Source organism: Diabrotica virgifera, chromosome 2 (assembly GCF_917563875.1).
Source record: "Diabrotica virgifera virgifera chromosome 2, PGI_DIABVI_V3a".
In the NCBI taxonomy this organism is placed as follows: domain Eukaryota; kingdom Metazoa; phylum Arthropoda; class Insecta; order Coleoptera; family Chrysomelidae; genus Diabrotica; species Diabrotica virgifera.
In genome coordinates, this window is record NC_065444.1 from 200,188,153 (window position 1) to 200,445,462 (window position 257,310).

A 257,310-nucleotide genomic window follows, 5' to 3' on the forward strand; every position below is an offset into this window, starting at 1 on the left:
AGGGGTAACAATAGGCGGTTGAAGCGTAGCACTGGCCCTGTTACCTTTCTTGTATACCGTAGGCCCTAGATATAGCAGACTACCCTGCTATACTCCCAAAGCCACGTGAGCGGTATAAAACTATTATTATTATTATGTTTACTTTTAATTAATATTAATAACTAACGATTAAATTATACTAGGTAAATATACCTTGTATATTTATCTATTAACGATATTATTTTAAAGTGCGCATGCGATTTGCTGACAATTTGTCGCCGACAGGCACCCGCGAACGCACTTAGTAAGTACCCTAGGCAATATTGCTCCACCAGGTCTACGCCGTACAGTGGCCTTAGTGGGAGGGTACCATAAAATTGTAGCCAATGTACAATTACCAACCATGAAGATACATCGCAAAAGAGCATTAGCGACAGATCGAGGAATCCTCCAATCGGAACTGCCCGAAAAATTGGTGAAACTTAGGATATACATTGGCAATAGTCAACAAGATGGATAGCAACAATAGAACCGGCACTATGGTAGGGGAGCCTAAGCGGGGATTTTTGCAGTTACTCGAGCGCCTCAGATTATTACATGGGGAGAAACCTTGTACCCTGAAAATGTACCTCTACCATATATTGGATCTCAATACAGGGGGGTTCGTTAAGGGGGAACCGAAAAAAATCTATCCTTAGAAATCGTCAGATTAAGATAAGGTAAGTTAACAATCGTTTTTTTTTAGATTATAGCGCCATCTATCCATAATTCTAAAAAATGTCTCGAATAAAAGTTACTTATTTTTACGTAAGGAATCCAAATCTGCAATAAAAAATGGAGACGAATCGGAACTGCCCGAAAAATTGGTAAAACTTGGGATATACATTGGCAATAGTCAACAAGATGGATAGCAACAATAGAACCGGCACTATGGTAGGGGAGCCTAAGCGGGGATTTTTGCAGTTACTCGAGCGCGTCAGATTATTACATGGGGTGAAACCTTGTACCCTGAAAATGTACCTGTACCATATATTGGATCTCAATACAGTTGGGGGGGGGGGGGGGGGAACCGAAAAAAAATCTATCCTCAAAATCGTCAGATTAAGATAAGGTAAGTTAACAATCGTTTTTTTTTTTAGATTATATCGCCATCTATCCATAATTCTAAAAAATGTCGCGAATAAAAGTTACTTATTTTTACGTAAGGAATCCAAATCTGCAATAAAAAATGGGGGCTCCCATTTAAGATTTTAAAGTAACCCCCCACCTCCGTGGGGGGCCGTGTTTGGTGCCATTCCATAGATTTTTCAAAAATATTGAATAAGTGTATTTTTCAGTTTTTTGATCTGATGTTCAAAACGGTGTATATTTCAAAAATCTGACGATTTGAGCGGGCGTAAGGAAATGGGCGAGTCCCAAAGTTTCACAAGAAAAAAGCGAATATTTCGCGAAATCAATGACAGATCGAAAAACTAAAAAATATGTGCTCAATATTTTTCAAAAATCTATCGAATGATACCAAACACGACTTCCCACGGAGAGGGGTGGGGGGTAAATGAACATCAGATCTAAAAACTGTTCAATCCATTGTTGAACTGTTCGAAAAGCCATTCGATAAAATCTATCGAATGACACCAAACACGGCCCCCACGGAGGTGGAGTGGAGGTTACTTTAAAATCTTAAATGGGAGCCCCCATTTTCTATTGCAGATTTGGATTCCTTACGTAAAAATGAGCAACTTTTATTCGAGACATTTTTTAGAATTATGGATAGATGGCGCTATAATCTAAAAACGATTGTTGGAAATGGAAAATTTAATTAAAAATGGAAAACTGTACTTAACTTTGTTTTTTCTTAGGACCAACTCTTCACAACCCAATAGGTCCCCATAACGCTCGAGTGCCTGCACATTTAGCATACTTTGCTCCTCTACCACTATGTTCACTCCCCAACTTCATCAGATCAAATCTGCCCCTGTCCACCTGAACGAGGCTTAATCGTATACCTACGGGAGATGGTAAATGTGCTGATTCGCTGTTAAAATGGGGCCATGCGGAAGGTCCTAGACATACCATAAACTATTGTGTTTCAGACTACCCAAATCGTGCCTACTGTGAAAACATCCAGAACTTTGGAATATTCTCCCGAAGCAATTGAATGGCGCTGTTTAGACATTAATATTTAGTTTCATTTTATTTTTGTATCAATCATTTTATTATTTAGATCACTCTTTTGTCTCTTTATCTATTTTATTCCAACGAGGTGGTACAAAATGCTAGCAGGCAAGTCAGTGCGCCCCAAACGACAGTAGTCGCAGGACCAATCTGACCTAATGGGAGTCAGTCGTGGTGTGGCTGTCTAGTGATTAGTCGATTGAACATGGTAGTAGAAGCTGTAGAGCTTTTTTGGCTTTTTAAATGTAACAGAAAACTACCTCTACTATTTCTTGAAAAATGTGGTTCATAAAACATAAAAAAACCAAAATGAGTACACACATTAGCTTTTCTCCGAACTCTACATATGAGGGGTGTAAAATCAAAGGTCTCCAATTTCAATAATTTTGGGAAACCGCAAAAAACTAGCAACTAACAAAAATTAAAACAATAAATTCCCAATAAATAAACAAAATTTCCCACTGATCGTCTTCCTATTGAGGAACCGTCTCCAGCTGTCCTTATTACTCTATTTGTTGTCATTCGGCTTAGGGAGCGTTCAAGTATTACGTAACGCAGGTTGGGGGGGGGGTCAAAAATTGCGTTACGCGATAGTTAAACGCCCATTACAGTGCGTTACGTAGGGGGGAGGGGGGGGTCAAAAATCGCGTTACGTAATACTTGAATGCTCCCTATGTTGTCATTCGATTCTACTCTTGTGTCTCTTACCTAGTTATTAATGTTGTCCACCTTTGCATCTCCTTCGTATATTTGTACTTCTAGCTCCGCCCCATAAAGTCTTACCATCGATTTTTCGAAGGGTTTTCATCTCAGCTGTTACGAGCAATCTTTTTAAATGCATTCATTTTTTCAAATCCTGAGAAAACTAGTTATTTTTGAAAAATTTAAACGCAGAATGAAAGATTACATTATTACCGATGGCCGAAAGTAACTAAAAAACTTCTGTTTATTTTAATAAGTTACAGGGATGAAAAAGAAGAGAAAATTGAGTGTCATTTTTAATTTTAAATATCTCTTTAAAAAAAAAACTTTTTTGTTTATTCTAAGGGACTTTCGTCCCTCTGTAATAAGTAACCTTTCATTCTACGTTTAAATGTTTCAAAAATATTTATTAGTTTTTTCAGGATTCGAACAAAATGCATGAATTTAAAAAGCATTGGCCCGAAAATTTTGCGCCTACACTCTTAAGATTTTTCATCCTAAACGAAAAAATCACGATTTTTTTTTTAGATTATTCCGTATAGAAAATTTTCGGGGAACATTTGTGTACTCTTATTTGGGTTTTTTATGTTTTATGGACATTTTTTAAAATATAGTGGTGGGTTGTTGTTAAATTTTTTGTCTATATAGAACATGAACAGGGGCGGTTTCTCCATTGGTTCATTTGTGCAGTGAACACCCAATCATATTTCATTAAAATACATATTTTTAAAAATCTCATAAATATCATTAAAATATTTTTTCTTAAATATAGTATCATTAAAATATAACTGTATTTATTAATCACATAATTTGTTTGCACAACACCGCTACGCTAGAACGTGGTAAGTGCAGAATTCAAATTGAACCCAGCCACTATACAGTAACCCTATAGAAGAACGAGAGCTCTTAAATCCGTGAACCAGGGATTCTCCTATCTTAAAACATTGACCATTTGTACACTGCACACAGAGACCGGGTCGAAGCGTTTCGATTCACAGTTTGGCATTTTCTGTTGTGGGATTTTATTAAAAAAAAAAAAAAAAAAAAAAAAAAAAAAAAAAAAAAATTAAATACAATATTGGTAGGTAGTTTTTTTAGGATGGTGGAGCCTTATTCAGTAAAGTTTATAAAAGAAAATGCAAATAGTTTTGAAAATCGACTTCTTATAAAAAGAATGGACTAACTTGGCCGGAGATAAACTTGGCACAAGAATGTGCAATAAGAAACAAAAAGTTTAAACATTGTTTTAAAGTTGAACAATATAGAAAAACTTAGTGATTATGTGGGTGTGATAAACTACATTCTTTATTTTGTTTTCCATGTTTAGTATTTTCAAAGAATAAAACTATAATTTCAATCTCGGTCTTTGGATGCCGTTAAAATAAACGGATTTTTAAACAGTTTTGACAAAGCCATTTCATTATTCGTAACTTCTGCCTCCACCTTCACCACCGAAGAAGCGCCATCATTCGCAGTAGGTATCATATTCTGCACAAAACAAAAAAAGTGTGTGACATCCTGACTAATCGGGTCAAAGATAGGTTTCATTTTACAGAACATCTTTTGCATGGCGAGGCCCCAAAAGTTTTTCGCCTGCGGCGCGTATTCACCGTTCGTATAATTACATTCTTTAATTGAACACCCTCCTTAAATTACCACGAGCCGCCACTGAACATGAATGAAATCAGGGCTACCGAATGAATAATGACTTTTGAACATTTGGTACCCAGCTACAGGTGGCAGGGTTTATGTCTGGTAGGAATACATACATTTCTAAAACTGCAGAACGTTCGGGTGCAGGAATATTCAATAGTGGCGGAAACTTAATCATTTCTATTCCATTAAAAGAATATACATATACCACCTCTGTTTTCCATGAGATTTTTGCACTGTGCAAAAGAAATTAACATACAGTTTAGTCCAGGGTTTTTGTCCGTGCTTCATTAATATCTGGTGAGATAAAACACATACTTTTTATCTAGCATCATTGTCTTCCACGCATGAAACTAACGACAAACCAGATACCGCCTGTTGTTCAGTAAAGTACTGTAGCGGAAGAGAAATCTTGGCTGATCCCCGTATAACAGTAAACACCTCGAGAATGACGTAATCGGATGTGCTAGGCCTCGCCGGAGAATTCTGGAAGGTACGTCACGTAGGCGGAACAAGCCGATAGCTCGAGATGGGAGTCGATTGTTCCAGAATAACAACTGGGTATAAATACGGGCATATTTTGTGAATAAGTTTAGTGTATAAGATAAATTCGTCTGTAACTTATATAAATAAAGTCGTATATAAATTACGAACCGCTAGTTTTATTGTAATTAGAAGTAATTACACTAATCACGCTACAGTTGGTGTCGGTGTTCGGTTAACTTAGTGCGATATAAATAAGTGAATTACAGAGAGACTTTAAAAGACTTTTGAACTTTATTCGTCGGGAACAACCGGAGTGCGTTAATTGTTCGGTATTCGGAAAGACTTTAAAATACTTTTGGACTTTATTCGTCGGGAATAGTTAAAGTGCGTTGATTGTTCGGTATTCGGAAAGACTGTTAAAAGACATTTTGGAAAGTACGTGTGTGCCGACCAAAGATGTTGCTACAAGAACTTACAGTAAAACAGCTCCGTGAACAGCTCGAGGAACGGGATCTGGACAGCAGTGGGCTCAAGATAGTCCTACAAGCACGACTCGAGGATGTCCTCACGAAGAACGGAGAAGACCCAAAGACGTTCCACTTCCAGTCAGCAGAACAAGTAATCTTATCGAAATTAAAAACTGTTTCTGAAACGATCGATGAAACTTCTAGAAGAAGCGACGAGAAACTTGAAGAAGTTAGTAGACAGAACAACGAGAAATTTGAAAGTGTTTCTCAAAAGATCGATGAAACTTCTAGAAGAAGCGACGAGAAACTTGAAGAAGTTAGTAGAAGAAGCGACGAGAAACTTGAAGAAGTTAGTAGAAAAAGCGACGAGAAATTCGAAAATGTTGCTAAAAGATTCGATGAGACTTCTCAAATAATTAAAGAGGTCTGTAGGCAAAACAACGAAAAACTAGAAGAAGTTTGTAAACAGAACAATGAGAAATTTGAAGAAGTTTCTAGAACATTCGATAAGATGCAGAAAAGTGTAGAGACCGTAGAAGAAAAGATCAAACAGCTAGAGAGCAGGATAACCGATACAAAAGTACAACCATCAGTTAATGCAGCAACGTTAGATCCTTTAGTGAAAGATGAACTACCGAGAGACGAAACGTCGCATAATATGAGATTCAAATTACCACCATTTGATGGAAAGTCCTCTTGGTCCATATATCTTAGACAGTTTGAAGCTATTGCGACCGCCAATCATTGGACCGAACAAGAAAAGGCTGTTTCCTTGACTGCTGCTTTACGAGGTGATGCTGCAGATATATTAAGGTCAATTCCCAAGGGTCAAGAAAATTGTTACCAGACCTTGTTCACTCGTCTAGAAAAACGCTATGGAGATGCCCATCTACAACAAGTATACAAAGCACAACTGCGAAGTAGAAGTCAACGAGCAAGTGAGAATCTGCAAGAATTTGAAGCAGATGTGGCTCGTGTGGTGCGGTTGGCTTATCCAGAGGTGCCAGACAGCGTTTTAGAAGAAATTGCAGTAGATACCTTCGTCAATGGGCTGAAAGATAATGAACTACAGAAAGCTTTACGACTAGCAAGACCGAAAGTTTTAGATGAAGCACTTGCTATTGCATTGGAACACGAAACGGCTAGTCAAACTTCACGAGGCCATAGAGTAAGAACCATTGAAGAAAGTGACGAACACAACGATGAACGTCTGGAGGAAATGATACGGAGAGTATTAAGTAATCAGATGCCAAAGAGACGCGAGCCTAGATGTTGGAATTGTGGAGACGTAGGCCACATTCGTCGTAATTGTAAGAAGATCGTACAGCCGTCGGAAAACTAGAGCGGGTCGACACCAAGGGGCAACTGCCGACCTCGAGAACTAGAGCCCCCATAGTAACTGTCAACCTTACGTCCTCCGGTGGAATCCACAACTTATACATCGAAGGTCGTATCAGTAATAGATGTAGATCATTTTTGGTGGATACAGGTGCAACGAGAACTATCGCACGTCCAGATGTAGTACGAGACCATAATAAATTATCACCTGCAACAGTAAAGCTTAGAACAGCGACTGGTGAGCTAATTAATACATATGGCGAGGCTAATATGTCAGTATCCATTGGCCAGACCACAGTTGAACATCAAGTATTAATTGCCGAGATCTCCGACGAATTCATATTGGGGATGGACGTACTAAGGAAAGTGGGGGCAATATTGGATGTTCAAAATGGAGTTCTCAGGATCAACGGTGAAGAGTTGCCCTTTCACGACGACAAAGAAGATGTCATCCGCTTACTAACTACATGCGACGTAACCATACCCGGTAATAGTGAGAAAATTCTGATGACCATGCTTGATGGACACTGCCGAGAGGGAAGTTTAAGGATGGTCGAAGATGTAGAAAATGTCGAGTTCCTAACGGCGAAAACTTTGGTAAAAGTTCGAGATGTCATCCCTGTAAGAGTTATGAATTTAAGGGAAACTGCTATTAAGTTAAGTAGAGGAGCTTTGATCGGACAGTGTGTTCCCGTGGCTTCAATTTGCTCTATGAATACCAATGAGAAATCATCAAAGTCAAAGTATCCAAAAGACCTTGTCGAGATGATCATTGAAAGATGCCAAGACCTTGACTATGAACGAACGGAAAAAGTAAGGTCTATGCTGATAGAGTATCAAGATGTTTTTGCTATTGATAAGAAGGATAAGGGCAAAACAAGCATAGTAACGCATAAAATAAATACCGGAGACGCTCAGCCAATCAGACAACGGCCTAGACGACTTCCATTTGCGAAAAGAGATGAAGCCGAAGAGATTATCAAGGATATGGACAAACAAGGGGTAATTGAACCATCGAACAGTCCATGGACATCACCAGTAGTTCTGGTAAAGAAGAAAGATGGTTCAACGCGTTTTTGTATCGACTACCGCCAGCTCAATGCGGTAACAAAAAAAGATAGTTATCCTTTGCCCAGAATAGACGATACATTGGATACTCTCTCCGGTTCTCGTTGGTTTTCCACACTCGATTTAAAAAGTGGATATTGGCAAGTAGACATGGAGCCAGCCGATCGGGAGAAAACCGCATTTTCGATAGGATCAGGGCTTTGGCAGTTTACGGCTATGCCGTTTGGTTTATGTAATGCCCCTGCCACATTTGAAAGATTAATGGAGGCAGTTTTAAGAGGTCTAACATGGAAAACATGCCTGGTTTACTTGGATGATGTAATTGTGGTTGGAAGGTCCTTTGATGAACATGCCAAGAATCTAATAGACGTCTTTCAACGATTGAGGGCAGCGAACTTGAAGTTAAGTCCGAAGAAATGTCACATGTTTCGACGAGAAGTTAAGTACTTAGGACATATTGTATCGAGTAATGGTGTAACAGCTGATCCTGAAAAGATTGATGCAATTAAAGATTGGCCAGTACCAAAAGATAAACATGAAATTAGAAGTTTCCTTGGCCTATGTACATATTACCGACGATTTGTCAAAGGATTTGCCAATATCTCCAAGCCCCTAACAAAGTTGACGGAGGAGGGCAAAGAATATACATGGAGTGAGGAGTGTCAAAAAGCTTTCGAACAACTACAAAGGGCTCTGATCAGTGCACCGATATTAAGCTACCCGGGACAGGCAGGAAAATTTGTTTTGGATACCGATGCTAGCAACAGTGCCATAGGAGCTGTTCTCTCACAAATCCAGGATGGACAGGAAAAAGTCATCGCTTATTTCAGCAAAGTCCTGTCGAAACCAGAAAGAAACTATTGCGTTACCAGAAGAGAACTGCTGGGTGTAGTGAAGGCTTGCGAACATTTCCATAAATACTTGTACGGCAGAAAGTTCCTTCTTCGAACAGATCACGCTGCTCTAAAATGGCTCATACAATTCCGTAATCCAGAGGGCCAGATGGCGAGATGGTTAGAACGATTACAAGAATATGATTACGAGATAGAACACAGGGCCGGAAGAGTTCACTCAAATGCTGATGCCCTTTCGAGACGACCATGCAGTGCGAATTGTAATCATTGTGCCAAATTAGAGGAACGATTTTGCCCCGTGAGACGAACCACCGTAATTAATGAGCAATGGCAGCCCCAACAGTTACAAGACGCCCAAGAAGATGATCCATGTATAAAAAGAGTATTGGATTGGATGCGGCAAGGTGAGATACCTAGTTGGCAGAACATTAGTGCATGTAGTCCAGAAGTCAAGGCCTACTGGAGCCAATGGAATTGCCTGGTACTAAAAGATGATCTTCTGTACAGAACCTTTGAGAACGATGATGGTACAGAATCTAAGCTTCAGTTAATTGTACCTAAAAGTAAAGTGTCAGAAGTATTGCGTCAGTTGCATGACGGTACATCAGGTGGACATTTGGTATTACGAAGACTCTGCAAAAGGTTCGAGAACGGTTCTATTGGGTGAACTGTAAAGATGATGTAAGAAGATGGTGCCGAAAATGTGAACCGTGTGCATCCGGTAATGGTCCGGTTGGTAAAAAGAGAGCACCCATGAGACAGTACAATGTTGGAAGTCCTATGGAAAGAGTAGCTATCGACATTGCAGGTCCATTTCCAGAAACCGATGCTGGAAATAAATACATCCTGGTAGCCATGGATTATTTTACAAAATGGACTGAGGCCTATGCATTACCAAATCAAGAAGCTGCTACCGTTGCAGAGGTACTTGTTAAAGAATTCTTTAGCCGATTTGGTGTTCCCTTGGAGATCCACTCCGACCAAGGGCGAAACTTTGAGTCAGCTCTTTTCCAAAACGTTTGTAAATTGATTGGTGCCAATAAGACCAGAACAACACCCCTGCATCCTCAATCAGATGGGATGGTCGAGAGGATGAACCGAACGATGGGTAAACACTTGTCCAAAGTTGTATCTGAACATCAGCGAGATTGGGACCAACACATTCATTTATTCCTGATGGCCTACCGCTCGGCCGTAAATGAAACTACAGGTCAAACACCAACCTGCCTGATGTTGGGTCGTGAAGTTCGGTTGCCCTGCGACCTAGAGTTTGGCTGCGGACCTTCCGAGGAACATGTTGCAGGCGAAGACTACGTTGACCGCCTGAAATTACGAATGAACAACATTCATGAACTTGCCCGACAACACATCCAGATAGCCAGTGACAGAATGAAAGATCAATATGATTCTCGATGCAAGAATGAAAGCTTCGAAGTAGGTGATCTTGTCTGGCTTTATAATCCGCAACGTCGTCGAGGCTTATGTCCTAAACTGCAAAGACAATGGGAAGGTCCATATGAAGTTAAGAAGAAAATAAATGACGTAATATATAGAATTAAGAAGTTGCCAAACGGTAAACCAAAAGTTATTCACATAAATCGTCTTGCACCATATGCTGGCTCAAATGAAACAGAAGAAGCACGAGTCCTCCAACAGGAGATGAAAGATGTCGCACAGCCAAGTTTTAATCAATTTATGTCAAATCACGCAGCGAGAAAGAGTGCTAGATTCGGCGTGACCACAGAAGTTCAGCAAGATCTGTTTGGTGTTCCAGAAAACGTCTCTCTGGCCCACTGTGTTGCCCAAGACCTCGAGATGACTAAAGGAATATCGTCCGTATTCAATAGAAAGTTCGGCCGCCTGGACGAGTTAAGAAATCAGCAGCCTAAAATTGGAAGAGTACTGCGATTGGAAGATGGTCCTCGATCTTTGCTGTATATGGTGACCAGAAAGTCTTATACGGACACGCCAAGCTACGAGAACATATGGCGTGTTCTAACTAATTTGAAGAAAATCGTGTGTAATTATGACATCAAAAATTTGGCTTTACCAAAAATAGGCCATGCAGTAGAAAATCTGGATTGGAAGATTGTGAGAAGCATGCTTGAAGTGGTCTTCAGAGGAACTGGTGTACAAATCACTGTGTGTTGCATGAACCCGAAGATGTCGTACCCTTCAAAGACAGTAGACTGTTATTTCTTCTTGAGGGGTGTATGCAGAGCTGGAGAGTCGTGTAGATTTCGCCATCCTGGGCCTTCATTTAGAGTTGCTGATCGAGACGCTCAGATCTTAAGAGGGGAGCAGTGTAGCGGAAGAGAAATCTTGGCCGATCCCCGTATAACAGTAAACACCTCAAGAATGACGTAATCGGATGTGCTAGGCCTCGCCGGAGAATTCTGGAAGGTACGTCACGTAGGCGGAACAAGCCGATAGCTCGAGATGGGAGTCGATTGTTCCAGAATAACAACTGGGTATAAATACGGGCATATTTTGTGAATAAGTTTAGTGTATAAGATAAATTCGTCTGTAACTTATATAAATAAAGTCGTATATAAATTACGAACCGCTAGTTTTATTGTAATTAGAAGTAATTACACTAATCACGCTACAGTACATTGAAAAGAGATAGGTACAAAAAAGACACGTTTTCAGATTTTAAGTACAATTTGTGACGTTTCTGGTTTGTTTACTTGTCACTGTCAGTTTGTTGGATTTTTTGCTGTTTTTTATCCTGTTTTTGCATTTAGAAGTTATTTATATTAAACCAACAGTTGTTTTGACAACTAATTTTATACTGGAGTTTGAAATTTTATGGTAAGTATATTTAATTTTACCATTAATTTACATACAAAGTTCTCAGTAACCTCATTCACATTTGTTAAAGAATGGTTTTGTTTAAATTTCCGTAAAAGTGAAATAAATAACAAAAAGAAAATATTTTATTTTCAAATATTTATATTATAACAAATATTTAATATCATTAACGATATTAAAAGAATTTATTAAGCTACTTCAAATGTAGCTGTAATTCTGCACCAAAATTTTCAATTCTATTTATTTTATAACGTCAAATTTTATAATATAAAATATAATCCGTAATCGCAACATTAGCCACTTTCTGTTGCATGGAATAGATTTCCGACTTATATTTCGTATGCTTTAAATGATGACGCACAGGTAAAGAATCATGGATTCAAGTGTAAGGGTTTTCACTGAAGCGGATCTATATATTCACAGAGTTAAGCGGTCATGGGGGGCTCTGTGAAGTCCTAAAGTAGACTCTAGAAAAGTGTGTTAAGTGCAGAGATGAACCCGACAGACTGACGGAACATAACACTGTCACACTGGTATGTATTCTACACCAGGGAATATATGTCATTGAAAGAGCTATTGAACTTGTCAGAAGAGTATTAGCTACAAAATAATTTGATTCAGAGCCGACGGTACGAGTGTAAAAAAGCGCCGCAACCGGAAAAAGCCTAGATCATAATCGTGGCCACAGCTGGTGCAGTGGAACAACTCTTATCTTTCGGGAGGCGCAAAAATTGGGATCGTCCACTTATATATAGAATCAACTAATCTGTGAACATTCTGAGTAATATTAAATAAACGAGATATTGAACTGAGTATTGAATATATCTATAACTTACCTACGAGAGATCCATTATAAAAAAAATGCAAAAAATTAAAATAATTAATAAAATTCAATCAATTAATATTAGTATAAACAAACGCAACTCATTTCAAAAATTTACTGTTAACAGATAAATTTTAAATTTAAAAAAATAATTTTTAGTGCTTCGCTTTCTGTAATGCTAGGCGAATTAGAACAACTGTTGAGTCGGCTGAATCAGCCGTAACTAGCATTACACTCTTTATCTTTATGCATTATTTTAAACCAGGAGGAGTAAACTAAAAAGACAGATTCACACATAAAGTCACTAGAAAAATCAACAAATACATCATTTTTTGGTTTATCATGTCAGCATTCGACTGTAATCTATAAATATTATATTATACTAATACGTCGCGTCGCTAAAGAGTTCTGAAAACAACTGTTTTTTTATATAAAAGCCTAGAAGTCTAAAAATTAAAGGAATAACGCAGAAAACAAAATATCGCTGAATTAACATAATTAACCTATGAAATGCCAATATTGTCAAAATTTCATAACAGTGGAGTAAACTTGCCTGCAGTTGGACCAATTACAAACAAGCATTACGGCGCGGGAAATTTGAATTACTCGTGGTTTAAAAACAGAGTATAGTAATCTTTCAGCATCCCCTATCAATCTCCCAAAAATCATCTTGGCTTGAGAGCACATCGTGTTCTGATCAACACTTTGACAATTTTTCCCATTTATCTGATTATCACATCATAATTTCGACACTTTCCATCTTGGCGATAATAGACTGGCGTTTCAGAACGATGGTTGAATTTGATTCTTTTCATAGCTTCGAGAATTTTTTCTTTGCCCTTTCACAGGTTTTCGACCATGCTCTCCTAACCCGTTGTCCTAGGTGAACGACAAACGCGACGACACGACGCGACGCGAAAATATCAAGTAATGGTTGTATTTGTGTATGGCCTACGTTTTCGGGTTAATCAGTCTACGACAAGACTAGGTTTGGATCCCGCGTATGAAAAAAAAGGTGATTAATAGCAAGCTGAAAATTTGTTAATAGCTTAAGGGTGTCTAGTCAGATAAACTTTGATATATGGGAATGCTGGAACAGGGGCAGTTTTAATTGTGGAACAGGTTAAAAATTTGGAACGGTTACACCACGAAAACGGCACATTTATTTTGTCCGACAGAACAGACTTCAACTCTCCGAACAGAGATTAAACTCTCATGCAAAAATCAGAATGCTATTTATCACCTGTCATAATTCCTGTCATTTGACATATTCTACATGTTCCACTCATTAAAACGCCCATTTGGTGATAAATAGCAGTCTGATTTTTGCATGAGAGTTTAATATCTGCTTGAAGAGTTTAAGTCTGTTCTGTCGGACAAAATAAATGTGCCGTTTTCGTGGTGTGACCGTTCCAAATTTTTAACCTGTTCCACAATTAAAACTGCCCCTGTTCCAGTGTTCCCATATATTAAAGTTTATTCGACTAGACACCCTTAAGCTATTAACAAATTTTCAGCTTGCTATTAATCAACTTTTTTTTTATACGCGGGATCCAGACCTAGACGCGACGAAGTGCGAACTTGATTTGTTCGCGACGAGACACGACACAGTGTGACGTGACGCCCCATTGCTTTTTTCAATTCAAATTATGCTACGCAATAGTTTATTAAATAAATAGAAACTAATAATAACTATATAGTACCAGTGTTTTTTCATTAACATACCTTAAAGTCAGTAACAGCCTCTCGTCAATAGAATTTGGTTTTTGAAAATTACTTATTGATAGTTATTGATAGCTCAGTTATTAATACTGAGTAACAGCTGCAATGATATAATCGAAAGTGAATAAGCCACAATACTCTTTAAACCAACATGGATTATTTTATTAATTTCGGATAAAAATGATTAAACTCTCCAAATTAACTCGTTCTAAATATATAATATTTGTTGTCTTTCTTTTCGTTTATCGAATTTTTTAGCTAAGTATTTAAAATATAAATTTTCTAGTAACACTGCCGTATACTTCCCCACACTTATGAATAGGAATGAATAATCGACATCGTCACGTTTGTCCTGGTTTTAGTGGTGGAAAGCGACGCTACATAAGCCACACGTCGCGTGAATTACTTGTCACATCGCAACGCATCGCGTCGCGTCATTTTCCGTCGCTCACCTAGGACAACGGGTTAGACTCGATGCACACTTGCGTCTTTTCAAGTCGCGTGCACTCAATGAGCAAGCTGCGGGCGCTTGGCTTCGTTGTTTCCCGTCAATAAACATTCGAGCGGTTTCTCGGCGTCGATACACGCCAGAAATAAACAGCTCTGTCATCATCATCAACAAAAACCAGTACTCGTCCACTGCTGGACATAGGTCTCCCTCAGATCTTTCCGTTTTGTGCGGCTTGCATCCAGTTGCTGACAATACGCTTCAGATCGTCAGCCCATCTGGTTGGTGGTCGTCCTCTGCTCCGTAGTGCTTCTTCTCGTGGTCGCCACTCGACAATACGTTTTGTCCATCGGTTGTCTGACAATCTGGCGACGTGTCCTGCCCAATTCCACTTGAGCGACGCGATTCTTTCGACGGCGTCCGTTGTTTTTGTTCTACGACGTATTTCTTCGTTTGGGATTCGGTCCCTCAGGGAGACACCCAACATCTGGCGCTCCATAGCTCTCTGAGTTATACGAATCTTGTTCACTACCTTTTTTGTGAGTGTTAATGTTTCCGCTCCATAAGTGAGTACAGGCAATACACACTGGTCAAAGATTTTCCTTTTCAGGCATATGGGGAAGTCCGATTTAAATAGCTCAGTTTACCAAACGCTGCCCAGGCTAATCCTATGCGACGTGGGAGCTCGCACGTCTGGTTATCTCTTCCCAACCGAATTTCATGTCCCAAGTACTTATAAGATACAGTCTGCTCAATATCCATTCCATCAACAACAATATTACGATTTAGCACCAGATTAGTCATTATTTGCGTCTTGTTGATATTAATCTTTAGTCCGACCTCTAAGGAAGCCTGATATAACTTGTTCAACATTATTATTGCATCATCCATACGATCGGCTATAAGGACGATGTCATCTGCGAATCTCAAATGACTGAGCTTCTCTCCATTTATATTGATACCATATTCGTTCAGATCTGCCTTCTTAAAAGTGTGTTCTAAAAGGGCTGTGAACAGCTTTGGTGAGATGGTGTCTCCTTGCCGTACTCCTCGCTGCATACAGAATTTATTAGTTTGTTGATCAGAGAGTCTTACGCTAGCCATTGCCATTGTTTATCATGTTAGTATAGCGATGGTCTATTCGGCATTCTGTCAATGCTTTTAACATTTTCTGCTGGATTATGGTATCGAACGCTTTCTCGTAGTCCACGAATATCAGTGCCAATGGTTTGTTGTATTCCGCCGACTTCTCTATCAAGTTTTTTATTACCAGTAAGTGGTCGTTAGTGCTATATCCGGATCTAAACCCAGCTTGTTCTCTAGGCTGATAGAAATCTAACTTCTTTCAGCTAGTCTAGTCTCCAGTCTTTTTTTGATAATTTTTGTGAAAAGTTTATATATGTGTGATAGCAGACTGATAGGACGGTAGTTTTTTAGATCTGTTATGTCACCTTTCTTGTGCAATAAAACAATGACTGCATTCTTCCATTGGGAAGGGTTTTTCCTTGGTAAATGCATTCAGTGAAAAGTTTGGCCAAAACCTGGATAATTTTATTGAAGTTATACTTCTTTAGGCGCGATTGAGAGTAAAATTTCATAATACTGCGCGCATGCGCACACAGACAGTATGGCGTTTAGTTGCTGAATCTTTCAAGTTATGTATAAATATTAAAATATATTAGTGCAAGAAAAGGTGTGAAAAGAATATATTAGTGTTTTTAGTAAATATATTTATTATAATGTTTGTGTCTTTGGATTTTTCTTCCTCAGGAGTAAGATAAGTATTATTAAAACATTTTATTGTATATTTATTATACTTGTCTGTTTGTTACCGTGAATTGTCATTAGGTACGTCCCAACCGATACAGACACAGTCCTCGTATTTGGTATAGCATTCGGCCAGAGATCGAGAGGTCTTGAGTTCGAGTCCGGAGCAATCCTATACTTTTTTTATTTTTTTGAAAGCGGTAAGCACAAAATTAGTTTGGTGTTTAAAAAAATGAAAACAAACTGTTTAAAGTATATTTATTTTTAAGAAATCATATAATAGAAGTATAACTTCTTACGTGCGTACAAAGTACACACACATTTGATTGCCTCCATCACTACTCCGTCATCGCCAGGGGATTTATTATTTTTCATTTCTGAAAGTGTCTTTTTAACTTCGTATGGTGTGTTACTTCTGGCATTAATTCTGATCCCTGGTTTGTGATTTTGGGCAGGGGCTGATCTTGCCTTGCGTTGGTGCTCTCATACATTTCGCGATAAAACGATGCGACAACCTTAGGATTTCGGCTCTATCCGTAGCAATGTTGTTGTCTTTGTTTCTTATTCTGTACATACTTTTGTTGCCAATGGTATTCGTATTTCGCCGCAAAACTTTTAAACGTTTGTTTTCTTGAATTATTTGAGTTATTTCTCTTGTATTGTTTTCTCTTATATCTTTTCGGATTGATCGGTGGATATCTTTATTTATTATAATAGCTTCAGAACAACATTATTTAGTTGGAGTCGTATTTTTCCGCCAGTTGTCTTCTTTTACTTAGTAACTCTTTGGTATTTTGGCTTAATTTTTCTTTATGGGTCACGACCGTCGGGCAGCACTTCCTTTCGGTTTCTTTTAGTGCCTTCGTTATGAGATTATTTGCTAGTTCGGTGTCTTCTATTTCGTTTTCAAGTCTTGTATACGTCTGGTTAGTCTATCTTTATAGAGGTCGTTGTTTTCTGGGGGAATCCATTTCTTCTTTCGTGTTTTGAAGATCATCTTTGTTCTTTCCAAGTTGACATTTAATTGTATCCTTGCTCGGATTAATCTGTGGTCGCTTCCTATCGAAAATTTGTTAACTACTTCAACATCTTTAATAGGGAACTTGCATAAATTTTTAAATTCGAAAAAAATGTTATAAATCACAACACAACATAATTTAAAACATGTATCAAAGATAAAAAAGTTTTGTTTGTCTTTCGTTTGGCCCCTAAAGACGATTAAAAATTCAAATTAAAACAGGTGGTCCAAAACGCTTCGTGACGTCACTTGGTTTTACATTTACATTTTTCCAATAAAGTAAACAGAATTTTAAATTAGACGTTATAAACGTCAGTAGAAAATACATTTATGTGACGTTACAAGTGTTTTTGATCGTTTGAACTATTCATAGAAAAATTCGTACTTTTACAAAATGGTTTTATTTTCAATAGTAAACCTTCGTTCCTTTCCTTCAAAAACAGTATAAAACTACAATTTTAACAAACTGGTATATATTATTACAATGGCATACGATAAATGTCATTAGAATATAAATATTTTTGACTTATTCCACGACGATGAGCTTGCCAAATACCCAAGTAGGTGGAGGCCAATAAACTAAAGAAGGAGAAGAAGAATATACCTAAATATAAGGTTGTGTCTAGGTATACGTTACCGTGTACGCAAATAAAAAAGTTAGGAGTGTCAGTGATTTCTTATTTTTTATTTGTTTAGTGTTTGTTTTTAAATTACCTACGGAGTGTGGACAATTATTTAGTTCTTTTAATGAGTTTAAGAACATTTTAAAACAGTACGAAAAAGATAAGAGACTATAAATTAATATATATTTTTTTTAGTTATAAATGAATAATTACCGTAAAAGATTAAAATAAAAAGAAGACCTAAAGCTTTCACAATAATAATTAACTTGTTCTGAAGCTATTATCCTTGTGGCATTTTTGTAATCAACTATTCTAAATGGGAACTAAGCCACAATTTAACCAAAAAATGATTTTATTAACGTTTCGACGTCTAAATCGGATGTCGTTGTCAAAATACAAAATATTATTAAATTAAACAAAAATGGTGTTGCTTAGTAAAAAATTTTTCTAATAATTTATTTAATCTGACTAATATTTGTATTTTGACAATGACATCCGATTTGGACGTCGAAACGTTAATAAAATCATTTCTTTAGTTAAATTGTGGCTTATTTCCCATTTAGAATAGTTGATTATAATAATTAACTTACGTATAAAAATTATTTTAGCAATATTTTGTACGTATTATAACGTGACTATTGTAATTACTTATAATTACAATAAAACTAGCGGTTCGTATTTATATACGACTTTATTATTTATTTATACAAGTTTACTTTACAAACTTTAGCTTAAGACTAAACTCTATTCACAAAAATTATGCCTTATATATCCTAGTCGTTATTCTCGATCATTCCGGGCTAAGCCAGCTCTCCGACTATCGTGTGACCTTCCAACAACCGCGCATCGGTTCCACGTATAGCGTGCTTCGATCTAGACTTTTCTCGGCTTACGCCTTGCGGCTGGTGACTCATTGTTTTGCTACATTGCTCCCCTCTTAAGCGTCCCGATCAGCAACTCTAGATGAAGGCCCAGGATGGCGGAATCTACACGACTCTCCAGCTTTGCATACACCCTTCAAGAAGAAATAACAGTCTACTGTCTTTGAAGGACCCGACATCTTCGGGTTCATGCAACACACAGTAATTCGTACGCCAGTTTCTCTGAAGACCACTTCAAGCATGCTTCTCACAATCTTCCAATCCAGATTTTCTACTGCATGGCCTATTTTTGGTAAAGCCAAATCTTTGATGTCATAATTACACACGATTTTCTTCAAATTACATAGAGCACGCCATATGTTCTCATAGCTTGGCGTGTCCGTATAAGACTTCCTGGTCACCATATACAGCAAAGATCGAGGACCATCTTCCAATCGCAGTACTCTTCCAATTTTAGGCTGCTGATTTCTTAACTCGTCCAGGCGGCCGAACTTTCTATTGAATACGGACGAGATTCCTTTAGTCATCTCGAGGTCTTGGGCAACACAGTGGGCTAGAGAGACGTTTTCTGGAACACCAAACAGATCTTGCTGAACTTCTGTGGTCACGCCGAATCTAGCACTCTTTCTTTCTGCGTAATTTGACATAAATTCCTTAAAACTTGGCTGTGCGGCATCTTTCATTTCCTGTTGGAGGACTCGGGCTTCTTCTGTTTCATTTGAGCCAGCATATGGTGCAAGACGATTTATGTGAATAACTTTTGGTTTACCGTTTGGTAACTTCTTAATTCTGTATATTACGTCATTTATTTTCTTCTTAACTTCATACGGACCTTCCCATTGTCTTTGCAGTTTAGGACACAGGCCTCGACGACGTTGTGGATTATAAAGCCAGACAAGATCACCTACTTCGAAGCTTTCATTCTTGCAGCGAGAATCATATTGATCTTTCATTCTGTCACTGGCTATCTGGATGTGTTGTCGGGCAAGTTCATGAATGTTGTTCATTCGTAACTTCAGGCGGTCTACGTATTCTTCGCCTGCAACATATTCCTCGGAAGGTCTGCAGCCAAACTCTAGGTCGCAGGGCAAACGAACTTCACGACCCAACATCAGACAGGTTGGTGTTTGACCTGTAGTTTCATTCACGGCCGAGCGGTAGGCCATCAGGAATAAATGAATGTGTTGGTCCCAATCTCGCTGATGTTCAGATACAACTTTGGACAAGTGTTTACCCATCGTTCGGTTCATCCTCTCGACCATTCCATCTGATTGAGGATGCAGGGGTGTTGTTCTGGTCTTATTGGCACCAATCAATTTACAAACGTTTTGGAAAAGAGCTGACTCAAAGTTTCGCCCTTAGTCGGAGTGGATCTCCAAGGGAACACCAAATCGGCTGAAGAATTCTTTAACAAGTAACTCTGCAACGGTAGCAGCTTCTTGATTCGGTAATGCATAGGCCTCGGTCCATTTCGTAAAATAGTCCATGGCTACCAGAATGTATTTATTTCCAGCATCGGTTTCTGGAAATGGACCTGCAATGTCGATTGCTACTCTTTCCATAGGACTTCCAACATTGTACTGTCTCATGGGTGCTCTCTTTTTACCAACTGGACCATTACCGGATGCACACAGTTCACATTTCCGGCACCATCTTCTTACATCATCTTTACAGTTCACCCAATAGAACCGTTCTCGAACCTTTTGCAGAGTCTTCGTAACACCAAAGTGTCCACCTGATGTACCGTCATGCAACTGACGCAATACTTCTGACACTTTACTTTTAGGTACAATCAACTGAAGCTTTGATTCTGTACCATCATCGTTCTCAAAGGTTCTGTACAGAAGATTATCTTTTAGTACCAGGCAATTCCATTGGCTCCAGTAGGCCTTGACTTCTGGACTACATGCACTAATGTTCTGCCAACTAGGTCTCTCACCTTGCCGCATCCAATCCAATACCCTTTTTATACATGGATCGTCTTCTTGGGCTTCTTGTAACTGTTGTGGCTGCCATTGCTCATTAACGACGGTAGTTCGTCTCACAGGGCAAAGCTGTTCATCTACTTTAAGCCGGTGATTACAACTTTCACTGCATGGCCGTATCGAGGAAGCATCTGTATTTGAACCAACTCTTCCAGCCCTCTTCATGCGTCTCTTCGGCATCGTGTCACGAATCACCCTCCGTACCATTTCCACCAAACGTTCATCTTTTCTCTTATCGCCTTTTTCCACGGTTATTACTCGATTGTTTCGTGAAGCTTGGCTAGCTGCTTCGTGTTCCAAGGCAATAGCAAGTGCTTCATCTAAAACTTTCGGTCTTGCTAGTCGTAAAGCTTTCTGTAGTTCATTATCTTTCAGCCCATTGACGAAGGTATCTACTGCAATTTCTTCTAAAACGCTGTCTGGCACCTCTGGATAAGCCAACCGCACCACACGAGCCACATCTGCTTCAAATTCTTGCAGATTCTCACTTGCTCGTTGACTTCTACTTCGCAGTTGTGCTTTGTATACTTGTTGTAGATGGGCATCTCCATAGCGTTTTTCTAGACGAGTGAACAAGGTCTGGTAACAATTTTCTTGACCCTTAGGAATTGATCTTAATATATCTGCAGCATCACCTCGCAAAGCAGCAGTCAAGGAAACAGCCTTTTCCTGTTCGGTCCAATGATTGGCGGTCGCAATAGCTTCAAATTGTCTAAGATATATGGACCAAGAGGACTTTCCATCGAATGGTGGTAATTTGAATCTCATATTATGCGACGTTTCGTCTCTCGGTAGTTCATCTTTCACTACAGGATCTAACGCTGCTGCATTAACTGATGGTTGTACTTTTGTATCGGTTATCATGCTCTCTAGTTGTTTGATCTTTTCTTCTACGGTCTCTACACTTTTCTGCATCTTATCGAATGTTCTAGAAACTTCTTCAAATTTCTCGTCATTCTGTCTACAAACGTCTTTAATTACTTGAGAAACACTTTCAAATTTTTTAGCAACGTTCTCGAATTTCTCGTCGCTTTTTCTAGAAGTTTCGTCGATCTTTTGAGAAACACTTTCAAATTTCTCGTCGCTTTTTCTAGAAGTTTCATCGATCGTTTCAGAAACAGTTTTTAATTTCGATAAGATTACTTGTTCTGCTGACTGGAAGTGGAACGTCTCTGGGTCATCTCCGTTCTTCGTGAGGACATCCTTGAATCGTGCTTGTAGGACTATCTTGAGCCCACTGCTGTCCAGATCCCGTTCCTCTAGCTGTTCACGGAGCTGTTTTACTGTAAGTTCTTGTAGCAACATCTTTGGTCGGCACACACGTACTTTCCAAAATGTCTTTTAACAGTCTTTCCGAATACCGAACAATCAACGCACTTTAACTATTCCCGACGAATAAAGTCCAAAAGTCTTTTAAAGTCTTTCCGAATACCGAACAATTAACGCACTCCGGTTATTCCCGACGAATAAAGTTCAAAAGTCTTTTAAAGTCTCTCTGTAATTCACTTATTTATATCGCACTAAGTTAACCCCACACCTGACACCAACTGTAACGTGACTATTGTAATTACTTATAATTACAATAAAACTAGCGGTTCGTATTTATATACGACTTTATTATTTATTTATACAAGTTTACTTTACAAACTTTAGCTTAAGACTAAACTCTATTCACAAAAATTATGCCTTATATATCCTAGTCGTTATTCTCGATCATTCCGGGCTAAGCCAGCTCTCCGACTATCGTGTGACCTTCCAACAACCGCGCATCGGTTCCACGTATAGCGTGCTTCGATCTAGACTTTTCTCGGCTTACGCCTTGCGGCTGGTGACTCATTGTTTTGCTACAGTATCATATCAACTAAATACATATATTTATTTTGCTAACCTAAATATATACTTTTATATATACATTGATTTATTACAATTAAGTTTGAAACATCTAAATAGTTCTGCTTCCCTTCTCTTAACAAGTATTTTTCTATCAAACAAACACTAAACATATCAAAATATCATGTACCAAAATATACAGTCACTGCGCACGTTAAATAATGAAGTCACTGGCTTGATCAAGTTTCATTCGCGTGTACCTAACTTTTTTATTTGCGTACACGTTAGAGTGTACCTAGACACAGCGAAATATAACCATAATAATAACTAATGTAAAACTATGTGACGTCACGGGTCGTATGAACTATTTTATACCGCAGAAGACTTTAAATATGTATTTCTAAGTTATTACGAGTTTTTGAAGCGTGAAATTTTGGAAATCTCATTTTTAAACAAAACTGAACATTATTATGTAACAAAAAAAAGTGCAAGTTCCCTATTATTTCTTTTCTGTTCGTTATGATAAAATTTATCTCATTTTTGACACTGCCATCTGGGCTTATCCATGTCCATATACGCCGAGGCTTTTTATCGAAAAAAGAATTCATCATGGATAAATTTTCCTGGTGTAAGAAGTTGAGCAGTCTTTGCCCTCGTTCATTTCTTTCGCCGTACCCATACTTGCCCATTGCTACTTCAGCGTGTAACAGCTCTGTATCTACGTTAAAATCCATCGCGCGCTCAACGTGTACTCACTCCTAACTGATTGCCTAACACAGACTGCTAGTGCCAACCCCCCCGACTTGTTATGCAAGCCGCGTGCACGTGACGGTGTGCCAGAAATTGGCGTCCTCTCGACTCACGCAGTTTGCACGACGCGGCTCAGCTCGAGTGTGCAGTGCCCAATTACAACTAATGTACTTCTGAATCGCCAGCGGTCGCACGCGACTTGAAAAGACGCAACTGTGCATCGAGCCTTAATGGAGGGAGGTACAAGCGGGTAGAAATCCCACGACGTATTTTACAAGACTTTCCTTGATAATATACTACTTTAAAAAAACATCCTTTATACTATAGTAATATTTATTGTTCGTATAACATCAATATACAATATTTATTCACATTATATAGCCCAAAACATGGCAGAAATGCGTTTTTTGTTCTACATATATCTGTACACAACCACAATAGATAGAGAAATTTTCAAAAAATATTATACATTTACAGCGCTAACACCAAGTCTCACAGTTTAAGTACATTCGTACAAATATGAACAAAACCTACTGTTTTTTGAATTACCGCAAAATTTATTAGAACAGATTTTTTGAGAGAGAAGTATTTCAACATGTGTAATACTATTCAAGAATTAATAATGAATAGTACTTGAAGAGGAGAATTATTCTTCAAAGATTTATCATTACATGTTTCAATTGATTTCGACAACCTTACCCCAACACATCTGAAAGGTACAAATAAGGAGTTTTGAGAAAGAAAAATAATTCTGTGACTCAAAACAATATTTCAATTTCCGATCTAAAAACTTACATGTCAAAAAATTCAGGATTTATTTTATAATTTATTTCCTATGTGCCAATTAATTTTATCAAGCGAATATCGCATCAATATCGAATGCTCTATCCAGAATTTAAAATATTGAATCAGTCATTTTTGTTTAGTTGATCTTTCGTGCCTTGCTTTTTTTAAAGGATCTCATTACTTGTCGATGTAAATTTAAACAATATCATGAGCTAACTTACAGTGGTGTTAAAAAGTCCTGCATCACCTAAGCGCCTTATAGTTTTTGAGGTTTAACACAAGTTTTTTGTATATTTTCGCTAATTCATTTTAAGTTTGTGTTTGTAATTAGCATTATCGGTATACTTACTAATGTTTCTTTAATTACTAGCTCAAAATTCTACAGAAAAGATTAAAATAATCTAATTGAAGGGATTTTCCATAATCCGAGAAAATTATGAGGTGATTATTAAGTCGTTAAAGTACTATTAAATTGAATCTTAATGACAAATTTGCCACATATTTTGACTATATAAACACTTAGTTACCCTAACACATTTATTCGCTCTTTGATTTTTGATAAAAAGGTCAAAATGTCATCCCAGACCAAACAAACTAAATTATCGAACGAAAAGCGTTTTGAAATTATTTTTCACCATAAAAACGACAAATCTAGTCGCGAAATAGCATCCGCAGTAAACTGTAATCAATCTACAGTAATTAGAGTCATTAAGAAGTATGCTGAACAAAGAAAAATCGACGGCAGACCGCGTATTTGGTAAGGTGATGCAGGACTTTTTAACACCACTGTAAAAGCTTTAAAAAACATAAAAATTTAAATTAAGACAAAAATTCATCTCAAAAACTCATACCCATATCTAAAACGACATTGACCGTTTCAAATTCTCTGCTACAGCGACTGCAGCTTCAGTCTCCAGGAAACACTCATTGTAGGCAGGTGTCTCTTGACTGGCGCATGTCCAGTAAGGAAACCTGTACTTGAACTGTGGATTCCTATTCAAAAATGTCCCCTTTAAACAAATCTGAAGGGTGCCGGGCGGAATTTTTGGGCAGAAATTGTTTAAACAATTTTTTTAAACAAATACAAAAGATCACGTTTTTTTCCTCTAGAACATATTATCTTTTTAGATTTTTTCGAGTTATAGGCGATTTAAAATCTGAAAAATGCGAAAATACGCATTTTCGAGGCTTAAAAACTCATATTTAAATTAGTATTTTTGAGGTTGCCAGATACTTAAATTCAAGATTAAACATTCAGCTTCAAGATTCTGAAGAGTAATCGCGTCTAACCTTAATTTTTGCCGGTGCGGCGCGCTCTATTTCAAAAATATCCTATTTTCCTCAGAAAAATATTTTTTCTAGATTCTTTGGGATATTCTAATGAAAAGTTTCTTGACTTACTCAAAGGTTAATAGTTTTAAAGTTATAAGCGATTTAAAATCCGAAAAATGCCAAAAAACGTATTTTTGAATTTTAAATCGTTGATAACTTTAAAACTGTTAACTTTTGAGAAAAATGTCAAGAAACTTATTTTATTTAGACTGTCCTAAAGAATCTAGAAAACCTATTTTTCGGAGGAAAATTGGAGATTTTTGAAATAGCAAACCTAACCGCACCGGCAAAAAAATCGGAGACATGCATATTTAACAATTAAAAAACAACGGTTTAAATTAAGGCTAGACGCATTTAAATATGAGTTTTTAGGCCTCGGAAATGCGTATTTTCGCATTTTTCAGATTTTAAATCGCCTATAACTCGAAAACTATCAATTTTTGAGAAAATTTACAAGACACTTTTCTTGTTTAGAATGATCCACAAAAATTAAAAATATATGTTCCGGAGCAAAAAAAGGTGATCTTTTGTATTTGTTTAAACAATTTCTGCCCAAAAATTCCGCCCGGCACCCTTCGGATTTGTTTAAACGGAACATTTTTGAATAGGAATCCACAAAGAAACCGAATCGGAAACTTTTCCAACGGGAGCGGTCTCACCACATGGACTAGTAGCAAAATTGAATATACATACCAACAAGACCCCCTAGTTCTAGTTAAATTGGGAGGTAGTTTCAAAATTACGTAGGTCATCTTAATTACATAATTTCTTCTTTAATATTAGCGCACGCATCAAAATCAATATCTGTAGATTATCAGGAGTTAATAAAAAAAATCAAATAACATCTTTTCGAGATATTGTACGTCAGTTGGATGTGATAGCAAAAACAAAGTTTGAAAGACTTATAATTATTTGTTTGTTCACATTCGAACGAATATTCTTGGTACAGTATGTATGCAACACTGTTAAGAGACTTAATTATTTAATACAATATATAAAAATTACAATGTTATTCAGAAGACAGTATAAGTGAATATAAATAAATATTGTAATCAATTTACAATATTTTAGATTAAAAATTTTCAAAACATTTACTTACGATCATTGCTTTCGTGAATTATATTTTCTTCTTTTTTACCCGTTCTTTACCTTTTCGATATAGGCATCTCTCATTGCTCTAGTTATCTCTATTCTGGGCTAGCCGGCACCAATTTAGCTATTCTTTTTAAGTCGTAGTACCTTCTTTGTTGCGATCTTCATACGCTTCTTCTTTCTCCCCATGGTCTCCATTTAATTCCATTTAAACTACAACTTTCTCGCTTCTATTTCAGTGTTGCTATTCTCAGTGTTGAAATGGAACTGGTCAGGTCACGTGGCTCGAATGACAGATAACAGATGGACAAAGCGGATACTGGAATGGAGACACAAAATATGATGCCTACCGAAGTAGAGGTCGTCCACCAACACGTTGGACTGATGATCTAAAACGTTGTCATATGAATTAAATGCACGAGGCACAAGATCGAAACATACGGAAAATTATGAGAGAGATCTATGTCTAGAAATTCAATCGAATATTCAATGTTGATTTCTCTTCTCGCTTATAGTTACTTGTCCGGCCTAGTTCCATTGTGAGGAATATGCTCTTTCTATTACCTATGTCTTCGACTTTTGTCCGTTGTCTAATCCAATTGTTGGTTTTTATATCTCGTAAGTTTATCCTAAAAGTTGTCTTCCTATAATTGAAGACCTTGGGACCAGTAGGGGATATGCCACAAAATATTATATTGGAGAAAACACCATTTTAAACTTATTTTCAGATCCTGAAATCCAATTTTTACATTTTTCTCGGAAGTAAGGTCCACATCGTTTGGAAATATGTTATTAAATACACAATTAAAGTAACACACATGTTTATTTAACGGTTTTTGAACATTTTTTGAAAAAATATGAGGCTTCCCTTTTGTACAAAAAAAATATATTTTAAAAAATGAACTGTGTAGTCTGTCATCTTCGCTTTTATTTAAAAATGGATTTTGGTCACTTTGTTTCAGAATTAAACTCATCAAAGTCTATTTTCCGTTTACATGCACCGGAACGTTCCGCCGCCATGTCGATTACTACTGTGGCTTGTCTCCTTCTGTTGCAATATAAAGTAATGGTGACACAACGGCGTGACTTACTACAGCGGCGCCATCTATGAGAAAAAAGCTGAAATTTTCTATTTGGGACATTAATATGGGCTTAGAGTGTGCGATTTCTACTTTAACTCATTTTTGACGAAATTGTGGCTTGTCCCCTTCTGGTCCCAAGGTCAATTCTTTGGTGTACTTGCTAATTTAGTTAGTCTTCTTGTCCAAAACCCATATTTCAGAGCAATATGTGATGACTGGTAGGATACATGAGTCCACTTCTTGATCATTTACTTTTATTGTTAGGTGTTCATTTTTTGGTTGGTCGTATACTGGGCCTTTGCGGTATTCATTTCTAACAGAATAGAATAACATCATCAGCGAACCTCAGGTTGTTCGTCTTTCTCCTGCTGTTTATTCCTAGATTGTCTTTAAGTATGAAAGTAAAGAGTTCGAGGATATTATTAGGATTTAGAGGATATTATTATCTCCTTGTCCTACTTCTCTTTATAACGTTGCAACTTCTGTTAGTTAATGTAGCTGTATTCTTAATACAATACTATAGATGAATGAAGTAAAAAACAGACGTACTCTCAATCATTTATTGTAACTTCCGACGACCGGTTTCGCTCTCTATAATATGCATAGCATCTTCAGGTCAACGGTTACAAGTCACTAAATGCTACAAATAAAAACCAGAGTTAGAACAATGTCTGGTTGTAAAAGATGCTAAAGATCCATAAGATCAAGCCAATATTGAACAACATACATAAAAGTAGTTAAGACAGCAGTCAAAAACATGTACATGTACAATCGGGGGCGGCAACAAACGTCCCCCAAGTATAACATGCACATGCACATGTATGCCGTCTGTAATCATGCAATGATAACGTGTCGTACTTACATTCGGCTACAAGGAGCTACTTCATGAGTATTCATTTAAATGATATATTAGCATAACTTGAGCAAGATATCATGTTAATGAATACTCATGAAGTAGCTCTTTGTAGCTGAATGTAAGCACGACACGTTATCATTGCATGATTACAGACGGCATACATGTGCATGTTATGCTTGGGGGACGTTTGTTGCCGCCCCCGATTGTACACGCATATGTATTTGTCTGCTGTTTTAACTACTTTTATGTATGTTGTTCAATATTGGCTTGATCTTATGGATCTTTAGCATCTTTTACAACCAGACATTGTTCTAACTCTAGTTTTTATTTGTAGCATTTTGTGACTTGTAACCGTTGACCTGAAGATGATCTGCATATTATAGAGAGCGAAACCGGTCGTCAGAAGTTACAATAAATGATTGAGAGTACGTCTGCTTTTTACTTCATTCAAAATGAACTCTCACATGCAACCCATTCAACATTTCAACAATACTATAGATATAGATCGTTACTTTTGATTACTAGTTGCTTTAATTTATTCTGGCTTTCGCTTGGCAGAAATTATTGGATTTGTTTCAGTAGTATTCAACGCCTTTTTAAGATCTACAAAGGCGAATTATAAAGACAAATATCGTACTCATTTGCTTTTCTATTATTTGTTTTGACTATGTGTAGTGTTCTGTTTTACTATATTGCTTCCTGAATCCTGCCTTCTCCTTTAGTTGGTATAGCTCAAAAATTGCTATGTTAGTATGTTTGAGGCTGGAGTTTATGACACTCAGCTTCATTATTGGACAAGATTAAACATTTTCAAATCCATGATAAAATGTGTTCTATAGAAGAGGTTTTATGGATACAAAATTTTTAATGTTTGTTATTACTCGTAATACGTTTATTTTAATAAGAACAACGTTTTATCTTTCTTGCATTTAATACTTACCTTTATTTAATAATTTTGACGGTCTTCATACAAACTAGTTATTATAAAAATAATTAATTCTACATGAATTATAAAACTACGTTCTGAGTTACCAAAATATTTTTATCGATTCAATACAAAATAAAAATTTGACTGTTCTGAATAACACTGAACATAATATTAATATGTTTCCTACCAATACATTAGGATTAATAATCGATTTTTCAAAAAGTTACTGAATAAATCTTAGCTAATTAGCTATGTTTTATGTTATATCGAGTAAAAATCTTGGGTAAACAATTTTAAAAAATAATTATTTCCTCATGTATAAAAATTTATTGACTCCCTTATGTCAAACGTTAATATAGTTTTGGCGCTTGAAATACAATAATAAATAGAGTGTGTTCAAAATAAACCGAATATTACTTACGAATGAAGTGTCATAATAAAAAAACATAATAAAAAAAACTATTTTCAATAAATAGGTTCTTCCAATTAAAATTTTTTAATTAACAGTTATTTGTTATTCATGGTCATTCATCAACCTGCTTTTTTTAGGGTAGGATATAGGCATTTCTAGATTTCTTCGCATATTTCTATATTGAGCAATCGCTATCCAATTTTTAGGGTATAATATGTCATACACCATCCTACGAAATTTATTAATATATAATAAATATACATATGATGAATACAGTTTCTGTTTTTTTTTATGAGAAACTATAAATGTATACAAAATATACATCATTACTATCATTTTGAACGAAGTCTTATTCTTGTATATTTTGAACACCCCGTATACTGACCCTGAAGAAGTCAGGTATTTTAGAAACTTAAAAAACTTACCAGCTAGTTATATTCGTGATATTAACAAATAAATAAAAAATATCATTTACAAAACAACAGTGATAATCTAACAAATCAGTCTGTGAACAACACGAAAATTAGTGACGAACGAACAATGTTATATAGTGTGTCCCAAAAATTACAAAGCTCATTATAATACTAAATTATTTTCAGTGAAGTATTTAAAATAATTATTTTTAATAATATATAAAATAATACCGGGTGGGCCAAAGAAAACAGTCCACTTTCGATATTTGGCAGTAGTTATTAGATTTTAAGGAAATGACGAAGCAGGCCGATTTTTGTTTTAAGGGGACACATTTTTACGATACATATATCTGTCATTTGTCAACCCTACCCTACCACTTCCCTAACCCCTTATTTTTAAATAGGGAATATACCATGTGCGGCACATCATTATAATGGCATTGTGTTTAATCTCAAACATTCAATTTTCATATTCGATATTAAACAATCTTTTTATCACCCCGTATATCACACTAACGCAATTATCACACTATTGCAAACATGTGCGGGCTATTTAATTAGTTTAATTATTGCAAATCATAAACAATATTTTTGGCTAGGGCACACTAAATGTACTGACTAAATAAAATCCTTTGTTAACCCAGGCAACCAAGTGACGTCATATAACGTCGAGGAAACGTCAGTTTTGAAACGTGTTTGAAAATTCCGTCATATAGACGTCTTTTGTAGGTGACGTTAAAATACGTTTAAAAAACGTTTTCATTTCAGACAGTTTAAGTCTGACGTTACAAAATTGGGAAGAGATTGGGTACTAAAAACAATTTTGTTAAATAATGTTCGTAACAAATTTCTCATTTATTGTTTACGTGTTTTGTGTCTTGTGTGATAAAATAAGACTTTGCATTTAGATATTTAGTTGACGAAACGTGTTAATTTAAGAGATTTGTATTCGTTTTTGCTCAGTGAGTTAGTTGTTAGTTTAATGTAGTATTCTTCTTGACGACTGTTTGAGGTTATGTTTATTTTCTGTTAATGAACTAATTATGTGTTATCGAGTTTTAAATTAATGTTTAGCCTTCTAAGATTGCTTCAGCAGTCTACAAGATTTAGCTATGAGATGGCAAAGAAAAATGACGCTCATGTAGATACTACTGTATACAGGTATTCCAAAATGAGTTGTTCATGATTCTTTTTGATTTAATGGACAGCGTTAAATGAAGACATTAAGTATGCTGGATAATTTGTTAATAAATTATTTATTAGTTTATATGTTGTTTCAGTTTTGACACAGTAAGTAGGTATACTTATATAAATAGTGAAAATTCTATAATGCGAGGGCTGGTACAATTATGCAAAATCAATGTTAGAATGCTTCTAATGCACAAGCGATCTTAAACAAATGGTAATATACCTTCGACACATGGGACGTAGACCTATAGGTTTCATGTTACCTATTTTTTATACTACCTAGTTTGAAACATCTGAAAGGTCACGTTTTGAAAGTATTAAAGACGTGATTTTACCGACGTATAAAAGTCGTCACCTTTTTGACGTTTTAAAATCGTCACAATTATGACGTCAAATCGATGACACAAATACACGTGATTTTCAACGTCGGTACTACGTCATAGAAACACGTCAATTGATCATTTTTATGACGTGTTATCTACGTTATAAAAACGTCGTTTGGTTGCCTGCTAAGAAAGAGCATACATTAAATACATTTCTTCGAGTAACTTCAACGAGTCAAGATGTGCTTTTAAACACATTCCTTCGAATCACTTTGAAGAGACATCATGTAGTCTCATATGATTCTCAGTTCAACCATCATACGAAGCGGTCAGTAAAGTAGCGTCATTAGGTCTCCCGGGAAGTTAGTGTCATTTACAGAAATAAATTATTATCTTGAATTTGGTGTTTCACTAAAGGAGATAGATCCTGCAGCTGAGCTCGAAGATTATTCACATTGAGATGGAGTATTCAGACATAAAGATCGTTCACGATTTTTTTTTCGATATTTTATTTACACCGTCTTTGCAAAAAAAACTGTCAATTCATTTGAAGTACATTACAAAAATAACGTAACGTCTATGGTTTGCTAACATGTAATTTTTCCTGCAACGTCATATTTACTTTTGATGTGACAGAAAAAATGAAATATTAGCAAATCATAGGAGTTACGTTTCATTTTTAAGAGGTTTTGTACTTCAAATGAATTAACAGTTTTTTGCAAAGACGGTGCAAATATCGAAAAAAAAATCTTGGACGGTCGTTATTTCTGAATACTCCATGTGAATGCCTTTCTAATGTTGTGCCGTACATGGTATTTTCCCTATTTAAAAATTAGGGTTTGGGTTAGTGGAAGGGCGGGGGTTGACGAATGATAGATGCATGTATCGTAAAAATGTGTCCCCCTTAGAACAAAAATCGACCTGTTTCGTCATTTCCTTGAAATCTGATAACTACTGCCAAATATCGAGGTGGGCTGTTTTCTTTGGCCCACGCTGTATGTTCAACTTGTGTAGTAACAATGAAAGGGGGAAAATTGATTTCAACCCTTTAAAAGGTAAAACCTTAATAAAATTTTGATGTTTCATAGTATGCAGTAAATATTATTTCTATAAAAAATGTATTGCTGGTGCACATAACAGGCAGTAGGATTGATCGTAAGTACTACAAGTTTCTTAGGAATAAAGTTTTTGTAAAATTCCAATTAGTATTCAGTTTTAACTTTATAGTAATTTGAAACCGCATTAAATATATTTATTGAGATACATACGATCAGGAATAAGCAGTCATATTTTTGTGTGTCGAGTAAAATGAAAAATAATATCTACAGCACATAAAAAATTGAAGTGATATTTATTTATTTAAGTGCCTTTTCGATAGCGTTAACTTCAAGAAAATCAAATTTTAATGGGAAGGAATGAATATCAAATGAAACTGTAAAACTTATTATGTAATAATACTGAGTGCGTTTTTATAGTTCACTTCTAGAAGAAAAAATACAAAAGTTTTCCAAATACATAGTGCTATTATCTATAATCGCTTTACTTATCTTATAAATCATCTTTACATTTCATATAATAATTATTGTTATGCGAGGCCTGTCTTTTATTTTTGCATATTGGAACGTATAGAAAAGTATTTGTAAGAAGAATCGTATGTAAAAAAATCAATTGGTGTCAAAAAATCATACACCACTTAAATACTAGAAACTCAAAAAAATACCAACTCAGAAAAACGTCACAAAGTAAACTTCAGTCATGTGTTTGCGTGTTTCAAGGAAAAAAAGTACATTATGTATCTCCAAAAAGACAGTCGCGATATTTGTCTCGAGAGCAGCTCATGTAACATGTAAATTCTCCTACAAGATCAAATATCTATAATTGCTCATTGTATATAACCATTTTTATGTCACAAGCCATAGCTGAGTTTCGAAAAACCAGTCAAAACAATGAATCACCCTTAATTTTATGTCAATGCAAGTCAATATACAGTTGGTAGGACAGTCGAAGTTCTGATACATCAAAAGGTCGAATTGATAGACCATCTTTCCACAGTCCCATCCTAATACCCAACTACTTTATTAGTTTGCCGAAAATTAAGGCCGGACTACTGATTCCATTTGTCAAAAAGTGCAGTTGATGCCTTCAAAAACGTAATTATTTGAGAATACTTCGAAATACGAAGTCTCAGACACTCTTTATTGTTTTATTTTAGTTCTATATGCAAAATTAAAAGACATTAATATATCATTAAAAAAAATTACATCATATTTTTTTGGGACACGCATTTTCTACTAAAAATTGTACTATATTCAAGTTAAAATCAGACTTGTGAGATTTTCTTGTGAGTTAATTTGTTCAGACACACTTTGGCTTTAATTGTAAAATGCAAAACATTCTTAGCCCCTAGAAATTGGCAAATAATACAGAAATAATTTTAGCCTTCGATATTAGTGAACACCATAAATTATGACAGCTATTATTATCAACTAATATCAAAGACCTTATGACAAATAACATGGACATCGAAAAAATACAATACAATTATTAGTATAAACTAGAAAAAAATAATAAAAAACAGTGGACAGAATACTATATAGATTGGGTAAAATGCTATGTTATAATGGTGTACATTAATTTTTATATTTACACAGTTTCATATTCTTTGCGTATGGAACGAGCTAAGCAGCAAGCAAATATTACTCCAATCAGCTGAAACATACAAACAATGTATAAATATTTGTTTAGTTAAGTCATTAAAGAAAAAAGGAAAGAGGTTAAAAAAAGCAGGAAAGTAAAGGTCATGGAAGAGGTTTGGACTAAAAGTGACAAACAATTAAAGGGAAAAGTAAAAACTCTTCTATGGCGCATTAAAACAATTCAAACAAAAGAAAAGACCACACGGTGCCGAATATAAAAGACAAGAATGGAAATGTACTAAAAGAAGAAAAACAAATAATAGACAGATGGAGAGAACATTGCAAAGAGCTATGACATGCAGACACGGACAACATAGTGGAGATACAAGAAATAAAACAAGAGAGGAATTAGAGGAAGCAATAGAAAGAGTAAGGCAAAACACCAGGCAAGGATCATATCACCCCGGAAATGATAAAATTCATGGGAATAGAGGGAATGGACAGCATAAAAGAACTAATTAATGATATTATAAATAGAGCAGAAATGCCAAATGACTGGAAGAAAGACATTACCAATACACAAAAAGGGAGACAAGAGAAACTGTAATAATTACCGAGGTATCACCACATCAAGTATCCCTGAGAAGGTATTAGCAAGAATACTAGAAACAAGAGTAAAAACCCGAATAGAAACTATGCAAGATGCACAGTGTGGATTCAGGAAGGATAGAAGTACGCAAGACCTAATATTCACAATAAGACAAGTAAGTGAGAAGGTAATCAATAAGAATAGAGAGAGAGATACATATGCTTCATTGACCTGGAAAATACGTTTGACAGAATCCGAAGAAAGCACGTATGGAAGACACTAAAAGAAAGGGGAGTTGACAGGAACATAATAGAAGTAATAAAGGATATATACAAAAATAATACAAATACAGTAAAAACCAATAACGAGGAAGTTTATTGAAGATTATGCAAACAACATTTAAAGAGGTTGGCGCTTTTCAGAGGATGATAGAAGTGACTCTGACGAAATACAGAACCCTGATTACCTATTACTGATTTGATTATTGATTACCTATCAGAAGGAAACCAAGAAAACCATTGGTTTAGAAAAAATAGAAAAAGGAAGAACCCTAAAACTGGCCACATGGAACGTGAAGAGTTTGTATCAACCAGGTAAGCTCGATAACCTATCAGCTGAAATGGATCGCCTTAAGATAAATATATTCGGTATCAGCGACGTTCAATGGCCCGATTCAGGAAAACTAACCACAAACAACGGCATAATGTATTATGTTGGTAACAATGATCCAAGACATCGATATGGACTTGCCATACTTGTAGACAAAGAGACAAATAAATCTGTCGTTGGTTTTACCCCCTACTCAGAAAGATTGATGATGATTCAGTTACAAACATTCTCTAAAAAGATAAACGTTGTCCAAATATATGCACCTACTGCCGACAAAGATGAGGCCGAGATAGAAAGGTTCTACATGCAATTGAACGAAATCATAAGATCCACAAAAAAAGATGACATATTGTTGGTGATGGGAGATTTCAACGCCAAGATTGGAAAAGGAAAAGTGGATGGAGATGTGGGAGAATTTGGCTTGGGAGAAAGAAATGAAAGGGGGGACAGACTTGTCGAATTCTGCCAAAGCGAGGAGCTGGTAGTAATGAATACCTTATTTAAATTACCTAAAAGAAGACTTTATACCTGGATATCACCGGCGGATTCGGAAGATCACATTGTAAGAAACCAGATAGATTTCATTTTAATCAAATCCAGATATAAAAACACTATAAAGTCTGTGAGAACATACCCCGGAGCTGACATAAATTCCGATCATAATCCATTAGTAGGCGTAATGAAGATAAAACTGAAAAAGATCCAAAAACAAACAAATATACCACGATTTGATATCTCAAATATAAAAGAAGAACCTGTACGTCCGAGGCTAAAAGCAGAAATAAATGATAACTTAAAGAAAATCAAACAAGACGTGATAAAAACAATAAATGTAAATGACAAATGGAACGTGATACAAGAAACGTTAGTAGAGGCAGGAAAGAAGATATTACCCACAAAAATAATAAAAAACAGAGATGGATGACTTCAGAAATCCTAGAGCTAATGGAGGAAAGAAGGAAACATAAAGGCAGGAGTAAGGCAAAATACAAGGAAATCCAGAGATTAATAGGAAAGAAAATAAAAGAGGCCAAATCCACCTGGCTGGCAAATCAATGTAGTGAAATAGAAGAATATTCTAAAAAGAATGATAGCTTTAAAATGCACAAGAAAATAAAGGAAATCACAAATACACAGCGAAAAAAAAAAGATGGCCTTCTTAAAGACATAAATGGAAAAATTATTTATAGTCAAAGAAATTATTATATAATAAGTCAAAGAGAAATTAAAAAAGTGGAAGACATACATAACAGATCTGTTTGAGGATAATAGACAAGAACCGGAAGAAATCGACAGCGAAACGGGACCAGAGATCACAATGGAGGAAATCGAACAAGCAATACGAAACCCAAAAAACGGAAAAACTGTAGATCCAGACGAAATACATGCGGAATTACTGAAATGTCTAGACGATGAAACTCTACCGGTACTACTGGATCTGTTTAATGAAATATATAAAACCGGAAAAATCCCTCAGAAATGGTTGGTGTCCACCTTTGTAACAATATCAAAAACAATATACGCCAAAGATTGTTCGGACTATAGGACAATATCACTAATAAGCCATACCCTCAAAATATTTCTAAAGGTGATTCATGGAAGATTATACAGAAAGCTAGAATATGATATGGATGATACCCAATTTGGGTTCCGCAAAGGACTTAGAACAAGAGAGGCATTGTTTGCGTTTAATGTCCTCTCTCAAAGATGTTTAGATATGAACCTGGATATTTATTCCTGTTTCATCGACTTCGAAAAAGCGTTCGATAGGGTCCGACATGAAAAACTAATAAAATTATTAAAAAACAGAGATATAGACAGACGAGATTTACGAATTATCATCAATCTGTATTGGAATCAAAAGGCCAATATAAAGATAGAAGAACAAGAATCCGAGAATACTGATATAAAGAGAGGAGTAAGACAAAGATGTGTTCTGTCGCCGCTACTGTTTAACCTGTACAGTGAAGCCATATTTCAGGAAGCGATAGCGGAGCTAAGTGATGGAATCTCTATAAACGGAAGAATAGTAAATAACATAAGATTCGCTGATGACACCGTTATAATGGCAGACACCCTGGAATCGCTACAAGAATTGCTAAATAGAATTAACGATTACTGCATTCGATACGGACTAAAAATAAACAAGAAAAAAACTAAATTTATGATTGTCTCAAAAACAGAACATGGAAATGAAAGGTTAATGATAGAGCAAACCCAAATAGAAAAAGTTAAGACATACAAATATCTGGGAACCTGGGTTGATGACAAAAATGACCAAAGCAAAGAAATTAAAGTCCGAATTGAAACTGCAATGAAAGCATTTATAAAAATGAAGACACTGCTTACAAACAAAGACCTTCAGTTGCCTCTCAGATTGAGGGCTCTAAGATGCTACATATTTTCTATATTGCTATACGGAATGGAAGCTTGGACATTGAAGAGACAACACATAAGAAGACTAGAAGCCTTCGAAATGTGGTGTTACAGAAGAATATTGAAAATTCAGTGGGTTCGAAGGGTTACCAATGTTGAAGTGCTACGACGTTTAAATAAGGAGTTAGAAATTATGAAAAGTGTAAAAACTAGAAAACTGGAATATTTGGGTCACATTACCAGAGGAGAAAAATATGAGTTGCTGAGAATTATTATGCAAGGAAGGATCCAAGGAAGAAGAAGCATAGGAAGAAGACGCATCTCCTGGCTGAGGAACCTTAGAGAATGGTTTAACTGTAGTTCATTACAACTATTCAGAGCAGCAGCCAACAAAGTGACCATAGCCATTATGATATCCAACCTCCGATAGGAGAGGGAACTTTAAGAAGAAGAAGATTACCTATTAGTTTGTACGTACTTGAGACAAGAATGTTCTCTACTTGACTTGAAAGCAACCAATGAAAAGGCCACCCAAATTGCGGAGTATTGTCAGTATACAATTTAAAGAAGTGGCAAAGTACGAGGATCATTCGTAAAAAAGGTTCCCTATGCCGCTGAGAAAGAGTGCGACGTGCTGGAAGAAATCTGACAACACTGCCTTACACGTTAACTCTCCCTCTCTCTTACCCCACCATTGCTGTGTCGGCCTAGCAGCCTTCGAAGATAGAGGTGCCGGTTGCTGTTACTGCCAATGTGAAATTTATGCTGTGATACGTTTTTTAAATGAAAAATGGATTTCACCTATTGACATTCATTGTCAGTTAATTAAAGTTCATGGGTAAAAGTGCATATCTGTTAAACGTGTTCGTAAATAGTGCAGGGAATTCAGTAAAGATCGGAGCGGAAGGCCTTAGATTCATCGTGAATTTCTGTTCGGCCTTCACAGAATTCTATACACCAGTTGCGAACATGTTGAACACACTGCACTTTTACCCACAAACTTCTATTAACTGACGATGGATGTCAATAGATGAAATCCATTTTGCATTTAAAAAACGTACCATAGCATGAATTCCACATTGGCCGTAACACCGACCGGGACCTCCATCTTCAAAGGCTGCCAGACCGATACTGAGCAATGCAGCGAGGCGAAACTGGTGGGGAAAGAGAAAGAGAGAGTTGATGGGATAGGCAGTGTTGCCATATTTCTCCCAGTACGTAGCACTATTTCTCAGCGGCATAAGAAACCTTTTTTACGAATTACTCACAATTATCTCAGATAAACGACTTACCTGCAACGCAGATATTCCCAGTCCAACTCCTCCAATAATAATGCCGTATTTGACGAAAATCTCTTTCAAATTTGTTAAACAAGAGGCTTTGTAGACATTTTCAGAATTGATTGTGCATGAGTTGTCATTATCTTGAATGTTAGGACAACAAGTATGTGGCAGTACATCACTTTTTGTTATAGATTTCCAGTCACCGGGGCCTCTAATACCGCAACATTCAGCCTAAAACAAAGAAATTATATCAATAAAAAGAAATTGTACATAGTCATTTTAAATTTTAAAATAATAGGCCTCTAAACTAGAAGTCGAACAATTAGGAATGCACATCATAGATTTAATGACATCATAACCCACCGGTACAAACTTAACGGCAAACAAATTCAACAAATTTTTCCTCATATATTAGTTTTTTCGTTGCCGTCAAGTTTGGCAGTAAAGCGCTGTTGCCAAATACAAACATAAATATATTTACCACAGCAACTACCAGCTACACTGTTCCTCTTTTTCTTGAAGAGTTTGAAACAAAGATAAAACTGTCTGTAATGTAAGATTTTTGTTTGTTTATTTTTTTCTTTTATGGTCTTTGGGAGCTGTGCCCATTTAGCCTCCAACATTTCTTAAAATTAACGCCTAACTAAACCTACCATACAACAAAACTATTACGAATCGACCAATCAAGGATAGGGAAGGAAAAATGAAGTTGGTTAAAAAATAAACTGTCGTTAAAATATAAACTAAATAAATAAAATATAATTTGAAAACAATAATTTGACATTATTAACCTCCAATATTATGACATACGTCAGTTACAGTGGATCCCAAACCATTTTTTCAGTGCGTCATTAATTTTAAGGTCATATAGGATTTTAAGAATGCCGCAAATCATTACATGACATTTTAGTTAAATCTGACAGTTTTCAGAATATTATATATAAACGTCAATATTTATACAAATATTGGCCAGAATATTATTATTTAAAATATTTTAATGTAGAAATAAATAAATATAAAATAAAAATGTATACCATTTTTATTCAGTTGCAATGCGAATGCAAAACAATCTTATTTTTCACTTAGAACACGGAGCGCAGTCCAGCACTCTGAATCGACGATTTTCGACTCTTATTGGAGTCATCATCGGGGAGGCGTAGGCCTGCTGCTCTCTGCTCGAAGTGACCAAACCATGAAAGTTTATCCCCACATTGCAACTGACGTGTATGGATTAGGTCACTAGCGTCATCTGGCAATTGAAAGGTAAAGTTTTCAATCCTAATAGCAAATTAAATATAAAATCAAATTTCACTATACAATGTCCGAATATACCAATGAAATAAAATACTTATATGTAGTAATGAAACACAGACTTACTCACAATCATTTAATTATACTTTGACGACCGGTTTCGATCTCTACATTATTCAGATCATCTTCAGGTCGGCGTTACAAGTAGTTAAATGCTACAATTAAAGAAAACCAGAGTTAGAACATTGTCTGGTTGCACAGATGCTAATAGAAAGCCAAATGTGAAATTTTTGAAATAAAGGTTTGCAACTGTTGACATTTCAGAAATTCGATACATACAAATACACACCTATGAGAAACAGATACTCATAAGCATGTATAAGCACATGGATGCATGCAGTTTATGACTATTTGTTGAGAAAAGGGGTAAAACTTTAAAATATTAAAAAACTAATATAATATTAATCAAAATTACATATGCTACCAAATTCAAAAAATAATAATAATAAATAGTAATATTGCTTTGATCCACTTACATGCCGATACAAGGGATGCGTTGCCAGTTCGTTGATAACATGTTTATACGTCCAACTTATGCTAATTGGTTAGCTGGGAGAGGTACAGGGCAAACGGACATGTTACGTAGGTCAAAACATAGTAAATTTTTTGAAATTTGAATGGATCCTGAAGGAAGATGTGTGCTGAGAAACAGAGGATGTTGTGTTAGAAAGGAGAAAGACAACGTTCGAGTAGGAGTGTGTTATATGTAGCCAAGTTTGAAATCACTTTATTGTAGACACTTATACTAATGTGATGGTCTTTACTCGTTGATGTTTTACGATGTGGGCAGAGGTCAAAGCATGGGAAATGACAAATAGGAAACATTTTTTAATTAAATTAAATTAAAATGTCTTGTTCCCGGTCAAAGGACTACGGGATGTCATATATTTAATAAAATTGTAGGTGCCTAACACTTTGAAATCTATGAAATGTATAGAAATTATAAGAAAAGTAATTAGATGAAAAAGATAGTTAAAAAAACTGTCAAAAAAGAATTGGTTAAGAAACTGTAAATTGATCTGAAAAGGCAAGGGTTATTTTATTTGAGCTATTGTATGATGGAATATGTTCAGAAAGAAAGTTAATGGTAAGGTGTAGGCACTTACTTGAGAATAGTTTTAGTTTTAAAATAAATAAATAAATTAACACATAACACATAGGATTTTAAAAATACACAGACATAACAATAATTGGTAAATTTTTTTTTTTTGATGGGAGGTAGTATGTTTACACACTCCTACTCGAACGGTGTCTTTCTCCTTTCTAACACAACATCCTCTGTTTCTCAGCACACATCTTCCTTCAGGATCCATTCAAATTTCAAAAAATTTACTATGTTTTGACCTACGTAACATGTCCGTTTGCCCTGTACCTCTCCCAGCTAATCAATTAGCATAAGTTGGACGTATAAACATGTTATCAACGAACTGGCAACGCATCCCTTGTATCGGCATGTAAGTGGATCAAAGCAATATTACTATTTATTATTATTATTTTTTGAATTTGGTAGCATATGTAATTTTGATTAATATTTTATTAGTTTTTTAATATTTTAAAGTTTTACCCCTTTTCTCAACAAATAGTCATAATCTGCATGCATCCATGTGCTTATACATGCTTATGAGTATCTGTTTCTCATAGGTGTGTATTTGTATGTATCGAATTTCTGAAATGTCAACAGTTGCAAACCTTTATTCCAAAAATTTCACATTTGGCTTTCTATTAGCATCTGTGCAACCAGACAATGTTCTAACTCTGGTTTTCTTTAATTGTAGCATTTAACTACTTGTAACGCCGACCTGAAGATGATCTGAATAATGTAGAGATCGAAACCGGTCGTCAAAGTATAATTAAATGATTGTGAGTAAGTCTGTGTTTCATTACTACATTTAATATGGACTCACATATGCAACCCATTCAATATTTAAAATACTTATATTTACGTCGCTGAAAAATACTAAGCTAGAAATTACAATTGTCATTTTACCATATGATATTGTGAAAATATTGTCACAATAGATTACTGTTGTGTCAAATTATCTTTATTGGCATCATGGATGGGTTATCTATTTGAAGTATGTATTGTAATTGCCAACCAATTATTATAATGGACATCTAAATCTCGTTAGTTTTTCATCAGAGAAGCATATACAGTGATGAGCACGCGTATAACCGGCAAAATATCGCAAAAGATGGAAAACATAATACATTATGAAGTAAAAAGAGATGAAATTAGTAGAGGTGGAAATTATCGATATAAACGTATAAATCAACATTATATTACACAGTTTCCCACCTTCACTTCAGACGTATCGGAGGAGTATGACAACTGTCACTGTGACAGGAGAATTTTATAGAATACTCCTGTCACAAAAGTCTAAAGCTGAGAAAATATGTAATGTAATGTTAATTTATACGTTTATATAGTATTTTTACTACAAAAGCAAGATACGTAGGTCAAAATTTCTGACGTAAGAGCACTGCCAAATCATTAGAATGTGACTTTTCATCATGGCCACGTTTATTTCATTACTTGTCAGATATTTTCTTTGTTTTTGTTTACTGTACAAATAATATATCTCTAATTCTTTATTATAATTAATGATGTCAATCATTTCTCATTTCTTGCCGAAATATATTAATAATTCGCCGAAATATTTGTAATGTTAATTAAAGTAAATAAACATTAACTTGAAAATTGAACTTTCTCTAGCATTTCTTACAAGTGTCAAAATGGTAATATAATAAGAAAAACGTAATCGCGATTATATTGAGAATTTTAGAATTTAATTAAATAACCAAAAACATTTTTTATTATTAATAATATAAATGTTATGAAACAATCCTTAAATACTCCAGAAAATAATAATTTTATTTAAATGTATTAGACAAGCGTACGCTACTGATCTGACAGTTCTGTGGTACTACATTTTTACTTCGTTTCGTACACAATTTGATTCAAAATATAGCTTTAAAACACTACTGTTTTTATAAATACCTACATATTAATATAGCTTGATTTAAAAACTATTGCAATTATTGTTGTGTACCTATTATCCTATTAATTGTGTTTGTTTTTGTATTGAGAAACATAGGCCAAATCAAAATCCTTATTTAATAGATTATTTTGAACAAGAACGAAATACTGGGATTCCCTTTTACCATTAACCGCAGAGAAGTAAGTTAAAGAATTTAGATTTCTTAGATTACGTTTATTATAAATAAGATCATTATTAGATTTACAGATCAGAAAGTTTTCTTATGAATTTTAGCGCTTGCAGTAGTTAGTTTTAAAAATATTAAATAATCTGTTTTAATGAGTATACCTGCACTATGATAATATTGTTGTTAATATATTTCGGCAAGTAATGAGAACCAATTGACATTATTAATTAGAATAAATAATTATAGATATTATTTATTAAAGTAAACAAAAAAAAAATATCTCTGACAAGTGTTGACATAAACGTGGCCATGATGAAAAGTCACATTCTAATATTTTGACAGTGCTCTTACGTCAGAAATTTTGACCTACGTAATCTTGTTTTTGTAGTAAAAATACTATAACGATTATTTCATTCATAGGAGATTCTGACCAATAGAAAGCTACAGAAATCTAAATTAAACTGATAACTTTTTTGATAATTGCCCGTCAACAAGCATATTACGTCAGATGCCCTTCGTTGCTACGAAAAAATACATTCAGTGGCATTAAAGACAAATGTTTTAAAAATTATAAAAGTGATGACTTTCAACCGTCAAATACATATTTAGGTATAACAACTGTGTGTTTAATTGTACTAATTTGTACTTACATAAATAAATTACAATAAAATTTTGGTTTTGAACGGTTTTTCTAGGTTATTAGCAGGTATTGAACGAAAACAATTTAATAAAATCAACACAAGCAATAAACAATACAAATTACCTGCCAATTACTATGTATGTCTCTTCGAATAGCTACTATTGGTAGAGATTAAATGGAAATTCTCATAGGCGCATATAAACTTAATACGCACATTTAAATCAATTGTTGGTTAAATAGCTCAAACGATAACAAAGGAACAATGGATATATGGTAAAAATACTAGGTTACTTACAATTGTTAATCAGGACGCGTCAACGAAGTCACTATTTTTTGCGTGTTTTCTCGTGGGCCGTCTAAATGCTTCTCATCGGTGTGGAAGGGAGAACGGGAGAACAGAATTCCTGGTTTTCACGTGATCAGGTCCTTTTGCCCGCGGCCCAGATGGGCATTCGAAAATATGCAAGCGAGGAACCACGGGCGTCGACAAGGGTAAAAAAAGGGACATGATTTCGAACTATTCACACAACAAATCAATTTATCGGAATTTCCAACAGTTTTATTCATGAAATAATCGCAACAAATTGCACTCAATCTCTAAAATTAATATAGAATTTTAGAGCTCTTGTGCAATTACTACTGATAATTTCCGCCTTTACTAGTTTTATCTCTTTTTATTTCACAATGTCTTATGTTTTCCATCTTTTGCGTTATTTGGCCGGTTACTAACGCGCTCATCACTGTATCTCTAAAACAAACTGAAATAATTCAGATGACTAGCCTCGAATTGCAACTAACGAAATGGCCTGGGTGTTATAGCGACATCTGCTAGATACAATATAATTAGATAAATAGATAATATTAATTAAAAACCTTATTGGGACCATTTTTCTGGTTACACCTCCATGTATACCAACTAAAAAAGTATTTTATCGAAAAAAATATTGTTAGGAAAAATTTAGCTTAAAAAAACGAAAAAAAATTGGTGTAGATATGTATGAAGTCTGTAGACCCAGTAGAAATACGTGGGTGGCCCGATAAATACTTAGCCTCTTAGCCCGATGGCGCCACAGTCTCAAGAGGAATCTGCCATCGTGTAATACATTCTTGTAGACGGTCTATGTCAAAATATCAGCCAAATTGGACTGTAGTTTTGTTTTGGAGATTTAAGAAAAATGAAAAAAGAGCAATATCAGTCGGTGATTCGACTTTTGTTTTTAGTAGGGAAATCGAAATCAAAAAGCGCTTGAATTCTGTGAACGCTGACTCTTAGCCTTCGATGAAAACTATAAAAAATTGGTTTAACAAGTTTCAACGTCGGTTTTTGATAAGTCACTTCCAGGTGCCCCGAAAACGGCTACCAGTGAAGATTAACGTGAAAGAAATTCACGATCTCGTATTGGTAGACCGCCCACTGAAGGTGCGTGAGAGAGCTGAGATAGTAGACATCTCAAAAGATCTCGTTGGTCATACCCTGTATGAAATTTTGGGCATAAAAAAGCTGTCGGCGTGATGGCTGCCGCATTTTCTAGCTCCGAACAATAAACGCAACCATGAGAGCACTTCAGAACTGTGCCTGATGCTGTTTAAGCGTAATCCAAATGAGTTTATACGTTGTTTCATAACCGTCGGTGAAACTTACTTCCACTGGTATACACCAGAGACGAAGGAATAGTCGATACAGTGGACGACGCCCCTCGAACGTGCTCCGAGGAGTGCGAAGACTGTCCAATTGGCCGGAAAGGTGATGGCCACCATTTTCTGAGATTCACAAGGTGTGATCTACATTCACTTCATGGAGAAGGGTAAAACAATCACAGGGCTTTACGATACCGCAGTATTAGTCCGATTCTACGCCGAATTTCAGAAAAAACAGCCGCAATTGGGGAAGAAAAAATACTCTTCCACCATGACAACCGTCGTGTTCACATCTCCGTCATCGCAATGGCCAAATTGGTCGAATTAGACTACAAACTGCTATTTCGTCTAACGCATTCTCCGGATTTGGGCCTGAACGACTTCTTTTTGTTTCCAAACTTGACAAAGTTTATCGCCCGGCAGAAATTTAAGTCCAATAGAGTTCATCAACGCCATGGAAGCCTACTTTGGAGACTTCGAGAAAAGGCACGTTTTAGACGGTTTGAAGAAGGTGGAGAATCGTTGGGTCAAGTGTATCGAGCTAAAAGGAGACTATGTTCAAAAATAAAACGTCACTTTTCCTAAATTTTCGGTTTTCTTTTGAAGGCTAAGTACTTATCGGCCCGCCCTAATAGAGTTGTAGTTTATGAAAAGTAGGTTCTTATTCGTCAAATTACAAATCGAATATTTCAATGTGAAATAACCAAAAAATTAAGCACTTTTCGGGGAAAACTCATCGAAACTTTTTTAAATTGTTTAAAAAGATTTATTTTTGTTTTTTTTTATATACAGTGTGTCTGCGTAACTTGGAACCATATGGGAAACTTTTTTATTATCAATTTTACGAAAAAAAGTTATTCTTCATAAAGTGCTCTGCATAGTCCAAAACCTAAGATGCAATCATCAGATATCAAATTTTATCAATAATATACGAGGTATGTCCAAAAATATGAATTTGGCTTAAGAGTAAAGTGCCTTTATATTTCACAATATCGAAAATTGTCATTAAGAAAAGTTGTTTGCAATTAAAAATTATGTTATAATCTGGATCTACACTCTTATAAATGAAAAAAAAAATGAAAATTTTCTTCAAAAAGGATACCCAACATCATTGTTATTTAAGATAACTCCTTTATTATTAATTTTACGAAAAAAAGTTATTCTTTATAAAAATGTCTAAATAGTCAAAAAACTAAGATGCAATCAAAAGATATCAATTTTTTTCAATTTTATACGAGGTGTGTCAAAAAATATGAATTTCGCTCAAGAGTAAACTACCTTTATAGTTCACAATATTTTAACTAGAAGGATGCAATTGCATATTGAAACATAGATTTTAATTCTGAACATATACTTTACTCTTCAGCGAAATTCATATTTTTTGACATACCTCGTACAAAATTGACAAAATTTAATATCTTATAATTTTATCCTAGTTGTTAGACTATGCAGAACGTTTTATAAAGAATAACTTTTTTGAAGTTATACTTCTTTACCGGCGATAGAGGGTGATTTTTTTATATGTTAAAACCTATCAGCCCGGCGCATGCGCATTATAACTTTGTTCTGATTGGATGTTCAAATGACATGTCAAAAATTATCCGATATGGCAGCTGTGGTTTGGAGGTAAAGGTAAAGGTAAACAAATGTATAATATATTAGTTTTATGGTTGTGAGGACAGAAACAAAAAAGTTTATAATATTGTAGTGACTTTTCCTATAGTTATACTTCTTTACCGGCGATAGAGGGTGATTTTTTTATATGTTAAAACCTATCAGCCCGGCGCATGCGCATTATAACTTTGTTCTGAGTGGATGTTCAAATGACATGTCAAAAATTATCCGATATGGCAGCTGTGGTTTGGAGGTAAAGGTAAAGGTAAACAAATGTATAATATATTAGTTTTATTGTTGTGAGAACAGAAACAAAAAAGTTTATAATATTGTAGTGACTTTTAAATAGTTTTTAAAAGCAACAGGTACGTAATAATTGTTAATGTATCATGAGTATAAACCTACCTATTTGATCTGCCAAAATACATAGTATGTAGTACTTTTATTTATATAATTTGATTACCATAAAATTTCTATCAATATTCACCTAATATATTGTTTTTTTACTCTATGTTTTGTTGTATTTTTTCAATTCTAAATCATTTTAATTCAAAATTAAAATAATTTGATCAATTTTCAAAATATCAAAATATCACAAGTTTAATCCGTTTAGTTAGTCGATCTTCGTAAATAATAACACATAGTGTCCTTGGCTAAGCGAAGAAGGCGAATGAATTCCAATACCAACCGCTCTTATCAGCGCTGGTTCGAGTCCTAATAGAAACTTTCTTTTTTGTTTTTTTTTAATACATTTTATGATTGTAAGTATATTTATTATATAATTGTATTTTCAGAAAATACGTATTTAGTTAAAAAAAATTTCGACAATTAATGTTCAGATATCATTTGTGGCTTGTTTAATGTGTTTGTGTGTGTTTTATTCTTTTATTATTTTAATTTTTGGCACTGTTCTAATAAAAATGTTTGAGAAGTAGTAAGTATAAATTAGTTTAATATTTAAACAAACTATAAATAAAAAGTATATTAATTTCGTTTAAATCATATAATAGAAGTATAACTTCTTACGTGCGTACAAAGTACACACACATTCTTTTTTTCGTTAAATTAATAATAACGGAGCTATAATAAATAAAAATGATGTTGGGCGTCCGTGATTTGAGGAAAATTTTCAAAAAAAAATTTTTTAATTAGAAGAGTGTAAATGCAGATTATAACATAATTTTGAATTACAAACAACTTTTTTCAATGACAATTTTCGATATTGTGAAATATAAAGGCACTTTAACTCTTGAGCGAAATTCACATTTTTTTACATACCTCGTATACTGTTGATAAAATTTGATATCTGATGATTGCCTCTTAGGTTTAGACTATGCAGAGCACTTTATAAAGAATAACTTTTTTTCGTAAAATTGATATTAAAAAAGTTTCCCATAAGGTTCCAAGTTACGCAGACACACTGTATATAAAAGTTTCTGGCTTCAAAACTAAACAAGTTACGCTCAAAATAAAGTTGGTCGTTAAATTAAGTCGTTAATTGTATTGTTTTGTTTGAAAATATGATCTGTAAGTTATAAAACTTAGTTTTATATTAATTTTTTTCATTTTGAAAAAAATACCTTTCTTCAACATACCTTAAAAAGTATTAGTGACTCGAACTAGAGTCAGATTTGTAGGTTTTGCTTTTTTGGCTATTAAACACTATTAAATATAAAGTTGGTCCTTTTTTTTGGTAAAAAAAAATCGTAAAAATCACCTCCTAATTAGCATACCAAATGAAATTAATCGTTACCGTTTTACAATTTACTAATTTACGTTACTAGTATCTAATTTATTCTTTTATTGGAGAATTAAAATAGAAAATTCCATGTAAATATCCAACAAATCTTGTAAAGAATGTGTCTTAAGTGAAAAAACAAGAGATTACAAATCGATTACGAAAAATGATACCTACCGCAATCAAAACAAAACGCTATTATTAGGTTCTTTTCATTTTATTTTTAGAAAAGTTTCCGACCTGTTCCCCTATTCTGAACTGAACTAGAGAAGGAAGCTACACTTATTTTTCTTTTTTAATTTTGTTTTAAAAATGCAAACTCCGCAGGTGGTATAGATTGTTTACGCAATATAATATGTAAGAATAAAAAATCAGATAAAATATAATATAAATAAATACATACATTTTTGATAAGTAGAAAAATATTTTTAGTAGTTTTTGATATATTATGTACTCCAATCGTCAAAGACGAAAATGCCATTGAATCTCTAAAAATTATACGAACAAACTGAATTTTTCTGAGAATGTAAATGTTGGAACTCCAAAAAAGTTTGATGCTCCTACCCCCTGGGTTCCCCCAAAAACTGAAAATATCGATTTACCAAGAATCTGTACGCTGCTCAATCCGATGTTATTTTTAAATTACAATAAAGAGCAATAAAGTATCTGTTTGGCCTCAGAAGAACAACACATGACAGAAGCTACTTCAAAGATCGCGGGATTTTAACACTTCTTTACATATTTTAGAAACTGTTTGCTTAAAGGATTCTACATATTATCATGCATTCATCGTTTCCAGCGCGTAGCGTTTAGTTACCGAAAAATATTGATTTTAATGGTTTTAAATATGAACAATTCATACTGTCCGGAACGTATGGTATCAGACACTTCTTTGTAAAATCAGGTTTTTCAGAGACTACGCTACGTGCCGGAAACGATGAGTGCATGATAATATGTAGAACCCTTAATTCGTAAACACCTACATGTCGTTCCAGCAAGATCTAATCATGACTACTCCACCAGAAATTCTACCTGTGATGTCTATTTACCGATCCCGTCCACTGAGTTAGAAAATAAATCTATATTATATTCTACAAAAAACTATACTATACAATCATCTCCCTTTACAATCTGAATCTGCAACATCTCTCCCCAAGTTCCGTAAAATTACAAAAGCCTATCTATCTGAAACACCATATCAGTTAGTAGAAATTTGGGTGTCATATGCAGCAGCTTAAACTTATTAAAATTATTAGTTCCTAAGGTTGATCATGCAATTTGCAATTATTTATTTAAATTTTGCAATATATTGTTTTTGTTATATTTCATTACATATTTATTATTTTTATTGACGATTTATGTAATTTTGGATAAATTGTATTTATTGATTTTTTTCTTACTCTTTGTAAGCTTTGTCTATAAGATTGTATGACAATGACAATAAAGCATTTATTTACTTATATTCTATTCTAAAAAATGTTTCAAACAAGATATATAGCTGAGATAATTTTAAGCAAAAAATGTTTATTTGTTTATTAGCACTTTTTGTGTAGAATGAACCGTTCTCTCAAAAACAACGATTGAAACGACCGGCAATTTTGAATGTCAGTTATGCGCAAAAATTCGATATATTTTGATCAGAGTGTCTTATCGACAAAAATTAAAATGCGTTTTAAAGGTGAAGAGTGCAGCTTTTGTAAGCACTTTTTGTATTTTCGCGCAAATAAAGTCAGTTTCTATAAAGCTGTTAAATAAATAATCGTTGCGCGATTTTTGCCATTTTTTATGATTCTCATGAGATCAATAAAATCTCTCACTTCTATTGACTGGTCACTATAGAATTTCCATTGTTAAAGCCTAATCTTTAAAACATATAACATGAAATTTCGATTTTTATGTTTTGGTAACAAATAATATAAGGCATTTGAAATATTCCTAAAAACGCTGAATTTTAAACATTACAAACGATCTAAAACGGTTAAAACTGTTTTTTCTTAATTGCGCAAGTACGATTTTCGAATCTACACAATTTCAGCAACAAATTCCACTCAACGTCGTGTTCGTTGAAGTATTCCCCGTGACTTGAGATCATTTGTAATGTGAAAGTTGAAATTCAGAGCTTTTAGGCATATTTCAAATGCCTCATATTTCTTACCAAAACTCAAAAATCAAAACTTCATGTTATTGATTTTAAAGATTAGGTTTAAACAATGGAAATTCCACAGCGGCAAAATTTTGTTTTTGTCGATACGGGATACTTTCATAAAAAAATATCAAATTTTACTGTTGAGTTGATACAAATTTTATTTAAAAAATTGATATGCGTTTGTAACTGGCATTCAAAATCGCCAGTCGCTTCAAGAGTTATTTCTGAGAAAACGGTACATTATACACAAAAAGTGGTAATATATATTTTTGTTTAGAATTATCTCAGCTACACTTCTTGTTTGAAAAATTTTTTTCTACGGAGTACAGATTCTTGGTAAATCGATATTTTGCGCCACCTTCCCCCTTCGAAGGGTGAATGTAGGGGGAATCCCGAGGATATTAGTGTTTTTGTGGGGTCCCATAATTGACATTCTCGTTTCATCTTGCTCTTATGATTTTTAGAGATCAAATCGCTGACGACTGGACTAACAGGATATTCAAGAAGTAACTTTTTCATTATAATATGAAAAATTGACAACAGATGTCTTGATTTTTGTCAACAGAAAGAATTTTCAAATTAATACAAACTCAAGAAACATTTTTTTTTCTATTTAAGTGATTTCCTACACCTATTTATAAAAACTATGATCTGAAACAGCCTGGGTAGAATGTTGAGATGATAATCAGTTGTAAAACCACAATGTCCTGCGTATGGTATGATGACATATTTAATGATATGTTATCTTATAATATATCATTAATAAAACAAGAATTTAAAAGTTAGAATATAAGATAAAAGATAAACTATAATAATTAGATTATTTTTATTACTTAATTGCCTACTTAAATTTCTATATCGATAATCATACATGTAGTCCATTCTTTCACGGTTTTTGCTCTAAATTTTAAAGAACCGCTTGGATTGACATGAAATTTGGCATACGTATAGCTTACATGTCAAAGAAAAAAAAGTGATATTGTGCCGATGTGTGCTTTTGCCCCGGGGGTGACTTTCACCCCCTCTTGGGGGTGAAAAGATATATGTCCAAAATAAGTCCGGAAATGGGTAAACTGACCAATTTTAAGTAACTTTTGTTCTATAGAGCTTTTTCGACAAATCAACACTTTTCGAGTTATTTGCGAGTGAATATGTTCATTTTTCAACAAAATAACCACATTTTTAGACGGTTTTTCGCAAATAACTCAAAAAGTAAGTATTTTGTCGAAAAAAACGTTCTTAGCAAAAATATAGCTTTTAAAAAAGTAAAAAAAATGGTGTACGCGTTAGGCCTCTGGATCTCGTAGAACCAGAGTTACAGCCAATGAAAAATAGATTCATGTTCACCAAATTTCAAATAGAATATTTCGACGTGAAATATCCAAAAAATTAAGCACTTTTTGGGGAAAACCCATTATAACTTTTTAAAGTGTTTAAAAAAGCTTTATTTCTGTTTTTACAAAAAGTTTTTAGCATTAAATTTAAGCAAGTTACGCTCAAAATAAAGTTGGTCCTTTTGTTTTTGCAAAAAAAAAATCGGAAAGACCACCCCCTAATTAGCAACTTAAATGAAATTAATCGTTACCGCTCCACAAATTATTTTACTTATGTTGTGTTTATATGATCTGTAAGTTTCATCGATTCAAAGTGCTTATTTTTGAAAAAATTTGGTTTCAAAGTAAAATTTTTAAAAATTTAAATTTTGAAAAATATGCTTTTTTTCAAAATAACTTAAAAATTGTTAGATATACCAAAAATCTCAAAAAACAAAAAAAAGTCAGATTTGCTTTTATGAATATCATGTATTTTTTTGTTTTTCTGTTAGACAAAAATTGATTAAGATTTGGTGTTTCTAAATTTGCATACACTCGTGATCAGTGACTAGTTCAACCCCTTTTAACTACAGCCCTTTCAATAATAAGGACTTTGAACCGATGAAACTTACAGATCATATAAACAATATATACACGAGTCAAGAAACTTGTGAAGTCGTAACGATTAAGTTCATTTAAGATACGAATTAGGGGGTGATTTTCTCGATTTTTTTACCAAAACCAAAAGGGACTAACTTTATTTTGAGCGTAACTTGTTTACTTTTGATGCTAGAAATTTTTTTTATAAAACAAAAATGAAGCTTTTTTTAAACACTTTAAATAAGTTTTAATGAGTTTTCCCCGAAATGTGCTTCATTTTTGGTTATTTCACGTTATAGTATTCCATTTGGAATTTGACGAATATGAACCTATTTTTCATTAGCTACAACTCTGCTTCTACTAGGTGTAGAGACGTGATATATACACCATTTTTTTTAAATTTTTACAGGCTATATTTTTGCTAAGAATATTTTTTCGACAAAATACTTACTATTTGAGTTATTTTCGAAAAACCTCCTAAAAGCATGGTTGTTTTGTTGAAAAAATGAACATATTCACTGCCAAATAACTCGAAAAGTATTGACAGTGAAAAAACTCTACAGAACAAAAGTTACTTAAAATTAGCCAGATTATACATTTCCTGACTTTCTTTGGACGAATATTTTTTGGTGAAAACCACCCCCAGGGCAAAAGCACATATCGGCACAATATCACTTTTTTTCTTTGACTTGTTAGCTATGTGTATGCCAAATTTCATGTCAATCCAAGCGGTTCTTTAAAATCTAGAGATTTTGCAATATTTTACCGTTAAAGAACGGACTAATGTTTAGAATTATTTTGTCCTAAAAGAGTAAATAGGTATTTTTCTATTCTCATACTATAACATATCAATTATGATTTCACTACTTGTATCATAATGAACTTCATTATGATACAGATTTTTAACCAATAGAATCGCGATATGGCATTCGCGATGAAGGTGGCTCACGCGCAGTGACCAATGGCGAGTCAAATACATACATTACATTACGCTTTGACAGTTCTCAACATGTAAACAAACTGACAAACTACTTAATTTGTCTGCGTTACAAAGTTAATATTCTTATATATATTTTTTGCTGTGAATGATCATAGAAAAAATCGTGTATACAATTTGCATTTAATTATCATTATGAAGCTCGTACTCTATACGAAACGAGCCGCTAGGCGGCTCGTTTCGTATCCCTCATACTCGCTTCATAATGACTATCTTTAAATGCTCGTTGCATAATATACTATTTTATGGTTATGATTTTGCGTCGATATAATAAAAATTCAATTTTAAATGAGAATTATTGAAAATTAAATGCATTATTTTTATTCGCAGTTTATTATAAAGGTTCATTTATCTAATATCTTCCGAGGAAAACACCATAAAAATTAGTTAAATTCTAGTCCCTATTTTTAATAATTTTACTTTAAAATTACTTTAAGTTTATTTGACGTTTCGATTTTCTCTTCGGAAATCGTTTTCAAAATACAAAACATTAATAAATTAAACAAATTTTGTTTTTGTTGCTTGGTAAAAAATTTTTTTCTATTAATTTTATCTAATTCATTCATAGATATTGAACATTCAGACATATGTATAGGGTTGAGAAAAAGTCTGGCAACACGGTAATTTCTTGGAAACCGCTAGAACGATTTTTATAGATTTTGGTGGGTTAGGCCGATGCCACATTATGCGTTTTGACCGGATGCGTTTCCGACGCATCCGGTGAAAACGCATAGTGTGACAGGTCGGTCCGGTTGCGTTAGAAGCGGATGCGTTTTGAGTCATCGGTACGCGCTTACTACCTGCACCAGACTAAACGCATAGTGTGACAGGTCGGTCCGGTTGCGTTGGAAACGGGTGCGTTTTCACCGCATCCGTTCAAAACGCATAATGTGGCATCGGCCTAAGGGTCTTCTAATGCGGCCGATATTATAGTGGTAATTACATTGTTGTCAAGTCTTCCGTTTTTCTGGAAATCTAATGAACTTTCTTATTTCAAATGGAATGGTATATTTTTTATGTTTTGAAGTACTTGAGAAATACTGATTATTTTTCATGTTATATTCCCTATACCTAAATGCCATAATTTCGGAGTTATTGCTACATTTATTAATAGCCCAATAAATGACCGTTTTGGAGTGTAATTTCCAGGGACAACTCAAAATTGCATGAAAATTTGGATTTACGTTCTACTTACCCTCCACTTCAAAGTTGAATTTGTGCCGTTGGTTGCTTTTACTTGGGGGGTGACATTTACCCATTTTCGGGGGGTGAAAAACGCGTGTTTAAAATGAGGCCGGAAATGGATAAATTGACTTGTTTTAAGAACCTTTTGTTCTATAAAGTTTTTTACATAAGTCAATATTTTTCGAGTTATTCGCGATTTAAAACGTTGATTTTTCGACAAAAAAAAATACGTTTTCAGACCGTTTTTCCCAAATAACTGAAAAAGTAAATATTTTATCGAAAAAAATATTTTTAGCAAAAGTGTAGCCTATAAAAAAAACGAAAAAAATGATGTACCAGTAAAGTCTACAAATTGAGTAGAAGCAAAGTTGTAGCTCATGAAAAATACGTTCTTATTCGTCTAATTCCAAATCGAATAATTCAACGCGAAATCACCGAAGAAAGAAGCGTTTTTCGGGAAAACCTTATTAACATTTTTAAAGTATCGAAAAAAACGTTATTATTTGTTTTTTTACAAAAGTTTACAGCATCAAAAATAAACGAGTTACACTGAAAAAAAGTTGGCCCCTTTTTTTTTGGTAAAAAAAATCGTGAAAACCTCCCTATATTTAGCACCCTAAATGAAATTAATCGTTTGGCTTTACCATCCATTTTAACTGTATGTGTATTGTTTATATGATCTGTAAGTTTGATTGGTTTGAAGTGCTTATTTTTAAAAAATTTCATTTTTTCAAAATAACTTATATTAGTTCAAGTATTAGTGATAAGAAAAATCTTAAAGAGTAAAAAAATGTAGGTTTTGCTATTATAAATATGCTAGTTTATTTTGTTTCTCCGTAAGACAAAAATTGGTTAATATATTTAAATTTGGTTAATTAAATTTGCATACACTCATGATTAGTGACCCATTCAAGCTTTCTCAATTATAACCCTTTCAAAAATAAACACTTTAAACCGGTGAGACTGACAGATCACATAAAAAATAGAGAGGTAAGTAAACTGTTTGTAAAGCGGTAGCGATTAATTTCATTTGGGGAGCTAAACACGGCGAGATTTTCATGATTTTTTACAAAAAAAAAGAGGGCCAACTTTATTTTGAGCGTAACTCGCTTATTTTTAATGCTAAAACTTTTGTTAACAATTAAAACAAAGCTTTTTTTTAACAAACACTTCAAAAAAGTTTAAATGGGTTTTTCCCGAAAAGTGCTTAATTTTTCGGTGATTTCACCTTGAAATATTCGATTTGGAATTAGACGAATAATAACGTATTTTTCATGAGCTACAACTTTGTTTTTATTTGATTGATAGACTTTACTGATACACCATTTTTTTGGGTTTTTTATAAGCTACACTTTTGATAAGGATATTTTTTTCGATAAAATATTAACTTTTTGAGTTATTTGCGAAAAACCGTCTGAAAACGTAGTTTTTTTTTGTCGAAAAATCAACATTTTCAATGGCAAATAACTCGAAAAGTACTGACTTACGTAAAAAACTCTATAGAACAAAAGTTGCTTAAAATCAGTTAATTTATGCATTTCCGGTCTTATCTTGAACGTGTTTTTTCACCCCGAGAAGGGGTGACTGTCACCCCCCAAGTAAAAGCAACCAACGGCACGATTTCAACTTTGAAGTGGAGGGTAAGTAGAACCTAAATCCAAATTTTCATGCAATTCGGAGTTGCCCCTGAAAATTACACGGTATCGCCGAATTTCCCGTTCATTTACTGGACTATAAAAAAAAATTAAACAAATTATAAAAATCAATTTTTTTCGGCTCGGGTAGATATTATTTTAGGTTCTTTGGATCATTGGGAACAAAAACGTATTTTGTAATTTTCCTCTAAAGTTAATCGTTTCCGAGTTATAAACAATTTAAAACTGAAAAAAAATCGAAAAATGACGATTTTCTAGGTTCAAAAACACAAGTAAAAAATATTATTTTTGGAATTACGAAGAACCTAAATTCAAGCTCAACCCTTCTTCTATCAGCTCCCTGTAAGAATTTTTGGCACGTTTTATTCTAAAAAATTGTTTTTTTAATTATTAACCGCTTAAGGTGATACAGTAGCGATCAACAGGTAGCCAAAACGCGTTCCAAGATTGCGGCTATAATTTTGAATGTTTTTTCGAGATATTTGGCACACGTATTCATAATATAATAAAGAATGTCGGTACACATCCCAATTTGAAAAATATATTAATATGTGGAAATTACTCTGTAATTAAATACAACATTAAAAAAACGAGCCTGTACCGCCATTAAGAAGAACAAAAAAATAGACTTTCTTCAAATAAACTTTTTTATCCGATGCCTAGATTTTGTGTCATTTTGGAACTACTAACGAAATAAAAAATTTTAGTAGTTCCAAAATGACACAAAATCTAGGCATCGGATAAAAAAGTTTATTTGAAGAAAGTGCTCGTTTTTTTTAATATTGTATTTAATTATAGAGTAATTTCCACATATTAATATATTTTTCAAATTGGGCTCTGTACCGCCATTCTTTATTATATTACGAATACGTGTGCCAAATACCTCGAAAAATATTCAAAATTACAGCCGCAATCTTGGAACGCATTTTGGCTACCTGTTGATCGCTACTGTTTTCTCTTAACGCACACATTTATTTGCAAAAATACGTCAAAAAATTACCTATTTATTATATTACAGTAAAATAAACTACGAACAAGACTATTGTCACTAGATATAATCTAAAGTAAAAAAACGCATATTTTCTTAGAAAAATATAAAATAACAAATACCCTCATGCGCTCACCCGAGTTAACTCGGTCGTAACTTTTTACATACAAAATACTACAAGTAAGAGAAGAAAATCGCAATTATTCCAGTATAATAATGTCAAATATTGCTAACAGTGTGATACACTCTAAAACAAGGGGTTACACACAAAGGTGCGTCACGGTCAGGGCAGAACGTGACGTCAGCAAAATAGAATTCTACTCATCGTGATCCCACCCCAGTCGGCAGTCGATCGAAGAAAGTTTAAAATTAGAAACGAGAAAACAAGTGGGCACGGGTGCCCATATAAAAATTTTTAGGGGGGGCAGACGTGAAGATGTTGCAGATTACATTTCGTATACTTTGGATAACCATATATAGTTTAAAGCACCCGAAAAGCTAGGGAGGAGGGCCACGGCCCCCCCCTGTCCATAGGTATGAGCGCCCATGCAAGTGGGGATACCGTTATTTAGCGCTAAGAGTTAAAACGCGTAGGCGCCTTATATATCGTACAAATATTTTAAACACGAGCTAACTCGGTTAAGCGAAAATAGAAACGTAGTTTAAAACCGAGTTAACTCGGGTAAGCACGTTAAGCGGTTAAAGAAGCGCATATGAGAGAACGGGCGATCGGGCTCAACTCTGCATTAACAACTAAAAAACAATATTTTAAAATGAAATAAGACCAACAATTTCTTATCGGTAACTGATAAAATAAGGTTTGAAATTGAATTTAAGCACTTCGAGTTCCAAAAATAATATTTTTTACTTGTGTTTTTGAACCTAAAAAATCGTCATTGTTCGATTTTTTTTTAGTTTTAAATTGTTTATAACTCTGAAACGATTAACTTGTGAGGAAAATTACAAAAGACCTTTTTTGTTCCCAATGATCCAAAGAACCTAAAATAATTTCTACCGAGCCGTAAAAAATTGATTTTTATGATTTGTTTAAATTTTTTTTTTTAAATGTATTAATAACTTCGAAATTATAGCATTTAGTTAGGTATAGGGAATACATGAAAAATAATCAGTACTTCTTAAGGACTTCAAAACGCAAAAAATATAGGTACAGGGTGTTCCATTTGAAATAAGAAAGTTCATTAGATTTCCAGAAAAACGGAAGACTTGACAACAATGTAATTACCACTATAATATCGGCCGCATTAGAAGACCCTTACCCACCAAAATCTATAAAAATCGTTCTAGCGGTTTCCGAGAAATTACTGTGTTGCCAGACTTTTTCGCAACCCTGTATAATATACATTTTAAAGTAGATGAATTTAAAAAATAATATGTATTGTCAGTATTTTTGAGTTGCATTCCTAGGACAACTTTCTTGGAAGATAGTTCATTAGATTGCATGAAATCAACATTAACTGAAGAATACTCATCAAAAAATTCATCGCATGTGATTTGTCTTTAAAACTACACGCAATAATGACAGTAAAAATTCTCCTGTTAGTGATTTCATAGTGAATCATGGGGAAAAAAGGAAAAATCAGTAAAAAACCTCATGATACCTACTATCCCGACACGGTAAACCCATCTGGATTCGTGGTAGAACTAAAGTAAAAGACGTTTCAACATACATAAGTAGCAAAACTTAAATACAAATTTGCTGGACATGGACATACCCGACAGAAGGATGCCTGATGAAAAAAAAATAATTATATGTTAGAACGTTGGACTCATAAATAGGGATGGCAAAAACAAATTATACATCGATATATCCTATTATATGATACATCGAATGAAGATATCGATATACGATATATATGGGAAAAAATATATCGATATGCAATATATTGATATATTCTTGTGTAATTAACTAACATAAAAATAATTGCTGTGAAGCTATTTTCTTGTGGCATCTTATGCAACTTACCATTTTTGTTTTGAATAAGCCACAATTTAAGTTTGAAACTAAATTTATTTGACGTTTCGATTTCCACTTCTGAAATCGTTATCAAAATACAGAACATTAATAAATTAAACAAATTTTGTTTTTGTTGCTTAATAAAATAAATCTCCAATAATATAATTTTATCTGACTCATTCATATTGACAATTCAGACATATTATATCTACATTTTAAAGTAAATTTATTTATTAGATCTACTTTAAAATGTATAGATAATAATATGAATTGCTTTTGAGTGGAGCCATTATTAGTTCACGTTTTGTTAACTACAACACAATATTCACACTGTTCCCAAATACCTAATGAAGATAGAAAATTAAACCCTATACTCTAATTAGCAATTAGCAATTAGCTAATTAGCAAAATATAAGGAAAAGTTATTTACCAGCAATTTTATTGCTGGAATCGAATCTTATGATTGTATATATTAATAATATAGGTATGCAAAGTCCGCAGATAGTGTGCTACTTTTTTTATAAACAAAATGGGGCTCGAAAATCGTGTTTTTTTTCAATTTTTGCTCTATAACTCCAAAGACTTTAACTTTACACCAAAAACACCCAAATAAAAATTCACCGTAATTAAATTCTGCATAGAGACGTGTTTTTCCCGATTTACTTCGACGAAAATTTTCCCCGGAAAATGTCGAGTTTTCCAACAAAATCTTTAATTTTCAACTAAGATTTTAGATAAGTAATTGTTTATCAATAATTAAATAACTTGGTAGTATAAAAGCTCTTTTTGTATAGATTATAATTCCAGAAGCCAATGGAAATTGAATGAACAGTTTAGCAACAATTGAATTGTTAATTAAAAATTTATGGTCGCTATAATATCTACAATAATTAAAATACATAAGAATAACTATTAGGTCTGGATCCCGCGTATGAAAAAAAAGTTTATTAATAGCAAGCTGAAAATTTGTTAATAGCTTAAGGGTGTCTAGTCGGATAAACTGATGTATGGGAACACTGGAATAGGGGCAGTTGTAACAGTGGCGTAACAAACTCCGTCGGGGCCCCCCGCAGAATTTGAAATGGGGCCCCTTTTAATCCGGGAGCAGTCGCGCCGTTAGAAAAAATCCAACTTTTTATCATTTTCCGTGATAAATTAATGAACAATTGTGCAACATAACTTTCCACTTGTAAGTGCCTCGAAGAAGATTGTAGTAATGCTTAGGATTTTTTTTTAATTTTTTTAATTTCATTTTTATTTTTTTTTTGGTGGAATTTATGGCTTTGGTGGGAACCAATTAGTTTTAAAATTGTTAGAAATAGATATTTTTAACATAACAAGCAAACAAAAATATTATAAAATTGAAATTTGTTTTAAATTCGTATTGTTAGATTTTGTTCTACGCGCGACTGCTTACGTGACAGAAGTGAGCGCGACTGCTCCCGCGTTAAACAATTACTAAATACGACTTATTTAACAAAAACTTTTTTGTGTTAGCGTTATCATTCACTGTTCATAACAACTTACATTTCTCATCTTTATCGGTATACAGACCCATTCCAAAAAAGTGTGTTTGCGTAGCTTGGAACCCATGGGAAACTTTTTTATTACATATCTATATTACGAAAAAAAGTTATTCTTCATAAAATGCTCTGCATGGTATAAAACCTAAGTTGCAATAATCAGATATTAAATTTTATTGATTTTATACGAGGTATATCAAAAAATATTAATTTCGCTCATTAGTAACTATACCACATTTATATTTTACAATATTGAAAAATTTTATTATAAAAAGTTGTTCGCAAAAACTATGTTTAAATATGCAATTATATCATTCCAGTTGAAATATTGTGAACTATAAAGGTACTTAATTCTTAGAGAGAAGTTTGAATTCGACGATTTGACGATTGAATCTTCGTTTTGAGATAATGCAGAGCTTTTTATAAAGAATCTAATAAGAATTTTATAAAGAATTTTTTCGTAAAATTAAAAAATTAATAATAAAATAGTTATTATAATTATTGTAATAAAATGATGTTGGTTATTGGTAATTTGAGAAATATTTGGAAAAATTAATTTTTTATTTACAAGGATGTAATTACATATTAAAATTAAAATCGTATTTGTTAAATATAAAAGTACTTTATCTTTGAGTTAAATTCCTATTTTTTGACTTACCTCGTATAAAATTGATAAGCTTTGATATCTGATGGTTTATCTGGCTTATTTTGTATCTCAGGTATAAGACCATTCAGAGCATTTCATGAAGAATAACTTTTTTCGTAAAATTGATAATAAAAATGTTTTCCATATTATGGTTCGAAGCCAAGCAGACATACTGTATAAGTGCTCAAAAAAATTTATTTTGAATTTTCAAATTGTAATGTTTGACAGGACCGTAACTACCATTGGGGCAATCGGGGCAGTGCCTCGGGGCCCCGGCGAAGGGGGCCCGCGATTGTAATCGCGGTATACTGCCGCCTATAGGCAATATAACGCGATTAAAAACCTACATTATAGCCGAAGAATGTAAGTAACATTATATGCAGTATATTTTTTATAAACAGAAAAGATGTTATATTGATGGTAAATATTTAGCTTAAAATAATGTGATTTCAAATTTTTTTTTGTGTTGGTCAACTAAAATAGCAATATGTAGGTAGGTACAGGAAACTTCAGTCATGGAGTACATTAAAATGCGTTTTCAAGTGGTTAAATATAAATTTTTCCGGACTCCTGCTCGGTGATTAACCCCAGACCTCCCGGTAGGGGGCCTCCAGATCACGTTTGCCCCGGGGCCCCCAACATCGTACTTATGACCCTGATTTAATGACATGTTCGAATTCAGCATAATCAAAAAGCAAACAGAAACATTTTTGAACAAAGTAAAATGATGAATTCGCCGATATCTTTTAAAATTATTTAATATAAAACAGTTTTATTGTTTAAAGAATTAATAAACAATTAGAGGCATCTGTGAGTATAACTTTTCATTTTAAGATAAGATAATAAACTAACAAAAAATGTTTTAGAAAAATATAAGCTTGTTTGATTTTTTTCGAAACCTAAACAATGCAAGCTTTTCTACATTGACTCCCCTAAAGCGTAAGTGTTATAATTTCCTTATCTTACCATTTATCTGTTAAGAGATTGTCCAGTGATTACCTACACAAGAAAAGTCGTCAATAATTGTTAAATAAATGCGTACCAAACTGATGCAACTATAACCGTAAAACAACACAAACATAAATAACATTCAATGCAAACACCCATATGAAATTACTGGCGATAATATTGTATCGAAATACTAAAAGTAGGTTAAGAACAGAGAGAAAGAAAACCCATTTTTAGATTTAAAAATATTGTTCTTAAATTCGTCAAATTGCAATTCTAATATCTTTCAATAGTCACGTACAAAGCATTATACAGAGAGAGTCTGTAATTTGGAATAAATTCAATATCTCAAACACTAATTGTTTTTTTGAAAATTGCTCAGATCCGTCGATTAGTATTTCAAATTGTCCTTTTTGACATACAATAATAATGTATACAGGGTGTCCCAATTTAGAGATATGACGTAATCGTTGATTTTCTTAAATGGCAATACTGTCATTTTGATAGTTATTTTGATAGGGTGTGTAAAGTTATACATAACTACACAATATCAAATTTTTATTCTCTACCATTTACAATTTACAAGATAATAAAAAATAACAAAGTTATGTCTGTAATTTGGAATAAATTCAATAATTCAAATATTAATTGTTTTTTTGAAAAGTGCTCAGACCCGTCGATTAGTATTTCAAATTGTCATCTTTAACATATAATAATAATGTACATAGGGTGTTCCAATTTAGAGATTTAACGTCATTGTTGATTTTCTTAAATGGCAACACTGTCATTTTGATAGCTATTTTGATAGGGTGTGTAAAGTTATACATAAATGCAAATTTTCAAATTGTTATTCCCTACCATATACAAGATAATAAAAAATAACAAAGTAATAAAAAACAAGTAATCAAATAAAAATTGAATTTAATTATTTCAATTAAGCAAATGTTCATAATGTTGCCCTCAATTATTGTCAAATGGTCAATGGGCAATATTATGAGCATTTGCTTAATTGAAATAATTAAATTTCATTATTATTTGATTACTTATTTTTCATAACTGTTATTTTTTATTATCTTATAAATGGCAGGGAATAAAAATTTGAAATTTTGCAGTTATGTATAACTTTACACACCCTGTCAAAATAGCTATGAAAATGATAGTATTGCTATTTAAAAAAAAAATCAACGATGCCGTCATATCTCTAAATTGGGATACATTATAATTTTATATCAAAAATGACAATTTGAAATACTAATCGACGAGTCTGAGCATTTTTCAAAAAAACAATTAGTATTTGAATTATTTAATTTATTCCAAATTACAGACATAACTTTGTTATTTTTTATTATCTTGTAAATGGTAGAGAATAAAAATTTGATATTTTGCAGTGATGTATGGCCAGGGTAATAAGACAAAAATATACCCTGTTCGTGACACTCGAGCAGCCAGGGTACTGACGCGTTTCTTCGACAAGTAATACCTATAGGAACAAATTGTAACTATTTCCTGTGTAGGATCTGGCGGCCATTTTTATTTATAAACAATTAACTGTCAAAAAATGGCATTTTTCACTTTTTTTCAAATCAATGGAAAACAGTGAAACTTATGATTTTTTTAGTACAAGTATTTTTGAGATTATGGAAAAAGCTTTAAAATGACATATTACAAAGTTTGATATACTCATTTATTGTTAATATAATTGCGAAAAAAGGTCGGAATTGCAAAAAAAATTATTTTCGCAATAACTTCTGTAAAAATTAGTGTACAGGTTTGAAATTTTTGTCAAATGAGGGTTCTTTGGTGCTTAATATATGATAAAAATTTCAAAGCGATTCATTCAATTGTTCAAATTTTATTCGAATTGTTTATCTCAGTGAGCATTTTTTTTGCACTAACATAAGTCAGAAAAAAATGACGTTAGAACCATTCCACAGGTGTCAAATGGAAGAGCATGAACTATATTTTCAACTTGGTTTAAAAAAAGCGAATAAAAAATGCATTTATTAGTAATAAATAATTGTGCAAAAGTATCGTAAATCTTTCCTTATAAATTTTTGAATAACTTTTTCCAAAAAAATTAACTTTTTTACCCTGTTTTAAGTGCACAACTACCAAGTAATGTTATTTATATCATAATTGACAAAAAATTTTAATAAATATACATAATTTCTTATATAACAAAATAAAAAGTTTATAAGGAGAGATTTACGATACTTTTGCATAATTATTTATTACTAATAAATGCATTTTTTTATTCGCTTTTTTTAAACAAAGTTGAAAACATAGCTCATGCTCTTTCATTTGACACATGTGGAATGGTTCTAACGTCATTTTTTCTGACTTATGTTATTGTAAAAAAAAATGATCTCTGGGAAAAACAATTTGAATAAAATTTAAACAATTGAATGAATCGCTTTGAAATTTCTATCACATATTAAGCACCAAAGAACCCTTATATGACCAAAATTTCAAATCTGTACACTAATGTTTACAATAGATATTGCGAAATCATTTTTTTTTGCAATTCCGACCTTTTTTCACAATTATATTAACAATAAATGAATATATCAAACTTTGTAATACGTCATTTTAAAGCTTTTTCCATAATCTCAAAGATATTTGTACTAAAAAACCATAAGTTTCACTGTTTTCCATTGATTTGAAAAAAAAGGGAAAAATGCCATTTTTTGACACTTAATTGTTTATAAATAAAAATGGCCGCCATATCCTACGCAGGAAATAGTTACAATTTGCTCTTAGAGGTATTACCTGTCGAAAAAACGCTTCAGTACCCTGGCTGCTCGAGTGTCATGGAAAAAACCTTATAACCCTGGACTAAACTTTACACACCCTATCAAGATATCTATCAAAATGACAGTGTTGCCATTTAAGAAAATCAACGATGACGTCATATCTCTAAATTGGGACACCCTGTATACATTATTATTATATGTCAAAAAGGACAATTTCAAATACTAATCGACGGGTCTGAGCAATTTCCAAAAAAACAATTAGTATTTGAGATATTGAATTTATTCCAAATTACAGACTCTCTCTGTATAGTTTATTGTCGCTGCCATAAAATTTCGGTAGGCCGGAAGGGATTAAGTTTCTAGATATTATGAGATGATTCACTTGGCAAATACGTCTAGTTAGAAATTTTTACGATTTTAAATTTAAACAGACAACGTAAAAATTATATAACAATAACAGATTTTTACATAATATCAGATGACAAGATGGGGCCCTTAAGCGATTGGGGCCCCCCGCAAGCTTCACGCTGCGGGGCTCTCTGTTACGCCCCTGAGTTTTAACTGTGGAACAGGTTAAAAATTACAGAGATTAATCTATCATGCAAAAATCAGACTGCTATTTATCACCTGTCATAATTCCTGTCATATGACATATTCTACATGTTCCACTCATTAAAACGCCCATTTGGTGATAAATAGCAGTCTGATTTTTGCATGAGAGTTTAATCTCTGTTCGGAGAGTTTAAGTCTATTCTGTCGGACAAAATAAATGTGCCGTTTTCGTGGGCTGACCGTTCCAAATTTTTAACCTGTTCCACAATTAAAACTGCCCCTGTTCCAGTGTTCCCATATATCAAAGTTTATCCGACTAGACACCCTTAAGCTATTAACAAATTTTCAGCTTGCTATTAATCAACTTTTTTTTCATACGCGGGATCCAGACCTTATATGATTTTTGTATAAAAAGACACTGTACCTATCGAATGTTTTACAGAATTGAAATTGGACAATTTAGGTGGCCTCAGGAATATTTTAAAATTATAAACAATTTTTTGGCTTATAAACATAAAAATAGAATATCTCGGGAAAAATTTAAATTAAATTAAATCATAAAAACGGTATTGAAAGAGAAGCGGCAGGACGCTTCTTTTAAAAGAAAAAACGTTTAATTGTGATGAGTGATTCCTGAGATACAACCGGTTAAAGTTGACCAGCATTTACGGCAACGACATAAACAATAGGATCATAATTTTCGAACCATCACCTTTTTATTTTTATCCTCTTTCTTCACACCAATTTTCATATCTTTAAAATAATCACAACATATATTATTATAATAAAAACTATCGATATTACGAGTGAAAATTGCCAAAAATCGCAAAATTCCAATAAAAAATCAGGATGGAGAAAATGTAATCTCAAAGTTCAAAATCGGTATACGTTAAAAAAATGCATTTTCTCGGCTTCCCATGGAGTAATTTTCTTCATTCTTTTTTTGTTCCCAAGTAACTCGAGTAGAGCCATTTAACTAACGCATTATTAAATGTCAAACTTGCTTTTGTTTTGTTATAATAGATTAATTTATTTATACGAAAAGAAAACTATTTTTCCAGTTGTAGACTTTTTTTAGATAAACTTACTAGAAGTGCACCTTTTAACGTTAAAAACACAACTATTCTCATTTGAAAGCTGTATAATTATTTAAACAATCTTTATTTAAACAAATAAAAAATTTTGTTATAATAAATAAATTAATTTATTATAACAAAACAAAAGCAACTTTGATATTTAATAATGCGTTAGTTAGACGGTTCTACTCGAGTTACTTGGGAACAAAATTGCTCCATGGGAAACCGAGAAAATGCTTTTTTTTTAACGTATACCGATTTTGAACTTTGAGATTACATTTTCTCCAACCTAATTTTTGATTGGAATTTTGCTATTTCTGGCAATTTTCACTCGTAATATCGATAGTTTTTATTATAATAATATATGTTATCATTATTTTAAAGATATGAAAATTGGTGTGAAGAAAGAGGATAAAAATAAAAATGTGATGGTTTAAAAATTATGATCCCATTGTTTCTATCTTTGTCGTAAATTCTGGTCAACTTTGACCGGTTGTATCTCAGGAACCACTCGTAATAATTAAACGTTTTTTCTTTTGAAAGAAGTGTCCTGCCGCTTTTTTTCCAATACCGTTTTCATGATTTAATTTAATTTAATATTTCCCGAGATATTCTATTTGTTTATAAGCCAAAAAATCTTTAATAATTTTAAAATATTCCCGAGGCCGCTTAAATAGTCCAATTTCAATTCTTGTAAAGTACATTAGATAGGTAGAGTGTCTTTTTATACAAAAATCATAGTTATTTTTATGTATCATAATTATTGTAGTTATTATAACGACCGTAAATTTTTAATTAACAATTGAATTGTTGCTAAACTGTTTATTCAATTTCCATCGGCTTCTGGAATTATAATCTATATACGAAAAGAGCTTTTATGCTACCAAGTTATTTAATTATTAGTAAACAATTACTTATCTAAAATTTTAGTTGAAAATTAAAAAAGATTTTGTTGGAAAAACCGGCATTTTCCAGGGAAAATTTTCGTCGAAGTAAATCAGAAAAAACACGTCTCTATGCAGAATTTAATTACGGTGAATTTTTATTTGGGTGTTTTTGGTGTAAAGTTAAAATCTTTAAAGTTATACAGCAAAAATTAAAAAAAAACACGATTTTCGGGCGCCATTTTGTTTAAAAAAAGTAGCACACTATCTGCGGACTTTGCATACCTATATTATTAATATACAATCATAAAATTCGATTCCAGCAATAAAATTGCTGGTAAATAACTTTTCCCAAAAATGGCCTGTTCTCCGATAATCTGCCCAGCCTACTGTTGGACCAACGCTCGATGGTCGATTTCTTAAGAGGATGGAAAATTTTACCCCTCAAAATTTTCCATCCTCTAAGCTCGATTTAAATAAAAACATCAAACACCAGTAACCTTGGGTTTTAGTAAATACAAGACAATTATTATAAAATTTCTCAGAATGGTGAAGAATTGAAGAAAAGAATGAAGGATAGATACTACCTGAGAAATATTAAAATTTAAATAATTTTATGATGGTTGAGACAGCTTGCCATATTGTACTAAATTTTTAAAAGATTATATTGCATTACCTGAAATTTCGTAAAACGTTTTAGGATACCTATAAATGGCATTTCAAAAATGTAAGCATATAATAATTTATATTTTAAGATTTTAGTACAATTTTATATCGTGCCAATAAATATGGTACATTAATCCTGTGTGGGCGATACATTGAATTTCAAATATCGATATATGTTTCGATATATCGAAAGTTGAATATCGATATAAAAATATCAATAAAATTTTAAAATACATCGATATATTTAATATATCGATACATCGTTGCCATCCCTACAGTCATCCCAAACGTCAAAGACCCCACCCACTCTTCTATGGTCAAAGACGACCAAGGTTCATAGATAGGAGGTCCAATCTATTAACCTTGAAAGACAACCACAACTTAGGTGATCAGATGACATAAAACAACCGAGATGGATGCAAATGGCGCAAGATAGAGAACTCTGGAAAAATTAGGGGGAGGGTTATGTTGTCCTTCGCATTAGATAGAACCACAATTTCGAAACAAAATAATGTGTTTAACTCGTTCGATGCCCATACCGAAAAACAAACCTCAACTGAGGTGCCCGTGCCCAAGATCGTAACGGTTTATTTGCTCATAACACACGAATATCCATTAGCCCAGTCGGGATACCATTTGACCTTGCATTAGGAGCTGCCCCAAATTTTATTTTTCTAATCTTTAGGGGGGGTCAATAGTGGTATAAATTTAAAATCTCGACTGAATTTGACCGTTGCGTTAGCCGCCATCTTGATTTTAAACGAGAACGGTTTTTGCTCAATATCTCCGCCATTTTCAACTTTTCGACAAAAAATAAACAAACTGAAATTGTTGAAAATGCGATTTTCTATAATTTCGTTTATTATAATTTTTTTCGTGCGGTCCATATTTTCCGAATTTTGGGGAAAAACAGTGACAGTTGAAGCATAATTATTGATTTATTGAATTATCTCGTTTATTATTACTTTTACAACAAATTTTAACCTCCACAAAAATGAAGAGAATTAAATTTTGTGCAATTTTGATCTCCTTCATTTTTTTGATAAAATCAATATTTAAGGTAGTACGTATGCGGTAAAGGCGCGAGCGTAAGACCCGATTGATTTTAAAGCAATTGTTTTTGTTCAATATCTTCCCCATTTTCAACTTTTCGACAAAAAGTGTAAGGACTGAAATTGTTGCAATTACGATTTACTACAATTTTTCATGGGGGGGGGGGGTGGGAAAATTCCCCCCAACGGTGTCCAAAGTTAAAAAAAAATTGTTGAAATATTCAAATATGTTAGCTGACATGAAACTTAATTATCGACAGACAAATTCAACCAATAAAACCAGCTAGTTAATAAAATTAAGTGAACTTAATGCATATAACGTTCGTTTAATTCTATAGGGGCGTATCTCAAAATGTGCCTAAATCAAACTACGGATGTTATTGTGTTCCATGTAGTGCCACCTATCGTTCAATCTAAAAACCTAGTTTCTATCTAACTCCCACGCATAGATTTGAGTATATGCGTCTCTATCGAAATAAACGATCTTTAACGAAAATTTATTTCTATACAGAGCGTATTAGTGTTGCGTCTACCTTCGAAGTGAGTGGTGGTGTACGATCTGTCGCATTGCAAAGAAGTAGCTGTGTTGATACAAAAGAGCGAGCCAGTACGACGACAGAATTTGAGACTAGACAGCCATATTTCGAAATACAGGTATATAGAAATAAATTTCTTTAATTATTTAATATGTAATGCGTAAAGTGGCAGTATGGAATTAAAACGAAACTCTGTTTCTGTGTATAAATCAAAATATGGCAATATAGAATTAAGGTATAATATCATTCAGAGGTCGCTTTTGGAATTCCGATAGTGTCGTTTTAAATATCTAATACTTTTTATATGCCATTTCTGCCTCATTTTAATATCAATTTGTATAGAATTAAAAAGCTTCAGATTGCTTCGAAGTAAACCATATTGTGTCTGCATAGAATTAAAAAATCGCAATGTGATATGTAAATATTTGCAATCAAAAGAAAAATATAGGTACTGTATTGTTTTTCAGGAAAATGAATCCGACAATGAAACGTAAAAGAATAAACTTAAATAAAGATGGAAGAAGTCGTCGCATATTAGGTCTACTTAAAACAACACAAGTAAGTTTTTGACCGTTTTTTGTAGTGACTTTGATGTTATGTAAGAATTTGTTAGTCATGATATTAATTTTTATTTATTATATTAATTTTTGATTAATTATGTTAACAGCCAACTAGTACCACAGAAAACAGAACTGGCATTCGGCCACCTGACAAGCCTGATACTACAGAAGTAAAACCATTGAAACAGTATGCCAGTATAAATGTAAGTGTGTTTTATAAAACTCGTGTCTGTCAACTTGCTTTTACCTTATCTCCACGTTTTAATTTTTTTACTTATTCTGGGAAACACGCAGTAATGGCGGGTCTATAACTCCCGACAGTAGGTTTCTTGAAAAATTACCACTACTGGAGGTCAGGATCCCAGAGTTTATTTATTATTATTAATATTTTGTTTCAGGACACCAATATGACTGAGAAAATTGACAATTTAGATCAGTTATCGAATGTACCAATAGGAAAGAGTATCGTAGGTGAAAGTGTGAGTATTTTTCTTCGTAATCACGTCTACCCACCTATGCAGCGTTTTGAAACTTATTTTTGTTTGTTTTGTTTCAGGACACCGATATCACTAAGAAAATTGACAATATGGATCAGTCATCGAATGTACCAATAGGAGAGAGTTGCTTTGGTGAAAGTGTGAGTTTTTTTTTGTAATCACGTCTACTTACCCATGCAGCGTTTTGAAACTTAATTTTGTTTGTTTTGTTTCAGGTCACTGATATCCCTGAGAAAATTGCCAATGTAGATCAGTCATCGAATGTACCAATAGGAGAGGGTATCGTTGGTAAAAATGTGAGTATTTTTCTTCGTAATCACGTCTACTCACCCATGCAGCGTTCTGAAACTTAATTTTGTTTGTTTTGTTTCAGGACACCGATATCACTGAGAAAATTGCCAATGTAGATCAGTCATCGAATGTACCAATATTAGAGAGTATCGTTGGTGAAAGTGTGAGTATTTTTCTTCGTAATCATATTGTCTACTCACCCCTGCAGCGTTGTGAAACTTAATTTTGTTTGTTTTGTTTCAGGACACCGATATGACGGAGAATCCTAAAATTTTTACTCAATTGATGAAAGTACCAATAGAACAAAGTAAATGTGTAAGTTTAGAAGTAAACTATTTTTAACCGAAATTTAAGTTTGTCGAAGAATTTTAGTTACAGTAGGAAAAATGAAAGAATACCCATGAACGAACCTATAAGATAGGCTGTATTTTCCTGTCACCGTGTCACAAAGAAAATTGGCCAGCGCAAGTACATGTAATAATTATTGTTACATGTACTTGCTTTGGACAATTTTCTTTGTGACACGGTGACAGGAAAATACAGCGTATTTTATATGTTCGTTCATGGGTATTCTTTCATTTTTCCGACAGTATTTATATAGTTGCCTAATCTTTCTTCTTTTTTTTAGACATTGCTTTGTCGCTCTTCTATTGAGAATGAGAAAAATGATGGTTCATCAGTAACAGGAACAGCAAGAGAGTTAATGATTGAAGTTGATCCTAACAATCCCACAAAAATTTGCATAAAAAAAAAGCCTGATTACAACATGTTGTCTCCCATTAATTCTGACGAAAGTGACGCGGATTTAAGCGATTTTGACCCCACGTATAAAGTTGAAAACGACATCCCTAAACGCAAAAAAAGAAACTTGTTACTGAAAAATCCTAAAAAAATACACAGAGATCCATTGGTAACACAAGAAGTCCCTCATTAAATCTTGCATCTTTTAGTGAAAAATCTTCGACGAGAGATTCATCATCCTCTGAACGAGAAAGTGACGATCAGCAGAAATCAAAGAAACGTCTATGTCAACCCAGTAAATGGAAAAAAAATATGTCTAAAGAAAACAGAAACAAGGGGAAAAACTACATATCGAATTATAACAGACATCTTAAAGAATCGAGAAACATCAAGCCTCCTTGTGGAGATACATGCAGACTAAAATGCTCTGCAAACATTGACCATGCAACGAGATTGAAACTATTTCAAGAGTTTTGGGATCAAGGTGACATAAATTTACAAAGAATATACCTTACTTCATGTACGACAGAAGTGACACCAAAGTACAAGTACAGCAACACAGAAACGCCCAGAAATCCGAATAAAGCTTATCATCTTACAGTGAAAGGTATTAAAGTGAGAGTATGCAAGCAGTTTTTTCTCAACACTTTAGACATTTCTGAAAAAATGATTCGCACTGCTTTAGCGAAGAAGACTTCATCTGGTACAGTCACAAAAGATATGCGTGGACGTCACGAAAATCATCACACCATCAACCCCGTTCTAATAGAAGACATCAAGAGGCACATAAATTCAATCCCACGAGTGGAATCCCATTATTTGAGAGCTTCCACTTCTCGTGAATATATAGATGGGAGCAAAACAGTGGCTGACCTCTATCGAGATTTTAAACAACAACAAGAAACTGATCATAAGGAGGCAGGCACCTATCATACATATTATCACGTGTTCAACAAAGAATTCAATATTTCATTTCATACCCCTAAAAAAGATCAATGAGACCTTTGTGTCGCATATGGTAATGCAGATCAATCAAGTCGAGAAGAAATGGAGGAGAAATATGCCAAACATCATGAAGAGAAACTGGCTTGCAGATTGCAAAAAGAAGCAGACAGACTAGGCATAACCCCAAAAAATAAAGTAGTAGTTTACGACCTGCAAGCAGTGTTCCAGTGTCCCAATGGTGATGTGTCTTCATTCTATTATAAATGTAAGCACAATTCGTACAATTTCACAATGACGGAGCTGTCAAACCCACAACAGAGCAAGTCGGCATACGGCGATGTCCACTGTTTTTTGTGGACTGAGGTCACAGCTAAACGCGGTGCGAATGAAATTGGATCCTGTGTGCTCCAATATTTGAAAAAATGCAGTGATCAAAGTCAGGAACCTTTGGACATAATATTCTTATCTGATAACTGCTGCGGACAACAGAAGAACAAATTTGTCATTACTGCCTACATGTTTGCCGTCCTAAACTACAATATTAGATCAATTACACATAAATTTATGATCACCGGTCACACACAGAACGAAGCCGATAACGTTCATAGTCTCATCGAAAAACAAATAAAGCGTAATTTGAAATCTGGCCCCATCTATACACCGGAGCAGTATGTAATATTGATAAAAAATTCGCGAAAAACTGGAAAACCATTCATGGTACATGAATTATCGTGTGAAAGTTTCTATAATTTAAAAAGTTTACAAGAGGAGTGGGGGAGTAATTTCAGCAAAAACAAAAGTGGCAATGTAGTAAAATGGAACAACATTAAAGTAATTAAGGTCGAAAAAAACAAGCCGTCATCGTTTTTTTACAAAGAATCTCACAACGCAGAAAATTATGAAGAAGTTGTTGTGAGAAGCTTTAAAGCAAAAAAACTGAAGCCTCTGGAAACGCTAAATTTGCAGCCTGCGTACTTGCAAAGAATTCCACTATCGGAACACAAAAAAACTGATCTAAGAGACCTTCTCAATAAAAATCTTATCCCGGACTTTTATGCACATTACTATAATGACATACTGCAAATAGAATAGGTAACAGCAAGATTAATTCACGAAACAAAAACAAATTATTAATTAAGACAACATTTGTATAAAAATTAATATTTCCTTGTTTAATTTTTTTAGTTACTAAGTTCTAAATAAATGTTTATTTTTCAGCTTGGTTTTTTATTTAATTAACTATTGAAAATATAAACTTTTAAAAGATAAAATTAATATCACATGCTATTTCACATAACTTGAGTACTTTTTAATTCAATAGAGACCCAAATTTTAATGCAAATAGAAAATTTTATTTTAATTTTAATTCTATGAAGACATTTCTCATTATAATATAAAAGTCGAAACTGATTTATGGTTCTAGAGAGACACATCTCTTCATAATGAGTTATTTGGTCATTTCTTATTAATTCAATACTGACGGATCTCGCAATGAGACACACCTGCTTCATACAATTTTATTTCAATAGAGGTACATACCAAATAGTGGCCAATGTTCTTATTACATTTTTAATTCAATAGAGACGTATAATACATTATTTGATTTTAATCGAAAAAAAAGACTACTTTGAATTAAGAAATTAATTTTTTTCTTACCGTATTTTATAGAAAAATTCTCATACTTAACAATCAAGAAAAAATTTTAGGAATAGGTATTTTATAAACAAAAAGAATAATTTTTAAAGAAAGCATGGATGATGCGCAAAAGCGTTTTTTGCGATTTCCCAACAAGTTAAGTTTTTGACATACGTCCCTATAGAATTAGACGTGCGATAAGTTATTATTTATGTCTTTTATGTACTTAGTTTGGTTGGTGTTTCATTGGAAGTTTCAAAAATTGTATAAAATATAATTCTCTTTATTTTTGTTTATGTACAGTTATGTCGTAAAGTTAATAATAAATGAGACAATTCAATAATTTATGCTTCCCCTCCGCTTCCACTATTTTCCTCCTTAACTCGGAGAATATTGATCGCATAAAAAAATTGTCGAAAAGAAATTGTAGGAAATTACGTTTCCAACAATTTTAGTTCCTACCGTTTTTGTCGAAAAGTTGAAAATGGCGGAGATATTAAGCAACAACGGTTCTTCTTTAAAATCAATATGGCGGCTAATGCAACCGCGGAATTCAGTCGAGATTTTAAATTTACACTGCTATTGATCTCCCCTAAAGGATAGAATTATAAAATTTGGGGCAGCTCGGAAAAAAGATTCAATTCAGTAATTATGCTCCCCCCACCACTTTTTACTATTTTCCCACTTAACTCGGAAAATATCAACCGCATGAAAAAAATTGTTAAAAAGAAATTGTAGGAAATCATATTTTGCAACAATTTAAGTTGAAAATGGCGTAGATATTGAACAAAAACAATTGCTACAAAATCAATCAGGTCTTACGCTCGCGCCATTATCGCATACATACTACCTTAAATATTACCTTTAGCAAAAAAATGAAATAAACTAAAATTGTGTAGAATTCAATTCTCTCAATTTTTGTATTCAAACATTTTTGTCGTAAAACTAACAATAAACGAGATAATTCAATAATAGGGATGTTCACTAATTTTTAAATATAGTTAAATTCAATAGATTACAAGGTATATAAAAACGTAACAATCATAAAACTGTTAAAAATGTATATTTTTTAAGATAAATGAGTTCATAATGTTGATTTTCTTGGAGGCTAGAAAAACGGTACCCTGCAGCGAGGCTACGGTTTGTGACGTCAGCAGTCGTAACGTCTTTGATCGACGATTAGTTTTGTATACTTATTTTCTCAGTGTATTTGAATGTGCGCAGTTTTTTACGTATTTAATTATTAAAAATAAAGCCAAATAAGTGGTGTTTTGTTCCTGGGTGTGTAAATACATCAAAAAACAGTTCTGACAAGATTTTTATTACCGTTCCAGCCAATTTAAAACAGAAAAAGAAATGGTTTGTTGCAGCTAGAACTTAAAATAACTAACTTAAAGAACTAACTTAATAAAATAAAGATTATAGAAGTTTTCCAGAGACTTTCGGCCCTTGGTAATAATGTAATTGTTCTTTCTGCATTTACATTTTTCAAAAATACTTATTAGTTTTCTCAGGATTCGAAAAAAAAATGAATGAATTTAAATAGCATTGGACCAAGATTTTGCACCTACCCCCTTAAAGAGTAAATGAAAAAGTTTCGGGACCTCAAATTTGTATTCCTTACGGCCGGTTTCACAAGTCGAAGTTAACTTGTGGTTAAGAGATAACCAGAAGTTACCCCGAAATATGTGTTTCACAATATCAGGTCAACGGCGAAGTTGTGGTTAACCGACAGAATTTTTAACCAGAGCTTGGAGTGATGGTTAAGCTCTTAACCAGAGGTTATCCTAACCTAGTTTCGTTTTATTTACAGGACAGAGTGTATACACGTAAATTATTAATTACAGATATGAATTTATATGATGTACTTAAATGCGTTTAGCATTTCAGCGGCCAATAATTGTTCGATTTTTAAATGATTTGCTTCCTGGGGTAATTATTAATACATACTATAGTCTCTTCCTTGCTACATGTTTTTATATTAACAATTTAATTTTAACAATATTGGCGAAAGACCTCAAAACAAATAGTATTCTTAAACAAAACTTAAAATGTATAATGTGCATGTAATATACAGTGTGTGTACTTTAGTTGGCCACGTATGGGAAGCATTTTTAATATTAATTTTACGAAAAAAGATACTTCAAAAAAGATTTGCATAGTAATTTTTATGGTCCAAAATCTAAGATGCAACCATCATGTATCAAATTTTATTAATCCCATAGGAGGTATGTTAAAATATATGAATTTTTAAAGCAAGGTAGCAAGAATCAACATCAAAAATATGATTATGCAAATCAACCACAAGTCTGACTGAATATCCTAACCACACATATACACACACACATTTATTTTTCCTTAATCTGCAAAATAAACTCCACAACTAAATATAAAATCCTTAAAAAATATATACAACAAATTAATAGTCATAAAGAAATATAACAATTTATTGAATTTATCCTAATAAAAATCAATCGAAGCTCATCTGACTGATCAGCTGATTTGATAATTCTTCCATAAAAATGTTATTTCTGGTGATCATTGTCCATAATTTCCTACCAACATAAGAAAAATAAAACAAAACTTACGGTCAACTAACCATGATTGAATCTGTGGTTGTGAAACAGCAACTGTCAGTTAGACTGTGGGTAAAGGTTAGTTGACCGCTAGGGTTAACCACAGATTGTGAAACCGGCCGTTAAACTAGGATATTCCTAAAAACGGGATTCTAATAATACATACAGTAAAAGTAAACCTTGAAATAACTACATGTGGATGTAGGTATGACTTTATATTATATTAAAATCATTAATAATTTAGTGAAAAGATTGGTTGAAATGAAAATGTATAATACCCAAGTTCAAAAATATTTTTTACCTTGGAACAGTTGTCAACTCGAAATACGAAACAACCGAAATAAGATCTAGAGTTGAAAAGGACATAGCAACAGTTAACAACATGCATGAGAAATATTTTCACCCATTGCGACATAATATCTCTCCCACTAAAAATGCGGCTGCTAAAATGTTATTATTTCCGGTCTTGCTATATGGCGCAGAGGCCTGGACAATAATGGAAACATTAATGAAAAAGCTAGAGGCATTCGAGATGTGGGTGTACCCACGTATCCTCAAAATATCCTGGGCGACCCACACCAACGTACAGGTATTGCGTCGAATGGGAAAACAAAAAGAAATCTCTTTTACAATTAAGAAACGAAATCTTAAATATTTCGGTCATATCATGAGGCATGATAAATATCGTATACTCCAACTGATAACGCAAGGTAAAATAGAGAGCAAACGCGGACCCGGAAGAAAAGACACTCATGACTTAAAAACTTACGCCAATGATTTGGACAAAAATCGATCGAGTTATTCAGAAACGCCTCAAATGAAATTAAAATTGCCATGATGATAGCCAACGTCCACAACGGACAAGGCACATGAAGAAGAATAAAAATATTTTTAATACACCTAACCAAGGTAAAGTAATAACCAGCCAATGTATGTATACATTATGCATGCGTACAATGCATGCATACAACTTTCTCTATTTTTTTTTGTGGGGTATTAAGCATTTATTTTTTTAGCTTAAAGAAGACATGGAAAATTATATGGAATATACACTCAGTAAAGCTGTGGTAGATTTATTTTTTTACAAGATGCCAATAAATCATGCACCATTGTTACATCTACACTACAGTCAGTAGTTTATACGATTATACGAATCGGCTTTCTGAAAACCTTCTTCCATTTTATTTGTTTATTTTTGTAAAACCCAAAATATGTCCTTACAAACAGTCTATCCACTTTAACCTAAACAAATTCACTATAAAACTCCACTTTAACCCTGATAAAACAAGAAGAGAACAAAATAAAATGACCTGAAACGTCAAACAGGTAAACAGTAACACTATGAGAATGGCGCGCGCTTGGGGTATGTAACTAGTGACGTCAGGCCAATAGAGAAGCGTTCTTGAAATTTAAAATAATGCTAGATTTTTAATAAAGATTTTTTATAGAAAGGCTTTTTCAATTTTGTTGAAATTTTGGACAATTATCCCTAGGGTGTTTCTTAATCGTTTTACATGTTTGAAATGACTTTTTAATTTATTTGTGAACATCCCTATTATGCTCTATTTATATATAACTGTCACTATTTTCCGCTATAACTCGGAAAGTATCGATGGCACGAAAAAATTGTAAAAATAGAAATGATAGACAATAACATTTTCAACAATTTTGGTTGTTATACTTTTTGTCGAAAAGTTGAAAATGGCGGAGATATTGAGCAAAAACGGTTCTCGTTTAAAATAAAAATGACGGCTAACGCAACGGCGGAATTCAGTCGAGATTTTAAATTTGCACTACTATTGACCCCCCTAAAGATTAAAAAAAAAAATTTGGGGCAGCTCCTAATGCAAGGTTAGGCCTGTTATTCGTCTAACCCGACTGGACTACATGCCGACACTCGTGCGTCGTTGGTACCCTCGATGAAACCCTTGTGTCGACACACTGTCGGCGTGGGCGATGAACGAGTTAATTTGTATTGTGAGAACAACTTCCGAAGTGGAAATCGAAACAATAAACAACTTCCGAAGTGGAAATGGAAACAATAAACATCTTAAAGTAAAATGGTGGTTAATTGCCAATAAAAATAGTAAATAATATTAAAATGCATCAAGAAGTAGTGCCGAAACGGATGAAGATTGAAGAAGAGAAGAGAAAACTGAAGAGAAAAAAAAAGAGAAAACGTTACGATATGTAGGGCATGTAGTGGGTCCTTTTATTAAAAAAGAAATTGGGATTTTGAAAATTTTTACAATAGAGGTGCTTTTCGCAACGACATTAAAACAATAAAATATACTTCATATTAGAGGCAGATGTCATATTAAATACAGGCGAGTATTAATTAAACGCAGAAAGAAAATCAAACTGCAGAAATAACCAGAAGAATAAGGATTGCTTAGATAGCCATATAATAGATAAACTAAGGTTTATTATAAAAAATTAAAAAATCCCAGTGAATTTAAAACGAAAAGTTTTTGACACATACATCCTTCATGTCATGACATGGAATGAAAACTATGACACTTACTAATCAATCTTTCAATAAACTTAAAACCACTCAATGAGCTATTGAGAGACTATGAGAAACGAATATCTAAGAAGAACGACAGTAAAAGATATCGCAAAATCTAAATGGAAATGGGCAGGACATGTGGCAAGAGAAAGCGAAGGGAAGTGGACAAAGAGAATAGTAAAATGGCGACCAAAAGCACATAAGCGAGGCAAAGGAAGACCGCAAAAAAGATGGATCGACGACATTAATGAAAAGGCAGGAATAATATGAAGGCCACAAGAAAATAGCTTCAAAAGAATATCTTATACCTTGTCAAAAATTAATAATTGTTCTAGCCGATGGATTCGTTTTAACAAATAACAAAATTTACGAAAAGCTACTGTTTTCTGAATTACAAAAAAACTATTGCCACTCTGATTTCAATAGAAACACCTATCAATGTTGAAGTCTCCCCTAGTTCCCAATATAAATAATGCTCTATATCTAAAAAAAATCAATAATATACATGATTTATTTGTTCCGTTCTTTTATGGACTAGCCTATCAATTTCCCATGACAATGACGTGTCCACCTGCCTGGCTTACAGTACGTTTGGTTATTTATCAAAGGGATAAAGCCATTTCACAAAAACTTTTCAGGGCCCTGATTCTAAATCAAATTTCGACACTAAACAAGTCGCTTTCAATATGGGGATGGCGACTGTCGAAATTATTTGACACGGAGATGAATGAATGGCCAAAAGCGAGGTTAGGTTTAGTTTAGATGTGTTTTGTTTATTTCTTGCAACGAAAACTAAATCAAAAGGTATTATAATATAGCTGGGTTTAATTGAAATTTGCTTGTTTTGAGGAATTAGATAGAATAGTATTAAATTAGAAATATAATAATTGAGAATGTCCACAACATGAATCATCAACTCAATGAAAGATGTGAGGTAATAATCTGGGAAAATTAGTAAAAAACAAGGAAAATTAATTACCAGCTATTTTATTGCTGGACATGCTGAAATAAAATCTTCAAGATTTCCTATATTAGTAATATAGCTGTGCAAAGTCCACAGAAAGTGTGCTATTTTGTTTATAAACAAATTAGCGCTCCGAAATCTTTTTTTTTATTATTGCTCTAAAACTCCGAAAATTTTAACTTTAAACCAAAACACTCACATAAAAATTGACAGTAATTTAATTCTGCACATTAATAATTTATTCCAATTTCCTTCGACGGAAATTTTCTTCGGAAAATTCGGGTTTTCCAAACAAAATCTTTAATTTTCAACTAAAATTTGAGGGAAGTAATTATTTATCAATAATTAAATAATTTGGTGACAGTGACATAAATCTTTTTTGTTATGAGTGTCTTGAAGATATGAAAATTTGTATGTACAAAGAAGACCGGAATTAAAAGGTATCTAATGGTTCAAAGATTAAAATCCTGTTGTTTATAACTCTGTCGCAAATGCCGGTCAAATTTGACCGGTTATACCTGGAATCACTCCTCGCAATTCAATTTGTTTTTCTTCGAAAAGGACACAGAAGCCGTGCTCTTTTCAACAGCGTTAACTTAATTTAATTTAATCTAATATTTTCTGAGGGGTTCTATTTGTTTATAAGCCAAAAAATTGTTTCTTTATAACATTCCCGAGACCGCTCAAATGGTCCAATTTCAATCCTGTAAGGTACGTTGAATAGGTATAGTGCTTTTTTATATGAAAATCATAGTTATTCTGGTGTATCATAATCTTTCTGGTTATTATTTCGACCGAAATTTTTTAATTAACATTTTAATTATTGCTAAACTATTGGTTAGATTGTCGCCGGTCTCCTGATATACAGAGAGGGGCTAAATTATGGAATAAATTCATTTTCTCTAAAATGGACGATTTTAGAGAAAAATCCCGAAACAGGTCGATTTTTATTTTTAAATTAAATTTCTTGGCATATATTTCAAACTAGTGACGTCATCCATCCGAGCGTGATGACGTAATTATTTTTTTAAATAGGAATATGGGTTCGTGTTGTAGCTCATTTACAAAGGCGTTCAATTCTCTATTCAGTATTATAAACATTAGTTTCATTATTTATACAGGGAGGCCAAGAAAAATTTTGAATTAAATTAATTGACGCAAGAAGAAGAATGCATGTAATTTATTTAACTCAAAATACATTGTATTGCTGTCAGAAAATAGAAAAAAATGTTTATTTTGCAAATAAACATTGCTTTTAGCTTAAATTAAAAGTTCAAACTGCCAATAGGTAGGAGGGAGTCTGTTTGTGATTTAATTTAAGCGAAAAGAAATGTTTATTTGTGAAATAAACCTTTTTTCTATTTTCTGACAGCAGTACAATGTATTTTGAGTTAAATAAATTACATACATTCTTCTTTTTGCGCCAATTAATTTAATTCAAAATTTTTTTTTGGCAACCATGTATAAATACCTAATGATATTAATGTTTATATTACTGAATAGAGAATTAAACGCCCTTTCAAATGACCTACCACACGACCCCTATTCCCATTAACAAAATTATCGATTACGTCATCACGCTCAGATGGATGACGTCACTAGTATGAAATATATGCCAAAAAATTGTAATTTAAAAATAAAAATCGACCTCTTTCGGGATTTTGCTCCAAAATCGTCCGTTTTAAAGAAATGAATTTATTCCATAATTTAGCCCCTCTGTATAATCTACTATAATAAATCTTTCATGTCTTCAATTATTTAATTATTGATAAATAATTAGGTACTTCCCTAAAATTTTAATTGAAAATGGCAGATTTTTTGGGAAAACTCGGATTTTCTGAGTAAAATTTTTGTTGAAGGAAATCGGAAAAAAAATAACTTTGTGCAGAACTAAATTACGGTGAATTTTTATTTGAGTGTTTTTGGCTCAAAGGAAAAAATATAGGAGTTACAGACCACTAATTGAAAAAAAAAAGAAGATTTAGGAGTGCTAATTTGTTTATAAATAAAATAACACACTTTCTGCGGACTTGTCATACCCCATATTACTAATATATGCAATCTTAAGATTCGATTTTAGCAATAAAATAGCTGGTAAATAATTTTTCCCAAAAATGGTATTTTTTCGATAATTTTCCCAGACTATCAACAAAATCCAAGAAACCGAAGCGCCAACCCAAATTCTGAGCAGTCTCAACATAATAAGGTTAATATCCCCAAGAATCGCGCGGTGTCGAAATGAAATTGCGACTGTCGAAATGAATTAGAATCAGGCCCCAGGACTATAATATGAAAACGTATTATAATAGCGTAGTTATTAATTTACATTTATATACCAAAATATCAATATCTAGGTTATATTCTAGAGTTCTGTTCTTTTCGAATGCACACTAATATTGAGTGTAATTTCGTTTCGTTAGATCTTAATACATCCTTCAAAATACTTAAAGATTGTACTATACAGTGTAGTTAGGGAATTTTATTTTAAGGGTTGTATAGTAGTCTAAAGCGTCGTTTAAACACAACGATAAGTCACAGCAACTAGTTGTGATGACAAGTTGAAACGCTGTTTAGACGCTGCGATTCAATGCGATACCACCCTCAACCCAACTCCAACTTTGATAAGTTGTGCGATGCACCGTTTACACACAATGATAAGTTGCAACAACTCGATTCACCTTGATAAGTTGTTTGATTTATCGCTGTGTTTAAACGACCCTTAAGAGCTGGGAGCGGATTTTGTGCGTGATGAGTAATATGGAAAAACTATATGAGGATATGTTGAACTAGTTGTGTACATTACTTTCTCCAACGGCCGGAAACCAGAGTAAGGGCCGAGGGTAGATATAAGGGGTCAAAGTCGCGGTTTTTATTATTTTTTTTGTGACGCTCTTGATAGAGATAGTGCACCAAAATTTGGAAATAAGTAGGTCATGACGTAACTAATTAAAATCTCCAGGGGCGGAAACCTGCGTGGCCGACAAAGGGGTGGGGGAAGGGGTGAATATAAAAATTATAATTGGGTTTTTTGTGACGTTCCTGATCGAGATAGTGCACCAAAATTTGGGAATAAGTAGACCATGACATAACTAAGTTAAATTTCCAGAGCCGGAAACCAGAGTGGGGGACGAGGGTAGTTATAAGGGGTCAAAGTCGCGGTTTTTACTATTTTTTTTCTGACGCTCATGATCGAGATAGTGCACCAAAATTTGGGAATAACTAGTTCATGACGTAACTAAGTAAAATCTCTAAGGGTGAACGCTGCGTGTCCGACAAAGGGGTGGAGGCAGGGGTGAATATATAAATTATAAGTGGTTTTTTGTGACGTTCGTGATCGAGACAGTGCCCCAAAATTTGGGAATAAGTAGATTATGGCATAACGAAGTAAAATCTCCAGGGACGGAACGCTGTGTGGGGGACAAATGGGTGGGGGCAGAGGTGAATATAAAAATTATAAGGGTTTTTTGTGACGTTCGTGATCGAGATAGTACACCAAAATTTGGCAATAAGTAGATCATGACATAACTAACTAAAATCTCCAGGGGCGGAACGCTGCTTGGGTATAAAGAGGTGGTGGGTAGGGTTGAATATACAAATATAGGGGTTTTTTGTGACCATCGTTAACGAGATAGTGTACCAAAATTTGGGAATAAGTAGATCATGAAAAAACTAAATAAAATCTCCAGGGGCGGACAAGGGTGAATACGCAAAATTTTTGGGTTATGCTCGTCATCGAGAATATGTCCGTAACTTGCACAATTGATTAATTGTAGAATCAAAATACAAAAGGGCGGACAGCTAGGTGGGGTCGCTAGCTTTGTTAAAAACGGTGTCACAATATTTTCATAAAAAATGTAGAGAAAAAATTAAACCTTATATTTTTCAAAAAATTTTTATAACATTGATTTATGCAAATAATTATAATTATTGTTCTCGAAATTTTTATTATTAATTGATAGAAAAAACGATGAAATTAGAAAAAATTCATGGTTTTTCATTGGAAAATATAATTTTATTTACATCTACAAGTATTAAGAGGCTACATCAGTGTGTCATTAATATTAATTCGAGAGAACAGTGCGTCGGAAGTAGGTGACACTATCAAAGACGAAAGCACAATATTGTAATAATAGGCATTGTGATAAATTATGATATTATGAGCGTCAGAAAAAAAATAGTAAAAACCGCGACTTCGATCCCTTATAACTACCCTCGTCTCCCACTCTGGTTTCCGGCTCTGGGGATTTTACTTAGTAATGTGATGTTCTACTTATTCCCAAATTTTGGTGCACAGGAACGTCACAAAAAACCCCTTATAATTTTTTATATTCACCCCTGTCCCCACCCCTTTGTCGGCCACGCAGCGTTGCGCCCCTGGAGATTTTAATTCGTTACGTCATGGCCTACTTATTCCCAAATTTTGGTGCATGAGCGTCACAAAAAAAATAATAAAAATCGCGACTTTAACCCCTTATAACTACCCTCGTCCTCCAATCTGGTTTCCGGCTCTGGGAATTTTACTAAGTTATGTCATGGTCTACTTATTCCCAAATTTTGGTGCACTATCTCGATCAGGAACGTCACAAAAAAACCCTTTTAATTTTTATATTCACCCCTGTCCCCACCCCTTTGTCGGCCACGCAGCGTTCTGCCCCTGGAGATTTTAATTCGTTACGTCATTGCCTACTTATTCCCAAATTTTGGTGCACTATCTCGATCATGAGCGTCACAAAAAAATAATAATAACCGCGACTTTAACCCCTTATAACTACCCTCGTCCTCCAATCTGGTTTCCGGCTCTGGGGATTTTACTAAGTTATGTCATGGTCTACTTATTCCCAAATTCTGGTGCACTATCTCGATCAGGAACGTCACAAAAAACCCAATTATTATTTTTATATTCACCCCTTCCCCCACCCCTTTGTCGGCCACGCAGCGTTTCGCCTCTGGGGATTTTAATTAGTTACGTCATGACCTACTTATTCCCAAATTTTGGTTCACTATCTCTATCAAGAGCATCACAAAAAAAATAATAAAAACCGCAACTTTGACCCCTTATATCTACCCTCGGCCCCCACTCTGGTTTCCGGCCCTTGGGGAAAGTAATGTACACAACTAGTTTAACATATCCCCATATAGTTTTTCCATATTACTTATCACGCACAAAATCCGCTTCTATCTCTCCGACTATAGCTATTTATAGTTAAGAAGTTCATTCTAAAATGCCAATCTCACAACCAAACTAAAATACATACTACAAATTAATGATATGTGACATCTGTTTCTAATAGGGCTTTTCAACGCTTTTCTTTTGTTTCGGGCTTCTGTCATATCATGTCGTATAATTCGTGTATCATATTATTATACAACATATGACAGAAGCCCGAAACAAATGAGAATCGTTGAAAAGCCCTATTTAGTTGACATAATACAGTGATGAGTGCGCTAAGAACCGGCAAAATAACACAGAAGATGGAAAACATCATACGTTGTGAAATAAAAAGAGACGGAATTAGTAGAGGTGGAAATTATCGATATAAACGTATAAATTTACATTATTTTGATAGTTTCCCACCTTTAGACATAGCAGAGGAGTATGACAACTAACACTGTGACAGGATCCTGTCACAGACGTCTAAAGGTGGGAAACTATGTAATGTAATGTAAATTTATAGGTTCCTATCGATAATTTCACACCTCTACTAGCTTCATCTCTTTTTATTTCGCAACGTGTTATCTTTTCCATCTTTTGCGTTATTTTGCCGGTTATTAGCGCGCTCGTCACTGTATAACAAAGACAAAAATTTTTTGACATTACAAAAATTCTCCGATATTGGCAGTTGAATATCCTAATGTTTCTCAATATTTAAATATTCCACTGGAAACTTCATTCATCCGATTTCATTTCAATTTCTTTTATTTTCAAAGTCTGTTTGCTTCCCCAACTGTGATGGAATCTATTAACTCAATTAATTTTCATCATCCATTGTCAAGTTTGATAAACTATGCAGGATTTACAGACATCTGACCATACGATACCCAGATACAGGATTAAAGTACATTTTCAATAATTGGTTATATGTGTATGAGATGGATGACGCAGAGGAAGCACAATGTGCAATGTGGAAATGTAACATTTCGATCTACTACTTACTAGGAGAATAATATACCCCTGTTAGCACACGATCCCTATACTCATTATTAAAAAAAAATCGTCGATTACATCATCACGTCCAGATGGGCAGATGGATAACGTCACTAGTATGATATATACCTACACCAAAGATTCATAATTTAGAAATATTTATATTTATTTATTCCCGAAAACATTAACTTATTCCGTAATTTTGCTGTATCTATATAAAGATATTGTTCTGAAGCTATTTTCTTTTGTCATCTTATGCAATTTACTATTTTAACTTAATTTCAAACTAAAATTATTGTGGCTTGTTTCCAACTAAACTAGTAAATTATATTAAGATACATTAGATTTTAGGAGTGAGTTTTTGTAAACAGAGTATGTACATATTTGGATTTGGAGTGATCATTTAAAGAGGGAATTACTACAAATAAATTTATATTTTTGGTTTGCAATGGTGAAATGATTGTGAAAAACTTTTCAGTGAAAAGTGATCGTTTTATGTACTTAGGATTGGTATTACAGAGTAATGGGGAAATAGATGAAGATGCTTGCAGTAGAATTAGGGTTGGATGGATGAAGTGGAAGGAAGCAAGAAAAATTCCAATGAAGCTGAAGTGAAAATTTTATAAAACAGTCATGAGACCAGCTATGACGTACGGAACCGAATTTTGGGCAGTTAAAAAGAAAGAGGAACAACAAATTCATGTGGAAGAAACGAGAATGCTTATACTGAATTTACAATCGAGATGCAGTAGAAATAAAAAAAACCAAGACACGTTAAATGCTACCAGGAACACTCCCAAATCACAATTCACAATGTATATACATTGTAAATCCCAAATCATGATTTACAAAGTTTATACATTGTAAATTATGATTCGGGAGTGCTCCTAGTAGCATTTAACGTGTCTTTGTTTATTTCTACTGCATCTTGAATGTAAATTTAGTATAGATTATAGATAGATGAGTGGAGTAACAAAAAAGGATTCAATTAAGAACAAGTGTCTAGGAGTGACACCAATTTATTCTAAATCGAGAGAGTAGGTTAAGATGGTTTGGTTAATCACCCAATACAAAGAATTGCTGATCTGCAGGTTCCTAGAATAGTAGGGGAGCGAAGTATGCTAAAAGTGCAGTCACTCGAGCGCTTTGGGGACCTACTGGGTTGTGAAGAGTAGGTCCTAAAACCAAAAAAAGTTAAGTAAAGTTTTCCATTTTAGTGGGGCCTTTCCATTTTTAATTTTCCACTTCCAACAATCGTTTTTCCGATTATAACGCCATCTATCCATAATTCGAAAAAATGTTTCGAATAAAAGTTGCTTATTTTTACGTAAAGTATCCAAAGCTGGAAAAAAATTTGGGGCTAATATTTAAGATTTTAAAGTAACCCAGATTTTAAAGTCTAAAGTAAAGTGATACCAAACATGACACCCCTCTCCGTGGGGGGTCATGTTTGGTATCATTCGATAGATTTTTGAAAAATATTGAACACGTATTTCTTAGTTTTTCGATCAACGTTCATTTCGCGAATTATTTGCTTTTTTTTTTGTGAAACTTTGTAACTCACCCATTTCCTTACGCCTCCCTCAAATCGTCAGATTTTTGAAATATACACTGTTTTGCATGTCCTTAACTTACCTTATCTTAATCTGACAATTTCGAGTATTTTTAAGGATAGATTTTTTCGGGCCCCCCTTAACCAACTACCCTGTCTTAAGAGCTAATATATGGTAGAGGTACATCTGCAGGGCACCAGGTTTCTCCCCATATGATAATCTGACGCGCTCGAGTAACTGTAAAAATCCCCGCTCGGCTCCCCTACCAGAAGGAGTAGGAGAGGAAGACCAAAAAGGTTTAGGGAGAGATGATTAGACAGGACATGTTGATAAAGGGGATTGATATTCATATGAGACAATATAGAATGTTGAAATATAATTAACGAGGCCGATCCCGCATAATATGGATAAAGGCAAATAGAATGATGATTAGGTGTTTTTCAATATTATTTTGTTTATTTTATAATGACGCTTTTGAAACTAGATATACAGGAACCCGAAAAGATTGGTCATAAATTATACCACAGATTCTGGGGTCAAAAATAAGTTGATTGAACCTGATTTACCTATATACAATAGTGCACACAAAAATAGTTACAGCCCTTTGAACTTACAAAATGAAAATCGATTTTTTTTCATATATCGAAAACTCTTAGATATTTTTTATTGAAAATGGACATGTAGCGTTCTTATGGCAGAAAAATCTTAATTACAAAATTAATGTGAAATTTGTGCACCCCATAAAAATTTTATGGGGGTTTTGTTCCCTTAAACCCCCCCAAACTTTTGTGTACGTTCCAATTAGATTATTGTGGCACCATTAGTTAAACACAATGTTTTTAAAACTTTTTCGCCTCTTCGTACTTTTTCGATAAGCCAGTGTTTATCGAGATATTTTGAATATTTGCCGAATCCACCACATATTTTTACATGGTAAGTACGATTATAGAAACCTGTTAATAATCTGAAAATTTATTTATAATTTACATTTTTAGGTATATTTTGAAAAAGAAGTCACATCTCGATAAAAGGTGACTTATCAAAAAAATACTAGGAGGCAAAAAAGTTTTAAAAACACTGTGTTTAACTAATGGTACCGCAACAATAGTTTAATTGGAACGTACACAAACATTTGAGGGGTTTAAAGGAACAAAACCCCCATAAACTTTTTATGTAAACATATTAAAAAAGAAGCCGCATCTCAATAAAAACTGGCTTATCTAAAAAATACTAAGAGGCAAAAAAGTTTTTAAAATGTTGTGTTTAACTAATGGTACCACAATAATGAATTAATTGGAACGTACAGAAAAGTTTGGGGGGTTTAAGGGAACAAAACCCCCATAAAATTTTTAGGGGGTATACAAATTTCACCATAATTTTGTTTTAAGATGATCCTGCCATAAGAATGATACACGTCCATTTTCAATAAAAAATCTCTAATAGTTTTCGATATATTGAAAAAATCGATCTTCATTTTGTAACTTCAAAGGGCTGTAACTTTTTTTATGAGCACATTTGTACTAAGGTAAGTTAGGTCCAATCGAACTAGTTTTGACCCCAGAATGTGTGGTATAATTTATGACCAATCTTTTCGGGACACCCTGTATTGTAATGTTAATTAGATAAAAATCAGGTAAACCCAACTGTTTAAATCTCTAAAGGATATGACGTACTTTTTTAAACAATTTCGTCGGTGACAGGTTAATGAAATTCTTTACGTTTTTATGGTCGGTTAGTACCAGCACAAGCATCTATCGCTAACCCAATATTAGTCATAATATTACCGTTGTTCCGAATACCGAATCATAATCGTATACTCACCTTTACCACCAAACATTTTTTATCCACAACGATAAGAAGATACAGTCCCTCTTTATGGAAGAAAGGAACTAATTTATTGTAGTAGATACAGTTTACTTTATGTAAATAGCGCAATGTTCAACAAATATTTGTACTTTACAAACTTTGTACCGGTAGATTCCGTATGAAAGTTTTGTACATTATTATTAGTCCAAGTAATGAAGCTTAAAATAGGACAGAACCTCGCAATTTTTACAGAATCCATCGATTTGCTTGAAAATTTGAGAATAAGTAGTGGATAGTCCAAGGATCAAAATCTATATGATGTCGAAAGGCGCTTTTACCATGGGGGTGGAAATTTTTTATTATATTTTGACCGCAAAAGTTGGTAAAACCATTTTTTTAATTTTATTTACGCTGCAACCACAAGGGTTATTAGCGATCTAAAAATATAACAAAAGTAAAGTTAGTAAAAAATTACAATAGTTGATACAGTCCAGAGTCTTTAAGATAACTTATTGTGTTTTTAACGTTAATGCTTACTCCTAACGCTTTCTTTATTTTCTTTGGGATGGTGTACTTCTTTCTTGTTACTTCATATATTTTGCACTCAGTTAATATACAGGGTGTCCAGAAACTCTACCGACAAACGAAGACAGAAGATTATTCAGATAATTTTAACGCAATTTAACCCAACACTTAGTCCGAAAATGCTTCCTAACGACCGGTTTCACAAAGTAAAGTTAACTTGTGGTTAAGAGATAATACCATAAGTTACGTCAAAATATAAGTTTTAGTTTCAGGTCAACGGCGAAGTATGGTTAACTCACAGAATTTTTAACCAGAGGTTGGAGTGGGTTACCCTTATGGGTATACCCAGAAGGGTAACAATTATGAAACTGAAACGCATATTTTGGGGTAATTTTGAGGTTATCTCTTAACCACAAGTTAACTTTACCTTGTGAAACCGGCCGTAAGGGAGCTAGAGCTCTTTGAAGATGGAGTCTTGTAATGAATTTTTGTTTTAATACCTCCAGAACGCTTCTATTTAGAAAAACAAAAATTGGTACGCGTATTTATCTTCCAGAGATAAATCTATTCCATCCATTGCGAATTTCTAGTACCGATCATAGGCGTCCGTTTTGGGTAAGGCAACGGTTATTTTATCGCATAACTTTTTTGTCTTTAATTTTTAAGCATTTTTGACTCTGAATTATTAAATTGTGAGGTATTCTAGTACTAAAAGGTACTCTTGCTTTAAGTTGATAGGATATACCGTTTTCTAGAAAAATCGATTTGAAAATTTTTCGTTTTTTTAATTTCAAAAAAAAATTTCAAAAAAGAACTATTTAGAAAGACAAAAATTGGTACATTTATTTACATTCCAGAGATGAATCGATTTCATGAATTGCGAATTTCTAGTACCGGTCATAGGCATCCCTTTTGAGTAGGTCAACAGTTATTTTATAGCATAACTTTTTTGTCTTTAGTTTTTAAGCATTTTTGACATTAGATTATTACATTATGAGGTATTCGAGTAATAAAAGTTACTCTTGCTTTAAGTTACTAAAATACATCGTTTTTTTTTAATTTTTTTCAATTTTTTTTCAAATTCCAAAAACGAAAAACTTTCAAATCGATTTTTCTAGGAAACGGTGTGTCCTACCGACTTAAAGCAAGAGTATCTTTTAGTATTCGGATATTCTTGAGTTGGGGTTGATTTCATGTAATCGAATGAACTATCTTTCAGTAAAGTCGTCCCAGGAACGCAACTCATAAATATTGGCAGTATCATTTTAAAGTCTTCTACTTTAAAATGTATCATATGTATCTGAATTGCCGATATAAATGAGTCAAATTAAATAAATTATTAGAAGATTTTTTTTACTAAGCAACAACATTTTTGTTTATGTTAGTAGTATTTTGTATTTTGACAACGGCACCTGATTTGGGCGTCGAAACGTTAATAAAAATCATTTTTTAATAATATTGTGGCTTATTTCCCATTATAAATAGTTAAAACTTTACATTTTATTTCTGACTTCAAGTCATCGGAAAAAACCTCGTTAATAAGAATGGAGTCTTGGCTGAAGGATGCTAAAAATATTGTGGCTTATTTCCCATTATAAATAGTTAAAACTTTATATTTTATTTCTGACTTCAAGTCATCGGAAAAAACCTCGTTAATAAGAATGGAGTCTTGGCTGAAGGATGCTAAGCACTAGTAGATCTACTTCTTCATTTCCTTGTATACCTGAATGCGATGGGACAAACATGAAGTCGACAGTGATCTTATTTTTATTTAGGATCGCTATTTCTGATTGGATATGTGAGGCAATTAGATTATTGGTGTATAGACGTTTTATAGTGTGAAGGAGTGATGTTGATTATAGTTACTTTCGAGTATTCATTACAAATCGTTACTTTTGTATAAAGTAATCATTAACAGTATTCGTTACTTTGATTACTATGATTACTTTTGTTACTTTTGTATTTGAGTACCGGTAATCATATCGAGAATCGTATTTCTCAGTAGGTAGGTATTTTGTATAGGTATTCCGATATAACAACGACCTTCACCGATCTGTTTAAGGGATAAATCGTTACTTTTGTATAAAGTAATCATTTACAGAATTCGTTACTTTGGTTACTATTATTACTTTTGTGTTTGAGTACCGGTAATCATATCGAGAATCGTATTTCTCAGTAGGTAGGTATTTTGTATAGGTATTCCGATATAACAACGACCTTCACCGATCTGTTCAAGGAATAAATCGTTACTTTTGTATAAAGTAATCATTTACAGTATTCGTTACTTTGATTTCTATGATTACTTGTGTTACTTTTGTATTTGAGTACCGGTAATCATATCGAGAACCGTATTTCTCAGTCCTCACCCTCACACCCTTAAAACGCTTCATACCGATAACGATATTCGATAACACTCGTAAAATACCGGTCCCGTCCGTTACTCGCTGGGATACGATTGGTATTTTTTTATAGAAAGTAATCAAGTGTACTAGTTGTAGATACAATAGTCGTTACTCGCTCTGATACGATTGGTACGAAGTAATCAGAGTATGTAATCAAAGTAGATACAACAGTCGTTACTCGCTCTGATACGATTGGTACGAAGTAATCAGAGTAATCGAAGTAACGATTTGCCTCTCTGTATAGTAATCGTTACACTCGGTATTCGTAAGTAACGAGTACTTTGTAACGAATAGCGTGTGAGCTTAGTGAATCGGTTATAAGTGAGCTTAGTGAATCGGTTATTATGAGAGACGGGGACTGTTTCGACTATTTTATGTGGATAAGTGCTTGTAATATTGCGTACAACTCTGCAGTGAATGGCGAAGTAATAGGATTGAATTTAAATTTTAATGGTGTATTGGGTGTGAGGATGGCTGCACCAACACCGTCTGATGATTTGGATGCGCCAGTGTATACCTTATAGTGATTTTTATAAATTTCCATTTCTATTAAGAATGGTTGTTTGATCAGGTCTGTTATAGTCTCACTTTTTTTGTATATACTAAGGTTAGTATTAATTTTGGGAATCGGTATTAACCAAGGTGGAGAAGTTGGGAAATTTGTAGGGAGAATTTCAGGAAATTGAAAATGTAGGTCATGAAGGTTTCTTCTAACTCTTTCGTAAAATGGTGGATCTAATCTTGCTGCAGAGAAAGTGCCTTGAAATCGATCTGTGAACGTATTGGTACAAGTAGGGTGTTCTTTATTACTGGCTATTTTAGAAGCATATGAGAGAGAAAGATATTTGCATCGTAAACTTAGGGGTGGTTCTCCTGTTAAGTATTGTAAACTTTTGGTAAAAACATTCTAAGCCAAAAACGTTCTATACATTTTTTTGATAAAATTAATAGTTCTCGATTTATTCGCTATTGAAAGTGTTAGTATTATATCGAAAAAATCAATGTTTTTAATCAGTTTTCTGCTAATAACTCCAAAAGTTTTCTTTTATCAAAACAACTTTACTTAACAACAATGTACCTTTTGAAAAAATAATCAAAACCCGTTTTTTTTTTAAATTTTCTTTAAGACCAACAGTAATCGAGCTATACTTTTTTATATGTTAGCTCTTCTCCATAATGCTAAATATTGTAGTTTCAAAGTCAAAAGACGGGAAAACTATGCATTTTTCGTGGATAACTTGTTCAAACTAATTTTAAGTATTTAAAAATGTTTATATAAAAAAAATAGCCTCTAGCTCAAAAATTAAGCGACTTATAATGAAAAGAATGTCCGTCCCTATTTTTTTCAGCGAAAAAGTGATGGGAAGCAACCTCCTAATCACCGCCTTAATTAAAATTAGTCATTGACCTTATTTGGTCTTCTTTATTTATGAATTATTAATAGCTTCTAGAAGTTTGAACGGCTTATGATTAGTTAGAATGATTAGTTTTTAGATAGAATGATTAGTTTTTAAAAAGATTGAGTTAAAAGTGAATAACGAATTTTTTTACTTTGGAAAAGAATGACCTTTCTTCAGAATAGAAAGATTACCATCAGAGATACGGAAAAATGTTTAATACGAAATTATAGCGTATTTAATTTCCAAGAAACTAGTTTGCAAAAATTTTATTTATGGCAAAAATTGACTGAGCTATTGACAATTAAAACTTGTAATAACATGCAAAAACCACCTTTACCAACACTTTCAAAGTCACCTATTTTTGCGACTGAGGATTTTAAAAAGATTTAATATTAATAAGCTTATAGATCTTCCAAAAACCTACAAAATTATTTTTTACCCAACTTTCTAAGATAAAAAATAAAAAAGTTAAGGTTAAAAAATCAATATATTAAAAAAAAAGGAGAAATCCAATAATTGGAAGCATAATAATGTAAGTTAGCGGTGTTTTTTGTCATTGGCCTTATTCATTCTTCTTCATTTATGTATTATTAATAGATTCTAGAAGTTTGACTGGTTCAGAATGGTTAGTTTAAAAATACGAATTATCAGAAACTTCTTCATTAAAATATTATACAGGGTGTAACAAAAATGCAGATCATGAATTAAATCAGATATTCTGATTGTAGCTCTAAGTTGTTCTTTGAAGTTGCAAAATGAAAATCGATTTTATCCAATATATCTAAAATTATTACCGATTTTTTATTGAAAATGGACATGTGGCATTCTTATGGCAGGAATATCTTTAAAAAAAAAATAGTGAAAATTGTGCACCCCATAAAAATTTTATGGGGTTTTGTTCCCTTAAACCCCGCCCCCAGAGATTTATGTACGTTCCAATTAAATTATTATTGTGGTACCATTAGTTAAAAATGTTTTAAACTGTTTTTAAAACTTTTTGCCTCTTTGCCATTTGTAAAATCCACCATATATTTCTAAATGGTTAAGTAAGATTAGAGAGACTTGGTAATAATAGTCTATAGAGTGTAACGAAAATACAGGTCATAAATTTAATCACATATTCTGAGACCAAAAATAGTTCGATTGAACCTAACTTACCTTACTACAAATGTGCACAAAAAAAAGTTACAGCCCTTTGAAGTTACAAAATGAAAATCGATTTTTTCCAATATATCGAAAACTATTAGAGATTTTTTATTGAAAATAGACATGTGGCATTCTTATGGCAGCAGTATCTTAAGAAAAAATTATAGTGAAATTTACACACCCCATAAAAAATTTATGGGGGTTTTGTTCCTTTAAACCCCCCCAAACTTTTGTCTACGTTCCAATTTAATTTTTATTATAGTACTATTAGTTAAACACAATGTTTTAAAAACTTTTTTGCCTCTTAGTATTTTTTCGAAAAGTCAGGTTTTATCAAGATATTTTGAATATTTTTCAAATCCACCACATATTTGTATATGGTTAAGTACGATTATGGAGACTTGGTAATAATATGAAAATTTATTTATGATTTACATTATTTTTAGGTATATTTTGAACCATATTAAAAAAGAAGCCACACCTCGATAAAAGGTGCCTTCTCGAAAAAATACAAAGAATCAAAAAAGTTTTAAAAACACCGTGTTTAACTAATGGTATCGCAGTAATAGTTTAATTGGAACGTACACAACCATTTGGGGGGTTTAAAGGAACAAAACCCCCATAAAATCTTTATGTAAACATATTAAAAAAGAAGCCGCAACTCGATAAAAACTGCCTTACCGAAAAAATACTAAGAGCCAAAAAAGTTTTAAAAATATTGAATTTAACTAATGGTACTACAAAAATAATTGAATTGAAATGTACACAAAAGTTAGGGGGGTTTAAGGGAACAAAACCCCCATAAAATTTTTATGGGATGCACAAATTTCACTGTAATTTTTCTTTAAGATATTCCTGCCATAAGAATGCCACATGTCCATTTTCAATGAAAAATCTCCAATAGTTTTCGATATATTCGAAAAAATCGATTTTCATTTTGTAACTTCAAAGGGCTGTAACTTTTTTATGAGCATATTTGTACTAAGGTAAGTTAGGTTCAATCGAACTATTTTTGGTCCCAGAATATGTGATTTCATTTATGACCTGTATTTTTGTTACACCCTGTATAATCTTACTTAACCATTTAGAAATATGTGGTGGATTTTACAAACGTTCAAAATATCTCGATAAAAACTAGCTTATCGAAAGAGTACAAAGAGGCAAAAAAATATTACATTTTTTTAACTAATAGTACCACAATCATAATTTAATTGGAACATACACAAATATTGGGGGGGGGGGACAAAACATGCACAAAAACTTTTATGTGATTATGCGGGAATTGAACCACATGTACATTAAAAAAAAGACTACAGTAAACTCCCTTTATAACGAGAACTGAAATGGCGGACTAAGTATTCCGTTATAAGCGTATCTCGTTATATCAGACAACAATAATATGGAAATGTTTTGATGCCTCTTACATAGTTTATTAGGTGTCGATGGTCGACCTGAACAATGACACTTCGGCATCGTAAATTATAAATTTTCTACAATATTTAATATCAGTCGATCAGAGGCGTGCGGTCCATGGAAGCGGGGTAAGCGCCGCTTCCCTATTTATTCGTCGATATAAGAAAATATATTATTAATTAATATTTAATAATAAAATTTTTTCCCTAATCCAAATAATCTACATATTACCTAGCCAATAGGCATTGAAAAATATTAAAAATTAATCGCGTACGAACGAACTCAATATGCACACAATTCAACTATTTGGTCCACTCCTGGCAGAAGCGCATCTCAAAATCGCCGCTTGTCATGCAGTTGTCCCTTTTAAAATTGGTCAGGGTTCAATGACCGCAGCCACTAGTCGCGCGAATTTTGGTATGCCATGGAAGCGCTCGTCGTATCGCCTTCCCGAAAGTGAGATGCTCCGACTGTTACTGCTGCTAAGGGGTGCTTAGGTATTACATACATTCGCTTAAAGAATATTTCGATTTAAATTTTTTGCAGAGATATTTCCTTTTACTGATATTTTATTTGACATTTTACAGAAATAAAATGGTATTGCATTTTGTATAAGACAAATTGATGACTTTATGAATACGATAATTAAAAAAACGAGAGCAGTTTAAAAATATTTGGGATAAAACTGAACATATGGGGTTTGAACATGAAAGAAAAATAATGAAGATTGATAATTTCGGAGACAGAGAGACAGAGGAAACAAAGAGACCTTTTGATAATATTCTACAACAAATGAATTCTAGCTTTCAAAATTTTAACGATTTAAAATTTGTAGAATTATATATAATCTTAATATTTCTAATTATAATTATCAAAATTTCCCACAGAGGAATTTATGTCATTACGATTAAATAATGAAAATTTTTTGATATCCCAGCTTTGCATTCTCAAGTATCATTTATGAAACAACTGCCATGAATGATAAAGAAATACCCAGAAATCTGGGATTTCTTTATAACTACTGGTTTAAACAAGTCGCTGTGTGAAGTGGTCAAGTTGTGTGAATTAGTACTACTAACTATCCCAGCCACAAGTGCATCAGTTGAACGAAGTTTTGCAATATTAAGATGCATTAAAAGTTTCAAATTAAGAGTTTAAAAGAAATTCAACAAGCGAAGACAGACTTTGAAAGTTAGCCCTATTATCCATTAAAAAAGACTGCATTCAACAATTATCAGAAGTTGATAGGAGAATAGACCTCGAGTATAAATAAGTGTCATTTTAGTGAAAGTTGTGTGTTGTGGAAAATGCCTCGGGTATATATTTTTTTTAAATATGATTCTTTAGAAAACCAAGCCCGGCGCGAGGACTCAATGCGCGAGCTAGCAATACAGATCAATGATAGGTCACTAGTCACTAGAAATAGCGGGAATAGAGTGCTTCACGCGTCACGGATTTAGTGTGTGATTCCTTGTACGTAGGACGTCTCACATAATTAAGTACTTTGCTGATAGAGAGCCCCTGCGCATCAGAGTGTTATCAGGTGGAAAGTTGCTCGACCCTCGACCCTTAAGAAAATATTTTTATATCCTTATTGAATCGCTTCCCCTTTCGAAAAAATCACCGCACGCCACTGCAGTCGATAGTTAAACAAGAAGTTTATTACAGACAGTGGAGTCTATTACAGCACTGGCATCGATAATAACACATATGTTGGGGATTTCTATATACAGGCAGTTGGGGTATTTATTGATAGTCATTACCGCGCTAAAAACAGGTAAAAAGAAACATATTGTTCGATTCCATTTTTCCTCGTTATAACCAAATATGCCTCGTTATAGCGGTGTTATAGTTCAATAGGAATTTCATGGGACATCTAGTGTACCTCGTTATAATCGAAACTTCGTAATATCCGTGTTCGTTATAGAGAGAGTCCACTGTAATAGTTTTCGATATATTGACAAAAATCGATTTTCATTTTGTAACTTTAAGGGGCTGTAACTTTTTTTATGTGCACATTTGTACTAAGGTAAGTTAGGTTCAATCGAACTATTTTTTGTCCCAGAATATGTGATTTAATTATTTATGACCTGCCTTTTTGTTACACCATGTATATAATAATCTTAAACCATTCTTAGAATTTACAAAATAACGTGCTGTATTCATACAATTAAACGAAAGTAATATAATACTCAAGAAATAATAAAAGAGAACATTCAGGTCACCTACAAAAACACCTCTAAGTCACATATCTCTTATCTTCATCGACAATTTACCGACCATTGTTGTCTCAATTAATAATGCCCACACGGCACTGACTATTCAACGTTAAAGTGGCTGTTAAAAACAATTAAAGCATTTTACAGAAGAATGCCAGTCATTAATCTAAATAACACAAAGAGGCACTGTATTTTAACGCTTACATACTGAACCTCCTGCAAAATGCAGCCAAACGAATTACACAAAAATGAATTCAAATGCGCACAGAAAAAAAAATAAACCTCTTTACGAAAAGTGATAATATGTAAAGAAATAGCTATTTATAATCAAGGGAGGAAAGTGGTACTTTTCCTGCCGAGAATGAAGTTTACTGCCCCACGCGTAGCGGAGGGCAGTAATTATTCGATGGAGGAAAAGGCACTTTACTCCCATGTTATACATATCGCTCACTGAATTCTATAGTGGCACATTTTCAGAAAATGGTGTTTTGTAATAACGACTACTACTTAAAAATCACGAAATTTCACTTTATAATTGAACGAAACCGGCATAACGGTAGCTTGCATAGAATCCCCTAGAAAGAGTTGCACCACGTGCGTATTTCCCTCCATTTCGCTCGAGCGGTAGCACTATACCGTCACATATTTAACATACTGTTGACATTAGGTGTGTTTGTGTTGCTTCTACGTGGACTACCGGCACATTTTAATAAAACTAATGTTATGCCACTTTATAATTTTTATTTCAATAAAAATATTTTATTTTTTAGTCTATACCGGCACATTAAAAGTTGTGCCAGTATGAAATGAATTTTTTGGCAAAAACATGCTATTTGTGTCACCAAAATATAAGGTTGTGTCGGTATAGAATTTACTTTAATTCAAATACTTCACTTTATGCCATGAAAGAACGAAGTTGTGCCAGTAGGTATAGGTTTACTTTTTCTTATATTTCACTTAGAATATAAGAAGAAGAAGAATGTAAGAAGTGGATACAAAAGCGAATTTAAAGCCTCCTCCGAAACTCTGGACAATCTTATCAAATGTACAACAGGAAGATAGACGTTTGTTTCAGGCAGATCAGTTAAAGATCCGTGTGACATCACAAAACGCACGCAAAAATGTACCGGAAATGCACAGAAGAAGAGAAACGAGCGTTTTTACTGGGATTTGGGAGACATTTCCAAGCAGCTCAACTACATTATAATGGCATTGCTGGAAGAGTGTGCAAAGTTTTTTTTACTTCGACTTTATGTATTACTTTAGGTCTTTAGGTAGAAGTCTTTATTGAGTAAAAAAAATAGTAAATCCTTTATAAAAGGTATATATTTAAAATCCATAAAAAGGGCTACATCACAATCACATAACTAGTTTTCGACTGGTTTACCAGTCATCATCAGTGCTTACCTAAAATGAATATAACCTGATAAAATAATGCAAAGATTGAAATTTTGACTAAGGTTAAAAAAGCTGTCGGTTATACTCACGTGAAGTTTACATGCTAACCACCAAGATATAGTTTAACAAAAATATGTGGCTCAAAGCCCTGTATAAGTGGTCCGTTAAGGAAACATCAGTTAAAAATGCCAATTAGAGCATGGATGTTTAAACTATTTTAAAATAATGCCCCAGGTAACATCTGAGCTGTGGTGTGACTAGATTACATGGTGAAAGTCTGGTAGCAAATGACAATGAAATAGGTGGAGACCTCAGAACGATGACAAGACAGACAGAAATGACAGTTCCACAGGAAGTTGAAAAATTAGTCTGTCATATTTAAAGACTATGGTTTACAATTTGTTAAAATTAGAAATGATGTAACAACACACTCCATTGTGAAAATTATCATTTGAAATTCAGTAAGCAAAATGTTGTTAAAAATGTATATGCGTATTATACTGTTAGTGGAGATGGATAGGCAATCCACATTACACAAATGTTAATACATATTCGATAACTGAAATCAGTAATAGTTCAGTTCAGTTATCGAATATGTATTAACATTTGTGTAATGTGGATTGCCTATCCATCTCCACTAAGAGTATACTACGCATATACATTTTTAAAAACATTTTGCTTACTGAATTTCAAATGATAATTTTCACAATGGAGTGTGTTGTTACATCATTTCTAATTTTAACAAATTGTAAACCATAGAACTGTCATTTCTGTCTGTTTTGTCATCGTTCTGAGGTCTCCACCTATTTCATTGTCATTTGCTACCAGACTTTCACCATGTAATCTAGTCACACCACAGCTCAGATGTTACCTGGGGCATTATTTTAAAATAGTTTAAACATCCATGCTTTAATTGGCATTTTTAACTGATGTTTCCTTAACGGACCACTTATACAGGGCTTTGACCCACATATTTTTGTTAAACTATATCTTGGTGGTTAGCATGTAAACTTTACGTGAGTATAACCGACAGCTTTTTTAACCTTAGTCAAAATTTCAATCTTTGCATTATTTTATCAGGTTATATTCATTTTAGGTAAGCACTGATGATATGACGACTGGTAAACCAGTCGAAAACTAGTTATGTGATTGTGATGTAGCCCTTTTTAGGGATTTTAAATTTATACCTTTTATAAAGGATTTACTATTTTTTGTATTACATGGTATACGGTATACAGCCAACTACAGGAAATCTTTTTCCTTGTGAATCTTTACTGAGTGATGTTTCAATACTGAAAGTCGAAAAGGATAATCATAGCATTTTCCTGTATACAACTTCCTTTGACGAATTTTATTTTAAACTGGTGAACTTATTCAAAGAAATACGAACCATAAATCCTAGCAAAGTATTCTCTTTTAAAGACATTGAAATTAAAAGGGTCTATCAAAATAAAATTCCAATTTCCAGAAAAAAGTATGAAGATCTAATATTATATCCTATTCGATCCAATGCAATTAATAAAAGTCACAGTGAATTTTACATCAACTTACATTCCACGTTTTTATTCTTGTTTCTATAAACAAGGTTTTTCTATAACTGATAATTTTTGTCATCAATCAATACAACGTATCTAACGTAAAACTATTTCCCTCCCTCCCTTTAAAACAAACAATAGCGGGAGTGTAAAGTGTAACTTGCATTATTGTTTCCGCTCTTTTCAGTTTATTTTTGCCGAACTCCGAACTTGTGTTATTTTATTTTCATTTTGCAATTATGTTCTCTGCAATGAGGAGCTGTTGTTTTCAGTTTGTCAGTATGTAATTAGATCACGTTGAATTTTGCAGATGGTATCCTTGAGCTACTTTACTTATGAAATACATACCTATAAACGGCAGAATATTTATGTGAACCCAGGGCGAAACATAGGGCACATATTATTATGTATATTTTAATTAAATTATTTTAATTGAAATCAAAAGTATAATAAACAATAATTTTATTATTTTATGAAACAAACTGATTGATCTTTATTTATAATTTTCTGATCTTTCAGATGTTATAATTTCTTATTAAATACGCTATATACATATACAGTGTGTAGTATTTAAGATGAAGACATCCCTATATTTCGGCTATCAAAATAATAACAGATTTGAAATTTTGCACAGACATACAGGTTGATGGCTCACGTTTTTTAAGCCTTGAAAACGCATTTTAATGCATTCCATGACTGAAATTTCTTGTACCTATATATTGCTATTTTAGTTGACCAAAGCAAAAAAAATTCGAAATCACCTTATTTTAAGAGCTAAATAATTTTGCAAGTATGTACCATCAATATAACAGAAAGACGAGAAAAGGCTATATAGAGATAAACAAGTCAAATACAAGCAATGAAAGAAGAAAATAAACGGTTTTATTACGCCGAAATAACTAATTTCCTAAGTAATAATTTAAATTTTTATGTTGTCTCGGGGGCCCAGCTTAGCTCAGGCCTCAGAGGCCCCTGTTCTGTTCCAATTGCATTTTAGTCGAAAAGACTAATTTCCCCAAAAAATTAAAACTTTATGTTGAGGTCTAGGGTGGCCTGCAAAGCTGCAAGGTCTTTTTAAAATTGTGTCCTTTGAAAATATTTCGTTGAGATCGGCTTTTAAAATACATATTTTTATTTTCCTCGTTAAAATCTATGCACGGCCACCAAACGGAAGCCCCTGCGGGGCCCCCTTGTCCGGGGGCCCCGGGACACTACCCCGGTTGCCCCAACTGTACTTACGGCCCTGCTGCGAATCCACAAACAGGGTGAATTTTCGATGTTTTGCTTCGCGTTAGAGATATCGGAAAAAGTTATTTGGAAAAGTTGTTCCAAATATTATTATAACCCAACGTACTAAATTTCATGACAAAATTCGCACTTTTGCGAATAAAATGACGTTTATTAAACGTCATTCAATATTTACATATCGAAACCCTACCGGACACACTGAGTGACTTGTCGCGTTAAGATTTATTTTGTATTGTTTCAAAACGCACTCGTTACTCTCTTCTCTATAATTTATACATGCCATTGAGCAAACCGTTTCATACAAAACGGAAAAACCTCAACTGATAAAATAAATACTTACATATTATGTAGTTCCAAACCACAAACAAGTGGAGAACGTTCAATAAGGTTTACGTACAAAGATAAAAAATAACATTTTGATTGCAGCAGGACTGACCAAATAATTATATTAAATTACAAGAATCATTTAAATTTTCTACCCTCTAGGGCTCTAGGGTCACAGCCTGACAATTTTGGCAATATATAAATGTTACACTTAAACTCCGAATTCGGACAATGTCCGAAATTTTTACTCACTTCGCGATGTGGACAACGTGAATTACCCACGTCGCGAAGTGAGCATTTTATTCGGACATTGGCCGAAGCGAAATATTTTACCCAGAACGCGTTGTGGGTATTTGTAATTTGCGCAAACGCCGAAAAACCTCCAAACACAGCAAATAAAGCATTTTGGCTCGCAATTTTTTCGTCCAGAATGAATTTACTTGAAATTTTCACAGAAGGTAGAAAATAGTCCAAGGATTATTTACTATATCATCCTGTTATACGCTAAAACTTTGGAGGTGGTTGCCACCCCATCTCGGGGGGTGGGAATTTTTTATTGCATTTTACCCATGTAAATCGATGTAATTCTAAGAAAAAAATGTTGTTTCATTTTCTTCGTAACATAAATATCTTTCGAGTTATTGGTGAGTTTTTTGACGAAAAAATTGACTTTGTTATAGGGTTTTTTGAGAATAACTTGAAAAATATGCATTTAATCAAAAAAACTGTATGTATCAAAATTATATCTTTTATTAACACACACCAAATTCTTTTTTTTTTTTTAATTTTTTTTACGAGATATGGCATTGTTTAATACAAACCGAGATACAGTATGTTAAAGGTTAGCTTTTTTCGTCAAATGCATGATTTGAAATATTCAAAGCCAAATAACGGGAAAACTTTGCATTTTTCGAGAAAAACTTAAAAATTCTTTTTTCAAGTATATAATTAGATCTTTCAAAAAACAAAATAAAAAGTTTCTAGCATAAAAACTGAGCGACTTATGATCAAAAAAGTTCGGTACCTACTTTTCTCTGCGAAAAAATCTGTGAAAACAACCCCCTAACTACCCTCCTAATTAAAAATTGATCTTCACCTTTCGGTATTTTTTTTTCTATCTGTATTATTAGATATTATTATACAGGGTGTCCAGAAACTCTACCGACAAACGAAGACAGGAGATTCCTCAGATAATTTTAAGACAATTTAACCCAATTCACCTAGTCCGAAAATGCTTCTTAAGGGAGCTAGAGCTCTTTGGATGGCGTCATGAAATTAGTTTTTCTTAAATACCTCCAGAACGCTTCTATTTAGAAAAACGAAAATTGGTATGCATATTTACTTTTTAGAGATGAATCTATTCCATCCATTGCAAATTTCTAGTACCGGTCATAGGCGTCCGTTTTGGATAGAGCAACGGGTATTTTATCTCATAACTTTTTTGTCCTTAACTTTTATGCATTTTTGACACCGGATTATTAAATTGTGAGGTATTCTAGTACTAAAAGTTACTCTTGCTTTAAGTCGGTAGGACACACCGTTTTCTAGAAAAATCGATTTGAAAGTTTTTCGTTTTTGGAATTTGAAAAAAAATTGAAAGAACTTTTTAACAAAAAACGAAGTATTTTACCAACATAAAGTAAGAGTAACTTTTAGTACTCGAATACCTCGTAATTTAATAATCTAGTGTCAAAAATGCTCAAAAATTCAAGACAAAAGAGTTATTCTATAAAATAACTGTTGACCTACCCAAAACGGACGCCTATGACCAGTACTAGAAATTCGCAATTAATGAAATCGATTTATCTACGGAATATAAATAAATGTACCAGTTTTCGTCTTTCTAAACAGTTTTTTTTTGAATTTTTTTTTTAATTCAAAAAGCGAAAAATTTTCAAATCGATTTTTCTAGAAAACGGTGTATCCTACCGATTTAAAACAAGAGTGCCTTTTAGTACTAGAATACTTCACAATTTAATAATCCAGTGTCACAGATGCATAAAAGTTAAAGATAAAAAAGTTATGCGATAAAATAACCGTTGCCCTACCCAAAACGGACGCCTATGATCGGTACTAGAAATTTGCAATGGATGGATTAGATTTATATCTTGAAGATAAATACGCGTACCAATTTTTGTTTTTCTAAATAAAAGCGTTCTTGAGGTATGTATTTAAGAAAAACTAATTACAAGACGCCATCTTCAAAGAGCTCTAGCTCCTTTAGAAAGCATTTTCGGACTAAGTGAATTGGGTTAAATTATCTTAAAATTATCTGAAGAATCTCCTGTCTTCGTTTGTCGGTAGAGCTTCTGGACACCCTGTATATGTTCTTTTATATATTAGAAGGCCTAATTTTAAAAAAATTGGAGTTCAAAGATAAATTGATTTTTTGCAATTACGTATTTTTCACTTTTTTCTTCAAAATATCTCCGAAAATACTGGAGATACGAAAAAAGTGATAGGTTACTAAATTTTAGCCTTTTTAATCTAAAATTTTCTTATGGTAGCGGAGCCCAAGCGGGGATTTTTGCAGTTACTCAGATTATCATATGGGGAGAAACCTGGTACCCTAAAGATGTACCTCTACCATATTTATATTGACTCTTAACGCAGGGGAGTTCGTTAAGGGGGGGCCGAAAAAAATCTATCCTTAAAAAAACTCGAAATTGTCAGATTAAGATAAGGTAAGTTAAGTACATGCAAGAGAGTGTATGTGTCAAAAATCTGACGATTTGGGCCGGGCGTAGGAAATGGGTGAGTCCCAAAGTTTCACAAGAAAAAATCGAATATCTCGCAAAATGAATGACAGATCGAAAAACTAAAAAATATGTGCTCAATATTTTTTTGAAATCTATCGACTGATACCAAACACGACTTCCCACGGAAAGGGGTGGGGGTAAATTTAATATTTTAAATACGAATCCGGCGATATTTCGCGAAATGAACATCAAATCGAAAAACTGTAAAATATTGTAGCGTGATTAGTGTAATTACTTCTAATTACAATAAAACTAGCGGTTCGTAATTTATATACGAATTTATTTATATAAGTTACAGACGAATTTATCTTATACACTAAACTTATTCACAAAATATGCCCGTATTTATACCCAGTTGTTATTCTGGAACAATCGACTCCCATCTCGAGCTATCGGCTTGTTCCGCCTACGTGACGTACCTTCCAGAATTCTCCGGCGAGGCCTAGCACATCCGATTACGTCATTCTCGAGGTGTTTACTGTTATACGGGGATCGGCCAAGATTTCTCTTCCGCTACACTGCTCCCCTCTTAAGATCTGAGCGTCTCGATCAGCAACTCTAAATGAAGGCCCAGGATGGCGGAATCTACACGACTCTCCAGCTCTGCATACACCCTTCAAGAAGAAATAACAGTCTACTGTCTTTGAAGGGTACGACATCTTCGGGTTCATGCAACACACAGTGATTTGTACACCAGTTCCTCTGAAGACCACTTCAAGCATGCTTCTCACAATCTTCCAATCCAGATTTTCTACTGCATGGCCTATTTTTGGTAAAGCCAAATTTTTGATGTCATAATTACACACGATTTTCTTCAAATTAGTTAGAACACGCCATATGTTCTCGTAGCTTGGCGTGTCCGTATAAGACTTTCTGGTCACCATATACAGCAAAGATCGAGGACCATCTTCCAATCGCAGTACTCTTCCAATTTTAGGCTGCTGATTTCTTAACTCGTCCAGGCGGCCGAACTTTCTATTGAATACGGACGATATTCCTTTAGTCATCTCGAGGTCTTGGGCAACACAGTGGGCCAGAGAGACGTTTTCTGGAACACCAAACAGATCTTGCTGAACTTCTGTGGTCACGCCGAATCTAGCACTCTTTCTCGCTGCGCATTTGACATAAATTGATTAAAACTTGGCTGTGCGACATCTTTCATCTCCTGTTGGAGGACTCGTGCTTCTTCTGTTTCATTTGAGCCAGCATATGGTGCAAGACGATTTATGTGAATAACTTTTGGTTTACCGTTTGGCAACTTCTTAATTCTATATATTACGTCATTTATTTTCTTCTTAACTTCATATGGACCTTCCCATTGTCTTTGCAGTTTAGGACATAAGCCTCGACGACGTTGCGGATTATAAAGCCAGACAAGATCACCTACTTCGAAGCTTTCATTCTTGCATCGAGAATCATATTGATCTTTCATTCTGTCACTGGCTATCTGGATGTGTTGTCGGGCAAGTTCATGAATGTTGTTCATTCGCAATTTCAGGCGGTCAACGTAGTCTTCGCCTGCAACATGTTCCTCGGAAGGTCCGCAGCCAAACTCTAGGTCGCAGGGCAACCGAACTTCACGACCCAACATCAGGCAGGTTGGTGTTTGACCTGTAGTTTCATTTACGGCCGAGCGGTAGGCCATCAGGAATAAATGAATGTGTTGGTCCCAATCTCGCTGATGTTCAGATACAACTTTGGACAAGTGTTTACCCATCGTTCGGTTCATCCTCTCGACCATCCCATCTGATTGAGGATGCAGGGGTGTTGTTCTGGTCTTATTGGCACCAATCAATTTACAAACGTTTTGGAAAAGAGCTGACTCAAAGTTTCGCCCTTGGTCGGAGTGGATCTCCAAGGGAACACCAAATCGGCTAAAGAATTCTTTAACAAGTACCTCTGCAACGGTAGCAGCTTCTTGATTTGGTAATGCATAGGCCTCAGTCCATTTTGTAAAATAATCCATGGCTACCAGGATGTATTTATTTCCAGCATCGGTTTCTGGAAATGGACCTGCAATGTCGATAGCTACTCTTTCCATAGGACTTCCAATATTGTACTGTCTCATGGGTGCTCTCTTTTTACCAACCGGACCATTACCGGATGCACACGGTTCACATTTTCGGCACCATCTTCTTACATCATCTTTACAGTTCACCCAATAGAACCGTTCTCGAACCTTTTGCAGAGTCTTCGTAATACCAAAGTGTCCACCTGATGTACCGTCATGCAACTGACGCAATACTTCTGACACTTTACTTTTAGGTACAATTAACTGAAGCTTAGATTCTGTACCATCATCGTTCTCAAAGGTTCTGTACAGAAGATCATCTTTTAGTACCAGGCAATTCCATTGGCTCCAGTAGGCCTTGACTTCTGGACTACATGCACTAATGTTCTGCCAACTAGGTCTCTCACCTTGCCGCATCCAATCCAATACTCTTTTTATACATGGATCATCTTCTTGGGCGTCTTGTAACTGTTGGGGCTGCCATTGCTCATTAATTACGGTGGTTCGTCTCACGGGGCAAAATCGTTCCTCTAATTTGGCACAGTGATTACAATTCGCACTGCATGGTCGTCTCGAAAGGGCATCAGCATTTGAGTGAACTCTTCCGGCCCTGTGTTCTATCTCGTAATCATATTCTTGTAATCGTTCTAACCATCTTGCCATCTGGCCCTCTGGATTACGGAATTGTATGAGCCATTTTAGAGCAGCGTGATCGGTGCGAAGAAGGAACTTTCTGCCATACAAGTATTTATGGAAATGTTCGCAAGCCTTCACTACACCCAGCAGTTCTCTTCTGGTAACGCAATAGTTTCTTTCCGGTTTCGACAGGACTTTGCTGAAATAAGCGATGACTTTTTCCTGTCCGTCCTGGATTTGGGAGAGAACAGCTCCTATAGCACTGTTGCTAGCATCGGTATCCAAAACAAATTTTCCTGCCTGTCCCGGGTAGCTTAATATCGGTGCACTGATCAGAGCCATTTGTAGTTGTTCGAAAGCTTTTTGGCACTCTTCACTCCATGTATATTCTTTGCCCTCCTCCGTCAAAATGGGGCTTGGAGATATTGGCAAATCCTTTGACAAATCGTCGGTAATATGTACATAGGCCAAGGAAACTTCTAATTTCATGTTTATCTTTTGGTACTGGCCAATCTTTAATTGCTTCAATCTTTTCAGGATCAGCTGTTACACCATTACTCGATACAATATGTCCCAAATACTTAACTTCTCGTCGAAACATGTGACATTTCTTCGGACTTAACTTCAAGTTCGCTGCCCTCAATCGTTGAAAGACTTCTATTAGATTCTTGGCATGTTCATCAAAGGACCTTCCAACCACAATTACATCATCCAAGTAAACCAGGCATGTTTTCCATGTTAGACCTCTTAAAACTGCCTCCATTAATCTTTCAAATGTGGCAGGGGCATTACATAAACCAAACGGCATAGCCGTAAACTGCCAAAGCCCTGATCCTATCGAAAATGCGGTTTTCTCCCGATCGGCTGGCTCCATGTCTACTTGCCAATATCCACTTTTTAAATCGAGTGTGGAAAACCAACGAGAACCGGAGAGAGTATCCAATGTATCGTCTATTCTGGGCAAAGGATAACTATCTTTTTTTGTTACCGCATTGAGCTGGCGGTAGTCGATACAAAAACGCGTTGAACCATCTTTCTTCTTTACCAGAACTACTGGTGATGTCCATGGACTGTTCGATGGTTCAATTACCCCTTGTTTGTCCATATCCTTGATAATCTCTTCGGCTTCATCTCTTTTCGCAAATGGAAGTCGTCTAGGCCGTTGTCTGATTGGCTGAGCGTCTCCGGTATTTATTTTATGCGTTACTATGCTTGTTTTGCCCTTATCCTTCTTATCAATAGCAAAAACATCTTGATACTCTATCAGCATAGACCTTACTTTTTCCGTTCGTTCATAGTCAAGGTCTTGGCATCTTTCAATGATCATCTCGACAAGGTCTTTTGGATACTTTGACTTTGATGATTTCTCATTGGTATTCATAGAGCAAATTGAAGCCACGGGAACACACTGTCCGATCAAAGCTCCTCTACTTAACTTAATAGCAGTTTCCCTTAAATTCATAACTCTTACAGGGATGACATCTCGAACTTTTACCAAAGTTTTCGCCGTTAGGAACTCGACATTTTCTACATCTTCGACCATCCTTAAACTTCCCTCTCGGCAGTGTCCATCAAGCATGGTCATCAGAATTTTCTCACTATTACCGGGTATGGTTACGTCGCATGTAGTTAGTAAGCGGATGACATCTTCTTTGTCGTCGTGAAAGGGCAACTCTTCACCGTTGATCCTGAGAACTCCATTTTGAACATCCAATATTGCCCCCACTTTTCGTAGTACGTCCATCCCCAATATGAACTCGTCGGAGATCTCGGCAATTAATACTTGATGTTCAACTGTGGTCTGGCCAATGGATACTGACATATTAGCCTCGCCATATGTATTAATTAGCTCACCAGTCGCTGTTCTAAGCTTTACTGTTGCAGGTGATAATTTATTATGGTCTCGTACTACATCTGGACGTGCGATAGTTCTCGTTGCACCTGTATCCACCAAAAATGATCTACATCTATTACTGATACGACCTTCGATGTATAAGTTGTGGATTCCACCGGAGGACGTAAGGTTGACAGTTACTATGGGGGCTCTAGTTCTCGAGGTCGGCAGTTGCCCCTTGGTGTCGACCCGCTCTAGTTTTCCGACGGCTGTACGATTTTCTTACAATTACGACGAATGTGGCCTACGTCTCCACAATTCCAACATCTAGGCTCGCGTCTCTTTGGCATCTGATTACTTAATACTCTCCGTATCATTTCCTCCAGACGTTCATCGTTGTGTTCGTCACTTTCTTCAATGGTTCTTACTCTATGGCCTCGTGAAGTTTGACTAGCCGTTTCGTGTTCCAATGCAATAGCAAGTGCTTCATCTAAAACTTTCGGTCTTGCTAGTCGTAAAGCTTTCTGTAGTTCATTATCTTTCAGCCCATTGACGAAGGTATCTACTGCAATTTCTTCTAAAACGCTGTCTGGCACCTCTGGATAAGCCAACCGCACCACACGAGCCACATCTGCTTCAAATTCTTGCAGATTCTCACTTGCTCGTTGACTTCTACTTCGCAGTTGTGCTTTGTATACTTGTTGTAGATGGGCATCTCCATAGCGTTTTTCTAGACGAGTGAACAAGGTCTGGTAACAATTTTCTTGACCCTTGGGAATTGACCTTAATATATCTGCAGCATCACCTCGTAAAGCAGCAGTCAAGGAAACAGCCTTTTCTTGTTCGGTCCAATGATTGGCGGTCGCAATAGCTTCAAACTGTCTAAGATATATGGACCAAGAGGACTTTCCATCAAATGGTGGTAATTTGAATCTCATATTATGCGACGTTTCGTCTCTCGGTAGTTCATCTTTCACTAAAGGATCTAACGTTGCTGCATTAACTGATGGTTGTACTTTTGTATCGGTTATCCTGCTCTCTAGCTGTTTGATCTTTTCTTCTACGGTCTCTACACTTTTCTGCATCTTATCGAATGTTCTAGAAACTTCTTCAAATTTCTCATTGTTCTGTTTACAAACTTCTTCTAGTTTTTCGTTGTTTTGCCTACAGACCTCTTTAATTATTTGAGAAGTCTCATCGAATCTTTTAGCAACATTTTCGAATTTATCGTCGCTTTTTCTACAAGTTTCATCGATCGTTTCAGAAACAGTTTTTAATTTCGATAAGATTACTTGTTCTGCTGACTGGAAGTGGAACGTCTTTGGGTCTTCTCCGTTCTTCGTGAGGACATCCTCGAGTCGTGCTTGTAGGACTATCTTGAGCCCACTGCTGTCCAGATCCCGTTCCTCGAGCTGTTCACGGAGCTGTTTTACTGTAAGTTCTTGTAGCAACATCTTTGGTCGGCACACACGTACTTTCCAAAATGTCTTTTAACAGTCTTTCCGAATACCGAACAATCAACGCACTTTAACTATTCCCGACGAATAAAGTCCAAAAGTATTTTAAAGTCTTTCCGAATACCGAACAATTAACGCACTCCGGTTATTCCCGACGAATAAAGTTCAAAAGTCTTTTAAAGTCTCTCTGTAATTCACTTACTTATATCGCACTAAGTTAACCGAACACCGACACCAACTGTAGCGTGATTAGTGTAATTACTTCTAATTACAATAAAACTAGCGGTTCGTAATTTATATACGACTTTATTTATATAAGTTACAGACGAATTTATCTTATACACTAAACTTATTCACAAAATATGCCCGTATTTATACCCAGTTGTTATTCTGGAACAATCGACTCCCATCTCGAGCTATCGGCTTGTTCCGCCTACGTGACGTACCTTCCAGAATTCTCCGGCGAGGCCTAGCACATCCGATTACGTCATTCTCGAGGTGTTTACTGTTATACGGGGATCGGCCAAGATTTCTCTTCCGCTACAATATATTTATTCAATATTTTTAAAAAATCTATCGAATAGAACCAAACATGATCCCTATGGAGGTAGGGTGGGGGATTACTTTAAAATCCTTAATAGGAACCCCATTTTTTATTGCAGATTTGGATTGCTTACGTAAAAATAAGTAACTTTTATTCGAAACATTTTTTCGAATTAGGGATAGATGGCGTTATAATCGGAAAAAACGATTGTTGGAAATGGAAAATGATATTAAAAAATGGCAAGCGTCCACTAAAATGGAAAACTTTACTAACTTTTTTTGGTTTTAGGACCTACTCTTCACAACCCAATAGGTCCCCATAACGCTCGAGTGACTGCACATTTAGCATACTTTGCTCCCCTTCTATATGCAAAGATTTTCATCACAGTTAACAGTGAGATATAAAATCCTCTATTTACGAGCAAACACCCGCTTATTCGAGCCGTTTAAATCTACCCCAATTAAAAACTAAGGGATCTTACGGAATTCAATTTACATAGTCTTATATAGCTCTTCAAAAACAATACAAAATCATATATTATATGAAAAGAATTGTTGGATTCGACCGTTACTTGATGGAAGTTCATTTTATCTAACAATAAAGCACTGAAAACGTTTGTTTTCTGTCCTTCCACAAAATTGAATTTAATTAATTTTGTGGAAGTATAGAAAACAAACATTTTCAGTGTTTTATTGTTAGATTATATGAAAATGTTTAATATTTTTTCTATTTTCAATAATAAGATAGTTAATAACTGTTGTTTTTTACTGTTTAGTTATTTTTTTAATTAAAATAAACGGAATTTCAAGGAAAGTTTGATTTTATTTTACTTGTCATTATGAAATTAGTGTAGGGTATTGTTGAGTTTGGAGGCTTTTCGGCGTTTGCGCAAATTACAAGTGAGCACAACCCAACGTGGGTAAAATAGATTACCTACGTCGGGTTTGGGTATTATGGTTTTGCTCAATCTCCGGTGAACGTGTTTATTTCGGCGATTGAGTACTTTCGTTTACCCACAACGCGTTCTGGGTATTTCGCTTCGGCCAATGTCCGAATAAAATGCTCACTCCGCGACGTATGTAATTCACGTTGTCCACATCGCGAAGTGAGTAAAAATTTCGGACATCGTCCGAATTCGGAGTTAGAGTGTAACATATATATTTAGCTATCGTAGGTAGGTATCACCTCCCTATTTTTCTTTTTCTATTTTGAGCTAGTAAGAAAGATCCAAAGAACCATCCCCACATCTCTTCCGATTCTGAGCAACGGGGCCTTTGTTCTTCTTTATGTTATCACCCTGTATGCTGGCTATATGCTACAAAATACGTAAAATCTACATGAAACTTTGCTGTTTGTTTAAAAGTTTTGTATACATATCTATTCACTACCTATGTTGTTAATGCAGATTCAATGTTTATTGACGTCTGCCTGGTAGAGAGTAGGTCAAATATTACGTGTCTAGTCAAAGTATATAAATACTTAAATACAAATTCTGCGAACAACTACTTAATAATAGATAAAAATGTTTTATAAAATACCTAATTATACAACTGTATTGAATATATGTAGTTATCTTTAACAATTTTTCAAATGATAAGTTTTCCTGTTTCATTAATAATTATTGTACCTACAGTTATCTATAAATTTCAAAGAATAATGTATAGAAAAAAAAATAAACGGCAATATATTCATTGTTTCTTGATCCATTATGTGTATGGAAGTCTTTTCTTCATCTTCTTCTTTTTGTGTAGACATGACTCTCGTCTGTTTTTTTAAAGTGCCTCCAGTAAGTTGTCATTCCATCGTTTTCTAGGTCTTCCCACTGATCGTCTTCCTATTGGGGAACCGCCTCTCTTCGTCCTTACTACTCTATAGTATTTCTACTCTTCTGTTTTTTATCCAGTTATTCATGTTGTCCAACATACATCTCCGTCTGAATCTGCACTTCTACCTGTGTTCCATAGTGTCTTACCAGCTATTTTTTAAAGGTTTTCATCTGCTCTTTCTAGCATTCTAACATCCTTAGCATCAGGTCTGATGACTGTTTTCTAAATTCTGTCATTCATTTCTTTTCCGATATTTTTATTTCTCCATATTATTAAATTCAGGCAACCTGCGGCTCTGTTTGATTTATTCACTTGATCTTCCACTTCTGTTTCGAGCTTTCCATAGCTAGATAGTGTGAGGCCTAGATATTTAAACTCCACGTCTTACTCTACAGAATATAACAAACAGCATTAACCCTCGCAGGACCAACCTTTTAGTAGAAACAGCGAGGACCAAGTTGGGTCAATAAATGTCCACACTAGTGATGTAACGAATATTCGTATTCGCATTCGCGAATATTCGCATTCGCATCCGCATTCGCAAAATTTGTGCGAATGTTTTGCGAATATGAAAACCAGAAAAAAATAATTTTAAGATAATATTAGGTTAATAAAATCAAAATCTATTCACTTCTCATCTTTTTTTTATTAAGAAAAGGTAACTTAACCTCAAACATGCAGCTACTCTCAAATGGAAATATGCAGGACACAGCAGCAGACAAAGAGACGGAAGATGGAATGAAGCGATAACTCACTGGAGACCTTGGGACTATTCGCGGTGTGCAAGTACTTGGAAAGGGAAACGAGAAACGAACGTGCGCGAGTCGCGGAGAAATATTGCAACAATCTTAAATAATTCATATTGTCAATTGAAATTGTAAAATTGACGTATATTTCATACCTTCTGTCATTGACGCAGAAAAATTATATATTGCTCCACAATATTGATATGATATGCAATTATTATATAAAGGTAAATTTAATTAATTGTATTTTGCTTGCAGTACTGCATTTTAAAAACTGATTTTATTTACTACATACAATTGTTTACGTTTGCTAAACATAACCTGCATCTTATTTTTTCTTCTTATTATTTTTTTGGACTGTGGTCTTGACAATTATCCAGCAACCAGGACTAATATAATTGGCCAATATAATTAAAAGTGCGAATAAAAGTACAGAGCGTAGAAATAGAGGTCGCTTTGTCGAACTTGCACGGTCCCAATGGACTATAAAAGAGGAAGGGGCAGACCACATACGAGATGGTCGGATGACCTAAAAAGATACGCAGGGACCAGATCGACAGCATTAGCACTGAACCGAGATGAGTGGAAAAATAAGGGTTAGGCCTACGTTCAAGTTTGGACAAATAAGGGGCAATAGATAGATAGAACTTAACCTTGTATAATCACATTATCAGCCTTCACTTTTTTTTATTATTTGGTATTATGTAATAAAGCTTAAGATTCAGATTAATTTACACTAAATATCAATTAACTTTTCATTATAAATAATTTAGGAAACATTACAAAAATAGAAACAAATTTAAAAAAACTGGACATTCGCATTCACATCCGCATTCGTGAATGTCGGTAGCAGATATTCGCATTCGTATTCGCGAATGTTCAAAAAATGACATTCGTTACATCACTAGTCCACACATAAATTAATCAAAAACGTGCTTCTTTATTTAAACTAATTTAAAAATAACACTTTTATATAATTCCTAGACGTTAATGGAACAGTTAAAAGATACGAATTTATAATTTACCCGGAGTCTTCGGCTTCAGTGGAATTGGCATCCTCGTAGGATACAGTAACATTTTTGACTTCTTGCTGTGCTACCGCATACATACTTACATTTTAAACAAACTATGGTTGTTTCTGCCCACTTATTGGCCTTTTTTCTTTTAGATTTTGCTAATTTGACACATGAATCCCTTTCGTCCATTTCCATTTTGGGATTGTGCTGAAGGTATTCAAGGGGATTATTTATAGTCCACTGTCAAGTTTTTATAAAAGTATGAGGAAATGAATTAAATTATCGAAATGACAACTAATTATTTGAGATTTTTAGGAACAAAGGTATTTAGAAAATCGGATGTAATGCAATGTTCTGGATACTTTTTAACCCTCCTTGGTCCTTCTAGGGTTAATACAACAAACCAGCATATATGTGCCTGATAGATTTGAAGAAAGAGTTTGATAGAGTGATAATTCGAGACGCGATACATTTATTATATGAAAAGGGAATATCACTGGATTTAATAAAAACCATTGAAAAAATATATAACGATAACATACAGTAGGAAAAATGAAAGAATACCCATGAACGAACATATAAAACACGCTGTATTTTCCTGTCACCGTGTCACACAAAAAATTGGCCAGCGCAAGTACATGTAATAATTATTGTTACATGTACTTGCACTGGACAATTTTCTTTGTGACACGGTGACAGGAAAATACAGCGTGTTTTATATGTTCGTTCATGGGTATTCTTTCATTTTTCCGACTGTAGCTATGGTAAGATGTAAGGGAAAACGTATCAAGTATGAAACTGGCATAGACAAGGAGATTCGCTGAATCCATTAATATTTAATCTGATAATGGATGAAATCGTAAAGAAAGTTAAAAAAAGAAGAGGATATAGAATGGGAGAAAAGGAAATAAAGATAATCTGCTACGCCGACGCCGCCATATTTATAACAGCCGAAAATGAAGATGACCTACAAAGATTAATTAAAGAATTCGAAGACATGGCGCTCATATACAACATGGTGATCTCAACAGAGAAAACTAAATCGATAGCAATATCAGCGGAACTGAGACGATGTAAACTGATCGTAAATAACAAAATAGAACAAATGATGGAAACGGAATACTTGGGAATAAAACTGTCAAGCTACGGAAAAGTGGAAGAAGAAGTACAAAAACAAGTGAACATGGCGAACAGAGCCGCAGGATGTCTCAAGAACACAATCTGGACAAACAAATACCTCATAATGAAAACGAAAACCAGAATATATAAATCAACAATAAGACCGATAATGACGTACACAGCGGAAACAAGAGCAGATACGGCGAAAACACAAAGACTGCTGGAAACAGCAGAAATGAAAGTCTTACGAAAAATAACAAACTAAACTCTAAGAGACAGAGTCAGAAGTGAGGAAATACAAGCGAGATGTGGTATAGAAGAAATAAACATGTGGACCAAAAGAAGAAAAATAGAATGGAATCAACACATAGAAAGAATTACAGAAAATAGAAAAGTACGAATAGCAAGAGACAAATCGCCAAATGGAAGAAGATCATTGGGACGACCGAGGAAAAGATGGTCAGACAATGTCAATTGAGGCTAAAACTTGAAGTAAAACAGGGATTGAGCCTATTTATAAAGTATGAAGAAGAAGAAGAAGAAGAAGAAGACTTATTCTTATTCATTATAATCTTAGTAGATTTGCTGTTAAATACAACCATATAATTTTGGGAAAACTAACATGTTATTTTCTGGCGGCTATATTAAATTGGTGCAGCATACGTTATACGTTGTAAATCATCTTCACTTTGAGAGATTAGTACCTATTGCCACCTATTGCGTCGTCGGAATAACATATTATTTTAAGTTGTTTTTCTCCCATTTGGTATCTATTTTTAGTTTTTTTATTATTTCATCCATGATCAGGTTGAACCATAGAGGACTCAGGAATCAGGAATGTCTTAGCCCACTGCCAGCTTCAGTTGGGTCAGTTAATTATTGTTCTACTTTTACTTTTATTGTGGTGTTTTGTTAAATATTTTAAGTATTTTCGATCGGTTTAATTATTCCTAGAGGTTCTCTTGTGTACAATAAATGGATACCGTCTTTTAAGTTGACCGTGTCAAATCCCTTCTTAAGACCCTAACACCTTGTTGTTTTTCTGCAAATGTTATAATTTTATATGGAAGTCTATAATTATACCGGGTGTCCACTTATATTTTCCCCCATTTTAACTGCCTATAACTTCTAAACGGCTCAAGATGAAAATATGCGGTTTTCACTGAAATGTTTTATTTTAGTAAAAGTTTTGTCTGAATGGATTGAATTTTTTATATCGCTTTCAGATACGAAATAAAAAATGGCGGATTTTTGAAAAAAAACTTTGTTGACTTTTTTTTAATGGAACACCCAGTATATTCTTTTGTAAATTGAAAGAAAGGTCATTCACCTATCTAGCGATATAAAGTTTTTCAAAATCGGTTGTCAAATCAATGAGTAATTAATTTTTAAAATGAGAGGTGCAACGTGGATATCATACCTAAATAACATAACTAAGCAAGTTATGTGATTTCCACATTGCATCTCTCATTTTAAAAATTAATTGCACAGTCATTTGACAACCGATTTTAAAAAATTTTATATCGCTGGATAGATAAATGACCGTTTTTTAAGTTTTTAGGTAAATGACCATTTTTTTATATCGCTTTTAAATAAAAAATGGCGGATTTTTGAAAAAAAAAACGTTGTTGACTTTTTTTTATTAAAACACCCAGTATATTTTTTTGTATCTTGAAAAAACGGTCATTTACCTATCCAGCGATATAAAAAAATTTAAAATCGGTTGCCAAATAACTGAGCAATTAATTTTTAAAATGAGAGATGCAATGTGGAAATCACATAACATAATATCATTTTGCTCAGTTATATTATTTAGGTATGTGATATCCACGTTGCACCCCTCATTTTAAAAATTAATTACTCAGTGATTTGACAACCGATTTTGAAAAACTTTATATCGCTGGATAGTTGAATGACCTTTCTTTCAATTTATAATATAATATGCTGGGTGTTCCATTCAAAAAAAGTCAACAACTTTTTTTTCAAAAATCTGCAATTTTTTTTTCGTATTTGAAAGCGATATAAAAAATTCAATCCATTCAGACAAAACTTTTACTAAAATAAAACATTTCAGCGAAAACCGCATATTTCTATCTTGAGCCGTTTATAAGTTATAGGCAGTTAAAATGGGGGAAAATATAAGTGGACACCCGGTATTTATTTGTAAATATTTTCAGGGTGTTTCATTAATAATTGTCCATATAGTAACTGGAGAAACCTTAGCACAAAATACGAAGATTTAACCTAAAACACTTAAATAAAATGTGGTTCCTTACTGAGTTACAGCATTTTAAAACTATTCGACGCATCCTTTTCATACTTGGCATAGGTACTGTACAAACTACTAAATTATGTTAAACAAACGTTTCTGGCTATTACCAGAGGCGTACGACGGGGGAAAGTGAATGGTTGACCCTTTCCAAATTCTACGCCACTGGCGAAATTGCTATTTTAGTTCAATTTTTTGATTCTCCGATACTTTCTATGAAAATAATATACTCTTCATTCGTAACGATAAAGTCATTAGTTTTCGAGATCTTTGAAGTTAAAAATGAAACGACACGGTTATTTTGATTAATGTACTGTGTCGCTTCATTTTTAATTTCAAATATCTCGAAAACTAATAATTTTATCGTTACGAATGAAGAGTATATTAATTACATAAAAAGTATTGCAAAATCAATAAATTACACTAAAATAGCAATTTCGTCAGTGGCGTAGAATTTGGGAAGGGTCAATCAGCCACTATCCCCTGTCGTACGCCTCCGGTAGTAGCTAGAAACGTTTATTTATCTTAATTTAGTAGGGTGTACAGTACGTACACTTTCTGCCAAGTATGATAAGGATACGTCAAATATGTAGTTTTAAAGTACTGGGTACAAATAATTTTTAAATTTTAATCATATGAATCATATAAATTAATCAAAATAACTGTGCCGTTTCATGTTTAACTTCAAATATCTCGAAAACTAATGACTTTATCGTTACCAAAAAGTATATTATTTACGTAGAAAGTATGGGAGAATCTAAAATTGGAACTAAAATTGTAATTCCTTCAGTGGCGTAGAATTTGAGAAGGGTCAACCAGTCACCATCCCCTGTCGTACGCCTCTGGTAGTAGCTAGAAACGTTGGTTTATTATAATTTAGTAGGGTGTCTAGTAGTCGCACTTTCTGCCAAGTATGAAAAGGATACGTCGAATAGTTTTAAAATGCTGAGCAAAAATATTTTTTAAATTTTTAGATAAAACACCCTGTAACTCAGTAAGGAACCACATTTTAAGTATTTTAGGTTAAATCTTCGTATTTTGTGCTAAGGTTTCTCCAGTTGCTATATGGACAATTATTAATGAAACACCTTGTATAGAAGAGTTTTTAATTTTTCACTTGTGAAAATTATTACAGATTATTACAGATTTGACCTATATGAAAATTTCCTTTTTGTTACAATAAAAATTCCCATCCCGACCGGATTCAAACTTGTGACAAACTGCACACTAAAATATTTTATTCTAACCAGAATAATTTGTTTTCTACAACTTAACGAAACCTAGAATTGAAATTTTGCATTTAGGTTTATTGAAATTTCCGAACTGTTTTCGAATAATCTTATAACTTCCTCTACGAAACGATTCGAGTTATTTATGCCATTTAGGTCATGCAAACTTGTCTATGTGCATCTGTTTTTGAAGATTTTCAAGGTAAAATAATAAAATATATATTTGGAATAAATTAGCCTGGTTTAAAGGGCGTATGCTCAAAATTTCAGGTCAATGCTTTTCAAATGCATTCATTGTTTCGAATCCTGAGAAACCTAATAATATTAACAAAGTACTAAACTCCAAGAAGGTAACACAACATTTTTTATTAAAATGTTAAATATTAAAATTGGACGCGTTTCGGCCCAACATGCTCCATCATCAGCAAATACAGGAAAAAACACCAAAGAACTGACTCAGTAGGAAAGAGGAAGAATCGATTTACTCAAAAAAAAAACAAATTGTACATACACAATAGTTATTTATGAAACAGTTCGTGAAGTATGCTTTTTGCATACACGCGATGTTTAGAGCACGAGCGGAACGAGTGCTATACATCGTGTAAGTGTGCAAAAAGTACTTCACGCACAGTTTCATACAATAGTTTATCTACGATATACACATAAAAAAACTGCAACTCTTCGTCACTGGAATACATTTTCTATTCTACAATTTTTAGAACTTTGACTTCTTTCGAACCACAAAACTGTCAAAACTTTTGTTGTAATTTATTGCTCACATGTCATCACCATGACAACGCGAAAGTTAAGGATAGTTGATTATATGAAAGTGTGCTAAAAAACAGAGTGAAAAAGTAAACCCCATTTAAAATACATTGTTACTTCACGCACACTTTAAACCCTTCACGCACTGCTATCTATCATGACAGTTTCCACAAACTATAAACTTATACATAAACTTATAAAAACTTATACATAATATGATATAGAGTAGATAAACATTTTTAGATTACGTTTTAAACGATTTACATTGTGTTTTTGATAAATAGTTTAGTGCGGAAGAATTTCTGAGACGTGTTCATCTTCATCGGGAAGAGCTATCTTGCCTTCTCAAAGTTATCGAACAGGACCTGGAAATTTTCAGCATGCCGTTTAATGTGCACTGTAAACCAGAATTGCAGCTCGAACTCATTGAGTTGCAATTTACTCACAGCACAAGTAACACTGAATTGAAGCAACTGAGTTCTTCAAGGCCCTGTAAAAATCATTTCCCAAACCTGAAATCTCATATTCAGAAGATAATTCTTCCTACATCTGTGAACAGTTGTTTTCTATTATGAAGCTTACAAAAACAGCTTAGAAACCGATTGACTGACCAGCACTTAGCTTCACTTCTGCGAATCAGCTTATCCCAGTTTTTGCCAGATTATGAACAATTTTTAGAAGCTCAGTCTTATTTCATATGCCACATGCACCTTCACCCTCTGCTAAAGCATAAAGTTTATCACTAATAAAAACTTGTGTTATTAATTTTTTTCGGCCCGCCTAGAGAATGTATTTCATTTTATGGCTTTTATTTTATGTGGCCTTCCGCTTAAGTAGTTTCCCCATGTCTGGTATACTATATCAGAGCTTTAAACGTGTCTCACCTCATTAATTATTGTTTTTCACATTTTGCCAAGGTATATATTGGCACCAATTCAATTGTGCTTGTGCTGTAATAAAGGACATTGACCTCACAATATTTACATTTTTCGAAATAGAGTATTTTCGATACCAGTTAGATATTTGATCAAATTTGTTAAAAATATTTGTTCTAACCAGAAAAAAACTTCCGTTTGGTCCATGGAATAATAGAATAGAAGAAATGGAATAATACTGATTTGGAGTGATCTAATTTAATGTTTATCTCTCTGGTCAACTAAACAGGCGAGCAACGCCCAAAAAGTACTTAAGTTTTCGATAAACCCAAAAGTTGCTGGTAAATAACTAAATATAAATTGTAACAATAAAATTAAACCTTAGATTTAAGTAATTATTGTAGAAAAAGAACTAAGAAAATATAAGAAGATATAAATTTCCGAGATGTTGAATCAGGTTCATGTCTTAGCGTAGAAAAAAAACAAAAATATAATTAAATAAAAAAAGAATGTGTGTGTACTTTGTACGCACGTAAGAAGTTATACTTCTATTATATGATTATAAACGAAATTAATATACTTTTTATTTATATTTTATTTAAATATTAAATTAATTTATACTTACTACTTCTCAAACATTTTTATTAAAACAGTGCCAAAAAACACATTAAAAATGCCACAAATGATTTCTGAACATTAATTGTCGGAAAAATTTTTAACTAAATACGTATTTTCTGAAAATAAAATTATATAATAAATATACTTACAATCATAAAATGTATAAAAAAAAATAAAAAAATAAAAGTTTCTATTGGGATTCGAACCAACTTACCACGCGGCTGGTATTTGCGTTGTATTGGGATTCACCCGCATTAAAACTTCGCCACAGAGACAGCTTGTCATTATGTGCGAAGATCGTCTAACTAAACAGATTAACCTTTTGACATTTTTAACTTATGTAAATCAAATTATTTTGATTTTGAATTGAAATGATTAGAATTGAAAAAATACAACAAAACATAGAGTAAGAAGACAATATATTAGGTGAATATTGATAGAAATTTTGATGGTAATCAAATTATGTAAATAAAAGTATTACATACTACTTATGTATTTTGGTAGGTTCAAGGTAGGTATCGGAGCCCGTATAACGACTAATAAATTTCGCAATCACTTGCATCGTGCAAAGTGGCTATGTTAAAATATCATAACAAAATTTGATCAACTATTTATAAAACACTTACCAGTGAAAGATTCTTTAGCTTTGAATAAGCGAGATCTGCGGCACTCATACTAGGCACAGTTTGATGAGCTTTCATAGTGGCATGCAACAATCATCTCTTCTTTGTAAGTAAGTCCAAAAATATAATATGAAAACTATTTAAAAAGGCAGTATAACCATTAACTAACTTTTTGTTTGTTGTTTCTCTTCCTACAAATTTTAAAACGCAACAAGCATACATTATAACTAAACCATGCACAGTCCCACAGCTGTGCCACAGCTGCCATATTGGATAATTTTTGTCATGTCATTTGAACATCCAATCAGAACAAAGTTATAATGCGCATGCGCCCGGTCGCTAGATTTTCCCATATAAAATTTCACCGTCATTACGCCCGTAAAGAAGTATAACTTCAAAAAAATAAATTAAAGATATAATTAACAAAAAAAAAACAATTAAAAATATAATTACGTTGACAAAAAATAACACCAAAACAGTGAGTTATTTAAATAAATGTAGTGTGTTAATTTAGAATTAGAAATACAGAAAAAATTTCTCTGATTGCAAAAATTTGATTGTTTTAAAATATCAAAATGTCTGGCTAATTGGTTCGGCCAGTGCCATTAAAAAATAGTTTTTTCGTAATAGTAATTTTTTAATTTCGTAATATAGAAAAAGCACAACTGCACAACATCTCTAAATATATTTTTTTATTAGAGTGGTGGAACATCTAAAAATAAACAGGAAAAAATCAAAAAATTTGATTTTATAATTTTAATTAAACTTTATATTTAACTGGTAGTATCTCTTCTTTTTCATGTAACATGTCCTTTAAAACGTTGGTTACCATCATTATCATTGCTATCTTAATTTTACTCTCTGCCACTCTAAATAGCATGCTTGTATGAATACCATACCAATCTCGCAAGTTCTTAAACCATGTAGTCCTTCTTCGTCCTGGATTGCGTTTGCCTGCTATTTTCCTTACAAACTATTTTGTAGCACCCTATATTTGGGACCTCTCATTACATGTCAGAAATACTCAATCTTTCTCTTCTTGATTCTTTTTATGTCAGTAGCCTTGCTGAGACCTTCTAGTATTGTGGAGTTTAGAATCTTCTCCACCTAAGACACTTTTAAAATTCTTCTGTTGCACCCCAATTTCGAAAACCTCAAGACGATTTAGATCAATTTTATTCACAGTCCGAGACTGTTTTCAATTTCTAGCCTTTAAACAAGACACTATCGACATTTCTGCAAGAAATGAGATGCATCCGAACTCTTAATTTCTATTCTAAACAAAATTGCGATTTTTTTCGTCGGATATTATTTTCTAATTAAAAATTTGTATTACAAATTACGTTACGTTTTGTAGATGCGATTTAAAAATCAAGAAGCATTTAATTGGCTACCAAGAAATTGAAGAATCAACAAGCCACTCATTATATGGGATAATAAAACATTTAATGAATGATTTTCAATTGAACTAAGGTGATTGTAGTGTAGGGGACAAGGATACGACAACAGCTTTAACACGAAGGGAAAAATAAAGGTGTTCAAGCTCATATTTGTAAATAATATCCTCGTGCTTTTTTATGCCATGAGGACACCATTCCTTCGTCATTGGGGATGCATTTATATCTGCCACATAATCAATATAATTTTTTTGATATTTTACAACGTTTATACACATTTTTTTCTGCTTCCGTAAAGCGATTTTAACGGACAATGTGCCTTTATCTTTAAAACGTTTTTGAGAAACTCGCTTGTTTGGAAGCTACCTCCAAACGAGAAAGTTTTAAATAATCTTAAATGTATGTAACACTTTCTCTATGTACAGGAATACAAACAATAAAGGAAAGAAAAAATAACAGAAAACAAAAATAAATCTGAAGTTGACAGGAGACCTGGTTGTGCATTGCTTTGAGCATAATCGAAACCCAAAAAAAGGAAGAAGAGAAACTCGCTGGAAAAGTCGAATTGATTATATCAAACCTTTGAGATTACAATTTGGTAAAGCCTTGGTAAAAATCTTGAAAATTATCGTTCCATTCGCTTAAATGCACTCGTTTAGTACAATCATTCAAGCTTAAAATGGATCCAAACCTCGCAATTCTAATTCTTCATCGATCTTCTTGAAAATTTGGAATTGAGTTCATTTTACCCTCCTATTCAAACCTGACTTGGTCGCAAAGTATGCTTTTTATTTTTAAGGGGTGAAAAATACCCCTTACTATAATAAATTGAAAACTAATGAATTAAAGCGGAAATGGGCTATAATTATGTTCAAATATGTTAAATGTTGATTGATTTGAATCATGACTTTTTATTTTAATATTTTACAGCTCACAACCCTTAAAAACAACCCCTCATACAAAGATTATTTAAAAAATATGGTCAAGAAACATGAAATTTTTTTATTTTGGATCGTAATAGGAGAATTTCTTTCCTTCAAGTACAAGAAATCTGACACTTAATTTTTTTAATAATGCAACTACCAAAAACCACCTCTAAAAATGAAACAGAAAAAAATTGAAAATTAATAAATGGAAGCAGTTATAGACATCAATATGTTTAAACAAAATAAATTTTTGTTGTTTATTTTACAATGAAACTAATAGTTCGATATTTTTATAATATAAAAATATCGAACTATTCATATTAGTAAGGGTAGTTACATATTATGTAACTACCCTTAAAAACTACCCCTCATATAATTATTAAAAAATGGCTGAGATTATGAAATCATTTTATTTTTGATCTTAAATAGAAAAAATATATATTACAGTCGGAAAAATGAAAGATTACCCATGAACGATCACATCAATCACTTATTTTGTATTTGCTGTATTTTTCTATTGCTGTGCTTTTCTACAACAAACGTTTGTTATTTATAGAAAAAGACAACAAATACAAAATAAGTGATTGATGTGATCGTTCATGGGTAATCTTTCATTTTTGAAAAACCTGTAACATACAATGTTGTTCATTTTCTTGTGGCATTTTTTTATAATTAACTAGTTTTGATGGGAAATAAGCCATAACACATTTTTTTTTTAGTAAAATTGTGGCTTATTTCCCTTAATTGTAACATACAAGTTTTTAATTTGATTTAACCCCTAAAAACTACCCCTTATCATAAAAATTGGGGAAAAAATCTTTTTGAAAGCTTGAAGTAAAGGAATTCGTTAAAAAAATGAAAATTAATTGTTGCTTATGATATAACCATAAAAATATACGTTTGAGAGAAATTAAACTGTTTAAATTCCACATTCTGATGATAATGAAAAATATTTTTTTTAATTAAGTATAAAATTAATATGATTTTTAATGTATATATCAATAATTTAACTTCAACTTCCAATTTCGTATATTTCGTCTATTATCTGCATCAACTTTCTTTTTTTCTTGGTCGACAGGAGGACAATTTTGGCAGCTATCACCAGAGCAAGAACCGCAAGATTGATTGCAATATAATTCAAGTTTGCGACACCCACAAGTTGAGCCACATCCTTTTTTGCAATTGCAAAATATCATTTTAAGTAGTTCTTCTGGTGCAGAAAGATCCGTCATTTTGTTTGGTACCAAGGTGCCATTCACTTTTGTTCATCCACAATCAGCAAAATTGAGAGTTTTGTTGGCCAATATGTAAATACAAAGCAGACACTGCATGTATAAAAGAATAACCAAAAACACCAAAATTTAGACGCTCCGTAATAACATTATCTCTAGAAAAATGTATTTGGTTTTTTAATAATAATTCAATAATTCGGCTTCCCTTTAAGCTGTTTGCACTCACTCTCACATCACTTTGTAGGGAATTTCATAAGCTATAAGATCATGAGAGCTGCAATCTTTATAGGCCCTTTTGTTCAGAGAATTTTAAAGTTAAAGGTCTAAAAAGACGCTCCCTTTGCATTGAAATCAATATTTTAAACGCTTATATCTCGCTTAATTTATAAGCTACGTGAGTTATAAAAAAACAAAATTTTCAGTAATAAAAAAAGAATGTGTATGTACTTTGTACGCACGTAAGAAGTTATACTTCTATTATATAATTTCAAAGAAATAAATATACTTAACAGGTTATTTGTATTTTATTTAAATATTAAACTAACTTTCTTACCTACCACTTTTAAAAATTTTTTTATTAAAACGATACCAAAAATTAAAAAAAAAATGAATCGTCCGGGATTTGAACCAGGGACCTCTCGATCTCCGGTCACACGCTCGACCACTGAGCTATATTCCATTTACTTTGACAGGTTACAAGATTTCTCATACATACTGGCAAATTTAATAGACCAAGTGAAGTATACAAAAATACTTTAAATATACTTACTATTATTATAAAATATCTTATTCCCAAGGAAGGCAAATCCAAAGACAAAAATTATAATAAATAGTACATTTACTAAAATCACTAATATATCCTTTTAATGACTTATTTGCGCTGACAGCGCTGATACATACATATCTTGAAAGATTAGCAACGAACTACATACTGTCTGTGTAATATTATCTAAAAAATTTAATTAAAACTGACTAGTTTCTTTGTTTCTTTATAAGCTTTAATTTTAATAAGGATGATTTTCTCCTGAAAATGCGCAATTCTCGAGTTATTCACGAAAAACTATTGAAAAACGTGTTTTTTTTTGGAATCTTCAATCGCGAATAATGCAGAAATTATTAAGTTAATTAAAAAATTTTATTCTACATTTTCTTCATAAAATTCAATTCTCTATCGAATCCCGGTGTTACTTTGAAATTTTAAATTTCCACCCCCGAGAAAGTGTGACATTCACCCCCGGGGTGGAAGCATACATTGGCACCAAGTCATGTTTGTGATTACCATCATTTTTGAGCTACTTTGAAAATTTCAAACAAATCCATGAAGGCCTTTAGAATTGCGAGGTGAATTGCTTGAATGAATGGATGTACTATGTAGTTATGCTATTTTTATGTTGCATCACTTGTAGTAAATAACATTTTTTTACGCAGTACTTTAATTGTGTAATTTTGATTTTTTCCCTTTTTACAAATTTTTTTAATTATTTTAATAATTTTTGTTATTAACAATTATTTTTTAAGTAGGTACATATTCATATTCTTATATAAAAGGGCGACAAATTGTGTTTTGCTAGGGACGCTCAAAACCCTACAACCGGCACTGGTTATGGGTCATGGTCATCTTTTTGGGGATTCGCCGTTCGCCTAGAAGCCTAGATAGATGTAACTCTGTACATTCTGAAGGGTGAAGCTAAAGGGTTGTATTTTTTTCTTTATTTGGGAAGTTCTACTGAATATCATGTTGAATATATATTATTTAACGAGGAAGATGAAAAGCTCCAGATACAAAGTTTACTATAATTAAACAATTAAAATAACTGAAATAAAAATAATAAACAATATTTTAAATCCAAGACTTTTCGTTAAAAGAAACTGCTTTCTGGCAGCATCCTAAATCTCCGGCTTTTACAATTTATAAGCACAGAGATGACGAATATAGAAGTAAGCAGAAAGGAGACGGTCACGTATCTACTTTCTTTTCATCTAGGAAAAGGACCGAAAGACAGTTTCGAGTACTCAAAATCTGAGTTAAGATGAAAAAGGGGAAAAGACAGTTTTTGTTATTATTTGATTCAGAGTTGGACCACCATCTCCAAATAGCTATTTCTGCCTCCTCAGGCTTTATTAATGGAGCTATGTGGTCACAACCCTGAATCAAATACTAACGAACTGCCTTATTTAGGGGAAATTACGACGAACGCAATAATTTCACTTTTGAGACGCAAATCAGCGAAATCTCTCATAAAACGAGGAAGACGAAAAGCCCCAGATACAAAGTTTACTATAATTAAACAAATAAAATAACTGAAATAAAAATAATAAACAATATTTTAAATCCAAGACTTTTCGTTAAAAGAAACTGCTTTCTGGCAGCATCCTAAATCTCCGACTTTTACGATTTATAAGCACAGAGACGACGAATATAGAATATTTATTATTTAATTACATATTTATTATTTTTTATGGCTTTCAAAATCTCGTTGCTCAAAATGTTAATTTTTTATTTATATTGAGACATCAGATTTCCTAGTATTTTAAGTCCTGACATGTCAAGACATTAATTTTATTTGTTTCTTGATATCATTATTTCGCCCTAAAGTTTTTTTCTCATGATTTCCAAATCTACAGAATCAACTACTGTTTTTCACAAACTAACTGTACACTACTATTTAAATATATTATCCTAGATTCTAGCTAGATCATTTAAGGTCAAATGAGACAACAAATAAAACAAATAACTATCAATAATAATTATTATTGTAAGGGGGCGTTTAAACACAGCGATAAGTCCAGCAACTAGTTGTGATGACAAGTTGCTGTGATTTGTTGAGGTTGAAACGCTGTTTAGACGCTGCGATAAGTTGACCACAACAAGTTGAAGAGGGGACCATTGTGTACATTAGACCCTTTTAGACCCTTCAATGAATAACTAGTTTTCATCGTAAACAAATAGATCCTGTTACTTTCAAAATATAAAGGTTGGGTATGTTATACAGGGTATTTACAAAGTTATAACCAATTTTATATGAAAATCGTAACAAGTTCAACTCACTGTATAAATAAAAATAAGCACAACGGCAATGGTTTATTGATGCCATATTTTATTTATTGTCAAAATTTTTAAAAATGATTGATATTGCTAATTTACTTTATATCTAATAAAGGGTGAGTTAAAACTCAAGTAGGTAGGTACATTATTTTTTCAGTAAAATTTAAATGGGATACCCTGTATTTTATATCACTATTAAAAAGTACCATTACCGTACTTTAATTTGTATACAACATTCCCTATTCGTCTGTCTACGCAAAAGAAAAAGTAATTAAAAATGCGTGATCAAGGGATCAGGCACGTCAACTTCTGTCGGTTTTTCAACAAAAGCTTTGATGGTTCGCAATACGTATTTGGACGGGTTTGCGAGTAGTTTTTTGGTTTTGGAGCGCCTGAGTTGAAAATATCAACAAAAAACATTCATACATTAAAAATTTAACTTTGTTTCTGGTGAAGCAACACAGTTGGAAAAAGCAGCTGATATAATATTATAATTGTCACCGGAAAGCAAAAAAGGTAACGCACAACTTGGAAGAACCTATAGTTTTCTAACTTCGCTTCTGGTGAAGCAACAGGGTTGGAACAACCAGATATATTATAATTGTGTCACCGGAAAGTGAAAAAGGTAACTCACAACTTGGAAGAGCCTATAGTTTTCTAACTTCGCTTCTGGTGAAGCAACGGAGTTGGAACAAGCAGATATATTATAATTGTGTCACCGGGAAGCGAAAAAGGTAACGCACAACCTGGAAGAACCTATAGTTTTCTAACTTCACTTCTGGTGAAGCAACAGGGTTGGAACAACCAGATATATTATAATTGTGTCACCGGAAAGTCAAAAAGGTAACTCACAACTTGGAAGAGCCTATACTTTTCTAACTTCGCTTCTGGTGAAGCAACGGAGTTGGAACAAGCAGATATATTATAATTGTGTCACCGGGAAGCAAAAAAGGTAACGCACAACTTGGAAGAACCTATACTTTTCTAACTTCGTTTCTGGTGAAGCAATGGAGTTGGAACAAGCAGATATATTATAATTGTGTCTCCAGAAAGCGAAAAAGGTAACGCACAACTTGGAAGAATCTATAGTTTTCTAACTTCGCTTCTGGTGAAGCAACAGGGTTGGAACAACCAGATATATTATAATTGTGTCACCGGAAAGTGAAAAAGGTAACTCACAACTTGGAAGACCCTATAGTTTTCTAACTTCGCTTCTGGTGAAGCAACGAGTTGGAACAAGCAGATATATTATAATTGTGTCACCGGTAAGCAAAAAAGGTAACGCACAACTTGGAAGAACCTATACTTTTCTAACTTCGTTTCTGGTGAAGCAATGGAGTTGGAACAAGCAGATATATTATAATTGTGTCTCCAGAAAGCGAAAAAGGTAACGCACAACTTGGAAGAATCTATAGTTTTCTAACTTCGCTTCTGGTGAAGCAACAGGGTTGGAACAACCAGATATATTATAATTGTGTCACCGGAAAGTGAAAAAGGTAACTCACAACTTGGAAGACCCTATAGTTTTCTAACTTCGCTTCTGGTGAAGCAACGAGTTGGAACAAGCAGATATATTATAATTGTGTCACCGGTAAGCGAAAAAGGTAACGCACAACTTGGAAAAACCTATAGTTTTCAGGGACTACCTTTTTCGCTTTCCGGTGACACAATTATAATATATCTGATTGTTCCAACTGCGTTGCTTCACCAGAAACGAAGTTAGAAAACTATAGGCTCTTCCAAGTTATTCGTTACCTTTTTCGCTTTCCGGTGACACAATTATAATATATCTGCTTGTTCCAACTGCGTTCCTTCACCAGAAACCAAGTTGGAAATCTATAGGTTCTCCCAAGTTGTGCGTTACCTTTTTCGCTTTCCGGTGACACAATTATAATATATCTGATTGTTCCAACTGCGTTGCTTCACCAGAAACGAAGTTAGAAAACTATAGGCTCTTCCAAGTTATTCGTTACCTTTTTCGCTTTCCGGTGACACAATTATAATATATCTGCTTGTTCCAACTGCGTTCCTTCACCAGAAACCAAGTTGGAAATCTATAGGTTCTCCCAAGTTGTGCGTTACCTTTTTCGCTTTCCGGTGACACAACTATAATATATCTGCTTGTTCCAACTGCGTTGCTTCGCCAGAAACGAAGTTAGAAATATATAAGTTCTTTCAAGTTGTGCGTTACCTTTTTCGCTTTCCGGTGACAATAATTATAATATTCTGCTTGTTCCAACTGCGTTGCTTCACCAGAAACAAAAGTTAAATTTTTAATTTATGAATGTTTTTTTATATACTGATAACGATTTCCGAAGTGAAACTCGAAACGTCAAGTAAACTTGATTTCAAACTCGAATTGTGACTTATGTCCAAATAAAATAGTAAATCTTATTTTGTATTTCTCACGCCGGTAAGAAGACAACAATGAAATGACCTTTTTTACATTGGTCCGCATGTATATTTTTTATTTCAGCTTCGAGATGGATGACGTCACTAGTATGTAAATGCCAAAAAATCATAATTTAAAAATATGTCCGGATTTTTTAGTCGTCGGTTTACGAAATAATGAATTTATTCCATTTGGTTTTGCCACACTGTAGAACGTAGAACTAATAATAATTATTAAGTTACATAATATTTATTTAATTATAAAATTGCATAAAGTTATAAATTTAAAAAGCCATCGTCGTCATCTGAATAGGGAATCTTACTGATTCAAAAACAGCTTTCTTTGAAACACTTCAGATATCAGGACATCGAGATTCATTTTTCGGAAAAATAACAAAGAGTGCGAGCGGAGAAATCAAACTTGTTTGGTTTCGCTGTTTTGCTCTATGATTTCTGCCACTATGTTATCGAACACCCTATGTAACATTCTAATTAATTTTATAAATGTGAATCTAAAGGTTGGCTACAATTTTTGTTATTAACTTTTATTGCTATCTATTACTATAACGGATCTACGTAGCTTTACCCCACTAATCAATCACCCTGTACATTATTTAATTATATATGTAAATAAATTCTAATACGGTAAGATTCTCCTAAATTGATACGACCCAAGTCCAATGATAAATCGCTGTACCGTTTAGACACGACGATAAATTAAAACAACTCGATCCTTGTGATAAGTTGATACCAACCTCAACCCAACTCCAACTTTGATAAGTCGTGCGATGCTTACACACAATGATAAGTTGCAACAACTCGATTGACCTTGATAAGTTGTTTGATATATCGCTGTGTTTAAACGATCCTTAATGTGAATCACTACAATTCGAAATAGCGCTGGGACAATATAGCAAAAATTTTCCTTCAGAATAAACAATCAATTTCATTGTGTGAATATATTTTATTATTGTGTAAATATTACTTTGATAATTAAGAAACAATAAACATAATAACATCAGCATACATAGTAAAATGAGCCAAATAATTATTGATGTTGATATAAAGTTGAAATAATTATTTAAGACAAATACAATATGTTATTAAAGTACTGCGTAATTACGCCAGGGAAATAAGGCAAAAATATACAATGTTCGGGATACTTGGGCAGCCAGGTTGCAAATGGGTTTTTTGGGTACTATATACCTAATACATTATAAATACAAAAATGTCCGTCACAGGTCGGACGAGAATTTTAGTTATTAACAAATAATAGTCGGAGAGATAGAAGCGGATTTTGTGCGTGATAAGTAATATGGAAAAGCTATACGGGGATATGTTGAATTCGTTGTGTACATGACTTTCACCAACGACCGGAAACCAGAGTTGGGGCCGAGGGTAGTTATAAGGGGTCAAAGTCGCGGATTTTATTATTTTTTTTATGACGCTCATGATCGAGATAGTGCACCAAAATTTGGGAATAAGTAGGTCATGACGTAACTAAGTAAAATCTCTAGGGGCGGAACGCTTCGTGGCCGACAAAGGGGTGGGGGTAGGGGTGAATATAAAAAATATAAAGGGTTTTTTGCGACGTTCGTGATTGAGATAGTGGACCAATATTTGAAAATAAGTAGACCATGACATTACTAAGTAAAATCCCCAGAGCCGGAAACCAGAGTTGGGATGAGGGTAGTTATAAGGGGTCAAAGTCGCCGTTTTTATTATTTTTTTTGTGACGCTCATGATCGAGAGAGTGCACCAAAATTTGGGAATAAGTAGGTCATAACGTAACTAAGTAAAATCTCCAGGGGCGGCACGCTGCGTGGCCGACAAAGGGGTGGGGCAGGGGTGAATACAAAAAATATAAGGGTTTTTTTGCGACGTTCGTGATTGAGAGAGTGTACCAAAATTTGGGAATAAGTAGACCATGACATAACTAAGTAAAATCCACAGAGCCGGAAACCAGAGTTGGGCATGAGGGTAGTTATAAGGGGTCAAAATCGCCGTTTTTATTATTTTTTTTGTGACGCTCATGATCGAGATAGTGCACCAAAATTTGGGAATAAGTAGGTCATGAGGTAAGTAAATACAGTCTCCAGGGGTGGAACGCTGCGTGGCCGATAAAAGGGTGGGGGTAGGTGAGAATATAAAAAATATAAGGGGTTTTTTGCGACGTGCTAGATTGTGATAGTGCACCAAAATTTGGGAATAAGTAGACCATGACATAACTAAGTAAAATCCCCAGAGCCGGAAACCAGAGTTGGAGATGAGGGTAGTTTTAAGGGGTCAAAGTCGCAGTGTGTATTATTTTTTTTGTGACCCGGCACAACATTTGTTTCCCACGCAGCGTTCCGCCCCTGGAGATTTTACTTAGTAATGTCATGATCTACTTATTCTCAAATTTTGGTGCACTATCTCGATCACGAACGGCAAAAAAACCCCCATATATTTTTATACTCACCACTGCCTACCACCTCTTTGCACCCCAAGCAGCGTTCCGCCCCTAAAGATTTTACTTAGTTACGTCATAACCTACTTACTCCCAAATTTTGGTGCACTATCTCCATCATGAGCGCCACAAAAAAAATAATAAAAACCACGACTTTTACCCCTTACAACTACCCTTGTCCGACACTCTGGTTTCCGCCTCTGGGGATATTACTTACTTATGTGATGGTCTACTTATTCCCAAATTTTGGTGCACTATCTCAATCACGAACGTCGCAAAAAACCCCTTACATTTTTTTATATTCACCCCTACCCCACCCCTTTGTCGGCCACGCAGCGTTCCAGTCCTGGAGATTTTACTTAGTTACATCATGACCTACTTATTCCCAAATTTTGGCGCGCTATCTCGATCATGAGCGTCACAAAAAAAATAATAAAAAACGGAACTTTGACCCCTTATAACTACCTTCCGTCCCCACTCTGGTTTCCGGCTCTCGGGATTTTAATTATTTATGTCATGTTCTACTTATACCCAAATTTTGGTGCACTATCTCAATCACGAACGTCGCAAAAAACCCCTTATATTTTTTATATTCACCCCTACCCCCACCCTTTGTCGGCCACGCAGCATTGAGCCCCTAGAGATTTTAGTTAAGTACGTCATGACCTACTTATTCCCAAATTTTGGTGCACTATCTCGATCATGAGCGTCATAAAAAAAAATAATAAAATCCGCGACTTTGACCCCTTATAACTACCCTCGGCCCCAACTCTGGTTTCCGGCCGTTGGTGAAAGTCATGTATACAACTAATTCAACATATCCCCGTATAGTTTTTCCATATTACTTATCACGCACAAAATCCGCTCCAAGCTCTTAGACTATAAGGATCAAAAATGGCAGTTTTTCGTTTAAATCGGTACAGGTAAAAATAGGGTAACTAAATATCTTATTTATGGTATTCTTCTTTTAGCCGATGAGCCAAGATTTAAATCGGCAGATTTTGAATTTTAGTCCGATCATCTGTTGCTTCGGAAATTGCAAAAAAAAACTAAAATTTCGAATATAAAAAAGTTGCTATAACTTTTTCGAAAATGACCTTAAGACTTTCATATTGCATGAAAAGTTGAGTCAAACAGTCCACATAATGAACAAAAAAATTTAAGACGACTCGTCAATTAGTTTAAATTTTATTCAATTTGTTTATCCCAAAAAGCTTTTGTTTCGCAATGTTATGTTCAGAAAATAATAATGATATATATAGCAATTCTGTGGAAACCACATGAAAGAAGAATAGTTATATTTTGAAAGAGTTGAAAAAAAATCAATAAGTCATTTTCATCACTCCAAAGGCATTTTATTAAAGTAGAGTAAATATACTTTGGGGATTTTAGAAGCTGATATTTTTACACGAATTTTCAAAAAAAAATCTTTTGGCCTACGGTAATTAAAGTCAAAGTTGACCAATTTATTTTATTTAATTGACGGCTACTTTGTTTATAACAATTAAGAAACCTAACTAGCGCCATTTTGATGTTGAAGGTATATAGTTTATGTGCAAAAGTTTGAGTAAACTTTGAACTTCAACAGAGTGGTTAATAAAGCTTTAAAAATGACGTCCTAACAAAATCGATTAGTAGTCGGTGGAGGGGAATTATTAAAATCCGTGCACTTAAAGAATGAAACTGATTCTTCAAACATATGCTGCGATTAATATCTTTGGAGCTTGTTGATGGATTTTAATTATAATTTTTTAATTTGTATGTACTGGTAGTCTTATAGAGTACGTTATGTACACATATCCCCACCTAACATTACAAAATATTAGGGGGAACCATCCTGATCACCCAAGAATATGAAAAATAGATTACGACCGATTCTAAGACCTACCGAATATACATATATAATTTTCATAAAAATCGGTCAAGCGGTCTCGGAGGAGTATGGCAACTAACACTGTGACAGGAGAATTTTATAGATGTAAATATATAGATGGCTATTAATAAATAGGGGTTGGTGATAGAGGAGTGAAAATAGATAGAAGAGTGAAAATTAAGGGTTGCATGCATTTTTCAATTCTACATCATATAAAATTAAGGTAGACAATTTTATCCAAGAAAAAAAAAGTCAGGGGGGCAACCCCCCTTATAACTTATGGGTATGGAATAGCTATTTGTATAACAAGGGAGGAAAGTGCTTCTTTTCCTCCCGAGAATGAAGTTTACTGCCCGACGCGTAGCGGAGGGCAGTAATCATTCAAGGGAGGAAAAGGCACTTTACTCCCATGTTATACATATGGTTTTTCCACCTTCCTCAAATAACAAGTCATTTTATCATTTTTACTTAATTTATTTATGTAACTAACCAACAAAATTTATTAGAACTAAAACTAGCAAGTAGATACAATATAACTGTCAACTGTCAAATATAAGTCAAATTATTAATGTAAACATTGTTAAATCAGAATAACAATTTAGTGTTTTTTACCATTCTGCAAAATACAGAGTGTTTTTAAATAAAAGTTAAAATGTATAGATACTTACGTAATAGAAAATAGATATTGTACAGGGCGTCAATAAGTTATATTACATGAATGAAATACCATGACGTCACTTTTACTTTTCCTCCCTAGGGAGGAAAAGTACAACTTTGCTCCCTACAATCAGGTCCGGAAAAGTATACTTTCGGTAGAGGTAGGTGGAAAAATACATTAAAACCGATTCTCAGTTCTATAGGATATACGTATAAAGTTTCATAAAAATCGGTCATGTCGTTTCGGAGTAGTATGGTAACTAACACTGTTACAGGAGAATTTTATGTAGGATAGAAGTAACTGTGAATTAAATAATAAAAGTGGCTAACTTTGACCCTAATTAACCTAGGCGAAAAGTTTTCTTTTGAGAATTCGTGTAAAAATACCAGCTTTTGAAATCCCAAAGTAGATTTACTCTACAGTCAATATTAACAAAGCTCTTCAAATTGTTTATAAGCCAAAAATGACTACTTTAGTAAAATGTTTTCGGAGTGATGAAAATGACTTATTAATGATTTTTTTTCAATGTTTTCAAAACATAACTATTCTTCTTTCATGTGGTTTCCACAGAATTGCTATATCATTATTATTTTCTGAACAATAACATTGCGAAAAAAAAGCTCTTTGGGATAAACAAATTGAATAAAATTTAAACTAATTGACGAATCGTCTTAAATTTTTTTGTGCATTATGGGGACTGTTTGACTCAACTTTTCATGCAATATAAAAGTCTTAAGGTCATTTTCGCAAAAGTTATAGCAAATTTTTTTATTTTCGAAATTTTAGTTTTATTTTGCAATTTCCGAAGTAACAAATGATCGGATCAAAATTCAAAAACCGCCATTTTAAACCTTGGCTCATCTGCTAAAAGAAAAATATTATAAATTAGATATTTAATTACCCTATTTTTATCTGTAGCGATTTAAACGAAAAAACTGCCATTTTCGACTCTTAATTGTTAATAACTAAAATTCTCGTCCGAACTGTGACGGGCATTTTTGTATTTATAATGTATTAGGTATGTAGTACCCAAAAAACCCATTTGCAACCTGGCTGCTCAAGTGCTCCGACAAAAACCTTATTTCTCTGGACTAAATACTACACCATCTACACCGGCTGTGATAGTATAATAAAATATTTATTTAATAATACACCTAAATTTAATTATTTACTCGTAAATATTTCTAATTCAGCACGTTTTCAAGAGAAACACCTGAATTCCAGTACGAATTCTTTCGTTCAGTTTGTCGATATTATTGAATCAGGTGACATATACTTTTGATTTAATATATCCCCACAAAAAAATCCAGCCCAGTAAGGTCTGGATACTTAGCTGGCCATTCTATGAAGCCCCTAGAACCAATCGATTGATTTGGAAATATTTTTCGTTCAAATAAATACGAACGGTCGCATCATAATGGGATTTGTTGATAATTTGGGATGATCGCGTTATTATTATTTGGAAAAGCGCGATTAATTCTGGTACTATTTGCTGTGTCAACAAGTCTAAATATTTTACACCAATGAGATTTTCGTCTACGAAAATTAGGCCAATAATCTTATATATAAAAATCAATTGCTGTTCGTTAGTCTCGCTAAAACTCGAGAATGGCTGGACCGATTTGGCTAATTTTGATGTTGAATTATTTGTGAAAGTTCCGGGAAGGCTTATAGGGTTTTATATAATCATTTTAGTAGCCACCAAAATATTTACATCTATATGTATAAAATTCTCTTTTCAGTGTTAGTTGCCGTATTCCTCCGAAACGGTTTGGCCGATTTTTATGAAATTTTCCACGTGTATTCGGCAGGAATGAGAATAGGTTGTTATCTAGTTTTCATAGCCGTAGGTGATAAGGGGGTTGCCCCCCTGACATTTTTTTCTATTTCTTCGGACGAACTCTTTTTTTTATTTTATATGATGTGGAACGTAAAGATACATTCAACCCTAATTTTCCACTTTTCTATCATCAACCGTTATTTCTGAATAACCATTTAAATATTTTACATCTATATAAATAAAAGAAAGTCGTGTTAGTTATCAACACTTATAACTCGAGAACGATTGAATAGATTTTTATGAAATTTTACACGTATATTCGACCGGACTGAAAATAGGTTGTTATTTATTTTTCATATCCGTACGCCATGACGGGAGCTGCCCCCCTAATATATATTTTTTATTTTTTTGGACAAACTGTTTTTTCTTAATTTTGTATGATGTGAAAAGCAAAGGTAAATACAATCCTAAATTTTCAGTCTTCTATCTTCAGCCGTTATTTTTTAATAGCCATCTAAATTTTTACATCTTATATATAAAAATCAATTGCTGTTCGTTAGTCTCGCTAAAACTCAGAAATGGCTGCACCGATTTGGCTAATTTTGAAGTTGAATTATTTGTGAAAGTTCAGGGAAGGTTTAGGTTTATACGGTTTTATATAGTCATTTTAGGAGCCACCAAAATATTTACATCTATATGTATAAAATTCTCTTTTTTTCCAAGTGTATTCGGCAGAACTGAGAATAGGTTGTTATCTATTTTTCATACCCGTAGGTCATAAGGCGGTTTGCCCATGACACCGTAACTCTCACAATAATGATGTGAAAAATACGAAATTAAGCAGGTATACTCCCAATTCTGATTAGAACCGTACTAAAAATTTTTCTCTAGCGCAATCGGTTTCCGAAATAACGAACCGTAAGCCGTAGAAAACTTCTGAGCACACGAGAAGAACGAGCAGCAAATTTCATAGTGGAGAAGTGTAACAGTTTAACTTTGGGACCCAAATTGGGCAAAATATGAATTTTTTAATTTTGAGAAATTTACAAAAAAATTTGTATTTTTAATTCAAAAAATTATGAGCGGACCTGTAGAACTAGCGGTAAATTTCATGAAAGAAAAGTGCAACATTTTAACTTTTATACTCAAATTAGACAAAATATGAATTTTTTAATTTTTAGAAATTTGCAAAAAATATCTCTAAACGGAACTTTTCTTACGAACCGCAAGCATGAGAAAAATTCTGAGCACACAAAAAGAACAAGCATCAAATTATAAATTATTTAATTTTAATTCATTTTAATTAATTTTATTTAATTAAAATAAATAAAAAATATATATTTAATAATTTCAAATATATTAAAAACAAATTTAAGATTGTAACTCTTACACTACAAACTTTATTTTGTTACTTCTAACTAACCTATTTTACGTCAAAGATCATGTGTAAATTAATTGATAATAATAATAAAACCTCATTCATATCGAGCATTTTTTGTTTATTAATTATGAATTCCTTTTGTTTATTTTAAATTTATTGTATACAAAAGTTTAGCTTTTTTTATCTATTGAGGCAGTACAAAGTCTGCCAGGTCAGCTAGTTTTTTTATATAAATAATCTTTTAAGATGATTGACTATTAGCTTCCGTCCTCCAGTAAAATGTGTTTGCCCAAATAGCTTTAGTTTTATTTATTTAGGGAACCATTCAAATTAAATTAAGATACATATAAAAAATGATATTGTTATAGCAAAAAACAGATTTCTATTAAATCACTTCATTATTTCTTCGTAAAATACTAGTTATTGCACTAAATTAATTTAGTAAGGATACCATTGATGTTTTTTATGTATTTTATTAGGTCTGGATACCGCGTATGAAAAAAAAGTTGATTAATAGCAAGCTGAAAATTTGTTAATAGCTTAAGGGTGTCTAGTCGGATAAACTTTGATATATGGGAACACTGTAACAGGGGCAGTTTTAATTGTGGAACAGGTTAAAAATTTGGAACGGTCAGAACACGAAAATGGCACATTTATTTTGTCCGACAGAACAGACATAAACTCTCCGAACAGAGATTAAACTCTCATGCAAAAATCAGACTGCTATTTATCACCTGTCATAATTCCTGTCATTTGACATATTCTACATGTTCCACTCATTAAAACGCCAATTTGGTGATAAATAGCAGTCTGATTTTTGCATGAGAGTTTAATCTCTCTGTTCGGAGATTTTAAGTCTGTTCTGTCGGACAAAATACATGTGCCGTTTTCGTGGTCTGACCGTTCCAAATTTTTAACCTGTTCCACAGTTAAAACTTCCCCTGTTCCAGTGTTCCCATATATTAATGTTTGTCCGACTAGACACCCTTAAGCTAATAACAAATTTTCAGCTTGCTTTTAATCAACTTTTTTTTCATAGGCGGGATCCAGACCTATATTATTGAACTTTGGCTGATATCATGATTAGAGGCTAAAGCTCTAGAGCTTCCATATGCTTCCTATTAGCATGTTTAGTTGTAAATTTTTATGACACTCTTCGTCGCCCAAAAAAACAATTTGTTATATTTTTTTTTGATAAAATGCACATTATCAATTATCAAAAAAAAATTGTTCATAAAAGCAATGAAAAGTTTTTCAATCTTCTTCTTCAAGTGCCTCATCCTTTCACCCATTCACAGGACACGACTGCATATGCAGACACGCACAAAGGGAAATTACTGTCTGCATATGCAGTCGCGCAAATGCATATGCATTTTACTCTGTCTGCAGTGTTTCTGAAGAATTCCATTGTAGTTTTTCCACTCCACTGCTTTAAATTTTTCAATTAAGTATAATGTGCGTCATATCCCCTTTTGCGGTCCTCTTTTTCCTTCCACTTTCCCTTGTATAACCAATCGCATGAACTCATATTTTTCATTTCTTAGGATGTGACCACAGTAGCTCATTTTTCTTTCCTTCGTGGTGTTGAGTATTTCTTTTTTCTTTTTGAAGTTATACTTCTTTACGATCGAGAGTGAAATTTTATCAAATGCCGGGCGCATGCGCACACAGACAGTATGTATTTCGTTTCTAATCTTTCAAGATATGTATCAGCGCTGTCAGTTTGAGCGGCCGTGGAGTAACGGCATATTCGCTGGCCTCATACGCCAGTGCACGTGGGTTCGAGCCCTGCCAAAGACAAACCATTTTCATTTCCAATAATGACACGAGCCGTCTCACCGTGCCTCGGAGAGTACGTAAAGCCGTCGGTCCCCCTGGGCTAGTCTACATCGGCACTAGTTACTTGAAACAGGGTTAAAGATGTAAATGGCGCCGGAACTGTCCGAAAGGATCTCCCCGGCAAAAATGCCATACGATATTATTATTATAGCGCTGTCAGCGCAAATAAGTCATATTATATCATATAAAAGGATATTATATTACGTTCTTAGTAAATGTATTATTTATTATAGTTTTTGTGTCTTTGGATTTGTCTTTCTCGGGAATAAGATATTTTATAATAATAGTAAGTATATTTAAAGTATTTTTGTATACTTCACTTGGTCAGTATGTATGAGAAATCTTGTAACCTGTCAAAGCAAAAGAAATATAGCTCAGTGGTAGAGCGTGTGACCGGAGATCAAGAGGTCCCGGGGTCCAAATCCCGGACGATTCATATTCTTTTTTTTATATTTTTGGTATCGTTTTAATAAAAAAATTTTAAAAGTGGTAGGTAAAGAAAGTTAGTTTAATAGTTAAATAAAATACAAATAACCTGTTAAGTATATTAATTTCGGTGAAATCATAATAATAGAAGAATAACTTCTTACGTGCGTAGAAAGTACACACACATTCTTTTTTATCTTTCTTAATGTTTCCGTGTTTTTTACGTGTTGTGTCCATGATATTTTCCATATTCTTTGATAACACCACGTCTAAAAGCTGGCAAGTATTTTTTCAGTTGCGTTCGTAATTGTCCAGGCTTCAGCTCCATAGGTATATAATATATAAGGACAGAAAATACGTCACATCTCAATACTCTATACTAATTTATATTCCCAGTTTTTCAACAAACCGTGTAATTTTGTTTAATTATACTGACTCAAGGGCACAATAACAGTACTTAGTAGAGAAAACGAGGAAAATATATATTTGTAATTAGGTAACTATGTAAATGATCACATAACAATATATTCGACCACAAATCATTTAACAGAATCACGTAGCGTAGCTGTTAAAAATAATTCAAAATCAACCTAATTTTTCCAACGGCTTCCGATCTATTTTACTTCTGGTTTCTGTTCAGAAGATATTTAACAAACTGAGATGCCACAACAAAGTGCTTTAAAAATATTTAGAATAGTGTTCCGATTTTATATTGTGACATTTTCGGCCCATTTTTAAAGTGTTACTCAACACTAACACTCAACGTTTCGTTGCATAGAGCTACAACTTACCGAGCGCAAAGAAAGTGCTGATGGTAACAGAATTAACGGAAAGGGCTTTAAAAGTAGGAATCAAATGTAAAGAGTATCATGTAAAGAGCAAAGTTTGTCATGCACGGAGAGTCAAATTACCGTATGTGCGCCAATGGTGAATATTAAATTCTTAATTGTATGTCAAAAAATGTGCAATAACTACGTCTTAAAACCCGCCAAATTTCATTTTTAAAGCAATAAATAAATAGGGGAGGAAAGTATGCTAAATTTGCAGTTACTCGAACGTTATGGGGACCTATTGGATTGTGAAGAGTAGGTCCTAAAGCAAAAAAAAAGTTAAGTTCAGTTTTCCATAAAGTGAGGGACTTCTCATTTTTTAATTTAATTTTCCATTTCCAACAATCGTTTTTTCCGATTATAGCGATATCTATCCATAATTCGAAAAAATATCTCGAATAAAAGTTACTTATTTTTACGTAAAGAATCCTATATAGCGATAAGAAATAAAAAATGGGGGCTCCTATTTAAGAAATTTTGGTGTCATTATTTAGATTTTTCAAAAATATTGAATACTAGTATATTCTTTAACGGTAAAATATTGCAAAACCTCTAAATTTTAAAGAACCTCTTGGATTGACATGAAATTTGGCATACACATAGCTAATAAGTCAAAGAAAAAAAGTGATATTGTGCCGATGTGTGCTTTTGCCCTAGGGGTGACTATAACCCCTTCTCGGGGGGTGAAAAAATATATGTCCAAAATAATTCCGGAAATGGATAAACTGACTAATTCTAAGCAACTTTTGTTCTATAGAGTTTTTTCACCAAGTCAATACTTTTCGAGTTATTTGGGAGTGAACATGTTCATTTTTCAACAAAATAACCACGTTTTTAGACGGCTTTTCGCAAATAACTCAAAAAGTAAGTATTTTGTCGAAAAAAATATTCTTAGCAAAAATATAACCTGTAAAAAAGTGAAAAAGATGGTGTACATGTACATATTAGGTCTCTATACGCAGCAGAAGCAGAGTTACATACTATCTAATGAAGATATGTTCATATTCGTCAAATTTCTAATCGAATATTTTAACGTGATATAACCAAAAAATGAAGCACTTTTTGAGTAAAACTCATTACAACTTTTTTTAAATGTTTTATTAAAAACCTTTATTTGTGTTTTATAAAAAAAATTATAGCATCAAAAGTAAATAAGTTAAGCTCAAAATAAAGTTGGTCCCTTTTCTTTGGTAACAAAATCAGGAAAATCACCCCCTAATTAGCATCTCAAATGAACTTAATCGGTACCATTTCACAAGTTTCTTGACTGGTGTATGTATTGTTTATATGATCTGTAAGTTTCATCGGTTCAAAGTCCTTCACGAGTGTATGCAAATTTAGAAACACCAAATCTTAACCAATTTTTGTGTTACAGAAAAACAAAAAATACAAAAGATTTAAAAAAGCTAAGCTGACTTTTTTATTGTTTTAGATTTTTGTTATCTCTAACAATTTTTAAGTTATTTTGAAAAAAATAATTTTTTTCAAAATTACAATTTTTAAAAAGTTTACTTTAAAACCAATTGTTTTCAAAATTAATCGCTTTGAATTAATAAAACTTACAGATCATATTATAAACACAACATAAGTAAAGGAACTTGTGAAGCGGTAACGATTAATTTCATAATTAGGGGGCGTACTTTACGATTTTTTTGCCAAAACAAAAGGTACCAACTTTATTTTGAGCGTAACTTGCTTACATTTGATGCTAGAAACTTTTTTTTATAAAAACAGAAATAAAGCTTTTTTTAAACACTTTAAAAAAGTTGTAATGAGTTTTCCCCAAAAAGTGCTTCATTTTTAGTATATTTTACGTTGAAATGCTCTATTTGGAATTTGGTGAACATGAACCCATTTTTCATTAGCTATAACTCTGGTTCTGCTAGGTGTAAAGACCTTGTGCATACACCATTTTTTTTACTTTTTTACAGGCTATATTTTTACTCAGAACATTTTTTTCGATAAATTACTTACTTTTTGAATTATTTGCGAACAACCGTCTAAAAACGTGGTTATTTTGTTGAAAAATGAACATGTTCACTCGCAAATAACTCGAAAAGTATTGACTTTGTGAAAAAAGTTTATAGATCAAAAGTTCCTTAGAATTAGTCAGTTTATCCATTTCCGGACCTATTTCCATTATTTTGGACCTATATTTCTCACCCCCAAAAGGGGGTGAAAATCACCCCCAGGGCAAAAGCACACATCGGCACAATATCACTTTCTTTCTTTGACCTGTTAGCTATGCGTTTGCCAGATTTCATGTCAATCCAAACGGTTCATACGTGTATTTTTCAGTTTTTCAATTTGATGTTCATTTCGCGAAATATCGCGGGGTTCGTATTCGTTCACGGGCCCCCTCTCCATGGGGGCCGTGTTTGGTATCATTCGATAGATTTTTGAAAAATATTGGACACGTATTTTTTAGTTTTTCGACCTGACGTTCGTTTCGCGAAATATTCGCTTTTTGTGAAACTTTGTGACTCGTCCATTTCCTTACGCCCCGCTTAAATCATCAGATTTTTGAAATATACACTGTTTTGCATGTACTTAACTTACCTTATCTTAACCTGACAATATGGAGTTTTCTAAGGATATAGTTTTTTTCGGACCCCCCTTAACGAACTCCCATGTATTGAGAGCCAAATGGTAGAGGTGCATTTACAGGGTATAAGGTTTCTCCCCATGTGATAATCTGATGCGCTCGAGTAACTGCAAAAATCCACGCTTGGGCTCCCCTACCATCAGTTTGTAAGAAAAATTTCAACTCACCCTATCGTCGATATACGTTTATACAGCAACTGTCATCATTTTTTCATGCAGAATTACTCCTTAAAGTTTGTCATACTTATTTAAAAACACCCTGTATTGATGAAAAACATGGCTAGTTGTTAAAGTACCTAACTTTTTTATGGTTCAACATAAGCGAATTAATTAAAAAAACAGAATGTTGAGAAAACATAAGGCTATAGTTGGGTTTTAATTTCAGTATTTTATAAATACTAGCTAGAATATTCCACAGGGTAATACGAACTTTTAGAAAAAAACACAGTTTGATTGGTACATCCGGTATACAATGAAAATTTACCTGTTTAGCAACAATATTATTACAGAATAAGGCTGTAATTAAAAAAATCACTTAAATCGGACCACAGGTTTAGAAAATTCGAAACATAAAAAATGACCCACTTTTAAGGCATTTGGTTAATTTTGCCAAAAGATGGAAAACATATTAAGTTGTGAGATAAAAAGAAATCAAACTAGTGGAGGTGGGAGATTTAGCGATAAAAACTTATTTATTGTTTCCCACCTTTAGACGTATCAGAGAGGAGTATGTCAACTAAAACTGTCACTGTCACAGTGGCAGTAGCCAAACTCGTCCGATATGTCTAACGGTGGGAAACAATAAGTGGAATGCAAATTTATAGGTTTTTATCGCTTAATCTCCCATCTTCATTAGTTTCATTTCTTATCTCACAACTTAATGTGTTTTCCATCTTTTGCGTTATTTTGCCGGTTATTAGCGCGCTCATCACTGTATTATAGCTCAATATATTAGAGAAATATCGCTCACTATAGTAATGAGATTTCTATATATATTTTTCACTATACTGATTTCTGTTTACGAGATACGAAACACACTATATTTTAAAAATAAAATAAAAATTCCATTTTTATTCCATAACTACTTCATCTTACATTATATTTTATTTTCTGAAATATATATGTATCGTCTGTGGATGTACATGTATTTGTACGTAGATGTATAACAGTTATTATATTTCACTATTTAGCTATAATAAAATATGTATTATTATTATATAGTATAGCTCCCCGTGCGTGACAAGTTTAAGACAAATTCACGCACAATAAAAAGTTCCACATATAACATGTATTTAGGAAAACCATGATTGTCAAATTGATTGTCAAATGATTTGATTGTCAAAAACTGAAAAATAATCAATATGTTTATTTTTATTATGTTTATAAATAATGTGGTGTCCTTGCTTGCTTACACAATAATAGCCCTAGCCCTAGTATTTAAAAAAATTCCGACTAAGCTTATTTAATAAACGAAATAGGAGCTTAATGAAACATTGAATACGGATGAGTTGTTCGAATTAAAAAAAAAATGTAAACGACCCCATTACGAAAACGGATAAGTGTCTTTAATAGGTTTACTGCAGAATATCGGATCAATGAAGGTATTAAAATAATCTAAATATCCCTTCGGGGAGCAATCAATAACGGATAGTTACTATAGTAGCGAAGGAAATTTTTGACGCTAAGATAGTTGTTTAGAATTTTAGAACACTTCTCCAGTTGGTAAATTGACTTGGTGAATGTTTCTTGTTCTTCACATAAGACGGGAACCAGCTTCTGTAGTGGTTGATTACGAAGACTCTGATTATCTTTGTCGAGATGAAGCAAGGTGTAAATCGGTTTTAAACGTAAGTTTTGTGAATAAGCGGATTTAATTTTTTCGATTCGACAAGACGTACGTTTTGCTGTTTTCACGCTACGTCTTATTGTACGTTTTGTGTGATATGCAAAACGTACGACAAAACGACGTTTTATCAAGTGTATAGATACATATTAACGTTTTTCAAACAATGTGTTCAATCTTCGAGACAAAACAATCGCGCGACTACAAATCGCAAGTGGAGTCCGGCGCTTATGCTTTTCTCATCATATCTTCGATCTGACCTTGGATTTCATTTCGATTAATTTCATTTCTGGTTATACACTGGACAAAACGTACGTTTTGTCGTACGTTTTGCATGACACACAAAACGTACAATAAGACGTAGCGTGAAAACGGCGCTTAACACTGTCCAAACTATGAACGAAACGAGAGTAACGATAAGATTGTGAATCGTGAATTGGAACTACATACATTTTGAGTTGTACTAAAATGCGTCTGACAACCCCACAATCGGTTGGTAACTAACTAACCTGAAACTGAGAAGCATAAGAAATTGGCTTCTTTAGAATTTTATAACGAAGGGGAAATCAATAATTAACTTTTGTGCGTGTCTAATTTAAATTTTAGAGTAAATAAACCTTTTAGGGCGGTCTGGTACCACAATAGTGCAGTCACTGAAGGTGGATATGAGCTATTATTTCCGATTTCGTTGAACCTCCATCGATTTGCATGAAGATTGGTGAGTGGTTAGAGGATATCTCAAGGAACAAAGGTGACATGGTGCCAACTTGCGCTTTTACTCTAGGGGTGGGTGCCACCCCTTCTCGAGGGTGAAAATTATTTTATTAAAAATAATCCCATAATTTGATAAAGGCACAAATTTTAAGCAAAATTTGTTATATAAAGTTATTAAAATACATAAATCAAAACTTTTTGAGTTATTAAAGATCAAAGATTTTAATTTTTCGTGAGAAAAATATATGGTTTTAACCGATTTTTCATAAATAACTCAAAAACTATTTTTTTACAAAAAAGAAGCTTACCAAAATTGAAGCTAATAAAAAATGAAATAAACCCCTTACATAAAAACCTTTTAATGTTAAATTAAATTTAAAGTTAAACTGAATTATAGGTTATGGAATGTATATTTTTTTCGTTATTCGGGAGTATCCAAATCTAAGTATTCAAGCTTAAATAACGGGAAAATTATGCATTTTATGACATAAACTTATTAAACATCTGTCAAAGTACTTAGAAATATCTATCAAATAAGACCTCGAACAAGTTGATAGCATTAAAATTTATGTTACAAAAATTTTTCAAAATTTATCTTTTAAAATTGTTTCCAAAAAATGTTATTGATTTTTTAAACTACCTACGTTAATTTTTAGGATATTAGGTTTACCTAAAAACCGTTTGAAAGTTAATTCTAAGGGCTATTAAACGACGTTGAACTAATCTTTTAAACCCCTTACTTTTTTAAAAATAAAAGGTTAAATGACCCCGGTTACATGGTTCTCGCAGCAAAATTTAAGATGTAAACGTTTCTATCTGGGTTATCTTTTACCCTACAGAAATAACAAAAAAACTAAAATTTGATTATATATCATCTTTTAAGTATATTGAGTATTTTTGGAGTTATTATCAAAAGAAAATGAAAATTACGATAATTTTATGATTTTTTTAAATTATATATTTTTTTCAAAAATTTGCATTCTAAACCAGTCAAAATTGTTGAAATCATTACTTATGCTAATTTAAAGCAATTTTGTAAGGATTACTATAAATTGTAATTTTTATGGAAATGGCGTATTTTTATTTTTCACTTTTTCCTAAAAAATTCGAAATGGGTCTCTTATTTTCACCATAACTTGCTTAATTTTAATGCTATTAACTTCTTCTGGAGCTCATTTGATAGGTAGTCCGCAGTGCTATGCCAAGTGTTTTAACAGGTATATTTTATAAAATGCATCGTTCCCGTTATTTAAGCTTGAATACTTACGATTTGAGTACCCGTCGAAAAAAAATTTACATTCAATTACCCATAACTTACTTTGAATTAACATTAGTTTAGTTCTTTAAGTAAGGATTGTATTCAATTTTTTATTATCTTCAATTTTGGTAATAATAACGTTATTGTAAAAGCTTATAGTTTTTGAGTTATACGTGAAAAACAGCTTTAAAACATGCATTTTTTTACGAAAAATTAAAATCTTTTATCCTCAATAACTCAAAAAGCACTGATTTATATTAATAACTTTATATTATAACTTTAACAGGGTGTTTCATTGGGAAACGGAAATACTTTAATTGTGAATAGAGGTCATCGAGGCGGTTCTAGGTATATACTACATTTTTTGCCCTACCGACTTTTATAACCGAGTTACAGGGTGTTTGATCGATTTTGCCAATTTCTTTCCTAAGCCATAACTTTAGAACCACTCTGTATATTTTTTTGATATTTGGTACACATGTGTCTCATCCAAAACCCAAACGACCGACATACTAATCACAAGAAAAATCCAGGTCCGGATTAACAAAAAATTATAAAGTAATTGTGACCTTATAACAACACCCTGTATATTGAAATTCTGTTTGCATATTTGAAAAGAGCACAAAAAACTAAGTCTAATCGTTCGCTTCAATTTTTCGGCCAGACAATTTTATGACTTATTTTTGAAATTATATTGAATTTTTTAAGAACTCTGACATTAAAAAGCAGGTATTATTAACTTTTAATTATAAACTATTAAAGTTATTGAATAAATACTCATTTTAAAATGAATCAATACTTATTTACCACATTGGAACGACCCAATTATTAATCACAAGAAAAATCCAGGTCCGGATTAACAAAAAAACATAAAGTAATTGTGATCTTGAAACAACACCCTGTATATTGAAATTTTCAAAATTTGTTTGCGCCTTTGAAAATACCACAACAATCTGAGTTTATCGGTTTGCTTTAATTTTTTGTGAAAGAAATTTAATGAGTTTAATTTTGAAATTAAATATATTGATACTTTTAAGAACACTGGAATTAAAAAGCAGATTTTTAAAGCACTTTTAACAAATAAATTATTAAAGTTATTAAATAAATACCCATTTTAAAAATAATCAATACTTATTTACGACATTCGAACGACTCACTTAGAAATCACAACAAAAATCCAGGTCCGGATTAACAAAACAATATAAAGTAATTGTAACCTTGAAACAGCACCCTGTATATTGAAATTTTCAAAATCCGTTTGCACATACATAGGTATGAAAAGAGCACAAAAAACTAAGTTTAATCGTTCGCTTCAATTTTTTGGCCAGACAATTTAATGAATTTAATTTTGAAATTATGTCGAAATTTTTAAGAACTCTAGGAACTCATAATAAAAATTTCGATATAATTTCAAAAGTAATGTCATTAAATTGTCTGCACAAAATATTAAAGCGGGACATTAAATTTAGTTTTTCGTGCTCTCTTCAGGTGTGCAAACGTATTTTAAAAATTTCAATATACAGGGTGTTTCTTTAAGGTCACAATTACTTTGTATTTTGTTGTTAATACGGACCTGGATTTTTCTTGTGATTACTAAGTGAGTCCTTCTAACGCAGTAAATAATGACTGAATATTTTTAAAATTAGTATTTATTCATTAACTTGAAGGATTTATTATTAAAAGTGCTTTAAAAACCTGCTTATTAATTTAAGGGTTCTTAAAAATTTGAATATAAATCTATTTATTTAATTTCAAAATTAAAGTTAATAAATTTTTGCACAAAAAATCGAAGTGAACCGATAAACTCGGATTTGTGTGGTCTTTTTAAATGTGCAAACAAATTTTGAAAATGTCAATATACAGGGTGTTGTTTCAAGGTCAAAATTACTTTATGCTTTTTTGTTAATCCGGACCTGGATTTTTCTTGTGATTAATAGTTGAGTCTTTAGAATGTGGTAAATAAATATTAATTCATTTTAAAATGAGTATTTTTTCAATAACTTTAATAGTTTATAATTAAAAATTAATAATACCTGCTTTTTAATGTTGAGTTCTTAAAAAATTCAATATAATTTCAAAATTAACGTCAAAAAATTGTCTGGCCGAAAAATCGAAGCCAACCATTAGACTTAGGTTTTTGTGCTCTTTTCAAATATGCAAACAGATCTACAAAATTTCAATATACAGGGTGTTGTTTTAAGGTCACAATTACTTTATAATTTTTTTGTTAATCCGGACCTGGATTCTTCTTGTGATTAGTATGTCGGTCATTTGGGTTTTGAATGAGACATAATATGTGTACCAAATATGAAAAAAATATACAGGGTGGTTCTAAAGTTATGGCTTAGGAAAGAAATGAGCAAAATCGATAAAACACCCTGTAACTCGGATATAAAAGTCAGTAGGGCAAAAAATTTAGTATACCTAGAACGGCCTCGGTGACCTCCATTCACCATTAAAGTATTTCCGTTTCCCAATGAAACACCCTGAAATTTTGCTTAGAATTTGTCCCTATATCGATTTGTAGTATTATTTTTGATAAAATAATTTTCACCCCCCAGAAGGGGTGGCTTCCACCCCAAGATAAAAGCGCAAGTTTGCATCATGTCACCTTTGTTGCTTGAAGTATCCTCTAACTACTCACCAACTTTCATAAAAATCGATGGAGGTTCAACGAAATCGGAGGTGAAAACTTTCAGTGACTCCACTACAAAGAGTTTTACATGTCGTCGGCCCCAAGGCAAAACCATGAATGTGCAAAATTGGTCATTTTTACCTATCTACATTTTCAAGCACCTCTAAACCAGTTCTTGACAATGCCAAACCAACGAGTCTGCAAGCATCATGGTTTTGGTGGGGGTAGGTGTACTGCCTTTGACCTTTGACGTATCTTTGGCCTTGCATTAAAAGTTCCAAGTCAGTGAATGTGGTACATTTGTTGTTTTGACATTGTAAGTGTATGGTATACTTTGTCACATTCGTGTATTATAGATTTTGAATAGTGGAAAATGAATTATAAAGTGATAAACGTGACATCTAGAACACAAAAAATAATGGATAGCGTTAGGTCTAAACATGAAAGAGATGAGCAATGTATGGACCAAAATGGAACTAAGGTAATAATATGCTACAATTCTTCTAGTTGCTCCACTTGCTCTACATCCTCAAGCTCTTCTAGTTCTTCCAAGGACACAAGCGAAGAAGCAAGTAAGTTGAAAAAAATATTTAAAAATACAAACAGGTCTTACTGTTTTTAAATTTTTGGATAATTTAATAGTGCCATAAATAGTCATTGCTTTTTATTTCAGAAAAACTTCCACTAAAGAGGAAGAAGAAAAACATTGGAGCTTGGAAAAAAAATATCAGAAAACAAAAAAGACTTAGAGGAGAGGCATACTTAAGTGTTAAAAATATAGAGAAACCAGCAAGGCCGTTATTACCATGCCCTTGTGGTGGCAAACCGAAACATAAATGCCTCGAATCTGTTTCAGAAGAGAATAGGTCAAACATTTATGAAGAATTTCGGCAACTCTCGTCATTAGATGATCAGCGGAGTTTCATTATTCATCATCTTGAACAAATACCAAAAAAAAAGAAGTACCAGAAATCTAGAAACTTCCAGAAGGGTCAACACCTGTAATTATTTTCTTACCGTTGATGAACAAAAAAATAAGGTGTGCCGCGAATTTTTCATATCTACACTTAATGTAACAGATTCATTCATAAGAATATCTTTACAAAAACGATCTTCGACTGGAATAATAGAAAAAGACCGCCATGGCAAACATAGTCCTGCTAATAAGTTAACTGAGGATTGTTTGCAAATGGTACGTGATCACATTTTATCATTTCCTGCAGTTGAGTCACATTACTGTAGGGCTTCAAGTAAAAAAAATATTTGGACCCTACCCTAAACTTGTCCATAATGCACAATATGTACAAATCACAATGCAAAGAAAAAAATATTCGCTCTGTTTCAATCGAAAAATACAGACAAGTTTTTAAAGAATATAACGTGGATTTTTTCAAGCCAAAGAAGGATCAGTGCAAGATATGTTTGGCACAGAAAAATATGACTGGAGAAGAAAAAGAAGCCTAAGAACAAACTTTCCAGCAACACTTGAGAAGAAAGGAATTTGCACGCAAGGCTCGCAGTGCCGATAAACTGGAAGCAATAGACAATTCTACTATATTAGCATTCAATTTTGACCTTGAAGCTGTACTCACAACTCCAAAAGGATCTGCAGGACAGATATTTTACTTGCGCAAGTTAGCTGTTTATAACTTGACAGTTTATAATATTGGAAATCAAGATGGCATTTTTTGCTATCTATGGGATGAAACCCAGGGAAAAAGGGGTTCAAATGAAATCGCGTCTTGTATCTATGAATACGTATTATCTAATACAGAAGTAACAGAAGTTAGAATGATGTCATATGGCTGTGGTGGCCAACAAAAAAATTCAAATTTTGCTGCTATGTGTATGCACCTCATTTCTGTTCATCCTAGCTTGAAAATCATAGATCATAAATTTTTCGAAAGCGGACACACTGAAATGGAATGCGATTCCATACATTCTAAAACTGAGCACGAGCAGAAAGCTAAGCATGTTCCTGTATACATTCCTGAAGGTTGGGCGCAAGTAATACGAGATGCTCATATGAAACCACGCCCATTTGAAGTGAGGAGCAGAAGCTTTGATGATGTTTATGATTTTAAAGAATTTGCAGCGCAAAAATTTGAGATGAACAAAATACCATGGCGTAAGGTTTGCTCGATTCGTTATCTTAAATCGGACATGACGAAGGTGTTTTACAAAATAGATTTTGAACAAGAATTTCATGAGATAAACTGCATGAAAAAATTTCGCGGTCGACCAAAAACAGCGGAGTTAAAAAAAATCATACGAATGTGAGTTACCCATTGCGAAGCCAAAATATCAGGATTTACAAAAAATGTGTTCTGATTTAACAATCCCAAAAATTCATCACAGTTTTTACAAGTCGCTAAAAATTAATAATAATATTAGGGATAGATTACCAGAACCAGATGACAGTGAAAATACTGACTCAGATGAAAATTAAACCATTTCACTTCATACTCAAGCTCATTCAAGCATATGAATTTAGTTCCTTTTGTATTTTCAGTATTTTTTGAGAAAACCTTTTTCGATTTTACAGTTTATTTTGCCAATGATTTAGAAGTTTAAGTTGTTTTGTTTTCTTAGATTTATAGCTCCTGAGTTTATCCTAGGTTCCCAATGAAATACACACGTTTATTGATATTTCAAATTAATAAAAATATTGAAAATCATTGTGTCTTTAGGTTTTCTTATTGTACTGTAAGTGATTTGAAAGAAAATTTTGCAATGCCAAATCCAAGAATGTGACATTTTGGAAGGTGGGGGCTAATAAACAGAAAAAATAATAAGCAAGTCATAAACTGTCAAATTAGATCTTATATCTCCCAAGAAATTAAATTATTCCGACAAAAATCTGAATTTTCACAGAGCATCAAAACATTCAAACCCAAATATCTCCAAATCACGATTTTTCACATTCATGGTTTTGGCACTGGGCCGACGATGTTACAACATAAAAATGCAATAGCTTCTAATCCCAGCAAAATGTACATTCGTACAGGTTAAAACAAATTTTATATCAAAGTTTAGGTGGGTACAAAAGACATTTTCAAGAAAGTATCCAAATCATACAAGGGGATCATTGTTTAAATAATTAAAAAGGGGTCATTTTTGCAAAAAAATACTTTTTTAACTGCTGCAACTTGCACTTATTAATGAAGGTATATGGGATTTTTTTCTGCAAAGTTGAAGGGTAAATCTTTCACATAAGACTTACTATATTAAATTTGACCCCCTATTTATTTAAATAATTGTATATAAAACTCTAAAAACAAATTTGCAAAAAATTATTTTTAGCGTTTTAAATAAGCACTATAAAATATCTTGTTTTACAGATTAAGTTGCGCTATATTACCAGTATTAAGCAAAAAAAAATTGGTCGGAAAATATTGAATATTTTTTGAGACATTGCATTTGTTTATTAAATGTTACTATATTTTCAATTGCAAAAACGCGGTTGTTGCCAAAGAAATATTCACCTGATTAAGATCTCATTATTTTTATTTTTATGTATGTTTTCGATAAATGTATTGATAAATTTAAATTTCAATTAAACTCCCCCCTAAAATGGCATTTGAAAATTATTCAAATTTGTTTATAATTTGTTTTTTAATAACGTCGCGGGGATTAGGTATTTTGAAATTCCGTTTCGATAATTGGGTTCCTGGGAAAATTTTTTTGTCGTTTTTTTTTCTTGTAGTTATATTACTACGGGCCCTTTTAGGGCTAAATTTTATTAAGAATATCGAATCTCTATTTTGTAGATTCTAGACCTAAAAATATTAAGATTTAACTAAAAACTCTTAAATAAAATGTGGCTACTTACTGAGTTACAGGGTGTTTTATTTAAAAATTTAAAAATTATTGTTACCAAGTACTTTAAAACTATTTGACGTATCCTTATCATACTTGGCAGAAAGTGTGGCTATTATACACCCTACTAAATTGTGATTTATAAACGTTTCTAGTTAGTTCCAGAGGCGTACGACAGGGGATAGTGAATGATTGACCCTTCCCAAATTCTACGCCACTGAGTGAATTACTATTTTAGCGAAATTTTTCGATTCTCCAATACTTTGTATGTAAATAGCTTTATTGGTATCGATAAAGTCATCAGTTTGAGAGATATTGGAAGTAAAAAATGAATGAATGGATGAATCAAAATAACTATGCCGTTTCATTTTTAACGTCCAATATCTCGAAAACTAATGACTTAAGCGTTACCAGTAAAGAGTATATTATTTACTTAGAAAGTATTGAGGAATCCAAAAATTTCGCTAAAATAGTAATTACCTCAGTGGCGTAGAATTTGGGAAGGGTCAACCATTAACTATCCCATGTCGTACGCCTCTGGTAGTAGCTAGAAACTTTTATTATTTATCACAATTTAGTAGACTGTATAGTACCCACACTTTCTGCTAAGTATGATAAGGATACGTCAAATAATTTGAAAGTACTTGGTAAAAATTATTTTTAAATTTTTAAATAAAACACCCTGTAACTCAGTAAGTAGTCACATTTTATTTAAGTGATTTTAGACCAATCTTAATATTTTTAGGTCTAGAATCTACAACTTAGAGATTCGACATTTTTAATGAAACTTAACCCTAAAAGGGCCCGCCCATAGTAATATAACTCCAAGAAAAAAAAAAGAAGAGGAAAAAAGACAAAAAAATTTGTTAATTAGTGAAACATTCCCAGGAACCCAATTATCGAAACGGTATTTCAAAATATTTAATACCCGTGACGTTATTAAAAAAACAAATTATAAACAAATTTGAATAATTTTCAAATGCCATTTTAGGGGGAAGTTTAATTGAAATTTGAATTTATCAATACATTTATCGAAAATATACATAAGAATAAAAATAATAAGATTTAATATAGGTAAATATTTCTTTGGCAACAACCGCGTTTTTGCGATTGAAAATAGAGTAACATTTGAAAAACAAATTCCATATCCTAAAAAATATTAAATATTTTTGGACCAATTTTTTTTTTTGATTAATACTGATAACATAGCGCAACTTCTCCTGTAAAATAAGATATTTTATAGTGCTTATTTAAAACGCTAAAAATATTTTTTTGCAAATTTGTTTTTAAAGTTTTATGTATAATTATTTAAATAAATAGGGGGTCAAATTTAATTTAGTAAGTCTTATGTGACAGATTTACCCTTTAACTTTGCAGAAAATATTACCACAGACCTTCATTAGTAATTGAATGACCTCAGCAGTTAAAAAAGTAATTTCTTTTGCAAAAATGACCCCTTTTTAATTATTTAAACAATGATCCCCTTGTATGATTTGGATACTTTTTTGAAAATATCTTTTGTACCCACCTAAACTTTGATATAAAATTTGTTTCAACCTGTACGAATTTACATTTTGATTAACATGTAGTGTAATTTTATTTTACTAGACTAAATCCACATATGGTGAACTTAGGCTGTACATTGTTTTTATGAAGCCTGAAAACGTGAGAGAAAGAAAAAATATCTAAGGATCGAGATTATGAACTTGTTTTCAGAGCGTAAAGGTTTCCAAGTCAAAAGGTTTGCGACAGTCAACGGAAATACGGAGAACTCGAATGGATTAGTAATTTAATGAAGATGCGATAAATTTTGATCGTATAAGTAGAAATATATTATCGATAGGTATGTTACAAGGATGTAATAATAGTCTTTAGACAAGGCGAAATGGTCAGATTCGTTTGGAAAAAATATTCCCATATTTTTTGCAAAATCACTCATGAGATATCCCAGAATAAGGTTCAAGAGACGCCTATGGGAAAAGTGGCCCTAACTTATTAAAAAAAAAAAATTAAACAAATTGTAAAAATCGATTTTTTCGGCCTGGGTAATTTTTTTTAGGTTTTTGGATCGTTCTGAACAAAAAAGGTGTTGTGTAATGTTGATCTAAAGTTGATCGTTTTCGAGTTATAAACAATTTAAAACTGAAAAAAAAAAAATAAAAAATGACAACTTTAAAGGCTCAAAAACACAAGTAGATATAAAATAAGTGCCTAAATTCCAGCTCAAATCTTGTTCTATCAGTTCCCGATAATGTTTTGGGCTATTTCATTTTAAAACATTGTCTTTAGTTGTCAATGAAGCGCTTATCACAGGGCGAACTAGGAAATATTTGTTGCATAAATTTGATTTCTCTCTCTTTAAGACGAGATCTCATGGAATGTGGTGTGGCACTCTTCGCCAGTTCACGTCAGCAAAGAGAAATAGAAAATAGATAATAGTGAGAAGAAAAGAGAGCACAGGTGGCACGCAACGCTACTGTGAAACGCTAAAAAACGCTATTTTGCGTTGCGTTGATTCCCGTCTTTAGTTTTTATCGTTTCTATCTTTTTATATTACATATGTATTTTCTATTTCTTGAAAATGATCCCAGTTTCACACACGCTACAGCCCGAGCGCCCGTCCTGTCATAAGGGCCAAACCAGACGGGCCACTCTGCAGCGCTACTCTGCGGATCCACAAAGCAGCTTCCGATAATTGGCCGTGGGTTCTTATGTGAAGTGGACGTCGCACCCCAGACGAGGGACTGTGGCCAGCCACAGTCGCTGAGCCTCACTGCTAGTGGCGTCCACTAGTGGCAAAACCCATTCAGGCGGACCACTTTTGTAGCTGCCGCAGATGTTTACGAGAGTAAAATGAATTTAGGGTGAGCACCTAAAATGAATTTCGATTCGGAACGGTTTTTGATTGAAGTGCAAAACAGACCGGCTATATGGGATACAAGAACCCGAGGGCAGATTTATAAGGCATTAAAAGGAAAAGCGTGGGACGTCATCTTTGAATTATTTGTTTCTGATTTTACAGAAGGTAGCCCCATCGAAAAGAATAAATCCCGTAAGTAATGTTCTCTCTATTTATATTTACATTTTATTATACATTGGATGCATTTGAACTGAACAAAACAAATACTCACAATCTTGTTTGTTTATTTATGTCAAATAGTGGAGTCCCATCCTAGACCAAAAAAGGTTTTATTGTTTGTTGTTGAAAACAAAACGATAAGATATCAGTTAAAAGAGGGTTGCAAGCTAATATGTTTAGATATTTTCAATGTCATCATCTCCTTAAGGGCCTCTTTCACTCAGTTGTCTGGTCGTATCAAACTATTTACGCCTGTAGGATACCAGATGTACTGGTTGATTTTTTATGTGATTCTTTCTGTGATACAGCTGTTTTTGTCTGGTTCTTCTTAATTCCATTTATGGAGTTTATTGGTATTTTTTCAAAAGCGTTGAAATTTTATAAAATATTTAAAACTATGGACATTACAAACACTGATTTTGACGAACACACTTTCTTTAAAAAATATTAGCCGGCAAGTTTTTAATCATTTGATTAAACTTACTCTCCACTCTGTGGATCCACAGAGTAGCGCTGCAGAGTGGCCCGTCTGGTTTGGCCCTAAGCACTTCATTAACAATCATTAAAAACCAATGGTGTAGATTGTAGAATAAAACAAACCAAAAATTATCGCTCCCTTATCGAGAGCTGGTAGAAAAACGCTCAAACTTAGATCTAAACACTTTTGATGATTTGAAAAATAATATTTGTTGCTTGTGTTTTTGAGCCTTGAAAATCAGCATTTGTCGACTTTTTTTAGTTTTAAAATATTTATATTTCGAAAACAATCAACTGCAGAAAAAATTACAACAGACTTTTTTTGGTAAGAATAATCCTATGAAAATGAATGAAAATATTTGGTAATACATGAATAATCTTTTGTTTTTTTTCCTCTTAAGATTTATGTTCGTAAATAAAGTTGTGGTGTTAAATAAGTATCTTGTGGTGTTTCTGTATAGTCCAGGGCGCATCTGTTTTGATGTTGAGAGGTGACTCAAATTTTTTTGCAGAAATTGCTTGAAAATAACTCAAATAATAATATTTGAGTTATCCTCCCACTCAAAATGGTCCGGAACATTGTTTAAATAATCAAAATGTCAAAATATGAAGGAAAAATTCGATTTTTTTATTGGTTTTTTGATTATAACTTTAAAACTATTCATTTCTGAGAAAAGTTGTACTGACATAAAAGTTGCGTAATTAAATTTCCTACAATAAAGGATTGGTTAAAAATTTAAAAAATAGTCACCCTTGTTGCAAAATAGCAATAATTGCGAAAAAAACCATATAAAAACAAGTATTTGCATTATACGTTTTTCAACCATTTATGCTACACTTAGGACCTTCATATTTTACCCAGAAAAACTTTATGATATATTAAAACAACACTGTAAATTTCGTTAAGATTGGTTTAATACATTTTGCAAAATAAATTTTGCAATCCAGCTTTCTCCAAAAAAATTCATTTTTTTTAATGTTGCAGGACTGAAAATAAAGCAGATAGAAAGTTGAATTTTTTTTGCTTATAGAAGTGTACTGTACCTTTCATTTGCAATTTGCAAAATTAAAATCGATTAATTACCACGGCGTCAGAATTTTTTTTTAAATAAACATTAATTTTTGGTGCTACGCGCAGGACAGACGTGTTCGATTCACGTAAGTTGATTTCCACCAAAATTTCGTCCAATCTTTATCTAATATAATATTTTCTTACTCTATATTTTGTTGTATTTTAATATTTTAATTCCACAAAAATCAAACTAATTTTATTATTGTTTGTCAAATATTGTTTAAACAATTGCATATGTTTAAAAATAATAAACTTTTATTCTCTAAGTTAAAATATATGAACAAAGAAAGTTTTTGCTAAAAAAAGTGTTATTTCAAAGGATAGAGTATGTGTTTTTATTTTGCAATAAACAAATTTATTTATTTATATCGAAATGTAATAAAAATTAAAATGTATCAATCATTATCAAAGGTCATTGGAATGACCAATCAGAGCAAACTATCCGCTGTCCTGCGCGTAGCACCAATAAGTAATGTTTTTTTAAAAAAAATCGTGACGCCGTGGTAGTTAATCGATTTTAATTTTGCAAATTGCAAATGAAAGGTACAGTACACTTCTATACGTAAAAAAATTCAACTTGCTATCTGCTTTATTTTCAGTCCTGTAACATTTTGAAAAAATGAATTTTTATTGCGAAAGCTGGATTGCAAAATTTATTTTGCAAAATATATTGAACCGATCTTAATGAAATTTACAGTATTGTTTTACTGTATCATAAAGTTTTTCTGGGTGAAATATGAAGGTCCTAAGTGTAGCATAAATGGCTGAAAAACGTAAAATGCGAATACTTGTTTTTGTATGGTTTTTTCGCAATTATTGCTATTTTGCAACAAGGGTGACTATTTTTTAAATTTTTAACCAATTCTATATTGTAGAAAATTTAATTACGCAACTTTTATGTTAGTACAACTTTTCTCGGAAATGAATACTTTTAAAGTTATAATCAAAAAACGAAGAAAAAAATCGAATTTTTCATTCATTTTTTGACATTTTGATTATTTAAACAATGTTGCGGACCTTTCTGAGAGGAAGGATAACTCAAATATTATTATTTGAGTTATTTTCAAGCAATTTCTGCAAAAAAATATGAGTCACCTCTCAACGTCCAAATGTACTAATATTTTTACAGATGCGCCCTGGTCTAGTAGTTTATTTTCAAGTTTCGGATTTAAAAAACAAAAAAACTGACTGATGTAGTGGCAACTATTCAAAACTGATAATAATGACTAATTGGCATGATTCTATATTTTATTTTGTTACAGTAAACTTTGGCCGTTAGTGTCTTAAATAAGCAAAATAAATTAGAAAATGTAGGTAGGTTGTGGGATATGAGCTCAAAGACACAATGGAGGAGAGACCAGAAGTATAAATAGAACATGTAATTATAGTCAATATTGATCCTTTCACGATGCTACATCAATATTATGTTTACTTCACTTCCTTCAATATTATGTTCCTTAATATTTCAGCATAATTTTGTCGATATTGCTATTATCTACAGTAAACAATAATTATTATATACAGTAAACAAGTTTTTACAATTGTCAAGTAATTTTGAAATGAAATGTATTATTCCTTTTCAAAGCAGTATACATCCCATAAAACAGTCGAAAGTGGGTCACCACTTTCATAAAATAGTGTCGAATCAATCCCCCTAGCCCTAGAATAACGACGACATTTCAACAAGGCGCCGAAAGGGAGTTAAAAACAGGTTAATGAACCGTAAAAAATAACGCGTAAATCGGACTAAACCTAAAGATCGTAACATTATCGAATTTTTACCCTAAAAAAACTGTTAAGTTTTCTAGGAAATAAATGGAATATTTGGAAATTATTACAGAAAAGAATACAAATGAGTGAACAAGAAATCAACACACAAAACTACTGCAATAAGGTAGTGATCATATGATTAAAAAAAATGATGTATTGTGTAAAAATTAGTCATGAGGTAGTAATTGTTTTTTGCTTAACTTAGGATTTCACCCGAGGGCCGCAGACGTTCGGATTCAATAAACGTCTCTTTGTAAAGACAATGAAGTCGACTTTACTAAGTAACAAGACATTTACTCAATATACACAGACTCGTTACTCCCCTGAGCTAGTGATACTAACTACGTGACTAAAGGTTCCAAACCAGCGCCAGAAAACACAACATGGGATTTACTGCGGCCCGACGCGACGCGTCAAACAACCCAACATTTTTGTCATACAGAGTTATTTTCCTAACTAATAGTGCGGAAAGTAATACTTTCACGCACGAGACTGCCGTTGACCCGAACGACGCGATAGCGGAGTTCGGGAAGCAGTCGAGTGCGGGGAAGACACTTTCCGCATGAGTTAGGAACAATATTTTTTCTAGGGCCGTACGTTTGGAAAAAAGCCACAAAAAACAGAGTTATATCAATTTTTATTTAGAAGTGAAAATACACAAATTAATTCTTTGACAAGATTGTCAAAACCAAACTTTCAATATACATAATGGGTTCCCACGACAACGATATTGGTTTACATTACGACGATTCAAAATCATTGTAATTGTCTACTGATCTGACTTTTAAATATTATGTCAAAATAATTTTATTTCATCGAATTATCAGTAGTAATTGCACAAGAGCTCTGAAATTATTGAATTTTTCCCGAGTGACACTTTGACAGTTTTAATTTCACGAGCCGAAGGCGAGTGCAATTATGTCAAAGTGTCACGAGAGCAAAAATTCTATATTAATTTCAGAGGTCGAGTGCAATTTGTTGCGATTATTTCATGAATAAAACTGTTCAAAACCAAAATTTTATTGTAATTTATTTATGTAAGTACCATTAAACACACAGTTTTTATAAATATTTGACGATTTAGACAAGGCGAAAACGGCGGGTTCGAAGGGAAAAATATTCCCATGAGATTTTTTTGCATAATCACATTCGTGAGATATCCCAGAATAAGGTTCAAGAAGTCGCCCAAGTGAAAAGTGGGCCAATTTTTTTTTAATCAAATTGCAAGAATCAATATTTTTGGCCCGAACAATTTTTTCTTTAATTTCTTGGACCATTCTGGACAAAAAAGGTCTCTTATAATTTTTCTCTAAAGTTGATCGTTTTCGACTTATAAGCAATTTAAAATTGAAAAAAACGAAAAATGGCGATTTTCAAGGCTTAATAACTCGGTTAAAAGTTATTATTATGAAAGTCAATATATGACTAAATCAAAGTTTGAAGCCCCCCCCTAGAAGATCCTGAAAAAATTTTTGTCATTATTTTATTACTAAGCTGTTATTTTTAAGTAATAATAATAAGCGCCATGCACGTGTGCGGGCCTGTAAATGCTGAGTGCGAGAGAGAAGCTATTCCAGCAGTCCAATTGTGCATCTTACTCGCACTCACATTTACAGCAGCGTCAATAGGATACAACCACTCATTGTTATTAATTAAAAATAACAGCTTAGTAATAAATTAATGACACAGATTTCTTCAGGATCATGTAACGGCGACTTTACACTTTGATTTAGTCGCTTACTGACTTTCATAATAATAATTTTTGACCGAGTTATTAAGCCTTAAAAATGGCCATTTTCGCGTTTTTCAAATTTAAACTTGCTTATAACTCGAAAAAGATCAACTTTAGAGAAAAATTATAAGAGACCTTTTTTGTCCAGAATGGTCCAAAAAACCTAAAAAGAATTAGTCCGGGCCAAAATATTGATTTTTGCAATTTGATTAAAAAAAAATTGGCCCACTTTTCTCGTGGGCGACTTCTTGAACCTTATTCTGGGATGTCTCACGAATGTGATTATGCAAAAATATCTCATGGGAATATTTTTCCCAACGAACCCGCCGTTTCCGCCTTGTCTAATTGAAAGTCATCACTTTTATAATTTTTAAAACATTAATTGTCATTAATGTCACTGAATGTATTTTTTCGTAGCAACGAAGGGCATCTGACGTAATATACTTAACGACGGGAGATTATCAAAAATTATCGATTTAATTCAGATTTCTGTAGCTTTCTATTGGTCAGAATCTCCTATGAATGAAATAATCAGTAGTAATTGCACAAGAGCTCTGAAATTATTGAATTTTTCCCGAGTGACACTTTGACAGTTTTAATTATGTCATAGTGTCACGAGAGCAAAAATTCTATATTAATTTCAGAGGTCGAGTGCAATTTGTTGCGATTATTTCATGAATAAAACTGTTCAAAACCAAAATTTTATTGTAATTTATTTATGTAAGTACCATTAAACACACAGTTTTTATAAATATTTGACGATTGAAAGTCATCACTTTTATAATTTTTAAAACATTAATTGTCATTAATGTCACTGATTGTATTTTTTCGTAGCAACGAAGGGCATCTGACGTAATGTACTTAACGACGGGAGATTATCAAAAATTATCGATTTAATTCAGATTTCTGTAGCTTTCTATTGGTCAGAATCTCCTATGAATGAAATAATCAGTAGTAATTGCACAAGAGCTCTAAAATGCTATATTAATTTTAGAGTTCGAGTGCAATTTGTTGCGATTATTTCATGAATAAAACTGTTCAAAACCAAAATTTTATTGTAATTTATTTATAAGTACAAATTAGTACAATTAAACACAAAGTTTTTATAAATATTTGACGATTGAAAATCATCACTTTTATAATTTTTAAAACATTAATTGTCATTAATGTCACTGAATATATTTTTTCGTAGCAACGAAGGGCATCTGACGTAATATACTTAACGACGGGCAATTATCAATTTAATTCAGATTTCTGTAACTTTCTATTGGTCAGAATCTCCTATGAATGAAATAATCGCGCTAATTTCATTAACACATGAACACAATAAGATAAATTTGAAATAAATTAGTAAATAATATCTAAATATTAGTTTATTGCATGTATTATAATATATTATCATGCCATATTACAAGGTATTTTACTTTCCCGCAAGCCGTTCGGGAAAATTTACTTTCACTCACGCCGTGCGGGAAAGTGCAACTGTCGGAAACGAAATGCGTGCGTGAAAGTGGCTCTTCCGGCTTTTTTAATATTCGTAAAAAACGATCCATTAAAATAAAAATTACTATTGTGGTTATCCATTTTTTTCTTAAGTGGAATCCACTTTTTGATATCTTGAGGTAACGCCTCACTTGTAAAAGTAGCGCATCCAATTCTTCTTTCTACTACTTTCCACTACCACCAACGAAGGCTAGTAGACGGAGAGGCAGCGCTGAAAAATCTCTTTGAATTTACTAAAGCTAAATTTTTCACAGTTGATTACTGTGCTTGTGTAGAGAAACATGCTGCGGTCGGTCAAGCGAAACGTAGAACAGGGGTTACTGAGAGGATATCAAAGTTGCTTTCCTACGAAGGTAATTAAATCCGTTTACTAAGGCTGAAAATCAGTACACACATTCTAAATTGAATATAAATAAAAATTATTATAGTCGGTCAGCTGTATGACGGGACAGAGCCGGTGTCGGCCCCAATGAATGTACAGGGTTATTTACTATATTTTGACCCCCTTGTATCCTTCTTTATTAACAGAATTAGAAAAAATGTAAAATACAAAAGTTATTCGATTTTTTAATTATGATTTTTTGACATATATATCGTACTAGTGACGTCATCCATCTGGGCGTGATGACGTAATCGACTATTTTTTAAATGAGAATAGGGGTCGTGTGCTAGCTCATTTGAAAGGTTATTCAATTCTCTATACAGTACTATAAACATTAAGATCATTATTGACACAGGGTGTCCAAAAATTCTTTTTGAATTATTAATTAAACACTTAATTTAATTAAATTTTTTTTTGAAACCCTGTATAATTAATAATGTTTATGTTTATATTACTGAATAGGCAATTGAATAACCTTTCAAATGAGCTAGTACTCGACCCCTATTCCCATTTAAAAAAATAGTCAATTACGTCATCGCGCCCAAATGGATGACGTCACTAGTACGATATATATGTCAAAAAATCATAATTTAAAAATCGAATAACTTTTGTATTTTACATTTTTCTAATTCTGTAAATAAAGCAGTTTACAAGGGGGTCCAAATATAGTGAATAACCCTGTACATTCACTGGGGCCGACCGACCGGCTCTGTCCCGTCATACAGCTGACCGACTATAATAACTTTTATTTATATTTAATTTAGGATGTGTGTACTGATTTTCAGCCTTAGTAAATGGATCTAATTACCTTCGTAGGAAAGCAACTTTGATACCCTCTCAGTAACCCCTGTTCTACGTTTCGCTTGACCGACCGCCGTATGTTTCTCTACACAATCACAGTAATCAACTGTGAAAAATCTAGCTTTGGTAAATTATATAGGAATTATATCCATTTATACAAATTAAATGAAACATATTTGTGTATTTCTTTAAGTTAACATTAATAGAACTCTTTAAGTATTATTTCTACGCGTATATAACAAAATATGTCTAGTGGCTGTAATGCTAGTGTACTCGGCAAAGTGATTCTAAAAAAGAACACACCTACCGCCTAAATATTTCGTGTTGGTATCATGTGACGTCACGGGCTATGACGCGGATGACGTGCAACGGTAAGTAAATTAGATGGAGTATACATAGTAATGCGGCGCTTTTACATACATAGCTCCGCAAAACCGCAATAATTATACTTTTGTCAGCAGAATCGGAACTTTGCTAATAATCTAAATGGGTTTCATATTTCATTTTCATATTGTACGTGTAGTAAGCATTAATGCCTTTGTAAAAAATACCGAAAGTGCACTTGTATAATTTTGTTATTTGTAGTTTTTTCAAAGACAGGAAGCGCAAGTTTCCTTGAAGAGAAGAGTTCGGCTTGCGCCCCTTGGATTTGGCGCCCGGGCACCCCGGGTTAAGATGGCCCTGGGTAAGAGTGGCAAACTTTTTTGCATATTTTTTGGGGTACCAAAATTGGCATTTTCAGCAAAATTCAGTTTGTTCTAGAGGTCACTGACGACTTGACTACTAGTCGTCACGGAGTATAATCAAGCATATCTTAATTCTTCTTGATTAATTAATTTAAAAAATTGTGCATTAAAATGTATGCAGAAATAAAAAACAATTTTAAATATTTTAACTCACAATAAAATCGACTTTTGTCAAAAAAGTTCAAACTGTTCGATTTATTACTCCTGTAACTTCAGAACACTTGAAAACAAAGACATTCCTCTCATGGATTTGTAATTAATAATTCAATGTTATAAAAGTTAGTCGATAAATAGACGATTACGGTAATATGACCTATATCGGAAACAAGTTATCACGATATTGTCATAGTACACTACATAATCGTCTTGAAGTAATTCAATAAAACCAGTAGAATAAATACCTATAGAATTTTATCTGCTGATTTCTTTACACGTCATTGACCACCACGTTACGACTTGTATGAATAAAAGAGACGTGTTCAGAGTTATAAACATTACGAAAATGTAAGGATGTATATACAGTATGTCCCTGTAAGTTGTATCCATATGGAAAACTTTTTTATTATTAATTTTACGAAAAAAAGTTATTCTTTATAAAAAGTTCTGCATGGTCCAAAACCTAAGATTCAACCATCAGATATCAAATTTTATGAATATTACACGAGGTATGTCAAAAAGTTTGAATTTCATTCAAGAGTAAAGTAGCTTTATTTTTCACAATATTGAAAATTGCTATTATGAAAAGTTGTTTGGAATTAAAAACTATATTCTAATATGCAATTACATCCTTCTACTTGAAAAAATTTTTCTTTGAAAATTAAGGATAACTAACATTATTTTCAGTAATTTTAATTCTAATAACTCTTTTATTATTAATTTTAAGAAAAAAGTGATTCTTAATAAAAAGTTCTGCATGGTCTAAAATACTCTAAAACCTAAAATACAACCATCTTATGTCAATTTACGAGTCAAATACGAGATATGTCAAAAAAGATAAATTTAGATCAAAAGTAAAGTACCTTTATAGTTCAAAATATTTCAATTAGAATGATGTAATTACATACTGAAACAGGGTTTTTAATTCTTAATAACTTTTCATAAAAACAATTTTCGATATTGTGAAAAATAAAGGTACAGTCGGAAAAATGAAAGAATACCCATGAACGAACATATAAAACACGCTGTATTTTCCTGTCATCATGTCGCAAAGAAAATTGCCCAGCGCAAGTACATGTAATAATAATTATTACATGTACCTGTGCTGGCCAATTTTTTGTGTGACACGGTGACAGGAAAATACAGCGTGTTTTTTATGTTCGTTCATGGGTATTCTTTCATTTTTTCTACTGTATTTTACTCTTGAGCAAACATATTTTTTGACATACCTTGTATAAAATTGATAAAATTTGACATAAGATGGTTTTATTTTAGATTTCAGACCATGCAGAACTATTTATTAAGAATCACTTTTTTTCGTAAAATTAATAATAAAAGAGTTATCAGAATTGAAATAACTGGAAATAATGTTAGTTATCCATAACTTTTCAAAAAAAAAATTTTCAATTAGAAGGATGTAATTGCATATTAGAATATAGTTTTTAATTCCAAACAACTTTTCATAATAGCAATTTTCAATAAATAAATAAATAAATGTGAAATAAATAAATAAATTAAATAAATGTGAAAAATAAAGCTACTTTACCCTTAAGTGAAAATCATACTTTTTGACATTCCTCGTATAATATTCATAAAATTTTATATCTGATGGTTAAATCTTAGGTTTTGGACCATGCAGAGCTTTTTATGAAGAATAACTTTTTTTCGTAAAATTAATAATAAAAAAGTTTTCCATATGGATACAACTTACAGGGACATACTGTATATACTTACAGGGTGCGCCAAACCTCTGGTTTTCTTTTATTACGGCTAAATTATGGGATATGCAAAAAATGTTTATAACAAAATTAATGTATATCGAAGCCGTCTATAATTTAAAATTATTTTCGATTATACAGGGTGAGTCAGAACGACGGTATGAACCAAAGTTGTGTTTTTTAAATAGAACACCCTATATATTAAATCATTTTTAAATATGTTTTTTAAAAATATTAAGAATTTATATAAGGTATTACAATCCTGAAGTTAACAATTTTCGAAATATGTACAATTTTATTGAGAAAAATGGTAATATTCAAAGGGCTGTGAATTAGGCTGTCAAGGTAATAAAAGCTTAAATGACTTGTCAAAGTGTTTTTAGTATACTGTTATTTTTAAATAAATTAACATATTTGACATATAAAATATACAGTGTGATCACTATTGAAAATACAAAATTTTCTCATTTTTTAAAATGGGACACCCTGTATATTAGTATTGCCTTTTGTAGTAAATATTACAACCTTTCTTTTGGTATAAGGTTGTATGTACCTAGCATGTTTCGTTTTGTAGATATTTAAAAAAACTATAGATTTTACGTTTTTGCGGATTTTTTATTAAAAGTTTTTTTTGCAAAAAAAAATAATTATAATCTTGTTTTAGAAACATACATTAAATTAAAATATCAAATATGAAAACAAAAACGTAATTAAAGATTAAAATAAATCGTATACTAGTACAATTCAATTGATTGAATAACTTAAATTTATTTTACAATAAAATATTTCACCATACTAATGAATGCATAAATTAGTTACTAAATTAAATAAACAACCAAATTTGATATCTACCCTAGTAATTTTTCTACCACAGCAACTTTCCTGTAGCAAATTAATTGTTAGTTATATTGTATTTACAAGTAAGATCAGTTAAACTTTTAATTTACATTTTAAATTTACTTACATCTTGAGAACATAATAATTATAAAGTATGCTTTGAAACAAAGGAATCTTCAATGTATCAGCCACATTATTTATTAATATAAATAGTATTAAATGGTGTCACAATAGCTGGTACTACTTTTGTAGTTGAAATTTTTGTAACAATTTTTTATATTTTAAATTTTAATTTTTCAACCGAACAATTTTGGTGGATATGACATTTGTTTTGGGCGAAACCATTAGAAAGTATTACCAGCTTTTGTGGCACCACTACATAGATAGTATTTACTTCATAATATACTTCTATAACGTTCATTTGTTTCAAAGCATACTTTATACGTTCTCAAGATGTAGGTAAATTAAAAAGTTATTAACTGACATAACTAACAAAATTGGGTACAATAAAGTTACTAGGGTAGAAAAATTTCTAGGGTAGATTTTAAAATTGGTTGTTTAATTTAATAATTAATTTATCCATATTAATTACTTATTAGTATGGTAAAATATTGTTTGTAGCATAATTTTAAAGATATTAAATTCAATTAAGTTGCACTTGCATACGTTTTATTTTAATCTTTAATTACGTTTTTATTTTCATCTTTGATATTTTAGTGTATGTTTCTAAAATCAGATTATAATTTTTTTTTGCAAAAAAATTAAATTAAAATTATCGCGGATATAAAATATCCGCGAAACGTAAAATCTATAGTTCTTTATTAAATATTTACAAATCCAAACATGTTTACAAAACTATGTACATACAACCTTATACCAAAAGAAAGGTTGTAATATTTACTACAAAATGCAATACTTATATACAGGGTGTTCCATTAAAAAAAATGAGAAAATTTTGTATTTGCAAATAATGATCACACTGTATATTTTATGGCTATAAGTAAAAGATATTAAATTATTTCAAAATGACACTATATTATAAAAACTTTGTCCTACCACTTAAATTTTTATTACCTTGGAAACATAAGCCACAGCCCTATAAATATTACCATTTTTCTAAATAAAAACGTAAATATTTCGAAAATTATTAACTTTAGGCCTATAAGACCTTATACAAATTTTTCATATTTTTAAAAACTGTATTTAAAAATGATTTAATATATAGGGTGTTCCATTTAAAAAAACACAACTTTGGTTCGTACCGTCGTTCTGACTCACCCTGTATAATCTAAAATAATTTTAAATTATAGACGGTTTTGATATACATTAGTTTTGTTAAAAACATTTTTTGTATATCCCATATTTTAGCCGTAATCAAAGAAAACCAGAGGTTTGGCGCACCCTGTATATGTCTTTACAATTACAGAGACAACATGGAAATAGATTTACAGTAAATATTAAATTATTTTCGTCATTTATCGGTCATATCGTTAATACAGGGTGTTTCATTAAGAATTTTCCATATAGTAACTGGAGAAACCTTGGCAGAAAATACGAAGATTTAACCTAAAACACTTATATAAAATATTCCTCTTTACCGAGATACAGAGTGTTTTATTACAAAGGCCCGAAGGAGAAAGTGCTGTAAACCTGACCATTGCTCTTCGAGGAGATGCCTTAGAGCAGATCATAGCCGTAGAGGAGACACTCGTAATGGAGTAAGATTACAAAAACGATGGCTAGAGCAAACGATCAAAGCAAAAGAAGGGAGAAACTGGCTCCAAATAGCACAAAACAGAGGAGATTGAAGAACTCATGGGGAGGCGTTCGTCCAGGAGTGGATGCAAACATGCTGAAGAAAAAAAGACTAAACATGCAATATTGTCACGAACATTTAGAGCATGTCTACCAGACACAGTTCAAAAATCGAAAACAAAAGCGAGATGAGGCTCTGCAAGAATATGAGGTAGATATTTGGAAAAGTTGTTCCAAATATTCTAACCCCACGTACCAAATTCCATGACAAAATTCGCACTTTTAGTTTTTTCAGTATTTGTAGTCAGGATCCTAAAACATACAATTGGCTATCCCGAGGTGCAGCTCGGGACAACCATTGGCGAAGGCGCAAAAAAATGTAGTCTAACCTAGCCCCAAAAAGTTCCCGGAAATTCTCGTCCATTACGGCTAGACAAGCCACAGTTACAGCGATGTGCTTAGCGTAAAGAATGAGAGACTCATATCATTCTGTTCTGTTCTTTAGGCGGATTTGAAAAGTGCCTGACTATAGGGAAGTGCCATTCATAATAGAAGTGAGTAGCACTACTACGAGGAGCGTACAATAATTACAACTTCGAAGAGAAATAAAAAAGTAGCTTTTTTATTTTAGATACTTACGGATTTTGTCAACATTTATAAATTACAATTTTGAAATAAGTAATTTATATTAATAAATAATTTATTTTTCGTACTTCCGGGCCTAAAGTGACAACTTCACTCCCTTGTGACAGGTACTAAAGTGTCACATTTAATCCCTCCGGGATTAAATATTGACGAAACTCCCGGAACGATTAAATCACAAACAAACGAATTTAAGGGATATTTTATTGAAAAATATAATTAATTAGAATGGTAATTAACGTTAATATTCAAATTAATATTGTGACAGTTCGTCATATTGACCAGTCTTTCCTGGGTTAATGCAGCAGGTAACTGACGAGTAACAGATAGGTCCTTTTCATATTGAACTGGTGTTTGTTTCGAAGATCCTGCGGAAACAGGAAGCGAGAATGAGGACTGTGGCATAACTATAGTGGACGAATCGGCGACTTGACCAAATATTTTATCTGAAATTTTTTGTTTATTTTTAATAGACGATTCAATATATCCCTCGGCCACGTTGGAGGATTTCCATCCTCCATGTCTCTTCAGCACGTCTATTGTTGCTCCCGAATCAGCTAACAAAGACGCAGATGTGCGTCTAAAACAATGTCCCGTATAAGACGTCGCATTTTCTAATTTCAAGAAAGCTGCTATTTGCCGTGGAATTGTACCAAACATGTTTTTTCCTACTACTCGCGTAGTACATTCTTTGTTGATGTATTGAACAAAAAATTTTGAATGAGTTGTCCCTGTCTTTCGCAATGCCACATATTTCCGAAATATCGCCACAAAACTGATGGCACTGTTTTCTGAATTTTTGATCACAAAATTTCGGTCAATTTTATTTTTGGTGTTTCTAATCGCAATTAGGAAGGAATCGCCCAAATCTCTCACATCGTCGATTTCTAAATCAACCAACTCTTTTCCACGACAAGCTCCCGCAACGCCCAAAATAAGTGCAACCTACAAAAAAATTGATTTCTTAAAATTTCTGAATATAAACAAATTTCCAAATTTACCTTAAGCATTAAATATTTATCATCCGGAGCCTCCCGTAAGAACTTATCTACCTGCTCAGACGTGAGAATTCTTGACTTCTTTGGCTTAAATCCCTCATTTCTTCTCTTCAAAAAAGCTAATAATTTTGGAAATTTACTTATATCAATATCTTCTCTAATGTTAATAACCGATTTCAGCATTGAGTAATGTGCCCAGAGAGTTGAGGCACAAACCGCTTTTGATTTATCATCGAAGTAGACTAACAGCGCATTTTCAGTAGGTTGTCTCACATTTTTTAAGCGGCACCACTTTTTAAAAGCATCGTACTGCTGCTCGTATAGTTTTCTAGATTTCGGTGGTAACAATTCTTCACCTACTTCGGCTGCTCTTTTATCAATATCAGATACACCTTCTTCACTCATGATACCAATAATTATCAATAACAATGTTTCTTTACAATGACACTAGTAATGACAATGTTTCTAAATTATAACTGTCACAACGCAATGTTACTATGGTAACTTATTTTAAAGACAGTTTATTAAATGAGTTGAAGAGAGAAAAAACTGATTGAAATTATTGAAATAATTAATAAAATCATACCGGAAGTACGAAAAGTATCGTATATACCTTGCGACTGAAGTACATTTAATCCTTCAGGTAAATTATGGCCCTCCCTGCGGTCGGGCCATAAACTTTACCTTCAGGATTAAATGTACTACTTCAGTCCCGCGGTATATAATGTACTAATTGTATTGTACATTTCAAGAGGTTAGGCGGCGCCTACCTTGCCTACCCGACGGGCCGCCCCTGAACCCATCTTAACAGACATTAAAGATGATGAAACCAAATACAAATTGGAGCCACGTTCGATAGTTGAAGGGAGTGTGAGTCTTGCTCGTGTTAAGGTGCCAAATTTCGTCATGGAACAATAATATAAAACAGTTCGAATCGGCGGCCAGAGCGAACGGATGGTCCGAAAAAGAAAAGGCTGTAAACCTCACTATTGCTCTTCGAGGCGACGCTTTGGATGTCCTCCAGACCATAGCCGTAGAGGAGACAGATGACTTCGAACAGCTCAAAAAGAGACTGATTATGCGATACGGGCACGAACATTTAGAGCATGTCATCAGTCGCAGTTTAAAAATCGAAGACAAAAGAAAGATGAAGCTCTGCAAGAATACAAGGTACATATTGCCAGGTTAGTACAATATGCATATCCAACAGCTCCCGAAGACATGATGGAAAAGTTGGCTGTTCAAACATTCATTGATGGCCTTCGTGATCATGAAATGCAAAGAACACTGCGATTAGCTCGTCACAAGACGCTGGTCGATGTCTTGTCCGCCGCCCTAGAATACGAATCAGCTACTCAGGCCTCTGGCGGGTACAGTAAAGTTAGAACTGTGAAAGATGAAGAGGATGAAGACACACTTGACCAGCTTGTTAATATGATAAAAGGCATTACATCCAAGAAAACGATAACATAAGGTGCTGGAATAGTGGTGAAATAGGACACGTACGGAGTTCATGTAAGTACCCTAGGTACAATACAAATCAAGAGGCTCACCAGCAGGAAAACTAGAACGGGGCGGCCTTAGAGGGGCAGCTTCGACCCGCAACTTTTCCAAAGACCCTCCCATACTAATAGCCTTTGAAATGTCGCGAAGATAGTGTATATGTAGATAGAGAAATAAATTGCAAACGGTATTACACTGTTGGTCGATACCCGTGCGACCGTGTTGGGCCGTTATACGCCCAACAATTATAATCACCCGTAAGGAACTTTTACCAACAAGATTGTGACTGCAGACTGCCACAAGGGAATACGTCAACATCCATGGAGAAATTCATATCCAATTAGGATTTGTGACATCCTGAAGTAGATGCTGACATCGAAGAGGATGTTATATTAGGAATGGACGTAATTAATTTACATGGAGTTCAATTGGATTTTAAAATTGAGGTAATCAAAGTTAGTAACGGGGAAGTATTTCTTCATCCACGTGATGACAGCACTGTGCAAGCAGCCCGTCAAAGAAGATAAAGATGCGCCTGCGAGAAGTGACACAATCATAGTAGCGTGGCCGAAGGTAACTGTGAAAGAGAGAACATCTAATATAATGAATCCTTGGAACCATGACGAGGAGGTAGGCCGAGGAATCATAATTGGAAACGAAATGACAACTTCTGGTAAAGAAATATCTGTAAGACTACTTATTAACGTAATGCGACCATCGAGAAAGAGACAAAAGTAGGAACATGTGTACCCGTGACGTCCGTAATCCGCCAGAGGACAACATCAGGTAATTCCAAAGACAAATTCGACCAAATGATTGCAGTTGCTGGCCAGTCTCTAAAACAGGCGGAGAAAAGGAAATTAAGGGCGTTTCTTCATTACATTTCAACGAGGTTGATATCATTGACAACATTTTTTAGTTTCCATTTTCAATGGTTTTTAGAACGTCGGCATATTATTTAAAAGTTTGTAATATTGTATGTTCTTATAAAAATAGGTACATAACCAAAAGAAATACGGTACCGCACTGTCTCTACTTCCCGTGAATGTCTCTATAATTGATAGAGGGCGATAGAGGAATTCTGTATTTGGTTTCACTGTCCATCAACAGGAAGGTAGTATAACTTCATCTCTTTTGCTTCGTACTATTAACTGCCGTACATACGTTAAAATATGCCGAATTCCTATAACCATTGATTAAAAACTACCCATTACTGTGTATTTAGAAGATATTACTCAATGGTATAACCTAGCTATTAAAAGAAATTATATAATAAAAAAGAAAAATTCTTTCATGTCTAAAAAATACTTTTAATATTATTTTGTTTACTTTTGATCATCTGCACAAGCTTATCTATATTTATTCAATCTTAAGAAATTGTATGTTTACGCTGTGCCAAATATTGATCTGTAAAGTGCCCTACTAATATAGTTGCAAAGGAATTTCAGATGGCGACTCATATCTACTCTCGTAAAACTACCCAGTAAGATTTACTATTCAATTTCAATTTAAGTGTTAGTCTATTTAAGTGAGACATTTCATTTAGAATAAACAATAAATTTTAATGACTTGGTTCATCTATTTTATTCTCAAACTCAAAATATATGGCGTTATTGGCCGGCCAATATCGACAATGGCCGGTTGAATTGGTCATTGTCGACAATGGCCGGATATTAACGTTATTATTGTCTATAGAAACTGGACATTGATGATAATTTTAAATTCTTGATAATATTTCTATCATTGCCCGGCCAATGTCGACGTCGACAATGCCCGTTGTTAATCGGTCAATGTTGAAATTTTGACTAAAAGATAGGTTATGTGTAGGTTTACTATTTTTTACCTCATGTGTGTATATTGTGTATTGTTTTCGTGCTGAAATTACTCGTAAATTTATTTAATAAGTGTTATCATGGATATCAACGATGTGCGCACTCGTTTTAATAATTATACAGGGTGTCCAGAAACTCTACCGACAAACGAAGGCAGGAGATTCCTTAGATAATTTTACGACAATTTAACCAAATTCATTTAGTCCGAAAATGCTTCCTAAGGGAGCTAGAGCTCTTTAAAGATGGCGTCATGTAATTAGTTTTTCTTAAATACCTCCAGAACGCTTCTATTTAGAAAAACGAAAATTTGTATGCATATTTACTTTCCAGAAATTAATCCGGTCATAGGCGTCCGTTTTGGGTAGGGTAACGGTTATTTTATCGCATAACTTTTTTGTCTTTAACTTTTCAGCATTTTTGATACTGGATTATTAAATTGTGAGGTATTCTAGTACTAAATGGTACTCTTGCTTTAAGTCGGTAGGACACACCGTTTTCTAGAAAAATCGATTTGAAAGTTTCTCGTTCCAGAAATTTGAAAAAAAATTGAAAATTTTTTTCAAAAAAAAACGATGTATTTTACTAATTTTTAAGCAAGGGTAACTTTTAGTACTCGAATACCTTATAATTTAATAATCTAGTGTCAAATATGCTTAAAAATTAAAGACAAAAAAGTTATGCTATAAAATAACTGTTGACCTACCCAAAACGGATGCCTATGACCAGTACTAGAAATTCGCAATTAATGAAATCGATTTATCTCTGGAATATAAATAAATGTGCCAGTTTTCGTCTTTCTAAATAGTTTTTTTTTTTGAAAAAAAATTTTTAAATTTAAAAAACGAAAAATTTTTAAATCGATTTTTCTAGAAAACGGTGTATCCTATCGACTTAGAGCAAGAGTACCTTTTAGTACTAGAATACCTCACAATTTAATAATTCAGAGTGAATAATGCTTAAAAATAAAGACAAAAAAGTTGGTCGATAAAATAACCGTTGCCCTACCCAAAACGGACGCCTATGATCGGTAATAGAAATTCGCAATCAATGGAATAGAGTTATCTCTGGAAGTTAAATACGTGTACCAATTTTTGTTTTTCTACATAGAGGCGTTCTGGAGGTATTTAAGAAAAACTTATTACAAGACGCCATCTTCAAAGAGCTTTAGCTCCCTTAGGAAGTATTTTCGGACTAAGCGAATTGGGTTAAATTGTCTTAAAATTATCTGAAGAATCTTCTGTCTTCGTTTGTCGGTAGAGTTTCTGGACACCCTGTATAAACTTAATAGTCAAGTGAAAATGTGATGACAATAAATCAGTTTTAAACTGTGACGAATACAATAGCCGAATAAGGGCCGGTTTTTCAGTGCTGGGTTAACCTAGATTTTTCGGTCACCGAAATTTTTATGGTTAATCAGTTTTTCAGTACTAGGTTATCGCTTAAACCCGTTTAAGTTGACCAAGATTTTAACCGATACTCGCTATCATAGGTGGTTTAACTCCGAATTTTCCGACAGACGTTTATCTATATTTGCTGACAGAAGAGGTTAGTTAAATTATGACATTTTGTGTTATCGCGGGAAATATTGTATTATGTATTATTATATTCTTGATTATATCTTCATCATCAGATGAAGAATCGGAACTTGAATGCATTAATCATTTTTGTAATGTTATGTTATTTGTTATTTATAAAATAGATTATGAAATTCTATTTGGTTTATTTTTCTGTCAAAAATCTATAGAATTGCACATCTTGGTATAAAGCACTGAAAAACGATATAAGGGTTAAAATATTGGTTAAAATTTAAACTAGGTTAGCTAACCAAAATTTTAACCGCTCACTGAAAAACCGGGCCTAAGTGAAATTAAAGAAGCGAAAAATATTTTGAGAACACCGGGTGCTAAAAAAACAACAAAGCACTATAGAATGAAATTCAATGATCAAGCCAGCTCCCACCAGCCACCTGCCTCTTGGAAGTTTAAACATTAATTTAAGCGAAAAACCATTGTTTATTTGTGAAATAAACATTTTTTCTGATTCATGACAGCAGTAAAATGTATTTTGAATTAAATAAATTAAATTAAGCACACGACCCCTATAAATAAATTAAATTAAGCACACGACCCCTATTGTCATTTAAAAAAATCATCGATTACGTCATCACACCCAGATGGATGACGTCACTAGTATGCCATATATGCCAAAATATCATAATTTAAAAATAAAAATCGACCTGTTTCGGGATTTTTCCTTAAAGTCGCCGGTTTACGAAATAACGAATTTATTCCTTTCATTTGCACCATACTGTATATAAAAATATTATTATTTGCTTGTTTGTATTTATGAATATGTTACCCATATTATGATAAATAAAGATGTTTTATTTGTTTTTAATAACTACAGTGGAACCCCGATAAGTCGGCCCCCGATAACCCGGAAGTCCGGCTAACCCGGACCGATTTTCATCAGATAAACATTTTGATTTTCAATATTTTGTATTTTTCAATTTAATTGTGGCTTATTTCCAATCAAAATAGTTAATTATCAGACAATCCTTTCAACAATAAAAGTGTATGTAATATAATATTTGAGAGATAATGTGTCTAGACTCTCTGTGTCGTGTACTTATGTGTGTAATTTGAACACGAGATTAAAAATTACTCATAGTACACGCCGCAGAAACAACAGCCAGCTGTCTGTAGTATCTATTCCTTTTTATTTCAAACTGTCAGCATTGTTTAGGAAAGACTATTTAAAAAATTCTTTTATAAACAATGGTCTTTAGTATTGTGTGTCTTGTATTGTTTGGGTTTGGTGTTTTTTTTTAGAATTGTAATGAGTAGGTAATATGTACTGTGCATATTTATAAAAATATTTCATGTTATTTCAATTCTAACGGAGTTTATCTGTAAGTATACCGTATTTTATTAATTTTTACCATATTCTCCGGCTATCTCGGATTTTCGATAACCCGGATCGGTCGTGGTCCCGATTAATCCGAGTTATCGAGGTTCCACTGTACTTATATTTCTGCAACTACTTTCAGAAATATCTTAGTATCTCATTTTAAACACTTATTGACTTACACCGATTGGCTTCTGAGGCATTGATTTATCAACATTGGCCATTTGCTTCTGGCCACTGTCGTTACTGACCGGTTATTGATAAAAAATCTAATTTTACGTTAAGTTTTTACAACATTGGCCAATATTTAAGGTTATTGTCGTTAATGGCCGGGCATTGTCGTTAATAACCAAGGAAAATGGACATTCACGACAATGCCCGGCCATTAACGTCAATGTCCAATTTACATCTTTGACCGTAACATATGTCAAAATTACCGCGCCGTAATGCTTGTGTGTAATTGATTCAACCTCAGGCAAGTTTACTCCACTGTTATGAAATTTTGACACTAATGACATTTATAAAATTTTGACACTATTAGCATTTCATAGGTTAATTAAGGGGATCGTATATCGGCGATTTTTTGCATTTTTTGCGTTATTCCTTTAATTTTTAGATGTTTAGTCTGCTTTTATATTAAAAGCAGTTGTTTTTAGAACTCTTTAGCGACGTATTAGTATGATAAAATATTTATGGATTACCGTTGAAGGCCGACATGATCAACAAAAAAAGAAGATGTATTTGGTGATTTTTCTAGTGACTTCCTTGGGTGTGAATCTTGTCTTTTTAGCTTACTCCTCCTGGTTTAAAAACAAAGCATAGTGTGTAACAAACAACGCACAGGACATTTTTTATGTAATGTGATGTATACCAACTTTATGTAGGGGAGACCGGGGCAGAACGGGATACTTAAAAAAGAAAACATCATAGAAAGAAAACTAAACTGTGTATTAAAAAATAACAAAGTCAGACAGAAACAATTGCTATTAAACTTCATATAATTTACTTTGTTTATAATCCAAATTGCTTAGTTATTTGGTTATAAAGAACTTAACTTTTACGGGGCAAAATGGGAACGTATTTTAGTCAGGCTGGCAGAGTTCACAAATATGAGTACCTTCGTTTTCATCATCAACACCTATCCAGCCACCTATATAGCCCATCCATGGCAGACACTACACACTACCCATCCTTCAGTTGACTTCAAATATAAGTATCCACAGTAGATGCAACCACAATCTTTCTCATCTTCTTCTGATGAGTCGGTGTCCATCTCGTTTTCTTCGATTTTCTTTTATTAGTTTCAGTTTTAGTTAGGTTCTTCTTACAAAGTTTAAATGCTGTAAAGTAGTGGCAATATAGGGTGGGATAGTCCCGTCTTGCCCCGACCGCTTTGCCCCAACAGACATCTTTCCAAATAAAATTAGTCATTTCTAAAAGGGGTGATACACACGCGAGTAAGTATGCGAACTTATGGCTCGACGACCTTTTTCGCGCGTGTATCACAGCAAGTACGCGTACTTTAAGTCCGCCGTCGATCCAACAAGTTTGAAATCTTACTCGTAACCCGTACGTGTATCACTGCCACGAGCCACGAGCCTCGAGACATCATGTTATTGCGTTTAAAGTTACACTTATATTTTCACTAATTAAGCAAATTGCCTAGAAATAATTCAATCGTTTATTGTTGAAAGGAGACAAGTTACATTTTATAAGTTTTGAGAAAACCGTAAAACACTATTTTAAGCTATACTAAATTATTTTTGATTATTTGTTTTTGAGTAAACCTAATTATTTATAGGCTGTTTTATCCTCCTGGTTAATAAAATATTACCCTCTTATCTATGATATTTTGTTTGCTACACACACTTTTCGATTTCGTCTTTTTTTATTAGTATTAAAAATATATAATAGGTCTGGATCCCGCGTATGAAAAAAAAGTTGATTAATAGCAAGCTGAAAATTTGTTAATAGCTTAAGGGTGTCTACTCGGATAAACTTTGATATATGGGAACACGAACAGGGGCAGTTTTAATTGTGGAACAGGTTGAAAATTTGGAACGGTCAGACCACGCAAACGGCACATTTATTTTGTCCGACAAAACAGACTTAAACTCTCCGAACAGAGATTAAACTCTCATGCAAAAATCAGACTGCTATTTATCACTTGTCATAATTCCTGTCATTTGACATATTCTACATGTTCCACATGTTCCAAATCAGCAGTCTGATTTTTGCATGAGAGTTTAATCTCTGTTCGGAGAGCTTAAGTCTGTTCTGTCGGACAAAATACATTTGCCGTTTTCGTGGTCTGGCCGTTCCAAGTTTTTAACCTGTTCCACAATTAAAACTTCCCCTGTTCCAGTGTTCCCATATATCAAAGTTTGTCCGACTAGAAACCCTTAAGCTATTAACAAATTTTCAGCTTGCTATTAATCAACTTTTTTTTCATACGCGGGATCCAGACCTGTAACACGATATGATAAAATTCCTAAATAGCACAAACCACCGACGGCGACCGCGAGCTTTAAAACCACGTACTTTAAGTCTGCCGTGTATCACCGACGGCGAGCCGAGTAAGTCCACGATCTTTAAACCCGCGTACTTAAAGTTTGCGTGTGTATCACGCGCTTAACGTAACAGACATAAAACGGTTCACAGCAAGCAATACTAAAATTCAGTAACATATCTATCATATTTGAATGAAAAACGTGATAAAACTTGCTTACCGACCTTATAGCATTTCTATAAATATCACTAAATTTTTTAACAAAACAAAAGAAAACGGATTTTATGTCTGTAAAGAAGCACACTACGTGACTATAAAGTTTCTTTCTAATGAGTGAAGTGAGTCAATCCACGTTCGTTCGAATGGCGCTATTGCCGATATTATGACGACTATAAGTTATGCACACCGATGCATTTCCCGTTCTGCCCGAGCCTCGTTTTGCCCTGGTCTCCCCTACCTATATAATTTAAAACCTCAATTACTCAATATTGTCCTGTGGAACCGGGAAGCTATTTTCGTCCGGCATTTTAAAATTATAACGAGAATTAATGAGAATTATTAACGAGATTATTAATGAGGATTAACACCACAATTTCAGTTCGAAATTAGTTTATTTTGACGATTGGATTTCCATTTTCACCGTATTTTGAGAACGATTTCCGAAATGTAAATCGACCCGTCAAATCAAACGTATTTTGAACTGAAACCGTGGTTAGTTCTTATTAAAGATAGTATGTACTCAAATATTCTTTAAAAACAATTGAACATTGTTTGATAGATAATTTAAAAGATCTTTTAAATTATACAGGGTGTAACAAAAATGTAGGTCATAAATTAAATCACATATTCTGGGACCAAAAATAGTTCGATTGAACATAGCTTACCTCAGTACCAATGTGCACAAAAAAAGGTTACAGCCCTTTGAAGTTACAAAATGAAAATTAGTTATTTTCAATACCTATATCGAAACCTATTAGTCTAGTTATACAATGCTATTAGACATTGTTTATTGAAAATGGATATGTGGCATTTTTATGGCAGGAAAATCGTAAAAAATAACATGGGGGTTTTGTTACCTTAAACCCCCCCCCCCCCAAACTTGTGTGTACGTTCCAATTAAATTATTATTGTGGTATGTACCATTAATTAAACACAATGTTTTTAAAACTTTTTTGCCTCTTAGTATTTTTTCGATAAGCCACCTTTTATTGAGAAGTAGACTCTATTTTAATATGTTTCAAAATATACCTAAAAATGTAAATTATAAATAAATTTTCAGATTATTAACAGGTATCTATAATCGTACTTAACCATATACAAATATGTGGTGGATTCGACAAATATTCAAAATATCTCAATAAACACTGACTTATTAGCCCGATCAAAGAACAATCTGACCCCAAAAAAAATTGAGGAAGGATGAAAATTTTAGAATAGGTAGTGTAAATTATCTATTATTATATAAGAAAAAGTTTACAATTCTACATCCCCTCCATTTTACAAAAATGGAGGGGAATACCCCCTTCTCGAAGATAAAAAAAATACATTCAAAATAAGACCGGAATTGGATAAAATGACTAATTCTAAACAACTTTTCTTCTATAGAGTTTTTTCACTAAGTCAATACTTTTCGAGTTATTTGCGAGTGAATATGTTCATGTTTAACAAAATAAAACATGTTTTTGGACGGATTTTCGGAGATAACTCAAAAAAAAGCAAAATAGCAAAGCTTAGCGAAAAAAATATTCTTCGCAAAAATATAGCCCATCAAGAATTGAAAAAAATGGTGTATACATGAGGTCTGTAGAACCAGTAGAAGCAGAGTTGCAGCTAATGAAAAGTAGGTTCTTCTTCGTCAAATTCCAAATCAAATATTTCAATGTGAAATAACCCAAAAACGGAGCACTTTTAGGGGAAAATTCGTTTTAACTTTTTTAAAGTGTTTAAAAAAAGGTTTATTTTTGTTAAAAAAAACTTGTAATATTAAAAGTAAGTGAATTACGCTCCAAATATTGTTGGTCCCTTTTATTTTTTGGCAAAAAAATCGCGAAAATCACCCCCTAATTAGCATCACATATACGTTTTAACATTAACACTTCACAAGTTATTTTGTCTATGTATTAATTATATGATCTGTAAGTTTCATCTGTTCAAAGTGCTTCGTTTTGAAAAAGCTGTCGTTAAAATGGCTTGAACGAGTAACTAATCACGAGTTTAGGCAAATTTTGGACAGCCCTAGCATAACCAATTTTTTTCTAACAAGAAAACAAAAAATCAAAAATATTCAGAAAAGCAAAACGTACATTTTATTACAATTTACATGTTTACGTACATAAACAATTACAATTTTTTTCAAAATAAAAAAAAAATATTTTATTTTAAACCCATTTTTTTTAAACTGAGGACTTTGAACCAATGAAACTTAATAGATAATATAAACAATACATAAGAAAAGTAACTTGTAAAGTGGTAACAATTAATTTTATTTGAGAAGCTAATTAAGGGGTGATTTTCGCCATTTTTTTACCAAAAAATAAAAGGGACCAACAATATTTTGACCGTAACTCACTTACTTTTAATGTTAGAAGTTTCTTTAAGAAACAAAAATAAACCTTTTTTAAAACACTTTAAAAAAGTTGTAATGAATTTTCCCCGAAAAATGCTCCATTTTTTGATTATTTCACATTGAAATATTCGATTTGGAATTTGACGAAGAAGAAGCTACATTTCATTAGCTGCGACTCTGCTTCTACTGGGTCTGCAGACCTCACGCATACACCATTTTTTTTTATTTTTTATAAGCTATATTTTTACTAAGAATATTTTTTCGCTAAAATACTTACTTTTTGAGTTATCTCCGAAAAACCGTCCAAAATAGTATATTAAGTATGGAGAACGGTAAGGGTTTTATACCGATCGAAGACAATTGTTTGGAGGAGGAGCCGAGAGACGACTCCAATTATTGTCTGAGATCGGTTACCCTTAACATTCGACATGCTTATAACGTTTTTTGCACGATTGATACCATTATAAATTATAAAATTAAACATCTTCGTCATATTGACTAGTTTCATTCATTTTATCAAAATAGATACTTTGGTTGTTAGGTAGTAACTAGGGTGCATAACAACAATGGAGAATTGAGTTTTTATTTAGTTGTCAATAATTGTAAGTACAATTTTGATTATTATAAATTAAAATATGAGCGAAAGTGATTTTGAAGAAATTGAACGGGCTTGGGAAGAAGGGTGTTCCGCAATTATTCCCGAAAAATCCAAAATCCGTTATCAAAATACCTACCAAAGTTTTAAAAAATGGTGCGAAGGCAAGAATTTAAGAATCGAAGAAAAGACTCTATTGGCATATTTCGTTCAAAGACATATGCAGCTGAAAGCTCCTGGAAGCTTCTGGGCAGAATATTCAATGATTAAATCCACCGTTTTTCTTTATGATGGCATTGATATTTCCAAGTTTTCAACTTTGATCGCGTATTTGAAGAGAAAAAATGTTGGATACTACTAATGTATGCGATTCTGCAGGAGTTTCTGTTAGAAGTGAAACCACAGACCAAACAAGTGGGATTTCATTAAATAATTTAACAAATTGTACCATAAGTTTCAATATTAATAAATAATTCGTTAGTTTTCTTTATTCTTTCAAAAAATAAATTAAAATTAAGAGATTTTTTAACTCGACGGTAAGTGAATTACTTACCGTCGAGTTGGAGTACTTACCGTCGAGTTGGATTACTTACCGTCGAGTTGCTAGTAAATGTCACCTACTGACGTAAAATCTGTCAGGTAAACAGTCAAAAATGATCAATCGTGCAAAAACATTTTTTTTTTTTGGTTAAAAATGAACACATTCACTCGCAAATAACTCGAAAAGTATTGACTTAGTAAAAAAAACTCTATAGAACGAAAGTTACCTACTTAGAATTAGTCATTTTATCCAATTCCGAACTTATGTTTAACGTATATTTTTTCATCCCGAGAAAAAATTTTTCACCCCGTATTTTCCAATTTTTATAAAATGGAGGGGATGTAGAATTGTAAACTTTTTCTTATACATACATATTTATAATAATAGACAATTATTTCAACTACCTATTCCGAAATTTTCATCCTTCCTTTAATTTTTTGGAGGTTTTCGTAAAATTTTGCGTTCCCTGATCGGGCTATATCAAAAGTACTAAGAGACAAAAAAGTTTTAAAAACAATGTATTTAACTAATGGCACCACAATAATAATTTAATATTTGAACGTTCAAAAAAGTTTGGGGCGGTTTAAGGGAACAAAACCCCCATAAAATTTTTATGATGGTGCACAAATTTCACTATAATTTTTTAAGATGTTCCTGCGATAATAATGCCACATGTCCATTTTCAATAAAAAATCAACAAGAGCTTTCGATATACATATTGGAAAAAATCGAATTTCATTTTGTAACTTCAAAGGGCTGTAACTTTTTTATGTGCAGATTTCTACTAAGGTAAGTTAGGTTTAATCGAACTATTTTTGGTCCCAGAATATGTGATTTAATTTATGACCTGTATTTTTGTTACACCCTTTATATAAAGTTCCATTCAAAAAAATCATCGACGATGTCTTTTTTACGTTTTTTGAAACACTTTTACCTTCATTCAATAGTTCGCGTTTTTCTTCTTACACCGCTCTTATAGAAGATTGGAAATTATCAAGTCTATCTTGAACTTATTTACCTCTGATCTAGAGTTTATTTGTGGCGCAGCCAAACAAGTCTGTGGAATAGCTTCAAGGCGGTCTTCTGTGAACAGTATTCACTGTTCCTTCCCATTTTTCTCAAACATGCTAGGAAGTACGTTGGATTTCTATCAGCCAAGAGAGCAAGCAGATTTTAGAGCAGGATATGGCACGAATGATCATTTACAAGTAATTAAGAATTTAATAAAAAAGAGTGTTGAATATAACAAGCCGTTAGTCCTGATATTTGTTGATACGAAAAAGCTTCGACATAATAAGTCATCAAAAAATGTTAAAAGCCTTAACATCATCCCTATATAAACATGACCAAATACATATAGCAAAATACGAGAGAAAGCGTGAAACTGGCAGATAAAAAGACCAACGCATTTAAAATAAAACGGAGAGTGCGACAGGGAGAAACAATTTTGCCAAAATTGTTTACATTATTAGAGCATATGTTTAAGAACGCAAATCAGAGTGAAAAAGGAATTAATGTCAACGGAAAAATACTTAGTCATTTGAAGTTCGCTGACGATATTGTTCTTTTTTCTGACAGCATCGATGATGCAGTATCGTAACTAGAGAAACTATACCTAGCCTCCCTACAAGTTTTAAAAATCAACCACACAAAAACACAAATTATGACAAATCTTGTGTTAAGATTTGTTTTTTGAGATCCCAACGCCCTAATCGTCGAAGGAGCTTACTTATCGGACAACCAGATATTTCCAAAATTGGAATATAACAGTACGGCCACCTGTATAGGTATATAGATATACAACATTGCTATCTTTCTTAAAAAAATGTTCTTAGAAAAGTAAATAGACATTTTTTTCTTATACGGTGGGTAGCTGTAAGATAATTCATCATTGGTAATAACACTCATTTATATCTCTTAGTTTCATATGCGTGGTTGATTCACTACTTAAATTAAGCAATATATCCATTTAACACATGTCGCCCAGTCATACTAACAAAGAATACTAAATTGAAGTCGTGTTTTATCAATCAGGAATTAAAAGTAATTAATTCTATCACTGGGAGCAAAAAGTGGTACACGTTTTTGGATAGGTACCTGCTTTCCACTTCCAACTCCACAGGTAGACAGGGATTGTTTAGAACAAAAAATACTGGAATAAATCGATTTCTAAATACAGCACCTATTGACTTGCAACTTTTCGCATTGTGTTCAGAATGACGTCAGGAAAAAGCTCTACACCAGAAAAATAGGCGGAAATGTATAATTACTTTTACAGTATATAAAATGCATTCCAAAAGTGCATAAGCAATATCAAATTATAGTAAGGACCAGGTTTTGTTACTGGGGGGTTTTTGGGATTGCTGAACAAGAACACGCCATCAGGACGGACCCCCGGAGGCATATTTACAGATGCTAGCGTGTGTAGACACCAGGGTGTTGAAATCAGTTACGATTTGGAAAAACAGTACATTTACAAATACTAATAGATTTGAACACCAGAGTGTTGAAATCAGCTAGCTTTTTTAGTGGATATACAACAATACATGCATAATGCATAGATACGAACGACTATGACATTGATTTTGTAGAGTGAGGACGCTTGAGTTGGAATAAATTCATTATCTCGAGAATGGGAGAATTTGGAGAGAATCCTGAGACAGGTCGATTTTTATTTTTAAATTATGACTTTTTGACATATACAGGGTGATTGATTAGTGGGGTAAAGCTCAATAGATCCGCTATAGTAATAGATAGCAATAAAAGTTAATAACAAAAATTTTAGCCACCTTTGAGCTTCACATAAAATTAGTTAGAATGTTACAGGATGTTCGATAACACAGTGGAAGACCAAACTTATGTTTTCTTTTAATGGATCACCCTATATTTTATTTTAAATTCGAAATCCTGTTAACTTCTCCTTCACAAAAATATAAAGGTTTGTTATGTTATACAGGGTATTTACAAAGTTATAACCAATTTTATATGAAAATCGTAACAAGTTCAACTCCCTGTATAAATAAAAATAAGTAAAACAGCAATGATTTATTAATGCCATATTTTTTTACGTATTGTCAAAATTTCCAAGAATGATTGATATTGCTAATTTTCTTTATATCAAATACAGGGTGAGTCAAAACGCAAGTAGGTACATTATTTTCTCAGTAATGTTAAATGAAACATCCTGTATTTTATATCATTATTGAAAAGTAACATGACCGTACTTTCATTTTTATATAATATTCCCTATGTCCAAATTTATTAGTTTTTGAGATATTTTCATTTTTCAGAGCAAATTATTTTACGTGTCTAAATTTATCTAAATTTTAAGTAAGCCATGACTGAATTGACAATTGACGATTACTGATTATCAATCCGGTAATCAATGTAACAATGTAGCAAATAAAGAAATAAAAATAATTTATTAGTAATACATTTTATTAAAAAAAAACACAACCACAACATGCAACATTTTTGAAACAATTAAAAACTACTTTTTTATGTAAATGTAACAAATAAAGAAAGCAGATTAGTAATAAATTTTACAAAAAAACACAAACACAAAATACAACATTTTGTGATGACAATTAAACAATACTTTTGTATGTAAATATAACAATGTAACAAATAACGAACGAAAAATTTTTTATCAGTAATTCATTTTGCAAAAAAAACATGTTGGAAAAAAATTAAAAGCTACTTTTAATATAGTTATTTTCCTAACAAGTGCAGAAAGTCATACTTTTCCGCACGCGACTACAGTTTGCCGAACGACGCGAAGCGGGAGTTTCTGGAAGAGTTAGGAACAATATTTTTTCTACGAGTCTTTAAAAAATGACCAAATCTTAATCAATGAATTTAACTAATATGAAAATACAAACACAAATTATTTCTTTGACAAGGTTGTCAAACCCAAACTTTCAATATAATTAGTTAGCATGACGACGATCTTGGTTTTCATTACGATGATTCAAAACGACTGTTATTGTCTATCGTTTTGACTTTCTAATATTATGTCAAAATAATTTTATTTCATCGAATTGTCGCGTTAATTTCATTAAAACAGGAACACAATAAGATACATTTGTCATATTAAAATATCTAAACGCGTGCGGAAAAGTAAAACGCGTGCGGAAAAGTAAAAAAATATTTTTAATATTTAATTACATAAAATAAGGTGTTCAAAATTACCTCCTAACACGTTTATGCACGCCTAAAAACGATCATTGAATGAGCTACCTACTCTACGAAGCATTTGTAAATTAACACATCGAAATACACTTCGTGTTCTATTTTTCATCTCATCCCTTGTTGTTGGAGGTATTTTATAAACTTCATTATTAACGTAACCCCAAAAAAATCAGTCCAGTTTATTAAATTCTGGTGATTTGGGTGGCCACGCTACTGGTCCATTGAAAACTGAAAATATCTCGAAAACTAATAAATTTCGACATAGGGAATGTTACCTAAAAATTAAAGTACGGTAATGGTACTTTTCAATAGTGATATAAAATACAGGGTGTTCCATTTAAAATTACTGAGAAAATAATGCATATGCGTTTTGACTCACCCTGTATTTGATACAAAGAACATTAGCAATATCAATCATTCTTGAAAATTTTGACAATACGTAAAAAAATATGGCATTAATAAACCATTGCTGTTTTGCTTATTTTTATTTATACAGGAAGTTGAACTTGTTACGATTTTCATATAAAATTGGTTATAATTTTGTAAATACTCTGTATAACATAACAAACCTTTATATTTTTGTGATATAGAAGTTAACAGGATTTCGAATTTAAAATAAAATATAGGGTGTTCCATTTAAAAAAACATAAGTTTGGTCTGCCACTGTGTTATCGAACACCCTGTAACATTATAACTAATTTTATAATGTGAATCTCAAAGGTGGCTAACATTTTTGTTATTAACTTTTATTGCTATCTATTACTATAGCGGATCTATTGAGCTTTATCCCACTAATCAATCACCCTGTATAACATACTAGTGACGTCATCCATCGGGACGTGATGACGCAATGGATGATTTTTTAAATGAGAGTAGGGGTTGTGTGATAGCTCATTTGATAGGTTATTTAATTCTCTATTCAGTAATATAAACATTAACATAATTATTTATACAGAGTGTACAAAAAAAATTTTATTAAATTAATTTACACAAAAAGAATGTAAGCAACTTAGTTAATTCAAAATACATTTTACTGCTGTCAGAAGAACAGGTAATAATGTTTATTTCGCAGATAAACATTGCTTTCCGCTTAAATTCAATGTTCAAACTGCTAAGAGACAGGTGGGTGGCAGTTTTAACATTTAATTTAAGCGAATGTGTATTTGTCAAATAAACATTTCTTTCTGTTTTTTGACAGCACGCAAATGTATTTTGAAACAAATGAATTACATACAATCTTCTTTTTGTCTAAATTAATTTAATTCAAAAACATTTTTTTGGATACCCTGTATAAATTATTATGTTAACGTTTATATTACTGATAACTGATAACCTTTCAAATGAGCTATCACACGACCCCTACTCTCATTAAAAAAATCATCGATTACGTCCTCACGCCCAGATGGATGGCGTCACTAGTATGATGTATATGTCAAAAGTCATAATTTTAACAATAAAAATCGACTTGTCTCAGGATTTCTCTTCACTTTCGCCCCTTCTCGAGATAATGAATGTATTCCAACTCAAACGTCCTCACTGTATACCTACCTACTTCTGTGGAAAAATACTTGAGTGATTTAGGTATTAATAAATAATTAAACGTTGTTGGGATATGATCAATATAAATATATTAACCAAAAAGATCAGCATAAAAAATAATATTAGGTTAATGAGCAGATCCATGCCCCTTAGCGTTAGGTTGGTTCTGTGTGATGTTTCTCATCAGGTTTCTACTTCTTTTTTTCCTTTTGTTGCCTTGGTTTTGGACGGACGTCCAGATTGAAAAAAAAAAAGAAGTAGCAACCTGATAAGAAATATCGCACAGATCCAACCTAACGCTCAAGGTCATGGATCAGCCCATTAACCTAATAATATTTTTAATGTTGTTCTTTTGTGTTAATATATTTATATTGTTAATATCCCAACAACGTTTAATTACCTATTAATACCTAAATCACCTAAATATTTTTCCACAGAAGTATAGGTAAGTATATAAAATCACTGTCAATAGCCGTTAGCATCTATGCATGTATAGTCACTAAAAAAGCTAGCTGGTTTCACCACTCCGGTGTCAAAATCTGTTAATATTTGTAAATGTACTGTTTTTCCAAACCCTAACTGATTTCAACACCCTGGTGTCTACACACGCTAGCATCTGTAAATATGCCCCCCGGAGCATCTGGTGCCTAGGGTCACTGTTAAGGCACGTCATATTCTAGAGTTTTGAGGGGATTTCGGCACTAAATTGATGCAAACACGGCCGTTGAACTTTACTTGGGAAGCCGCTGAACACAAATACACAATCAGAACCGACCCTCGGAGAACGTGGTACCCGGGACGTGCATAGCAGTCACTCTGGGCACTAAGTGCTTCGAGGGTCGGTTCTGATGTCATATTCGTATTCAGCAACCCGAAAAGAGCCCAGGGTAATCTGTTTGCCGAAAATCCTCGAGAAACTCCAGATGACGTGTTCCAGCAGTGACCCTGGGCCCCAGGTATCCCGGGGGTCGGTTCTGATGACGTATTCGTATTCAGCGACTCCAAAACCTCCGAGTAATCTGTTTGCATCAATTTAATGCCAAACCCTTCGAAACTTTATATGACGTGCCTTAGCCGTAACCCTAGGCACCACGTGCTCCGGGAGGTCGGTTGTGATGACGTATTCATGTTTAGCGAACCCAAAAACCCCAGAGTAACAAAATCTGGCCCTTAATTTTCATATGTTTATGCACTTTTGGATTCATTTTATGCACTGTAAATGCCATTATTCGCGGTGTGCAAGTACTTGGAAGGGAAACGAGAAACGACTGTGCGCGAGTCGCGGAGAAATATTGCAACTATCTTAAATAATTCATATTGTCAATTGAAATTGTCAAATTGACGTAAATTTCATACCTTCTGTCATTGAAGCAGAAAAATTATATATTGCTCCACAATATTGATATGATTTGCAATTATTATATAAAGGTAAATTTAATTAATTGTATTTTGAGTGCAGTACTGCATTTTAATAACTAATTTTATTTACTACATACAATTGTTCACGTTTTCATAACATAACCTGAATCTTATTTTTTTCTTCTTACTATTTTTTTGGACTATGGCCTTGACAATTATCCAGTAACCAGGACTAATATAATTGGCCAATATAATTAAAAGTGGGAATAAAAGTACAGAGCGAAGAAATAGGGGTCGCTTTGCCGAACTTGCACGGTCCCAATAGTCCTGTCGCCAGTGGGGGTACGGCTCAACGGCCTCCTTAATTCAGATGGGCTTACCCAAGTTTTTTTATGTATTTTGACCCGTAGAACACGATTTTTGGGTAACAGTCGATCCGGATGTCGATAAGATTGTTATAAACAAAGAACTTGAGGAATCACATAACAGCAATTTTTCGTAGTTTTTTCGTAGGATGCATAGTTTTCGACATAAACGCGGTTGAACTTTCAAAAAATCGAAAAATTGCAATTTTTGAACCCGAATAACTTTTGATTGAAAAATAAAATAGCAATTCTGCTTACAGCATTTGAAAGTTCAAGCCAAATTCTATCGGTTTTGATTACTTTCATTGCTAAAAATTAATTTTTTTATTGCTAAACAAAGCTATAAACACATAGTGATTGAATGATGTTTGCAATGCATTTCTCATTTGAAATCCAACGAGTAGGCGCGCATACAGACAATTTCTACGTAGATTACGTACATTAAAACGCATGCATTGGGCACGGGAAATACTATGTGTTTATGGCTTTGTTTAACAAATAAAAACTTAATTTTTAGCAATGCAAATAATCAAAACCGACAGAATTTGCCTTGAACTTTCAAATGCAGTAAGCAGAATTGCTATTTTATTTTTTAATCAAAAGTTATTTGGGTTCAAAAATTGCACTTTTTCGATTTTTTGAAAGTTCAACCGCGTTTATCTCGAAAACTATGCATCCTACGAAAAAACTTGTAAGACCATTTTTTGCTGAGAATCACCCAAAAAATACAAAAAAAGAATGTGTGTGTACTTTGTACGCACGTAAGAAGTTATACTTCTATTATATAATTTCAACGAAATAAATATACTTAACTGTTTATATTTGCATTTTATTTAAATATTAAACTAACTTTCTTACCTACCACTTTCAAAATTTTTTTATTAAAACCACCAAAAATTCAAAAGAAAACGTGAATCGTCCGGGATTTGAACCCGCGACCTCTCGATCTCTAGTACAATGCTCTACCTCTGTTTCCTCTCCAGAGTTCGGAGCCGTTTTTTAATTCTGAACAATTCATTGCAACTAAGTACATACTGTCTGTGTGCGCATGCGCGCAGAATTATAAAATTTTACTCTCAATCGCGCCTAAAGAAGTATAACTTCAAAAAATGTTTTGTTTTGCGAAAAATCGCTGTTATGTAATTCCTCAAGTTCTTTGTTTATAACAATCTTATCGACATCCGGATCAACTGTTACCCAAAAAATTCGTGTTCTACGGGTCAAAATACATAAACAAAGTTGGGTAAGTCCATCTGAATTAAGGAGGCCGTTGTACCCCCTGGCGACAGGAATATTATGCATTTCCACCTAATTTTCTAATAGACTTTCTTCGTGACGTCATCCAGAACACAATGCAAAAACTTTGCATTGTCAATTTATTTTTTCTTAAATGTCCTGGTCAAGGGAGTTAAGTGTGGAAATATGAATGAGAAGCGGATTTTATGAAATTAATGTTAGAAGCCCTTTGAAATCATTGTCGGTACTATGATGTATATTATTTTAGTAATAGCTAGATCTTTAGACTTAAAGGTATACGAGTATAGCTAGTCAAATGAAATAAAAATATAACAGATTAAGAGACGGGATAGGTAAAATTTGCTAATAATTTTAAGCACCGTAAGAGTCTATAACTTAAAAAGTAGAATCTAAAAGAAAACTTTTTTTGGTGGGTTTAATAGTTTACAAAGCATGTCATCGCAACTTACAATTAATAAAAGGTAATTATTAAAACCAAATTAATATTAACAAAATGAATAATAGGAAAAATTTAATAATGTATTATTACTGCGAATCATTAATGACTTTTTAAACACTATGTACTTACTTCAATCTTTCTTATCAAAAATTTAAAAGGTATTTTTTTGAACAGAATATAATTTCAAAAAATGAACAAGAATCATCCAGTAAATAATATTTGTAGTATACAGAACCTTAATAAATTAATCATCAAAATAAAATTGTTCAAAAACTTACCTCATGTTGCACAATGTCCCAAGAATTCTTAATTTCTTGATTGGTGTAATATTTTGGCATTGTAGCATTTAATTGATCTTCCAGCATAGATGCCACTTGGTTTTTCTTAACATAGGCCACAACTCCAACAACAACTTCTAATATCAAAATTATTAACAGGAACACGGAAAACTGAAAATAAAATTCTTATTTAGATCAATATTAGTTAAAATGATGATTTTAGATTCTATCATCAAAAATACAGTAGAACTTCAGTTACCTGAAATAAAGGGTAGAAGGACATTTCAAATAAATAAAATTTCATCATTCTTTAAATAAAATTTCATTTAAAAAATTTAATATTAAAGTAAAAAAATTCAGATAATTAAGTACAAAATAATCGTTTAGGCTACAAAACTTACTTTTAACAAACTTGCTAAAAGAACTTTTACTTTATTAATTTATCAAAAAATTAGTTAATTGTTTTTTACGGAAAAACACTCCTTGGTATTATAGAAATACTGCTCTAAAATTTTATCGAGAAATTCGAAATAGAAACGAAGTTATAGCTGTATTTATAACGGTACCTACCCGAGCTAAAACTCGTTTGTGTACAATACGGGCACGCGACGACTCACCTGTACACCTGCAGCTTGACAGTTGCTTTCTAAATGTTATGTGGAGAACACGTGTTTTATATTATTGAAATTAATCAAAAATTGTTTGGAAAATCAGAAAAAATGCCTGGATCTGGTGGTCATTTAATTGAGGTACGAGCTCCTTCCCATTTCAGTTGGCCCACCTTTGGAATTTGCAGTTTATGACGATTACCATAAACAAGTGATAATCAACATATTTTTATAAGTTCCCATATTAATTATTATTGCAATTTTTACTAATATTTATTGAAAGCATTACCCTTATGGTTCTTTTTATTTATGTCAAACAATAAAAAACGCTGGACGGAAGGGCCGCCCGAGAACTTTCTCGTACCGATCTATTATCGTTATGGTACTAGATACTGGCATTCTATAAAAATAACAAAATTACTCGTTATTTTGATATTTTAGAAACACCTTCTGTACTTGAAAGTATTTTATGGTTCTACGCATCATTAATTCCTGCATTTGAGAAAATGGTCGATGCCATATTTCGGGGACACACTATAGATGTATAGATTATTGCATAAATCAATAGAATATTATAGTCATATTTTCATTTCAAATTAGTTCATCTTTCTGAGAAATTAATAGTTTACAATATTTGCATTTCATTCTATTTCAATTACGCCAGTCAATGCGCGAGATTAAGAACAAGATATTATCTCCGAATTCTATCCTACTGCATGGATTTTAATGAAATTTTGGGAGTAGCCCAATCTCCTAATTCAAAGAGATTGCTCTTAATTCAAAGTCTATCCTATATACTATGGCGCTTTTATCGTGGGGGCGGTTCCCACCACTTCTCAGGGGTGAAATATTTTTATTTTCGAATTACATGGAGAAAAAGGAAGATTTTTAAGAAAATTTAAAAATTCATTCTATAATTTGCTCACATTTTTTACAAAAACCATTCATGTTAAACCCGTTCAACTTTTTGAAAGTAGAAATAACACTATATTAAAAGGTATTGCAAAATAAAAACAATGCATTTAAATTATGGTGGATGGGGAGTTAAATGTATATACTTTTCATTTTTCCTTAAAGTACATTAGTCATATATTTTTTGCACCATATCTCGCTTAGTTTGTATATAACCGACATTTAACGATGCTCGTTTTAAAGGCCTTTTCAAACACTACAAAAGGTGTTGGTAGCATTATACACCTAAAACCTACCGTTCCTCTGTTATTTCAAGTTGAATACACCAATTTGAGAATGAACCAAAAAACAACTATTTTCACCTACCATATCTCATTTTGTATTATAAATAGAACATTCACGAAGGAACGAATCTCTTTATTATTTATAATCTAAAAAATGTTTTATATGGTGCAATAATAGCAAAATTTCTATTTACCGTAACTTTTCGAGTTTTTGAGCTACAGCAATGAATTTTATGTCATTGGAAAGGTAATTTTGCATTCTTACAAAATATGTAAAAATATATAGGGCGTATCTAAAAAAATTAAGATTTTTTATTCATTTCCGGTTCAACCGGAAGCCATATTTTTGGTAAAATTTATTGTGATAATAGATAATAAAGTACCATATATGTCTGCAGAATTTCAAATTTTAGTTTCTATTAAGAAAAAAGTTACGGGCACTCGAATATTTTTTTATAAAAAAGTCATAACTCCCCTCCTATGGGGAGTTAAGAAATCTGACTAATGTCAGTCAATTTACCGATAGGATATAAAAAATATATCAAAAAATAAAAAAATTCCTTGGAACCATTTTTGAGAAAATCTAGTTCAAATTTATGTCAAATTTTGACCCCTTAAATATAGGCAACCCGTACCTTTTTCTGAGAAACGATAACATTCTTCTTATAGCCCCATCTTTAGGCTATATAACGACTTTTTCAAATTAAACTTATCTTAAACAAGTTTTTAGATAGGTAGGGAAATGTGTCGGGTGGGCGGTCGGCCATGTTGGCCGCCATTTTGAATTTGGAAATGTCAAATTCCGTATTTTTATTTACCTATCGATGAGCTTACTTTGAGTTGAAATTCATTCATTTCGGTCAAAATTTGCAAAAATGGGCCCTAAATAACCCCCCTATTTCGGCCCCCCTTTGAGAGGTTTTTTTAAAAGCTTAGTTTCTCGACAAAATTCTCTTAAACTTATACCGAATTTCATCAAAATCGGTCCGGCAGTTTTTGCTGGGCGGTGGCGCCATACGTACGTACGTACATACTTCCGACATGTTTTTTCTATTTGCTTTTTAGACTCAGGGGGACTCAAAACGTCGAAAAAAAGTGAAATCTGAAAAAAAATTTTTTTGCACGATCCTATAACTTTATTATACTATACTACGTATATAGTACGATAAAGTAAAAAACCGCTAAATCGTGGCTTTTGATTCAATTACATCAACATACATTGATATTTACTTTATCGTACTACATACGAAGTATGAGTATAATAGATAAAGTTATAGGATCGTGCAAAAAAAATTTTTCAGATTTCACTTTTTTTCGACGTTTTGAGTCCCCCTGAGTCTAAAAAGTAAATAAAAAAAACATGTCGGAAGTATGTACGTACGTGTGTCGCCACCGCCCAGCAAAAACTACTGGACCGATTTCTATGAAATTCGGTATGAGTAAGTTTAAGAGAATTTTGTCGAGAAACTAAGCTTTTGAAAAAAATCTCTCAAGGGGGGGTCGAAATAGGGGGGTTATTTAGGGCCCATTTTTGCAAATTTTGACCGAAACGAATGAAATTTAACTTAAAGTTAGCTCATCGATAGGTAAATAGAAATACGGAATTTGACATTTCCAAATCCAAAATGGCGGCCAGCATGACTGACCGCCCACCCGACACATTTCCCTACCAATCTAAAAACTTGTTTAAGATAAATTTAATTTGAAAAAATATTTATATAGCTTAAAGACGGGGATACAACAAGAATATTATCGTTTCTCAGAAAAAGTTATGGGTTGCCTATATTTAAGGGGTCAAAATTTGACATAACTTTGAACTAGATTTTCTCAAAAATGGCTCCAAGGAATTTGTTTATTTTTTTATATATTTTTGATATCCTATCGGTAAATTGAATAACATTAGTCAGATTTCTTAACTCCTCATCGGAGGGGAGTTATGAATTTTTTATAAAAAAATATTCGAGTGCCCGTAACTTCCTCTGTAATAGAAACTAAAATTTGAAATTTGGCAGACATATATAGTACTTTATTATCTATTATCACAATAAATTTTACCTACAATATGGCTTCCGGTTGAACCGGAAATGAAAAAAAAATCTTAATCTTTTAGATACGCCCTGTATATTTTTACACATTTTGAAAGAATTCAAAATGACCTTTCCAATGACATAAAACTCGTTGCTGTAACTCGAAAAGTTACAGAAAATAGAAATTTTGCTAGAATCTTGTGTGTGTCCTCTCTCACACGATCATATAGCAGAGCATTATTATAGGGCAGTCAATGAGAGTATTTGGCTCCGAATTCCATCCTACTAAATCGATGTACTTGATATTTTCACAGTAAGTAGGGAATAGCTCAAGAAACAAAATCTACCCTATATATTATGGAGCTTTTATCTTGGGGCAATTCCCACCCCTTCAAGGGGGTAGAAAATTTGTTGGTCAAAATAATCATGGAAGTGGCTAGAGAACCTATTTTTAAGTAAAAATTGATCTATACTTTTTTTTGAGAACTCAATACTTTTTGAGTTATGCGTAGTTGAAAATTGGCCATTTTCATTTAAAAATGACACGTTTTCGGACGGTTTTTTGTGAATACCTTAAAAACTATGCATCAAACTAAAAACACTATATAATTTTCTTTTTAGATTATAAATAACAAAGAGATTAGTTCCTTCGTAAATTTTCTATTTACATAAAATACAAAAAAAGATATGGTAGGTAAAAAGAGTTTGTTTTTTGGTGCATGCTCAAAGTGCTCATGCTTTTGTAGTGTTTGAAAAGGCCTTTAAAACGAGCACCGTTAAATGTCGGTTACATTCAAACTAAGCGAGATATGGTGCAAAAAATTATATGACTAATGTACTTTAAGGAAAAATGAGAAGTACATACATTTAACCCCTCATCCACCAGAATTTAAATGCATTGTTTTTCTTTTGCAATACCTCTTAATATAGTGTTATTTCTACTTTCAAAAAGTTTGACGGGTTTAAAATGAAAGGTTTTTGAAAAAAATAAGAACAAATTATAGAGCGCATTTTTAAATTTTCTTAAAATTCTTCCTTTTGCTCCATGCAATTCGAAAATAAAAATGTTCTATCTACGAGAAGTGGTGGTTACTGCTACCGCCCCCATGATAAAAGCGCCATAATATATAGTATATATATAGGATAGACTTTGAATTAGGAGATTGGGCTACTCCCAAAATTTCATTAAAATCCATGCAGTAAAATGCAAATATTGTAAACTATTAATTTCTCAGAAAAATGAACTAATTTGAAATGAAAGTATGACTAATATTCTATTGCTTTATGCAATAATCTATAGTGTGTCCCCGAAATATGGCATCGAACATTTTCTCAAATGCAGGAATTAATCATGCGTAGAACCATAAAATATTTTCAGGTATACAAGGTGTTTCTAAAATATAAAAATAACGAGTAACTTTGTTATTTTTATAGAATGCCAGTATCTAGTACGATAATGATAATAAATCGGTACGATAAAGTTCTCGGGCGGCCCTTCCGTCCAGCGTTTTCATAATTATCTTAAAATCAGAGTTAGGCTATGGAAAATGATATCAAAACAATAATTGTCAATTAATGTCAAATAGATTTTGTGATATTAGTGGTGTCATGCTGCCAGAACGCGCCGGAACGACGTTCCGGCACTGGTTAAGAAAAAAGCAACAATTAAAATGAAATAAAAAGCAACAATTCCAGAATTTAAATATTTTTGAACTAAGCAAATGCATATACATTTGAAAATATGCAGACGTAACTTGTATTAAAAAACATCAAGTAATATTTTACTTGTCAAAAAGTTAGTAAAAGTGCGTTCTGGCACTGCTAATTTTGCCATGACACCACTGGATTAAAGTCATCGATGTTAATAAGTGAAGGTAAAGTTATGGATGAGAACATTTGTTCAATCATCAATAGATTTTGTAATTTTCGAAAATCAATTCGAAAATCGCGAATATGTTTCAATTGTCACAGTATAGTGTAAGAAATATAATTAGGAGATACAAAACCTCAGGTTTTGTCATCACAAAACCTATAAATGTAGGAAAAAGTAAAATAGCGAAGCAGATAGAAGGGAATTAAGACGCATTATAGTGAAAAACCGACGTGCAACTTATCTAGATTTAAGTAGTTTTTGGAGTAAACTGGTTGGAACACACGTTTCTAGATCGACATGTCACTGAGAGGTCCATAAATTAAGATTTTCTACTTACAAAGTGATTGATAAAGTTAAAAAAATCAATACGGATTCTTTGTGAAAATTTTAATCTTATCTCAGACTAACGAAAATCCAGTCTTAACATTACAACACAAGACAATTAAGTTAAAATGGTCAAAAGAGCATTGAGGTTGGACAAATTCACTAAGGGATACAATACAATGGAGTGATGAATCCAGATTTGAAGTTTGTGTTGGAGTCGAGTTGGATACAGTAGGAGTAAAGTAAAGCTTTTCAGCTTAATGTTTTAACAGAAAAGTCAAATTTCCTACGTTTATCATGGTCTGGGGCAGCATGTCATTGAATATTTTGGAAAAATTGCATTTTATCGATGGAATCTTAAATCAGGGCAAATATTATTTGAAGGTTTTAAATAATTTCTTACCGATTATGGAATAAAGTTGTTTCAATAAGTTTAAATTAGCGAAAGATTTTGTCTTCCAACGAGATGGCGTAGGTTGCCATACCTCAAAAAAGAGTTTAAACTGGATTGGTGACCACGGTATACTACTTCTGGAATACGTTTCTAACAGTCCCGACTTGTCCCCGAGAAAAACTATTGCGCCTTTTTTTACGCGAAATAAAAAAACATTGAGGAAACATCCTGCTAGATCCGTCAAAGAACAAAGCAAAACTTGCAAAAAATATGGGATCCATTTACACCAGAGTGTTGTCAGAACTTTATAAAAAACTATGCCTAGAAGAATTTTGAATCTAATTAAAAATAAAAAAGATGTCACTTAGTTGTAAACTTCCACATTTGTTTTGTTAAAATTAGATATTTTTGCGTTTTTTTAATTTGTTATTATTCTGTTTAATTAATCGTTCTTATTAATTTAAAACAAATTTTGTATACTTCTGGAAATTCAAAAATTATCCATGAATTAAAACTTTCAAAGTTTAGGTATCCTGGTTGTTTTTGTTCTATAAAATTGGATTTTCTTTTAAATCTACATTGGGCCAACTGATATGGGAAGGGGCTCGTATTTAATTTGACAAATTGCTCCAAAAAATAAATTTGTGGCCAGTAGCGGATCTAGACTTTTGCCTTGGGAGGGGAAATTTGCCATAGGGGGAACTTCCAATGAAATACCAAACAAAAGACATAAAAAAGATAAACCAAAACTACATAAAGACTGATATGCATTAAGTTCCCTTAATTTTTCCAATTAGTGTGTTTAATGGGTTGAATTTGTCTGTCTGTGGAAGTTTCATGTCAGCTAATATATTTTTATGTTTTAATAATTTTTTCCTTTAATTTTGGAATATGTTAGGAGGGGAAATTTCCCCATTTTCCCATCCCATAGATCCGCCACGGTTTGTAGCAAAGATGTGGTAAAGATAGCCCTCTGGATAGGTTATCTTTCTTTAATGAAGGAGCTAAAATCAACCTCACAGTAATGGATCTTATTTATGGGAATAAAAATTGGATAAATAGCAATGAGTCAGTTGAAAAATATCGACAAAACTAGGATTGCTCAAGCCAATAGAAGGATCAGCAAGATATAAAAAAAGGCAGAATTATGAAAAAACGCTTTGACCAACCATTTAGAGCTTTTACTGGACAACGGGGGCACCTAATATGCACTAGAAATCACTGATTAGGGGTAAAAAATAAATATGACCATTTTATTCAATAGTAAAAAACTGGGAAATGTTTTTCTCAAAATCTGCTACATCAAGCTCAGTAGACAAAATTTTTTTGGATACTTAATATATTTTGGATACTAATACATATAATATATGGTGTATTCCACAAATATACGACTGTTTTGGATTATTGCGACAACGAATATTTTAGTGTGCAACATAAGAAGTACGAAAGTATTTTGCTCTAATAATTACTCCAATAAACAACAATATAATTTGCAATTTACTTTCATTCTTCATATTTTGCCCAGTAAAATATTCGTTGTCGCGATAATCCAAGAGGATCGTATATTCGTGGAATGGGGTATACAGTATGTCCCTGTAAGTTGGAACCATATGGAAAACTTTTTTATTATTAATTTTATGAAAAAAATTTATTCTTCATAAAAAGCATGGTCTCTAAAACCTAAGATTCAACCATCAGATACCAAATTTTATGAATATTATATGAGGTATGTCAAAAAATATGAATTTCGAAAATTGTGATTATGAAAAGTGGTTTATATAAAGTTTAAAAAAGCATCCCACATTTTTAATACAGGGGTAAATTCACCCCAAAAACAGGCATTTCGAACTATCTATAAAATCATCTATAAAGCCCATGTAAATATAAAAAATTAACTTTTTAAAGGTTTATTATTAGGGATTAATTTTATAACTTAACCATCATTTTTAAGAGGCTATTAGGATAATGAAGGCAGAATATTTGTGGACCTCTTTAGTTTTAAATTTTTTGTTAGAACCCATATTTATAATTATGTGATAATTACTGTAATATTTCTCCAATTAATATTTATAAGCTTGTAGTTCTTATTTGTTGTTAATCTATTTGAAAAAATATTACTTAAATTATCCAAATGTTAAAGATTTCAAAATATTCCAAGTTTCCAAACTTTATAATTGAATCGGTCATTTCAGAAACCTGATATGTAAAAAAAAAACGATTTTCGTTTTTTTCCATTTTTACTACCCTTAGATACAGAGTCACATGTTTCAAGAAAAACCTGACCCGATTTAACAGTCTAAATGAACCTAAAGAGTAGAGAAAATTTTTCTGTATCCAGAGAAACCTGGCAACCCCGAGATGTTTTTTGTCCTTTTCCACAACTTTGTTTATTGGACATGTCAGGTTTTATGAAACGACTGATTCATTTGGAAATTATTTTTTTCTTTATCTAGTACTACTAATTCATATGTCTTATTAAAACATCATCTACTTACTGTTATAATCATACAATGGTTTTCCTTGACAGCTCCACAACAACCAAAGAATGCAATGATAAAGATGATCACCCCTACTATAATGAGTGCCAAGGGTATGGACTGATACCCCTCATAAACAAACTGCGAATAATGTGCATAAACAATGTGGACTACAGCTCCAACTGTAAGGATAGCTATGCCAGATATCTGAAACAAAAAAAAATATTGATGTGTAAGTACAAATTTAAAGGGACATGGGGAAGGGGAGATAAAGACAAGAATAGCAAAAGGAAATAAAAAGTATGGAGCATTCTTCTTCTCAGGTGCCATCTCCGCTACGGAGGTTGGCAATCATCATAGCTATTTTAATTTTTGAGGCAGTAGCTCTAAATAGTTGTTTTGAGCTGCATCTAAATCATTCTCTCAGGTTCTTCAGCCATGAAATTCGTCTTCTTCTGATGCTTCTTCTGCCATCTAACTTTCCTTGCATTATGAGTCGCAGGATGCCATACTTCTCGCCCTGCATCACTTGTCTGAGATACTGTAGTTTTCTTTCTTTAATTGTAAGTTTAACTTCCTTCTCTTTACCTATTCTTCTCAGTACTTCGTTGTTCATAACTCTATCTATCCAGGAAACCTTCATAATTCTTCTATAGGTCCACATTTCAAAGGCGTTAAGTCGTCTCATTGTCTCTACATTTAACATCCATCATTCCACTCCATAGTATAGTACACTATATACGTAACATTTTGTTAGGCATACTTTAAGAGCTAATGTTAAATCTTTGCTACATAGGACCTTTTTCATTTTCATAAAATTAGAACGTGCTTTTTCGATTCTGACTTTGATTTCTACAGTGTAGTCATTATTTTCTGTTATAAGTGTTCCTAGGGAAGTGTACTTTTTTAGTAAGTGTAATTTTCATAAACTTCGTCTTTTTGATATTGAGAGAGAGTCCGTACTCCCTACTACACCTTACTATTTTACTCATGAGTCTTTGCAGGTCTTGTAAACTATCGGCTATTATTACTGTATCATCTGCATATCTGATGTTGTAAACTAAGACTCCATTTACTCTTATGCCGACTGTTTTATCTTCCAGAGTTTCTGTCATTACCTCTTCAGAATAAGTGTTAAATAATAGAGGGCATAGTATGCAGCCTTGCCTGACTCCTCCCTTTATTTCTATTTCATCAGATGTTTCTTTTTCAATTCTTACTATTACTCGCTGATTGCAATAGAGGTGTGTTAATATTAGTCTTAAATCTCATTCATCTAGGTTTTTAGTTTTCAGAAACTAAAAACTATGGAGCATTGTGATAATTTATTAAATCCAAATATGTCTCAAGAAAAACCAAAATTAGAATCTACAAAACAGTTATAAGGCCTACAGTTATGATGCATGCGAAACATGGGTGCTAAAAATCAGAAATAGACCTTGTAGAAATATGGGCAATGAAAATACAAAGAGGAGGTGTGAAAATAGATTATGGAAGTGTGAAAATAGGTTATCAACGAAGAAGAAGAAATTACAAGGAACTCGAAGAACTATATCTATCTATCTATCTACGTAGCCCATGTTATCCACTTTAGGATGTAGGCTTCCCCTTCTGGTCTGCATGTGTGTCTGTCCTGAGCTAAGTTTATAGTTCATCCATCTGGGATCGGCTTGCCCCTACAAGTTATCAACCCATCTCATCTGTGGTCTTCCTCTACTTCTTTTGTATTTGTATGGTCTCCACTGTAGTATTTCCACTTCCCTTCTTGTCTTGATTTGTGTGTCCTGAGCTAAGATCATTCATCTGGGACCAGCTTGCCTCTTCAAGTCATCAACCCATCTCATCTGTCGTCTTCCTACTTCTTTTGTATTTGTATGGTCACCAGTGTAGTATTTCCTTGTTCCACCTATCGTCTCTGTGTCTGATGTTGTGCCCCTCTGAATTTCCATTCCAATTTGGCTACTTTTTCTCTTACACCCTTCAACTTTGTAATATTTTAAATCCACTCGATTCTTTTTTTGTCCTTTTAGTGTTGCAACATCTGTCTTTCCATTGCTCTCTATGTTTTTATAAGTTTATCCATATTATTCTTGGTTAGTGTCCAAGTTTGCACTCCATAAGTAATTACTGGTAACACACTGGTTGAAGACCTTGAACTTAAGATGTTACGCATATTTTTTATTCTTCAGGATGTAGCTCACTTTGCCAAATGCTGCCCATGCCAATCTTATACGTCTTTTAATTTCTTATGTTTGATTTTCTCTGTATCTGAAGAACTATATAAGGAACCAAAATTAACCACTGCAATCAAAGCACAGAGAATATGATATTTAGGACAAATTGAAAGAATGGGAAAGGAAAGAATGTCAAAAATGGTACTATCATGAAAACCTATACAAAAAAGAAGAAAAGATAGACCAAGAAGCACCAAGCACTTTTCTTAGCACTAAGGCTATTTCAATAAGCAGGTTACACTGTATATGTAATAGTAATTTTGTAATGAAAATTAATTTTTCAGCCCTAGCCCTACAAAGCATGTTGAGTTTAATAAATAAATAAATAATAAAATAAGTACAAATTTATCAATAATTATCAACTATTATCAAGCTCAAATAGGTACTCTTGTTTTTTCGTAAGACTGAATTTTCCGCGGAACATTTAACTGAAAAAAATTAAGCTTTTAATTAGAATTTAAGTAAGCCATGAAATCATTTATCTTTAATACATATTTTGATATTTTATTAACAACGTTCTAAATGATTATTAAATGACAGCAAAAAATATTTAAGACTGTACCTATATTAGTGTTTGTTTTGGTACTGAACCAATATTTTTACTTACGGCAAAAAGCAGGTTGAACGCAAACAACAAATATTTCACACACGACATCCCTCCAGATACCATCTTCAGAATGAATGGAAAACTGTAAATAAAAAACTTTAATCAATAAGTTGTCATGGACACTAATGTTTGTATTCCTGCACCTTTACGCTCAAAGGAATAGATGAGGTTGTAGATATTCGCAGATACTTCTTCGATTTTTAAATATCCAATCGTATTTTATTTGGTTCGGCTGAAACTCACGCGTACCGTTAAATATTTTAGAACTGAAGACCGAAGAAAACCTTAAATTTAAGTGCCACCTTCCGTGTTTTCTGACAATTTAGTCTGCGCAGTGGATTCCCCTACTGATTTAACTATCCCCACTCTTTGTTTTTAATTTCGATTTTTAGAACACTTGAAAGATAGAAAATTAGGAAAACTAGAAAATTTTTCAGAAAATATTTTCTTGTCAAAGTCAAACGTAAACACTAACTGTCGAAATTAACAAGACAATTTTTTCGGTGTTTTGGAATTCTTTAAACTGAAAATGAAATTGGTAAAAATTAAATATTATACAATGTATAACATATTATAGTATGTTTAATAAATTTCAAACTCGTATGTAGCTTAATTAATACCTACATTTTAATATGCGTTTCGCAAAATCTACAGCGCTATTGGTTTATGTTGACTACCGGTAAGATAACTTGTAAGTTTATAAAATATACTTGTTGCATCTCAGAATAAGAAACAACTTCTTTTTAAACAATTATTAGATGAAATATATTTATTGAAAATTGTTTAACTTCAAAGACTTTCATACCATGAAAAAAAAAATATTTTTTAATACGTACGTCTATGTGTAATCGTATATATTCGGAAAACAGTCATTGAAAATTTCCACAACACCGAACAACGGTGTTGTTCGGTGCTATAATAGGCCGTAAAATATGAAAATTGGCAACGTTGGATGTAGTCCGAAGTAGTTAATGTATTATTGCTGAATATTTGATTAAAAATGAAAAAGGTGTGTACGGCACCAACAAGAAAAATTCTGAAACTATACTCCGTCTAATTTACTTACCGTTGCACGTCATCCGCGTCGTAGCCCATGATGTCACATGATACCAACACGAAATATTTAGGCGGTAGGTGTGTTCTTTTTACGAATCATTTTGCCGAGTACACTGGCATTACAGCCACTATGTAGACATATTTTATTATGTACTCGTAGAAATAATATTTAAAGATTTCCATTAATGTTAACTTAAAGAAATACACATTAATATATTTCATTTAATTTGTATAAATGCGTAATAAAGCGTTTTTATGAAGCACATTTGTTCGGACCACACTGTAACTGTAATCGAACGAAGGTGATATTTTGGCATACATTGGTAACATTTATTTGACAGTTGCGGTGATGACACTTCATATTTGTTTTTATTCTTTACTATATAACAGTGGCGTGCTGGCCATATAAATGAATCGGTGCAATCACCGAGAGGCCGCGGCATCTTGAGGCCGGTCAGATAGGTTTTTTTTACCAAAAATTTTAGACATGATAAAAAAATATTTTTTAATTTCCAAAACATTAAAAAAAATTAATTTTCTTTTAATTGTAAAATACAGTTTAAGTAAATGAATAAGACTCTATATAAATAAATTATTGCTACAGATAATATTTATTTTCATACATACAAGTATATTAATTATGGTATTCCAACTTCCTTCAAATATCTAATATGTACTCTGCAGAATAAAAAATGGAAAAAAGTGCATTTTTTACCGAATTATTGGAAGTATCGCCAAACGATTTGATCAAGACAAATCGTTTTATTGCGTATAAGCTCTCTACATCCTAGAGATTTTGATACAATAAAAAAATGATATATAGGTCTGGATCCGGCGTATGAAAAAAAAGTTGATTAGTAGCAAGCTGAAAATTTGTTAATAGCTTAAGAGTGTCTAGTCAGATAAACTTTGATATCGCGGGATCCACACCTAATACCTTTAACGGCATTTAAATAATTTGCTTAAAAATTTAAAAAATTTATCCTACGATATTATCTGCGACTGCAATTCAAGAAGAACTCGTAGATTTTCTGATAAATGGATTGTGTAATAGGATTTTGCAAATAACTGAAATTATAGAAGATCGAGTTTATGATGAATATCTACAGAAAATATGAAGGATGATATTATTAATCCAAGTGATAACGAACATAAAGTAACAAATCACAAAGTTGTTGACATCGTGAAAACTTCACCTCCCTGTGGTACTAAAAAGTGTAAATATTGTATAGCTTGCTGTTACGCTCTTTTGCATAAGTATAACTTATATCAGTGTGCTTATCCAAATATAAATATAGTATACCTATAAACATTTATTAGCTCTTTCAGTAACGCAAGTATCTTGAAAAAGAAGCTTTTCAGCGTTGAAATACATAAAAAATCGGTTAAGAAGTACTTTAACAAAAGATCACTTGAAAATATTTATGCTAATGGCTATAGAAAAATAAAGTATTGGCTTTATATGAGCTTAAACATGTTTATATTATAGAGCTGTATTAATATTTAAATATTGTTAAATTAAAGTATTTGCACTGTACGTGTATTTGTACTCTCATGTATAATTGATTTACTAAAATTCAACTTACCTAATACATAATTGAAAAATTCTCAAAATTTTATTTTACTTTTATCTTAATTCCTAAATCAGATTCATGTTATATTTATTCAGGAAATTATGGTTCCTACCTTACTGCATACAATATTCTCATACATGTCATTTATTATTTGTAAGATTGCTTATTTTTAAATAAAAAATATAGCTAATTAAAAAAAATCATTACATTCAAAGTTTTGTGTTTTCTAAAAATAATTTATCTTTTCGTTTTTTTTTATTTTATAAATAACGAATAAAACATCCTGATAGATAGGAGGTAAAATGAGGATGGGAGGCCGCTTTTCTATAAAATGACCGGGCCGCCTGAAAAGTCCCAGCACGCCACTGCTATATAAGTATTTGTTTCTTTATATTTACTGTTTTTATTATGTACTTTAACGTAAGATTATAACTTAATTCTTGTTTTCTATTTCTAAAGTTTTTATTTGTTTACATTGAATATGTTTTGCTGTATATAATCCACTTCCGCTATAATTATGACATGTAATGTATTTGATTTAAAATGAATTCAAGAATTTTTTGTAATTGGTCAACTTAGATCTCTAACGTAAATAATGACGTGCAACGGTAAGTAAATTAGACGAACTGTAGGCGAGCTGAAATAAGTTTTTCTACAACCGTGTTAAAAATGCAATTTTTAGCACTCCATACGAGCGTTAAAAATGCTACTTTAAGGAACTAGTGTTTTAATAGTATATTAAGTATGGAGAACGGTAAGGGTTTTATACCGATCGAAGACAATTGTTTGGAGGAGGAGCGGGACGACGACTCCAATTATTGTCTGAGATCGGTTACCCTTAACGTTAACGTTCGACATGCTTATAACGTTTTTTGCACGATTGATACCATTATAAATTATAAAATTAAACATTTTCGTCATATTGACTAGTTTCATTCATTTTATCAAGATAGATACTTTGTTTGTTAGGTAGTAACTAGGGTGCATAACAACAATGGAGAATTGAGTTTTTATTTAGGTAGTTGTCAATAATAATAATTTTAAGTACAATTTTGATTATTATAAATTAAAATATGAGCGAAAGTGAATTTAAAGAAATTGAACGGGCTTGGGAAGAAGGGTGTTCCGCAATTATTCCCGAAAAATCCAAAATCCGTTATCAAAATACCTACCAAAGTTTTAAAAAATGGTGCGAAGGCAAGAATTTAAGAATCGAAGAAAAGAATCTATTGGAATATTTCGTTCAAAGACATATGCAGTTGAAAGCTCCTGGAAGCCTCTGGGCAGAATATTCAATGATTAAATCCACCGTTTTTCTTTATGATGGCATTGATACTTCCAAGTTTTCAACTTTGATTGCGTATTTGAAGAGAAAAAATGTTGGATACTACTAATGTATGCGATTCTGTAGGAGTTTCTGTTAGAAGTGAAACCACAGCCCAAACAAGTGGGATTTCATTAAATAATTTAACAAATTGTACCATAAGTTTCAATATTAATAAATAATTCGTTAGTTTTCTTTATTCTTTCAAAAAATAAATTAAAATTAAGAGATTTTTTAACTCGACGGTAAGTGAATTACTTACCGTCGAGTTGGAGTACTTACCGTCGAGTTGCTAGTAAATGTCACCTACTGACGTAAAATCTGTCACGGTAAACAGTCAAAAATGATCAATCGTGCAAAAAATATTTTTAAGGCACTGCAGTATCGTATTGACCGTATTGACAATTTTGATGTAATGTCAAAAAAATATAAAAATGGAATGTCATCACGTTCAAGTAAAACTTTTTGTAGATATTGTCCTGTAATTACGTTTGTAGAAAAAATATTGTATGATATATGCGTGTTAAAAAGTACATTTTTAAGGCACTCATGTGAATTGCAGAACTCGCTATCGCTCATTCTGCAAACTTTCACATGCGTGCCTTAAACGTGTAGGTACTTTTGACACTTATTAAGACCTATTAATTGTGGATGTCAAGTAACTTTTTTTTTTTTTTTATTATCTCCCTTTATTGACAATCAGATATAAAACAAACATCTATAAGTCAATTTGTTGGTCTTACATTAAATTAAATTATTGTAAATGTGGTGACGTGGAGAGGTAAACATCCAGCGATGTTTCCTCAGTTACCTCTTAGGTCGGAGGGCCAGCTTCTTCTTAGTCTTCTATTGTGGACAGGTTGCAGTAGTGGATGAAGTAGTGGATTAGGATGGTCTTCTAGTTTGTTGTGGTGTTTTCTGTTGTTTTCTCGGATGACTTCGGTTACATATGGAATTTTTAGATCTGTGTGTAGAGTTTGGTTTGATACATACCATGGTGCATTAACTATTGCTCGAAGTATCTTGGATTGCGCTCTCTGGATAATCACAGTATTGGATTTGCTAGCACAGCCCCACAGTTCAATGCCATAAGTCCAGATTGGCTTTATCACTGCTTTATATATTAGCAATTTGTTTTCTATTGAAAGATGGGAATTTCTTCCAATGAGCCAGTAAAGTTCTTTGGTTTTTAGGTCAAGTTGCATTCTTTTCTTTGTTATATGGTGTTTCCAGTTGAGTTTATTGTCAAAGTGTAGCCCTAGATATTTGACTTGATTACTTTGTGGTATTTTTATTTGATTGATGGTTACTGGTGGGCAGGTTCCAGTCCGGAGAGTGAATGTTATATGGGATGATTTTGTTTCGTTTACCTTAAACTTCCACTTCTTCAGCCATATTTCAAGTGAGTTTAGATGCTCTTGGAGATTTTGTGTTGCTGCAATAGGATCGTCATGCTTGGCAAAAATAGCAGTGTCGTCTGCAAATGTCCCGATGGTTGTTTTATCATTTGTAGGCAAGTCATATGTATATAGTATGTACAATAATGGTCCTAGTATGCTCCCTTGAGGTACGCCAGAGTGAATAGGCTTGTATTCCGAGACTTCTTCATTAACTTTTACTTTAAACTGCCGTTCGTGTAGGTAGGCTCTCAGTAGGTTGTAGTAACTTGCTGGAAGAATTCTTTTTATTTTGCATAACAAGCCTGGATGCCAGACTTTGTCAAAAGCCTGACTGATGTCTATAAAGGCTGCTGTGCAGTACTGCTGATTTTCAAGTGACTGGTTAATGGCGTTGACTATGCGATGGCATTGTTGTATCGTTGAATGGCTTTGTCGAAATCCGAACTGATGATCTGGGATCCAATTTTGTGGATTTATTTCTGCATTTATTCTGTTTAGGATAAGTCTTTCAAGCAACTTGGAGATTGTTGGTAATAAGCTGATAGGCCTATATGATGAGACATCTAGAGGGTTTTTGCCAGGCTTTGGTATCATAATTATTTGTCCAATTTTGAGTGCTTTGGGCCAGTAGTCACATCTAAGTATTGCATTGAATATGTGCAGTAGTTTAACTATGCCCTTTTTGGGTATTTCTTTTAACATTTTTGCGGTTATCAGATCTTCGCCTGGTGCCTTCTTTGGGTTTAGGGTGGCAATTACGTCTCTAATTTCTTTTGGAGTAAATAGTTTTATTCGGTCCTGTATCTGTAGTGGTTCTTCTAATATTTGGTTCGCTTCTGGTACTTGGTCGTCATTTAGTGGAGTAAAAACTTCTGCTAAATACTCGGCAAATAGGTCAGCCTTTTCTTTATCACTTTTTGCCCATGGTCCTGGTGGTGTTGAATTTTTACGTATTGGAGGTAATGCTGTTATTGGCTTTCTCTTACTTTTTATGGGCTTCCATATAGAGTTGTCTTGTCTTGAAAGATTGGTGATATAATTCGTAAATGACTCATTTTTGACTTCTTGCAGCTTTGATTTTAATTTGTTGCTGATGCGATTGTATCTTGTTCTGCTGTCTGGTGTGTGTGTTCGTTGCCATGCAGATCTGGCCTTTCTTTTTTCAGCTACCAGTTTTTTTATTTCTAAAGGTATATTACTTATGTTTCTGTTGGGACTACTTTGTGGGGTAGCTGATTTAGCTGCATACTGTAGTATGTTTATAAATTTGTTATAGTCCTCTTCTATTTCTTCCGGTTTTTTCAGCCTCGTTGTTATTTCGATAGTATCGTGAATTATTTGTCGGTAAGTGTCCCAGTTTGTTTTATTGTTGTGCAGGTGGAGTTTTGGTTTTTTAGTGATAACTGTTGTACTTACCGTTGCTATTATTGGGCTATGGTCAGTAGTTAGGTCATAGCTTGGTGTTATATCTGTATAAGTTATACCGATACCGTTTGTTATGAAGAAGTCCAATAAATCTGGTTTTTTGTTGGGATCGGTCGGCCAGTATGTTGGTGTTCCCGTTGAGATAAATGAGTAATTCTTATTTTGTATAACATGTGCCAGTTCTCTGCCTTTTGTTGTTATAAGTCGTGACCCCCACAAGGTATGCTTGCTGTTGTAATCTCCCCCAGCAATGAATTTTGGTCCTAAAGTTTGGAAAAATTCTTCATAGTGTTCTCGTTTTAGATTATGGCGAGGAGGGCAGTACACAGCTGTTACGTTGACATTATATGGAAGTGCTTCAACGCTTACTGTCGTTGCTTGTATGTGTTCTTCTTTGTACTTCAGTAGTTCATGATGTTTAATATTTTCTTTGATGAGTATTGCTGTACCTCCGTGGGCTGTGCCGTCAGGATGCTCAGTATGATATAGTTTATATTTAGGTATGTTAAAATAAGTTCTGTTTGTGAAGTGTGTTTCACTAATTAAAAATATGTCAATTTTATTTATGTCTAGAAATATTTTCACTTCTTCTGTATGGCTTGGAAGGCCGTTGGCATTCCATTGGGCTATTCGAAGAAACTTAGCCATTTATTTCATTTTGTTCATAAGCATGGTAAGCATGTTGAGGACCATGCTATTTTGTTGGATTAGTTGGTTGAATAGATTCTTGAATTCTTCCAAAAACTTGTTTAACACAGTGGTTGTATCTTCTGTTTGGTTGCGTTTAGTTACTTCAGCATAGCTCATGCCCTGGGGCAGTGGATTGGATAGTTGTTGTGTGTTTCTTGTGTATATATCATTTGTGTAGATTGCTGATGGGTTTTGATGTTCTCCATTGTTTTTATTGCTTCCTTTGGTAAGTTTCTTATAGTGATCACATCCCTTGTAATTGGCTGGGTGGCCTCCATTGCATAAAGCACATATGGCTGGCGTCTCCTTTGACTTTTTGCACGTGGTGGTATTGTGTGAGCCTCCGCATTTTACACAGACGTATGGTTTATTACAATATGATTTGGAATGTCCATATTGTTGGCATCTCATGCACTGTATTATACTGTTTTTTTGAGTTCGTGGAGGTTCTATGTGTACTACTCTGTTCTGTAGGCCTGTTATATTATAGACATCTTTGTTGTTTTGCGCGGGTTCTAAATCTACAAAGAAGAGATTAAGTGGTTCTTTGGTTTTTTGTTGTTTTACATTAACTATGTTTCTCACTTTGTGCCCTAACTGAGATAGCTCACTTTTTATGTCATCAGTATTGGTTGAGTGATGTAAGTATCTGATCACGATTCTGTAGGCTCGTTCTTCTTTTAGTTGGTACGTGTGATGGTATATATTTTTTTCCTTGAACTCCTTAACCAATTTTCGGTATATTTCTGGTGTTTCACAATTTATTTTGACAACGTTGTTTATTAAACTTTTTGTCTGGTATTCTTCTTTTTTGGCTATTTCCTCTAATTGCTTTGTCATCTCTTTGAAATCCTGTACCCCGTGTACAAATATTGGTGGAGGTTTTGGTATTTTGTTGGTTTCGACGTTTCCAATATTTTCTTCTGTTTCTTTCGACAGCGGTTGGAATCGGTTACCTGTTTCAATTTCGCTTGGATTTGGTTTGTTGTTATGTATTTTCTTTCTTTTATTGCTTCCCATGACTTGCCAAGCGTTTTTACTGTTTGTCTGATTTTCTTCTTCATCTTCACTGGTTGATGTCATATAGTGAGTTTCTCTGTCTTCGATATTTGCACTATTTTTACTTGATGTCGGCATTTGCTGCTGAACTGGTTGAGAGCTGAACTGGTTGGTATTTACTGTCTGTATAGGAGTTGTATGATACTGTTGTTGCATAGTTGGCATATTCATGTTCATTGCATTTTCTGGTTGCTTCATCATTGTTGGCTGCCACTGTAGTTGGTTATTGGTTGCTTGTGGTATTTGTAAATTTATTGGATCACTCTGTATGTTTTGTTGTTGATAAACTGGTTGTCCATTTCTGAACCCAATAAGATTCCCCGAAGGGAACATATTGTTTTGTTTTTCTCACTTATTGCTAATGGGTTTTTTTTTATTGTTGTTGATAAGATAATTAGAATTCTTAATCACCGGTTTTTCGGAGCGCTTTAACGATGTTTACACCTCGATGGCCCAGCGACGACTATATGTCAAGTAACTTGTACAAAATGTTAGTGAAAGAGTTGACTCTGTGGTTCAGTTAAAAACGGCGGATAAAAGTTGTGGAAGAACAGATTTGTTTTTTACTTTTGACAATTAATGCTGTGATGAGTTCATCAAGTTATTTCAAGAACTATCACCTTATTATCCAATGTATCTAAAGTACCATATCACACTATTTTGTGCGATTTTTTACTTAATAAAATATTTATAGCAAGTATGTCCCTCTGTTATTTATTATTTTGCTGTGTAACATGTAAAAATCGGACTACTTCCATCAGCTGATAAGATGTTGCCATTCTCATTTCAAAGTTTTTAAGCTTTAGGTGGCTGTGATATTTCACCTCGTGCTTTCGAAAGAAGAAATTTTTAGGTTAAGTAAATAAAAATAATAGGTTATATGCATAGATTTATAATACTCTAGATTGCGCCTTACGATCTTAAAATGGGTGACGGTTGCGACAGAGATAAATGAGCCTATTTGGTCGGTAGTCTCTTTCTAATTCAAGGGGAGTATCGACGACGTCACTATCCTACTCTGTCATTGAGTATTTTAGATGGTTTGACAGTTCGAGCGCATGGCGACGAGAACTGGTCGTTTGTCTTCGGACGTGGATAATCCTGGTTCGAATCCCATACCAATTTTTACTTTTTTTATTTTTTATTTAATCAATATTGCGTTTATTAGATATTATTACATCTCTAAAATAAATCTATGCAAAGAAATATATAACAAATAAGAAAAAGACGAAGCAAGTATGTACACACAAGGTAAGCAAATGGTACACATTTTTATTTTAAATAAGAAAAACTGTGTAGGTACCTATAGATTTTTAAAAATATAAAAGCCATGTTATTTTTTTTAATAAGTTAATGGTAGAATAGTATAAAGTAATTAAAAATATTCGTAAAAAATTACAAATAATTAATATCAACATAATGTACCATCGATTTATTAATTGAATCGGTCATTTCAAAAACAACACGAGTCACATATTCCTAATTTTACAGAAGAGCAAAGAAAACTTAACTATATAGTCGAAAGATGGATGAAATGGATGACATCAAAATTCAGAGTTATATTGTAGTTTTGTTCCTAATGTTTTTACTGGACTGGTGTCGTTTTTGCACACAACGTTTATCTTAAAGAAGTCTATTCCTCTCAAAAAGTTAGTTTCTCAAAATTGTAGACTTTGCTGTTTTTGAAATGACCGATTCAATTATAAGTAATTAGACATTATTTTTATTTATGAAACTATTGTTACAATTTTTTAAAAAAGTAGAAGCAAAACAAATATTATTCACGAATAAGGACGAATTTATATTAATAACGAATGACTTTTATTTTACTATGCAGTTCACAAATTAAGTATTCCAATATTAACTTACTATACATAGGTACATTTATTATCTGCTAGATTTACTTAGGTCAATTTTTCAGATGTAAAAATATCTAATAAACGCAATATTGAGTAAATAAAAATAAAAAAGGTAAAGTTGGTATGGGATTCGAACCACGATTATACATGTCCGAAGACCAAAGACCATTTCTCGTCACCACCCGCTCCATCTGTCAACACATATTACTCGATAAAGTGGGACAGTCACGTCGTCGATATTCCCCTTAAATTAAAAAGAGACTACCGACCAAATAGGCTCATTTATCTCTGTCGCAACGGTCACCCATTTTAAGATCGCAGGGCGCAATCTAGAGTATTATATATCTATGGTTATATGTATAAACTTTGTTTTTAGATTTTTAAATACCTCTTTAAATAATTTTGTAAAAGAAATTATGTTTCTCATGAGTAAGACTTTTAATATTATATCTAGAACAGTAGCTGGCACATCAAATACTAAAATCGTTAAGATAATATTTCCATTCATCTCGGAAAGACAAAATACCAGTATAAATTATGTAAAAAGGCATTGTTCAACAGGTAACTAGTTCATACTGCTCAAATTAATAACAAAAAATGAATGCAAGGTAATTTCAGTTGCAAACAAAGAAGAGGATATTAATTATAATGATGTGACAAATGGTGATAAAGAATTGGAACATAAATTAAAGGTACTGATGTTAGAAGCTGAAGTAATGAGACAAGAAGGAAAAGCTGTACCTGAACATAATTTTCTCAGAGAAAAACATTGGAAAGAAATTTTGAACCTTTCCTCAAGATCTGCAAGACAAAAATATTTAGAGTATCTATTTAAGCTATCAAAAAGAAAAGAAAATCAGAAGGTAAATACTTTAACATTTATTTAGAAGTAAATTATAAATTTTACATTTTTGAATGAGGCTGGTTAGCGATTTTACAGTATTACAATATAAAAATTAAGGTGTAAAATATTCAGTGACCACAACTGTACATTATTTTTAGTGCACTCACTACTCTAATTCAAGTAGTTCACTAACAGTAGCGATCAACAGGTAGCAACAAAATATAACTTCGGGAGATAGTATCATAAACTTTGGCAACAGTGGTAATCTTTGACATTATCTAAGATTAATATTTTGACAATATCATAGTCGCGCTAAATTGAAGTAGATATTTATAGAAATAAACAAAAATGGGTGAAAATTTTATGTTAAGATAGGTATTTAGAAAGGTATTTGCATGAAATATCTAATAATAAAACAATAATAATCATTTTTTGTTGTGAAGCGAAACAAATTTCGATTTCGCATAATTTTGGCACAGTTTTTCCATTTTGTTTAACTATTGATAATATTTTTAGAATAAAAAATCCTCCTAAAACTTTATATACTCGCATTAGAATTCGAAATATTTTTACGTAAAATATACTTACCTACCTACATATAACTAAAACTCACAATTAACAACAATCTATTCTTTCAAAGAGGCCAACAACTTATACAACAACAACAAATATATAATAAATTAACTATCAATAAACACTACCTTCCTATGAAACAACAAAAGCGAATTCTTAAATTAACACACTACTGTACTAAACAGATATTGATAAAGATGACAGAACAGATTAGAGAAAATTTGACGCAGGTTTGTCAAAATGACAGTGATAATTTCTCTATGTTGCCTAATTAGTTATTTAGTTATAATATGTTCGATTTCTTGTTAGACATAAAAAATTTTAGTAGTTCCAAGATTACACAAAATCTAGGCATGGGATATAAAAGTTTATTTGAAGAAAATTTTTTTTTGTTCTTAATGGCGCGGCGGTACAGGCTCCTTTTTTCAATATTTTATTTAGTTATAGAGTAAAGAGTTTCTGAAATTGGGCTCTGTACCGCCATTCTTTATTGTATTACGAATATCTGTGCCAAATATCTCGATAAAATTAGAGCCACAATCTTGGAACGTGTTTGTTGCTACCTGTTGATCACTACTGTAGCCTCTTAAGAGGCAACAGTAGCACATCATCAACATAACCTAGGTAGATAGTGTCATACCCTTTTTTGAAAGTTCTGCGAAACTTTGACAACAATGGGAATATTTGACATTAACTCTGTGGTGCTAAGGCAAAACCTGATATGCCAAAAAACGTGATTTTGCAGCAGATGAGTTTAAAAGTTCGCGGTGTTGTTGTAATAGTGGACATATCGGAAACTAATTTTATCATTTATTGGTTACATGGATGCATTTAGCCATGTTGGGTTTTGCATCATATTCTTCATCGCTCAATGTACATATTGGCGTTACAAACGAAAAATCGATAATTTTTGATATATCGGGTTTTGCCTTAGTACCACAGATCTAAGATCAATAATTGGATGCCTTAGAAGTCAAACGGTGTAAGTCACATTCTCCCTAAAAATGACATGAGATATAACACTTATTATTATATATAATAATATTATTATTTCCTTGTTTGTATTTATGAATATGTTACCCATATGATGATAAATAAAGACACTTTATTTGTTTTTAGTAACTACTTATATTTCTGCAACTATTGTCAGAAACATCTTGGTATCTCATTTTAAACACTTATTGACTTACACTGATGGGCTTCTGAGGCATCGAATTATGACAATTTACTCATAGGCATGCTAAATGGAAGTACTAGACAACAATTTTATTATTAGTAAATAAATATTTATAGAAATAAACCAAAATAGGTGAAAATTTTATTAAAAGAGTAAGAAAAATTTAAATTTCAAACTACTGATGATATTTCTAGAATAAAAAATCCTCCTAAAACTTTATATACTCGCATTATAATTCAAAATAATTTTACGTAAAATATACTAACCTACAAAACTTACAATTAATAATATTCTATTTTTTCAAATAGTCAAACAACATAGTTCTAATACACAAAAATACAAATAATAATTTAATTATAAATAAACACCACTTCCCTATGAATCAACACTAACGAATTATTTTTTTTCTGGTTTTAGCACTCTGGGTGTTTGATAACATAGTGGCAAACCAAACTTATGTTTTTTTAAATGGAACACCCTATATTTTATTTTATATTCGAAATTCTCTTAACTTTCCCATCACAAAAATATAAAGGTTTGTTATGTTATATAGGGCTTTTACAAAGTTATAACTAGAGAGCGGAATATATGCAAAGTGCATATAGATGCATATATTGCATATTTTCAGACAAACACAACATTGCATATTTAAGCTAAACACGATTTATTTTGCATATTTTAAAAATAAATTATATAAAAGTTTAAAATTTTCCTCTCTTAGTTGGAATTTTATAACTTCGATATGAACGAGCTCGTTATTTATCTATCTATCGCTCATCTGGACTTTCCCATTACTACCTGAATTTAACAATTATCGGTGTTCCCAGAAAAATATTATTTTATTAGCGTAGCAAGTCGTAGGTACCTACCTGCTTTTAAGGGTCTAATAATTATTTTGTCAGTTTCCGGCCAACATTTGTTTAAAGTAAACTTTGTATCATATTTAGTGTTTTTGAAGTGATTGGTATATATTAAATTTAAATATATCTACCATTTAAAAAAGTGCTTGGATAAAGTGTTTTCCCGAGTTAAAGCTAAGTGGAGACAAAGTATTTTGCAAGGCCTGTTCCAAAATCGTAAGTTACATTCATTTTCACATTTCATTTTTTAAATGAGGAACTGACAAACAAAAGCATCATGTCCCACAAAAGAAATTTTTCTGGAAAGAGTGTTTTTATTCGACAAATTCGCTTTTACTTCTATAAAGACGGACATAGAGAGAAGCATCAAAATACAAAAATCCATCAAATTGTAGACAATTCCGCTTTTGTTCTTCAGCTTAAGTAACATACTTTGTTCTTTAAGTAACGTACAAATTGCTAAAGAACTTATGTTCATAAAAGTTAATTTTAGTTTTTTTACCAGATCTAATAGTCATTAGAACAAAGGAATTTACAATTAAGTGATTCGGTTAATCTTGTTAACACTTTTTCTGCTCATTGTCAAAAAATTCCCGGAAATACAGGGATTACAATTAGAAATAAATTAAAAAATGTTTTAGAAAAAAATGAGGGCTTCGATTGTTTGAGGAAAGTTGTACGTATTTTTGAAGGCAACTTTTCTGAAGATCTTACGACTTAATATATTGTTTTATTTTTGAGTATTTTTAATATGCATTTGCTTATTTAGACAAATTTAGAAAAAATACCTGCATATTTGTAGTAAAAGTAATGCATATATATGCGCATATTTTGGTAATGTTGTGTTGCATATATTCCGCTCTCTAGTTATAACCAATTTTTTATGAAAACCGTAACAAGTTCAACTCTCTGTGTAAATAAAAATAAGCACAACAGCAATGGTTTATTGGTGCTATATTTTTTTGTTGATTGTCAAAATTTATAAAAATGGTTGATATTGCTAATTTTCCTTATATCGAATACAGGGTGAGTAAAAACGCAAGTACATTCTTTCCTCAGAAATTTTAAATGAAACACTCTGTATTTTATATCACCATCGAAAAGTATCATTACCGTACTTTAATTTTTGTATAATATTCCCTATGCCTAAATTTGTTAGTTTTCGAGATATTTTCATTTTTCAGAGCAAGATATTAATTAAGGTGTTCTATTTAAAATTTCTGAGAAAATAATGTACTTGCGTTTTGACTTATCCTGTATTCGATATAAAGAAAATTAGCAATATCAACCATTTTTATAAATTTTGACAATCAACAAAAAATATGGCACCAATAAACCTGTTCTGCTTATTTTTATTTATACAGGGAGCTGAACTTATTACGATTTTCGTAGAACATTGCTATAACTTTGTAAATACCCTGTATAACATAACAAACCTTTATATTTTTGTGATGGAGAAGTTAACAGGATTTTGAATATAAAATAAAATATAGGGTATTCCATTTAAAAAAACATAAGTTTGGTCTGCCACTATGATATCGAACACCCTGTAACATTCTAATTAATTTTGTAATGTGAAGCTCAAAGTTGGCTACAAGTTTTGTTATTAATTTTTATTGCTATCTATTACTATAGCGGATCTACTAAGCTTTACCACACTAATCAATCACCCTGATTTTGTATTTACCTGTACAGGTGTGCTGCGCAGTAATGAACGCAACCTGTATCAGCAGTCAGATGGCTTTAGAGGAAGCATAGGGAAATATATGAAAGAATCAGCTGTCTTAAAATAGTTTCTCGAAAACGTTGCTATACTACATTCGCTCTCGCGAGATTTTTTTTGACACATTCGGAATAGGAAACATACAACAAAAAAATTCCTACCTCACAATTAACTGCTAAAATCAACTTATTCTTTCATTAAAAAAAGAAGAATTATTAGAAATAGTGGGAGTGTCTACTAATCTCATACAATTTTGTGAAGTTTATTTCTACAAAATATTTTTATTTTGTACAATAAATAATTTTCTCATTTGTTATCAATACATTATAATGGTGTAAATAAATAATTATTGATTGACGTAAGTTTTATGTTATTTTTATGTCTGTTTACTAGTTTACTATTAATAATATTGGATATGAGCAGGTGCGTTGGTTTTGTAGTAATTTCCAGTAACTTCTGACAACTCAACTTTTCAAAAAAGAAATTACTAACGTCAGTGTCAAAGCATTGATTATAAATATTCCTCATTATTAATCAATGGTCAAAGTGAATCTCGATAGAGCGAATTCAGTATACGCCAGAGACATGTAAAGAAAATAGACTTGGCTAGGGATATGCCACTCAATGCATCGGGTGTAACGTCGATATCAAGTACGGTGGTTTATACTACATTCGCTCTCGCGAGATTTTTTTTGACACTGACGTTAGTAATTTCTTTTTTGAAAAATTCAGTTGTCAGAAGTGACTGGAAATTACTACAAAACCAACGCACCTGCTCATATCCAATATTATTAATAGTAAACAGACATAAAAATAACATAAACCTTACGCCAATCAATATTTATTTATTTAAACCATTATAATGTATTGATAGCAAATGAGAAAATTATTTATTGTACAAAATAAAAATATTTTGTAGAAATAAACTTCACAAAATTTTATGAGATTAGTAGACACTCCCACTATTTCTAATAATTCTTCTTTTTTTAATGAAAGATTAAGTTGATTTGAGTTGATTTTAGCAGTTAATAGTGTGAGGTAGGAATTTTTGTGTTGTACGTTTCCTATTCCGAATGTCTCAAAAAAAATCTCGCGAGAGCGAATGTAGTATAGCTATCTTTGTCTGTCGTGCGAGTGTGAGCGTATCTACCAAGAGGTGGGAGTAACGGAACGACAGTGACACACAGGCGGCGGCCATCATATGCTAGAGAGAGAAAGCTAAGCGCCGGTAGAGGGAGATAGATAGACCACCGACCCGAACTGCTCCGCGTGTATAAGATCTTAGACCATATGTTCGTTGAATAGATTCTTTCCGTAGGTGAGACTTCTTTATAAAACCACTTGATTCCAAAAAAGTCATTTCTTTACAAACTGCTAACTAAACTATTTAAATTACTTTCGTTGAAGTCATAGTTTTGTGCACATATTTGCAATTCCCACCCAGAATCGTGAGCCAGTGCCGTAGTCATAAAAGGTGAATGTGTGTTGATAATTTTTATCAGCAAACCACCAAGTCCCAAATAGAGACACACTGTAAGAGAAAATTCATGTAATATTAGGTATATCTTATAAAGCATTAATCTAATAATGTATCCCGTTTTGTTTCTATACATTCCTTACATGTTGTAAACAAATACGATTCTGCCTTCACTCAATCTAGTATTCTTTTTCTCATGATCATCTTTCAGTGCGTCACAGTTTTTCGATTTCTTTCTAACGCATTAAATTGTATGTGACAGAAAAAAAGGCACGTCGGTGATTACTTCTAGTTCTGTGATTATTCTAGTTGTGGATAGATGGCGCCATAATTAAAAAAAATAATTTTTTTTTATTAGATAATAATATTACAAATATAATCTGTATAATTTATAAGACTATACAAATCAAAGAAAATACCATTTTATAAATGCAAGAAACACATTTGATTTGTTTTTATTCTAAATTGAAAATAAAATGTGACAACTGTCAGATTTAACTAAAATGTCATGTTAGAATAAATGTCATAAATGTGTATTATCACGGACTTACCCTTTTTCCTATCATTTGTGACGCACTGAAAAATGATCATGAAAAGGACAATACAATAATTGTTTATCAGCAATGAACAGATCTCTCAAATTCATATCTTAGATCGCTGGTACTGATATACCTACTGTGGTGTTTAACTTTAAGGCCATTTGAAAGGTGTTTATTTGTAGTAGCTTGAATTTTTATTGCTCTTGAATCCGAGCAATACTTTCTTTGACCCCTAAGGTTGCGCATTTACTGTAAAACAATTTTAGGCAAAAAAGGAAGAAAAAAGACTGGCATTTGAAGAATATTTGTCCAAAAAGGAAGCTGAACCCAAAAAAGAAGAAACACTTGAAGAATTTGCCCTAAAGTATGATCTTCAACACAATAACTTATTTTTAAGAATTTATGAGACAACTATAAACCAATTATACAACAACCGATTGATCCAAGCTATGCAGTTTGGCCAGAAATTGGTAATAGATTGTGGGTATGATGTGAATATGACCAAAAGGGAAAACATGAATTGTGCTAAACAATTTATGTTGTTATTTGCTGAAAATAGGTTGCATGATGGTAAGTATAACTTTATATTTGGTGTAAAGGTTTAGTGGTATTGATTAATCTGCGGAAGCCGCCACATGGCCGCTTCCGCAGATGGCGGCATTTCTTATTTCTGTCTGTGCAGATGGCGCCATTTGGTGATATGTGCTTATCACAATCTGCTTAGACTTATTTAACAATATTTTTTTGGGTTTACAGACATTTTTATTATAACATTCCATAAGCTGTATTGGCGGACCAAATCTTGGACTAAACCAGAGGGAGAATGAGTGCGGCTTACAATATTGCGCGTTCGCGGAGATCAAATTTTTTCCTCTGAACACCCCCAGGCGTAAAATATGTGTTCGTGCTGTATAGATAAAAGATCCTGAACGTGTTCGGGATGCCCTCTAGACGTTAGAGGATTTTGTTTCGGATTTTGTTTCGGATTTTGTTTGCTCAAGTGCACAAAATACTTGGAAAAGGCCTTAAGAATTTGTTGACATTCTGTCTAATGCTTAACCAAATAGCCACTTTACACGATGCAAGTAATTGCGCAATTAATTGCACAATTTCTTGCGCAAGAACTTGTGCAATAAGTTGCATAAACTGACATGAAATAGAAACTTTGACAAAATAGCATAGTTGCATAATTAAAGTTATCCACCAGAATAATGTTATCCGTGAAGCGTGAAATTGGTAAAAAGTTCCTTTAGTTTTGTTAAAAAATTGTTTAGTTTGAAATTTAGGTTGACAGAATGTCAATGTAGTAAAAACTGGTAAAAACAAACTGTGTAGCCTTAAAAGTTACTAAAAATATAACCAAATTGCAGAAAAAATTGCATGAAAAATAAGACATGTTCTATTTAGCTGCAACTTCTTGCAGCAAGAAGTTGCAGCTTTTCTGTGCAATTCGCGTATAACACGATGCAATTTCTATTGCTGCAAGAAATTGTGCAATTAATTGCTCAATTAGTTGCATCGTGTAAAGTGGCTATAAAACATTGTTTAACTTGCATATTCTGGTTTTTAAATGTAAATAATCTTCAAACAAATTTTAATTTTTTTTATATTAAAACTTTTTTTAGTTGTATTTGTCAATGTCCTCCATCTAGATGAGCTTGTTTTATAAGTATTCTAGTATTATTATCTCATATTACTTTTGATTTGACAATAATTGTCTGTTACAGTTAGTATATTGTAATAAATTGTACTTTATATGTTTACTATGTAAACAACTTTACTATTTTGTTATTAAAAACTGTTTTTAGTTCATCTAGATGACCTTGTCTATAAATATTCTTGTGGTTTATTTTTCATTTTAATTTATGAGTTAAATATCTTTTTCGTACTTCCGGGCCTAAAGTGACAACTTCACTCCCTTGTGACAGGTACTAAAGTGTCACATTTAATCCCTCCGGGATTAAATATTGACGAAACTCCCGGAACGATTAAATCACAAACAAACGAATTTAAGGGATATTTTATTGAAAAATATAATTAATTAGAATGGTAATTAACGTTAATATTCAAATTAATATTGTGACAGTTCGTCATATTGACCAGTCTTTCCTGGGTTAATGCAGCAGGTAACTGACGAGTAACAGATAGGTCCTTTTCATATTGAACTGGTGTTTGTTTCGAAGATCCTGCGGAAACAGGAAGCGAGAATGAGGACTGTGGCATAACTATAGTGGACGAATCGGCGACTTGACCAAATATTTTATCTGAAATTTTTTGTTTATTTTTAATAGACGATTCAATATATCCCTCGGCCACGTTGGAGGATTTCCATCCTCCATGTCTCTTCAGCACGTCTATTGTTGCTCCCGAATCAGCTAACAAAGACGCAGATGTGCGTCTAAAACAATGTCCCGTATAAGACGTCGCATTTTCTAATTTCAAGAAAGCTGCTATTTGCCGTGGAATTGTACCAAACATGTTTTTTCCTACTACTCGCGTAGTACATTCTTTGTTGATGTATTGAACAAAAAATTTTGAATGAGTTGTCCCTGTCTTTCGCAATGCCACATATTTCCGAAATATCGCCACAAAACTGATGGCACTGTTTTCTGAATTTTTGATCACAAAATTTCGGTCAATTTTATTTTTGGTGTTTCTAATCGCAATTAGGAAGGAATCGCCCAAATCTCTCACATCGTCGATTTCTAAATCAACCAACTCTTTTCCACGACAAGCTCCCGCAACGCCCAAAATAAGTGCAACCTACAAAAAAATTGATTTCTTAAAATTTCTGAATATAAACAAATTTCCAAATTTACCTTAAGCATTAAATATTTATCATCCGGAGCCTCCCGTAAGAACTGATCTACCTGCTCAGACGTGAGAATTCTTGACTTCTTTGGCTTAAATCCCTCATTTCTTCTCTTCAAAAAAGCTAATAATTTTGGAAATTTACTTATATCAATATCTTCTCTAATGTTAATAACCGATTTCAGCATTGAGTAATGTGCCCAGAGAGTTGAGGCACAAACCGCTTTTGATTTATCATCGAAGTAGACTAACAGCGCATTTTCAGTAGGTTGTCTCACATTTTTTAAGCGGCACCACTTTTTAAAAGCATCGTACTGCTGCTCGTATAGTTTTCTAGATTTCGGTGGTAACAATTCTTCACCTACTTCGGCTGCTCTTTTATCAATATCAGATACACCTTCTTCACTCATGATACCAATAATTATCAATAACAATGTTTCTTTACAATGACACTAGTAATGACAATGTTTCTAAATTATAACTGTCACAACGCAATGTTACTATGGTAACTTATTTTAAAGACAGTTTATTAAATGAGTTGAAGAGAGAAAAAACTGATTGAAATTATTGAAATAATTAATAAAATCATACCGGAAGTACGAAAAGTATCGTATATACCTTGCGACTGAAGTACATTTAATCCTTCAGGTAAATTATGGCCCTCCCTGCGGTCGGGCCATAAACTTTACCTTCAGGATTAAATGTACTACTTCAGTCCCGCGGTATATAATGTACTATTAGGTATATTTTATAATGAAACATAAACAACACATCAAACTTATTTCTGAAACTATTTCTTGCGTAATGTTATATTTTATTAGCTTTGGTGTAATAAACCACAACCTATCAAATTCAATATCAAAATTGGAAATGATTGTGTGACTAAATTATTCCTTTCTTCAACTAATTTTCAATCCCCTCGAAATTAAAGGTAATTTTTATCTGGAAATATCAAGCTGCCCATAACAATCTTTCTACTCTCTAAAAAAATGTAAGCGGAATTTTGGCGTGGAAATGCCAAGTTATATTGTCGAAATAAAAGACGCTAATCAAATTTCTAACTTTCTAAGAAAGGCTAATAGGTCAGGAAATGAAGCATTTTGGCTCGCAATTTTTTCGTCCAGCATGGATTTACTTGAAATTTTCACAGAAGGTAGGGAATAGCCCAAGGATCATTTTCTATATCATGCCGCTGTACGCTAAAACCTTGGGGGTGGGAATTTTTTATTACATTTTAACTATGGAAATCGATGGAAAAGGTAATTCTAAGAAAAAGCGTTTGCTTTGTAAAAATAACATTTTTTGAGTTATTCGCGGTTGAAAGTAACAGTTTTTCGACGAAAAAATCGAGTTTTTTAGCGGGTTTTTTGAGAATAACTCGAAATATATGTATTTAATCAAAAAAACTGTACATATCAAAGTTCAATATTTTAGAAACACAAACAAAATCCTTTTTTTATACTTGTTCTACGACCAACACAAACGGAGATACGGAATGTTAAATGTTAGCCTTTTTCGTCAATTGCATAATTTGAAATATTCAAAGCCAAATAACGGGAAATCTTTGCATTTTTCGAGAGAAACTTACATAATCTTTTTTTAAGTATACAATTAGACCTTTCAAAAAAACAAAAAAAAGTTTCTAGCATAAAAATTGAGTGACTTATGGTCAAAATAAGGTCGGTACCTACTCTTTTCTACGAAAAAATCAGTGAAATCAACCCACTAACTACCCTCATAATTAAAATTGATCTTCACCCTTTTGTAATTATTTTTATATATGTAGGTATTATTAATATACCCAAGAAGTTTTACCTGTTGAAAAGGCCTAATTTGAAAAAAATTGGAGTTTAAAGATTAATTGATTTTTGGCAATTTCGTAGTTTTCACAATTTTCTTCAAAATATTTCCGAAAATTCTAGAGATACGAAAAAAATGACAGAGTACTAACTTGTAGCTTTTTTAATAACTAAAATTTCCATGTACATAGATTTTCTTTACAGTGAATATTTAGTGAGGTATGGCTGTTTAAAACCTCTATTTACGAGCAAACACCTTCTTATTCGAGCCTTAAAAACTAAGGGATCTTACGGAATTTAATTTACATAGTCTCATAGCTCTTCAAAAACCCTACAAAAGCATGTTTGAAAAAGCTTTTTATCATAAAAAATGTAGGAGTTATGTTTATAAAACTAATTTTTTTTCGAAAAATTCGAATAGCCCCTTGAGAGTGTAATAGAGCATTTTCAATGTATGTATGTAATACAGAACCGGTTTTTTGGCAGTAAAACGTTATAATATGTTCCACTTTCTCCATGCAAATCGAACGACAGAAAAGAAGAACGATCTGTTCATGTGTCTGCGTGTGTGAGTGTTAATAAAAATGATAATGTTATTATGGGTAGTTTTTAAGGGTTGAAATATTATGGTATTATATCCTAAAGCATAATACAATTTTTGACAATAAGGGGTAGTTTACACCCCAAAAAATAATCAACGCCCTTGAGTATGATATAGAATATGAAGTAGAGGGTGAGATGATCCTAGTCCCAAATTTTTATACCGGGTGGTGAATTTGAAAACGGGCCATAGGAAACTCAATGTAAAATTCTAAATTGTTGAATTCCTGCTTCCTTAATTATTCCACACCAAAAGACATGGAAACCATTTGTAGAGGATTAAAATCTGTATTAAAAACAAAAGTTAAAATTTTTCTACGATTTAAACAGAGTCCAAAATTTCGAAAAATAGAATACATTTGCCATACCTAAGTAAGTGCGTAAAAGTAAGGCCACGCGTTACTATTTCTGAGAGTACGCAAACTATTGACTGAATAAAACATCTTTATTATTACTACTTTTTCCTCAACTGAGGATATCTTTTGGACTTTATTGTTTTTTAAACAATAAAAACGATGAAATAAAAATGCTGACAGTTCAAAATATTGTTAATATAATAATTTCATTGTTACCGAAGGCAACCTTATACACATTCTTGCACTGTGTGTGGCCTACATTTGGCAAATACTTTGATAAAATTTATTATATTTTACAAAATTTTGGAATGTGTTTAATTCGTAGAACAATTTTAAAAATTGTTTTCAATAAAGATTTCAATCCTCTACAAATAGTTTCTGATGTCTTTTGATGTAGAATAATTAGGGAAGCAGGAATTCAACAGTTTAGAATTTTACATTGAGTTTCCTATGGCCCGTTTTCCAATTCACCACCCTGTATAAATCGATGCAAGCCGAAATCATTCTTTTAGGATAAATACATTTTTTGTATATAGCTCCAACAAGGGTGACCATATAGATAAGGCGAAAACGGCGGGTCCGTTGGGAAAAATATTCCCATGAGATTTTTTTGCATAATCACATTCGTGAGACATCCCAGAATAAGGTTCAAGAAGTCGCCCACGTGAAAAGTGGTTCAATTTTTTTTAACAATTTTTTTTAATCAAATTGCAAAAATCAATATTTTTTGCTCGGACAATTTTTTTGTAGGTTTTTTGGACCATTCTGGATAAAAAAGGTCTCTCATGATTTTTCAAAGTTGATCGTTTTCGAGTTATAAGCAATTTAAAATTGAAAAAAACGAAAAATGGCGATTTTTAAGGCTTAATAACTCGGTTAAAAGTTATTATTATGAAAGTCAGAAAGTGACTAAATCAAAGTTTAATGCCCCCCCTACAAGATCCTGAAGAAATTTTTGTCATTATTTTATTACTAAGCTGTTATTTTTAACTAATAATAATGAGCGCCATGCACGCGGTAGGCGGCCGTAAATGTGAGTGCAAGTAAGATGCACAATTGGACTGCCGGAGTGGCATCTCTCTCGCACTCAGCATTTACGACCGACTACCACGTGCATGGCGCTCATTATTATTACTTAAAAATAACAGCTTAGTAATAAAATAATGACAACAATTTTTTCAGGATATTGTAGGGGGGACATTAAACTTTGATTTAGTCACTTTCTGACTTTCATAATAATAACTTTTAACTTATTAAGCCTTGAAAATCGTCATTTTTCGTTTTCTTCAATTTTAAATTGCTTATAACTCGAAAACGATCAACTTTAGAGAAAAATTATAACCTTTTATAGACCTTTTTTATCCAGAATGGTCAAAAAAACCTACAAAAAAATTGTCCGGGTCAAAAATATTGATTTTTGCAATTTGATTAAAAAAAATTGTTAAAAAAAATTTGGCCCAGTTTTCACGTGGGCGACTTCTTGAACCTTATTCTGGGATGTCTCACGAATGTAATTATGCAAAAAAATCTCATGGGAATATTTTTCCCAACGAACCCGCCGTTTTCGCCTTGTCTAATATTAAAGTTTAAAATGTTATTTTATAATTTTTTACAATTAGGAGTAGTTTTCACCCTTAAAAAACCAAAAGCGTACAACGGCTCAATATAAAAAAAATGAACTGGAGGGTGAAATGAGCCTAATCCCAAATTTTTGTACAAATCGATGCTGAACGAAAAAATTGCGAGGTTTTGTCATTTTTTTTTTCAGCTTCATTTTCTGGCCTATAATCCATTGCCTGATATTATTTTTGCTATTTATATTGTTGACATTGACATACAAGTTTATTGCATTTGCATTTGTTGAATAATTTCGATTTCAAAATAACAAAAGGTTCCTTGTCTAACCTTGTTGTATGCAATTCGTCATTACATTCCGAATCCGAAAATTCTTCGCGGTGAATAAAATCCTGAACATGTCCAGGATAAGTTTACGTTGACGTCTGGGCCTTGGAAACTAATCCCGAAATTACTCTGACTCTGAATATGTTCGGGGTATGCTCCGCCAATACAGCTACTCATATGTTAAACAGATTCGGACCCAGCCCATCTCCCTGTAGTGGGAGCACGCAAAATAGAATTCTATTTTAGTGACGTCACCTTGTCTAGCAACCGTCGATTCTCGCATTGTGAAATTCGTTTTGTGACGTCAGCAAAATAGAATTCTATTTTGCGTGCTCCCACTGCAGTTTTAGATCCTTAGTTACCTGGAAGGGGTCTGTCAATTGATTTTGAACTCGTACTTGTGCTTATGTGTGAGTTATGGTGGCTTGAACTAACTTTATCAATTTCCCTGATATACCAAATTCTCGCAATAGTTAAAGGCAAGTAGAGCTAAGACCCTCTACATTAGGGTGCATCGAAAAAATAAAAGTTGGAAATGTTATATGTAATGGCGTGAAGAAGTTGCTAGTGTTATTATGAAAATTTCAATTTATATTATTTGGAATAAAATATGTGTTAACTCCATCTAAGATCAATTAAAGAAAACTTAAAATGTTGTCAATTACAAATTTAAACTATATTTAAAGTTTTATTTGTTTTTTTAAGTTTCCCCAACCCCTTTGAAATGTCCCGCTTCGTGAGTCCGTGCGTGTAATTTTCACTTATGTTTGATGCGATGACTTACTTTGTTATTATTGTTGTTTGTAAATTAAAGATTTTTAAAATAGATAAACCAGGACCATGGGGAATAAAATCAAGATGTGCTGTGGACCGTCCCATTTTTGGGCAACCACCAAATATACCTGAAAATGTTTTACCGAAATACAAACAAGCGATGCAGTTTTGTGGTTGCAAGAGGATAAAAAACTCAGCAAGAAAGAGCCAGAATTTTCTGGTATTGCCGAACAGGTTGCAATTAAATTGGAGGAAATATGGAAAAAGGCTTTAATTCCAATAATTTAACATACAAGAATTATTCAGCTTTTAAAAGCCCATCATGACGAATACAGGAAACCTATGAAACCATTTAAGAACAGGCAAAACAGTGAATTTTACAAAAATAAAATTCAATGCTTTAAGAACAAAAGTAAATCTACACGTTTCGATCTTGCAGTATGCAAATGTGACACTCTGATTAATTGTCTTTGTAGCAAATCTCAAATCTCAAAAAGTGCCTCTGGATGAGCGCGAATTTCTAATAAATCAAAGAGGTCCCAGAAAAATGGTGATAAGCTCGATTGATAGGGAAAACAAAAACAAATATAATCAGAGAAAACAACGGTAAAAGGAGAAAAATACCGACGCAAAGACAAAACTTTAGCTCAAGTAAAAAACTGTATCAATTTTTATGGTCAATCGATCGTGGAAGAACACATATCATTTGTGCATGAGCCAGGGTGCAAATATTTCGGATATGGGTATTCGCTGTCTGGTACATCAGAAAGCAGGCACGTAGCCAAGGGAGGGGTCCATGGGCCCCTCCCAAAACTACCTCGGCTTTTGTACCAAGGCAGCAAGTTTATCCCCAAGTTATTATTAACATTTTTGAAAAAGTGATTGTAATTATTATTATTTTTTACTAGGATTATTTCTGTTTTTATTCATTGTACCTACATCCAGTTTAATAATCAGATTCTATCAGGATTTCAAATTCTTTTACCCGCATTTTCCTCTACAGAAAAGCAAAATTGCTAGAAAATCTGGCTGCCTATTACTCCTGCGACACTTACCTTGCAGCAATAAAAGCTGAATATGTATATGTTATGGTGTAACTGTAATACAATATCATCTTTGGAACCAAATACCGAAGTTCTCCACGTAATGAAACATTGTAATAGAGATTTGTTCTCTAAACATTTACAAATTCCTTACAATTTTGGTAACTATACCTGTCTCAACGGCCAGTGTAGAACCTTCGTTCTCAACAATGAAGTGAGTAAAAACTTTACCCAGAACCAAGATAGGAAACGAAAGACTCAGTTTATTGGCTATTTGTTCCGTTCATTGGAACGTCGAAAGCCAGATATATAGATATTAAATCATCATCACAGAAGTCATAGAGCGAATAGCGTAGCTGAGGTGGAATTGCGCGGGTCATCTAGCCAGAATGGAGAATGGTGGTGGACGCAAAAAAATTAGTGTGGAGACCACGAACGGAGAGAAGAAGTAGAGGTAGACCACCTACACGATAGACAGACAACGTCAAAAGGGTTGCTGGAAGCCCAACATCGACAGAACGGAAACACATTAGGGGAGGCCTATATTCAACTTTAAATGCAGATAAACCGGGAGATATTAACAGAAGTTCAACCACGATTTTCTAAGTCCTGCCCTTTGCAATACTGGAAGGTTAGAGAAGGTACTTACAATTTGTGGAAAAATCCACGGGTTTCCTGTGACATTTTCCTGTGAAAATTAGATTTTCCATGAAAAAAAAAATTGGGAGTTGCGATGAATTTTTAAGTCCTGCCATATCCATAGAATAACAAGACACGATCTATTTTATGAAGGAAATTTTTTGGGCAGGACGGTTGCAAAAGGACTAAGGGAGGATATACAAACATGTAATGAAAATAATGAAATTTTCATAATTTTCTGAGTCCTGCCAACTTAATAAATTAATCATATTTATTTCAAAATGACCAAAAAAAAAATGTTGGCATGACGTCACCTAATGTTTAACTGCACTTGTTTCTTGGAAAATTCTGTATAAAATTTTCACTCTGGTTCCGTGATTTTCTAAGTCATAAAATAAATTTTGTTATAAAATAAATAATTTCAGTAGACATTATTCAAAATGGCAGGATGTTTAGTTACACCTTTTTTACTATATATAGTTAAAAAATTTGTAAGGAAATTCGTGGAAAATTACACGATTTTCTAAGTCATGCCATTTCGCACATATCTCAAGAAGGTTAATATAAATCTATTTTCAAAGAGGCAGGATGGTCTATAAAATTATTTCAGGGTGTTATACAAACATACTCATATCACCACAATTTTCTGAGTCATACCGTGTCGAGTATGCTTAAAAAACACTAATCTAAAACCGTTTACAACTTGGCAGGATAACCGCAAAGATGAATAATACAAAAAATTAATTTGTATATCATTAAAACAATCGTATCCTATTAAATATTATTTTCCTGAATAATGTCTCGGAATTTTTACACACTTTTCAAATCTAATAGCAAACTGTAACATCTTTATTTTAAGTGATTAGATCATATTTTTATCTAAGTAAACGCAGTAAAAGTAAATAAACAATTTTTACAATTTATTGGTTATAGTAGGGAATTTACCTGCCCATTATATTATACAGGGTGTCCAGAAGCTCTCATGACAAACGAAAACCGGAGATTCCTCAGATAATTTTAAGAAAATTTAACTCAATTCACCTAGTTCAAAAATGCTTCCGTGGAAAGCTAAAGCTTTTTAAAGATGGCGTCTTGTAATTCATCATCGTCATAATTCAACCCGGATCTATCCAATGCTGGATATAGGTCTCCCTCAGTCTTCTCCATGCATTTCTGTCCTGTGCTGTCTGCATCAAGTTTCTGTCGATCTGTTTGATGTCATCAGACCATCTGGTTGGCGGACGACCTCTACTTCGATATGCTTCGTATAGAAGAAGCATATCGAAGTCTTGTAATTAGTTTCTTTAAAATAGCTGCAGAACGCTTTCATTTGGAAAAACGAAAACTGGTACACTTATTTATCTTCCAGAGGTCAATTGTCAAATGTCAATTATCAATTGTCAATTTTTAGCACCGGTCATGGGGGTCCGTTTTGGGTACGGAAACGGATATTTTATCGAATAACTTTTCTGTCTAAATTTTAAGCATTTCTGACACTGGATTATTAAATTCTGGGATAGTTTTGTACTAAAAGGTACTTTTGCTTTAACTAAGAAGAATACGCAGTGTTCTAGAAAAATCGATTTGAAAATTTTTTCGTTTTTTGGTTTTTTGAGTTTAAAAGAATTTAGAAAAATTCTATTTAGGAAAAAGGAAAACTGCTACGTTTATTTCTCTTCCAGAGATGAATCGATTTTATGAATTGTGAATTTCTAGTACTGGTCATAGGCATCCGTCTTGGGTAGATCAACGGATATTTTATCTCATAACTTATTGGTCTTTAAATTTTTAGACATTTTTGAGAGTAGAGTATTAAATTATGAGGTATTCTAGTACTAAAAGTTACTCTTGCTTTAAGTCGGCAAATACATCGTTTTTTTTTATTTTTTTTTAAATTTTTTTCAAATTCAAATAAAAGGTGTACAATATAAAAATGGGTGGAAATTGCATTTTAGTGCATAAACCTGTCAAAATCAGTGTATTAATGGCAAAATTTTGTTATTTGGGAGGTTTTTGGAGTTACGAATACGCATGCAGAATCGACCTCCGAATCACCTAGTGTCCAGAGTTGCTGCTAAGGCACGTCTTCTGGAGTTTCGTGGGATATCGGCAATAAATTAAAGAAAACAGATTATTCGAGGGTTTTTGGGATGGCCGAACACGAATATGACATTACAACTGACCCTCGGAGCACCTGGTGCCCAGGGTGACTGATCTCGAATTTAGAGAGTTTTTGGAGGTCGATTCTGATGGCGTATTCATGTTCAGCAACCACAAAACTCCTCGAGTAATCTACTTGCATCACTTTAGTGTCTGAAAGCCTCGAAATTTAAGAATATGGCGTGTTTATTAATCACCCCGAGCACTAGGTAAAGATCTGTTCTAATGTGACATTCTTGTTCAGAAACCCCAAAAACCACCTGAGTAATCTGTCTGTATCAATTTACTGCCGAAATTAATATATAAATATGGTACAGAAAATGCTTAACAAATAAAAGGGTACCATAAAATACCATTTTATGATAATACTAAAATACAGGGTGTCCCATTTAAGAAAACTCAGAAAATATTCATTCCGAGTTTCAACCAAGCCGGTATACTAAAGTTAAACATTTTGGTATACTATTAATAACTGACAATAGTAGACTATATTAAAAATCGTTTAAACATAAATTAATAGAAGTTTGGATATCAAATCACTAACAATATGTATAGGGTGTGAATGTTCCTACAAAATTAACAAAAAAACGTAATTATATTTTAAACTACCTCGTATAATATTTCAAAACACTATATTTTATTAAAGAGAACATCGAGTAGAATCCAAAAATGTAAAAATATACAGGGTATTCCATTTAAAAAAACAAAAATTTGTGTCACCCTGTGAAAACGGGTAGCCCTGTATATTAGAAAATACTGTTAAATCATAGTCCTATCTGTGGCCCATGTTTTACCTAAATAACTTTTTTCGTATATCTTACGACAAACGAGTAATTGGACTTTGTCACACTAATGCCCCACCCTGTATACAAAATAACCATAAAACCATCCTGCCTCTTTGTAAATAGACTTATATTAAGATTCTTGAAACATGTGCAAAATGGCATGACTCAGAAAATCGTTGACTTTTTCACGAATTTTCTTACAAATCTAGGACTCCTGCCGTCTTACAAAAACCGTTTAACCTTCCTGCCGAGTACCGAAAAGGTATTGATTGTATTTGAGTATTATAAATTTGTAAAGGCAGGACTAAGAAAATCACGGAATCAGGGTGAAAATTTTCCGCAGAATTTTCCAAGGGACAAGTATACTTAAACATTAGGAGACGTCATGCCAATATTTTTTTGATCATTTTGAAATAAATATGTTTAGTTTATTTAGTTGGCAGGACCTAGAAAATCATGAAAATTTCATTATTTTCCTTACATGTTTGTATACATATATGCTCCGTTACCCCGTTTGCAACCCTCCTGCCCAAAAAATTTTCTTCATAAAATCGATAGTATCCTGTCTATCTACGGATATGGCTGGACTTAGAAATTCATCGCAAAACCCTATTTTTATTTTTTGGGAAAATCTAATTTTTACAGGAAAATGTCACAGGAAATTTGTGGATGTTTCCACAGATTGTAAGTACATCGTCTACCCTTCCAGTATTGCAAAAGGCAGGACTTAGAAAATCGTGGCTGAACTTCTGTATAATATCTCCCAGTCTAAGAAGGCTGGATGATGATGATATATCAAATAACCCAAAATTATTGAGTAGACAGCTGAATAGAAGACCAGGTGTACTCTTTTCTACGGAATTCTATATTTCGTTAGTAGTCACTAACATCATCAGGGAAGCTAAAATGATATTAAAGATACAATGGTGAAATTAGCTATTAAAACAACTTATTTTACTGGGGTGAGATTGTCGTCATATAGACGTTATATCTTAGTAAAGTAGTAAACACTTGTTATTGCAATTTTTAAAATATTAACCCTCTAATGCATCAATTTTTTTCGAGCTGAAAAATTCAGGAAAGTTAGATATTGCACTTACGAACACAAATGTTCTGAGGCAAAAATTGATATTACTGCCAGGTTTTCCTTTGAAAGGAAAAAACAGACATCCGCCTTGAGGCGGACTTGTGCAGTAACCATGCATTAAGGTAACTGCATTTAATTTTTTTTTAATTATCAAACTAAGCAAATAAAAACATACTGAGATTATTGTTTATTATGAAAATCGTAAAAACATGTTTTTGTGGTTGAACTACATAAAGATAAATTGCGTTTTATACAATATGCTTGGGTTTCGGATGTGCATTTTGGAAATTTGCACTGTTTATTACCAGTATGTTCTCGAAATACACACCAGTGGCCTATTTGATCGTAACGAGTAACGGATGTCCTCCGTCGGAAGATATGCTCTCTTTGGTGTTCTTGCAGTGGTTTTAGGTGAACAACTAGAAGGTTGGCCAACGGGTCGTTTGACTGGAGCCATGCCACACAAGCAGAGCGATTTAGCTACTTGTTTTCTAAAAACTGGCAACCCATTTTTTCTTTTTGTGCATGAATTTTATGATACAGTAGGTAAGCGTTGATCACCGCCACATCTATGAGATGGTAAAAAATACGATTACCCCATTTTCCTGTCTTCATATGAATGCGATACCGACCTAATAGTCCATCCATAAAATCAACACCTCTATGCCGGTTATATTCTTTGATGATCTGTGGGCAATCGATTTCATCGTGAACTCTTTTTTTCTGTCCCAACCTCTAACTTTTTGGGACTTTACGCTATCATTCTTGGATGCAAATGGTTGCACGCCAACATAAGTTGATCAGAATCATAGTCACTCTCAAAATCTGTTGCTTCAGCTTCTGCAGCAGGTATATTGTCCAACATCTCCCAGATTTCTGCATCAGTCATTTCAGACAGTCTGAAACCCCGTTGTACTATATCTGAAAAGGAAAATGTACTGTACCATATCTCACAACGCTTCAGTAATACCCCATAAAATAAATTTCTACTACGCCAGAATGCACAAGTGCGCCTACAGGCGGAGTATGGAAAATGGAACATAACAAAAATATCGAAATTGATTCAAATCAAATCAGATGAAAAATGTGTAATAGAGGTGTTTAGCTACTCACCAATAATTTTTTCTGCTTCACTTAGCGTTCCACAAACAAGTACTTACTTTACTAAAAATGTGTATTTGGGCCAAATAATTTTTTCACCCAATTGTTCCCATATTATAACTAACTGCATCGGCTGCTCTGTGACCGATATGAAACTATTAATACGGTCATCGCTATCTTATAAAACAAGTCACCCACGAAACAGTGTTAAGTAGGTATGCAACCAGAATTTCGCCCGTTGATACCAATATGACTTTCATCAAAGCCCGCCTGAAGGCGGTTGTATGCATTAGAGGCTTAAAATAGTCTTTTCAAATTTTGCATGTGGGTCTAAAATTTATTCTGAATATTTTTTTCAATACCTTACCGTCTAATCTAACAAAAAAATTGAGTTGTATTTGGACCCCCCTCAGGAACATTTTCTGGCTACGTGCCTGTCAGAAAGTATCAAATCCAGCTATTGCATGTGACCAGTCGTAAATACTGGCGTTAAGGCCGGCCATTGGTAATGTTATAAGTATAGCCGATCCCATCACCTTTATAAAGTACACCACTCATAATCTAGAGCATATATGTATACCGAAAAATGCTTAACCTACTAACAATATATGTCGCTAGTTCCAGCCATATTTTTGTTATCCTACCTGTTGTGTATTGTTTATAAAAAAATGTGAAAGTTTTGCTTTTTTCTCAATAAATATAAGAGCGTTTATATCTAAATTACTTAAGTATTTAAATGAATTTCATGATAAAATTCCGTTTAGCACTACAGTAGAAGTAATGGAAGGATATAACGTTAAAAAAATGTGAATTAATAAAGTACTTTTTGCGTGGTGTACTTTTAAAATAAATTTCTGAAATTAATAAAAATTGGCATGTGAAACGTAAATATTCGACATATAATACGAATACAGTATAGGAATCTGTAAGAATCTAAGCTCTGTTAATGTAGCCATTATGTATAAGATGGCGCTACGAAAAATATTATATACATGTGCAAAATTCAGGAGCGGTATGGCCCGTTTGAAACTTTCCTTTGGAAATTTCGGTACTGTATAGAGAGTAATACCGTTTTGAGGGATGCGGGTGGTTCATTATTGCGTACTTGGAATAATATCAGGGCCCCGTAACCGGGCGTGCAACGCGTGCGGTGCACGCGTGCGTAACCCCAATGGGGCGCCAAACCGAAGGATTGGTAAATAAGAAATATTTATTTTAAATGAGATAATCATTTTTTATATACAATTTTATTTATTTCATGAACAGCTAGAGAAATCTCAAAAATCAAATATTGTGTTATTACTGAAAAAATGATTATTATTCCCGTCCTGAAATGTTGAACGTACTCCGTCTAAAATATATTACATTTTATTGTCCCTTCCTAATTTTTTTCTTTGAAGTATGTAGATAGATTGAATTACGCTTGCCATATGAAAATCAAACATCAAATCACACTCCTTGACGACTAGAAACATAAATTAGTACCCATAACGCAACTTAGCAGTTTTACTCCTATAAAGTGAATCTTTTACTCTAATGATAATTACCCTTAAGTAAACACATACTCTATGAATTATGATTATGTATTTAACTTGGGTATTACCTTTTCCCGTAAAATTAATAATGTATTAATAATAATTAAAATTAATAATTAATAAAATTAATATGAAACCATATGGTTGCTAGTTATGCAGACACCCTATATAAAATTTGTTTGAAAACTTTGATATAACAAAATATTATTGTTTATTTACTTGAATGTATATTTTTAATTTAATACACAGGGTGCTTCATTCATGTTGCAAAAAAATTTAAGGGGAAAGACGCAAAATGTCGCCTCTCAAAATTTTCCTGTGTTTTAAATGTGTTCATTTTTTTCGAATACTGAGAAAACTAATAAGTATTTTTAAAAAAATTAAACGCAGAATGAAAGAAAACGTTATTGCCGAGGGCCGACAGTCCCTTAGAATAAATAAAAAGTTTCTTTTGAATTAAATATTTGCAATTCACTAAATTTTCTCTGTTTTCACTAAGTTTTCAGGAGAAGTTTTTTCAGGAGAAGAATAGGAGAAGTTTTAATTGTAGAACAGTTTAAAAATTTGGAACGTCAGATTACGAAAACGCTCCATGTATTTTTTCGAACAGAACTTCCAATTGATTTGTTACTGTTTCATTAAACTCTCATGCAAAAATCATATTGCTATTTATCAAAAATATAATTCCTGCCATTTGACATGTTCTTCGTGTTAAACTTATTAAAATGCCCAGTTGGTGATAATACCAGTCTGATTTTTGCATAAGAGTTTAATGAAATCGTAACAAATCAGTTGGAAGTTCTGTCAGACAAAATACATGGAACGTTTTCGTAGTCTGATGTTCCAAATTTTTAACCTGTTCCACAATTAAAGCTTCGCCTGTTTCAGTGTTCCCGTACATCAAAGTTTGTCCGACTAGACACAGTTAAGTTAAAAATTTTCAGCTTGTTATTAATCAACTTCTTTTTTGTACGCGAGATCCAAGCCTATAATTCAAATTTAACTTATAAATAAGTGATTTTTACTCAGGTCAGCCGTTAAGATGAAACATTTTATTTTAGGGAATATAGTATGGTATAGTTAGACCCATACCCAGACATCCAAAGTGAAAGTTATCCTCCAACACCAAATTGTTCTATATGGTCCACATAATGTTCAGAAAAAAGTCACACCATTTTGAGCGTCGGGTTTGGGGGGGAGAGGGGGGAGAAATCGGTAAATTCGTAGTTTTTTACGTTTTTCGTCAATATTTCTAAAACTATGCGATTTAGCATGAACAACCTTCTATACAAAATTGTTCTACATTAAATTTGAAACAAAAAAGGTCCTATGCATAACCCTTCTAAAATGAACGGTTCCAAAGTTACGGAGGTAGTATGTTATAATTGGTCCAAAAAAGGCCTAACCCAGACATCCGAAGTAAAAGTTTTCCTGCAACACCAAATTGTTCTATATGGTCCACATATGAGTGATCGCGTCTAACCTTAATTTATACCGTTTTTTTTTTTTAGTTGTTATATGCATGTTTATCCGATTTTTTTGCCGGTACGGCGAGCTCTATTTCAAAAATCTTCTAGTTTCCTCCAAATAATATTTTTTCTAGATTTTTTGTGATATTCTAAATAAAATAAGTTTCTTGACATTTTTCTCCAAAGTTAATGGTTTTAAAGTTATAAGCGATTTAATTCCGAAAAATGCCAAAACGCATTTTTGGATTTTAAATCGCTTATAACTTTAAAACTGTTAACTTTTGAGAAAAATGTCAAGAAACTTATTTTATTTAAAATGTCCCAAAAAATCTAGAAAAAATATTTTTTGGAGGAAAACTGGAGATTTTTGAAATAGAGCGCGCCGCACCGACAAAAAAATCGGATGGACATGTATATTTAACAATTAAAACACGACGGTTTAAATTAGGGTTAGACACAATCACTCTTTAGAATCTTCAAGCTGAATGTTTAAACTTCAATTTAAGAATCTGGCAACCTCAAAAGTTCTAATTTAAATATGAGTTTTTAGGCCTCGTAAATGAGCATTTTCGCACTTTTCAGATTTTAAATCGCCTATAACTCGAAAACTATCAATTTTTGAAAAAAATTACAAGATACCTTTCTTGTTTAGAATGACCCACTAAACTTAAAAATATATGTTCCGGGGCAAAAAAACGTGATCTTTTCTATTTGTTTATAAAAATTGTTTAAACAGTTTCTGCCCAAAAATTCCGCCCGGCACCCTTCAGATTTGTTTAGAGGGGACATGTTTGAATAGGAATCCACAAAGAAACCGAATCAGAAATTTTCCCAGACGGGAGCGGTCTCACCACATGGACTAAAATAGATTTCTCCAATACTTTTGGTTTAGATTTTACCACGAGATACGAGCACAGTATTTATCCAAGTAAAATTTTCAGCGAGACCCCGTCCTTAAACCGCCTACTAAAAAATTAAAAGTTCGCACCTGATATATAAAATGATTTCGAGTCATCTTAGCGAGGCCGCACCTGCATACTCTCTGTACTTAACTAAACTATCGACTCACTAAAAATTCTGCCGTTTGCGGCCTCGCTTAGATATCTATTGCGTTATTTCTCTGATAGAGGCAGCATCTCTCGGGAAAGAATCTTTTCTCTCTGTTGCGCCGGCATTTGGGGACCTCTCTTTCATACAACGGCCGGCCTTAAGGGTGATGTAATACGACTGTTAGAAGAACATCTTAAAAAACCGCTTCAGTGGTTTGCATGTCTGCGACATTCAAATGATCTACCCATGGGACATCAAAAGAAGTTTGCCAGTGACAAATCAAAAAACGTGAGGGTCTTCAAACTTTCTCCTATAAAAATTTTGATTCAAACGACTACTTTAAGTTAATTAACTAACAAGAATATCACCTTACAGAACCACCTATATTCTCTAGATTTTCGAGTGACAATCTGCGAGATTTTATTAAGAATCCTAACTTAGACCCTTGCAACATTGAGATTGAGAAATATCACTGCCACAAACAATGTGTAGAACGATAAGTCAAGCTTGTGACACAAGCTTCTCTAGTAAGTGTATCGTGTCTCTAGCAGTTTGTGAAGCGTATTCGAGGGATGGATTTATAAAAATCGAATTGATTCCAGAAAAACTATGCCTCACTTTAATGCTAAATCGGAAGACATCTTCGAATAGAATGCTTTTACCATATTTTTTGTAACCTAATTTTGTACTTTGCTTTATATTTATTTTAGTATTAAAAAACTTGGGTGACGCCAGGGAGACGGATAAGTTAGGCTATTTTGTTATAAAAAGAATGTTTTAGTACTTTTCTTAAGTAAAATTTTTAATTGCCTTGCCTTATGAAACCAGAAAATCTTTTCCAATTTAAACCGAATTTATTTATTCAAGTTCTATCATTACATTTCCCTTACAAAATAAATTCGCATATTAATGTATTTTTTCTAATTTTTAGTTGCCGTGGGGGGCAGAAAATATTTTTTTATTTCAACGCAATTTTACTAAAATACTAAATAGTGTGTTAGGCAACTATTGTGAGCTATTACATTTTCGTTTCGAAATAAAAATTTTTTCGTCTGTTAACATTTTTTCAAAATTTTTAATTGTCTTGGGGGGCAGAAGATATTTTCCAATTTCGAAAAAATTTTACCAAAATGCTTAACAGTTGATTGGGCAACTTTTGTGAGGTGTTACTTTTCCATCGCAAAAAAAAATTTTTTTTCGCCTTTTTCGATGCACCCTACTCTACATGCCTTTAACCATTGGTTATATTTTTTTATACATTTTTATAAACAAATTCCATATTTTCTCTAATTGAGACATGATACTTTTCTTTTAGATCCGTTTGACATCCACTTTTGCAATGCAGATAAGAAAAGCGATTTAATCAAACAATTTTATAAATACGTTCCAACGATAGACGAGCCATGGTTTCCATTAAATTTACACGAAGCTAGTTATTTAGACCTTTATCCCAAAGATCAATTGGTGTACTTAACTCCACATTGTAGAGAAGAAATAAAGGAATACGATCATGATGCTGTGTATATTATTGGTGGTATAGTGGACAGAGTAAGTAATATCATTTACGTCGAAATCACCAACTCAGTATTAGTCTAAGAGCTAGTGAACCCTCCGACTAACGGTCTTCCTGTAAGACTAGAAATTTGTATAATGATAATTCATAGCACACCAAGACTAAAAACCATGATCTGGCAGGCATCAGCCCTGCACGTGTATCTACCAGGTGAATCGAAAAGTGCATAGTTTAGGGGAAAAATAAACTTTCTCCTATAAAGTTTAAATTTAAGTATGTGTTTGAGTAAGTCATTTAGAAGAAATGTGTACAATGACAGGCGATTCTGAACAGCATAAAACCTTGCCAGGCGAGGGGAAAGATTAAGCTTTTTTCCTAAAATTATTTTTTTTGCATCGAACAAAGTTTTTTTAGATTATTTGAATCATTCCAAACAGAAAAGGTCTTTAGTGACTTTTCTCTGAGGTTAATAGTTTTTGACATATAAGCGATTAAAAAGTTTAAAAATAGCTAAATCGGCCATTTTTAACCCTGAATCGGTCATTTAACTGAAAATTTGAATGTTGCTAAGGTAGGTAGATATTCTTTAATCGTCGATTGATGAAATCCAGAAGAGTTCTTTGCAATACAATATCGAAAACCCCCTTGTTTTTTAATTGCTAATCAAGCGGGCGCGACACTGTAGTATAAGTGAGGGCGTTTGAGTTTGCATAAATTCATTATCTCGAGAATGAGCAAATTTGAAGAGAAATCCTGGGACAGATCGATTTTTATTTTTAAATTAGGACTTTTTGGCATCTATATAATACTAATGACGTCATCCATCTGGTCGTGATGACGTAATCGATGTTTTTTTTGAATGGGGGTAGGGGTCGTGTGATAGCTCATTTGAAAGGTTATTTAATTCTCTATTCAGTAATATAAACGTTAACCTAATTATTTATGCAAATGGTGTGCAAAAAATTTTTCTTTTTGTGTAAATTAATTTATTAAAAAAATGTTTTTTGTACATCGTGTATAAATAATTATGTTAATGTTTATATTTCTGAATAGAGAATTAAATAACCTTTCAAATGAGTTATCACACGACCCCTACTCCCATTCAAAAATCATCGATTACGTCATCACGCCTAGATGGATGACGTCACTAGTATTATACAGGGTGAGTCATGAGGAACTGTACATACTCCAACCTCGTATAGAGGCCCCTATGGGGAATAACAAATGACCATTAAAAAGTGTCTGCTCCCATTGTTTAATAATATACACGGCGAGTTTCGCATTTTGACAGAAATTTTTATTCGTCATAATTTTTGAACGGTCAGATCGATGTGTCTCTTATTTTGGTCAATCGTTACACTATTGCCACCTAATCAACTGATTTATTCAAACTAGAAAAAAAATCAGGTCCGGCTTTAAAAAAATGAGTTCGTTTTGGTCTTAGAAAAAATTTCACCCTGTATAAGCTTTTTGAAAACTCTAATATGAATTTTACAGATTAGACAAATAGGCAATTAAAATAACATATTTATTTTTTTCCGCACACGCTTGCTTAATTTTTTATAAAAAAATCTTTGATTATGAATTAAAAGTTTGGTAAAGTGAACCATAGATTTAACAAAATTAACTTTTATTACCAAAATTAATTTTTTTTAACAAATATTTAATTTATGTTACCACCAATCAACTGATTTATTCAAACAAGAAAAAAATCAGGCCCGGATTTAAAAAATAAGTTCGTTTTGGTCTTAGAAAAAATTTCACCCTGTATACGCTTTTTGAAAACTCTAATATGATTTTTACAAATTAGACAAATAGGTAATTAAAATGGCATATTTATTTTTTTCCCTGCACGATTACTTAATTTTTTATAAAAAAAATCAAATTTGACTATGAATAATTAAAAGTTTGGTAAAGTGAACCATAGATTAAAATAAAAATAACTTTTATTACAAAAATGAATTTTTTTTGAACAAATATTTAATTTATGTTATCACCCAATCAACTGATTTATTCAAACTAAAAAAAATCAGGCCCGGATTTAAAAAATTAGTTTGTTTGGGTCATAGAAAAAATTTCACCTTGTATACGTTTTTTGAAAACTCTAATATGAATTTTACAAATAAGACAAATAGGCAATTAAAATGGCATATTTTTTTTTGTCCCCACACGATTACTTATTTTTTTATTAAAAAATCAAATTTGACTATGCATAAAAAGTTAGGCAAAGTTTTTGCATAGATTTAAAAAAAATAACTTTTTTTACAAAAATTAATTTACAAAAACAACGTTTTTCTTAAAATTAAAAGTTTTACCATTTTTTTTTTTCTATAACACGTCTACATCTAAAACTTCCCATAACACTTCTTTTGGACTCTATAGTTTAACATAGACGTGATCAAATTGATAAATTTTAAATTTTTCCACCTAATTTTTGCGATTTACAAGTTTGCAACTTTTACAAGAAGAAGACTGAAAGTCTACAACAATTTTCATAGTCTTCACAATGGTAAGAGGTATGTGCTGTAAGAATTTCAGAAAAAAAATATTAAAATGGAACAGAGTTGTAGCGAGTTAAACTGTGAGTTCATTTTTTTTTCATTTTTAGGTTAAAATTCCGATTTTGACAAATTTGATTTTTTAATAAAAAATTAAGTAATCGTGTGGGGAAAAAATAAATATGCCATTTTAATTGCCTATTTGTCTTATTTGTAAAATTCATATTAGAGTTTTCAAAAAGCGTATACAGGGTGAAATTTTTTCTAAAACCAAAACGAACTAATTTTTTAAATCCGGGCCTGATTTTTCTCATACATAAATTACTTATTTGTGCAAAAAAAATTAATTTTTGTAATAAAAGTTATTTTTTTTTAAATACAGGTTCACTTTACCAAACTTTTAATTCATAGTGAAATTTGATTTTTTTATAAAAAATTAAGTAATCGTGTGCGGAAAAAAATAAATATGCCATTTTAATTGCCTCTTTGTCTAATTTGTAAAATTCATATTAGAGTTTTCAAAAAGCGTATACAGGGTGAAATTTTTTCTAAGACCCAAACGAACTAATTTTTTTAAAGCCGGACCTGATTTTTTTCTAGTTTGAATAAATTAGTTGATTAGGTGGTAATAGTGTAACGATTGGCCAAAATAAGAGACACATCGATCTGACCGTTCAAAAATTATGACAAATACAAATTTCTGTCAAAATGCGAAACTCGTCCTGTATATTATTAAACAATGGGAGCAGACACTTTTTAATGGTCATTTCTTATTCCCCATAGGAGCCTCTATACGAGGTAGGAGTATGTACAGTTCCTCATGACTCACCCTGTATATATGCCAAAAAGTCCTAATTTAAAAATAAAAATCGACCTGTCCCAGGATTTCTCTTCAAATTTGCTCATTCTCGATATAATGAATTTATGCAAACTCAAACGTCCTCACTTATACTACACTATCGCGCCCGCTTGATTAGCAATTAAAAAACAAGGGGGTTTTCGATATTGCATTGCAAAAAACTCTTCGGGATTTCATCAATCGACGTTTAAAGAATATCTACCTACCTTGGCAACATTGAAATTTTCAGTTAAATGTCTGATTCATGCAATTCATGGTTAAAAATGGCCGATTTCGCGATTTTTTAATTTTTTAATCGCTTATATGTCAAAAACTATTACCCTAAGAGAAAAATTACTAAAGACCTTCTCGGTTTGGAATGATTCAAAAAACCTAAAAAACTTTGTTCGATGCAAAAATAATAATTTTAGGAAAAAACCCCAATCTTTCCCCTCGCCTGGCATTGTACACATTTCTTCTAAATGACTTACTCAAACACATACTTAAATGTAAACTTTACAGGAGAAAGTTTATTTTTCTCCTAAACTCTGCACTTTCCGATTCACCTGGTAGATACACGTGCAGGGCTGATGCCTGCCAGGTCATGGTTTTTAGCCTTGGTGTGCTATGAATTATCACTATACAAATTTCTAGCCTTACAGGAAGACCGTTAGTCGGAGGGTTTACTAGCTCTTAGACTATAAAATATCACGATTTCAATAAGCCATCACGACTCTTTCATTTTTTAGATCAACCAGGAACCATTATCTTTAGCAAAGGCTAAGAGGGAAGGCATACGAATGGCAAAACTACCTCTGGACAGATATCTTCAATGGGGGGCTGGGTCGGGTAAAAGTCTAACATTAAACCAAGTAGTGGCAATTTTACTTGATCAAAAAGTGACGGGAGATTGGCAGCATTCTTTAAGGCATGTCCCAAAAAGGAAGCTTATGGAAGAAAGTACTCTAAGAGCAATCGAGCAGACTTACAATAGAAGAAAACAGACTCAGTTTAAACCACAATGGAAACCTAAATCTTCACAAAATGTGAATTTTGATAATTTAGGGTTTAATAATAGAAGTAAGAAGAGTTTTAGTGCAAATAATAAAGCAAAAAGAACTATAAACGTTAATGCATTGTTAGAAGAATGATTTTTATAATAAAAAAGGTAAAATACACATATATAATATTTTATTTAATTAAAGTATCGGTGACTTTGAGGCCATGGCAACAGAATTAATCTGAGAATTTTGTTTGTTTGTGTTCTACATTTTTTGCCATTGAGGAGAAGTGATAAATTCCATTTATTCTTCTTTGGGTGCCATAGTAGGTCGCTCTAACATTGGCAATTATGTTGGCGGGTTGTTCACGATCTTCTGCTAATCGCAATAGTTGTTAGGTACTGCATTTTTCTGTCCAATTGCGAATGTTCTTGAGCCATGAAATCTTCTTCCTTCCAATTCCTCTGCGGTCCTCGATTTTACCTTTCATGACAAGCTGAAGGATTCTATGTTGGTCTCCTCTAAGAACATGCCCTGGGTATGAATTTTTTCTTATTTTAATAGTTTTCGTAACTCACGAACGGCATTATGCTCTATTTAACACAATAGGGATGTTCACTAATTTTTAAATATAGTTAAATTCAATAGATTACAAGGTATATAAAAACGTAACAATCATAAAACTGTTTAAAAATGTATATTTTTTAAGATAAATGAGTTCATAATGTTGATTTTCTTGGAGGCTAGAAAAACGGTACCCTGCAGCGAGGCTACGGTCTGTGACGTCAGCAGTCGTAACGTCTTTGATCGGCGACTAGTTTTGTATACTTATTTACTCAGTGTACTTAAATGTGCGCAGTTTTTTACGTATTTCATTATTAAAAATAAAGCCAAATAAGTGGTGTTTTGTTCCTGGGTGTGTAAATACATCAAAAAACAGTTCTGACAAAATTTTTATTACCGTTCCAGCCAATTTAAAACAGAAAAAGAAATGGTTTGTTGCAGCTAGAACTTAAAATAACTAACTTAAAGAACTAACTTAATAAAATAAACATTATAGAAGTTTTCCAGAGACTTTCGGCCCTTGGTAATAATGTAATTGTTCTTTCTGCATTTACATTTTTCAAAAATACTTATTATTAGTTTTCTCAGGATTCGAAAAAAATGAATGAATTTAAATAGCATTGGACCAAGATTTTGCACCTACCCCCTTAAAGAGTAAATGAAAAAGTTTCGGGACCTCAAATTTGTATTCCTTAAACTGGGATATTCCTAAAAACGGGATTCTAATAATACATACAGTAAAAGTAAACCTTGAAATAACTACATGTGGATGTAGGTATGACTTTATATTATATTAAAATCATTAATAATTTAGTGAAAAGATTGGTTGAAATGAAAATGTATAATACCCAAGTTCAAAAATATTTTTTACCTTGAAACAGTTGTCAACTCGAAATACGAAACAACCGAAATAAGATCTAGAGTTGAAAAGGACATAGCAACATTTAACAACATGCATGAGAAATATTTTCACCCATTGCGACATAATATCTCTCCCACTAAAAATGCGGCTGCTAAAATGTTATTATTTCCGGTCTTGCTATATGGCGCAGAAGCCTGGACAATAATGGAAACATTAATGAAAAAGGTAGAGGCATTCCAGATGTGGGTGTACCCACGTATCCTCAAAATATCCTGGGCGACCCACACCAACGTACAGGTATTGCGTCGAATGGGAAAACAAAAAGAAATCTCTTTTACAATTAAGAAACGAAATCTTAAATATTTCGGTCATATCATGAGGCATGATAAATATCGTATAATCCAACTGATAACGCAAGGTAAAATAGAGAGCAAACGCGGACCCGGAAGAAAAGACACTCATGACTTAAAAACTTATGCCAATGATTTGGACAAAAATCGATCGAGTTATTCAGAAACGCCTCAAATGAAATTAAAATTGCCATGATGATAGCCAACGTCCTCAACGGACAAGGCACATGAAGAAGAATAAAAATATTTTTAATACACCTAACCAAGGTAAAGTAATAACCAGCCAATGTATGTATACAATATGCATGCGTACAATGCATGCATACAAGTTTCTCTATTTTTTTTTGTGAAGTATTAAGCATTTATTTTTTTAGCTTAAAGAAGACATGGAAAATTATATGGAATATACACTCAGTAAAGCTGTGGTAGATTTATTTTTCTCAAGATGCCAATAAATCATACACCATTGTTACATCTACACTACAGTCGGTAGTTTATATACGAATCGGCTTTCTGAAAACCTTCTTCCATTTTATTTGTTTATTTTTGTAAAACCCAAAATATGTCCTTACAAACAGTGTATCCACTTTAAACTAAACAAATTCACTATAAAACTCCACTTTAACCCTGATAAAACAAGAAGAGAACAAAATAAAATGACCTGAAACGTCAAACAGGTAAACAGTAACACTATGAGAATGGCGCGCGCTTGGGGTATGCAACTAGTGACGTCAGGCCAATAGAGAAGCGTTCTTGAAATTTAAAATAATGCTAGATTTCTAATAAAGATTTTTTATAGAAAGGCTTTTTCAATTTTGTTGAAATTTTGGACAATTATTCCTAGGGTGTTTCTTAATCGTTTTACATGTTTGAAATGACTTTTTAATTTTTTGTGAACATCCCTATTATATTGGTCTACATCATTGTCTAGGATATTCGGAGCATTCTTCTGTTCAACCACAGCTCACACGCCTCTGGGCGATTGACCGTATTGACCTTCAGAGTCCAGGTCTCGATACTATGTAACACACTGACCAAGTATAGCATTTGATCATTTTTTGACGTAATTTTAGTTTTAAGTGTAGTTACAGAATGATTTCATCTTTAGAAAAGTTGTGCTAGCTGCTTCAATTCTGCATATTTGATATCTTTACTTGGTTCTAGTTGGTCTCTAATGTAGCATCCCAGAAATTTAAAGTGAGTAACTCACTCAATGTTTTGTTGATATATCTATAGCTTTGTCTTGAGGCTATCAGATGACACTGGATACGGAGCTTGAGATTATCAGAGAACTTTTCCCACCCAGCAACTGTCATGGAGCTGCTATCTCATGGATACAGGTCTCAACTTTTTGCATCTATCACTGACGCTGTTAAACTATATTTAACATTATATACTTACTTTGGTATTGGCGAACTAACGTTATTCTTATGTATAACGTAGATACGTTCGTAATTACATACACCCATACATATTTACAGTTCTAGCTTATTTTCTATAATTAGGTCCACAATGAATTATTTTTCGTGGGTACCGGTATCAATTTTTTATTGTTCCTAAGATAATTTTATATTCTAAGAATTTACTATTGAATTTATTTTAAATTTGAATTAAATGAGGTTTAAAATGTTTGAGTACTGCTAATATGCTAAATGTAGGTAAGGTATTCTACAGGCGTAGAACAGGCAACACTGTTCTTCATAAGAGTTTGTACTGCAAAGTCACCGCGAAACGAAGTATTCGTTGTGTGCAGTTACTTGGAAGGGATACGAGAAACGATCGTCCGCGAATAGTGGAGAAATCTTGCAACTTTCTAAAATAATTCATAATGTCAATTGAAAATGTCAAATTGACGTATATTTCATACCTACTGTCATTGAAGAAGAAAAATTATATGTTGCTCCACAATATTGATATGATATTAAGCAATTATTATATAAAAGTAAATGTAATTAATTGTATTTTGCTTGTAGTACTGCATTCTAATAATTAATTTTATTTACTATATACAATTGTTTACCTTTTAATAACATAACCTCGATCTTACTTTTTCTTCTTATAATTTTTTTGGGGTATGGCCTTGACAATTATCCAGTAACCAGGACTAATATAATTGGCCAATATAATTAAAAGTGCTAAAAATGTTGCTGAGCTATGAAACCAGGTGTCGCTTTTCCAAACTTGCACAGTCCCAATAGGCACTTCACATATGATCCGATACATTTCATAATGCAATATATATTACAATCTTAACAAAAACTAAAAAGTATTGTTTAGAGTTTAGATACTTTATAACGTAAAATGAATAAGTACTTATTTATTTATTCCTTCTTCACATTCAGTTTTGTTTATTTTATAGCAATTTCGAAATAAAAATGGTCATCACTTGTTAAATATCCAGTATATTAGTACTGTAAGAGCGGGAATTATGAGAGGAATCTAAAGATGAGAAAATATACAGGGTGTCCTATTTAACAAAATACGTTTGTTTTACCACATAGATATTAATCACCCTGTAGAATTATTCTCCACTTCTGGAGAATATCATTGCCTAAATTTTGTCTAAATAACTTTTTTGGATATTTATGTAGGTACCTACCATAATGGAATTATCGACCAATGTCACAATAAAAACTCAGTATTATAAGAGTGTGGAACAATAAAAGAAAAGTCAAAAAATAAGACATAATAAGAGTTGCACATAATTCTCCCCTTTTGCCATATTATAAATTTGAAAAAATATATAGGGAATAATCAGACTTTTTTGACATTCCATGTCTATTACAGCGAATATTTCATTGGCTAGAGTTAGTGACAAGTACTGACGAGTCTATATTATGACGTCATTGTTACATTTGGTGAGACTGGAAATGGTATGGGTATGGTTATGGGACTCTCATAATATTGGAGTTTAAATATAATGTCAAAATATTGTTTTCAAATTATAATCGGGTTGTAAGACGAAATACAGTTGTTTTAATACAATTCAATTAAAATATCCAACAATTTCAATCAAAATCAAATAGAGAAACTAAAGTAACAGAATTTAGAGTGTAGACAGTTTTATAGGACAGTTTATATTTTAACCAACTTCACATCTATAAACAAACATCTTACATAACCTTTCTATGGGACATGAGTTTGACATTTATAGTACAGATAGTTATCTTTGTTTCACACTCTTAAAGACAAAAAGAAACAGTATAGCCGGTAGCTGCTGTGGTAAATATATATATGATTTTTATTTGGCAACACCGCTTTCCTGCTAAACTTGACAGCAGCAAAAAATTAATATATGAGAAAAAATGTGTTGATTTTGTTTGCCGTCAAGTTTGTTCCATTGGGTTATGTTGCCATTAAATCTATAACGTGCACGCCTAATTGTTTGAATTGGACAAATGAATATAGAACAAAATAGAAACAAGATATGAACAGAATAAATCAAAAGCTGCTAACTAAATAAATACTAAATTACAAACTTAAAGGAGAATAAAGAACTGCGAGAGAACATCTCCTTAAAAAGCTGGGGCGAAATTTGATGGAACATGCACCAAA

At 32.9% G+C, this 257,310-nt stretch overlaps 3 protein-coding genes across 3 annotated transcripts; 2 read left to right on the forward strand and 1 right to left on the reverse strand.

Annotated features, from left to right (window-relative positions):
- Positions 1-29,870: 29,870 nt before the first annotated feature.
- On the reverse strand, positions 29,871-209,772 carry LOC126880347 (CD63 antigen-like). Its single transcript, XM_050644151.1, has 6 exons — positions 209,582-209,772; positions 209,439-209,520; positions 206,616-206,804; positions 197,699-197,869; positions 39,298-39,519; positions 29,871-34,504 (listed from the first exon to the last, which is right to left on the reverse strand). The coding sequence occupies exons 2-6, from the start codon at positions 209,499-209,501 to the stop codon at positions 34,439-34,441; spliced, it is 711 nt and encodes a 236-aa protein (XP_050500108.1). The 5' UTR covers positions 209,502-209,520; positions 209,582-209,772; the 3' UTR covers positions 29,871-34,438.
- Positions 70,866-73,192, forward strand: LOC126880346 (uncharacterized). Its single transcript, XM_050644150.1, has 9 exons — positions 70,866-71,007; positions 71,357-71,447; positions 71,557-71,652; positions 71,848-71,928; positions 72,006-72,086; positions 72,162-72,242; positions 72,320-72,400; positions 72,481-72,552; positions 72,866-73,192. Exons 2-9 carry the CDS (start codon positions 71,361-71,363, stop codon positions 73,169-73,171), a joined length of 885 nt encoding a protein of 294 aa, XP_050500107.1. The 5' UTR covers positions 70,866-71,007; positions 71,357-71,360; the 3' UTR covers positions 73,172-73,192.
- A 10,332-nt stretch (positions 209,773-220,104) lies between the features above and the next one.
- On the forward strand, positions 220,105-252,152 carry LOC126880344 (mitochondrial ribonuclease P protein 1 homolog). The gene is made up of 5 exons (XM_050644147.1): positions 220,105-220,386; positions 220,444-220,688; positions 227,285-227,588; positions 247,445-247,677; positions 251,728-252,152. Exons 1-5 carry the CDS (start codon positions 220,173-220,175, stop codon positions 252,127-252,129), a joined length of 1,398 nt encoding a protein of 465 aa, XP_050500104.1. The 5' UTR covers positions 220,105-220,172; the 3' UTR covers positions 252,130-252,152.
- The last annotated feature ends 5,158 nt before the right edge of the window (positions 252,153-257,310 follow it).

Coding starts and splice junctions, on each gene's coding strand:
- LOC126880346 (XM_050644150.1), top strand. CDS start 71,361: ATGAATCCGACAATGAAACGTAAAAGAATAAACTTAAATAAAGATGGA. Junction 71,653..71,847: donor AACAGTATGCCAGTATAAAT/GTAAGTGTGTTT, acceptor ATTTTGTTTCAG/GACACCAATATGACTGAGAA. Junction 72,553..72,865: donor CAATAGAACAAAGTAAATGT/GTAAGTTTAGAA, acceptor TCTTTTTTTTAG/ACATTGCTTTGTCGCTCTTC.
- LOC126880347 (XM_050644151.1), bottom strand. CDS start 209,501: ATGGTATCTGGAGGGATGTCGTGTGTGAAATATTTGTTGTTTGCGTTC. Junction 197,870..206,615: donor ACCATTGTATGATTATAACA/GTAAGTAGATGA, acceptor TTTTATTTTCAG/TTTTCCGTGTTCCTGTTAAT. Junction 39,520..197,698: donor GGGACATTGTGCAACATGAG/GTAAGTTTTTGA, acceptor TCTTTGTTTTAG/GCTGAATGTTGCGGTATTAG.
- LOC126880344 (XM_050644147.1), top strand. CDS start 220,173: ATGGTTATATGTATAAACTTTGTTTTTAGATTTTTAAATACCTCTTTA. Junction 220,387..220,443: donor AAAAAGGCATTGTTCAACAG/GTAACTAGTTCA, acceptor AGGTAATTTCAG/TTGCAAACAAAGAAGAGGAT. Junction 220,689..227,284: donor AAAGAAAAGAAAATCAGAAG/GTAAATACTTTA, acceptor AAACAATTTTAG/GCAAAAAAGGAAGAAAAAAG.